The 288,358-nt window shown below is 46.2% G+C and overlaps 2 protein-coding genes across 2 annotated transcripts in view; both read right to left on the bottom strand.

Moving 5' to 3' along the window:
• The window catches only part of CCDC81 (coiled-coil domain containing 81), a 296,640-nt gene extending 252,510 nt beyond the window's left edge, over window positions 1-44,130 (bottom strand). The window contains exon 1 of the mRNA XM_086933975.1: window positions 43,937-44,130. Within this exon, the coding sequence (XP_086790101.1) occupies window positions 43,937-44,000 (64 nt within the window). The 5' untranslated portion in view covers window positions 44,001-44,130. The remainder of the gene's footprint in view (window positions 1-43,936) is intronic.
• Window positions 44,131-103,833: 59,703 nt separating this feature from the next.
• HIKESHI (heat shock protein nuclear import factor hikeshi) lies at window positions 103,834-231,022 on the bottom strand. Its single transcript, XM_086933974.1, has 5 exons — window positions 230,829-231,022; window positions 198,493-198,730; window positions 160,545-160,696; window positions 118,881-118,999; window positions 103,834-106,334 (listed from the first exon to the last, which is right to left on the bottom strand). Exons 1-5 carry the CDS (start codon window positions 230,964-230,966, stop codon window positions 106,280-106,282), a joined length of 702 nt encoding a protein of 233 aa, XP_086790100.1. The 5' UTR covers window positions 230,967-231,022; the 3' UTR covers window positions 103,834-106,279.
• Between the last annotated feature and the right edge of the window lie 57,336 nt (window positions 231,023-288,358).

The following is a 288,358-nucleotide window of genomic DNA, read 5'->3' as shown; positions in this document are numbered from 1 at the left end:
ATGGCGGGTTTACTTAAAGACTCACAGAGTAGATTTGTGGTGGCCCTCTGCAGGCGAGGTGACCTGCGATTTCTCCTGGTGGGCGTATACGGGCCGAACTACAATTTCCCCCAATTTTATGCATCATTGGCAGCACAGTTAAGTGGAAAGGTATTCCGCAAGTGTGGGGAGGCGATTTTAATTGCATATTGGATCCAACTATTGATAGGTCTCAGGGCCCACCGAGACGACCAGCGGCCGCTGCAGTAGCCATATGGGAAATAATGCATGCAGATGGTCTTATAGATATCTGGAAGCATAGATCCCCCACAGTGAGAGGGTATAGACATTATTCCTCCGTTAACGACACCCAAACCCAAAACGATTTTTGGCTGTTATCTGGGTGGTTAAATTCCAGGGTCGCAACATGTACACACCTTCCACAAACATATTCTGACCACTCCCCTGTCCAGCTAGCTCTGCGATACAGGGCGCCACGAATTCCGCCATTCACATGGCGCTTTCCACCTTATTCACTATTAGACACTGTATTCAAAGCAGAATTAGTCACTGCGATAGAAAACTTTTTCAGCGATAACATAGGATCGGTGCAATCACTCGCCACTGTGTGGGAAACGTTTAAGGTCTTAACCAGAGGGATGGTGATCTCCACACATGCAGGTATACGCTGTTCGATTAGAAACAGATTAGAGACCCTAGAACAGGAAATTGGATGCTTGGAAAATAACCTCAGCGGGGCGGGATCGTCCCCAGCCACGGCATACCTTAAAAAGAAACTGGTAGAATTTCTAGACACCGCCAAAGACAAAATTAAGCATATGGGAAAATATGTAACAGCACGCTGTCATGGGGAGCGGGAAAGGCCAGGCGCCACTCTGCCGGGATTATTCCGGCCCAAGAGGGAACTAGACAACATGGTAGGCATGGTAGACAAGAGCGGAACCCCCTGAATACCACAGAGGAAATGACTGCACACTTCTGTACTTATAATCAACAACTGTACTTCTCGCAAATTCAGATAAATAATGAAGCTCTAGAGGACTATCTTTCATATATCAAGATGCCATGGCTGGTGACAGAGCATAGGGAATACCTGATGGCTCCTTTAGCATCCGATGAGATACGGGAGGCACTGAGTGGTATGGCAGCCGGAACGGCCCCGGGGCGGATGGCCTCACTGTAGCCTTCTACAAAGACTTTCAAGATCTGCTAATTCCTCATCTCAAAACACTGTATGAGGAGATGGCCGAAACTGGAACTATGCCACCCTCCATTCTTTTTTGTCAAATCTGTTTATTAGCATTTTATGATATTCAATATACATTGTGGAGGATAATCAATTCAACATGACATTCCATTTACACCTGTCTAACAATCAAGCATCTCAGAGCAATACAAAATGAAATCATGTTTTCACGTTGACAGCACCACCTTGGTGGAGTCCATGTGCATAGGTCTGACAAATACGTAAGAGGCCCAGTCCGGAGCCTTCTGCAAGTGTTCATGACAATCTCTAGTTCAGTCCCCCACATTAGCACACTTATGGGGTGGATCTCTCTGCTATGCACATGCACCTTAGAAATGACAGTTATCTAACCTTTGATCAAAAAGAAAACTTAAACAATACTCAAACAGTAATGGCAAAGTACTCGCGTTCATGTATACTAATTCTCTTCCCTCCCCCCGGTCCCAAATCCCCCCCCCCTGTATATTCGGCAGCCCCCCTCTACTGTGTCTACTGCAATGAACAAACGTGCAGCGCAGATCTACGCATCCAAGGCTGTGATATTGCATAATGTATTATCCGGACGTGGATATATCGCGCGGCATGCCCAAACCCCCCCCGTCCATCCACCTAATCCTCTGCAGTCGCAGAGTCGCTAGTCCCTCTCGTCAGTCGTAAGGTGTTGAGCATCTGTTCCCAGAGTTCCGCAATCGGCTCTTTCCGAAGCCCTGTTGTTTCCTCCCTCCGTATTGCTATCCATTCTGCCCGAGCCCACGCCTGAATGGAAAGGACCCACGCCTGCACACCAGGAGATTTGCGCGCCTTCCACTTTAGTGAGGAGGCGCTTAGCTACCACTAAACCTAAATCTAAAAAACAGGAAGATGCCCTATCCTTGGGCGATTTCCTGAATTGGTGTAAGACATACTCGGGCCAGTTAAAGGGGATAGTTCGTCCTGTGCATAGCCCAAGCATTTTACCAATTGCGTTCCAGTAACCACCCAGTTTAGGAAAACTCCACAATATGTGGACAAGGCCCATGTCTAGCTCCTCGCATCTAGGGCAGGCCGCGTCCGAGCGGTGGAAGTGCCTGTTGATTAGCTTCGGAGTGAGGTAGGCTCTATGGACAATGAAGAGCTGTATCTGGCGGAAGCGCAAGTTACGAGGAATGCGCACCGGGCTTTTAAGAACTCTTTCCCATTCCTTATCCGTCAGTGCTCGTTCCATATCACGTTCCCACTTGCCACTAAGTGGAGCCAAGACCATCCCTGTGTGGGTCCTTAGTGACGAAGCAAACCAGCGGACCAGGTGTGCAGGTATTGCATGGTCAGGTGTTGGTCAGGCTCTGCCGCCATGTCACCCCATTTGGCTGCCATGTTCGCTACGAGTGATCGATGCAGCAGGAATCCCCCAGGAGGTAGCCCATCATCAGTTACCAGAGTCTCATAGGCCTAGGCCACTAGCGCTCCATCTCTAAAGAGGTCTCCCAGAGTTCAAATGTTCGCAACGCTCCAGTGATCCAGCATGGGGTGCATGCTAGCCCTCCCACTCCCCGGAGAGCCCTCCAAGGGTTTAGCAGGCGCATAAGGTATCACCCTTTGGGTAAGGAACAGGGTTCTGCGAAAACATTTGTACGCCACCGCCAACAATGGCGGGGTGGGTTTCTCATGCGCCGACAGCGGGTGGAAAAGCCTGGGAGCCGGCCCAAGGGGTACGGCGGCTCACTCGTAGCAGTGTCCTCCCTTCCTTTATCAGCCAGCCAACGTGTAATCCATTGTAGCTGTGCAGCCAGGTAGTAGTGTTCAAAGCAGGGGACAGCCAGTCCTCCCCTGTCTGGAGGCAGAAATAGTTTTGTCTGTGCTGGGCGGTGAGGGGACGCGCCCCAAATGAAATCCCATAGGAGCACGTTAAGTTTGGAGAAGAAGGGGGCCCGGATAAACAGTGGCAGGTTGGCAAAGTAGTAGAGGAGCCTGGGAAGCATGACCATTTTGGCTAGGGCAACTGATCGTCAGCGGGAGCGTGGACCAAAAGTTCAACTGAGATCCAAGCGCTGTCACCGCCCGGCCCAGGTTACCGTCAAACAGGTCAGCTGGTTGACGGTAGATCTGGATCCCCAGATATTTAAAGGTGTGAGCCTTCCATTGCACTCTCGCGTCTCCCAGACAGTACTCCGGATTTTCCACTGCGCCGCTGAACGCGTATAGGCAGGACTTGGTCGCGGTTAACTTAAGCCCAGAAATTTCTGCGAACTGGTGTAGTAAGCGGGCCAGCTGCTCTGGTATGCATGTCACATCCCGAACAAAGACCATCAGGTCGTCTGCATAAAGGGAAACCTGATGTGTTGCGTCCCCCAGGAGGATACCCGCGTCCAGGGTCTGTCGCAGCGCTGCCGCTAGAGGCTCTATCGCCAGCGCAAACAGCAGGGGCGACAGGGGGCAGCTCTGCCTAGTGCCCCTGCCTACCGCCACCGTTTCGGAGATGTAAGGACCCAGCGGCACGCGGACCACAGGGTTCTTATCGAGGAGGTCGACCATTTGGAGAAAGTCCACGTCAAATTCAAATCTCATCAGCACCTCCGCCAGGTACCCCCACTCCAGGCAATCAAAAGCCTTTTCCAAGACAAGTATTAGGAATCCCGCTCTGCGCAATTTCTCCGCTGCCTCCCTCGCTATACAAAAGAACCGCCGAAGGTTCAAGGATGTGGACCGCGCTGGCAAAAATCCGTTTTGATCCGTGTGTACTAGATGCGGGACTTCGCTAGTATCTTGTAATCTACATTAAGCATTGCCAGTGGCCTGTAGGAGCCCAGGTTTGTCGGATCTCTATCTGGTTTAGGTAAGAAGACCAGGAAGGCCTCCGGCATGGATAGGGGTAGCATGCCCCCATCGATTGCTTCATTGTACAGGTGAAGAAGCAGGGGCGCCAGGGTATCCCTGTAGGCTTTATAATATTTTGCGGGCAGACCATCAGGCCCCGGCGTCTTCCCAGTCGTCAGGGACTGGATCGCATCCCCCACTTCTTCCAGCGTGAGAGGTGCGTTGAGGACACTCTGGTGTTCCTCCGAGACCTCTGGTAAAGTGACCGAGTCTAGAAAGTTTTCTAGCGCATGACGGGGACCAACGCCGCGAGCCTTATATAAGCGCGTGTAATAGCTAACCAGGGCACCGTGCATCTTGCGCTGCGTGTATACCATCGCTCCCTCTGCTGTGCGAAGAGCGCCTATTGAAGCACCCCTTCCCTCTCTTTGTACCAACCAGGCCATAAGTCTGCCAGCCCCATCCGCCTTGGCGTGTATGCGGGCTGTGTGCGCCGTATAGTTATGGCATCTCAGTTGCTTCATAAGTGCTGCATGTTTAGAAAGCAGGTCCCCTAGCACACAGCAATTTTCACTAACAATTGGTCAGTGATCGGCTCAGAGCCGCACGCGCATATGCACCAGGCAACCACCCCTGCCCCATCAGATACAACAATATTTACAACAAGGGGTGGTGAGGGACAGAGTCTCTGAATTAAACAGAATACTCTCACCCAGTCAAGAGATCAGGGCTAGATCCAACACCGTTTTTTAGCTCACTGCACCATCCCAGTTTCAGAACCTGGCTGTATGCAAATTAGTCTGTTCCTGTCCCAGTGCATGATGGGAACAGGGCAAACCAAACTACAAAAGCCAATTCTTACACTGGGAAGGAAACAAGCTAGTTTGAGCAGTGAGATAAATAACGGTGATGGATCAAGCCCTGATCTTTGGACTGGGTAAGAGTGGTCTGCTCAATTCAGACACTCTGTTCATCACCACCCCCTTTTGTGAATCCATCAGATACAACAGTAGGGACATCACTTATACAGAGAGGAAACAATGATCTGTGCACTCAGGAGTAAGGTCCCTGTCTGGCCTACTGGGACCAGCAGTCTGTCACATGAGTTGGTCGGCCGTTTGGGGCGTCACCACCGGCATATTCATGTCGTCCGAGATCGCCGTAGATGGGGATGAGGAACCACTGGTAACCAGCAGCATTCACCACTCCCAGGGTCGCCACCGCATCCAGGGTGTCTTGCCTTTCCATTCTCAGTTTCTCCGGGCTTGGTGCAGCAGGGCCCGGGCCACGGCGCCCCCCCTCCTCTGACGCTTCTGCGAGCATTGCTCCTGCTATCCGCCGCCTTCTGAGTTCGTGGGTCCCGCTCCCACCGATTGTCCAGTCTCCTCCAGCCAGTCCCAGACGTCCGAAGGGGTGTCAAAGAATTGGGTGCCATCCCTCGAGATCACACGAAGCCGGGAGGGGAATAGCAAAGAGTAAGACAGCTCGAGCTCCCGGAGTTTCTTCTTCACCGCCATATACATGTTCCTCCGCCTCTGCACCGCTGCCGTGTAGTCTGGAAAGAGCATCACACAGCTGTTCCGCACTGCAAGATCTTCCAGCTTCCTAGTCTCACGCAGCACCACATCACGGTCTCGTTAGTTGAGGAGCTTGAAGAGGAACGGGCGGGGCCGGGCCCCTGGCCTAGGCGCCTGCGTTGGTACTTTGTGTGCTCTTTCGACAGCGAAGTGTAGGGACAACACTCCCGGGGGTAGGATTTCCTGCAGCCATTTCTCGATGTAGCGGTCCGGGTCTTTCTCTTCTTCTCCCTCCGGCAGGCCCACCACCCGTACGTTATTGCGCCGAGAGCGCCCTTCCGCGTCCTCAATACGGTTTTCCAGTGTATGTAACCTGTCCATGACGTCCTGGAGTGCCGCGGTATGCGCCTGTACCACCGGCTGCAACTCTTGAAGTGACTGTCGTTGCGTGGCAACCAACTCCGACAGCTTGCGGTGGTCAGCGTGGCTGAGGGTAAAGTCTGATGTGACCTTATCAATTCGGGCCTCCAGCGATGTTTTGGTTTGCTCCAGTGTGTTTCTGATGCGCTCCACCGCCGCCAACACAGTATACATTTTGGCAGCCAGAACTGCAGTCGGTCCCATGCTCCCGCTTTGTTGTGCGCGGGGCGAGCCAGGATCTCCAGCCGCGTGCTGCCGTTGCTGGGACTTGTCCCGAAGTCTGCCCATTGCCAGTTGTTGCGCGGTAGGCATCCACCCTAGTCCCTAATGGTGGTACCGCTTGTGGCGAGTCACTGCGTGGGGGCCGGGGAGTAGGCCTCCTCACCCACTTCAGCAGAGCTCCGATCTCAGTGCTATGCCCTGATCCTCGCTAGGCGCAGAGCGTAGGTTGCTGATGTCTCTTGTCAGCTCGCCAGTTGATGCGCTCTCAGTAGCTCCGCTTCACCTCCTTGTCATGCGGAGGGGGGCTCCCTTGGCATTTATTCCTACGGCCACCTCATTAGTGCCTCCGTGATCTTGAATTGTGCGCTGTCCACGCCAATGTCTATGTGGTGCGTGATCTTGTAGACACAGACGCGGGGGCCAGGCCGGCCTTTAGCCCCTAGTGCTTAATATGGGCTATGTTTCACGGTGTGCAGGTTAGCAGTAAAGGCGTAAGCGGTATCTTGTACCCTAAGATGGCGCCCAGTTCTCCACAGGCCCGAGGACAGTACCCCAATCGCCTCGTCCGTGAATGTAGGGTCCCCCGTGCACGCCACAGCCCCAGGTTCCTGATAGCAGCGTGTCCTCTGGAATCTCCATGCCAGCAGCGGCACGAACGTATAGGCCCTGAACGTCGACCCCTCCACTGCCGGGGCCCAGCGCTAGTGGCCACCACCTGTGCACAGATGCTGCGGGAGCAGGCTCTTCTGCAGTCCAGGCCACCGGGATCCAGCAGCGTTACACTCTTCTGCTACCTGAGAGCACCCGGCTCCTCTTCAGCTACTCCAGTCTCACCCAGGGGGCTCCGTGTCTCCCGCACCGCCTCAGGGCCTTACCAGTCTGCCCCGGATCCGGGTCCCGCTTCTTACCGGTCTGTTGAAGTGTCCCGCAGGCCTCTGTCCCCTGTAGCAGCCCTCCATGTCTCGTAAGCCTCAGAAGGGGCGCAGTCACAGGGTTCCAGGCAGGGTTTCAGACAGCTCCCGCACTATCCTCGAGCCTTCCTCCGATCAGCGTCCTCTCAGTGCCTCCCCAGTCTGTCCGGGGTCCGCTTCTCTCCAGGTTTCCGTGAGCCCCTCAGACCTCCGCCTCCGGCAGCAGCGCAAGTAGTCAGCCTCCCGGGGTCCCGCAAGCCCCAGATAGTGAAGGTCAACAGGACAGGGCTCCAGGTCTCCGCTCCCCCAGGCCGACCGCCGGTGATTCCACAGCTCCGGTCCCGGTCACCTCCACAATAGCTTCACGCCAGGCCCCGGTCCGGGCCCAGCAGTCCTCCAGCGGCCAGGGTCAGCTAGTCGCACCAGTGCCGTACTGCCGCCAGAGTGAGCGAGCGTCTGGGGCAGAGGGATCACCCTGCACCTCGGCAGCAGCTCCGGAATTCCCAACGGTCGCCAGGCCCCAGAAGGAATTTCGCGCCTGAATGTAGGTAGGCCGCGACTCGGTCACAATCTCCTCTGCCGTAGCTCCGTTTGTAGCACCGCGGGTCCGCTCAGGCTCCACACCGTTCCCAACGTCTTTCCCCGCAGGTCTCGGGCGAAAGAGCGCTCTTAACAGGCTGGCATGTAGGATAACAAGGGGTCTCAGGCGACGGAGCTCTAGTAAGGCACGTTCGCCACGTTGGCTACTTGGCCATGCACCCTATGCCACCCTCCATGCGTGAAGCGGTCATTTTCACTCTCTTAAAACCGGATAAATCACCCACCAGTTGTGCCTCATACAGGCCTTTAACCCTACTTAATGTAGACGCCAAGGTTTATGCCAAAATCCTAGCCAATAGATTGGCTCTCTTATGGCCTGGTATAACCTGACCAGAGCAGGAAGGTTTTGTGCCTAGCCGCAATCTGTCACACAATCTGAACACTATTTTTGGTACAGTTCAGAGATCGAACCCAGAGGTCAAGGCGGCAGCAGTCTTTCTTGAAGCCGAGAATGCTTTTGATTCTGTTGAATGGGGATTTATGTTCGCGGTATTACGTAGGTTAGAGGTTTGGGATATCTTCCTTCATTTAGTATTAGTATTATAAACGTCTCCCACTGCCAGAGTGAGGCTCGGGATGAAGTTCCCCTGTCCTTCAACATCACCGGGGTACACGCCAGGGCTGCCCCCTATCCCCGCTATTGTATGCGTTGGTCGCAGAGCCATTAGTCTGTGCAATCCGAGAGTATCATGCACAGAGGACTAAGGTTTCCCAGGTATACACTAAACATTTCTGCCTACGCGGATGACACTCTGCTGTACATACACAACCCTGAAATTAACTTGTCTTCAATACTGCGAGGGGTGGTCCTGTTTGGTGGTCATTCAGGGCTGCGAATAAATTGAGATAAGTCCATCATATTTCCCCTTACTCTTAATACTACGGAACCGATTATGGAGTTCCCTCTGCGCTGGACCACCGAAGCGGTTCTGTACTTGGGCATTCAATTCCACACAGACTCTGCAATAGTGATGCGAGAAAATTATGGTAAGACCACATAGTGACTAATTGATAATGTAGACGGGTGGGTTAGGCTTCCACTCTAATTAATGGGGAGGATATCTATAATGAAAATGGCAGTTTTACCACGATTCCTCTTTTTTATTCCAAAACATAACTATTCTATTACCAAAACAGCTAATCAGACTCTGGCGTACACAGTTAATACGGTTTGCATGGGCGGGCAAGCAACCTAGCATACGGTGGGATTCACTGACCTCGCCCTACGAGTTGGGTGGGATGGGAGCCCCCGATTTAGATAAATACTATAAAGCTGCAAATAGCATATTTGCCAACTACTGGATACATGGCCCACAAGATATCCCCTTCCTGTATTTGGAAAGAGGTGCAGCAGAGCCTCGCACACTACCCCAAATGCTTACTCACCTGGCCTCCAGACGACTGCTAGTCTTCGATTCTTTGCATGTTACTGCAAATGCCTGGCAAACACTCTTACATATGCAGGCAGGCGCCTTCTTGTATTCTCTGGAAATGCAACTACAGTGGTGTTTGTGGCTCCCATTGGGTCAAGATGTGAAGGCATGACAGGCACTGCAATCCATAGGCATTTCTACGATGGGAGTCTTCTTTAAGGATGGCTTATTAGCAAACGGGGAGGTTTTACAACACCCGAAGAGGCAGCCATTGGGCAAAGCACTGTTCCACTTTTTCGGGGCTAGACACACTTGGTGTGCACTTATTGGGGAAGACTTGTTGGAACCACAAGCGATGGGGGCACTTACCGCTCTCATAAGTTGATCACCAAAATCTATGCGAGCATACAGGACACTCGTAAATCTGTAGTTCTGAAGGTTAGATTAGATTGGCAATGAGATTTTGGTGCTCCCCTAATTGATAGAGTGGCAGTACTGCTGTTCCCGCACCCGGTTGGTTTTTCTCAACAGGAGACACAGACTGATTCACTTCAAGTTTGAGCACAGGGCCTACCGCACCCCGGAGCGACAGTTTCAGTGTGAAATAGCGGAAAATTCCTGCTGCCACAGATGTAGTGCGAAGACGCTGGATTCAAACATGGACAAAACGAAAAAGGAATCCGCGGGTCCAGGCTAGAACAAGCTAAAAGAGCACAACAAAGTGTTAGTCTACAGATCTGTCCACACTATAGGAGGAGTCCTTTTAAAGAGGACGGAATCCCATCACCCACCGAGGTGGCATGCTTCATCATCTGGGACCTCCTCTTGGTTGCAAAACCTAGTGCGACCAAGGGCTACAACCCCTGCCTAGGAGGGAGGAATTCAGGGATGTTTTCAAATGTCCCAAGGATATACTAAATCCACTATGTATGAAGCAGAACAAATGTTTTTGTAGGGTGATGTTTGCAGTGCGTGCAGTGATAGAGTGATTTAAAATTGGCTACCAGGAAGAAAAAAACCTTTATTGTGATCTACCCTGGTGTCAAATTTTAAAACAGTGCGTATGCAGTATAAAACAAATAGCTGCATTAGTCCGAAAAACAAGGTCTACATGTTTCAGCATTTGAGATCAAATTATGATCACAGCCTTCCTCAGGACCTAGAACTTTTATCGCTACTGCAAAGAAAGTGAACATATAAGAATTAACAAGGTATGTACATTTCCAAATAAAAGTGGTTGGATACGATACAACCTACTTTTTCCTGCGTCTTGGTATTAGACCTTATGAAACATACCTATTAAGTGAAGCTGATAGCACAATTTGAGACTCACAGGTCACTTCTTCGATTGTATCGCCACAGGAGGCAAGCACACCGGTAACTGAAGGACACTTGGCTGTAGGTTAAACCACATCACTTAGATCATAATGCACAAACTAGACCTTGCCAGGAATACCGGTTAGTGTCATGATATGATTGTATGTGAAGCTTTTTTTAACTGACCATGTTACTGTAAATACTGAACTCCCTAAATGCCCGATACATACTTTCGAGAATTAATGTCATTTTTATGCTGCTATGAAAATCGTACTGATATGCTCGCCCAAAATGTCATTGTGACTTAAGTAGTATGTATATTGTTCTATAATGAAACCAATAAAAGCAATAATAAAAAATAAAAAAATCCACCGTCATATACACCGTAGTCCTTCGAATGGGATTCACTGGCAATGTCCTTCACTGGTTCTCCTCCTGTCTTTCCAACTGACACCAGTTTGTTCACATGGGCAGCTCCAGGTCACAACAGATCCCCATCACCTATGGAGTCCCCTAGGGTTTCATACTGTCTCTTGTCATCATCTAATTTTACATTAAGACTCTTGGTGGCACGCAGATAACAGTGTCAAGATTCACCCATATGCTGATAACACACAAGCCTACTTAAAAAGTGCCCTCTTCTTTAGACATTCAACGCTACAAACACTGCTTGCACATGATCCAGACTTCGATGTCCCGCGCCTACGTGAAGCTCAACCTAAACAATTCCTGTTACTTGCCAAGAACAACAAACAAGATACAGTACAAACCTGATCAAAGACATGAACCTTGAGGGCTTGGATTCCCAACTTTAACTCAATTCCAAATCAGTTAGTTTCACCTTGGGCACCAACCTCTCCCTCAAGTAACACACTGCAAATAAGCAAAGAAGGCCTGGTAACAGCTCTGTGTTCTAAAGAATGTCAGACTGCTCCTTCTAGAAAGACTTCAGAACTGCTGTTCCAGCCCTATACTCTCCCATCTGAACTGTGCTAATTCCCACACCTTAGCCTCCCAGGTTCCACACTGGTATCACTAAGAAGTGTCCTACAACCCACAGCACGTCTGGTCTAGGACCTGAAGAAATATGAAAACATCGCCCCAATCTTCCTGGAACTCCATTCGCTTCCCTTGCCGGCCTGCACCATCTTCAAACCAGGTGCATCATTTACAAAGTCAACAAGAGCATCACCCCGCTTATATTGCCAACAAGCTCTGTATTTCCAGCGGCTCTCGGCATACCAGCAGCAAGGATGAATCAGACTTCAGATAAGAAGTGTAATAAACCTAAGAAAAAACGAGACAGCGGGCCTTTTCCATCTATGACCCAGGTTCTGGAACAACATCCCTCTATCCATCAGGACCACACCAATTCTGCTCCAATTTAGGCAAGAGCTGAAAACTCACCTCTTTAAAGAACACTAATCACAATGCATTAATCATCAATAATCAAGCTTCCTTTCCGATTACTTGTAGACTTCATGCTTGATCACGTACAGCGCTTCGCTGACTTTTGGCTAGCTCTGTGCTATAGAAATACCATATACACACATACATACATAGGTTCAGAAAGATGATATTGGAAAATTTCTGAGGGTGTGCTGCCTGTGGAGTAAATGAGCACTTTATTTCTCATTTTCTTGCCAAACTTTGACGCCCTACTTTCCAGTGATTGGAGGGCTAATTGAAAGAGGGTGCAGCTTTGTGGCTGAAGACACAGACTAGGAAGATAGACATCGGCCTGCCTTGATAATTAGTAGAAGGATGCAGTTAATTGTGTGGCCTGTGAGGGGAAAAAAAAGAGTATAGTGACGCATCTCTATGAAAAAAGGAGTGCCTGATAGGTATTTGACATTTAATTACATTGACAAAAGTTTGTGGGGATCAGATAAAGGACAGGCCAAACTTTGAAATCCCTGGTTGAAAGATGAACCTGTGAAATGGGGCAAGACGTACCCAGACAAGCTATGGAAACCTTGGATGAATGGCTGGATGGAAGAAGATTTGCCTAATATATGTGTGTGGGTTACTTTGAAAAACACTTCACATTGAGATACAAAATGGTGGTGTTGATCACTAAGCATGTGTAGCAAAGTACCAACTGCAAGTTTTGAACGAGTTTCTGGTGATGATAATGCATGTCCTGCTGGAGCTCTTTGAAATGGTAAGAGACTCAGAAGTTCTGTGCCCTGAAAGTTGGAATAAACCTACAGATCAGGTTGTGCAGTTTGGAGTTTTGGTGAAGTTTTGGGGTGAGGATACTAGATTGTAGGTTTCCTGGCAAACTGAATGACTCTTTGCTGACACATTTTTGACACCTTCATTTAGTTAGAGATTTAACTGTGTGGCACATGCAAGTCTATTGAATGCTGCGTGAATCAAGTTACAAGCATGTCCCTGAAATGTTAGAGCCAATTTTACTTCATGGTGACAGGATATGAGTGCTGTGTGTCTGGAGTTGTGAGCCAAAATGTTAATTGTGTTTTGTGCTGTGTTTTGGCAGTATCTTGGCACTGGCATAGCTGGGGGGGGGGGGGGCGATCCGCCCCTGGCGGCACTGTTTTCGGGGCGGCGCGCATCACTGATGGCTTATGGCGGTGGCCTTTATAATTTATTTGCGGACACTGACAGTGTCCCCAAATAAATTATGAAGGCCGCCGCCATTGGCCATCAGTGCTGCGCAGCCGGCGGCCGCAGCGTATGAGGGTCCCAGAGCAATCAGTGGTAGCACTTTCGCGCGCTTCCACCGATGGCTCTGGAAATCATTTTTGGCCAGCCCCCTTGCGCTGAAAGCGCTGCAGTGACGAGCGACACCCCCTCCCGCTCTCTAGTGTGGAGAATGCAGGGAGATTTGCAGCAGCTTGCTGAACTTGTTTTAAAGAACCCCAAAAAAAGTAGTTAAAAGTGTGTTTTAAAAAACATTTGGAACCAGTGCGTTTTTTTGTTCCTGCTGAACACCTATCCTTACTCGTCGATGGGTGGTCTGTGTGTGGTGTATGATTATCGAGGCCGGCTTGATGATGTCAGGGAGGTCACGGCGGCAGAGGGCGGAACGTGTATTCAAGCGATGAGGCACGGTTGACACTGAGTGAGTTTATTTACAATAAAATAATCGCTTTGTGGTGGTAATGAACATGTCCCAAATGATTTGGTCTGGCTTTATTGAAACACATTTGTGTTTGTTGGTGTTGCAGGGCCCTTTGTTACACCACTGGCTCGGCCAGATTTTAATAACATCGATGATTTCCATTTTGCCTTTTCTCAATTTGCTTAATGGCACGTATTGTATTGTAATTGCATTTATATAGAGCTTACTTCCCCAGAAAAGGCGGCAAAGCGCTTTTCGGTGAGTAGCACGCTACTCTGGAACTTAAACACGATTAGTTGATTTGGTGTAATGAAATATGAAACTAATTTGAGCGTGGACATGTTAGAATATTATTTTCACTGAAAAGGGATAGTGGGGGAAATGTGGAGTTGGACAAGAGGAAGTCATTGGGCCTCTTTTCATATTTAAAACCTATGTTTTGTTTGAACTAATATTTTTTGTTTTTCTACTGCAAACAGAGTGCCAATCGCAGGCAGTTTAGCCTGCTTCGAGGTCACTTAAAAATTGATTTAACGTCTTCCTCTCTTTAAGTGTCCTGATCCACAATGCCTGTCAGAGTAGTGTGTATGTGAGGGAGTTGGGAGGGCAGCTGCTGGAAAACGATTCCTTGAACTGTTGTAGATTTAGTTTTCTCTCGAGTTATCCAGATTCAAGCGTGAGGAGCTCACTCAGTGCCTTTTTATTTCCTTTGCATTCTGGAACTTGTAGTGTTGGTTTTATGATGGAATGAGCAGGACTGGAAACCCCTGAGTGCAATGAAAACATATGGACGGGATGAGCTACTCAAGCTTGGAAATGGAGAACCCGAGAGGTCTGTGGTTTATCAGAGGAGCCCGTGCCACCAGAAACATCTTGTTCCAGTCCTGAGCTTTCCTTTTAAAAATCGCTGCCATTTTGTACCGTAGCCCAGTAAGCTCAATTGAAGTGAATCACGACTGTGACTCCCAGCATTCAATAAGTTGTGACATAAAAAGCAGAGACCCAAACATGGTGTCCCAGTGAGAGGATGTAGCCTTAGGGCCAGACTCCAACAACTATGAGTGATACTTCCGCGTGAGCAAAATCAAGCAATGAAGATGAGGGAAACATATAAATATTATAAATGACACCCATTTGAACAACGAGAAACTATAAGAAGATCTTAAAACGGCTGGAAAGTTCCAGAAATGGATGGGCACACACATAGCTAGGGGGTCACAACCCAGGCTGGAAGGTACTGAATGTGGTGATGAGGAATAAGGTTAAAAATACATGATAATGGGATGGAATAATGTAGTATGTCTAACGTTATAATGTAAAGCATGCCAAGAATGTCAGAACACAAAAGCAGTGTGCAATTTCTTTAAGTCACTAGGCCTTGCGTGAAATGAACTTCTATATATCAATAACAAGCTCGAGGTTTCTGGTGAGACAAAGCCAAGCTACATGGTTGACTTTGTTGGGGGCTCTGGAGCAAATATGTCCTTTTTTATGCAGCCCTCTCCCCTACACCTCCCGCTATCGGCCAGGGGCGGCAATCTGAGGGATAGCCCCGGGCGCCAGAAGCTCTAGCTAAGCCACTGTATCTTGGCCTCATCCACCGCAAGGCACCACCTTTCTGCCAAGTGTTAATTTGGCAGAAAGACTTGCTACGAAATTTCAGATGTTGTGTTATTTCATGTCATTTTTCAGCCTCTAACTGCTATCCATGAGACAAGGAGTCTCTCATTTATGGCCTGCAATTCCATTCTTGAGAGACAGGAGCAGACTATTGTAAGTAGTAGCAATACATTGGTACCCTCGGTCTTCCATGGAAGCACATCCTAGCCCTCCTCTACACAGGGCTATCTGCCCGCATGCCACTCCTGACACCTAACTGAAAAGACAAAAGTAACATAGGTGTGCTTCCCATTGTTCACCCCCCTTCCTGTCGCTGTTTTTATAAGTGTGAGTGCCCCCATGAAAAGTGCTGTTAAATAGTACCTGTATACAATCAAAGGTTTACAACTGCACAATTGTTTCACCAGTGTCTGGCTTGTCCGACTAGTGTCATTCTCACACCAGCTTATTCTTCAGACCATTGTTAATAAACTATCTAGGTGGTGACATATTCTGCATTTTGCCATCTGCGTCTACTGACCTTACTGAGATTCACAGTTTCATAAAAGACTAGAGCTCGATTTGCAAATACTTTGCTATGAGGAGCTGTGGCTTACTATTCTGTTCTATTCAAGATGTCTTGTATAGCGCACAGCTACCCCGAATGGCCTCCCAGCGCTGAGACAAACACACCTGCAGGCCTTGGCCATTCCTGACAAAATTAAAATAGATGGGTCTTTAGAAGTTTCCTAAGAGATTTCTGGCTGTGCCCATCTAAGATTGGTAGGGAGGGTGTTCCACAATTTAGTGGTCAGAAAGGCAAAGGAACTACTTACTCTTGAAGTACTTCTGGTTTACTTATGAATTTATTTGTAGGCCCTTTTCTCAAAGGTAAATCAACGTACAGCGATCTTCCCTCTCCTGGATTTATGCTTACGCTTAAGGCAAAAACAGACATACTTTGGTCTACATAGCGTAGGTGTGCAGCTCTCCCTAAACTTTGTAGTATCATGAATTGAAAAGAATAGGGAAAACTTGAAGAAACAAAGACACAGCTCACAATTTTTTTTTACTAGAAGCAGCTACATAAAGCCCACACCAACGGCGCTCACATATTCCGCTCGCCCTGAGAGAAGTTGTTGAGACAGATATCACCTATACTTATGCTGTGTGTCATTGTGCACCTGCATGCATGCTTTTCAGTGCACGTGCGTTTGTTTCGGACATACAAAATGTTGTGAAGCGTTCGAATGTGTAAAGAATAATGTTAGACGTGAAGTGACTTTTTGATTCATTAACAATATACATATTTGAACAGGTCTATGTATATTCAACTGTTATGTTTAAATTTTACATTTTAAAATTTTTAAATTCTGATTTGTATAGGTGTCTACAATGCTTGTATGACTTTTGTACGTTTTGATTTTTAAAATATTTCTTAATTGATTTGTAACATGGTCTGCAATGTTTACAACTAAGATTACTTTTTTACATTTTGCATTAAATACATTCTTACGATTTTTTAATATTAGTGCAATGTGACGTGTGGGTATATGCAATGTCAAAATGCATGACTTCAAGTTTTATTTATATTAGATTTCCTGTATTGTTTACATTATTTGTACAATAGGTTGTATTTGGGTGCATGCAATGTCTTAAGCAACATGAACAATGTTTCCTTTTATTTAGTTATAGGTGTCGAACTTTGTGTGGGTAGTCTTACTCCATGCCTCCAGCGATTTGTATGTGATTCCCTTGTAGCAAATGTGAGTGGCCAATTGCTGTGTATGACATACTGCAAGGCTTGGTTGCAGGAGTAGTTTGGGTGTAGTACACCCCTGGATTAGATGTGGGTGTAACTTTAGTGAGTTGAAACCGACACTTTTGTAGTACTCCTGGAATTTGGTATCACAGAGTAAATCTTTGTGAATCAAGTGCATTGTGAATTGGGCCCACGGTAAGAGGACAGAAAAAGATGGAAATCTCCACCTACACCTTAGTGAATTGCATTTAGAAGTATGCGAAGTAGTACTACTGGAGTACTACTTTGCATACTCAACGCTGCATTTGTGAATGAGTCCCTTTGTAAAATGGGCCATCTGTGAATAGTATTTGTAAGTATGTATAGTAGGACTGCTGGTATACTACATTACGTTCTACAAAATGATCTGGTTAATAGGCCCCTCTCTGGCTAAAAAATATTAGATGAAATACTTGGTCAGCATCTTTAAATAAATAGCACAGGACTGTCAAATACGGAATTTCCAAAACAGCCGTAGGCTTACAAGCAATATTTTGCTTTCACTGGGCAGTTTCTCCCATGCAGCTAGGAATTCTATGTCAGGGCAGGAGGCAGTGGCGTCACTGGGGTTGGTGTCACCCGGTGCGGGTAACTCATGGTGTCACCCCCTCACGACTTACCGCATGGACCACCTCTGTCGGAAATGTACGGCGCTAGGTACTGTCTTACTCCCTCTAGCTCCCTCTCTCTGTCTAGCTCCCTCTAGCTCCCTCTGTCTCCCTCTCTCTCTGTCTTACTCCCTCTAGCTCCCTCTCTCTGTCTAGCTCCCTCTCTAGCTCCCTCTCTGTCTTACTCCCTCTAGCTCCCTCTCTCTCTGTCTTACTCCTTCTAGCTCCCTCTCCCTCTGTCTTACTCCCTCTAGCTCCCTCTCTCTGTCTTGCCCCCTCTAGCTCCCTCTCTCCCTCTCTTACTGCTTCTAGCTCCCTCTCTCTGTCTTACTCCCTCTAGCTCCTGCTCTCTCATTCTTACTCCCTCTAGCTCCTTCTCTCTCTTTTACTCCCTCTAGCTCCCTCTCTCTCTGTCTTGCTCCCTCTAGCTACCTCTCTCGGTCTTGCTCCGTCTAGCTCCCTCTCTCTCTCCGTCTTGCTCCCTCTCTCTGTTTTACTCCCTCTAGCTCCCTCCCTCTCTCTGTCTTGCTCCCTCTAGCTCCCTCTCTCTGTCTTACTCCCTCTAACTTCCTCTCTCTCTGTCTTACTCCCTCTAGCCCCCTCTCTCTTACTCCCTCTAGCTCCTTCTCTCTCTCTCTTACTCCCTCTAGCCCCCTCTCTCTCTGTTTTGCTCCCTCTAGCTCTCTCTCTCTCTCTGTCTTTCTCCCTCTAGCTCCCTCTCTCTCTCTTACTCCCTCTCTCTGTCTAGCTCCCTCTCTCTCTGTCTTGCTCCCTCTAGCTCCCTCTGTCTTCCTCTCTGTCTTACTCCCTCTAGCTCCCTCTCTCTCTGTCTTACTCCCTCTAGCTCCCTCTCTCTCTGGCTTACTCCCTCTAGCTCCCTCTCTGTCTAGCTCTCTCTAGCTCCCTCTATCTCTCTCTTACTCCCTCTAGCTCCCTCTCTGTCTAGCTCTCTCTAGCTCCCTCTATCTCTCTCTTACTCCCTCTAGCTCCCCCTCCCTCTGTCTTGCTCCCTCTAGCTCCCTCTCTCTCTCTATCTTAATCCCTCTAGCTCCCTCTCTCTGTCTAGCTCCCTCTCTCCCTGTCTTACTCCCTCTAGCTCCCTCTGTCTCCCTCTCTGTCTTACTCCCTCTGTCTCCCTCTCTCTCTGTCTTACTCCCTCTAGCTCCCTCTCTCTCTGTCTTACTCCCTCTAGCTCCCTCTCTCTCTGTCTTACTCCCTCTAGCTCCCCCTCTCTTACTCCCTCTAGCTCCCTCTCTGTCTTGCTCCCTCTAGATACCTCTCTCTGTCTTGCTCCGTCTAGCTCCCTCTCTCTCTGTCTTACTCCCTCTAGCTCCCTCTCTCTCCGTCTTAGTCCCTCTAGCTCCCTCTCTCTGTCTTGCTCCCTCTAGCTCCCTCTCTCTCTCTTACTCCCTCTAGCTCCCTCTCTCTCTGTCTTGCTCGCTCTAGCTCCCTCTAGCTCTCTCTCTGTCTTACTCCCTCTAGCTCCCTCTCACTCTGTCTTGCTCCCTCTAGCTCCCTCTCTCTCTCTTACTCCCTCAGTCTCCTTCTCCCTCTCTCTTGCTCCCTCTGTCTCCCTCTCTCTCTGTCTTACTCCCTCTAGCTCCCTCTCTCTTACTCCCTCTCGCTCCCTCTGTCTTGCTCCCTCTAGCTCCCTCTGTTTTACTCCCTCTAGCTCCCTCTGTCTCCCTCTCTCTCTGTCTTACTCCCTCTAGCCCCCTCTCTCTCTGTCTTACTCCCTCTAGCTCACTCTCCCTCTGTCTTACTCCCTCTAGCTCCCTCTCTCTGTCTTGCTCCCTCTAGCTCCCTCTCTCTGTTTTACTCCCTCTAGCTCCCTGTCTCCCTCTCTCTCTGTCTTACTCCCTCTAGCTCCCTCTCTCTCTGTCTCACTCCCTCTAGCTCCCTCTCGCTCTGTCTTACTCCCTCTAGCTCCCTCTCTCTTACTCCCTCTAGCTCCCTCTGTCTTGCTCCCTCTAGCTACCTCTCTCTGTCTTGCTCCGTCTAGCTCCCTCTCTCTCTGTCTTACTCCCTCTAGCTTCCTCTCTCTCCGTCTTAATCCCTCTAGCTCCCTCTCTCTGTCTTGCTCCCTCTAGCTCCCTCTCTCTCTCTTACTCCCTCTCTCTCTGTCTTGCTCGCTCTAGCTCCCTCTCTCTCTGTCTTGCTCGCTCTAGCTCCCTCTAGCTCTCGCTCTCTCTGTCTTGCTCCCTCTAGCTCCCTCTCTCTTACTCCCTCAGTCTCCTTCTCCCTCTCTTGCTCCCTCTATCTCCCTCTGTCTCCCTCTCTCTCTGTCTTACTCCCTCTAGCTCCCTTTCTCTCTGTCTTACTCCCTCTAGCTCCCTCTCTCTCTCTGTTGTACTCCCTCTAGCTCCCTCACTCTCTCTTACTCCCTCTAGCTCCCTCTCTCTCTGTCTTCCTCCCGCTAGCTCCCTCTCTCTCTATCTTACTCCCTCTAGCTCCCTCTCTGTCTAGCTCCCTCTCTGTCTTGCTTCCTCTAGCTCCCTCTGTCTCCCTTTCTCTCTGTCTTACTCCTTCTAGCTCCCTCTCTCTGTCTAGCTCCCTCTAGCCCCCTCTCTCTCTGTCTTACTCCCTCTAGCTCCCTCTCTCTGTCTAGCTCCCTCTAGCTCCCTCTCTCTGTCTTACTCCCTCTAGCTCCCTCTCCCTCTGTCTAGCTCCTTCTCTCTCTGTGTCTTACTCCCTCTAGCTCCCTCTTTCTGCCTCTCTCTCTGTCTTACTCCCTCTAGCTCCCTCTTTCTCTGTCTTGATCCCTCTCTCTTATTCCCTCTAGCTCCCTCTCTCTCTGTCTTGCTTCCTCCAGCTCCCTTTCTCTCTATCTTACTCCCTCTAGCTCCCTCTCTCTGTCCAGCTCCCTCTCTCTCTGTCTTACTGCCTCTAGCTCCCTCTGTCTCCCTCTCTCTGCCTTACTCCCTCTAGCTCCCTCTCTCTGTCTTTCTCACTCTAGCTCCCTCTCTCTCTGTCTTACTCCCTCTAGCTCCATCTCTCTCTCTGCCCTCGGCATACACGGACCAAGATGGGTGTGTCTGCAGAACTTGTCTGGAGGGACCAAGAAAGGGCTCTGGTGTTAAGGAAGGAGCTGTGGAGCTTAGAGAGAAAATGCCATCCTGCACATGGGGTTAAATACGCATCATAAAAGGCCCTGCCGAGTACCTAGTCACGTTGGCACTTTGAGGGTGTTCCACTACCCGCAGGGCTAAGTGCGAGACACTGCAAAGATGCGTACACGGGCCAAGTGGACCCTTTGAAAGGGCTCTAATGGTCTCAGGGGCAGTGGGGTCATTGCTTAGGCAGCTTGAGGTGCATACACTACAAAGGAGGCCCGTATCCTCACTGTCCATATACTTTCATCTGCTACGTGCATTAAGGCAGAGTGGAGGAAACGACACACTTCAAGGTTCTACTAGTAATAGCGCCGCTTAGACCTGGCCATTACTTACTTCTATCTCTCGTCTCGGAATCACGTCACTGAGCTGCAGGGGGGTCTCCAGACTCTCCCACTGCTGCAATATGGATGTTTACACTGCCTGATGCGCGGGCGGCCCATGCTGAGAGTCAGTCATGGACAGGTGTGGGGCGCTGCGGTAATAATTACATTTTTAAACGCACCCTAGGCCCCGAGGCAGCAGAAGCTTGACTCTCTGCCTCTCTCCAGTTCCCCGCCACTTCTAATGACTTCCTTCCTGTGTTCTGGAGGCAGCCGGAATTGAGGTTCTAACATCCGATAATACCCCCCTCGCCTCTGCTCTGTTGAGCTAAGGGCAGGAAGTCTTCAGTGATTGACAACCGTGCCGAGGACCCGGGGTGCGCCGGGTCCGTCGCAGCGGCAGATTGCAACATTGTAGCATCTCATAGAGTCTCTCATAGGAGAGACAGATTTAACTGTGACTATCTGACGGAGCCAGCTGCTGTAGTAAGTCTGCAGCGCCGGGGAGCAGCATGGTGTCACTCCATGTGAGGGTGTCACCCGGTGCGGTCCGCACCCCCCGCACCCCCCTAGTGACGCCACTGGCAGGAGGCTCCGATTATGCTAGTCTCAAGTGTCATAACCATGGAGTCTGTACTATAAATAGCCATGTAGACAATCCCACTTCCTCTTTCTTTGCTGCTCCGCAGCCAGTTAAGTGCTACTTCTCTTACCTTGCTATTGTTTATGGTATTGCTTGATATCTGCTTTGCTGGCGCATTGTTTATTGATTTGTATTTCGCACTCTGCTTGCGTTTTCACTGTGTTTGCCTTTCCCGGTTCCGCTTTTCCTCTGGTGGCGTGGCACGGTTGGGAGCGAGTGTCTCCTCCCGGGGGCCAGGCGCATTGTGCCTGTGCCCTTCTAGCTCTTGTGGAGTGGAGTTTTGGGGTTTCGACGGCTTGCGCGAGCTGTCCGGTTTCCTGGCAGGCAGCCGGTGTTCGCGCATGCGCGATAGCTAATTTCCGGCGCTCCGTGTATTTTTCTGTCACGGGAGCTCTTCTGAAGGACGTCCTTGCGGCGTTTACGCCCACAGCCTCAGGAATCAACCCCTTTGACGCCGGAGACTTGAAATAGGTCCCCGGCTGTAATAATCAGCATAGGCTTTGCCTAGAGTGACGCTTTTTGTGTGGCAGTAAGCCCTCCCTCCACTCTTTATTGAACTTTGTCAGTATATTTATACTGTTTTGGCTTGCTGTGAGGGTTTTTTCACTCCCCTGTGAAATTTGCCTTTGGCAATTATTATCCTTCCTCATATTGTGGGCATATTTCACGTTTATCGTGCATTATGAGTGATTACTATTATGATGAGGAAGGTGAGTTTGAGGAAGAGGCTCCTGAATCCCTGGAACAGGATCTAGTGGAAGCTCTTGACAGAGGAGTGCAACACTCCATGAATAAGGCGCTAGTCCGCGCAATCATGCCCTTGAAGCGACATTTGACCAAATATGCCCAACAACAGGGTTGGGTGCCTGTGGCTAAAAAGTCCTCTTCTTCTCCAAGTAATCCCCATGCTTCTGATTTCAAGAAGTTGGCGCAGTCTCTGTCTTCCGCCAAGCCTTCTACTATTGTTGAAGATGACGAAAGTGATGATCAACAATCTTCTTCGTCTTCTGACCCCGCCCTCCTCCGCCAAAGAAGAAAAAATGTAAGGAACATTTTGTGGATGCACCATCTCATCCTCCAGTTCTCACATTCGAACCTGCAGACATTGCCCATCCCCATTCCACTGCATGGCTACCGTCCCCTGCGGAGACGGAATACGTGCAACAGCACATCCGTCAGCCCTTTGAAAAGGAGGTGCGTGCCCGTCTCCGCTCCGAATGTCCAAGGCCCGATCTGGCGGATCACCTGGCGGACACTCCTGAGGTGGATCCCACTATGATCACTTATTTGCGCAAGTTTGCGAAGGATCCTAAAAAGGGTCTCGACAGGTCCTGGAGTTCGTGCCAGGACAAAGTTCTGGATCTCCTAGGACCCCTCACCAAGATTTTGGATCTCGGATTCCTTGCCAAGAGTACTTCTAGGATGGTTGATCCGGATGAACTGATAGAATGGGCTCAGCGCGCCATTTGTCAGTTGGGCAATGCCAATTGCGCGCTCTCCAGCGAGAGGCGCCGATCTATTCTTCTCAAGCTCGACCCTAAGCTGGCAGAGCTTTCAACTTCTGAGTCAGGTCCTGCAGCCCAGGGTTTGCTTTTTGGACAGCCCTTTTTAAAGGAATTGACCAATTTTGTCAACACCTTTAGTGGCGTGGATAAGGCCCACGCCTCTCTTCGCCGGACCTTTCGTCCGGTTTTCACCAGGGCCGGACGAAATAGGGGACGTTCGTCTGGCCGCGGTCAACAGCAGCCCTCCCAAAGAGGGTATCAGTCCCATAGAGGAGGCCAGCAAGATTCGGGCTACACCCAACGTTCAAATTTCTACACTTCCAGAAAAGGACGTGGCCACTATAAGAAAGGACGTTCCGGTGGCGCCTCTGGCAGATATCAGGATTCCGCCACTTCAGGTGAGACTTCTTCCTGCATGCAATGTTGTTCTGGGGGGCAGGATTCGCCTTTTTCTAGACAATTGGCGCTCAATCTTCAGCGATGCCTAGGTGCTGGAGACAGTTAAGGGGTACAAGATCGAGTTCTATCATCCCTTGCGTCAGTCCCATCCTCCCTTTCCCCTTCATTTCTCAAGACAAAATCAAGAGTTCATCACAGAGGAATTCAAGTCTCTGGAGTTGAAGGGGGCAATTGTGCAGGCCGTGCGCCACCCTCAGAGTTTTGCCAGTTCAGTCTTCCTGGTGGAGAAGAAGGGAGGGGGATCGAGGTTGGTTCTCAATCTGAAGGAGTTCAATGCGGGAGTGGTTTACCGTCACTTCAAGATGGAGGGCATCCATCTGTTGAGGGATCTGCGGGAACGGGATTGGATGGTTCGTCTGGACCTCAAAGATGCTTACCTCTCTGTTCCAATCTTCCGTCCCCATCGCCGCTTTCTGCAGTTTCAGCGGCTGGGGACTTGGTATCAATATCAGGTTCTACCCTTCGGCCTATCGTCAGCACCTTGGTGCTTCACGAAGCTGTTGCGTCCGGTTGTGGAGTCGCTCCGCAGTCGCGGGGTCCGCTTGATCATCTATTTGGACGACATCCTCCTTCTGGCGGATTGTCCTGTCAAGCTAATGTCCCATCTAGAGTGGACTATCGACTTTCTTCAATCCCTCGGTTTTCTGGTGAATGTTCCCAAGTCTGTGCTACATCCTACTCAGGTGATAGATTTCTTAGGGTTCAGGGTCAACTCCCTCACTTGTCAGCTTCTGTTGCCCCATCAGAAGATTTGTTACATCAAACGGGAATTGACTTACGTTATCTCGAGTCAGACTGTGTCATTGAGATCGTTAGTACGAGTTGTCGGTCTCTTTGCGTCTTCCCAGTCGTTGGGTCCATATACTTTCATCTGCTACGTGCATTAAGGCAGAGTGGAGGAAACGACACACTTCAAGGTTCTACTAGTAATAGCGCCGCTTAGACCTGGCCATTACTTACTTCTATCTCTCTATCGCTCGTCTCGGAATCACGTCACTGAGCTGCAGGGGGGTCTCCAGACTCTCCCACTGCTGCAATATGGATGTTTACACTGCCTGATGCGCGGGCGGCCCATGCTGAGAGTCAGTCATGGACAGGTGTGAGGCGCCGCGGTAATAATTACATTTTTAAACGCACCCTAGGCCCCGAGGCAGCAGAAGCTTGACTCTCTGCCTCTCTCCAGTTCCCCGCCACTTCTAATGACTTCCTTCCTGTGTTCTGGAGGCAGCCGGAATTGAGGTTCCAACATCCGATAATCCCCCCCTCGCCTCTGCTCTGTTGAGCTAAGGGCAGGAAGTCTTCAGTGATTGACAACCGCGCCGAGGACCCGGGGTGCGCCGGGTCCGTCGCAGCGGCAGATTGCAACATTGTAGCATCTCATAGAGTCTCTCATAGGAGAGACAGATTTAACTGTGACTATCTGACGGAGCCAGCTGCTGTAGTAAGTCTGCAGCGCCGGGGAGCAGCATGGTGTCACCCCATGTGAGGGTGTCACCCGGTGCGGTCCGCACCCCCCGCACCTCCCTAGTGACGCCACTGGCAGGAGGCTCCGATTATGCTAGTCTCAAGTGTCATAACCATGGAGTCTGTACTATAAATAGCCATGTAGACAATCCCACTTCCTCTTTCTTTGCTGCTCCGCAGCCAGTTAAGTGCTACTTCTCTTACCTTGCTATTGTTTATGGTATTGCTTGATATCTGCTTTGCTGGCGCATTGTTTATTGATTTGTATTTCGCACTCTGCTTGCGTTTTCACTGCGTTTGCCTTTCCCGGTTCCGCTTTTCCTCTGGCGGCGTGGCACGGTTGGGAGCGAGTGTCTCCTCCCGGGGGCCAGGCGCATTGTGCCTGTGCCCTTCTAGCTCTTATGAAGTGGAGTTTTGGGGTTTCGACGGCTTGCGCGAGCTGTCCGGTTTCCTGGCAGGCAGCCGGTGTTCGTGCATGCGCGATAGCTAATTTCCGGCGCTCCGTGTATTTTTCTGTCACGGGAGCTCTTCTGAAGGACGTCCTTGCGGCGTTTACGCCCACTGCCTCAGGAATCAACCCCTTTGACGCCGGAGACTTGAAATAGGTCCCCGGCTGTAATAATCAGCATAGGCTTTGCCTAGAGTGACGCTTTTTGTGTGGCAGTAAGCCCTCCCTCCACTCTTTATTGAACTTTGTCAGTATATTTATACTGTTTTGGCTTGCTGTGAGGGTTTTTTCACTCCCCTGTGAAATTTGCCTTTGGCAATTATTATCCTTCCTCATATTGTGGGCATATTTCACGTTTATCGTGCATTATGAGTGATTACTATTATGATGAGGAAGGTGAGTTTGAGGAAGAGGCTCCTGAATCCCTGGAACAGGATCTAGTGGAAGCTCTTGACAGAGGAGTGCAACACTCCATGAATAAGGCGCTAGTCCGCGCAATCACGCCCTTGAAGCGACATTTGACCAAATATGCCCAACAACAGGGTTGGGTGCCTGTGGCTAAAAAGTCCTCTTCTTCTCCAAGTAATCCCCATGCTTCTGATTTCAAGAAGTTGGCGCAGTCTCTGTCTTCCGCCAAGCCTTCTACTATTGTTGAAGATGACGAAAGTGATGATCAACAATCTTCTTCGTCTTCTGACCCCGCCCTCCTCCGCCAAAGAAGAAAAAATGTAAGGAACATTTTGTGGATGCACCATCTCATCCTCCAGTTCTCACATTCGAACCTGCAGACATTGTCCATCCCCATTCCACTGCATGGCTACCGTCCCCTGCGGAGACGGAATACGTGCAACAGCACATCCGTCAGCCCTTTGAAAAGGAGGTGCGTGCCCGTCTCCGCTCCGAATGTCCAAGGCCCGATCTGGCGGATCACCTGGCGGACACTCCTGAGGTGGATCCCACTATGATCACTTATTTGCGCAAGTTTGCGAAGGATCCTAAAAATGGTCTCGACAGGTCCTGGAGTTCGTGCCAGGACAAAGTTCTGGATCTCCTAGGACCCCTCACCAAGATTTTGGATCTCGGATTCCTTGCCAAGAGTACTTCTAGGATGGTTGATCCGGATGAACTGATAGAATGGGCTCAGCGCGCCATTTGTCAGTTGGGCAATGCCAATTGCGCGCTCTCCAGCGAGAGGAGCCGATCTATTCTTCTCAAACTCGACCCTAAGCTGGCAGAGCTTTCAACTTCTGAGTCAGGCCCTGCAGCCCAGGGTTTGCTTTTTGGACAGCCCTTTTTAAAGGAATTGACCAATTTTGTCAACACCTTTAGTGGCGTGGATAAGGCCCACGCCTCTCTTCGCCGGACCTTTCGTCCGGTTTTCACCAGGGCCGGACGAAATAGGGGACGTTCGTCTGGCCGCGGTCAACAGCAGCCCTCCCATAGAGGGTATCAGTCCCATAGAGGAGGCCAGCAAGATGCGGGCTACACCCAACGTTCAAATTTCTACCCTTCCAGAAAAGGACGTGGCAACTATAAGAAAGGACGTTCCGGTGGCGCCTCTGGCGGATATCAGGATTCCGCCACTTCAGGTGAGACTTCTTCCTGCATGCAATGTTGTTCTGGGGGGCAGGATTCGCCTTTTTCTAGACAATTGGCGCTCAATCTTCAGCGATGCCTAGGTGCTGGAGACAGTTAAGGGGTACAAGATCGAGTTCTATCATCCCTTGCGTCAGTCCCATCCTCCCTTTCCCCTTCATTTCTCAAGACAAAATCAAGAGTTCATCACAGAGGAATTCAAGTCTCTGGAGTTGAAGGGGGCAATTGTGCAGGCCGTGCGCCACCCTCAGAGTTTTGCCAGTTCAGTCTTCCTGGTGGAGAAGAAGGGGGGGGATCGAGGTTGGTTCTCAATCTGAAGGAGTTCAATGCGGGAGTGGTTTACCGTCACTTCAAGATGGAGGGCATCCATCTGTTGAGGGATCTGCGGGAACGGGATTGGATGGTTCGTCTGGACCTCAAAGATGCTTACCTCTCTGTTCCAATCTTCCGTCCCCATCGCCGCTTTCTGCAGTTTCAGCGGCTGGGGACTTGGTATCAATATCAGGTTCTACCCTTCGGCCTATCGTCAGCACCTTGGTGCTTCACGAAGCTGTTGCGTCCGGTTGTGGAGTCGCTCCGCAGTCGCGGGGTCCGCTTGATCATCTATTTGGACGACATCCTCCTTCTGGCGGATTGTCCTGTCAAGCTAATGTCCCATCTAGAGTGGACTATCGACTTTCTTCAATCCCTCGGTTTTCTGGTGAATGTTCCCAAGTCTGTGCTACATCCTACTCAGGTGATAGATTTCTTAGGGTTCAGGGTCAACTCCCTCACTTGTCAGCTTCTGTTGCCCCATCAGAAGATTTGTTACATCAAACGGGAATTGACTTACGTTATCTCGAGTCAGACTGTGTCATTGAGATCGTTAGTACGAGTTGTCGGTCTCTTTGCGTCTTCCCAGTCGTTGGGTCCATATACTTTCATCTGCTACGTGCATTAAGGCAGAGTGGAGGAAACGACACACTTCAAGGTTCTACTAGTAATAGCGCCGCTTAGACCTGGCCATTACTTACTTCTATCTCTCTATCGCTCGTCTCGGAATCACGTCAGTGAGCTGCAGGGGGGTCTCCAGACTCTCCCACTGCTGCAATATGGATGTTTACACTGCCTGATGCGCGGGCGGCCCATGCTGAGAGTCAGTCATGGACAGGTGTGGGGCGCCGCGGTAATAATTACATTTTTAAACGCACCCTAGGCCCCGAGGCAGCAGAAGCTTGACTCTCTGCCTCTCTCCAGTTCCCCGCCACTTCTAATGACTTCCTTCCTGTGTTCTGGAGGCAGCCGGAATTGAGGTTCCAACATCCGATAATCCCCCCCTCGCCTCTGCTCTGTTGAGCTAAGGGCAGGAAGTCTTCAGTGATTGACAACCGCGCCGAGGACCCGGGGTGCGCCGGGTCCGTCGCAGCGGCAGATTGCAACATTGTAGCATCTCATAGAGTCTCTCATAGGAGAGACAGATTTAACTGTGACTATCTGACGGAGCCAGCTGCTGTAGTAAGTCTGCAGCGCCGGGGAGCAGCATGGTGTCACCCCATGTGAGGGTGTCACCCGGTGCGGTCCGCACCCCCCGCACCTCCCTAGTGACGCCACTGGCAGGAGGCTCCGATTATGCTAGTCTCAAGTGTCATAACCATGGAGTCTGTACTATAAATAGCCATGTAGACAATCCCACTTCCTCTTTCTTTGCTGCTCCGCAGCCAGTTAAGTGCTACTTCTCTTACCTTGCTATTGTTTATGGTATTGCTTGATATCTGCTTTGCTGGCGCATTGTTTATTGATTTGTATTTCGCACTCTGCTTGCGTTTTCACTGCGTTTGCCTTTCCCGGTTCCGCTTTTCCTCTGGCGGCGTGGCACGGTTGGGAGCGAGTGTCTCCTCCCGGGGGCCAGGCGCATTGTGCCTGTGCCCTTCTAGCTCTTATGAAGTGGAGTTTTGGGGTTTCGACGGCTTGCGCGAGCTGTCCGGTTTCCTGGCAGGCAGCCGGTGTTCGCGCATGCGCGATAGCTAATTTCCGGCGCTCCGTGTATTTTTCTGTCACGGGAGCTCTTCTGAAGGACGTCCTTGCGGCGTTTACGCCCACAGCCTCAGGAATCAACCCCTTTGACGCCGGAGACTTGAAATAGGTCCCCGGCTGTAATAATCAGCATAGGCTTTGCCTAGAGTGACGCTTTTTGTGTGGCAGTAAGCCCTCCCTCCACTCTTTATTGAACTTTGTCAGTATATTTATACTGTTTTGGCTTGCTGTGAGGGTTTTTTCACTCCCCTGTGAAATTTGCCTTTGGCAATTATTATCCTTCCTCATATTGTGGGCATATTTCACGTTTATCGTGCATTATGAGTGATTACTATTATGATGAGGAAGGTGAGTTTGAGGAAGAGGCTCCTGAATCCCTGGAACAGGATCTAGTGGAAGCTCTTGACAGAGGAGTGCAACACTCCATGAATAAGGCGCTAGTCCGCGCAATCACGCCCTTGAAGCGACATTTGACCAAATATGCCCAACAACAGGGTTGGGTGCCTGTGGCTAAAAAGTCCTCTTCTTCTCCAAGTAATCCCCATGCTTCTGATTTCAAGAAGTTGGCGCAGTCTCTGTCTTCCGCCAAGCCTTCTACTATTGTTGAAGATGACGAAAGTGATGATCAACAATCTTCTTCGTCTTCTGACCCCGCCCTCCTCCGCCAAAGAAGAAAAAATGTAAGGAACATTTTGTGGATGCACCATCTCATCCTCCAGTTCTCACATTCGAACCTGCAGACATTGTCCATCCCCATTCCACTGCATGGCTACCGTCCCCTGCGGAGACGGAATACGTGCAACAGCACATCCGTCAGCCCTTTGAAAAGGAGGTGCGTGCCTGTCTCCGCTCCGAATGTCCAAGGCCCGATCTGGCGGATCACCTGGCGGACACTCCTGAGGTGGATCCCACTATGATCACTTATTTGCGCAAGTTTGCGAAGGATCCTAAAAATGGTCTCGACAGGTCCTGGAGTTCGTGCCAGGACAAAGTTCTGGATCTCCTAGGACCCCTCACCAAGATTTTGGATCTCGGATTCCTTGCCAAGAGTACTTCTAGGATGGTTGATCCGGATGAACTGATAGAATGGGCTCAGCGCGCCATTTGTCAGTTGGGCAATGCCAATTGCGCGCTCTCCAGCGAGAGGAGCCGATCTATTCTTCTCAAACTCGACCCTAAGCTGGCAGAGCTTTCAACTTCTGAGTCAGGCCCTGCAGCCCAGGGTTTGCTTTTTGGACAGCCCTTTTTAAAGGAATTGACCAATTTTGTCAACACCTTTAGTGGCGTGGATAAGGCCCACGCCTCTCTTCGCCGGACCTTTCGTCCGGTTTTCACCAGGGCCGGACGAAATAGGGGACGTTCGTCTGGCCGCGGTCAACAGCAGCCCTCCCATAGAGGGTATCAGTCCCATAGAGGAGGCCAGCAAGATGCGGGCTACACCCAACGTTCAAATTTCTACCCTTCCAGAAAAGGACGTGGCAACTATAAGAAAGGACGTTCCGGTGGCGCCTCTGGCGGATATCAGGATTCCGCCACTTCAGGTGAGACTTCTTCCTGCATGCAATGTTGTTCTGGGGGGCAGGATTCGCCTTTTTCTAGACAATTGGCGCTCAATCTTCAGCGATGCCTAGGTGCTGGAGACAGTTAAGGGGTACAAGATCGAGTTCCATCATCCCTTGCGTCAGTCCCATCCTCCCTTTCCCCTTCATTTCTCAAGACAAAATCAAGAGTTCATCACAGAGGAATTCAAGTCTCTGGAGTTGAAGGGGGCAATTGTGCAGGCCGTGCGCCACCCTCAGAGTTTTGCCAGTTCAGTCTTCCTGGTGGAGAAGAAGGGGGGGGATCGAGGTTGGTTCTCAATCTGAAGGAGTTCAATGCGGGAGTGGTTTACCGTCACTTCAAGATGGAGGGCATCCATCTGTTGAGGGATCTGCGGGAACGGGATTGGATGGTTCGTCTGGACCTCAAAGATGCTTACCTCTCTGTTCCAATCTTCCGTCCCCATCGCCGCTTTCTGCAGTTTCAGCGGCTGGGGACTTGGTATCAATATCAGGTTCTACCCTTCGGCCTATCGTCAGCACCTTGGTGCTTCACGAAGCTGTTGCGTCCGGTTGTGGAGTCGCTCCGCAGTCGCGGGGTCCGCTTGATCATCTATTTGGACGACATCCTCCTTCTGGCGGATTGTCCTGTCAAGCTAATGTCCCATCTAGAGTGGACTATCGACTTTCTTCAATCCCTCGGTTTTCTGGTGAATGTTCCCAAGTCTGTGCTACATCCTACTCAGGTGATAGATTTCTTAGGGTTCAGGGTCAACTCCCTCACTTGTCAGCTTCTGTTGCCCCATCAGAAAATTTGTTACATCAAACGGGAATTGACTTACGTTATCTCGAGTCAGACTGTGTCATTGAGATCGTTAGTACGAGTTGTCGGTCTCTTGGCGTCTTCCCAGTCGTTGGGTCCATATACTTTCATCTGCTACGTGCATTAAGGCAGAGTGGAGGAAACGACACACTTCAAGGTTCTACTAGTAATAGCGCTGCTTAGACCTGGCCATTACTTACTTCTATCTCTCTATCGCTCGTCTCGGAATCACGTCACTGAGCTGCAGGGGGGTCTCCAGACTCTCCCACTGCTGCAATATGGATGTTTACACTGCCTGATGCGCGGGCGGCCCATGCTGAGAGTCAGTCATGGACAGGTGTGGGGCGCCGCAGTAATAATTACATTTTTAAACGCACCCTAGGCCCCGAGGCAGCAGAAGCTTGACTCTCTGCCTCTCTCCAGTTCCCCGCCACTTCTAATGACTTCCTTCCTGTGTTCTGGAGGCAGCCGGAATTGAGGTTCCAACATCCGATAATCCCCCCCTCGCCTCTGCTCTGTTGAGCTAAGGGCAGGAAGTCTTCAGTGATTGACAACCGCGCCGAGGACCCGGGGTGCGCCGGGTCCGTCGCAGCGGCAGATTGCAACATTGTAGCATCTCATAGAGTCTCTCATAGGAGAGACAGATTTAACTGTGACTATCTGACGGAGCCAGCTGCTGTAGTAAGTCTGCAGCGCCGGGGAGCAGCATGGTGTCACCCCATGTGAGGGTGTCACCCGGTGCGGTCCGCACCCCCCGCACCTCCCTAGTGACGCCACTGGCAGGAGGCTCCGATTATGCTAGTCTCAAGTGTCATAACCATGGAGTCTGTACTATAAATAGCCATGTAGACAATCCCACTTCCTCTTTCTTTGCTGCTCCGCAGCCAGTTAAGTGCTACTTCTCTTACCTTGCTATTGTTTATGGTATTGCTTGATATCTGCTTTGCTGGCGCATTGTTTATTGATTTGTATTTCGCACTCTGCTTGCGTTTTCACTGCGTTTGCCTTTCCCGGTTCCGCTTTTCCTCTGGCGGCGTGGCACGGTTGGGAGCGAGTGTCTCCTCCCGGGGGCCAGGCGCATTGTGCCTGTGCCCTTCTAGCTCTTATGAAGTGGAGTTTTGGGGTTTCGACGGCTTGCGCGAGCTGTCCGGTTTCCTGGCAGGCAGCCGGTGTTCGCGCATGCGCGATAGCTAATTTCCGGCGCTCCGTGTATTTTTCTGTCACGGGAGCTCTTCTGAAGGACGTCCTTGCGGCGTTTACGCCCACAGCCTCAGGAATCAACCCCTTTGACGCCGGAGACTTGAAATAGGTCCGCGGCTGTAATAATCAGCATAGGCTTTGCCTAGAGTGACGCTTTTTGTGTGGCAGTAAGCCCTCCCTCCACTCTTTATTGAACTTTGTCAGTATATTTATACTGTTTTGGCTTGCTGTGAGGGTTTTTTCACTCCCCTGTGAAATTTGCCTTTGGCAATTATTATCCTTCCTCATATTGTGGGCATATTTCACGTTTATCGTGCATTATCAGTGATTACTATTATGATGAGGAAGGTGAGTTTGAGGAAGAGGCTCCTGAATCCCTGGAACAGGATCTAGTGGAAGCTCTTGACAGAGGAGTGCAACACTCCATGAATAAGGCGCTAGTCCGCGCAATCACGCCCTTGAAGCGACATTTGACCAAATATGCCCAACAACAGGGTTGGGTGCCTGTGGCTAAAAAGTCCTCTTCTTCTCCAAGTAATCCCCATGCTTCTGATTTCAAGAAGTTGGCGCAGTCTCTGTCTTCCGCCAAGCCTTCTACTATTGTTGAAGATGACGAAAGTGATGATCAACAATCTTCTTCGTCTTCTGACCCCGCCCTCCTCCGCCAAAGAAGAAAAAATGTAAGGAACATTTTGTGGATGCACCATCTCATCCTCCAGTTCTCACATTCGAACCTGCAGACATTGTCCATCCCCATTCCACTGCATGGCTACCGTCCCCTGCGGAGACGGAATACGTGCAACAGCACATCCGTCAGCCCTTTGAAAAGGAGGTGCGTGCCCGTCTCCGCTCCGAATGTCCAAGGCCCGATCTGGCGGATCACCTGGCGGACACTCCTGAGGTGGATCCCACTATGATCACTTATTTGCGCAAGTTTGCGAAGGATCCTAAAAAGGGTCTCGACAGGTCCTGGAGTTCGTGCCAGGACAAAGTTCTGGATCTCCTAGGACCCCTCACCAAGATTTTGGATCTCGGATTCCTTGCCAAGAGTACTTCTAGGATGGTTGATCCGGATGAACTGATAGAATGGGCTCAGCGCGCCATTTGTCAGTTGGGCAATGCCAATTGCGCGCTCTCCAGCGAGAGGAGCCGATCTATTCTTCTCAAGCTCGACCCTAAGCTGGCAGAGCTTTCAACTTCTGAGTCAGGCCCTGCAGCCCAGGGTTTGCTTTTTGGACAGCCCTTTTTAAAGGAATTGACCAATTTTGTCAACACCTTTAGTGGCGTGGATAAGGCCCACGCCTCTCTTCGCCGGACCTTTCGTCCGGTTTTCACCAGGGCCGGACGAAATAGGGGACGTTCGTCTGGCCGCGGTCAACAGCAGCCCTCCCATAGAGGGTATCAGTCCCATAGAGGAGGCCAGCAAGATGCGGGCTACACCCAACGTTCAAATTTCTCCCCTTCCAGAAAAGGACGTGGCAACTATAAGAAAGGACGTTCCGGTGGCGCCTCTGGCGGATATCAGGATTCCGCCACTTCAGGTGAGACTTCTTCCTGCATGCAATGTTGTTCTGGGGGGCAGGATTCGCCTTTTTCTAGACAATTGGCGCTCAATCTTCAGCGATGCCTAGGTGCTGGAGACAGTTAAGGGGTACAAGATCGAGTTCTATCATCCCTTGCGTCAGTCCCATCCTCCCTTTCCCCTTCATTTCTCAAGACAAAATCAAGAGTTCATCACAGAGGAATTCAAGTCTCTGGAGTTGAAGGGGGCAATTGTGCAGGCCGTGCGCCACCCTCAGAGTTTTGCCAGTTCAGTCTTCCTGGTGGAGAAGAAGGGAGGGGGATCGAGGTTGGTTCTCAATCTGAAGGAGTTCAATGCGGGAGTGGTTTACCGTCACTTCAAGATGGAGGGCATCCATCTGTTGAGGGATCTGCGGGAACGGGATTGGATGGTTCGTCTGGACCTCAAAGATGCTTACCTCTCTGTTCCAATCTTCCGTCCCCATCGCCGCTTTCTGCAGTTTCAGCGGCTGGGGACTTGGTATCAATTTTCACAACAATGGAGAGAGAGAGGGAAAATAATAATGCTAGGCACTATGTGAGGTGGGAACTCCTGGTCCCCCAGTTAATCTGAAAAAACAATAAAGGAGTAAACCCTCGTGGGTAAAGAGAAAGGTAACTCTCTTACAATGAGCACTAGTGCTCTGGTTAGCACATTTTGCCCCAACCTGTTACTGGATAAAGCATATCCTTATAGAAGACCCCTCACTCACCAACCTAGTTGGTGACATGCTTCATCATCGGGGTCCCACCCCATAGGCCGAGTGCCTACAGGGTGTGCTGCGACACCTGATTACAGTGGAGCTGGTTTCGTTTTTATGTGTACAAGACTATCAAAATTGTGTATTAAAAAGGGCCAACACTACTCACTTCAAGTATTTATTCTTGAGCGCTTGAACCCTTAGTAAAAATAAAGTGTGGCACCTTTGCCAAATTAGGAAGGCTTTGGTGTCAAAAAGTCGTGTTAAAATATATAAAAATAGCGAAAGTGTGCTATGTGAATGTGAATGTACAAAACTATTGTTTAAAAAGGTCTACATGTTTCAACCCAAACATGGATTCAAGGGTTTTCGTCAGGACCGTAGGTGATTTGAACTGGGTGGTCCGCCCACGCTAAGGAGCGTCCTGCCCTAGTTCAATTTAGAGATCTTAAATAGGGATCTCGTGCAAAAAGGTGCGTTTTTCACTTTTGAAAAAACGCTTGAAAGCGAAACTCTCGCTTCATAGGCACCAGCGTTACCAAGTGGACAGGATTCCGTTCTCTTGTCGCTTCTGTTCATCAGACCGATTAACCTACTTGGTTCTTGCTCGGCGTGCCCCGTGCGTCCCCCACACTCCACGGGGCACGCCGAGCAAGAACCAAGTAGGTTAATCGGTCTGATGAACAGAAGCGACAAGAGAACGGAATCCTGTCCACTTGGTAACGCTGGTGCCTATGAAGCGAGAGTTTCGCTTTCAAGCGTTTTTTCAAAAGTGAAAAACGCACCTTTTTGCACGAGATCCCTATTTAAGATCTCTAAATTGAACTAGGGCAGGACGCTCCTTAGCGTGGGCGGACCACCCAGTTCAAATCACCTACGGTCCTGACGAAAACCCTTGAATCCATGTTTGGGTTGAAACATGTAGACCTTTTTAAACAATAGTTTTGTACATTCACATTCACATAGCACACTTTCGCTATTTTTATATATTTTAACACGACTTTTTGACACCAAAGCCTTCCTAATTGGGCAAAGGTGCCACACTTTATTTTTACTAAGGGTTCAAGCGCTCAAGAATAAATACTTGAAGTGAGTAGTGTTGGCCCTTTTTAATACACAATTTTGATAGTCTTGTACACATAAAAACGAAACCAGCTCCACTGTAATCAGGTGTCGCAGCACACCCTGTAGGCACTCGGCCTATGGGGTGGGACCCCGATGATGAAGCATGTCACCAACTAGGTTGGTGAGTGAGGGGTCTTCTATAAGGATATGCTTTATCCAGTAACAGGTTGGGGCAAAATGTGCTAACCAGAGCACTAGTGCTCATTGTAAGAGAGTTACATTTCTCTCTACCCACGAGGGTTTACTCCTTTATTGTTTTTTCAGACTTGGTATCAATATCAGGTTCTACCCTTCGGCCTATCGTCAGCACCTTGGTGCTTCACGAAGCTGTTGCGTCCGGTTGTGGAGTCGCTCCGCAGTCGCGGGGTCCGCTTGATCATCTATTTGGACGACATCCTCCTTCTGGCGGATTGTCCTGTCAAGCTAATGTCCCATCTAGAGTGGACTATCGACTTTCTTCAATCCCTCGGTTTTCTGGTGAATGTTCCCAAGTCTGTGCTACATCCTACTCAGGTGATAGATTTCTTAGGGTTCAGGGTCAACTCCCTCACTTGTCAGCTTCTGTTGCCCCATCAGAAGATTTGTTACATCAAACGGGAATTGACTTACGTTATCTCGAGTCAGACTGTGTCATTGAGATCGTTAGTACGAGTTGTCGGTCTCTTGGCGTCTTCCCTGCAAGCGATCTTCCCGGCTCCGCTGCACTACCGTGCGTTGCAGCGTCTGAAGATTCAGCATCTTCAACGGGACCTACGATACTCCGATCAGATTCCTCTTTCGGAGGAGGCGAGGTCGGAAATGCAATGGTGGCTGGATCATATGGAAGCCTGGAACGGTCGGGCTCTTTTCGGATCCTCTCCGGAAATTGTGATCGAGTCAGATGCCAGTCGTTGGGGCTGGGGGGCCCGCTGCGGCCTGATTTCGACGGGGGGCCGGTGGTCTCCCCAGGAACTTTCTCTCCACATAAACTGTTTGGAATTGCTAGCGGGGTCGTTTGCGATCAAGTGACTGTCGCCTCTTCAGTCCCACTGCTGCATACTTCCCCGGATGGACAATGTATCAGCAGTTCGATACATCAACAAACTGGGAGGGACTCGGTCAAGGTTGTTGGCGGAGATTGCCAAGGAGTTTTGGCATTGTCTTCAGCACAAGATCACAGTTATTGCGGAGTACCTTCCTGGTTGTCGCAATCTTGTGGCGGATTGGAACTCCAGGTATATGAAGGGCTTCAGCGACTGGAGACTCCACCCTCGTGTGTTCCGTCTGCTCATTCGGGCTTGGGGCCCTTGTCTGATCGATCTCTTTGCAACCCGTCTCAACACCCAACTTCCCCAGTTCTTCAGTTGGAGACCGGATGCCACAGATGCCTTCCTTCAACCGTGGCCGACGTCCCTATGTTATGCGTTTCCCCCATTCATGATGATCCCCAGGGTTCTGGCTTATGCGACGCGCTTTCAGGCGGAATTGATTCTGGTTGCTCCTCTGTGGAGGGCTTAGCCGTGATTCCCTGTTCTCCTGGAAATGGCATGCGCAATGCCATTCCTTCTTCCTCAGAAGTGGAATCTCCTGTTAGATCCGCTTCAGAATCCGCATCCCCTGGTTCAGTCAGGCTCTCTCCTTCTCCTGGCGTGGCGGATTTCGGGGAACGTTGGGCGGTCTCAGGCCTTCCTGCGGACGCTACCAGATTTCTCAGCAACGCCTGGGCCCCAGGTACTCGCAAACGTTACAGAGGGTCATGGAAACGTTGGAGTGATTGGTGTGCTCAACGGCAAGTTGATCCAACATCAGCTGATGTCTCTTTGATGGTCAATTTATTGGCTTCTTTATCTTCTTCTGGTTTGGCGTACCGCACTGTAAACAATTTCCGTTCCGCTATTTCTGCGGGTCATCTTCGAGTGGATGGAAAACCTGTTGGAGAACATCCTCTAGTGGCTAAGGTTCTCAAAGGTATTCGTCTAGCTACTCCTCCACGTCTCAAATATGTTTCTCTGTGGGACGTTTCGATTGTCTTACGTTTCTTGGAAGCCTGGCCGGTCAATTCTTTGTTATCTCGCAAACAACTTTCGGCCAAACTTACTATGTTGTTGTGTTTGCTTTCCTGCAAACGGGTATCGGATGTCCGTGCTTTGGATTTAGCTGGACATCGCTTCACTCCTGAGGGTGTTACATTTCGCCTCTCCAGGCGCACTAAGATCAATACTGAGGTCATTTCTTACCCTTCTTTTCCTGCTCGTCCCAATCTTTGTGTGGTCCAATGCCTTAAAGATTATGAGGGGAGTACTTCTCTTCTTCGCTCTGATATGCAAGGTCAATTATTGATTGCGTTGCAGAAGCCTTTTCGCCAGTTACCGCGGCCACTTTGGCGCGATGGGTACGGTGGCTTATGGGGGAAGCTGGCATTGATGTTTCTGTGTTTGGTGCTCATTCTGCCCGTGGGGCCATGGCGTCTGAGGCCTTCTCTTTGGGAGTCACCTTGTGGGACATTATGAAGGCTGCTGACTGGTCATCTGATTCTGTTTTCAAAACCTTTTACTTTACGCCTATTACTAATGTTGCTTCTGTTGTGGTGGATAAGCTTTAAACAAGCATAATCGGAGCCTCCTGTCCTGACATAGAATTAAAAATTTGCAAACATTCGTGACAAGAATTTTCAATTCTATTAAGGACTAGGAGGCGAGGATTATCCCAACCGTTGTTTGTTCATTATACTTACTGATGAATGTTCAAGAATTACTCTGTGTTGGCCGCTGGTTGCTGGAGTCCTCTGGTTCGCTCCCATGGTCTGTCCTGCTTCGACCATACGGCCTCTCCACTTTGATTTGTTTGCTGCCCACTACTCTACCACGCGCGGTAGCGATGGCTAGGAAAGGACAGGGATGAGCCGGTTCTGGACCCGGAGGACTAATGGTTGGTGGATGGAGATGAGAAGTGCCCTCAACCATGATACTATGGACGATTCCTTCGAAGGTTTATGATACCCGAAGACTATGTCGATTTCGTTTTGATGTTGCATTAATGTGTGTGATGGCGGGGGGTAGGGGCCGAATGGTTCGATTGATGGCTTTCCTCTCCCCTGGTTATTTTTCCTTTTTGTCTCTTTGGTTTCCTTTTCCCTCTCTCTAACTTTTCCTATATTTCGGGTCTCCTATTTAGGGCGACAGGCACGCTGCTGGGGGGTAGGCCGTAGCCTTCTGCAGGGGTGCAGGGTGGGGTGGGTGGGTTGGGGTCTTTTTCTGACCGTTTTTTTTTTTTAGTTTCTACGGCTCTTTTGTGTCCCTTTCTTAGGAAGCTGTGGCTGTGCGGGTTTCCCACGGTGTGATTGCTTGTGGGGGGGGGGGGCGTGAGGTATTCTTACTTTATACGATATTGATTGTACATATATCCTGACTTGACCACCCCACCCCCAATAATGTGGTCCCCAGTCACTTTGCTCGCCCTTATCGCTGTGGGGGCGCATACAGCAGCACGGCGTTCCTTTTTCTCTTTCTTTTTTAGCGTTCCTCCTTTCCTTATCTTCTGGGTCAGTATAGAGAATGACTGTAACTCCTTTTGCCGTTCTGGTTACTCAGTTATGTATAAGTACAATAATTTGGTGGTCTGGGTGCACGTGGCGGGCTACGATGGGTACTGCTTGGAAATATGGCATCCATATTCTGATTGCTGTAGACTATTGCTGATAACCGTTTTTATTGCTGCCTTAATGTTTTGCTGCTTGATTCGTGGCCCGCTATGGGCACTCAGATGATTAAACTGCAACTGATCCTGCTATAACTTCTATTATAAAATTAACCTTCTTTGATCCAGCATCCGGCGGTCCCACTCAGCTCCTCTACGATTGAACTACTTGTTCGCAATATACTGGGTGACTGCTGTGAAACCTCTTTATTGAATTACGTGCTTTTCAGATTGTTTTGTGGCCGGCCTAATTGGTTGTAGGCCCGTATTTGTATGCTACTATCTGCACAATAAAGGTTTTAAAAAACTTTAAAAAAAAAAAGAATTACTCTGTGTTCTAATGTTGCCATTGACTAGTTTTTCTCTGCCCACCCTTCTTTACCATGTTCCTGTATATGATGGACGTGTATTACGGCTTTGTATCTCTTTTCAGGATCTGATCCCAAATGACGTCCCTATGGTGCGACGTGGATGTTCCTGCCTTCTTCTTTGAAGATTGTTTTCCTGTTTTCCCTTCGGCAGTTGCTGTGTTGAACTTTCCTTCGTTGCCCTGGACTGGGGTTTGCTTTTTGCATTGACGTTCTTGTACTGTTTTCTGCTCTCCTGGATTTCCTTCTCACCAAAGAAAGAGGAAGTGGGATTGTCTACATGGCTATTTATAGTACAGACTCTATGGTTATGACCCAAGTGTTTCTGGGTAATGTAGTTTATTACATGGCTGCTGGGCATTTCTAAATAAAGAAATGAGACTAGCATAATCCTCGCCTCCTAGTCCTTAATAGAATTGAAAATCCTTGTCACGAATGTTTGCAAATTTTTAATTACACATATATTTCCTTTTGACAAAACTAGAGGCACTGAAGAGTAAAACGGAAAGTTCAAGAAAGAAGGGCCAAATGAGAATAAAAACATCACTTGAGGAGGCCATTGAGATGCGCCCCACATCCAGAGGAAAGAGCCTCTTTGGTCCCCCACTGGGAATAAATGGGATGCTTTTAAAATGCCCACACCTTGTACGTAGTCTTGGGGAGAGACACAGACACCACTCAGAAATACATCCAAATGTAGACGAGCAAAATCTGTCAATTTTTCACCCTACCGCACAGGCTGCATAACAACATGTTGGTATTCAGTAAAGGCAAGGGATACGGCTGAATATGGCACATCTACATGCTGCCCCACCCAGCAGACCTGAGAGGTGTGCTCCAGCTGGGGTAGAGATTCTCTCTGGGAGAAGAACACTGATCGCCCCCACTGCTCCCTCCATAATAGGCAGTAGGCTCTCAGTGAATGATAACCATGTTTGTCCTAAACATGCAGCATCCACCCATCAGAAGCCTCATCAAGGAAGCTACTGCCTACTAGTAAGTATCTTACCTCAAGATAGAAGGTTATGGCATGAAATCAGAAGACCAGGCTAGGGGAAATAACCAACAGCAGGAGACCCCATTTGTTATCACAGATCGACGGGCAGGTAGGTTGGCCATGAGTACCCCTAGGTCACCCCAAAGCAAAACAAGTATGGCATGTTAAACTGACAAGACTGTATACCGTATTGGAATCATGGGCTAGATCTGCAAGGACATACAACACCCACATTTACAACAGCTTTCAGATGGATCTAAATGAGGACACCGTAAGCAGGGGAAAAGGTGGGTCACCATGAAACCTCCGAGCGTGGGGATATGCCTGGGAGTCCCATGTACCCTTTGAGACAGGCTTGAGAGAGCCCTCTCTTGAGGTGACACCATGGAGCAGCATCACTCTGTCCAAGAGGTATTGCTTTGTGTAATACCTCCATACCATGGTCTTACTGTCCCACTGATAGAATCACTGATCACTAAAGCAGACTTTTGTATAATTTGTTTATTTATTATGGAGTTTTGTAAGATGGGTAGCATTGTGGTTACTTCAGGACATCAAGGATAGCAAGAAAAGGTACAAAACGGATAGGGGGAAGTTAAAATCCAGTCAGAGAAGAGGATACCCCATTAAATATTCATCATCACAACTCCCTTAAATAAGGCAGCAGAACTAGAAGGTGCGTTGAGGAACGAAAGCAGATAGTGAGCAACGTGGACAATAAAGGCACTTTTATAATCATCGTCCCTAAACAACAGAATCATAATTTGCATGTATGGTTAACAAGGGACCCTTGTTTGGATAGTGTGGGCTGCAGTTGAGGAACAAGCATTGGCACAAGCAATAGGTCTGCTTCAATGTGCATAAACACAGGCATTCACAAATGCTGTTTACATCTCTTTCATGCACAAAGGGAATTTGGCACATTAAAGGCAGCCCTATTTGATATGCAAATGCTGGAAAAAAAGTTTCTATGTGTAATAAATATAGGATATAAAGATCTGACAGAGTGAAGAATATATGCACTTTTCAGACATAAAATAGTCCCTAAGCCATTCCAATGGATGTACCCCTTGGAAGATGGAATAATATATAAAACCGTCAACAACATTAGGTGAGAAAGTGATACTCTCCTCCTGGGTAAAGCCAGAGTGCACACTACGTCTGTTTTAAACTAGCATTGTCAATGGCAAATGGTGCTGCTTGGTGGTAAATTAAAGGAATACACTGGAGAGTTTTTTTTCAATCTTGTATTAGTAATAGTGTGTTTATTATTTTACAGCATAGACACTAAAACACTCTTTTACACACAGGTGAGATTGACTGGCATTGCCAATGCCTGTTTTAATCGTAGGGCATCAGACACCGTCCTCCATAATCTTAGTGAGCTTTGTAGTGTCATTTTATATTTTTGTTAATTCCTATAAGTAGATGACCTACTACAAATGGAACAAATGAGGAACTGTGAATTCAATAACCAGAAAGGCGCACTTTTCTGAAATGTTAATGTTAGATGCAATTAGAGTAGGCATTGAGTATAACTAGTTTAACCTTACCAGTAAATACAGCTCCTGAATTCGGCAGGGGTGTAGCTTGGTCAGTATGATTGGGGGTGTGTGGGGGGTTGAGCTTCAGATTTCTTAACAATCAAGTTGGGACATCTTGTTAAAACACATTATAAGAGAAGCCGGACAGGAGGGTGCTTGAGAGGCGGTGGAAAGAGAGAGGAGTGCCGATTATTAGGTGTACTTAAAACACAATATTTTTCAAACTAATTAACATTTGTTAAGACCTTTCATACATAGACTAGAGAGTTTGTGTGCCTTTGTTAGTGTAGGAATGTAAAAATCCAAGGTGAAATCCACAGACACTTCACATTGCCCGACTGAAGGCCCTTGTATCCAAATATTTGCTACAGAATACATTTTTAGGGGGGTGTAGCACCCCAAACACCCCCTGGAGCTACGCTCCTAGTATTCGGTGCAGCAGCGCTGACACACAGGAGATATCCAAAGAGAAAGACCAATCTACCGAGGGTGAAAACAAAAAGCTCCTGTGAGCTGGACAAACACAGAAAAAGAAAGCCACCAATAAACGCAAGGTAACTGAAATTGACATAAAAGTCACCCTGTTCTCAAGATGAGATGGCTTTTATGTCAATTTCAGTTACTTTGCGTTTATTGGTGGCTTTCTTTCTCTGTGTTTGTCCGGTAGCGTATAATCATACATGCCAATATTTTAAAGAGGAAAGGGGGAAATTAAAAAAAATTATAATGGGGAGAATTCATTTCCCCCATTGAGTTCTATTGAAGGACATGCTATTTCAGTCAGGAAACAGACTAAATAAAAAAATTGCTACAAAAATCGGGAGTCTCCTGTCTGGTTCGGGTATATTGTCATGCGTAAGTATTGCATGCAATGGTGCCTGTAAGGAGACCTAAAAATGAGAAACAATACGCCCAGAAGACAGCTGTACTGTCAAACCAGACCAAAAATTTAACAAAAACAACACGTCTAGCTTCCAATCTTCCAAGTTATTCGCTCAGTGCTGCAAATTTGAATGAGAACTTTAAGCTAAACCAGAAAGTCCTTCTAGTTTAAAACTCTATACCATTCTGTGATAGGTTACTAAAATGACTCCATATCCTGTGACAAGTTATGTCTGCGAACGGCGGTGATTAGGAAAGAAACGTGAAAGATGCATTCATGTGCACAGGGAAGATGAGCAGCAAAGAGGGCCCTTTGGTATAATTAATTGGCGATGCCAGGGTACAGGCAGCATTACACCTTTCAGAGAAAGTTGAAGCTTCACTGGAGGAGAGGCTGTGATTGCTGGGACGTGTAACTTTATAACAGATAGTTGAAAGCAATATCCCTTCTTCCCCTAACTCACCCTCTTCGGGCAGACGGGGCAGAATGGGGAAGCTTCCTCTGACGCACTCGGGCTCTGGAGGCATTGCTGCAGGGGCAGGATCTCGCGCTCTGCCCGGGTTCCGCTGTCTCGCGCCGTTGCCCTCACCATTTAGGCTGGCGCGCGGGCTTACGGTCAGAGTGAGAGAGGCGGCGGGAGCGCGCCGTCTCTAGGACGCGACTGCAACTTTCTTTGTTGCTCCTAGTAACCGGTCAGGAGTGGCGTCACGAGCGCGCGCCTGCCGGATGGAACGCGCAGGTGGGGGTGGAGCGCGTTCGCTCGAATGCTCGGTTGGATGAATCGGACTCCGTAGCTAGCAGGTATGGGCCACAGGAAGGCCACTATAATCACCGGAAATGGGATACGTGTGTTCTATAAAAAAAAATAACCGCTAACAAGCAAAATTCAAGCAAGCCTGCTAAAAGTGCAGATTAACTTAAAAAGTGCTGGAAATGGCAAAACGTCTGGGAACCAATAAAATGGAGATCAAGTGACAGCGGAATGGAGGCTGAGTCCTGAAAAACGAAGTATGATTTTCAATTTAGATGTTTTTTTAAATTCTACAACAAAGTAATTAGCAACAAGGACACATTTGACCTAAATGGTCACAAAGAAGCAGCACTTTAAAAATATCTTATGAGATAAGGCACCTGCAGCAGAGCCCTTTGTGTGCCCAGCAATTTTCAGGAGATAATAATAATGGTAAGGTGGTTAATGCCCTTCTTAGAGAGATTGGTGTTTTCTAGTGTCCAGTCACAGTTATAACTCATTACATACAGGGTTAATGTGCTTTTTGCAAAGCACATTGTGTAACATGCAGATCACATATTTGGTTTTTGACACAGGCCTAGAAAAATCATAACGTTACCAGAGCTGCACGTCTGGTGTCTTGAATAGTCTACTCGACCATTACCAAAGCCGACTTTCCAGCGAGAATCACCGCAATAGCCAGCTGCAGCCGCCACGCCTCGCCGGACCCGCTCCGCGGGTCCCGCATCGCGGCTTTGAGCAGCTGCCAGCACTAATTAAAGGGGCCTCATACCAACCATCAGGACCGGCAGGGCTGCGAGCGTAGAGCGGGGGACTCCACGGACCAGGAGTCCCCGCGCGCCCAATCCCAGCTGGGCTGCTCTCCCTGCCGGCACCGCCCCCCGCCTTCACAACCATCAAAAGGCCGCATTAACAAGGCAACAGCGGACTGCCATTACCAAAGCCGACTTTCCAGCGAGAATCACCGCAATAGCCAGCTGCAGCCGCCACGCCTCGCCGGACCCGCTCCGCGGGTCCCGCATCGCGGCTTTGAGCAGCTGCCAGCACTAATTAAAGGGGCCTCATACCAACCATCAGGACCGGCAGGGCTGCGAGCGTAGAGCGGGGGACTCCACGGACCAGGAGTCCCCGCGCGCCCAATCCCAGCTGGGCTGCTCTCCCTGCCGGCACCGCCCCCCCGCCTTCACAACCATCAAAAGGCCGCATTAACAAGGCAACAGCGGACTGCCATTACCAAAGCCGACTTTCCAGCGAGAATCACCGCAATAGCCAGCTGCAGCCGCCACGCCTCGCCGGACCCGCTCCGCGGGTCCCGCATCGCGGCTTTGAGCAGCTGCCAGCACTAATTAAAGGGGCCTCATACCAACCATCAGGACCGGCAGGGCTGCGAGCGTAGAGCGGGGGACTCCACGGACCAGGAGTCCCCGCGCGCCCAATCCCAGCTGGGCTGCTCTCCCTGCCGGCACCGCCCCCCGCCTTCACAACCATCAAAAGGCCGCATTAACAAGGCAACAGCGGACTGCCATTACCAAAGCCGACTTTCCAGCGAGAATCACCGCAATAGCCAGCTGCAGCCGCCACGCCTCGCCGGACCCGCTCCGCGGGTCCCGCATCGCGGCTTTGAGCAGCTGCCAGCACTAATTAAAGGGGCCTCATACCAACCATCAGGACCGGCAGGGCTGCGAGCGTAGAGCGGGGGACTCCATGGACCAGGAGTCCCCGCGCGCCCAATCCCAGCTGGGCTGCTCTCCCTGCCGGCACCGCCCCCCGCCTTCACAACCATCAAAAGGCCGCATTAACAAGGCAACAGCGGACTGCCATTACCAAAGCCGACTTTCCAGCGAGAATCACCGCAATAGCCAGCTGCAGCCGCCACGCCTCGCCGGACCCGCTCCGCGGGTCCCGCATCGCGGCTTTGAGCAGCTGCCAGCACTAATTAAAGGGGCCTCATACCAACCATCAGGACCGGCAGGGCTGCGAGCGTAGAGCGGGGGACTCCACGGACCAGGAGTCCCCGCGCGCCCAATCCCAGCTGGGCTGCTCTCCCTGCCGGCACCGCCCCCCGCCTTCACAACCATCAAAAGGCCGCATTAACAAGGCAACAGCGGACTGCCATTACCAAAGCCGACTTTCCAGCGAGAATCACCGCAATAGCCAGCTGCAGCCGCCACGCCTCGCCGGACCCGCTCCGCGGGTCCCGCATCGCGGCTTTGAGCAGCTGCCAGCACTAATTAAAGGGGCCTCATACCAACCATCAGGACCGGCAGGGCTGCGAGCGTAGAGCGGGGGACTCCACGGACCAGGAGTCCCCGCGCGCCCAATCCCAGCTGGGCTGCTCTCCCTGCCGGCACCGCCCCCCGCCTTCACAACCATAAAAAGGCCGCATTAACAAGGCAACAGCGGACTGCCATTACCAAAGCCGACTTTCCAGCGATAATCACCGCAATAGCCAGCTGCAGCCGCCACGCCTCGCCGGACCCGCTCCGCGGGTCCCGCATCGCGGCTTTGAGCAGCTGCCAGCACTAATTAAAGGGGCCTCATACCAACCATCAGGACCGGCAGGGCTGCGAGCGTAGAGCGGGGGACTCCACGGACCAGGAGTCCCCGCGCGCCCAATCCCAGCTGGGCTGCTCTCCCTGCCGGCACTGCCCCCTTCGGTGAAGCCAATCCAGCATAGCTACAAAAAGAAGCACTACCTCCGCAGCGCGGGAGTGCGCGGGGAGCGCCGGGAGAAGACCGGGACAAGAGCGGGGCCGTCTGTGGCCGTCCGGGGCCAAACGAGGCCGGGCCGGGCCCTTTCTCTAAGTCCCACCCGGGAACCTAATTGTCCCAGTAAGCTATCCTAGCGAAATCCTGCCTACTTGCCTTCGCATCGCTTTACTACCGACAGCGATGTCTTCCTCTGAGGCATTGCAGGCACCGGTCGCACAAGGGTCCTTCTCGTTAGGCCCTTTGGACAAATTCTTTGCCAAAATTAAGACTGACGTAGACCGGGAAATTACCTTGGCTGAAAAAAGGGCGAGTCGGCGTCTTTCTATTGACAGGCTGAAATTAAAACCCACAACACTCGTGGATGCAACTACAACAGTCAGCTCAACTGTAATGGAGTTTACTCCCTCAGTAGATCTTGTAAACATTTCATCTCCCATAGATGACATTCCACTCATCTTTCAGACGGAATCGACCGCACAGAATGAAATCATCACCATTGATGAGCCCGCCAATTCTCAGGTACTTGACATTCAGTCAATTGACTTATGTACCCCTGCTGTAGATCCAGCCCCTCTCTATGACCCAGACATTCCATCTCCCGTGTTTACACCAAGTATATCTGATCACCACACTAAGTGTATGAATCTGGTCCAGCACCCATTGACATCACCTATGGACATTCCTAAAAGCTCTAAAACCCCCTCTAGTAAACTCCCCCTTGGCTCCCCGCCTAGGAAGCGGAGAAAGAAGTTGACAATTAAAAAGAGAGTTGTCCCCCCTAATCAGCCTTCACCTTCCATATTTACTGTTCCTAATAAGGTTGGGGCTGTACTCCCCGAGAAAGAGGCTATTCCCAGTTCCATCTCGGTACCCAGCTACGCGGGTCTATTGGATGACATCGACTGCCTCATTAAGGCACTGATCCTTCCTCTTACTGAAAGGATCAAAAGATTAGGGGAGAATGTGGAAAAACTCCTACAGGGGCATTCAGAGCCATCTTCTCTTAACTCAACTGGCCCTGGAGTCTTTACACAGTCTTCTAAAGAACCTAATGAATCTAAAACATCTAAAACACCTAAGACAGTGTCTGGTACACCCAAGGCAATTGCACCTCCAACACCAGGGCCACGAAAACCGGCCCAAAACTCGAAATTACAGGCTAAAAATAGTAATAGAAGCATTAGTAAAACAACTGTACCAGAAAAACCTCTGACTGCGGATAAACCTAATTCTCCTAGAAGGTCCCACACTAAGCGTCCAAACAATAGCACTAGTTCAAAACCCACACTTACCATGCCACACCAGTCAATTAGTGGAACACAGAACACCGTAGACTTGCCTCCTGAATGCCTAAATTATGTTATAGCGCTAACGGGAGTGTTGCCCCCGCCAGAAGGCAAGCGTGAACATCAGGCCAACCTAAAAAATAAGGTCATCTATTGGCTGAGGAGAAATAGACCACTCCCGCCACACCTTAATGGCGATATCGTCTCGGCCAGACGATGTCATTGGGTAGGTACTAGACCCAAGGATATTGATGGCGACGTGATCCTAGTAAATTTCAAGGATCACAGATTGGTAACCTACATTAGTGATTGGTATCCTGGAATGGGGGAGGGGGGAATTTCAACTCACAACCTAAGCTATTTCTATCCTGAGGCCATACTGAGGAAACCGCCACCTCAGTTTAGGCCCCACCATCCGTATAGCTATGGCTGTCCTAAAACCCCCGGAGGTTTTAACACCCCTACATTTCATAACCTCCACAAGGGTGATAACACTCCTTTTCCCTACCATCCGAATCCTCCTGTCCAATTGTCATATAGACCTTTTGGCCGTGATAGCTTGGCCTATGCAAAGACACGAATAGATCAGAATCTACTCCAAAATACCAATGACTTCTGGCAACAACCCAGTCAGGCACCATTACAACCAAGGAAAACTAACCATTCAAACTTCTACTGGGGCAACCCACGTCATCACAATCCCAAAGAATTTTGGAACATACCCATGTCAAATTTTTACCAACCGTTATCAGGATTGGATGACAATGAATGACTTCATCAATCAATTATTGGAGAGAAATTCTCGGACGGCCTTTGTTCTAGCCACCACATCCCCACCCACTCCGCGCCATCCAGCCCTCTAAAGAGCATTAGTGGCAGAACAGAAGTGGGTACGGACACATCAAACAAACTATGGTCACCTGATCACCCACAGTCACAACAGGGTGTGGGTAACAGTGTAACTCCCAATTCTTTGAACTCTTCACACACTCCTATCACCAGAAGACAACAACTTGACCTACCTTGTGTGAATCGGGGCTGTCCTTCTGTAGACACTTGTGAGGTTACTGCCACTAGCTCACTTATCTCATGGAACGTGGCGGGCCTAGCTAGCAAGGCCCTCAATAAAGCCTGGCTGAACCTTATCCATAGGTATGATATCCTGTGTTTCCAAGAGACTTGGTGCTGTAAGGAAGTGCACTTATTGGGGTACCAAACTTTCTATTCTCCTGCCATACCATCAGCCCAGGGTCACAATAAGGGGGGACTCTGTGTCTATGTATCAACAGCAACAAAGGTTAAGATCCATAAATTTATCTCTAATACCCACTTTCAAATTTTACTTCTCAGGTGGGGCACATTAGAGAATATAGTATTGCTGAACTTTTATAATAATATGACTGACACTGAACTGGAGACCACCATGTCAAATATATCTCGCCTGTTGTCACACATTGTGGATAACCTTGAGGGGGCTACAATAATGTGGGTTGGGGATTTCAATTGTACCATCTGTCCACAGTCCGAATCCCCCTTGTGTGGTATTTCGGACCCTGGCGAGGAATATCCAACTCATTTCGTGCATACAAAGAGAGGGATGTTGTTAAACACTTTTGTCCTTAAATTTAATCTCTGTTTTGCCAACTTGCACTGTCCCTCACCTGTGCAGTTTGAGCCAACGTTCTTTGGTAGAGATTGCAATTCAACCATTGACTTTATATTAATTTCCACTGCCAATTCTGGAATTTTAACTTCGTGTGTGGTTGGTAAGGATGTATTTAGCGACCATTACCCCCTTTCTGTCAGTGTTAAAACAAAGGAACGTAATTTTAAGAACCCAACCCCTTGTAGGTACCCCTATGGTGTTGATCTAGCCAAAATTAACGGCTACACTGTGAAATGGGAGAGGATTGTTCCCGCTGCCTTTTTGAAAAAACTACTTTTAGACTCCGTAAACGATGTTAACCTCTGCTTAGAGGAACAAGCGGACTCTTCTTCTGTTATGACTGCCTTTGGTAACATCCAACAGCGAATAAAAAACTTGCTGACCAGGGCAGCGAACACTAACTATGTACAAAGAGAAGGGTGGTTTGATGGGAATTGCACAAAAGCATTAAAATCTCTTAAAAAAGCTTTAGCCCTAAAACCTAGAGACCCCGATACAATTCGCAGTGCTAGGAAAACATATAAAAGTACATTAAAAGAAAGAACCCTGGCCTTAAAAAAGCAAGTGTGGGATTCACTAAAAGAAGCCTCTGCCCAGAAAAACCCCACCAAGTTCTGGAGGTTTGTTAAATCCTCGTACCAGCCAACTAACAATGGTAATAAAATTGATCTGGCAATAACAGGTGACATATGGTTGACACACTTTAAAAAGCTGTATACGGACATACAGCCAGCTGCAACTACCACTTTAATAGGACATGTTCCAACTGTCCCACAAATTATAGACAGTAGGAGAAAGACCGATCCCCACGTTTCTGCATTCCCTATTGATATCACATTCACGGTGGGGGAGATGTGTGATGCAATTAGGGATAGTGCATCAGGCAAAGCTCCTGGGCCAGATTGTACCCCTGTGGATGTGTACAAGGCTGAACCAGATTTTTGGGCCCCCTTGCTCACAAATGTGTTGAACAAGGGCAACCAACAGGGGTTCATAGATAGCTGGTCGGACGCAATAGTGGTCCCAATCTTTAAAAAGGGCAGGCGTGATGATCCAACCTGCTATAGGCCAATATCTTTATTAGATGGCCTTATGAAACTAGCAGGGAGGATTATCTTAAAGAGACTCCAAGAATGGGAGGAGGAACACAATGTAGTTTCGCACCTCCAATATGGTTTCAGGAAGGGTATAGGGACTGCTGAGCAGTGTCTAAACTTGGCCCTTCTTTGTGCCAAATACACGCAGGCTAGAGGTGGATCACTTTTTATTACTTTTGTCGATTTGAGTTCGGCTTTTGACTGTGTGGACCACCTTTTGTTATGGTCAATATTGGCCGAAATGGGCATCGATGCATGCATAATCACCTTTATTAGAGAATTATACCATAACTGCGGGGCAAGAGTGAGATTTGGTAAGCAAGGCGAATGCACCGACAAATTCGCCTTGTCAAGAGGAGTCAGGCAAGGGTGTATCTTAGCCCCTAGGCTATTTACTTATTATATCAACTCAGTGGGCCACTACCTTTCTCTCTTTCAAAATGACTACCCTACTGTGAAAGGCCTACCGGTTCCGATCCTCCTGTACGCAGACGATGCGGCCATAATGTCCCGAACACAAGTGGGACTGCAGAGGGCAGTGTCTAAATTTGCAGGTTTTATGCAGGATAGAGGGTTAAAAGTAAATATCCAGAAGACTTTTACCATGCCATGTAGTAACAAGCTCACTAAGATCCCTTGCAAAGTACTCCTGAACAATCAGAATATAGCCACCGTAGACAAGTTCTGTTACCTTGGCATAATGTTTGAAAGGAAATGTCGCTGGAAACAGGCGATCGAAGCCAGAAAGCTGGCCTTCATCCATACTATAGGTGCCCTACGCGCCTTTTCTAACAGAGTGGGTGGTAAACCAGCTAAAGAACTGGTTCAAATATACCAGGCGAAGTGTGTGTCCACGGCCACCTACGGGGCGGGTCTTTGGGGCATCGAGAAGGACCAATCCTTGCAGAGTTGTGAGAATCAGTTCATCAACTACCTTCTGGGTGTCCCAAAGACTACATCCACATTCATGACACATATAGAGGCGGGAGTTAAACATCTGGGGGACATAATTAAGATAGCCCCAATTCTCTTATGGCACAAGGTATGGACTACCAGAGAGGCCAGCTTTAACAGGGATCTTCTGGAGGACTGTCTGGCCCTAGATGGGGTCGCAAACTTCCGGTGGTTGTCATACGTAAGATCTGTACTCAATGACCTAGGCCTTCTGGATTACTATGTAAACCCCAGGAGCATGGAGGGTGTAACTAGAGCAGTTCTTAAGAAAACACTGACCACCCATCTGGAAATCTTGAGATGGAACACCGAAAAAAGTAAGCAAACCATCCTAAATTTCCAAGAAATCACCCCTATTGAAGGCATGCAAAAGTATTTAAAAGTGGACCCCAGCCCTTATTATAGAATGCTTTTGACTCGTTTACGTCTCGGTACTTTCTTTCGTATTGTTTCTGTGCCGGAGATGAATAACTGGTCTACATCGACTTTGATATGTCCGTGTGATAGCATCGCACTCCAATCTAACCTGCATTTAATGCTCTTTTGTCCCTTTTATTCCGTCCCCAGAAAGTTTTATTTGAAACCTCTGTTAAAACGATGGGGAGTAAGAAATTGTAAGCCTGCATTCGTACGATTGTTAAAACTGGAAGACGAGCATGTGATTTTTGTGGTATCTCGGTTTTTAAGATCGGTCATGTTGCTGCGGAAAACCATGCTGTGAAACATTTCTGCCTGGGTCTTTTCATGTATTTTGTGCTGGTTATTACTATTTGTAATTCTAACTGTATGATATTGGATGTTTTTTAAGATTTGCTCATGACCGTAGCTCTTCTTAAATGCTAAATTTAACATGCAAGCTTTTATTAAGTGTGATGTTTTTATATGCATTTGTTGTGCTTTTATGATTTTATGCAAATCAAATAAAGCTTATTTCTACTACTCGACCTAACTGTAATGTACTTGACCCATAAACTAGTTTTAAATTGTGTTATTCTTGCCAAATACTTTGTTACAGTCTCCTTTTTCTTCATTATCACAAGAGAGAGTGAGTTCAGCATTTCTTCAGTACAAGAAAACTCTTTTGTTTGATTTATTAGATTCAACTTTTGCTCCAGGTTTGACAAGAATCTAGCCCATATATAGAGTACACATGACACCTGACTTGCCTTAGTTCTCCAATAGCATTATTATAAGGGTGGGGACAATAGCATTGGTATCAGGACGTGTTAGAAATGAGATTTTTGGTTTGCACCAAAGCCAGGCAGAACCCACCACTCTAGTCACACTCCTAAAATAACCCCAGCTCACCCCCTCGGTAGCTTGGCACGAGCACTCAGGCTTATCTTAGAGGCATTGTGTAAAGCATTTGCACATAACCAACAGAAAAACAGTGTTAGCACTACAAAAGAACACCACACCAGTTTAGAAAAATATCCAATATTTGTATCTACTTAAACAAGACCAAATACAATAAAAATCCACAGTACAGTACTTTAAAAATAGTTGCGTTGCAAAATGTCTTTAAATTTCAAAGTTACGTTGAAAACACCGTTCGTACGAGTCGGTAGCTCGGTCCGAGCCTACCAGGATGCTGAAAACAACAGAGTCTCGCAATTCCAACTGACCGTGACGGTACGGGCCAGCAACAGCGAGACATGTTCGTTCACAGTACTTTTCTTAGTGCGACTCACACTGCGGTGCGAGTCGGTCTTGGCATCTGTTGCGGTTGCGATGAGAAGTGGAAGCGGTGCACGGAGAGGTGCCTCTCAATGCGGTGTGAGCAGCGGCTCGGTGACAATCGTCCAAACGGCGTCGTTGGGGCCAAGGCTTACGGTGTGAGGGCGAGACAGTGCTTGATGCGGTACTGGCAGGTCGCGATGCAGGTGACAGCGCCGGTCGCGGCGTCGGTAGCGGTGCAAAGTGGAAGCGGTGCACGGTGCGGTGCCTCTCTGCGGTGTGAGCAGCGGCTCGGTGACGATCGTCCAGACGGCGTAGGTGAGACCAAGACGTGCCATGCAGGGTGAGACTGTGCTCGATGCGGTGCTGGCAAGTTGCGATGCAGGCGACAGAGCCGGTTGGTGGGAATTGGTTCTGGCCGAGACGGACAGCTGTGCGTGACAAGTCGGTCACAGGTGTCGAGCCAGCAGCGACTGTGTCGGTGAGCCCAGGCCAGCGAAGTGAAGTGAGGCGATGCAAGTTTCGGTGCCTCTCGATGCGGAGCAGGCAGCGTCTCGGTGACTCAGTTGAATAACGGAGTCGGTCGCGGTTCCCTCTTCTCTGTGGCAACTGAAACAACGGTTCCAGGAGCGGTACCCAGAGGTTGGTAAAGTTTTTGCAGTCCCTGAGACTTCTGAACAGGAGGCCAGCTCGGTTTCAGGTCCTTGGAGATACTCAGCACAAGTAGAGAAAGTTCAGTCCAGTCCTTTCCCTGCCCAAGGCAGAAGCAGCAGCTGCAAGCCAACCCAACAAAGCAACAACACAGCAAAGGGGCAGTACTCCTCCTGGCAGCTCTTCCAGCTCTTCTTGGCAGGTTCCTTGATTCCAGCGAGATCTAAAGTCTTGGGGTCTGGCCCCCAATATTTATATCAGCAATGGGGCAGTACTCCTCCTGGCAGCTCTTCCAGCTCTTCTTCTTGGCAGGTTCCTTGATTCCAGTAAAATCTAAAGTCTTGGGGTCTGGGCCCCAATATTTATATCAGCAATTCCTTTGTCCTCCGAAGGCAGAGGGGCCTGGACCTAGTTCAAACCAGTTTGGGGTGCATTCTGCCAAGGTGCACCGACTTCCTTTGTCAGTGTGGGCCAGGGTCCTCAGATGCACCACAGGAGGTGGAGCCAGCATTGTGGAAGGCAAGCCCAGCCCTATTCAGACCCAGGTGCTACTCCTCCCACCCATCTATGTGTAGATGTGCCTATTCAACCCTGCTCTCCCCAGCCCCTGTCACTCACAAACCAGACAGCTAATACACAAGCTAGCAGAGGCAGGCTGGATGGTTAGGTCAGAAAATACCTACTTTCTACGAGTGGTATTTTCAAACACAGAATGTTAAAACCAACTTCACTAAAGGATGTATTTTATCATTCCGAGTTCAGGCATACTAAACTTCTGGCCTATGGAGAACAGGTAGCCTTGCAATAGTGAAAAACGAAGTAGGCAGTAATTCACTATCAGGACATGCCACACACACCAGAGCATGGCCTACCTTTTACATACAATGCACCCTGCCCATGGGGGTTTCTTGGGCGTACCTTAAGGGCGACTCACATGTAGAAAAGGGAAGGTTTAGGGACTTGCATGTGTGTACTTGCCAAGTTGACATGGCAACCCCAGGCTGCACACGGGCTCCGCCATGGCAGGCCAGAGTTACACTTTACGGGCTGTTTGCGAGGGTGGCACAATCCAGTGCTGCAGCCCACCAACAGCATTTGATTTATAGGCCCGGCACTCGCAGTGCACTTTACTAGGGACTAACGCATAAATCATATAGGCCAGTCATGGAAATACCAATCCACAACACATTTTATCCAGGAGCACTTGCACTTCACCACTGGATAGCAGTGAGGAAAGTGAGCAGAATCATGACACCAGCAAAAACAGAGTCAAAACCGGGAGGTCAGAAAGCAAAAGGTCAGGGGAAACATGCCAAAAGATGCCAAGTCTAACAGGACAGGACTGGAATGTTTCTCAGTTCATGTTTAAAAACTCATTTTTAATAAATATCTCACTAAAGTATTACGTGGTGGTGCACTGTCATTTACAGACAGCACATTTTCCATTGAAATGGCCACAAACTTTCCCCATTCAGTTTTGCTGATAAAGCTATGCACACTACATTAAAATAGTGTGTGGAAGGGAGGAGCTACGCGCGGATCCAAGATGGACGCGTGACCACAGGGCTCCCGAGACCCTTTCCACCTCTCGCATCTATCCTGCCACATATCCTGATTTGGACGACGGGTTCTACTAGCTGATGCCCTGCAGACATAATATATTTTTTCAGAAATTGATTTGGCCACTGGGAACAGGATTCTCTGCACCTTGGAACTTTGTGGCCTACACCGACGAACCTCCGCTGCCTCGAGTCTCTGAAGTACCCAGGTGGCAATTGAACAACAACGGCCACTGAGATCCATCTGTCGCCCCTGAGGTACTTTCGGTTTCGCTTTTGGTCATCATCTACTGGGACTCGCTGTCTGCTGCAACTGTTGGCCTCGCCCGCCTGCTGGCCCTAAATTTCTTCTTCTCTTGCCCTCATACCTGCCTTTGCTGGTTGGTGTTGTGGGAGCCATTCTCACCAGATCTCGAACGGCCCGACTGGGCTCGCTACCCAGTATGGCGAGCAGGTTGGATAGTGAGAAGAGAGCCACCAGGGGTGCATTCCGAGGGGGAGTAGCCCAATCCAATACAATTGATCGCTTCGCCCGCCCGAAGGGATCCCCTGGTGGAGTGGGTAAAGTTTCGGATGAGACTGGAGATGGCTCTCCTGTGATGGAAGACCTGACACTGCGGGATGTCATGGGCGCCATTGCCGGTGTGAAGACCTCGATGGGCCAGCAGTAAGAGACCCTGGCTTAAAAAATAGACACGGTTGCGATTAAAGTCAACCTCATCAGAACGGACCTCGCAAAGACCAACGAGCGGGTCAAGTCGCTGGACATTAAGACTGCAAGCCTCACGACGGATGTATCTGATCTACAGGCGGAGGTTCGTACTCTCGATCATCAAATGACTTGTTTGCCCGTCGGCTGGACGACTTCGAAAGCCGGGCCAGGCGCAACAACGTCCGTATTATTGGCGTTCCGGAAAGTTCCTCGGAGCTCTCCATGGATCTTTTGGTGGAGGATCTTGTGCTGAATCATCTTGCGCCTAAGGGACTCAGCAACTTTTTCACTGTGGAGCGTGCCCACAGAGTCCCAGGTGGTAAGCCTAAACTGGGCGCTGCACCAAGGCCTATTATTGCCAGGATTTTCAATTTTCGAGATAGAGACGCTATCCTGCAAGCATCACGTACCAATGGACCTACTAAATTTGATAACGCATCGGTCAGCTTTTATCCTGACTTTACGCAGGCGGTGCAAAAACAGCGTATTAGCTTCACCGGTGTGAAAAGGCGCCTCAGAGACATGGGACTAAAGTACGCCGTGCTGTTCCCGGCTCGCTTGCGGATCGAATACGAGGAGCGTGTGCTCTTCTTTGATCGCCCGGAGGTTGCCTGTGACTGGCTCAACACTTTGCCGGCACATCGTGATAGACAGGACCGATCGACGGTAGCTAAAGGTGGCCTTGAGGAACGGGTGGAGTGAGTCCCCACCGGCGTGCCACATATACAGACTTACAGCGGGGGTTTGACTACTACTTTGTGCATGACCTGTCGATTGCTAGGGGTGGGAGGGCTCGGGATTCTTCCTCCTCTAAGGGGTCTTTCTCTCTCTTTTCGTAGATTAGTTCAATGGGGCGACAGGCACACTGCAAGTTGGGGTGGCTTTCGGGTCTAACGCAGGGGTGCAGGGTGGGGGGGGGGTGTTCTATGGGTTTTTCTGGGGGGGGGGCTTTTCGTTTCTTTGTTTATCCCGAGGTTCTGTTTCGCTGAACACTTTGATCACTGTGTCTGTTTCTCTAAGGGGGGAGCGCAGCTCATGTTCTTGGAATGGGGGGTAGGGGGCTGCGGGTGCTGAGCTGGAATGTTAACGGTCTGGGTGATAGGATCAAGCGGGGGATTGTTTTACAGTATCTGAAACGTCTTTCACCTGATATAGTATTACTGCAGGAGACACATCTGATAGGAAATGCTTACCAGGCACTGAATAGAAGGGGATACCGTCTGGTGGCACATTCAGGATTCACTACTGGGTCGAGGGGGTCGGGTGTCTTGGTTAGGAGTTCCCTCCCCTTGGAGATAGATAGCACTGTGTTAGATGAAAGAGGCCGGTACGCGGCCATTACGGGTCGCTGGGAGGGGAAGACGATCTCTATTCTTTCTGTGTATGTCTCCCTGGGTTTACAGTCCGTCACATTTTCTGATCTGGGTAGAGTGGTGCTGAATTTCCCTCTGGGTATGTTGGTGGTTGGTGGGGATTTTAACTCGGTTGTTTGTGGTAGCGAAGATCGTCATAACCCCCCCCCCCCCCGGACTCTTTTGAGGTCGCAGTTATGGATGAGTAACTTCCTGAATGCGTTGGGTTTAGTGGATTGCTGGAGGCACCTACACCCTGGGCAGGCACAATATACTTTCTATTCGGGAGCACACAGGAGTCTCTCTAGGCTCGATTATATCCTGGTGCCAGCGGTGCAGATGGTCTCTGTAAGGGAAATTCGTCATCTTGCTCGGGGGATTTCGGATCACTCTCCTCTCTGGCTTACGATTGATGTGCCCTTTCCCTGATCGCTAGCGCGAGGAAAAGCAAGAATGAGGAAGTGGTGAGACTGGAGACTGCAATCACGTCTCTGGAAGAAGAGTTGGAATCTGGGGTCACACCCAAGGGTTTGCATGTTTTGGCCCTTAAACAGGCCGATTACAAGGCGCTGGTGACGGATGCGGCGAGGATGATGAGTCGTGAGCAGCAGGGACGTTTGTACGATGTTGGTGACAAGGCCGGGAAGTTGATTGCGTGGCTGGATAAGAGAGAAAGGTTGAATCGTGTGGTGCCTGTTGTGGTAAGTGAGGACGGCGAGCGGGTCGTGGACCCGGATGGGATAGTTGCGGTGTTTGCTCAGCACTTTCAGAAGGTCTACGCGCCGGTCTCGGACAGGCCAGAGGAGGATTCACATTTGCTACTTAGGGATATCGCGCTGCCTAGCCTTTCGGAGTCTGATAGAGAGCTTATGGAGGTGGATTTTTCTACTGATGAAATAGCGCTTGCTATCCGCTCCCTTCGTTCAGGGAAGGCCTCTGGCCCGAATGGTCTCCCAATAGAGCTGTACAAATTGTGTCCAGACAAAATGGCGCCACACCTTCGCCAAATTTTTTTAGACACGCGAGATCTTGGGCTTCTTCCCCGGGATCAGAGATTGGCTTCCATTGTAGCTATTCATAAAGATGGGAAGCCTCGTGATCAATGCTCTTCATACAGGCCGATCTCACTCCTGAACGTCGAGCCCAAAAGTTTGGCGAAACTCTTGGCGAATCGTTTGATCACGGTTATCGGTGATTTGATACACCCTGATCAGTCCGGGTTCATTCCTCACCGGAATACGGCTCTCAATTTACGCCGCCTTCATGGTGTGCTTGCAAGGGCGGGGTCACTTCGCGAGTCAGCCATTTTGGTTTCGTTGGACGCCTCGATGGCCTTCGACACGATTGAATGGCCGTATTTGTGGGCGGCCCTCGCTAAATTCGGTTTTGGTCCTCATTTTATTGGCTGGGTCAGACTCCTTTATGAACAATCAATGGCCCAAGTGGTTGTAAACGGTAGGGCTTCGGAGCCTTTCGTCCTGGGCAGAGGCACGCGACAGGGCTGTCCATTATCACCGCCCCTGGTCGCGTGGCTTAGGTGGGAACCGTCGCTTAAGGGCATTAGATGGTCCTCTGACTTTGAGGACCGTATATCGCTGTACGCTGATGATATTCTGTTATACCTCACTTCCCCTCGTAAATCCCTAGGAGTGTTGTTTGACGTACTACGCTCCTTGGGAAGGAACTCGGGTTTGGCCATCAATTGGTCTAAGTCCTGCATTTACCCGCTCACTGCGGAGATGCCAATGTTGCCCCGTGTCTGTCCGATACCAGTATCGTGTGACGGCTTTAAATACTTAGGGATTTATATCTCCTTGGATTCAGCCATACGATATGAGAGGAATCTGCTCCCGCCACTCCACCGGCTTTGGTCCGACGTTGCAGCATGGTGCGGATTGCCGCTGTCCCCGGTTGGGAGAGCGGCCTTGTTTAAAATTATGTCCCTCCCTCGCTTTCTGTATGCCCTTCAAAACACGCTTGACCTGGTGCCTGCTAGTTACTTCCGGGAGATCGAGGGCCTTCAGAGGAAGCTGGTATGGGGCGGGCGACCTCGCATTGCGTTGGCTAAATTGACCTTGCCCTGGTATGACGGTGGTATAGCGTTGCCTGACATAAAACGGTACTATTGGGCATCGCAACTGAGTGCTATCAACCATGCAGTGTATGGTCCGGTCCCTAACCCGGCATTTGAGATGGACATATGGCAGATGCCGGGAGGAGACTACAACACGGCGCTGTACTGTAGGTCGGCGGGGAAAAATCTTACCGGTCCTACTAGGGTTGCAGTACGAGTGTGGGGCACGGCGACTGCTGCCACGGGATGGACAGATCGGCTGACCAGAGCCACTCCGCTTTATGCGCCTGAGAGACTGGGCTGTCTTTGGAAGACGAAGGGGTTTGACAAATGGGTTCTTATTGGGATTAGTAGTGTAGGAGACCTCTTGGTCAAGGATAGGATCAAATCCTTCTTGGAACTTCAACAAGAATATAAACTGGGCGATAGAGAGCACTTCCGTTATCTGCAGGTTCGTCATGCACTTGGATCCGTCTTCCCGACCGGTACTGTTATCCCAGAATCCTCTCCCTTGGAGGACAGGGGGCTTGACGGGTATGTCCCGGACAGTACCATCTCCCTCATTTATAAAAAGCTAATCAATGACCGCTCGGATCTTCTTGTGCAGCTTCGTGGGGCCTGGACTGGTGATGGGTTGGAGCTGGACGACGAAGATTGGCAGGCCGCGATATCCTCCCCAAAGGAAGTCGCGATTCCGGCCCGTCTCCGGCTGGTGCAATTGAAGATCCTACACCGTGTGTATGTCACGGGTCCACGCCTGATGCGCATGGGTTATTCTCTGGATGGGTTGTGTAAGGGCGGCTGTGGTATGCTTGCTACGTTTCTTCATATCTTGTGGGAATGTCCTGATGTGGTGGCATATTGGAAACGAGTGCATGAGGTTATGGAAGAGGTCACAGGTGTTTCGTTATTGCCAGAGGCCAGGAGGTGTCTGTTGAATGTGTGGGAGCCGAAGGACTATAGCGTAGCACAGACTCAATGGGCCACCCTTGGCAACATGATTGCGAAAAGAGACATAGCCCAGCTGTGGGGGTCTCAACGGGCACCCCTGGTTTCAACTTGGGAGGAAAACATGGATTGGTGCATGTTCCGGGAGAAAACTGTGTACATCGCCCGTGGACGACCTAAGAAATGGGGAGGATATGGGGTCAATGGAACTCATACCGTGGAGAAATTTGCCCCCCCCCCTTTGTAGAAACCACTGATATCCCTCTGTCCCCGTGACCGAGCATTCCATGCGTCTATATCCTGTTGTACTTTACCGGTTTGTCCGCTCCTGACCCTTTCATTCCCTCCTTATGTTTTCATATCCTTTTCACATCTGCCATTAACTGGGTCGCTCCCCCTGCTATCTGAGACAGTCACATACCCTTTATACGTCACCTCGGAATTAGGTTGTTATGTTTGTCTTTAAAAAATAAAAAATGTGAAACCTTTCATTACTCCTCCTCTCATCGCAAGGATATCGTCTGGGCATATTTTATCGCTGCAGAACCCCCGGGTTGTCGGCTGATGAGCTGTGTACTATTTTTGGATTTCGATATTCGCTGTTACTGACCGGCCCCTGTGGTTGTAGGTCTGTATTTGTATTGCTTTGTCGAAATAAAGGTTTTTTTTAAAAAAAAAAATAGTGTGTGGAAATTGGGTTTCAGCAAAAATATTTATCATTTGCACATCAGCAAATTAAGTGTTCTAATTTGTTCTCATACAATTAAACATTTTCTATACATCACACAGGATTACAAAAAAATGCGCTTCCTAACTTCCGAAACATACATTTTGAAATATTTGTGCAGTTCATTTAAAAACTGTTTAATTTTGTTAGAAAAAATCTGACATCCAACCACATTCCATTTCATACTAGTTGTGCATCACAATTGTCAGATCGCTCACTTTACACAACCCTCTAACTATGCAGTTAGAGAAAGAAAATTAAACACCAACAACCATGATAACATAAGCAGCAATTTGTAAGAAGACTTGAGCTGACATTTGACCTTTGTCTTTAATACAGAGTAAATGTGACAAGATAAAATGTAAAGCCATCTTTTTTGCCCATTCACTTTCTGAGTGAACAGAACACCTGTTCCTGCCAGAATGATTCAGTAGGCTCTAAAAATAGCTCTCAATGATACAATCCGACCGATTTCTCCTCCAGGCTTGTGACAGAGAAATCCTTGTGTTACTTGCAGGTCATAAGTTGTAATCCTTCAAGATAGCACTAGCACTATTGGGCCGAAAAAGTCCTCTCCTCTGCATGGTAATGGACACACACCCCTGCAGGGAGTGCCCAACTATACTGCCGTCTGGATCCCTGATGCTGATTTTTGTTGTTATAGGCAAACATAGATCATGCATGTGCGCCATGACACAGGTTTGTGTCACAGAGTGTTGTCTTGTTAGACTGGGAGGAGTGCCCAAAGCGCTACCCTCATATGGGTGGAAGGCTTCTGCCTTCACAAGGAGTTTGCAAACACAATAAGATGGCCGAAGCGCTGAAACTTTTCAGACACTCGCCCCCAGTCACTATTAGATCTGGGTTGAATCAATCATTGTTTGTTTGCTCACTTCCCCACCCCAGTTCAGCCCAGCCCTACACAAATCAGTCGACCCTGTTCCTCATGTGAACAGTCCAGCCCAAACCTCCAAGCCAGGTCTTCCCTGGACTGGAAACAAGCATCCTGGGACCGATTTTGGGGTAACACCATTCATCAGCCAGATTAGCTTGAATCCAATAGCAAAGTGAGCAAGGGACCCCCGCCTGGGCTTACCCTGCCAACTTTGGAGGAACAAGCAAAGTCAATAAGATGATGGATGGACCACTGAAACTTTTCAGTCACTCACTCCCAGTCACTATTAGATCTGGGTTGAATCCATCATCGTTGTTTTTCTCACTTCGCAACCCCAGTTCCGACCCAGCCACAAGCAAATCAGCCTTGACACTGTTTCTCATGGAAACTGTCCAGCCCTAACTGCCAAGCCAGGTCTTCCCTGGACCCGAAACAAGCATCATGGGACGGGTTTCAGGGTAACACCCCTCATCAGCAAGGCCAGCTTGAAACCAGTGGCAAAGTGAGCAAGGGACCCACTTCTGGGCATACCCTGCCAACTTAGGACAAACAAGCAAATACAATAAGATGATGGATGGAGCACTGAACCTTTTCAGACACTCACCCCCAGTCACCTTAGATCTGTGTTGAATCCATCATTCTTTTGCTCACTTCGCCACCCCAGTTCCGACCCAGCCATATGCAAATCAGTCATGGCCCTGTTCCCTCATGTGTAGAAAAAGGGTAGGGCCGATGCCGACCAAGAACCTTTTTAAGTATTGCCCGGCGCTAACCGCCTCTCATACCACTCGAATCTATCAAACAAAGAGGCAGGCGCTGGAGACTGGAAGGCAGGAAGCAGGAGTTTATTCCGACGGAGCAGAACACATCAAATCAGACAACAGGGTATCTTCTCGAGGTGCTCTAACCGCATCTCTGAGGCCTGGCCTCTTATACACAGGTTTACGGCTTTATTACATGAAAATACCAAATATATTGTGTAACGCTTGCACACTGAGATTTACTCTTGCCCTTTTTTTCCACACACCCATTGCCACAACAATTGCACTCATAGTTTACTCTTGCGGTATAATTTCACACTCTTTAAGATGGCGGCCAAAGATCCCATTGGATCTGAGTCCGTTTTCACTGAGCACTAGTTTACCCTTGCGGCATAATTTTACATTCTCCAAGATGGCGGCCAAAGATCCCACTGGATCTGAGTCTGTTTTCACTGATTACTAACTTCACAGCGTCTTAAGTTTTCCAAACACGCTAACCATGTGAACAGCGTTCTCCCCGACCGGCGGCATTGAACGTTCGGAATTCCTGGCTCCACGAGTAAGTTCCTGAGATTAACCTTATTACTTTTGGTGAGCGGGTACACGCTTTGAGTAATTCACGACATGATTTTCACTGAACTTTGTTGTAATAAGGGACACATGCAGTGCTTCAGCACAACATACGCTGTAACCGGAGAACATTTTTACCTTTTTGGCGTTTGCATTATTTTCGTTCCCCTTTGCTTTTGGGCACTACTTGACCGACTTTAACCACCTTATTCGGATTCACATGGTGCTTTGCTTACTTACCCGTTTATCATTTCTAGCATGACTCCGGATATAGGTTTACAATGGGCATCTTACGATAAAATGTACATTGATGACGTTAACCTTAATTTGTATTCATGTGCTCTGATATATCCTTATATATGATCGTAATTTTTTGATTTTTAGAATCCTGTTCCTGATGAAGGCTATTCAGTTGCCGAAATCCATTGGACAATGAAACTTTGGATATAAGGCTGGAAGCCATTGATTGTTTTTTCCGAATTGATTTGAAGATAAGATAATGAAACAAAGATAAAGAATAAAGAAACTTGGAATATGAAAACTTTGGATTTGTTTTGAAAGATTTGCTTTTCTAAACAGAAACTAACTCTACAACCCAATTATTGGGACCTAGCTGTGACTAGGGGACGTCACCCAATTTAGGGTCACGCTTTTTTTCCTTTATTACATGAAACACATCATTGTCAACACTTTGATGTACGGAAAGACATCCTCGGAATCCCCGCTTCAAACTCGTTCCCACACACATTTACAGTAGAAGTCCCCACCCCGGTCTCAACAGGTGATGATTGTCGCGCAGCTGGGCATTCCGCCGATTCCCGGAATGCATGCGGCTTATCGGATCTCATGGGGTGGGGGGCTTTGATCAGTCGTGGATCCTTTGATGGGGGAAGCTTCCTACTGTATGGGGGCAATAAACTGCATCCGCAGGGCCAGGTGGCGGCCTGGGAACGAGCAGGACAATCGGGCACAGAGGAAAGGGGGTTTATCAAAAGATACGGGATCATGAAAGGAATGGAGGGAGGTGTTTGGCTGGGAACGGGATGTGGTTCCGAGGCAGGGTTGCGCTGAAGGGAGGTTTATGGCCCAAGCATGTGAGAGCGGGGGCTGTCAGCGTGCAGGGGATGCTTGCGAGGTTAAGAGAGAGAGAGAGAGAGAGACGCGCTGGCTATCGGCAGTGGGCAGAGAGGCCATGGCATTCAAAATGGCTGCCACTTACGCGCACAAATGAGCCTAAAAAGGGACAAGATGGCGCCGATAATGTTGATGTCACAAACTAGATTTTAACAGTCCTCCCTTTTCAACATATCTAGCCAGCTTGTTAATCGATGTCTATCCTCATCATGTTCCTAACCTCGACATCGTACAATGCTTTCATGCGTTCTTTTTCGAAGTCCAGAGTCTTAGGGCAGATACAGTTTGCACATAGTGAACACAGAGGCGGCAAGCATTGAATGCCCAGGCAGAATCCACATATTACGACAATCGGTATCAGTATGATCATAAATAACCTCCACCCCCAGTTCTTCACAGTACTCCAGAACCAACCACCAAGCGACCATTCTTCTTGTTCCTGGTGAACTTCTGAGGAAAGTCTGTGGAGGTGTTCAATGGCTTTGTACACTGAGGGTGAATTGTACGGTATATAGGTGCAACAGCTGGACCCAATGATACGGCATGCTCCTCCACGATCCGCTAGAACCACATCTAGAACAAGGCGGTTCTGGAGAGACACCAGGCGGACCGCTTGAAGCTCGGCTGTATTGTTCGCAAGGATGCCAGCTGTAATGTTCATTGTCGTTTCAACTGCCTGGGTCAAATGTCGGATGGCACGGCTGTTCGCCATCGGACCCCAGAGTGGAACAAGTCCCTTCATTGCGTCGAGGAACTGTGCTCCGGTGGAGTCGGCTTGCTCAATGTCTTTCGCTCGTTTTTGTCGGTGATGATTCGCTGGAGCCACATAGGTCGGAGGAAGGATGAAGGCAATGTAACAGGTGCCCCCCCAGCCTTTGGGGAGCCAGGTGTAAGCCTTTGTACCACAAAGTACATATTCGGAGAAGTGACAAAAGAGGGTGGATCAGTTGAGTCCAGAGTTCTGGTGATGCGGCAAGCGCTGTGGCCTACCAGCTGTGTCCCAAGCCCTTCGATACACATAAGGCCTGGGACATTGACGACGGATAGGGCCACAGTCAGGGTGGCAGCTGTTCGTTTCCGGAGGTAGGAGAAGGTGGGTCTGGTCCGGTTGTTGAACACCTGCATTTCAATCCGTTCTTTGACGGGGATGTCCATGTGGATAGAGTCGTTGGATGTCAGGGGGCAAAAGTGTGCAGCAGTTCTCCTTGTTTTGTTCTGCCAGACCCCATGAAAGAAATGTGTCATAGTTCTGCTGGAAGTGGCATTATCCCTGTAGCTTTCTTGCAAGAGGATCAGCCAAGCAAGGCAGGAGCCGTGAACTGAGAAGGGTGAAGGGATGAAGGGTATAGAATGTCCAGTGGCGTGGGGTAGCAACCCACAGATCCAGCAGTTGGTGGTGAGATTGTGCTGGTGCAGCAGTTGCACGAAGGAGTTGTTCCAAAACTCCTTACGCCTTTCTCGGAGTTGGGGTGAAAGAGAAATCAGGTAATGTTCTTTCATTGTGGTAGGCTGTGCAGTGGTCAGGAATGTCTTATGAGCTGGTGCGCTCTCTTCCACAATGTTATGTTATGTTATGTTAATTTATTTCTTCTATAGCGCTCGCTACTCCAAGGAGCATCCCGGCGCTTTGGCGAAGAATATCAGCAGGTAAAACAACAACACAACAGCTAAAATGCAAACAGAAAAAGGAAAAAATAACTATTTAGTAAAAAGCCACGTTTTTAGGTCTTTCCTAAAAGCAAGAAGACTGGGAGCCTGTCTCAGGGATAGAGGTAGTTTGTTCCAAGCCTTCGGGGCTAGGTAACGGAACGACGACCTCCCATTCTTGCACGCCTAATGGCAGGGACTGTCATCATGGACAAGCAGGATGACCTCAGAGTCCTGCTGGGTAAATACCGGGAAAGACGTTTCCCAATGTACTTGGGGCCTGTGCCATGTAGAGCTTTGAAAGCCAATGTCAGACTTTTGAAAAGAATTCTCTTTGAGATAGGTAACCAGTGTAAGGTGTTCAGTAAAACAGTGGCACCTGCTCTTCTCGGGAGTCCATAGATGGCTCGGGCTGCCGAGTTATGTACTACTTGCAAATAGGTCAAAAGATATTTCGGTAGACCCAAGAAAAGAGCGTTTGCGTAGTCCAGTCGAGATCCAATCAAGGCCTGAACAATTATTTTCCTATGATGGAGTGACACTAAAGGAAGAAATTTCCTCAGCATCCGCAGAATGCCGAAGCATTTTCCTGAAAGGCACGAGATATGAGGCCCAAAAGACAGTTCACTGTCCACTATCACTCCCAAGTTCTTGGCCTTGAAAGACACATTATCAGGGGGAAACATATCTTGTGGCCACTAAGATTTCCAATTAGGTTCGGGAGCGCATCCAAAAAAGAGCAGTTCCGACTTATCGGAATTGCACTTTAAGCCATGACACCTAAACCACTCAAAGACCGCACCAAGACAGTCCCTAATCTGTATGCCATCGAACGACCCGCCCCTATCACATGTGAATAGGAGCTGGGTGTCATCGGCGTAGGATATGATCTGGGCGCCAAAAGACTCCGCGACTACCGCCAGAGGGGCCATAAAGATGTTAAAAAGCATGGGGCTGAGAATGGAGCCCTGAGAGACCCCCACCTCTAGCGGAGCCATATCAGCGGAGAAAGGGTGGTCATGAGGAGGAGGCAAAAGAGAAGAGCGATAAAAAGTGCAATAGTCTTTGAACTGTGGATTTTGTCAGTCTTTGGGTTTCTGTAGCGAATCTTCGGATGTCCGGTTGCTTCCATCATCTTCGTGCCGGGGGCTTCCATCATCTTCATGTCGGGCGCTTCCATCATCTTCAAGTAGCTCGGTAGCGGGCAGAACCACAAACTTCGTCTGGCTTCTCTCCTGGCAGCCTTGGTAGTGTTAGGCCACCGTTCTAAGAATTATGACTTAGTCAGTGGTCTGCTTAGCCGAAGCTCCCTCCTTTCGTTGCAGGTTATACCCTTCTCTGGATGGCACAGTGGGATCGGGAAATTCTGTCAGTTCAAGTGTCTCTTTATCAGGGTAACAGTTCAGGGATGGTCGTTCTTTGTTCAGGAGTTCTTCTTGGGTGTTCACGTCTTCGGTCGTCGTCAGGGTTGAGGAGATCTTCTTACAGTGGTGTTCATGCAGCCAGTTGCGTTTCCCCTCCACTCGAAGAGCTGTTCGGGTGGTGATCAAGACTTGCCAGGGGCCCGTCCACCGAGGTTCCAGACTCTTTGCACGCTGGAAATTGCGTATCAGGACGAAGTCACCGGGTTGGATGTCGTGCCCGGGGCCCCTGGAAGCATCAGGAATGGCATGCAGCACCTGTTGATGGATAACAGACAGTGTCTTAGTCAGGTTATACAAGTAATCAGACATTAGGACGTCCGGAACGTCGTGAATGGAAGTCGGTTTCGGTGCAGACCAGACGCTCATGGGCCGGCCAAAAACGACCTCGTAAGGTGTCAAATGGTGTTTGGTGGGGGTGGAACGCATTGATAGCAATGCCAGTGGGAGAGCATCTGGCCATTTCAGTCCTGTGGTAGCCACTATCTTAGCTAGTTTGAGCTTCAGTGTGGCATTATGTCGCTCAACTAGTCCAGCAGATTGGGGGTGGAAGACTCCGTGGAACATTTGTTTTACACCCAACCCCTTCAAGATGAGTTGGATAACTTCGGCTACGAAGTGGGGGCCACCATTGTCGCTCCACAAAATTCGACAAAGGCCGTAACGAGGGAAGAATTCTTTCAGTAGTACTTTTGCAGTGGCAATGGCAGTGTTGTCGCGGGTTGGATAGGCTTCCACCCATTTGCTAAATGTGCACACGACAACAAGTACATACTTCAGACCTTGGCATCTTTCTAGCTGGATGTAGTCCATCTGCAGGACTTCAAATGGATGATTGGGAACCCCAAACCCTCCCCGGGGTACTACAGTTCCTTTCCCAGGGTTGTGTTGCAGGCATATCAGACATTGTTGAACCAGACGTTTAGCGGAGTCTGCCATTTTGTCATTGTGCCAAACTTTGGAGACAAGCTCGGTCATAGGGGCAGATCCTATGTGTGCAGGAGAGTGTGCCATGGTCAGTATGGGGATCAGGTATGAATCGGGTAGCAACCATTTGTTCGTGTCTTTTGTCCGCCAGCAGCCTTCATCGTCCTTTAATCCCACCCGTGCCCATTCAGTCAATTCGTGTTGTGAGCCGGCCATCTGGATGTCCCTAATAGTTTCCCTAGCGTCCGTCCATTTTTCTGCTTGTGACCTGGTCACGTACATGCGTGTCGTTGTCCAATTCTCAGCTGTGGTCCGGGCAGTGATGTCGGCCAGTGCATTCTCCTGCCCAATGATGTCTGTCACCTGTTTGTGTGCCTGGCATTTGATTACTGCAAGTTGTTTGGGAAGAAGGACTGCTTCAGTCAGGGCTGAGACTAGATCTCCGTGTAAGATGGGGGTGCCGTGTGAGGTCAGGAATCCCCTCTCCTTCCATAGGAGCCCAAAATGATGAACCACCCCGAAGGCGTACTGGCTGTCGGTGTAAATGTTTGCTGTGGTTCCCGCTGCCAGGATACATGCTTGTGTGAGGGCAATCAGTTCTGCTGCCTGTGCAGATCGTTGTGTGATGCGGGCTGTCTCTACTACGGTTCGGGCTGTGGTAACTGCATAAGCAGCTGAGGTGGTGCCATCGGGGAGTTTGATGCAAGAGCCGTCCACCCACAGTTCTCCGTCAGGGTCTGGGAAGGCTGTGTCTCTGAGGTCGACCCTACTCCTAGTCTGTTCGTCCGTGAGGTTCACACAGTCATGTACAGGGGACACATTGGGATCGTTCTCTGGTAGGGGTAACAAAGTCGCCGGATTCAGAGTGGTGCATCTTTTCAAGGTGATGTGGGGTGCAAGCAGAGTCAGTTCGTACCCAGTCAGTCGTGCACTAGTCAGGTGTTTCGTCTTAGTCTGGTTCAGGAGGGTGTCAACCGCATGGGGCACTAACACTGTGAGGGAGTTCGAGAGCACGATCCCCTCACTTTGTCGGATAGAGATAGCAGCGGCAGCTACAGCTCGAAGGCAGGCAGGCAAAGCCCTGGCTACGGGGTCAAGAGTGGCAGAGAAGTAAGCGCATGGGCGATGCTTTGGGCCAATGGACAGGGTCTAGACAGACAAAGCGCATCCCTCCCTTTCGTGAGTGTAGAGGGAGAAGGGCTTCGTGTAATCAGGGGTTCCTAGGACAGGGGCCGAGCAGAGGGCATCTCTTAGTTCTATGAAGGAGGATTGGCATTCAGGGGTCCAAGGGAGTGGGAAGGGGACATCTTTAGCCAGCAGAGAAAGCAGTGGTTTCACAATGAGGCTGAAATTTGGCAACCACTGTCGGCAGAAGTAAGTGAGGCCTAGCAAGGAGCGGACTTGTTTCTGGGTCTTAGGGACAGGGGTCTCTAGAATGGTCTGGATTCGGTCGGGAGTAAGTTTCCTTCCGTCTTTGGACAAGAGGTGGCCTAGGTAAGTGACCTGGGGTTGGCAGAATTGCAACTTCTTTTTGGAGACCTTGTGGCCATTTTCCGCAAGGAGGTGCAGGAGTTGGATGGTGGCTGTGACTGCAAGTGGAGTGGTGTCGGCTGCCAAAAGGATATCATCAACGTATTGTATCAACACCACTCCATCTGGTAACTGGACTGCGTCCAGTTGTCTCTTGAGGGCTTGACTGTAGATGCTGGGACTTTCAGTGTAGCTTTGGGGTGCTCGACAGAATCTATACGAGCAGGCTTTTAGGGTGAAGCCAAAGAGGTATCGGCTATCTGGGGTGATGGGGATAGAGAAGAAGGCGTTCTTTAGATCAATGACAGTGAAGGTGGTGGCAGTGGAAGGAATCAGAGTCAGAATAGTGGTGATGTCAGAGACTACGGGGTACTGATGTACAACTACTTTGTTGACCTCTCGTAGGTCGATGATGAAGCGGTAAGCTTTCTCATCTCCCTCTCCTTGCTTCTTTATGGTGGGTAGGATAGGGCTATTGCAAAATTGCTAACTACTTCCTCTACCACTCCTGCATCTATCAGGGACTGAATAATCTTTACCAATGCCTTCTCGCCCTCGGGCGATATCCGATACTGTGGAAGTTTTGGGAGTATTGCGTCCTGTCGAACAGTTATGTGCACTGGGTCGATCATCATGCGTCCTACGTCCGAGTCAGTTTTGGCCCACAGATATGGAGGCAGAGTGTCAAGTAGGGACGAGTCAGCGTCAGAGATGGAAAACATGCGTCGGGAAGGACAAAGTCTGAGCAGAGCCGGGTTATCGTACAGGAAGACCCGAACTCCATCTTGCGAACACCTAATAGTAGCTCGGAAATGTTTCAACAAGTCAAGTCCCATAATGGCATCAGGGGTATTGGATGAAAGCAAAAACGTCGTGTCAGTGATGTTATTTTCTAGGTCAAAGGAGATCGGTGTGGACAAGGGGTTAGTGGAGGGCGTTCCATCGAAACCTATCAATGTTACAAGTGAGCCAGACAAGGGTGCCCTTGGAATCAGTCGTTTAGATAACGCACTACGTGTTGCGCCAGTGTCTACCAGGAATGGAGACTTCGTACCCAGGACCTTAGCGGTGACATAAGGACCTTGCTGGTCAACATAGAGCTCGACTGGATCCCTCCCTTGCCCTTGGCAGTCCTATGCGAAGTCGTGGGCGTCGTCGCAGTCAGACTGTTGGTACTGATTCTGTCGGGGACGGGCAAATGTGTTCGGTCTGCCTGATCTGTCGTTATTTGTGTCATTCGTGGACCCTCGTCCCTGTCCTCTATTTCTTGGTCCACCCGTTACGTCTCTGGGGTCCCTATTCTTATTCATCTCTAACAGGACCGGACACTGGGATTTCCTTTTTTTTTTTTTTTTTTAATACCAGGCGTAAAAACTGGATACATTTACAGTAATACAATAATGTTAAAAAAATATAAAACAAATCAGATAATACAGCAGTACTAATAAATCGCAGATTTTTGAGATTCAAAGAATGGTTCCAGAAAACAAAAAGGATAACATCAGGAAATAAAGTTATAGTGCAATGCAAATAAACCCAAACATCATTTGTAGGTATTTTCAACAATCAACCAATACCACTGGGGATAATACAATTTTTCCATTCAGTTATTGGTCCCCAAAGTGTATCTCCTCGTAGTTTAGATTGTATCCCTCTTGTTTCAAATATTGCAATTTCATATCTATAAACTGCCAAAAAGCGTGCTAGCCACATCTGGAAGCTTGGAGGATCTGCGTCTTTCCATCTTGCGGATAAAAGTATCCTAAATACAGCCATGCTAATAAAAACTAATCTTTCTTCAGATTTCTTCAACTTTAAGGTATGGTCGTGGCTAAATAAAAATAAAGTTTCTGATTCTGGTATTTTGTGCCTGAAAATTTCTTCCCAAAAGGAGTTTATCATACTTTTAACTAAGGTCAGATCAGTACAAGTGTAAAACATGTGGGTGAGAGTTGCTGGCCCTTGTGTGCATCTAGGACATGGGTCATTCTCTCGTTTACCCCATGCAAATAATTTAGCAGGGGTAAAATATAGGTCAAAAACAGTTTTATATAGTTGTGCTTTAAGATTGCTCGCCATCAGTAGCTTTTGACTCATGTTTAATACTTGGTTGAGATCTACATTCGGATTATTCAATTTTAATGCCCACTTTCTTTCTGTTTTGTCAAGATCATCATTATTCGTACTTAAAAGAATATTATATAAGGTTCCAATTCTAGTGTTTGATCTAAATATTGCATCCATAATTTCAAGTTTATTTAAACAAATTAGAGATTCCTTCGCTTTTAGTGTAGCAAATATCTGTGCAAACTTCAAAAAATCTCCATTAGGTACTTTATATTTGGCTTTTAAAGCTAGGAAGGTTGTATCATAGTCATTTATTAGAAGGTCGCCTATTGTCCTAATTCCTAGCTTGGCCCATTGTTTTAAAAAGCCAACTAGGTTCTGTCCCTGAATAGCATTAGAATATAAAAGTGGTGTATATCGATTAATTTTCTCAGTTTGGGTATATTTAGCAATTTTATTCCAAATTTTCCAGGCATTTATCATAATTTCTCCTTTATAGTCTTTATAATTTCTTGTCTCGGTCTTTCGGAGTAGTAAACCTTTTGCCTCCCGACCAACCAAAAGTTCATATATTGAGGGCATTTCAGCAGAGTCCTCTAAATTCTCTTCACTATATCCTTTAATCATAGGCGTGAGCTGTTTTATCTGTGCCGCCCAATAATATAATGTCATATTAGGTATAGTAAGGCCACCTTTATCAACCGGAAGAGATAATAACTCAAGAGATCTCCTAATCTTCCCATTCTGCCACACAAACTTAGATATGAGTGAGTTGATCAGCATTAATGTTTCTTGTTTAATAGCTAATGGTATTGCTCGAAACAGGTAGAGGCATCTAGGTAGCGTATTCATTTTAAAATAGTTGACTCTCCCTATAATGGATAGATGAAGGCTATTAACCCTTTCAAAATCATTCTTAATTTTTTTCACTAATGGATCAAAGTTGATTTTTGGGATTAGCTTAGTATTTGCACAAAGTTCAATGCCCAGATATGTAGCTTTTTCAGTTCTGCGTGGGTCCATACAAACTGTATTAACTGTGCTTATAATAATCGTCTTTCCCTTATTGAGAGAATATCCGGAATAAGGCCCAAATTCAGAAGTAATTTCCTCTATTTCACGAATAGCCTCTGTCGGTTCAGATGTGATAATCGCTATGTCATCGGCGTAAGCCAGTATGTTTGTTTCGAAATGGTGGCTAACAACAGGTTTAATATTAGTGCTTTCCAGTAGTTTCAGAATGAGAGGATTAATGTATAATGCAAATAATAGAGGCGCGCATGGGCAGCCTTGTCTAGTACCTCTTGTTATATTGATATATCCAGAATAAAGTCCGGCCGCCAAAACTTTTGCCTTGGGGCGGTGATACATTGATTTAATTGAGTTAATGAATTTGGGGCCAAAATTGTTGCGCATCATAACTTCCCAGAGAAAATTCCAGGTAACACGATCAAAAGCTTTCTCAGCATCAAGTAGGATCATCGACATTCGCTCCCCCCTGGCAGTCATGGCATCGAATAAGGCAATTGCCCTGCGGATATGATCTATAGTTCCCTTCCCAGGAATGAAGCCATGCTGCCAAGGGGAAGCGAAGGACACTGGGATTTCCAATGGCTGAATCCCTTGCAAAATGCACACTGGTCCTCACCAATATCTTTACGTCCAACATAGGGTGCGGGTGTACGGTCTTTAGGGGGTGGGTTTCTAGGAGCATTCGACTGGTAATTTCCCTTGTACTGCTCTCGTCCTATAGTCACCCCCTTCAACCGTGCGATCATCACCCTCTCTTTTAAGTCCTTTTTCTTTTTCTCAGTCGCTCTATCGATTTCATTTTTCTGATGCTCATAATACTGGGCCATCTGGAGGATAGCCACGGGTTTCGAGGCTGCCCAACTACTTTCGCTAGCCTGCAGTTTCTGAGAGACTTCCTGCGACAGACCTTTGACATAGTTCTGGACAAACAGATGGTGTCCGGTTGCAGTGGTCATGTCCTGGCCGCTGTAATCGGAGAACACCGTTTCAAACCGGGAGAAGTATTCTGACACTTCTTCCTGGGGTTTCTGGCGACAGGCCGTTACTATCGACCGCTCATTCTTTGTTGATGCCCAGAGCTCCACGTCGGGAAGGGATAGAGGGGGTTTGTTATTCCTTGTTTCAGTTAAAATCGCAGGGAAAGTCAGAGAAATCGCCAGTTTCTCGCACTATTTTCAGCTGGTGGAAATTTGCTTGGCAGAAAAGAACAAGATTGTGTTTATAAATTGTTATAATTCCATGCAGGGGGGGGGCCCTAATTTTGTTTTAGATGGTTTATCGGCCTTTTTAACCAAATATATGTCAAAACAAACCACTTTTGTTCAGTTAATAATGATGGGTGATTTTAATGTTCATCTGTGTGAGTCTCATTGCCAGATCGTAGATGATACCGGTCCTGATTATACATCGCTGCCTCACTTTGAACATAGCCCTAAGGGTGTGGCAATGGAAAACCTGCTATCATCTAATGACTTATATGAACCAGGGTTCTCAGATCCAATAAACCGTGTGGTCACGTATAACGCGAGGGGTAGTGAATCGATTATCGATTACTTTTTTATGTCCCCGGGGCTCCTACGCTACGTATTGTTCTACAATGCAATTGTAAGTGGGTTCAGTGACCACAACCCTGTGCTGTTGGTTCTGGACGTTCTCTCTGGTTTGAGTAAAGGAGAACTAAGGGCTACCTCTACAAGGGACGTAAGGAGCAGAGATCAGGGAAGACGCCTTAAATGGTGTAAAGTCTGTCCAGAGGATTTTCATGGTCTTATTGTGCAAGATATGGCAGTCGAAATTGAGAAATGTAGGGATGGAGAGAGGAGGGGGGGGGAGGTTGTGAGTGCCTTTGAAGCCATTTGTGCCAGAGTAGAAAAAGAGCTCAGAGCTAAACCAGGGAGGGGTTCTGCTCCAGTGTTTAGGTGGTTTGACCACACTTGCTCGCAGGCACACTCGGCTTTGCTGAAAGCACTTAAACAATCTCCTAGAGATAGGTCTTTGGTGGCACAGTTGAGAAGAAAATATGCTTTGGCCGTTAAATTACGGAAAAAAGCCATCAAAGATGAAGCATGGGATTCTTTAATGGATCCTACAACCCTCAAACATAGCTCCAAATTTTGGGCCACAATAAATAATCCTTTGTTTTCCCATACTAACAATATGGATCTTGAAATTAATATCCCTGAAGCTGACTGGATTAACCATTTTTCCAATATATATGGCTCAAATGTAATAGTCGAGGCGTTGGCAATACCCCACTCCCCACCCTCTCCCACTAAATTAAATTTTAGCAAAGCAGAAGTAGAGCTGGCAATTCTAGGCTCTGCTGCAAATAAAGCCCCGGGCCCAGATGGGGTACCCCTGGACCTCTACAAACTTAATTCTGAGATGTGGGCTGAGATTTTAGTTAACGTTTTTAATTGTGTGTATGAGGGGGGTTTGCCAAAAACTTGGGCATGTTCTATTATAGTACCCATTTTTAAAAAGGGCCAAAGAAGCGACCCTAAGTGTTTTCGACCAATTTCGTTATTGGATTCTTCTATGAAGATTTTGGGCAAAGTCTTGCTAGCTAGAATTAACACCTGGTCCCTAGACAATGATATTCTAGTAGATGCCCAGTATGGGTTCCGTGCTGGTAGAGGGACTGAGGACCAATGCTTAAATCTTCATTTGTTAATTTCGAAATACACTACTGCCAAAAAAGGGTCAATTTTTGTTGCTTTCATGGACCTGTCCACGGCCTTTGATTTGGTTAATAGAGCCCGGCTGTGGACCATGCTGTTAAAATTGGGTCTTGATCCTCCCCTTGTATATTTTTTGGCAGAACTACATAAGGACTTAAAAGCCTCAATTAGAATGGACCAAGAAGGTAATCGTACCGCTTGGTTCAAATCAAGGAGGGGCGTGCGGCAGGGCTGCATCCTTGCGCCCATGCTGTTCACTTTGTATATAAATTCACTTGAGGAGACTCTTTTAACTGCTACCTTGGACACTCCGCGTGCAGGGGACACTCGTATTCCTGTTCTCCTGTACGCGGATGACGCAGCCTTGATAGCTCGGACCCCCATAGGTTTGCAAAAACTCTTAAATGCTTTTAATGATTTCATGTCATCACTTGACTTAGTGATAAATAACTCCAAATCTCACGTCATGGCTTTTGGGGCTGTCAAAAATAATTTAAAACAGTTCTATTGCAATGGTGACGTGATCACTAATGTTAAAATTTTTACGTACCTGGGTGTAATTTTTGACACCAAGGGGAGCTGGGCTCCTCAAATTGTAGTTAAAACTAAAGCGGTTAGGAGCTCGGCCAACGCTATTTTAAGTTTTTCCAGGAGACTGGGCGGGAAGCCAACTGGTGCTTTACTAAACTTGTACAGGGCAAAATCTGTAGCAATAGCCAGGTATGGCTCAGGTTTGTGGGGCTATGTTAACAGTGAACCAGTGCAAAGGGAAGAAAATAAGTTCCTCCGTTCCACTTTAGGGCTCCCCCAATCTACAGCCACGTTCTCAGTTCACCAGGAAGTTGGTACATATATGACATCCTTCAAATGGCTCCCATCTTGCTATGGATAAGGATCTGGACCAATAATAAGCTAGGTCTGAATCATAAAATATTGGTGGACTGTTTAAAACTGGACAATTTCAAAAATATTACTTGGCTATCATACATACAAAAGTGTTCTCTGGACCTGGGTCGTCCTGATATTTTCTTGGTCCCTCAGGGTCTAAAGAAATCTGATTTAGATTGGGTGAAGGTCAATTTTATTACATTGAAAAATGTGGAGAGGGAGGAACGCCAATTGCTTAAGCCCACGGTCAGAGCTCACTACTTGACCATTACCTGCCTTACTATACAACCGTACCTTACCATCGTCAACATCCCCTTTCATAGGTGGCTTCTGGTTAAACTTCGGTTTAATCAGATTTACACAGTCCTTTGTGATAGTCAAGGCTGGTATAAGGAGGAGGACGCCCCTGTCTGTAATTGCGATAACTTTTCAACGCAAGATAATATGCACTTTATGTTGTTTTGTAATTTTTTTACTCCGCCTAGAAAGAAATACCTGGTACCATTACTGAAGGAAAAACCCTTCTACCAGGCAAAACCTGCCCTCCTGTATCTCCAATTACTGGACTCTGCTTTGGCTATGTTTAGCGTGGCCAATTATCTTGTTGCTGCTGTTAGGATCAGGAGGAGAAGACTTAGAAATGTAACATAAGGGTTTTGTACAGAAGGTTGAAACGGAAATGTTGTTTATATCCCAAAAAAATTTACGGAGTATTTACTCTTGTAAACTGTATTTTTATACTGTAAATTAATTAATTACTATTGATGTTTTTTTTTAATCAGCTTTTATACTGTGAATTTGTAAATATTATTGATCATTGATTCCTGTAATTCCTCATGAATTTGTATTGCCCTTTTCTCTTTGTGATTGTAGAATGCTTTTATGATTTTTAACTAAATCGAATAAAGTAGTTTTGACTTGACTTGACTTGACTATCGACCAGTCCACTTTCTTTTCTGGGATCAGGGTTTTCAGTTTCTGCACAATTTTGTCTGGGAGTTCTAAAATGGATTTCAAAGGTTTCTGTCCAGGCTCTCGTTGTCTATCTATGCCATCGAGTTGTGACCAAGTATGTCCGAACAGCTCAAGGTGGTGGACTTTCCGGATTTGCTTCCACACATCAGCTGGCAGACATAACCCGAAAAACAAATCGATGTCAGCTAGGATCATAATCGTTGAACCTAAGGCTGTACCTAGTTCAGTATAAAAGGCAGTGGGGTTTTTCCGTAAATCGGGCAGAGATTTTAGGAACGTCATAATATCTTGCTGATCCCATGGTTGGTAGACCCAGTTATACACTACCCTCCCTTTTGCATCTTGATGGTTAACATCATTGTGTGTTCCCTGACCTCGTGGGGGAACCCAGTAAGGAGCAGCCTCCCTTATAGGCATCATGGCGCTAGCTTGCTCTATTCGAGGTTCGGTCGCTACAGGAGTCGTAGGTTTAGCTTCCAACCCTTGTTCAGTGAGGTGGCGGAAAACTTCAAGCGTACGCGCAAGGAGGTCCGTCACGTCACACTCGCCCTCATCCCCGATATCGACCTTTCTATATAGAGTCGTTAGGCTCTCAGGACCTTTGTCTCGGTATCGGTCCTCATAAGCTTTTAGGGCATGGTAACATAATCGTACAACAAAGTGCCGTCTGTGGCTCCCAGCATATGAGTTGAACATATCCATTATGTACTCCTCACTCTCCTTTCGTTCTACTAGTGTCTTTACTATTTTGTCAATCTCTGCTCGCTCATCCTTGCTCAACCTGTTCATTCTAGTGAAATCTGTCTTTCGGGCCTCAGGGTCGTCTAATACTGCTGCTTGCGCTGTATCGAGTACAAGGGGTTCGGCCGGCGCGGAGGCCATGAGGACCGAGGCCCTGGTACTATTCTCGTCTGTGCTTGGGGTTGGCAGGTGCTGTACTAAGGGCTGGGAAGGGGCATATGGAGGGGGCATGTAGATGATTGGAGGGCCTAATAAAAGATCATCGTTGGCTCGCTGTTTCGAGGGTAACTCAGGGTAGAGCGTAGAGGGTGTTCTGACAGGACACTGACTCGATGTTTCGGACTCTTGCTTCCGTTTGGCTTCCTCTCTCTCCTTTATCTCTTCCTCTAACTTTCTGGCAGCTAGGTGAGCTGCTTTTCGTAGCTCTTTCTCTAATCTGATTTTGTTTCTCTTTTTACGTTGTTCTGTTTCTTTGCGCCAGATGCCGAGACTATCAAGCATAGTGGGCGTTGTCTTATTGTTACGAAGGGCTCTTTCCAGCGCGTTTATTTTATCATCATCGAAGAATCCTATCAGTGGCCACTGACTTTCCTGATCCTTTCTTGTATATTTATGCCATAGTTTGCTAAAGGCTATGGCGATTAATCCATGCTTCATGAACATGTCCTTATTAGGGGTGACTTCCAGTGGAGCTGGATGGTTCATCTCTAATAAGCGATCCGGGCTGAACCAACTACCAATCAGTGGGGAGAAGATAGGCATGACAGATTACAACGGGGGACAAAGGTCCGCACTACCTATCCTTCACTACTTGCAAAGACTAGGCAGAATATTTCTATTCTACGTTATTTGCAAACAGAGAATATCTCAAAGAACCAACTTCGAACAGTCAATGTTCGGATAATCAATCATTCAGTGGGGAGTAAGAATAGGCACGACGGGTTGCAACGGGGGACAAAAGTCCGCGTTACCTACCCCTCACTATCTGCAAAGGAAGAGAGAATATTTCTATTCTTCCCCATTTGTAGACAGAGAGAATCTAAAAAGGACAAACCTCGAACAATCAATGTTCGGGCAATCAATCTATCAGTGGGGAGAGAAAGAATAGGCACGACGGGTCACAACGGGGGACAAAAGTCTGCGTTACCTACCCCTCACTATCTGCAAAGGAAGAGAGAATATTTCTATTCTTCCTTGTTTGTAGACAGAGAGAATCTCAAAAAGAACCAACAATCTAAGAGTAATACTAGTATTTTCCAAACAATCAAACAATCATTTCGCAATTTGTCGTGTTACACGACCTTACCCGGACCGCATGGACAGTTTCTCGTCTTCCGCATCCAGCGCCCGATCGTCCTCTATTCTCCGTAACTGTCGCGGCACTCCTGATGGTTCCCAGTCAGGACCGTAGATCACTCGAGAGAGGTCTGTTCAGAACCGGTTAAGTTCGGATGATCGGCTGTCAGACGAGGGTCTATCGGACAGGAGCTCTTCCGATCGTTGCAGTCGTTCACTCTGTCGTCAGGACCTCTCCCACTGGATCCACGTGTCACTGATGGGCCCCACGTTTGGAACGCCAATTGTAGAAAAAGGGTAGAGCCGATGCCGACCAAGAACCTTTTTAAGTATTGCCCTGCGCTAACCGCCTCTCATACCACTCGAATCTATCAAACAAAGAGGTAGGCGCTGGAGACTGGAAGGCAGGAAACAGGAGTTTATTCCGACGGAGCAGAACACATCAAATCAGACAACAGGGTATCTTCTCGAGGTGCTCTAACCGCATCTCTGAGGCCTGGCCTCTTATACACAGGTTTATGGCTTTATTACATGAAACACATCATTGTCAACACTTTGATGTACGGAAAGACATCCTCGGAATCCCCGCTTCAAACCCGTTCCCACACACATTTACAGTAGAAGTCCCCACCCCGGTCTCAACAGGTGATGATTGTCGCGCAGCTGGGCATTCCGCCGATTCCCGGAATGCATGCGGCTGATCGGATCTCATGGGGTGGGGGGCTTTAATCAGTCGTGGATCCTTTGATGGGGGAAGCTTCCTACTGTATGGGGGCAATAAACTGCATCCACAGGGCCAGGTGGCGGCCTGGGAGCGAGCAGGACAATCGGGCACAGAGGAAAGGGGGTTTATCAAAAGATACAGGATCATGAAAGGAATGGAGGGAGGTGTTTGGCTGGGAACGGGATGTGGTTCCGAGGCAGGGTTGCGCTGAAGGGAGGTTTATGGCCCAAGCATGTGAGAGCGGGGGCTGTCAGCGTGCGGGGGATGCTTGCGAGGTTAAGAGAGAGAGAGAGACGCGCTGGCTATCGGCAGTGGGCAGAGAGGCCATGGCATTCAAAATGGCTGCCACTTACGCGCACAAATGAGCCTAAAAAGGGACAAGATGGCGCTGATAATGTTGATGTCGCAAACTAGATTTTAACACATGGGAACAGTCCAGCCCGAACTGCCAAGCCAGGTCTTCCCTGCACCGGAAACAAGCGTCCTCTCCATGCTACTTGAGTCAAGTTAGCCTGGCTGATGAGGGGTGAAATCCCCAAACCAGTCCCAGGATGCTTGTTTCCGGTCCAGGGAAGACCTGGCCTGGCAGTTCAGACTGGACTGTTTCCATGGGGAACAGGATGAAGACTGATTTGCATATGGCTAGGTTTAAACTGGAATGGCATGGGGAGCAAAAACAATGGATTTGGCCTCAGATCTCTGTACTGAGGTGAACGTTTAACATTGTTCAACATTCTGTCTATCAATTGTTCTTTTTGCATTTACCAGGAGTTAAGCAGCACAAGCAGGGTGGTGGCAGCATACAGTGTAAAGATTGATATGCATTAATAGGTCCTTTTTAATCTGTGTCACAGGAGTGAGACCTACAGGCTAACTCACCTTTTTAAAAGTTACACTGCTGTATGCTTACTCACCCACATCAGCTAGATATAAACTGCTTCGCAGCCCAGGAGTAGTGACTGCACTGGTTGTATGTGTGCCTGGGAAGGGTACAGTACAGGGATAGAGCAGCACGGTGTGTAGTTTGGTGCATGCACAGTGAATACATGTATTGGGTTGATGCTAGAGGCAGTGATTCCAGAAGCACCACTGAAGGAATCTCATCAGCCACTTGAGAGTGCAGCACCAAAAGGATGCACAAGACCATCAAGCCCAATAGTGGGAGAACCTGTAGAACCAGGTTCAGATCCAAAATCAGAAGTGTCGGGCTCATATCCCCAGTGTTACACATCCTTGGAGGTGGAAGAAAAGCTCTCATGTGGGATGTGTCCATGATCACACTCATCCTGGGCTCCTCACCCTCCGCCTGGGACGACTCCTGGTGGCCCCCCGCCCTGGGCAACGCACCCAAACCGACAGACCACGCACGCAACCTGGGCTTCATCCTGGACTCCTCCCTCTCCATGACCAGACAAGTCAACGCCGTCTCCTCGTCCTGTTTCAACATCCTGCGCATGCTACGTAAGATCTTCCGGTGGATCCCCACCGAGACCAGGAAGACGGTCACCCAGGCCCTCGTCACCAGCCGTCTGGACTACGGCAACGCCCTCTACGCCGGAACCACCGCCAAGCTCCAGAAGAGACTCCAGCGTATCCAGAACGCCTTGGCGAGACTCATCCTCGACGTCCCCAGACGAAGCCACATCTCCAGACACCTGAGAGACCTGCACTGGCTCCCGATCAACAAAAGAATCACCTTCCGGCTCCTCACCCACGCACACAAAGCCCTACACAACCAAGGCCCGACTTACCTCAACAGCCGCCTCAACTTCTACGCTCCCAATCGCCATCTCCGCTCGACCAGTCACGTCCTCGCCGCCATCCCCCGCATCCGCAGAGTGACAACAGGAGGAAGGTCCTTCTCCCACCTGGCCGCCAAGACTTGGAACTCCCTCCCGACTGACCTACGCCTGACCCAAGACCACCTCTCCTTCAGGAAGAAGCTCAAGACCTGGCTGTTCGAGCTGTGCAGACCGCTCCCCCCCCCCCCCCGCAAGCGTCTTGAGACCCTCGGGTGAGTAGTGCGCGGTATAAATGCCTATGATTGATTGATTGATTGATTGATTGATGAAGGGTTTTCTCTCAGGAAGGGTAAGGTGGGACTTCTGCTAGTTGATGGAAAACCCAAGACGAAGAAGTGTTACAGTATACTCCACATGGTTGAGATCAAATGGGGGAGGAGGGGTGTAGCACCACTTTCATCAGCCAATGTCTACTTGTGGAAAAACATGGGACTCATGACATCTTGAGGAAGGTAGCTACTACAGTCAGATGAAGTATCGCGCAGCAGTCGTAAAACTAAAGGGTAGAACCACAAATCAGTAGTGCGAAGACTCCATTGTTAAGTGAGGTGGTATAAAGGGAGATGAAAATAGATGTCCTGGAGATTCAAGGACACCAGCTAATTCTACACACTCAGGGCCAGGTGGACCTCACTCGGTGACATCATTTTGAAATTCATGAGGTGCAAAAAAGTAAAGGGAAAAAGGTCCGGTACCTGCGCCTGCAAAGGCACTACTTCTAGAAGATCTGAAATGTATTCTCCATGCATCTGGAAGGCTAAACACAGACCATTTTTGACATTTCCTTCAATGCATAGATAAAGAGTACAATGGGGGACTTGGCATTCACAGTGCATAGACAGACAACCAGGGGCAAATTTAGCCCAAAAAGTAAGTTACTTACACTTATGGTGCAGTTGCTATATGCAAAAAAGGCTGAATCACTAAATGAGGTGATAAGATGCTTCAATAAAAATCTGGGATTTTGTGCACAGAGAGATCCGCCTGTGAACTGCCAGGCCCAAAAAGTGTTTTAGCACAGACAGCTTAGACTGTTTCCAGCAAAGTCATGGAATGGCAGAAGAGGATCCTGTGCCACCAACAACTATAGGATTTCCATAAGGATGCTGGGTTGCAGCTCCACAGCCTGCAAGGACTACTTAAGCATCTGTGCTGCTCTCCATACTAAAATGTGAATGAAGCATTGTACCCAGACAGATGTATCTGATAAAGACATTTAGCTGAAGATTCCTTACCTTTGAATTTCCCCGGGCGTCAGACTAGATCCAGATTTTTCAGGAGCTGTGCTCCTGTGCGCCAGTAGGTGGCGTCAATCGTGTCTGCTTGGCGTCGGCTGCATCGTCCATGCTGTAAGTGACGTCCCCATCACCTATATATGCCCCACCTTGGTGCGCTGACGTCAGTTCTTTTCTTTCATGCCAGCCAGTGCTGATCCAAGAGAAAAGCAACCCCTCTGTCAGCTTTTGACAGGAATTTTGCGATGGTATGTCATTATTTTTGTAGGTTTCCTCCTTGTGTGTGGAGGATGCCATCGAGGATGACAGGTTTTAACCCCTGTGGCACCTGTTACTGCTCCATGTCAGAGATGGATCAGCAACTCCTGTGTTTGTGGTGCTTGGAGTACGACCACGACTCCAAGTTGTGCTCCGACTACCTGGCCATGGCACCCAAGGCTTTGAGGGAGCGGTCCCTGGAGCTGCTAGTGCCCCGACATACGTCTCCACAGAAGTCACGGTCTCAGGAACATTCCTGGAGTCCGAAGACTTCTTCGTTCCACTCCAAATAGTCCGGGCACTCAGGTAAGAGGCACAAAAAACACAAAAACTCAAAGTGTGCTTTGACTTCCTCGTTCTTCAGGCAACCCAAAGAAGGAACATTAGCATTCAAGGCCTGGTTTCTTAGAACCTATGCAGACTCCACCCCTCCCCAGTTGTCCAACAGCTCAAATAATAGAACTTTAGGAGGTCATGCGCCTCATTTTTGAGTAGCCTGACCACTACTGCAATCCTTTGGACCTGTGGGGTCAGAGGGGGCTCCATCTTGTTCAGAGGCAGCGGCTCCGTCCATGGCTGCAATCGGCTCCCACAAATCTGTTCATTGATCCAGACCGGCTGTGCCAGCCCCATTGTAATTCCCAATGACAAAGCCGAAGCTGTGTCGACCAACGCCAATTCAGCCAGGACCCCCGCGTCATAGGTTGGAGCTAGAGCCCAATTCTAAATCTAGGCCTAGGGGTCGAATGAGAGGGATCACTGGACCCTTAAGAATACCAGTACTGACAGGAGGGGTCACTCGACTCTTTAGAACCCAGTACGAACAGGATATGGACTGGTGTGAGGAACTGGGCGATGCCAGCAGACTGGACATATCTTCAGATACCGGAATCCTTTCTCCCCCTAACGTGGCTACAGAGGAGGGGGCTACATATGCAATGGTGGTGCGGACGGTGGCTGAGGTGCTCAATCTTAGATTGCTCTTGGTGGCAGTCAAGACTAACATCTTCATGGATGTGTTGCAACAAGGAGTCTCCTCCTCGGAACCCCTCCTACGATTCAACAAAGCCCTCACGGACGTCCTTCTGCAGACCTAGTCCAACTCCAGCACCAGGGCTCCTGTGAATAAGACGATTGCCCGCTGCCACCCCGGTCCAGGGGACCCACATTTCCTCACCCAACACCCTACCCTGGAGTGCTTGGCGATTCAAGCTTCTATTTCCTATGGAGCGTTACTTGCCGCTCCCCCAGACAGGGAATCCCAAGAGGCTAAACAACTTGGGCAAGAAAATGTTTTTTCCGCCCGGCTTGCATTGTGGTCAGTGAACACTAATTGCTTATTGAGCCGCTATTCACATTCGCTGTGGGAAATGGTTGCACAAGTGCTGCCACAGGTCCTGGAGGAGGCCTGGGCCATGCTCTTCCAAGCAGTAACATACTGAGAGATGCAGTGAAGTTCACTATACACTGTGGCTTGGACACAACCGACTCGCTGGGCAGAGCGGTTTTATAGACGGTGGCCATCAGACCCCACACCTGGCATAGAACACCTGGCTTTTGGGGGATGTCCAGGCTTTCCTCATGGACTTGCCCTTCAAAGGCACCCGTCTCTTATGAGACAATGCAGACTCTGCTTTGGGACGCTTTAAGGACTCGTGGACTACTGCCTCTTGGCTAAACCACGCCCCCAATCTGCTTTCAACCAGCAAACCCTATCTCAGCCAACAACCCGCGCAAGCTTCCAGCCTCTGCGTGGATGAGGGCCTGGTTCCTACCGGCCTTGTGGGGCGAGTAGCCAGTGTTCTGGTCCACCCACCAACCCCCCAGCAGCTGCAGCCTCCAAACCTTCCTAATCTTGTCCTCTTTTAGATCATGGGCGTCCATTGAGGGCATGATTTGTCATCACCTCCACCACTGGCAGTCTCAAACATCAGACAGGTGGGTTCTGCACATAGTCCGAAGGCGCTATTCTCTCCCTTTTGACACTACCCTTTCCTCCATGCCTCCATCTTACGACCGGCTGACAGAGGATCATCTGTCACTGCTCCGGGAGGAAGTCATAGCTCTCTTGGCCAAGGGAGCCATAAAGAGGGGGCTGGTCCAGAAGTAGGCCATGGTTGCTATTCCTGCTTCTTTCTGGTTCCGAAAAAGGACAAGGGCCTTCATCCTAGCCCTCAACTACTTCCTCAGAGAGGAGACGTTCAAGATGCTCACATTGGCTCAGGTCTTGTCTGCCCCTGGACCAAGGAGACTCAATGGTAGCATTAGATGTTCAGTACATCCTCGTCCTGCCTGCCCATCGGCGTTACCTGTGGTTTAGAGTAGTCCACAATTCACTATACTCCCTTTTGAACTTTCCAACGCTCCTCGGGTGCTCCCCAAGGTGTTGGCAGTGGTTGCAACTCATCTGCGCAGATCAGGGATACCAGTCTGTCCTTATCTCGGCGACTGGCTGCTGAAAGCAGGCTTGCCCCAGGCTGTCGTCTCCCACCTCCAGAATATGGCATACCTCCTACATTCACTGGGGTTCACTATCAATATGCCAAAGTCACACCTGACTACCTGTTGAGCGATCCCTTTCAAGAGCTGTTCTGGGCACAGTGCAGTTTCGGGCTTATCCTCCAGAGCGGCAGTATATACGTGCTAAGATACCAATGTTTCAGCCACTATCCTGGATTTTGGTGTGACTGACCCTGGGCTGCTGGGCCTCATGGCCTCCTGCGTCCTGCTAGTGACACATGCCAGATGGCATATGCAGGCTCTGCAGTGGGACCTGAAGTCCAGTGGGCGCAGCATCAGGGGAATCTCTTTGACATGGTCCAGATCTCTGAAGGAACTGCAAAGGACCTGCAGTGGTAGCTAATGAAGCCTGATTGGGTCTTTGGCGGACTCCTGTTCCTTCACCAACCAGATCTCACAGTACTGACAGATGTGTCACTCCTGGGATGGGGCGACTATCTGGGAGAAATGGAGATCAGAGGACTCTGACGTCTGGTGAAATCAGGACTCTACATCAACCTGTTGGAGTTCCGAGCGATCCAATTGTCATTGAAAGCCTTTCTATCCTCAATCAAGGGAAGGCTGGTTCAAGTGTTAACAGAGACCAACGCCATGTGGTATTGCAAAAAACAGGGTGGGGTGGGGTCGTGGACCCTTTGTCAAGAGGCCCTGCAACTCTGGACATAGCTGGTACAGCAGGGCATTTTCCTGGCGGTTCAACACCTGGCAGGTTCTCTGAACACCAGGGTGGACCAACTCAGCTGTCGATGCCTATCGGATCCAAATGGTGTCTCCACCTGGTGGTGGCTCAAGGTGTCTTTCAAAAGTAGGGAGAGCCTTGGTTATATCTGTTTGCCTCTGCCGAGAACACGCAGTGTCAGCAGTTTTACGCACTGGAGTTTTCAAGGATACTCTCGCTTGGAGACACTTATTATCTTGAGTGGAGATCAGGCCTCCTGTACGCCTTTCTGCCCACACCACTCCTGCCTAGAGCTCTCAAGAAGACCAGGAGCATCATGACCTGCACTGAATTCTCTAGATTCCATAGGCTTCTTGGAAAACCTAGTTATTCACCCAAGCTTATAGCTAGATTCAATTCACCCAAGCTTATAGCTAGATTCTGCAGACAACTAAATACATGGGGCTCCATCAATACCTTAAGTCAGTGCCAAGAAACCAATTGGTGTATGTGCGCTTTGTAAGAAATTTTAACATAACATAACAGGAACAGGAATAACTGGGTCAAGTCATCCTTGTGGCTCCGGACTGGGCATGGAGAGTCTGGTATCCTGAGCTTTTGCACATGAGCATTGATCCTCCGGTCAGGCTGCTCCTTCAGGAGGATCTTCTGTCACAGCAGCAGGGGTGGGGGGGTGGGGTCTCCATCTGAGCCTGCTAACTCTTCGCCTTCCTGTGTGGAAATTGAGCAACGGCAATTAATAGCTTTCAACCTTCCTCCCGCAGTCTATTGATGTTTATTCTGTCAGCCAGGCATCCCTTCAAAAAGACAGTATATGCCTGCTGATGGAAGAAATGTGTATCATACTGTACAGAATAAATCTATTGACCCTCTCTCTGCCTCCCTTTCTCATAATTTACGTTTTATTTTGAGCCTTGCCCAGCAGGGCTTTGCTCTGGACACTTTGAAAGGGTATTTTCTGCCTTGTCTGCCTTCTTGCAGCTGCATTACCAACTCTCCATATTAAAATCTCCCATCGTAAATAGATTTCTCAAAGGTCTTGTACATATGTTCCCACTGTCCCCTTTCATTATGCCTCATTTGGAACTTAATTTGATTCTCACATTTCTAATGTGTGCTCCCTTCGAGCCTTTACACAATTGTCCCTTCAGACTACTCACCATCAAAACAGCCTTTCTTGTGGCCATTACATCAGCCAGGAAGGTAAGTGAGCTACAGGCTTTGCCATCCAAGCTTCCCTTTCTATCAGATTTTCCTGATAAACTGGTGCTTTGCACTAGGGCCTCTTTCTTGCCAAAAGTGGTAACACCATTTTATGTGGGCCAATCTGTCACCTTGCCCACTTTCTATGCTCGTACACATCTCTCTAAAGTAGAGGAGCGACTCCGCCGTCTGGACCCAAAAAGAATGTTGTTGTTTTACCTTGACCACACAAGAGAGTTTCGGGTGGACGACCAATTCTTCATGGGCTATGTTTGGGGCGAAATAAGGTTGGGCGGTGCAGAAGGGAACTATCTCTCGATGGGTCGTTCTCTGCATCAAGATCTGCTACACACTGGCCAAAGAATAGCCTCCTAATTGCTAAAGAGCTCATTCTACCAGAGCTAAGGCTGTAATCGCTGCCCTAGCCCGATGAGTTCAGGTCCTGGACATGGCAGGCAGCAACATGGGTGTCTCTGCACACATTTACCAAGCACTACTGCCTGGACAGTCAGGTCTGCATGGACGACCACGTCGCCCGTTTGGTCTTGCAGAACTTCTTCGTCTGAATTTGTCCGCAGACTCACCACCACAGAGGGTGGTATTGCTTGGGTATCTATTCAAAGATAAGGAATCTGCGGCTAGATGTCTCCATCAGATGAACAAGTTACTTACCTACGGTAACGCCTTATCTGGTACAGATAGTATCTAGCCGCAGATTTCTTACTGAGACGCCCATCCTCGTCACCCTGCGGACAGATTTCTAGGATTATAGATGATTCCTTTCAGGGCCCTAGTTTGGACACACCAGTGTCAGTGCACTTCATGGCTCCTTGCTTCTGGCATTGAAAGACGTGAAAAGTAACCAATGTCTGTTCGCTGAGGTGGCACCTATATCAATTAATTAATCAATCAGCTTGTGTAGAGTGCAGCACTGTCCCCCTGAGGGGATCTGGGCGCTGGGGTGCGTGGTCTCCGTCGAAAAGCCAGGTCTTGAGGAAATGGCAGGAAGAGGGAAGAAACGAGCAGAAAAAGGAATAGCAGAGGGCAGAAAAGTTAGTTGAAAAGGCAGAGCAGAGCCGAAAAACTAGCAGAAAAGGTCGAACAGAGGGCAGAAAAACTAGCAGAAAAGGCATAACAGAAGGTAGAAAAATGAGCTGAAAAGGCAAAATGGAGTGCAGAAAACTAGCATAAAAGGAAAAACAGGGCAAGAAATGAGCAGAGGTGGCACAAACCGAGAGCAGCAGCTAGACAGGCAGCATTGAAGGTAGCAGACTGTGGCAGGAAAAGTGTTGCAAGGGGTGCTGGCACGAGGCATGAGGACACAGACATCACTTCTGCCGCCACCACGCAGAGCTGACCGACACTACCTACTGGTGCGCAGGGGTACTACTCACGAAAAACCTCACGGATCAAGTCTGACACCTGGGGAAATTCAATGGAAAGGAATATGCGGCTAGATATTGTCTCTACGAGATAAGGCATTACCGAAGGTAAGTAACTTGTTCGACTAGCACAATATATTTTGCTAATGCTAGATCATCGTGAAACCAATGGCAGGTCTTAAAAGAGTGAAGAGTGATAAGTCATTACTGGTGTTAATAAGAGACCAGTAGAGAAATGTATCAGTTGCCTCAGCAGTTATAGCTCACAGACAAAAATCAGCTCTCAGTTTAATGGCTCCACAGACAACTCTGGGATACGCAACAGTTTTTCTAGTTGAGGTACTGCTATGTTAAAATAAGGCTAGAAATGAGAAGAGGACACGTGGGGATCAGTAGGGAGGTGTTCTGTGCATCCGTTTCTCACTCAATCAGGATGGTGCGCATCCTTCCCTAGGAAGAAGGCATCACCAAGGGAAGCGCTATCTCTTCTTGGGGTGATGCACAAACTCAGCAAGTCTGTAAGGGTAATGGGTGTTGCCCTATACGCAAGACATAGCAATAAGTGATGAGAGTGAGGTGGGGCTGTGTTGGATAGGGACACTTTTCAGGCTGACTTTCATTATAATTAATCTTGCAGGACAATCGTATTCCTGTATGCTGTAAATATCTTTGCCAGTCTTCAGCTACTGGTGTCTTCGAATAGGCAAAGGGCAAGCAGAACCGCAAAAGATATGGGAATCACATTGAGCTGTGATGAGGCACGGCTAGCTTATATTTTTTAAGCCAACTTGTTCCCACAGATCTTCCTGGTTTCACAAGTATGACATCAACATGTCAAATACCAACCAGGAAGTATAATTTTTTATGTTTTAGGGCATGAACACAGGCCTTGGAACGTCTGAAAGTGAATGAAAATATTTTGGATTTACACCAAGAAAATCACCACTGCTGGACTGACTGTTATGGGAGGCGGCTGAAATGATCAATTAGTCATGTGTTTGCTTGAAGTAGGTTTATTTAGATACTCAGTAACAACCTCAACCAAACAGTATCTTCCCTATGTGTCCAGTAGTGTCCCTTCTAATGACCTAAATACATTCTTATCACTAACCAAATGGCATTATGTTCTAAGAATGCAACTCATGTCCCACCTTTACAAAAACTAATTATGTATGTAAATATTTACACCAAACATATGTACCTAGAAATAATACAAAGATAAACATTAATATGAAGTAAATAACTTGTAAAAAAAAATGTAATTCCTTCTTATTTGTTATAGTCCTTCACACACTCCTCCTTATACCACTCACCACATCAGTCTTTCCCGACTCACCATTCTTCCTCACCATGAACAAATTCATGAACCGTAATTTCACTACCATGCTCAAATTCTATGAGCCTTGGTTTTGATTGCGTTTTTGAACAGTTTTCACAACTATCATTAGTTTCAAGAAATGTTATTATAAAAATGACCTTTTCTTCGGTTCCAGATTTTTACCAGATCAGTAACTCGCACATCAGTGGTCTTGCCAGCTATAGGTTAGTCAGACTTCTTTCTTTCCAGCATTTTTTCTTTCCTGCTTACACACTCCTTTCTATTCACAACTTCAACATTCACCCTTATTTTTCTCATTTGCCCAAGAGGGACACACCATGGTTGTGGCGTTTCTGGTCCTAAAGAGTTCAAAAGATGTTACGCCTCTTGTTGAATGCGGTGTTAACCCATTCATCCTTACTTTATTCTTTACTTCATGAGGCAATTCATACCACATACTAATGACCTCGGAATAGTTTCCTTAATCACTTCATTAAACCTTTCACCTTTTCGTTCACCTCAGGATGATATAACACAATCTACTTATGTCCAATTCCTCTCTATCAGAAAAACATCAGTTTCTCATGAGGCCAGTATTCTCACTTCACGCAAAATTGAGATTTCTTAAATTGCGATAGCATTTAAGGAATCTCAAATTGAAATTCCTTAAATGCAATGCATCAAACTTTAAAAATTTGCGAATTCGCAAATAAGGGGAGCACATTACCATGAAGTTGACCTTCATGGTAATTTGCGATAAGTTTGAAAAATGCACTAAAGTGCATTTTTTAAAGCTCAATTTTACACACACACATGCCCTTGGGGCATGTGAGTGTGAAAAATATACTCCTAAGCAGATTTCAGGGGTGCCACAGGGTGTCCTTTGGACACCCCTGCACCCTTGAAATTGCATTCTTAATTTGCGAATTTTTAATGATGAATTGCAAATTAAAAATGTCTTTCCATTCACTCCTATGGGGAATGAATGTCTTTCCATTCATTCCTTTCCATTCATTCCTATGGGGAAAAATGTCTTTCCATTCATTCCGATGGGGAAGTATTCCTTAATTGCGATTCTCAATTAGAGGATCGCAATTAAGGAATTTTAAGAAATCGCTATTTTTATAGCGATTTCTTGATGCATTGCAGTTTGCAATTCCTTAATTGCGATTCCTTATTTTTCGCAATTAAGGAATCGCAAAATGCAATATTGATGCATGTGCCTGTATGTTCTAGGAATCCTGCGGCAGTGCACTTGCTAGCCATTGCAGCAGCAAGGATTCCCTTTGCAGCTTTGGTTAGCGTTATTACTCCACTTTTTTCCTAGAGTTTGCTCAGGAAACCATATTGGAACAGCAGCTTTTTCTCACTTAAATCAGCAGAAATTGATATATTGCAATTATAGTGCCCTTATGTAAGTGTTAGAGACACTATAGTAGTTTGGTCTTATTTTTAATATAATTATTTGATTTTTATGTAACAATTAGCACAAAAGTTTATTTAATGCATTGAAATACTTTAAATTTTTTAAAGGATGCATTTGTTTATGATGGAATATATTGCTTTTAGTGAGGGGAGCCCTCTTTTCAGGATGGCTCCTGGGTTCAACAAATAGTACCTGCCAGCTGCTACTCCTAAAAACGATGCACCTCATGCACTGCAACAGAAGTACTTCCTTAGCGAACACCTAAAAGCCAAAAGCAAGAAGGCGGGAGAGAAGCACGCCTCCGTCAAAAGTTCAGCCAAAGCACTATGTAGCCATATCTAATAGGCTAAAAACTGGTCTAAAACGGGGGGCGTGGCTAGCCGGCCACGATGGCGGTCAGCTGTTGTTAGAGCTCCGGGTCCGCCTGGAGGCTTGATCCTGTCTGGACAGAGCTGCGGGAGTCCTGCCCGGTAAAAAAGGGACGGAAACACCGCTGGAGCCCTGGGGCGATCCTGTGCCCTTTCCGTGAGGTTGTCGAGACTGGAGTTATCGACCGGCGTGGATCAGGGCCTGACGTGGTGAAGCCGGGATCTAAAGTAGGGGCGACATCTACGGCGACTGGAGCGCGATCCGCTGGAGGCCGGGGGTTGCCCCCGAGGGTGTTCGCGCCGGCGCTCTCCTCGACCGAGGACTTCTTGGGACGACGTCTCCTCAGTGTGGGGCCTGATCTTAGGTGAGGAGTGGGGGCAAGAGCTGGTGCGGTGGACTGGCCGGCACCACCCGGCCCTGAGTCTGTGGAGCCCGACCTGTGCTGGCCTGCTCCCCTAGAGGCGGCTGCGGGCCGTGAATCTGATAATAGCGGCGAGGAGACTGATACCGCGGGGGCGCTGGGGCCCCAGGGACCCCCTCCGCCTAAGATATACGAGAGCAGTTGCGGTGGACCGCAGATTGTGCAAGATTACCAGTCCCTGGCGGTGTACTTGGAGAGATATTAACAACCCAAACCTTAAACCTCTACTTGACAGTACCAAACCGACTGTCAAATGATCCTGATATCGCCACTAAGCAATACCAGGACTGGTTAGGTCATGCTACTAACGAACTGGTTCCTCTCAAATCGATAACCAGAAACAGGAAGGCCCCCTCAGCTCCATGGTTTTCTGAGGAATTAGGGAAGCAGAAACAACTCTGCAGAAATAGGGAGAGGCACTGGAGAAAAAATTATGATGAAGAAAGTAAAAATCATTATAAAGAGATGTTAGCTCAGTATAAATCCATGATTACAGGTGCTAAAAAGAAGTATTTTAGTGAGCAAATAGGGAATGCAAAGAATACCAATAAGAAGCTCTACGACATCACCAAGCAGTTAGCAGGAAACGCCCCCGACCTTAATCCCCCCGCTTCACAATCCTTTTGTGATGCATTAGCACTATTCTTTTTCACAAAAGTGAATGACATCTATTCAGTCTTCTCCTCCAATGTTAGTCATAGTACAAACATTGCACATCTTTCTTCTCCTTGCAGTGTATTTACTCAGTTTACTGATATCACAGAGGCCCAAACCAGAGATATTGTAAGCACTATTAAATCTGGATCAGCTCTGGATCCATGTCCATTGAAAACCCTTTCCCCGATCATGGACTCTTTGATTCCGGCTATCACACAAATTTGCAACTCCATGTTCCGCACAGGAATCTATCCAAGCTTGTTAAAAAAAAAACTCCTGAAGCCCCTTTTAAAAAAACCAAGCCTAGACAAAGCGGAGTTGAAAAACTACAGGCCTATTGCCAATCTCCCATTTTTGGCAAAGGTTGTAGAAAAGGCAATGAATACCCAGTTAGCAGCTTTTATTGAGGAACATCGCCAACTTGACGAGACCCAATTTGGGTTCCGCAAGTTCCATGTAACAGAGACCGCCCTGATTAAGGCTGCTGATGACATTAGAGTCATCCAAGACCAAGGAGGCTCAGCACTACTGGTGCTACTCGATCTCTCCGCAGCCTTCGACATGGTCGACCATCAGATTTTGGTCGACCGTGTCGAAAAAACGGGTATTTAAGGGACAGCCAAGAACCTACTGGCCTCTTTTCTGAACGATAGATCTCAGGCGGTGATACTGGGACCGTTCCAATCGGCTAACCTGTCCCTGCCGTGTGGGGTACCACAAGGTTCATCCCTTAGTCCGACACTTTTTAACATCTATGTGTCGGACCTAGCTAAAACCATCAAAGCACACGGGATGAACCTTACCTCATACGCAGACGACACACAGCTGGTTCTGGCCATCAAAAATGATGGAGAAAAAGTGGCAGAGGGATTCAAAGCAGGCATGCTGGCAATTGGACAGTGGATGTCCGCAAACTGTCTAAAACTTAACTCCGAAAAAACGGAAGTGGTAACCTTTGGACAACTATCTCCAAGTTGGTCCCCCGTCTGGTGGCCAACCTCCTTTGGAACTTTGCCAAAACCAGCTTCTAAGGTCAGGAACCTGGGAGTTGTCTTCGATAACGACCTTAATTTTGTTGCCCATGCTAATCAGACTGCTGCCACAGCGTTCCATAAATTATGATTGGTGAAATAAATTCTTCCTTTTCTACCGAAGAGTGTAGGCAAAACTTTGGTAAGTTCCCTAGTCTTATCCTCATTAGATTATTGCAATGGCCTATTTGCCAATGCCCAGATCAGGGTCATTAAGAAAATGCAGACCGTACAGAATGCGGCGGCCAGACTTCTCTCTGGAATTTCCAGTTACAAACCCATAGCCGATACAATCAGAAGTTACCATTGCCTCCCTATTGGAAACCGCATTAAATTCAAGACACTATGCATAGTCTACAAATCACTGCACCAACAAGCACCTCAGTTTCTGAGAGATCAGTTAACACCGTATTGCCCCTCAAGACCACTCCGCTCCTCCACTCTTAACGCACTGGTGGTGCCACATACAAAGTCTGTCTCTTGGGGAGATCGCCGCTTTCTGGTTGCGGCCCCAAAACTATGGAACACACTCCCCCAGTCCATTAGGACCAGCCCCTCTCTCATGTCATTTCGAAAAAAACTGAAAATGTGGTCATTTAACCAGTAATGGCCAGAAGCTAGTAGTGGAGAAGTTTGCAGAAGTAACAGCGCCGAGACGCCCACGGGCAATTGTTCGCGCTTTATTAAATGTCATTAACAAATAAATACTTGACTGGAGCCACGGCGGCTCCGTTGGTTGTAAGGTGGAAGGCCAACATGGATTGGTGTATGTTCCGGGAAAAGACTGTGTATGTTGCCAGGGGTAAGCCTAAAAAGTGGCAGAAAATGTGGGGGGCTTGGAATGAATATAGGGGTGACATCTGCATACTTCCAGAATCTGCTCCACAGGAAGAACACTTGTCACCATAGCCTATGGTTCCAACTGTAGACTTTGTACTCTGTTATCCTGTGTTTCCCTCCCCCAGCATTCCTAGTGTCCCTACTATACTGATTATTACTGTGTTTTCTGTGTTTGACCGGCCCCCTCCTTACACCTCACTGTACTTTAACTTCATTGCCTTCTTCATTGCACCAGTTTCGGCGCTTCTTCTTTTCCTTTTTTCTTTCTCATGTTTTCTATATAAAACTTGAAAATAACCTTCGTTCGTTCTGAAGTATTGATTTTGCACTTTGACTTACTGTGGTCCGCTCTGCTGCCTCGCCTCCGGGATGTAAGGCTGAATAGCTGTGTGCATTGGTTTAAAATAAAGGTTTTGAAAATTTGTAAAAAAAAGTAAATAAATACTTGACTGGAAGTCCCGCCCGGAGAGTGGAGGCGGCGCTTGCATCAAGGATAGGCCGAGGGACAACGGACATTGCCTGAAGCCGACAGAGAGCTGGTGGAATTGGCCTTGTAAGACCCCCCTCACAATGGGGCGTATACTGGTGGACTGGCAGGAGTAGGCCTGAAAGTGTGGGCCGAGAACAGATAGTAGCAGTACTTCTGACGCAGATTTGTGTGGCTCTGGATTTCAGCCATTACTGCATTGTTTCCTGGAGCACCACCGGCCGGCTGGTGCTCGATCCTGAGAGGGTACGGCCCGGTGGTGGTCAATACTACGTGTGGGGGCAACAACCTGGTATCGCGGCTGGAAAGGCCTCAGGCTCAGAGACATTTACACGGCTGGCCTTTCACCAACTACCTTGCTCGCCGTGCTGTACATTGACCCTTCTATTCCGGCCGGCCAGATTTGGGGTGCCTCTGGAGTGCTGACCGCTGATTAATTTAAGAGAGAGCAGCACCTGTACCAGTGTTGTCACCGTGACACTACCACGTATTTAGGAGGGGTCGGATCCATCCACGGGACACCATGGTGCGAAAAGGTACAAAGGTAACGGAGGGTCTGGGGGACCCGGAGGGGTCCCGCAATGCGGTGGGGGCTGGAGACGGAGGAGCCCGGTCGGGAACCACAGAGACTGCCCTTGCCGGAGAACAATGAGTGGACAAACTGGACCTCATCCTGAAAGAGATAAGAGAATCTAGGTTGGCGATGGAGCAGCAGTTGGGGGCGCTTACCACAAACTTTTCTCTACTGAAGGCAGATCATCATAAACTGGCAGACAAGGTGAAGGATCAGGGACTTGCCATTGCTGACCTAACGCCGACGGTGGCGGATCACTCCACCTCCATTCAACAGCTGCAGCAGCAGGTCACCTCCCTAATGGACCGTGTGGAGGATGCGGAAGGGCGTAACCGCCGCAATAATATTCGAGTCATAGGTCTGCCGGAACGATGTGAGGGGGCACGTGCTGTGGACTTTATGGAATAATGGTTCCGTGACCAGATCACAACGGAGGGTCTGTCGACACATTTCTGCGTAGAACGTGCGCATAGGATCCCGACTGGTCGGCCCAGGCCAGGCCATCCGCCCCCCCCCCCCCCCTTTGATAGTGCGAATACTAATCTACCGGGACAGGGATGTCCTGCTGCAGCGGGCCTCATACAGTACGAGAATCAAAGTGTCCCTGTACCCAGACTAAACGAATATAGTGCAGAAACAGTGCGCCGGGAAACCCTAGGGTATCTGTGCGCTCTACAAACTCAAATATAATAATAATAATAATAATAATAAAACAGTGATCATCATACATGGAGGTAAAGAAAAAACTTCCGAACGCTAAGCTGAAATACGCACTTATCGTCCCTCCTCGTTTAAAGGTCATACACGGAAGGAAAACGCACTTCTTCGAGAGCCCCTCGGACGTGAAGGAATGGTTGGAGGTGATGGGTATCGATGGGAGTCAAGATGCCACCCAAGAGACAACTGCCAGTGGCTCGAGAGGAGACTCAGGCCGCGACGATAGAAGATCTCCGGAGACGGGTAGGAGGGCGAGCCGACAAGGCCCGTCGCGGGAGCAGCAGAAGAAGGACCAATTTGGAGCACTGGCAATGATCGGTACATTCCGAGAGTACACTGGGAAAATCGCAACGGACTCTGATGACAGTACCTTGCATTCTGATTCGGAGCACAGTGTGGTCCTGTTCCCCACAGTCACGCCCCGAGCTGCGGACGAGCTGATGGACAACTGAACTGGCGAACAGTTCATCTTGGAGCGGGCCTATAAAGATGTTCCTCATAGTATCCTTTATAATGTGCTGAATGCTAGTTGTTTCTATCACATTGTTATGCTTGTGTATGTACGTAGGGTTGGGCAAATGTATTTCATTACATCTCCATAATCTGGAACCCCCAGAGACCCCTCTACGCACAGGGACTAGATATAGCGGAGGTTCTCCTGCTGAGCACTGGTTTGGGGAGACTGCCCGCCCCTCCCGCAGTGACGACTTTAGTTAGCAATGGTAAATATATCCTCGAGTAATGCCTCCGAGCTGGACTACCGTCAAGCTGGCGGCAACCGAGGAGCTCAACAAAATGACTGTACAAGTGCTTGGCCGCCCCCCCATTGGCGTATGCACCAGACTTTGGACCCATTTGTTGCTTGTTCTTATGTTGGGCTCAGCACTGTTGCCTCGCTGTGCCTTGTTTGTTCTATTTTCACAAGGGGTTTCGGGGTGCGACTCTCTTGGTCGCTTGCTTTATGGGGTTACGTGATAAGACTACTGGCTCTACTAGACTTGACAGATGACGATCATGGCTGAGATAGCAGGGTCATATAGATTCATTACCTTGAATGTGCGTGGTCTAGGGGCAATACAGAAACAGTCCGGATCCACTCATTCCTCCTTAGACACCATGCACAGGTTGCATTCCTACAAGAATCACACCTCATGACATCAGAAGCACAGAAATTGAGAAAGAATTGGAGGGGCACTATTAATTCCACAACATACTCAGCTTTTTCTAGACTGGTGACTATTTGGGTCCGTCATGGGACACCGTTTGTGGAACTAGAGCGGAAGGGGGACGACCAAGGCTGATACATTTTTGTAAAGGGCACCTTAGATGGTACACTTATAGTGCTGGGCAGTATATATGCCCCGTACTTTGAACAGGACAGGTTCCTACATGCAGTGGGGCTGGCACTTTCGGACTGCGCTGGAATTCCCTGGGTACTTGGGGGAGACTGGAATGCTGTACTAGACCTGGGCCTGGATAGATAGATCACCCCCCACCCCCCCCCCCCATTCCCCCTTAGGCGACGGGAGCCACAAAATTGACTGATTTGTTCACGGCATGTGGTGACAGATGGGGGTTGGCGGATGCCTGGCGCAAGCTACACCCAGCACATAAAGAGTACTCCTTTTACTCCCCCAGTGCATAATTTACACTCCCGAATTGATCGCTTCATGTGCTCCCGTACTTTAATTACGAAGGTGGGGGATTCAGAGTACTTGGCAAAAACTTTCTCCGATCACAGACCCTTGACGATTACTCTTCTCTGGGGCAGAGTACCGACCCTGGTGCCTACCTGGAGGCTCAACCCACTCCTCCTGGAGGATGGCCCCTTCCGGACATCTCTGTCAGACACTCTAACAAATTATCTCGAGGAAAATTGCGATTCCGCCTCCTCTAATTTGGTGGTGTGGGACGCCATGAAAGTTGTGGTACGGGGAGCGGCGATAGGCCAGCTGGTAGGAGCCAGACAGGAGATACACAAAAAACTGAGGTGGAGGACCGTTTGGGGGTGCTTGAACGGGAGGCGAGAGTGTATCCAGGGAAAAAGAGGGAACTACAGGAAGGATACATTGATCACGCGGAGGTATTGGAAACACTACGGACTATTGATTATAGCGCATACCTGCGTCGGCAGCACGCGGAAGCGGATAGATCTGGCACTCTGTTGGCCCGTCTGGTACGGGACCGACCAGACCCGCCGGCTTTCACCCAAATATACAACACGTCGGCCACCCTCGTCCACACACAATCGAGATTAATCTGGCATTCATCCCATGACCATTTGAAAGCATTATATGCTTCCCCTGGCCTGGAAGACCCAGCACTGGTAACTGAGTTCCTGAGCGGCCTTCCCTTCCCTGTCCTAATGGCCGACACACAAAAGGAGATAGAGAGCCCCATCACAAGGCATGAGATACGTGCTGCTATCAAGCATCTCAACCGCAACAAGACGCCGGGTATGGACGGGCTCCCCGTGGAGTTTTACTCAACCTATGCGGAGACCCTAACGCCAGTCCTGGAAAAAATCTATAGGACGGCGTTGGAAGAAGGGCATTTACCAATATCGACAATGCAGGCCTAAAGCAGGCAGGGATACACTGGAGATGGCAAACTATAGACCTTTGTCTATGGTCTCCACAGAATATAAGATCCTGAGCAAGGCCATAGCCCTGCACATACAATCCCACCTTCCTGCCCTTGTACATCAGGATCAGTGTGGATTCCTCCCAGGGCGTAGTACATCTCTGAATACGCGAAGGCTACATGCGCTGATGACTACTTCACCGCAGGAACTGACTCAAGTGGGTTGCATAGCACTGGACTTGGAGCAAGCATTTGACTCCCTGTCGTGGACCTTAATGTTTGAAGCCCTGAAACGCTTTGGCTTCTCGGAACCTTTGCTGAGATGGATCCGTTTGTTACACAGACCCCATGGCTCGAGCGCGTACGGGACGATACGTTTTGGCGTGCTACCCAGTGTACAGGGGTACCAGACAAGGCTGCCCCCTGTCCCCAATTTTATTTGTCCTGGCCCTAGAACCCCTGGCTATTGCCCTTCGTACTCATAGGGATCGGATGGGCATCCCGATTAAGGAGGCACACCACTTGATATCAGTCTATGCGGACGATATTCTGTTATGTCTCTGTGATCTGGATGCGGATCACACTGTACTTTACGAAATTTTTTGTCGGTTCAAGGTGTCGTCAGGTCTGGCCATTAACCCCGAAAAATCGACTGGCTTTTATTTTCGGAAAGCGCTGCACCCCCCTTCGATACGTTTTGGAGCACATCGGATCCTGGTGGCACAGACCACCTTTAAATACCTAGGAATTCAGGTGTACAGGACACCGGAGGACCAAAAGATGGAAATATAAAACGGGCTATTACCGGACTCCGCAGTAGTGTTGGATTCTGGACCTCATTACCCCTGTCTGTCATGGGTCGCATTGAGATATCCAAGATGGTTATGCTCCCTCGCTTATTATATTATTTTGTAAATTTGCCTGTGCTTCTCCCTCAACATATTTTTAATACACTAAACACCATACTGGTTAGCCTCATCGGGAGAACCGGTCGGAGACGCATCAGTCTCCGTAAACTCCAGCTGGGGACCAGAGCGGGAGGCCTGGGAGTCCCGGATTTCCGCGGATACTACTACGCCAGCCAGCTTCAGTGGCTTTCCTACTGGGTCGCTGGCAGAAACTTGCACGAGATTGACCTCACACTGGACCGGCTGGACCTCCATAACTTGCTGTTGCCGAGGAGTCTGCTTCCTCAGGACTGTCACCCACTTTTGCATACGGCCTTGATATGCTGGAGAAAGGCTCTGTCATGTACCGCATCGGTGACACCGTATGCAGAGAATATTCCCTTGCTAGGTATCCCAACACCACAAGGTAGGTTCACACGGCTTACACTACGCCATTGGGCGGAGACGGGGATAGAGGAGATCGGGGCTTTCTTTGGAGACCAGGTCCTGCTGGATCACGATGCCTTTGTACAGACCACGGGGGCTCCTCCCAGATTATATTTATTACACGCTACAGTGACTCACTATATTCGGAACGACTGGACGCCCCAACGACTTAAACCTTTCCAACACGAATTGGTGCATCTGATGTATCACATGGGGACGGGAGGACACTTGTGCGCTGCTTATACATAGGGGTCCGGAACACGCAGCAATTTCACTCCCTACACTTAGGGACACCTGGGCACAGGACAGGGAAGCGGAACTAACTGATAAAGCTTGGCAGATTATACTTGAGTACCCTAAACGCGTATCACGTAACGTTAAATTTAAATTTATTCAGCATATTTAACTCCTAAGAGGATCCACCAAATGTTCCCAGACTCCCTCCACTGTTGCCCGCTCTGTGGGGAAGACGAGGCGGGCTTTATTCACATGCTGTGGTCTTTCCTGCGACTGCGGGGATATTGGGCGGAGATATGCCGAACACTACACAGGATTACACACATGCAGATACAGGAAGAGGCCCTATATTGTCTAGTGGGATTCTGCAAGCTTTCTAAAACAATGAAGGCTAAACTGAGATTTATAGACCTGGCTCTTCTTCTGGCAGTTAGGGTATTGACGATGAGATGGAAATCCCCCAGGGCCCCTAGTGCAGCGGTGTGGCAGAGGGATGTAGTGAAATGGGGTCAGGCGGAGGGTGCAGTCCTTAGAAGGGAGGAGGAGAGGGGGCAACGGAAGCGTCCCATAGCAATGGATTGGGAGGTTATGTTGTTGGAACTAGACGGGTTAGATCTATTGCTGTCCCAGGAAGATAGACCGCAAGGTACACACTGAGTGTAGAACTCCAGGAGTGGGCGATACTGGGGCACGAGTTGGTGCGCATGATAAACCACTAGTACCGCAGTATAATAGTCTGTAATAAGTGCCAGGAGGGAGACCTCGAGAGGCGATTACAGCGACCAGGAGAGGGGAGGGTACAGGGAGGGAATAGTTGGGGTGGGGGTTGGGGGGGTTGAAATGTTTTTCAGTTATTTGCGAAGACAATGGATAAACATTGCAGATTCCCCGTGTGGGGGAGTAACATGTAGTATATAAGGAAGGACTGAAATGTCTTTGTGTAGATACTGTTACCTGATGAAGCGCTGAAAAAACAGTCATTCCCATTGTCAACTGTTGGGGAGAAAAGAAAAAGACGCAACTGATGAATGTATGGGATATCTTGCAAATTCTTTGTTCCTTATGTGCAGTCAAGAATAAAGAATAAAAAAAAAAACTGGTCTAAAACCAAGTGACTAATTGGCTGGTTTAGAATCTGTGAGAGGGTGCTCTTGCAACGGTGATGGAGTACGCTTGCTGCGAAACTGAATGTCTGCCTACCTTATTTACACTTAGGTAGATCTGAAGTATGGCAGTGAGTAAATACCATCCTCAAAACTCTAAATCAGAATCCAAGTCTCCCTGGCTTTAAAACAAAAAAAAAAGCCCAAAAAATGCATTGAAACATTTCTTTCTGGAAAGGGATGCTTCCCTTTACAGAAAGTGTTTTAGGATCCTAAACTCAGGCTGGGAGATATTAGAACATAAGAAAATGACTGAAAATCCATGATGAAGAACCCCCAGACCAGGTTTGGGAGATAAATGGATTCTCAGACACCTATTGGTCACTTATTTTTGCCCGGCCAGTTCTGCTTCCTGGGGAGAAACTAAGTAGTACAGTGAAAGTTGCACCTTTATCAATTTCAAGTCCTGACAAAGCACGTGTCTCATAACTCGATCTAGTTCTTCCCTGGCCTGTAGTGCTGCCATACATACTCAATGAATAATTACCAGAATGGCATTTTTGAGGTTTTACTTGGGATCTAAATGGGAAAAGGTGTACATTCCCTAGTGAATGAGTGCATACTGAGACTTTTTGCTTGTGCCTTAATCGCATTGTGAATCCCTTGGTAATGTGTTAATGAACAGTTTACTATGAGGAATTGTTGGTAATGAACATGGAGACAATTCAATTTTGAGGAAAAACAGACTTTATTTTGCAAAGACAAAAAATATAAAATACAAAAAGACTTTGTGCAGAAATGGAAAAGCAACTAAAGGCTATAAATTCTATAGTTTCAAAAGTTATAGGCGGTTATTTGGGAATTCACGTATATTGTTTCAATTCCATGCCATTCACAAAATGCCAAAAACCAAAAATGCACACTTAAAATTCTAGTGTAATCTATCAAATTACATCTTCCTGAAAATACACAGATGGTTTAAAACGAGAGAGAGAGAGAACTTAAGTGTAAAAGTATACAGGAGTAGATCATTAGGTTTTCCCTAAGCGTATTTATTTATGTATTATTAATCATTGTGTACTCACTTTTACTACTTTATTCATATAGACTATATTAGTTAAACCTCTGTCCATAGAGAAAAGACAAATCTTTCATCGGAAAATAAACATCTTGGTTGCCTGCAGGACTTTCTCAATACTTGAAAAAAAATGCAGCAACATCTTGTCAAAGGTGAAATGATGTCATGACACACATACAGTGAGATAACAATTAAATCATGCATCATAAAGAAACCGATAATATAGGGGTTCATTTTAGGTTCTGAGCTCTGTGATTATGTTATACATGAGTAGCAGAGGATATTACATGCCTCAAAAGCATTGCCTTATATTTTTCAATGACAGATCAGCATGAACACCGTCCTTGGTCTCAACTCGTTGCCAAACAATGATTTTGCCTGAAGTGTCTCAAATGGACAATTTGTGCATGCTTTATACCATATTGTGCTATGTCTACTGGAGGTATGCATAAGGTCAAGGAGTGCATCATTAGCTTATTCATAACAATGATTACTGATAATCTTATCTGAATAAATATTTATTTCTGTTCATCACTGGGGATAGTGGGAAAAATTGCAGATTACCATCATATAAATCATGAGCACTTTCGATAATCCTTCAAATGCCAAGTAGAAGCCGAAAAGGATGTGAAAACTGTGAACTGTGCCCATTTATTCCCTCTTAATCACAGGTAAGTTCCGATTTTAAACTTGCCCTGCTATACATCTGAAGGAATTTATTGAAGATCTGCTTTAATTTGGAGAGTTGAGGATTTCTACAAGGTGCATTCAAATTAGTTTATTGATATATGTATAACAGCCTAAACATTTGATATATGTACAGACACACACACACACTTTTTTTAACATAAGAGGTTTTGCAGTCTATGCTAGTCCATATAGGACTCTGAATTCATGAACCTCTTTGATTTCAATATTTGCATGTCATTAGTGTCTCTGGTTTTTTGTAATATCAACAGAAATAAGATAATGAGAATCACTCAAGAGAAGATACTAAAAAACCCAGCTAATGGGGTCTAATTCGTCCACTGAATGCAAATGTTTTTCTTAGGTTTAAAAGAGAAATACTCTCAAAATGCTACCCGACTCTGTGAAGGTCGCTCAAAGAAACAGCAAAAAAAATTCTTAGATTATGTACGGTTAGATCTTCTGCCAATGATATCAATCTTTATATTTACAGGAGTGCCCGGTAGCAAGGGCCTTGATCACAGGCATGGCTTTGACATGTGTAAAGAGTACCACAGCGCACCAAGAGACGGAAACCTTTCTTTTCCTGTAAAATCATACTGCAGGAAATATTCTACTGACAAACAAAAAGGCCTAGAAAGATTCGGTTCCAATGCTATAGCCTTTAAAATGGCGTATGGGAGCCCACATAAATAGTTGTGTACAGATCGAATTTGAAGAGTCAAGTTTCAGGAGACCACATTAACATAGTATAGTTATGAAATCTTGACAGCAACAACGCTAAAACTAATTAAACAGAAGCTTTAACACCACCACTAATGTGGACCACCTTGCTGTACGGTTTCCACTGAATCCAAAAGAAAAAAACAATAAAGTTGTGAACAGAGTAACTAAGTGAAGGGACGTCTATCTCCATCTCTGAAGCAGGAAAAGCATACTCCTATGCTAAGGAAGTTATAATATATTTCAAAAGTGCCTGGAAAAAACACTAGTTGTAGTGCGTGTCGTATGGCTATCTCACTCACTTAAAGGACACTCTGTTTATGATGCAAACAGGATACGTTTATGGCTCGAAGTCCAGGAGTATTCAGAACTAAAGAGTTTGGACAATCGGTTCAAATGTGTACGTCCCTCATTTCAGAATGACATTTCTCAAATATCTGGAATTGAAACAATATAATTACAGAAAGGCATGGGGAAAACCTTAAAACAGGTTAAATGTGTTCTCCATTGTAAAAAAATGTCTTATTGGAAAAAACATATACTGTTGTTACATACGTGATATTAAATACTTTTTTATTACCTTATTGACTTCACTGAAATAATAATTCAAACTGGACTAATTTCTCAGTAATTTTACCACACAAGTGTCATTTTGAAAACCAAAGCATATAGCAGCTCTCCTGGAGTTCATGTTTTCCAAAAGTGCGGGTTCTGAGTCATTCTTCTTTGAAAGTTTTCATACCTAGAAAACAACAAATGTATTATTGGTATGCACTATATTCATGTATTACAGTCCTTGAATGTGTTGCATGGTAGTAGATGTAAATAACTGTTTTGCTCTGTTAAGCAAAATATATTTTCACGCACTGTCGCACGTTCAATGAGGTTCTTATTAATTAAAGAAGCAATCAAACGAACAATCATAATTAACAGTGAAACATGTTGCATTAGGAGGAGGACAATCTATGTGAACACGTGCAGCTTACAAGTATTTCACGGCAAAAATCAAATCCCGATGGAAGCCCAGGAAATCAGACTAGCAAAGTAAAGATAAAAACACAACAGCTATAAAACTGTAGGTAAAGGCATGTGCCCCCCCCCCCCCCGAATCTGAAATCAAAGTCAGAAGTGAGGAGCGTGTGGGAATGGCAATGCCACGGTTTCAACATAACGTATGGAAACCACTCTAACACAGGCAAGAAGATTCCTTTTTCTAGTGCAACATCGCTTTAGCAGTCGTGTGTTGTGAATGGAGTTAGCAAGATTTAAACTGTGAAATGAGGACTGGGTGCACGGAATTGAAGCCAGAAGGGTCAGATTCGTCCTAGCATCATGATATTTCTTGCAAATATAGCCAAGATGCCAGCAATTAGTAAGTGAAGCTTGCAAACACCACATGAGCCATTAGTGTGCTTGAGTTAATGCTGAAGTGTGGTATAATCAGTGACCATACTATACTGGTGTCTAAGTGACTCCACACCCGGCGCCCATCATAAAAGTAATAATAAGTAACAGAAAGAGCACAAATTGAAAAAAAAAATTCTGAAATGCAGCATTTAGAGAGAGAGACGCTGTTGACAAAAACTTGCGTTGAAAAATGCTGCTACCATTCCTTTCCCCAAACTTAACTCTCCATGCGAAGGGTATCTTGAATGCAGTTCTTCATGAGTAGCCACTTTCAGAATCTTCTGGAAGTGGGTTAGGTATGCTATTATAGAGGTCACTGGTAGGGCCAAAGCACCGCAATAGGTACGTCTCAAAGAGAGGAGGCCACTCTATCTAAAAATGCATTAAGTATCATTTAAAGTTAACAAAATTGAAGGTAGTTGCTATGTGGCAATCCATCAGGGGGTCTACAGAGGAATATAGCAGCAATTGCTGTAAAAATAATTTCATCCAAAATTATTTCTTTGATTTCTGGTCTTTTACAAAGATGCAAACATTATGGAATAGTTCAAAATAGTATGCAAGCATATCTTTGGGCATAATAACAAGCGGCCGGCAGGTGTAGGACATGGCCCGTTATTGTGAGGCGAATACACCTACCCCACAACACTGTTCATGGTTTACCTGTCACTAAAATGAATCTTGTGTCCTAGCGCAGCAATTAAGGCAAACACATCTTAACCTGTAACACAGAAATACAAGTTCCACAGTGAACACTTAGTTCATGTGCGTAAAGTAAATACTCTACAGTAGAAGTCCAGGAGAAAGGGGATGGCTGAAGGGTAATTCAGCGATGGAGAGTACGGAGGAAAAATCTGACGCAACTAATGTAAATGACTATGTAGTGCATAAAGGAGTAACAGCCTGGTTCAGTTGTAAAGCGCTCTGATGTCCTTGGGCCAGGCTCGAAGTGTAAAAAGTCTACATACAAAACAAAAATGACTAGATGTAACCTAGTGGTAGTTATATTTTCCACCCCACAAGGGTTAAAGTTTGAGATAGCACAGCCAGTTTTAATTTCCGTAGCCTGTGCTCTCTGGACAGGTGATCAGGAAAATGAACTATTTTGCAGACTAGATCGGGAGCACACGATGGCAAAGAATCTCAAAATACCCCAAAACCCTGCATGAGCAGATGTCTGGTGTTGCATACAGTGTTCGTTTGAGTATCTTCTGGGCTACTGGGGTGTACATAAACCACTTCGGAACAAATGGGCTTGCTATCACTGAACTTACACTGTCCGACTCCTCTGGATACCCCTTAAGTGATCTCTGGACATTTCAAACAGAGCTGGAATTATTACACCGGCAGCAAACATAGAAACATAGTCTTTTAGACCTTGACATTTCTTCCCAGATACAAAAAGTCAGCGGTTTTATGTTAGCGATTTTGAACAAAATGTAGGGCACAGAGAATCATTAGAGTTGCACTTTAATCATCATATTAGGTTGATATAGTTTTCTTCAATAAAGTTAAGTTTGTGTTAAGTTTAATGAATGATTGTAAATAGAATTGTTTATAAATACTATAAAAATATAAAATGAAAAGGCCAAAAACTCATCAACACCTTAAGGAGGCTACATACCATAAAGAGGGAATAAGAGGGAGAAATGGAAAAGGAAGGAATGGGTGGCATAACAATGGTGGTCTAAATACAAGTGGAAAATCTAAATTCTATTAACTAGTTCCTACCTTGCAATTAACGTACAATTTAAAATTGTTGATAATGTGCCACAAAGACTATACATGGCATTCTGATTTGAATAGGACTGAATATAGAAGGTGTGTTTGTGCTTGAATATATTGTAAATTGCAGAATTTTAAACAACTTCTATTTGAAGAATCAACAAGGCCAAGTAAGCACTCCGTTATTTGATCAGAGTGCCATCAACTGTCATCCTCACTTTTCTTGGGATTGTCCAAATTGTTGTACCAGCACTACCTGTTACTTATCTCAGGTGGGCATGAGGTATGTTTCTGAATAAGAGACATGGCATTTGCAATGTAATAAGTCTCGCATTTGCAAGAGTTTGAGCTATTTTTATTGTAAATGACATTGCCTTTTATTTATGTTTTGGTTTTTGAAACATAAATAAAAGCCATTGTCATTTACAATGCCAATAGGTCAAACTTGCGTAAATGCGAGACCTATTGCACTGCAAATGCTTGTTGTTACCAAAATGCCCTTTCTACAGCGCATACTGGCTCTTCTAACATTACTCACAAAAACAAACAAGTACAGTTAAAGCACGAGATGGCTTCATGTTACCAAAAGCACAATGCTCCAGCACTGGAATTATAATCAACATAGTGGCAGAACTTAAATTCCAATGGCAGGAGTCAGGAGGCCTCAGAAGGAACATATTAACCTGTAATAATGTGCTAGAATCTGTTGGAGGAATATGGTTAAAGACCAGTGTGCACCCTGATGAGAGGCATTTGAGTCTAGGACTGTATCTCCTATGAATGAGCAGTGCGGACCCTGGCTAACAGTGTTAAATCATTCAGTTTTGCCATCTGCACTAGTCCTGTTATCATCAGCGCTATTCTTATTGTGGTCATCGGCACTAGCCTCGTTGCCATTGGCACTAGTCTCGTCATCGGCACTAGCCTCGTTGCCATCACCACTAGTCACGTTATCATTAGCGCTATTTTCGTTGTGGTCATTAGTGTTGTCATCAGCACTGGTCTCATTTTTGTCATCAGCGCTATTCTCACTGTTCTCGTTAGCACTAGTCCCACTGTTATCATCAGAGCTATAGTCCTTGTTATTATCAGTGGTATTCTCATTGTTGTCATGAGCACTAGTCCCATTGTTATCATCAGAGCTATTTTCATTGTTATCACCACCACTACTCAGGGCTATTCTCATTGTTGTCATGGGCACTAGTCCCATGGTTATCAGTGCTATTCTCATTGCTGTCATGAGCAATAGTCCCATTGTTATCCGCCATCCCTTTGTACAGTTCTGTAAATTTCTGCACCTTGGACTTTGTTTGTACACCTCTGTATATCTTGTAAAGCGCTCTGATACCCTCACGGGTCAAGTTTGCGCTCTAAAAAAAACACTAAAATTAAAATAAATCAGTTCTATTCTCTTTGTTGGCATCAACACTAGTCCTATTGTTATCATCAGCGCTATTCTCATTGTTGTCATGGGCACTAGTCCCATTGGAATCATCAGTGCTATTCTCATTGTTGGCATCGGCACTAGTCCCATTGTTATCATCAGTGCTATTCTCATTGTTGGCAGCGGCTCTAGTTCCATTGTTATCATCTGTGCTATTCTCATTGTTGGCATCGGCACTAGTCCCATTGTTTTCATCAGCGCTATTCTCATTGTTGGAATTGGCACTAGTCCCATTGTGATCATCTGTGCTATTCTCATTGTTGGCATCGGCACTAGTCCCATTGTTTTCTTCAGCGCTATTCTCATTGTTGGAATTGGCACTAGTCCCATTGTGATCATCAGTGCTATTCTCATTGTTCGCATCAGCACTTGTCCCATTGTGATCATCAGTGCTATTCTCATTGTTCGCATCAGCACTTGTCCCATTGTTATCATCAGTGCTATTCTCATTGTTGTCAGGAGCACTAGTCCCATTGTCAGGAGCACTAGTCTCATTTGTATCGTCAGTGCTATTCTCATTGTTGGCATCTGCACTAATCCCATTGGTATCATCAGCGTTATTCTCATTGTTGTCATGGGCACTAGCCCCATGGTATAATCAGCGCTATTCTCATAGTTGTCATGGGCACTAGTCCCATGGTTATCAGTGCTATTCTCATTGTTGGCATCGGCACTAGTCCCATTGGTATCATTAGTGCTATTCTCATTGTTGGCATCAGCACTAGTCCCATTTGTATCATCAGTGCTATTCTCATTGTTGGCATCTGCACTAGTCCCATTGGTATCATCAGCGCTATTCGCATTGTGGTCATGGGCACTAGCCTCATGGTATCATCAACGCTATTCTCATTGTTGTCATGGGCACTAGTCCCATTGGTATCATCAGCGCTATTCTCATTGTTGGCATCAGCACTAGTCCCATTGTTATCATCAGCGCTATTCTCATTGTTGGCATCGGCACTAGTCCCATTGCTATCATCAGCGATATTCTCATTGTTGGCAACGGCACTAGTCCCATTGGTATCATCAGAGCTATTCTCATTGTTGTCATGGGCACTATTCCCATGGTTATCAGTGCTATTCTCATAGTTGGCATCGGCACTAGTCCCATTGTTATCATCAGCGCTATTCTCATTGTTGGCATCGTCACTAGTCCCATTGTTATCATCAGTGCTATTCTCATTGTTGGCATCAGCACTAGTCCCATGGTTATCAGTGCAATTCTCATTGCTGGCATCGGCACTAGTCCCATGGTTATCATCAGTGCTATTCTCATTTTTGTCATGGGCACTAGCCCCATTGTTGTCATGGGCACTAGCCCCATTGTTTTCATCAGTGCTACTCTCATTGTTGTCAGGAGCACTAGTCTCATTGTCAGGTGCACTAGCCCCATTGTTTTCATCAGCGCTATTCTCATTGTTGGCATCGGCACAAGTCCCATTGTTATGATCAGTGCTATTCTCATTGTTGTCAGGAGCACTAGTCCCATTGGTATCATCAGTGCTATTCTCATTGTTGTCAGGAGCACTAGTCCCATTGTTATCATCAGCGCAATTTTAATTTTCATCAGCACTATTCACTTAGAACAGGTCTTGAAAACACTGAAATGTAGTACCTGCTGTGGTTGCTGTTGTCTTCCTGCAGATTTTGAAAACCCTTGCTGTTGAGTTTACGTAAAGAGCAGATCTGCCTTCCGAAGAATCGGACACAGTCTGGGTATCCGATACAGGTGATTCTGGAAGGAAGCCAGGCGCTGACCAAAGCAACCTCCATGAGTGACAATGTATATGCTACAAATGTTATCTGCTGTGAAGCTTAACGACTCCACCGTCTGCCAACCACATAAAAGTAGGTGGACTTTGTTTCATAAACATCGCTATCCTATCTTGGTGTGATCTTCGACAACCAACTCACTTTCAAACAACACGCTGTGAAAGTCTCAGCCACCTGTACTACCATCATCAGGTGGCTGAGAAAGATCACCTGGATGCTGCCTGCGGACACCTTGAGGACCGTAGTCCAGGCTCTTGTCATCTCACGCCTGGACTACGGAAACATCTTGCTCCTAGGTGCCGCTAAAGAGGTAATCAAGAAGTACCAGGTGGTACAGAATATGGCTGTCCGCCTGATCTGTCACCTTCCGGCCAGATCCTCGGTTGCTCACCATATGCGGAATCTGCACTGGTTGCGGATTGAAAGCAGAGTCAACTTCAAAGCACTCTGCTATATGCATAAAATCATGTCTGGTAGAGCCCCTCGTTATCTTTCTGCTCTGGTGCAGCAATACATCCCTCCTCGCACGCTCAGGTCCTCGACGCAGAATAAATTTAAGATTCCACGCACCAACAAAGCCAAGATGGGAGGACGTTCGTTTTCCCTGTTGGCCCCATCCTTATGGAATTCTCTCCCTCAATCTCTGCGCACTGAATTGTGCTTTCTAAAATTCCGTAAGGGAATAAAAACTTGGCTCTTTAACAACTAATTTTATGATCTTATCTTCCTCCCTCCTCTCACCATTTAGTTTGCCCTAGCGCCGGGAAACCTTCGGGTAGCTGCGCGCTTAATAAATGTAATTATAAATAAATAAATAAATAAATCCTAGGAGGTGTGAAAGTGGCGCCGAACAAAACACGGCTTCTTTCATTTAGTTGCTTCCCTGAGAAAAGGATCAAAATACGAACAAGCCCGCGAGTGGTGCGCGCGCGCCACTGCGAGCCATGTGGTTTCAATTATCGTGCCCATGTCTGGGCACGATAATTGAAACCACATGACGGCCGGTGCACGTAATAAACACCAATAGGCCATGGGCGGAGCAATTCGCCCGCCTTTGGCCTATTGCATGCTCTCTTGGTAAAAAACACGCACGCAAAGCCCAATAGCTTGCCACAAAAGGAAAAGCACACGCTTGTGAGTTTGCCATTCCTAGGTCAGCTTCTGAAACACCATTTTTACCTACTAAATGTCTTGTGCTGCACGAGCAAGGGACTACAAAAAGGATAAACAGACTGGAGATTATGAAGATGCATAGACCAGAAACTAACATATTTGCTCTGTTCCTAGGAAGTACGAAAGGTATATAAATATTAATTAAGTACTTTCAGGAAACAGCATCCTTTTTTAACTTCAGTTTTCCAGTGAAGACACAGGAACCACCAACACCAGCATGGAAAAAGAGGTACTCTAAAGGAAATGTTGAGCAACAGCATGCAAGATTAGCATGCCGCACCGTGCACATGTAAATTAGACGGCACAGCCTACTGACCCTAAACACATACCTTTCACATACGGTTTCTCTCATTGTGCCCCTCTCCAATATTCCTAGTGATGTCATTTCAGGAACGTTGAGAGCTGCCACCCTCAATTTTCCAGGGATCCTTCAACTTATTGTGCAACTGCTGCTGGTTATTTGGTATTATCAGTTATGTGTTCCTTCTCTGCCAGAAGCAGAATGATGCTGAAAGAAGCTTGATAAAGAGATTATACTCTCCTGAGTACTCAAAGGAATTCAGATGAAGTACAGATCATTAATGGCACGTCCATTCGAACCCCAGGATGATAACAGCATGGAATGGAAAGCTGAGGGACTGGCACGGCCACCTGACGTAGAACCTGAGCAGCAGCCTTGAGCTGGGGCTGACCAAGCTGGAGGAGGCAGACTGTGGTCCTTGCAGGGAGAGCATGGGTTTGCTGATCTTAGTCTTGGAAACCACAGCATCAAAGCAAAAGAAAGTGCAGCAACTTTCGCTCCATAAGATGGAGCCCTTACCACAGGCAACATAACACAATCAACACCCAATCACAGAACAGGATTAGGGAGGTCGTGCTGCGGCAGAGGAAATATTCCTGTGAGCTAAACCACAACCTAAACTACACTTTCACCAAGAAATGGCTGAAGGAGGCTGGCCCAAAGCCAGTCTCCTGAATATATTTTTTTCAATATGAAAGCACTGGCAAATAGCAAAGCGATCTTTATCCTTAAAATAACAGTTTTCAACACTATGATTTTTATTTGGGATTAGGGTCACTACTTCTCAATAGTATCCAGAAACTGGGTGGATGATGTTGGGTCATATCTTAGTTGTATGAAAATAATAATTATTACATCAAGTATTACATGAATGTTTATCCAAATATGCTATTTATCTTCCCTCCGCAATTTACAATTCCTTCAATTTGTGCACTGTCAACACTCTTGAGAGGCAACCACTATGGCCAGGGCCACTGTATTAATGTAAGTCAGAAGCATTGCATTTTACTGCACTTCCCACACAATTCACCATCTGCTGCATAATTCGCAAATTCCAACAGCCATAAAATAAATGTTGGTTCTAACTCACAAAGATCAAACATTATTCAGAAAGCGCCTCAAGGTCTAGTGGAGATCCTTTGCAAAGGATTAGCTATTGGACTCCTGAGGCGGAAGCCGGGAGAATGCATAACCTTGCTTTTTAAAATTTTAAAACTGTGATAACGTGTTTCTATCACCTCCCCTCCTACCTGCACTTCTTGGCTTCACTTTAAACAGCGCTCCACGCTGCAACGACCCCTCACCTCCAGACGCCATTCTCGAGCGCGAGGCGCGCCACAGACACGCCCACTCTGTTGGCCACGCCCCCTCGACCTCTTGTATAAATAGCGAGCGCTGAAACGAGGCGCTTCATTAGCTATTGGACTCCTGAGGCGGAAGCCGGGAGAATGCATAACCTTGCTTTTTAAAATTTTAAAACTGTGATAACGTGTTTCTATCACCTCCCCTCCTACCTGCACTTCTTGGCTTCACTTTAAACAGCGCTCCACGCTGCAACGACCCCTCACCTCCAGACGCCATTCTCGAGCGCGAGGCGCGCCACAGACACGCCCACTCTGTTGGCCACGCCCCCTCGACCTCTTGTATAAATAGCGAGCGCTGAAACGAGGCGCTTCATTAGCTGTTGGACTCCTGAGGCGGAAGCCGGGAGAATGCATAACCTTGCTTTTTAAAATTTTAAAACTGTGATAACGTGTTTCTATCACCTCCCCTCCTACCTGCACTTCTTGGCTTCACTTTAAACAGCGCTCCACGCTGCAACGACCCCTCACCTCCAGACGCCATTCTCGAGCGCGAGGCGCGCCACAGACACGCCCACTCTGTTGGCCACGCCCCTTTCAACTCCCCGCCTCACGACCATAAATATGTGTCTTGGTAGGAAGCGCAGCGGACGAGCGCAGCGGGCGCGACGATTGCGCGCCGAAGGCGCGCATAAGGCAAGCTCGTCTGCGCTCGTCCGCGCCTCGGCAGCGCCCGGTGCGCCACCCGCGGCCCTGATCCCCCCCGTCCACCAGCAGCTCTCCGCACTTGACGCGTGAGGCTCTACTCCTCCTCAGAGACTTTGCTCATGAAGGTCAACTATCTTTCCAAGACACCGCCTATCCTCTGCACGATTTTGTGCGCAAAGGCTTATTTACAGGTGGCCTGCTGAATGTCAGGTCCCTGCCCAAACACGCTCACGAAATCGCCCAGCTCATAGATAATCACCATCTTGATGCTCTATTCCTGACGGAAACTTGGACCCACTCTGACTGCAATATAGAATTGGATTGGGCCTGCCCACAAGATTTCAAAATCCTGCATCTCCCTCGTCCAAAGGGGCGGGGCGGTGGAGTTGGTTTAATCTACAGAGCGTCCTGGTCAGTAAAAACTATTGCTATGGACCCAGTGGTCGGGACCGAAATACTTGGCCTCTCCATCGACTGTCATCTTGGTACTACCTATACGGCTGTGGTTTGTTATCGCCCGCCGGGAGCTTTTAATTCCACTCAGCAGCAGTCGCTCCTCACCACCCTCACTAATATGGCTACCTCTCATAACAACCTGATTGTCCTGGGCGATTTCAACCTTTGGCCCAATGGCAGCCTAGATCCTGCACTTAATAATCTCCTACTCTCTTGTGAAGGATTGGGACTCGTCCAGCTAGTGAACAAACCCACACATTCAGCAGGGCACCAGCTTGATTTAATCTTCTCCTCCCCCCAGCTAGCACATCTGAGCGATATTTTGCCGATGTGCTGGACCGACCATGCACTCATCAAATTTTACATAGCAGGCAGCAGGTCTTGCAGACCGGCACTCCATGGCCCTGTACCCCCGTACAGAGACTGGAAGGCTCTGGACAAACTCAGACTGAATGGCCCAGTATTTGAAGTGGAAGATAGTTTTTCCATTACCCAACCAGTTGAGGCTAATTATCTATCCCTCTGCACAAGGATTTCCAACACCTCGGAACGCCTCGTCCCTCTGAAAAAGGGCAAACCACAGAGACGAGCGCCGGCCCCATGGTTTGACGACTCTTTAAGAGCTCTCAAACTAGCATGCAGACAAGCAGAGAGAAAATGGAGACCGGGTTATTCTGACACTCACAAAACCCTCTGGAAAGAAAACCTCCGGGAGTACAAAACTGTCATCGCCCAAAATAAGGCCAAACATTACTGCTCCATCATCACCAACGCCACTAACAGCTCAAAAAGTATCTTTCAGATACTTAAAAACTTAACTAATCCGGACTGTGTCACCTCTACACAGCCTCCCACCCAAGCCCTCTGCGACAACCTTGCTGTGTTTTTCACTAGTAAAATTAACACCATTATTCATAACCTGCAAACACCTCCCTCTCCAGGAACTTCTACCACGCAGAGACCAGACACCAGCTCGCGAAACTTGTCGTCTCTAGGCTCTGTCCTCCTGGCTAGACTACGGGAATTTCCCCCAATCCCGACCTTCGAGTTTGAAAGACTGGCACTTGGTATCACCTCGGGTTCTCCACTCGACCCCCTACCTCCAAAAGTTTGGAAAAATTTTGGAAATGAACTCTTTGACACCATGCGCCTTATATGCAACCAGTCTTTGCATAGTGGCTTTGTCCCAACCCCGTGGAAACAGGCACTAATCACCCCTCTCTTGAAGAAACCCTCCCTGAGCCCAGACTGTCTTTCAAATTACCGACCCATCTCTCTGCTGCCTTTCCCAGCGAAGGTCGCCGAACGATGGGTCAGTTCGTGCCTGTCCGCCCACTTGGAACAAAATAACCTTCTTGACGATCACCAGTTCGGGTTCCGCCCGGCCCACGGCACCGAAACAGCAGTCTTAACAGCCATGGAGGATCTTCGCATGCGTGCAGACAGGGGCCAGCCAGTGGCGTTGATACTGCTGGACCTGTCTGCCGCATTCGATACGGTCAACCATGGTAGGCTGCTGCAGAGACTTGGTGAAGTGGGAGTGGAAGGCACTGCACTGCTCTGGTTTCACTCTTACCTTTGGGACAGAAGACAGGCTGTCTCCCTCCCCCCATTCCAATCCACCTTTGCACCAGTACCCCAGGGAGTCCCCCAGGGCTCCTCCATCAGCCCCATCCTTTTTAACGTGTACCTCATCCCGCTAATTAAACTGATCCAATCCTTTGGGATCAAAACTATAAATTACGCTGATGACACACAGCTTATTCTCTCTTGGGAAGGTGAAGATGCTATTTCTTTCTCCACCTTCCACGACTGCCTAAGAGAGACGGCTGGATGGCTACACAGAAACTCCCTCCAGTTCAACTCCGCTAAAACGGAGGTCCTGTTTTGCTCAGGCACTAAGATACCCCGCCAGTTTCCGAATGAATTTTGGCCCCCAGAGTTCAGAGACAAACCTCTGCCAGTTCCCTCGGTTCGCAACCTGGGAGCCATGCTTAACAACAAATTGAGCATGGAAACCCAGGTGACGAAAACTGTGGGGATCTGCACAGCCCTGCTTCGCTCACTGCGGAAAATCATGCCTCTTCTCCCGGCACAAGCCAGGGCGTCGATAGTCAGGTGTACGATACTCAGTCGCCTTGACTATTGTAACGCCCTGCTCCTGGAGTCTCCAGTCACGCTGATGGATCGACTACAGCGAATTCAATCTGCCGCCGCCAAGCTGGCTCTTGGCTGGGCGAGGAGGGCTTCGGCCACAGCAGCTCTGGCTGAGCTACACTGGCTTCCCTTAAAACAACGAGTGGCCTTCAAGTCCCTCTGCATTGTCTTTAAGGCTCTGCACGGACTTGGACCCAAACCTCTGCAAGCCCTGTTTCTGTGGTACACTCCTGCCAGAGACCTACGTTCATCCTCGGCCTGTCTGGTAAAGGTACCCAGATTCAATAAAACCAGAACAGGGGGCAGATCCTTCAGTGTTGCAGCGGCCAAGCTGTGGAACAGTCTGCCCACTGACATACGTCAGATTTCACAGCTTCTCCCATTCAGGAGACGTATCAAGACCTGGCTTTTCCCCCAATAAATGTCCGTCTGACCGTTCTCCCGGTTATCCGTTAACAGAGTACTCTCCAGCGCCAGGAAGCCTGCAAGGTATCAGTCGCGCTCTACAAATTCTCAAAATAATAAATAAATAGGTAAACTGGTCACTTTCCAGTAGCTGCAAGATGTATTCCGGTGTTAAACTGGTACTAATGAGTATACACATTACCTAGAAGGCATTTGTGTGTGTTAAAATGACAACTGCAAAATAATACGGCCATAGAATGTGCAGTAATAGGCCACAAAATTGGCTTTTCTTGATGCTTTATTTAGTCCACCTGCTGAAAATGTTGATTCTCCAAGGCTGCGGAATGTCAACGTCCCCAATTAAAGGACTACAATAGTAGCACCTTGGCCTAGCACTACACATTGAAAGGTACTCTGTGTAAGAAGTTGCATCCTTACCATTTTAAAACTACATTTGCAGGGATGAAAACTTCAGAAGGATTTGGTGTCATCTGTGCCTGGGATACAGCAAACGATGTAGCAAAATTGTAGAAGTTGTCCAGCATCTTTTGTGTGAACTGAAAAACAGAATTGGTAAGCCAGTCAGGGCCTTCTTAGCCACACAACAGTAATTACACTTTTTATCATCTATTTGGTTGTATATAAACTACACTTTAATAAAGCAAATAATTTTTTACAACACAATTGGCGGTTGCTGTAACTAAAATATTTTGTTGATTGAACTAAAAGTAGGTACTCGGTCCCCCAGTCTTTTGCATGTAGTCCACGCCATACAAAAAAACAGTTATATCCCAGGTGTTGCTAAAAACAAAGGGAGGCCTTTTGCTTTCATCATGAAACATCACTCACATAATTGCCTCACAATAGATAAAAAACAGCAACCATAAGTACTCGAATACAACCAGTTGTTATGTACAAGCTTTTCACACTGATCTAATACTTCAGCCTAAGGCAGTCTACCAGATGACAAAAGAGAAATATATACTGGTTTGACTCTTTGTTAGAAGAAGTGTTTGGTAACAGTTCGGTGGTATTTTATGTGTTATCCTCAGCTGTTCTAAAAATATACATCTTGGGGCACAACATAAGGAAGATGGGAGTAGGGCTTCTTTTATGGACAAGCAGCATTAGCTGAGGTGAGCTGTACACTCAAAGAATAGTGTTGAGAGAAGGAGTCGGAAAACAGTGATGCAAGCTGTGAACTAACACGGCATACATACCAGGGGCACAACTAGACCCAAACTTCGGGGGTGGGGCAGGGGGGGCTAAGGCTGCCAGCCAGGGCCGGCCCTTGCACTTGTTGCGCACGATGCAACAGTCTTTTTTGATGCTTCTCTCCCATTTCCTCCTTCTCCATGAATTCCCTCACTATCACTCGCCAACAATGCACCTCATCTCTCTACAACCCCTTTCTGACATTTAAATTTTTTTATAGGGCTACTCATAGTTAACTCACACTTAGTTCTGTGATCTGCTTGGTACACGTTATTCGTAGCAGGAAGAATTAACCCTCTGCGTTGTGTGGGTGACAGGAGTGCCCTTGTGAGTGCTGTGTGAGCGATGCAACAGTGTGAGAGTAAGGGGAGAGGAGTGACTGCAGGGGTAGTGAGATGACCATATGAATTTGGGTGCGGATGTAAGTGCAGTGGGACGAATAAATGCATGGTCAGTGATGGACTTGTTTGAGTGAGATTGCAGAGTGATCACTGAGGAGGGCAGGTGAGTGAAGCGTCTCATGGGTGCAGGGTGAGTAGTGTGCTCGTGTGAATGCAGAGTGAGGTACAGGGTGAACAGCGGAAGGGCATTGTGAGTGCAGAGTGAGCGGTGTGCTCTCGTGACCGACCGTAAGGTAAGTGGGAGAACGGTGTGAGTTCATGGCAAGTGGCATAAGTGCTGTGGGGTCATTGTGAGTGCAGGGTGATCAGTGTGAGTGCATTGTGGTCGCTGTGAGGGCAGGGCGAGTGTGAAAGTGAAGGGAGAGAATGAGGAGTGAGTTGTCTGAATGCAGGGTGCAATCCTAGACACAAACTAACCCCCCTCCCCACCCCAAGCCCTCTCTCTCCCCAGTGACTGGTCAGACTCAATTGCCAAGGTAGGTTTCCTTTCCCAGTCCGGCCCCGTTCAGGGATCAAGGGTCGAGGAAATAAATATTGTGCTCATCCTGCAACAAACTTCCAGTCTTGTGATTAGGGTTGCCAGCTCATCATATGGATGTCCCAGACATTACAAAAATAAGCAGTCACCTAAAGTCTATTTTCAGCACTTATCTGTGAATATTTGAAACAGCAAATATAAATAGAAAGCATTTTTAATTGTGTTCTAGGGCTGCCTGAATGATCCATAACTGATAATTAAAGGGAACAAAGACAGAAAAGTCACATTACAGATGAATACATATGATTTTATTTAAAACCCTATTTAGTGTCAAGAAGAGGCCTTTGCAGGCTCTTTAAGCAACAAATGGTTGGTATTTTTCTTTTAATAAACACCACTGGGTATGGGCTCCCAAGCAGCAAGGCCAAGCCACAGCCTTATATAATACAAAATAGAGAGACGCCAATGCTGCCGTTAACAATTCACCATAAATTTATCATCTCACAGTTAACTGAAACAAAAAGTGAGGGGATCTGAATATCTTGAATAAATCCTTAGTTTAATTTACTTCATTTGGATTTTTTGATCGTTTTTAAACACATTTTTCATTTAAAAAAAATATTGTATGTCATATGTTTTTTTTAAGTTCAAATCTTTTTTATTGAGCAGTAACAAAAATGATAACGGCATAAGGCATCAGTAGAATTACAATCGTATTGTAATAATGCCGCAATCAGACATGGATCAGTACATATAAAACAATACATACATACAGTAAAGGAAAATAAAGTATATTGAAAACAAGAAATTAAACATCAGTCCGGATCTGTAAAAGAGATGAGATGAATGAACAAACAAAATAATATACCATCATTGCATTCTATACATTAAAACATTCCCCTTCCAACACTCACACATACACTCACTTGTGAATCACAATCAAACACTCTCATGCATACACAACATTATACCATCAGTATTTACAATTATTCAAAGTCCACTGTTTCATGTATATTGCCATAGATTGTAATTCACGCCTATTTGTATATTTCACAAAAAGCTAATTTATTATTTGATGTTCTTATGGCAAGGCAAACACAAGGTCTACGCGTTTCGAACTCTTCTTAGTGTTGAGTTCTCGTCAGGACCACACACTGTGAAATGGAAAAAAGGGGGGAGACCTAGGTTAGGTGTGTATTCTAAACCATATTAGAATTTACTGTGTGGCTCAACAGCCACCTCTACGCTTCTTACCTCTAATTCTGTACAACAAATCAATTTGTAGAAGTCCTCAAGCCCACTGCGCGGGACAACCTAAACAACATTAAAACAAAGCTCAGCCGAGCAATACAAAATGCTCTATGTATGGTGCATGTATTCGGGATAGAGAATTCTTACTCACAAATGTAAGGAATAGGCAGAATGGGGGCCCAGGGGGTACGGAAACCAGAAAAAAACTAAGCCTTGTTAAATAGTTTACAAAAGGTATGTAAATATGCAAAATGGTCTTTAAAGATCTGTGAAAAAATCAGGCGCGCTGGAGATTAAGGCTCCAGACATTGCCCAGCCGAGCCCACAGAAGCTCGGGCTAAGACACATGACGGGGCGGGGGGACTGAAGCGCTTTCAGCCCTATGGGCGTTGCGTGCCGATACATACAATGCTATTAACTGCATTGTAGAAAACTTTGAAAAACAGGCGGCCGCTGGACCTTCGGTATTCTCGCGGAAGCCCGCAAGGATTCAGCGCAGACCTCTGTGTGCTTCTGCAGGAGTCAAGCTGGCCCTCCCTCTGTGGTGCTATGGGACTGAAAATATATATTTTAAAGCAAAATGTGGGTTGTGAATTTGTTTTTTGTTTGAACTGTTGAGTTGTAACTGACATTTTCACCTATGACGTCACTTTAACTGTTAGTTTTTTCAGGTGATAACTAAGGATTTGTTCAATGTAAAGTAAGACATTATTACCATACCTAGCACTACGTCACCTTAACCTTTGGTTGTTTCAGGGAATTTCTAGGATTTTATTATTTCTGAAGTAATATTTTAATACCATATAGTTTCAAGTTTTATTTTATTTGATTTGGTTCTCCACCGAGAGCTACAAATGTTCCATGCATAATATACAATATAAAACTGTATATAATTATGCCAACCTCCGGGTTAGCCAAAGGGCCAATCGCCCCTATGCACCATCCACCATAGATACTTCTGCCCCCTTTCTTTTGGCTGGAATAAAGACAGCTTTAGCTGTTTGCCAGCCAAATGTTTCCCCAAAAATATCACACAAAATGACATACATATAGGGGCTTAAACTAACACTCTTTTGCCACTGGTCTGTTCAATTGTCACTCAAATGATGCTCCCTCCCACCAGAGCACAAAGTATAGGTCAATGGACAAGCCCAATTCAGCCACTGGATGCTTTCATTCTGAGTGACTGCTTTTTAGGTCGAGCTATTTATAGCTCTGACATATTGTAGGGGAAACAAACTCTTGAACAAGCGGATTCCAAGCAGATTCCTCGCAATGCAGGTGATCTATTCAAGCGTGACGCTTCGCCAGCGCGCGCTTGGCCTCACTCACACCCCATATGCTCGTTCCCTCCCACTGGCTCACTCCCCTGCTCCCCCGCCCCCCCACCCCCATCCGACTTGTTTCGCTCTTATGGTTACCTCTTGTTTCGCTCTTATGGTTACCTCTTGCCAGTATCACATCACCTCATTATATATTTTACCTTTCTTCTCCTGCCCCTGTAACTTCTGCCCTTCGTTTCTCCATCTTTGCCTTTCCATGTTTTCCATATTTCCCTTCCTACCAACACTTTCCCCTCTAACTTGGGACTCTCATCTTCCTTTTGCCATTTGTTTCTCGCGGTGTCTCTCCTTTTTGCTTCTCTTACCTGTGTTTTTTGTTTGTTTCATTTTATTGCTAAATCACTCTTTTTTCCTTCTTGTTCTTTTTCCGCTTTGTCTCCCCTGTTCTCTTCTCTCTGTTCCACGCGGTCCCCCTCTCTCTTGCCTTCCTCTCCCTTCACCCTCACCCCAGTGCTATCTCCACGTCTCTCCCAGCTTGCCGCAGCCTCACTGCCAGTCTCACAAGAAGAACGAGGAGGCCCTGGTGATCCAGAGCTGGTGGCGCCGCGCACAGTTCCACCGGCGTGAATGGCGCCGCGTGTGGGTGCTCTCGCAGTACACCCGGTGCCCCTTACATTAACTCTACAACTGTTAGATGATTATTTCTCACTCTACAGCTTGTTTTTCCTTTTGACTCAAATTGCGAGTTATATAATTTCACTGCTGGGGCTGGATTAAGAGTCTTGCAAACAGGGTATTTATTTAATGCGATTTTCTATAGCGCGAACATTACCCGAAGGTGTCAGAGCGCTCCAGAGGTACTCCATTCCAATTGCGATGGCATACCCTCTGCCCGCCTTATTTAGAGTTGTTAAAATTATCTGTAAATGTGAAGGAATTGGAAATTGGAAGCTAAACATTAAGTTAGTATGCTTAGCTTGATTAGCTGGAGTAGGACATGTACAGGAAACAATATAGTGTAGAATGTATGGTCTCAAAACACTGATAGAAGAGTGGAAAATGCATTAGGAGCAAAAAAGACAAAGTTATATGCTAGAGTTTAGCATCTCTCCACCTTCTAGAAGTAAAAAAAAAATGGAGAAAAGTTCCAACTTTCCCATTAAAATAATACTGTTAATTTTTCTATATTTTGATTGTAAATAAAATATTCCCATATATATGCCTTTGTTTCATGCATACGTGTTTCTGTGTCTTATGTACTGCTTTGAGGTTCAAATTGTAGAAATCACTTATGCCGGGTTCCCCGGCTTCCAATAATGACTCGTGGCAGGAAGGGGGTCCCCAGAATCCACCAGTGATTCCATGGGGTCCACAGAAGTCAAAAGGTTAGGATGTGCCACACTACAGTAATACATGCACCTGCTCTGAAGATGGCTGAACTTGTGTTGTCGGTGTTTGCTGAGTGAGGCATCACCTTGTTAGACATTCATTCATGAGCTGTGTGGTCTGACCAGCGGTAGAAGTGGGCGGGGTCGGAAGGGCACGGCATGACCCTACTTTGAAAAATCATTACAGTCCGTTCCCCTACTTTTTTTTTTAAGCGTCCCAGGACGCTTAAAAGCATTCAGCCGTGTCCCCTGAGTGGTGCACATCGAGCAAGTGCCCACGGCCTCCTCCCCCTTCCCCTCGGTAACTGGGTGCAGGGGCTTTCAAAGTAACACTGAAAGGGTCATCAGTCTTAGGTTAGCGCGAAAACTGCTACCTCTGATGGCCCTGTTGCTGCAGTAATTTACAGCCAATTACTGCAGAGGCTACCTGCCTGCCCCCACTGTCACCAATACAATAGTCACATCAGGATGCTTTAGTGGCCCCGCCCTTGAACCCCTCTAACCTTTATTTTCGGTATCACGCAGACTGAGGGACGCAACCTGGAAAAGAAAACAAGCATTGGCATAGCCAATAGGTCTCGCCTTTGGGACCTGCTGCATAACTAAATACTTATAAGATCCCAAAGGCGAGACCTATTGGCTATGCCAATGCTTGTTACTTGTTTTTCTGCCCCTCTTAGAGGACCCTGAGCTCCTCCCCGTACAGAGAGATCTGCCCATTCTTTCCTTGGACACGCCACCTTCACCTCACGGGACCCCGCGGGCTGCCAACGGCGGCTGCCGGCCACCTCACCTGCTGTACAGGACTCAGCACCAACAAACCACCTGGGTACCTTTCTAGGCGCTGGCCCTGAGGAGAACAGCTCAGTATCTGCAACTGGGACTGTGAAAAACCAGGGAGCCTCTTGATAAAATCAGGAGCCACCAGGGCTTCACGGAAACCAGAAGATCTCTTTAGAACACAGTGATCTCGTTAAGATCAGGAGTCACCCTGGGCATATCCGTGAACATGAAACTTTTCATACCACACCAGCCCTGATAGCAATAAAAGGAGCCAACGAGGCCATGTCAGAACCAATCTATCCTTCACAAAATACCTGGGCGATGATAACATCAGGAGCCAACTAGGCCATGTCAGAACCAATCCATCCTTCACAAAATACCTGGGCGATGATAACATCAGGAGCCAACTTGGCCATGTCAGAACCAATCCATCCTTCATAACATACCTGGGCGATGATAACATCAGGAGCCAACAAAGCCATGTCAGAACCAATCCATTCTTCACAACCTACCTGGGCAATGATAACATCAGGAGCCAAGGAGGTCATGTCAGAACCAATCCATCTTTCACAACATACCTGCGTAATGATAACATCAGGAGCCAAGGAGGCCATGTCAGAACCAATACATACTTCACAACATACCTCGGTGATGATAATATCAGGAGCCAATGAGGCCATGTCAGAACCAATCCATCCTTCACAACATACCTGGGCAATCATAACATCAGGAGCCAAGGAGGTCATGTCAGAACCAATCAATCCTTCACAACATACCTGGGCAATGATAACATCAGGAGCCAACCAAGCCTTGTTTGAAACCAGGGAGCTGCTTAAGAACACACGCAGTCTAATGATAAAATGAGGGCCAGGAAAGAGCAGCACTCTGCAGTGTAGGGTCTCTAAGAATGTAAAGTAGGCGCCAATCAGGCTGTGCCTTGCAAATGGACTCCTAGTCAGGGAGTCCTGGGGTTGTACCTATGCAAAGCCGGAAGTCGTGAGCTCACGTGGGTAGGTCTGTGCTTAAATTCTGGCTCCATGACCTGTGGCCCACTGTGGCCCCCCTGGGGCCCCCTCACTACCCTGGCCATCCTCACTCAACAGAGCTGGCTGCATGATAAGGGCTGAATGATCTACTGAAAAACTTCAGGTCTGAGCCTTTTGAAGGCCGGGAGAGCTGGAAAGAGCCAGTCACACGGCAGGAGTGAGCGCCTGTGAAAGGTCAGGAGAGCTGGGCCATGTCAGTCACATGGCAGGAGTGAGCGCCTGACAGGTCAGGAGAGCTGGGCAGAGTCAGTCACAAGGCAGGAGTGAGCGCCTGACAGGACAGGAGAGCTGGGACGCGCCAGTCACAAGGCAGGAGTAAGCGCCTGACAGGTCAGGAGAGCTGGGACGCGACAGTCACAAGGCAGGAGTGAGCACCTGACAGGACAGGAGAGCTGGGCAGAGTCAGTCACAAGGCAGAAGTGAGCGCCTGACAGGTCAGGAGAGCCGGGACGCGCCAGTACAAAAACAGGAGTGAGCGCCTGACAGGACAGGAGAGCCGGGACGCGCCAGTTACAAGGCAGGAGTGAGCGCCTGACAGGACAGGAGATTTGGGCAGTCAGTCGGAAGGCAGGAGTGAGCACCTGACAGGACAGGAGAGCTGGGCAGAGTCAGTCACAAGGCAGGAGTAAGCGCGTGACAGGACAGGAGAGCTGGGCAGAATCAGTCACAAGGCAGGAGTGAGCGCCTGACAGGTCAGGAGAGCTGGGCAGAGTCAGTCACAAGGCAGGAGTGAGCGCCTGACAGGAGAGCTGGGCAGAGTCAGTCACAAGGCAGGTCAGGAGAGCCGGGACGCGCCAGTTACAAGGCAGGAGTGAGCGCCTGACAGGACAGGAGAGTTGGGCAGAGTCAGCCGCAAGGCAGGAGTGAGCACCTGACAGGACAGGAGAGCTGGGCAGAGTCAGTAACAAGGCAGGAGGGAGCGCCTGTAAACGGTCAGAAGGGCTAGGCCGAGTCAATTACAAGACACGTGTTCGCCCCCGAAAGGCGAGGACGGCTGGGCCCTGTCAGTCACATGCCAGAAGTAGGCGCCTGACAGGACTGGAGAGCTGGATCGTGTCAGTCACATGGCAGTAGTGTGAACCTATCAGGTCAGGAGGGCTGGACAGAGTCAATCACACGGCAGTACTGTGCACCTGACAGCACAGGAGAGCTGGGCCGTGAGTCAGTCACATGCCAGGAGTGAGTGCCTGTGAAAGGTCAAGAGAGCTGGGCGGTGTCAGTCACACGGCAGGCGTCTGCCCTGACCTTTCAGAAGGGTGGTGCAGAGATACGGGAGGAGGGGGGAAGCTCTAAGGGGGAGATGTGGGGCAGAGCTTTGGGGGGGGGGGCAAAGAGAAAGGAGGAGGGAGAAGACCTAGGGGGAGATGTGGGGCAGAGCTTTGGGGAAGGGTCAGAGAGACAGGAGGAGAGGGAAGCGCTAAGGGGAGATGTGGGGTAGAGCTTTGGGGGGCAAAGAGACGGGAGGAGGGGGAAGCTCTAAGAGGGAGATGTGGGGCAGAGAGACAGGAGGAGGGGGAAGCTTTAGTGGCTGGGAGGAGAGATGCAGACAGAGGTTCAGAGGCCTGAATGCATATGTACTATACTATGTTTGAGCAGCTAGCTGGCTGAGATGAATGAGGATGGAGTCCTTGTGGGTTTCCGCGAGTCAGATTAGAATCTCGTGAAGAGTCCCTTTCTTTTCTGAGCCCTGCTTAACACTTCGGTACAGGCGGAGCTCTATATTCATGTCCTCAACGTTTGAGACAAAAAATACTCATTGATTTCTGAACAACGAGAGTAAAAGCGTTATGGTAACATGTCGTTCCTGCTTATATTTTGCATGCTTTACACAATCCTGCATTCCCTATGAGTATTGCTTTTTCCAGAATGTTGTTACTTTTTTTCAGCAAAACACACAAGATGATGGACGGAATGTTACACAATGGCAAAACATTCACCCCCAGTCACAGATCTTGGTTTTTGGGTGCTCTCCATGCCACTGGAATCAAGCTATCCAGGCTGATGAGGGCTGAAAGCCCGAAACCGGTCCTTGGATGCTCGTTTCCAGTCCAGGGAGGAACTGGCTTGGCAGTTCGGGCTGGACTGTACCCATGGGGCACAGGGTCAAGACTGATTTGCATATGGCTGGGTTCAAACTGGAATGGCATGGTGAGCAAAAAAACGATAGATTTAGGCCCAGATCTCTGTACTGGGGTGAATGTATGGCATTGTTCTGCATTCTGTCCATCACCTGTTGTTTTTGCATTTGTCACCCCGAGTGGGACGGGTATGCTCAGACGTGAGTCCCGTGCTCTCCATGCCACTGGAATCAAGCTATCCAGGCTGATGAGGGTTGAAAGCCCGAAACCGGTCCTTGGATGCTTTTTTCCAGTCCAGGAATGGCCTGGCTTGGCAGTTCGGGCTGGACTGTACCCATGGGGCACGGGGTCAAGACCGATTTGCATATGGCTGGGTTCAAACTGGAATGGCATGGTGAGCAAAAAAACGATGGATTTAGGCCCAGATCTCTGTACTGGGGTGAATGTACGGCATTGTTCTGCATTCTGTCCATCACCTGTTGTTTTTGCAGTTACTTTTTTTCAGGCATTGCAAAATTTGAATTGAGTCACATCCAGGTGTTTATAATGGGGCAGAATTGGGTTGTAGCTATAGAGAGTGCGAGTTTAAACCATTTATTAACCTCCCTGGTGTTTGTTGAAAATATTGTAGTGTAGTTCCTATTTTCCCTATAGGCCCTGCACATTGGAATAACAAACAGCAGTGTAGACGTAGGACTGCGGTCTTCTAGGTCTTTACTGACTATGTTAGACTTAATTTAGGTTTGCGCCAGCTAGCTCAGAGGTCACTGGAAACTTTCTTGACTGAATAGGAAGTGATCAGCTTCCCTGGCTGACAAGAAGGGATTCAGCTTCCGACAACCGCATAAACATGACAACTTTGCTCCTCAGAAATAAGAGTCAATCTCTAGAGTCGTGTGAAACAATAGACAGCTATTTCACTCAGTCAGTTGTGCAGATTTAATTTCACCAAGATGCAGAGAATAGAGAGACGGGCGTTTTCAATAAAAGATAGTATTTATTGAGCAGTCTTCCTTCTCATGCAAGAGAAATGAATTACCACAATTGCAAGACTTGTTATTATGAAAAGTGCGTACAGTAAAAGGAGTATTACGAAATAATACTGTAAAAGCATTGATATGGTTTCTTAGCCATAAGATGGTTAAAATGAATAAAATATATACATTCATATATACATTGGCTAACGACCTCAACTGGTGCTTCTAACTATACCTACCCCGGTGTACCTGACCTAAGCCTAATACATGGGAGGGAGTAAGTAGCAGTTTAAGTTAAGTTGGTTTAGTCAAGAGTTTGTTTCAAGAATTCTCTCTAAGGGTTTAGTCAGCACCGTACCTCTGGAATAGAATGCAGGAGGTCTGGTATCTCCTCTCAGGACCCGATATCCCAGTCACCCGCAAGGGTAGGCTGGAAACGCTGGAGCTGGATTTTCTCGGCAGGAGAAAAGACAGCGTCTTTCTCAGCGAGTCAAGGAAGAGGGGCAGCGTCCGTGGGCTTCTCGCATCTGCTGGGCTCTCTGGAAGGGAACAGCTGTTCTGCTCCAGTATTCACCACCACCGTGTGCTTGCTTAAGGCAACGTTGGTATATTTATACCTGAAAGGTGCCGAGTTTGACGTAAGTTTTTGGACATAAGACGTCAATAAAGATGTCACTAAGAACTGTTCGTTCTTACAGTGCTCGCAGGAGTTCTATTACTAATCAAAACAAAGCAAGCGGGGCTTTCCCAGGGTGCAGGGGGTTTGAGATGTCGAAAGAACTCGGTGTGCTATCTAGGAATCTAAGGAAGTGGCTTCTGCTGTGTCATGGACTGTCATGAACTGCAGAGACGAGCTACTGAAATATGGCTCTGATTGTTATGCCATTACAGGGATATGTATTGATTATAGTCGTATAGGGGCATGAGGTCACAATATTGATCGGGGTCCTAGATAAAACACATCAATATGGGCATATTATATGATGCTCTCACAGAATTAGGTGACCTATCCAGAAGGCTGCATATACAAGGCCGATCGTTCAATACTGTTGCAGACTTTAGTGTTTGAATCAATGGCTGATTCACCTGGGCCCTTTGCTACAACTGCATTAAATGCTGCAGAACGGATGCAGTTGGCTGGTGCAGGACTGCAACAGAACAAAAGCTGTGTTAGAATCAATAGGGCACAGTTCTTTAGGAGCTTAGCAAATAACCTGCAAAAAAAGAATGACAATGAATAATGCATCAAATGTTTCTAGATGCACAACCACAAACATTGACAACATAGAATACAAAGAGTTGGTCCATAGAATAAAACTCCTACAACCAGTTTATTGGCCAGATCCAGTAGACATCTTATATGGTGAGGGAGAAATACAAAACCTTTGTAGCAGGTTTCATGTATTTGATACCAGGCAGTACATCATTGATTTCAGAGAGTACAAACAACATAGAAATTGCATCCCTGAAACCATTAGTGCACATTATAGACACCTTTTGTACCTCCACTGCTGAACGTGAATGGGGCTTTAGTGTAATGAATGATGTGCTCACACCACTGCGGAACAGAATATCAATTCAATCGTCTGTCTTCTATAATGTTCATAAAAATTGTGGGGCCTCCTGTCATAGAATTTAAACCCACATTTTATGTTCAGAAATGGTTAGCAAAAGGAAGTAGAAGTGCTGATGAAAGAATCTGCATGGCCCGGAGACAAATGGATTATGATTCCACTTATAAGTGTATTTGGGACATTCTGTGATTGGAAACATGTCCCACCTTGTAAATGCATTTTAATGTAAATAACATATATTAAACCTCAAATAAACATGTCTTTCCATTGTTTGAATAAAATAACATTATAAGCTGTAACTGGTCAGTGAAATGCCAAACGTACTAAAAATTGGGATGTTTTGCTCTTTCTAGCCATACCTCTGACTCCGCCCACTGATCTAATCCTCCGGTTATTCCCGCCCCCTGATTCTCCGCCCACAGTTCCCCTACTTTTTTTTCCCACTTCGACCACTGGGTCGGACACACTGCCCGTCAGTTGCCTTTACTATACTGGTGGAAGGGAGGGTGGGCACCTCTCCCTTGACACACAGATATGTCAAGGCAGAGGTGTGGCGCCGCGGCTAGGGCGACTGACTCCAGAATCTGGGGATCACAGTTCGATCCCCGGGGCCGGCGGCAGATTAGCCCAGCACCATGTGACTCTGGGCAATAGCTTGCTTAATCTTCCCGACGGGCATAGAGACCCTTACGGGTGACTGTACGCGTTACAAATGTGGATTATTATAATGTTGCCTGATCTTGTATGCTTTTGATTGGCAGGCGCTCTTGGTAAGCTCATCCATAGAGTGGGGAGTTGATGTTTGGTCCAGACCAGTTTCCCACGGTTTCATTTATTTTGATTCCATGGTAGGGGAGTGCACGTCGTGTTTTATTACTCCAGCGGAATGTAGGCACTTCTCTGTATGTGCTCAGATTTACTTGCTGCCCAGAGACTCTCAGGGAGGCCCTGCCGAACTGTGCGTCATTTGCACGCACACATTCCTCGGCGAGGAGTTCGGACTCGGTCGGTCAATATCCGCTACCTCTGCTTCCACCCTCTCCTCTGCTGTCCAGGACTGCCGAGGGCAGCTCGTGGTGCACATCCTGGATGTGGTCATTGTCAATGAGGCAGGCAACGTTTAAGACTGCTTCCGAATTGCATTGTGGGATTCCCGGTTTAGCAATTGTGAGTAGATTTCGCAATTTCAGAAATCTGGTGTCGTTTCCAAGGGGCAAAATTGTGTGTTGCCTAATAAACCGCCTCGTTCCCCCTAATACACCTTTACAAAAACGGATTTTGTTGCATGCTAGTACCGCAAGAGGGCGATGTAGGTCACTAAATCAATCTATGCGAGGAGTTACTGAGGCAGGGTTCTCATCTTTCCGCATTTTTCAAGCAGTGTCATTGAAGAAAAAAAAACATTCAGATATTGTTGCGGAGATGTGTTTCTATCACATGGAGGTTTTAGGCCAACAGTATTATTCAAGGCTAACAATGTAAAAACACTGGATAAATGTGATCGGGCATTTCTGTTTGTACTTGTTCCCAGTGTTGCGTCTCTCCTTCACCCCTCTAAAGAATACTACATCACAATGCATCAACTGTCCACAACACGGCTCCGGCTCATATCACTCGCTAGCTTTCACTATGTACTGCGCTCAGCTGTCTTCTGGATGGGTTTGTGCTATAGAAGTTCACTAGCTCAATTAATCATTTCCTTTCAAAACAATACAGTTAATGAAAACTAACTTAACATAACTAATCCTCACAGAAACAAAATAAATTATTAATCTACTAACTTCTTGTCTCTAACTTTGGGTTTCGGAGTAGCGTGCTACGCACCGCAAATCGCTTAGACGCTTGGTCAAGCGCAGTGGTCAAGCGCAGTAAGTGTTGTATAATACAATTTATAATTTTCATTATATTATATACAAATAGCATCAAAATAAAGTAAACATTCTATTCACCTTTTCTTTTAAATATACAAATGGTCTTGCAGCAGTCTGGGCTAGCGTTTTTCTGAGGTGAGAGCAGTGGTCGAAGTGGGCGGGATCTGAGACGCATGACATGCCTATATGTTTTTTGAATTTAAGAAAAACAGTTCCCCGACTTTTTGTGGGAAGACAACCGTCCCGGGACGGTTAATTCCAACAGTTGAAGTGCTCAAGTGAAGTGTAAAGCAGAGAGTCTCCTGTGCTGTGACAGCGAGGGAGGGGTGGACAGCTAAACAAACCTGGCCAGGGTGACTGCTTACACGAAAGAAATGTAAATGTGAACAACGAGTCACTCTGCAAATGTAAAGGGTTCTTGGAAGCCAAAATTGCCTTTAATTAACAGAATCACTTGAAACCTCATGATAACACTTTTTGAGTGGTATTTCGAGGGAGTTACCATCTGAGCTATGAAGGGTGTGCTTTTAAAAGACAGTTATAAACAAGCATTTGCAATGCAATAGGTCTCATTATTAAAGTTAGAGCTATTGGCATTGTAAATGGCAATGCCTTTTATTTATGTATTTGTTTTTAAACATTTACAATGCTAATAGCTTAGCCCCTTCGCTGCGGGGGTAATTCCCCCGCTGTGCTGGGGGAGAGGGGGGCGCGCACAGCGCTCCCATGCTCATGACGAGCTGAGATCGTCATGAGCTACAGTGCTCCTGTGCTCATGACGAGTTCAGCTCGTCACAGGTGCATTGGTTCCCGTGGAACGCTCAGCACAGCAGGGGAATTCTCCCCGCACCGGAGCGTTCCATGCCCATGACGAGCTGAGCTCGTCATGAGCACCGGAGCACTGTGCCTCATGACGAGCTCAGCTCGTCATGAGCATGGAAAAGGTTAAACTCTCGCAAAAATGAGACCTATTGCATTGCAAATGCTTGTTTAAAGGACGCCCCAGACACTACTTCCCCAACCTACCAACCTTCAGCTATAGGACAAAACTGCAAGCTTATCTTAACAAGTCCATACCTGAATACATCGTGCTTCGAAGAGCAGCACATGCGCTGCTCAGGAACGACCTTAAAAGTCTCTGTTTTAATAGCATTATACAATATGGTCGGGTATACAGGGAAGAGACGATTCTGCAGCTAGGATGGCTAGAATGTTCAGGCAGTGTTGGATAGTTGTCAGGGGCTATTCATTCGTTGCCTTTTAGAGGATAAAGAACATTCTTTTCTGCTCCTAAAAAATGTAATAGGTGTCAGTTATAAAGGGCTTTTATGTTAAGCGCTACACATGGAACATTGTTTAATGTAATGGATACCTAGTGTTAAGTGGTCCCTTTTTTCAGTGACTGTGTGCATGCGTGTGTATGTATGTGTGCGTGCGTGTTTATGTGTTTGGGTTTGTTTGTGTGTGTTTGTATGTATGTATGTGTGTGTGTGTGTGTGTGTTTGTGTGTGGGTGTGTTTGTATGTGTGTGTGTGTATTTATTTATGTATTTGTGTGTGTGTGTGTGTGTGTGTTTTTCTCAGCAGATTATAGGTTCACATCTCTGCTGGGAAGCCTCTGCCTTTCATCCTTTGGTGTCATTGTCCCTCTGACACGTCATTGGTTTTACACGAGGAGGGACTTGCTCTTGGCGTTTCCTTAAACCCTGCTATGATGCATGAATGAGACTAGGCAGCAACGAAGAGGATTCTTTAACGTTCTGTCCTGTGCAATGGGTGAACTAGAGGAGCTGGTCAGTGGACATTTCAGCATGCACAAAATGTTAACTAATATGCACTCTTACACCTGACCTTCTCTCGAAAACTGCGACATATGTGTTTTAGTGTAAGGTTTTTTGACGCCAGGGTAGAACATGAAAAACGGGGGCCCTGCAAGTCATTTTAGGACATGTGGTCACCATAACTATCCATTACCTCACTTTACAACATGCGTGATCCGGGGGGCCTTGACATAGGTACACGATGATGCGTAACACAAGTACACGGAAGGAAGTACATTTAGAAGAGGGTCCAGCTACTATAGAGATTTACCAGGTCAGACCAAGAGGTAACCTACTCACGTGTGTCAGGTAAAAAGGCCTATCGCTGCCAGGGGAGAACGATATAAAACACTGACGTATTAAATAAACACAGTTTTCCTCGCAGCTTGGGCCTTGCCAGAGGGTCTGCTCTTGGCGTTTCCTTAAACCCTGCTATGATGCATGAATGAGACTAGGCAGCAACGGAGAGGATTCTTTAACGTTCTGTCCTGTTCAATGGGTGATCTAGAGGAGCTGGTCAGTGGACATTTCAGCATGCACAAAATGTTTACTAATATGCACTCTTACACCTGACCTTCTCTCGAAAACTGCGACATATGTGTTTTAGTGTAAGGTTTTTTGACGCCAGGGTAGAACATGAAAAACGGGGGCCCTGCAAGTCATTTTAGGACATCTGGTCACCATAACTAGCCATTACCTCACTTTACAACATGCGTGATCTGGGGGGCCTTAACATAGGTACACGATGATGCGTAACAGAAGTACACGGAAGGAAGTATATTTAGAAGAGGGTCCAGCTACTATAGAGATTTACCAGGTCGAACCAAGAGGTAACCTACCCACGTGTATCAGGTAAAAAGGCCTATCCCTTGGAACTAGAATCAGCTGCCACTATCCAATGGCAGTGTCTTGGTCTCAGCATGGACACAAAAGCTGCCAATGCAAAAAGAAGTACCACTTTAGGAGGATTCAAATACGTCTATAACATCATAATCGTTTTGAGCACTGGTTAGAAGACTCGTATTGAAAAGGAGGAAATTTGCGAAGGCTCCTCAGAAAATGAAATAATAAAAACTCACCGCCGCAGCCCGGCTTGAACAGGAAGCCAGGCAGCCTGTGTTGGGACAGGGGCGGGGCCGCAAAAAGACAGGAAGCAGACGGGAGCCTACCCGGCGCTCCTGTGCTGAAGCGCTCCTGTGCCCGTCAGCCGGAAGATTTACGTGTCAGCTAGCGGGGCTCCCGTGCTGGTGGAGAGCCCCGCCTGCTGCTGAGGATGACCCGCTGTCTGCCGAGGGAGAGAGGGACTCACGAAAAGAACTCAGTGAGTGGGGTGTGAGGGGGGGGGATGTGTGCGCGCGCGCGTGTGTGTGTGTGTGCGAGTGTGTCTATTTCTGTGTGTGTGTGTTTGTGCCTGTGTGAGTGCGTGGGTCTGTGTGTGTGTGTATGTATGCATGCATGCATGCATGCGTGCGTGCGTGTGTGTGTGTAAAAAGAGCCGATGACTGGTGGGGGGATGGAAAGTGAAAGTAACCAGCGCGCGTGTGTTTCAGTCTGTGTGGTGGCTGGCTGTGTGCGCACGCGTGGACGGAGCCGACGTGCGCGTTCGCGCACCCAAATCCTGGAGAAAAGCTCGTAACACCCTTTTGTCCCTCATTCCCCCGAGACAGGCAACATTAAGTCTCCAGCCTGGACGCATCCTTCGGATGCTAATTCCAGGCGAGACCTAAAAAGAATTGCACTACATACAGTCTGAGTATTACTAAAATCTATTTTCTTTTTAAGCACTTTACCTTAAACCTTTTTGAGCATTTAGTAGCAGCCTATCTTATAATGTATGTGAAATAATGCAAGTTTAAAATAATGACTTACATATTCACAGTGCTTTCCGTCACAGACTGACCTAGTAGCACTATACATTTACAAGTCACTATTCTCCACTGCACCAACCAAGTTTCAATTCTGTGGCTCTCTGGTTACACACACAGACCTTTGCAATGCATTAACTAATAGAGGTTTTCATAATGTATGATGGTGCATTTCCCACATATTAACTTGACTTCCATTTAAAGCTGTGTGTTATTTTACTTGAAAGTGAAAGACCTAAAAAAAAGTTACAGAATATTTTTATCAACCCATTTGACCCACCCCATGCGTACCATCACAATTCCAAAACTTTTTTTAATGCACTTCGACTGCTGGCTGAGAGGGCGAAAAATATAAATATAGATAGTGAATACGAAGTATATAGCTTGGATAGAACAGCATGCATTAGGCCAAGGTGGAGTATACTCTGAGCAGACTGAGGCTAACGCCACTACAAGTACTCTCCAGACCTCCTCAAATAATTGTCGTTCAGCGGCCCTCTAGTGCCGCTGGTGCTCTTTATGTACCAGATCCACCATTAATGGCTTCAGGGTGGGGAGCTGCTCACATGTCTAGGATACACATGTTTCTGTGTCACTTTTGCTGCTATTTTACCGATGCTGTGGCAGCTGCTGTCCCCATCAGTGTAGCTCATTGGTCCACATATAGGGGCAATCACTGATATTTCATAGAGTAACGAGCGAACCCAATTGGCACGCACGACTTGTGGGGGACTTGTTGGATTTATCTGCTCCATATTCCAGTTTTGGGAGGACGCAGGGGGCAAGGTTTTCCCACATTTTAAAGTGGAAAGTGAAATCTCAATAGTGGAATACAGGGCACGTCTCCCTGAAGACATATTCATATTGCACATCGCCTAACTCTCCTTGAAGTTCTCTAACCTGACCACATTCTGTGGGGGCTCCAAGATATTGGTTTTGTTAATTATTTAAGTAATGCCATAGAGGTTGAGCCTCTCCTAAATGGGTCTGTTTGTCAAGCCAGAGGAGCCAGCAACATAAGGGAAGCAGGAGATGCTATTTTTTATGTAAATGTTACTGCTGGCTTGGCTGACTTGAGAAAAAGAAGGATGTTAGGGGAGGCAATTAAATAATTTGCAAAATGACATCATATTATTTCAGATGTTCTTCTCTTACGGCTAAAGTGCAAGTCTCATTTCTGGATGTTTCCCAGAGACTTGGGTGTCAAATGATGTTCCAAAGGGCAAAGAAGCAAGCACCTGCGGGAAAGAAGTAATAAACTGTATAAAAGTGCAGGACTCCATCTCAAAAATCACATCAGTGCTTAATTTGTACAATAATAGCCAGGCGCCTAAAGTTTTTCTGCTGCCAACTAATGTCGGGATGTTTTCTTGGTTCCACCTCATGCCTTTTTCTTCCCCCACTGTATACTTTCTTTCCCTTTAATTCACACTTGCTGGTTCTTTTTCATCCCCATTTTTCCTTTGACATTGTTTTTCAGCCTTTTCCTTTCCTCCTTTTTTCTCTCTTCTCTGGGTCAAAATCTAAAGAGGAAAATTAAGTCTCCAAAAAGACTGCCAGAGGGACCAACTTGCAACCACGGGTTCAAATTAAGCACTGTCAGAACCCAACATGGAAAGCAGGGGTTACTGGGCCCGAATGTGAGGGCTGAGGCCTTTTACTCCCGATGTCCCGGGGCCTGATCTGCTATTGGTCCTGAGCAACTATGCCAAGTACTACTCCTTCCGCACTTAACTCTCTATTGAAGTACAGGTAGAGCACTCCCAGGCTCTTTGTGGGGAGGCAGGTACAAGGTTAAAAAAAGGCACAAGACTAAACAACGACCACCATTAAGTTGATTGTGCATTCCTTTTTTTTTTTTTTCTGTAATTTTTTATTGTATATAAAAAAATATATATTTACATGGAGCATACATGAGTGAAAGAAGAAAGGAAGGAAAAAGGAAAAAGACGGCGCCGGGGGGGGGGGGGGGGGGGTATAGCAATATTGTCCTGCAATAGTTCGATCCTTGCAATGGTACGTGGGGTCGGATAGTTCGAATAGTCCAAAGAAGAAGAAGTCCGTTTTCCGAGTCTTGCTTGGCGTTGTTCCCCCTTTTGCACTGCCTGGTCGGTATAACGCCCCGGACGATAGAGAGGGATAGAGGTAGGAAAGGAGATAGGAGAGTGTTCTTCCTCGCAGGTTTCTTTTGTTAGAGTGTGGGTCCCTATAGTGTGTCCCTTGATGGATGTCTAGTGTCTAGTGTCTGCGCCTAGGGGGGTTTATGCGATGAAAGGTAGAGGTCTAGGGGCCCCCATATGTTTGATTGCCTGTGTGTTTTCGGTGAGTGTTTCGCTGTGATGTTATCTGCCCCTCTTAGGAATGTGACCCAGTTGAGCCACGCCTGTGGTGTAGCTTTTGTGGTGTCTTTCCAGTTGCTTAGGATTATTTTGACTGCAGCCGTCAACAGTAGGTCAATGAGGTCGCGGTCTTCTGTTGTTGTGATGGACGGGGATGCAAAGCCCAGGACTAGGCTTGGGAAATCTATGTGTATGGCTACTCCAGTGATTTCATTGATAAGCTTCCCAGTTCTTTCCCAGAAGTCCTTGATCTGAGGGCAGCTGAGCAGGAGATGCTCTAAGTCCCCCCTCCCACTGTCACAATTCCAGCATGTGTCGCTCTCTCGGATCCCTAGGGTGGAAAGGCGGGCTGGTGTCCAGTATGCCTTGTGCACTAACCAGTATTTGGTCTGATTTAGTGAAGCGGTTATCTTTTTTCTAGTGGTCGATCTCCATAATTCTACCTTTTCGGTCTCGCTTAGTTCCTTCCCTGCTGAGGTCCCCCAGAAGTTTGTGACCTTATCATTGAGTTTGGTGTTTTTGGGGCGTAGGGCTTTGTATAGGTGCGCTATTTGGTGTCCTAGTGTGTTGAGATTGGCTGGAAGTTGTAAGAGCGAGGGTGTCTGGCTGTGAAGGTCTGCCTTCCTAATTGCTACTTTTATTTTCAGGAAGTTGTATAGTTCTATGTTTTGCAGGTTGTGCGATTCCTTGAGTGTATCGAAAGTTGTGTTCTCGCCCTGTCTTTGAAGGTCTTGGACCGTGGATATACCATTTCCGTACCACTCAGGCATGTCTAGAACCTTATCTCTGTATTTTAAGACTGGGTTATGCCAGAGGGATTCAAATTGGCCTCCCCTGATGCTTGTTGTCAATAGTTTGTCGACGCTCAGGAGAGCTGTCTTTGTGTTCTTGAGGACGGGGTTGACCTTCACTGCTGGGTGTCGAGTGGCTGTCAGGAGGGTTATGGGGTTCATGCCTTTTAGTAGTCCGCGCTCAAATGATAGCCATGCTGGGGTGTATTCCTGTCTTGGGTCTAGCCAGTGTAGCCCCTGTCTAGCTATGCATGCCGTCTGGAATCGTTTGAAATTCGTTATGTTCAGGCCGCCCTGATCTTTTGATAGCCTTAGCTTGTGTAGGCCCCGTGTTTGTTTGCTGTGACAACATCTAAGCAGCGATCTGCACAACAGAGCAGCACAACAGAGCAACTTTCTAGCAAGCGGAGAGCAGCGGAGAAAAGAAAAGGAACACCACAATCACGGAAAAGCAGAAAGCAGAAACGGGGTGGTACAGAAAGCGTTTTGGCCGAGAGTACTCACCAGAGAAGCGCCACGGACTCCCCCACCTCCATAAAACAAGGCGGACACACAAGGCGGTGAAGCAAGGTAAGCCCGCCAGACCAACAACCCCCTGAGCGGAACAAAGCGACTCGAAGCGGAGTCAGGAAGATCGGCACCGGAAGTGACAGGAGGGAAGGCGCCATTACAGGAAGTCTTCTCCGGTCCCAGGCGGAAGTCCCGGATCGGAAGCGGATGCGCGTCAGCCCTCAAGCACCGGAAGAGAAACTGCAGAGGAGCCGATTGGTGAGTCGCGCGCTAGCCCTCCCACAGTGAGGAAAAGCGGAGAGGATCGCTAACGGCGTCTACGGCGCCTGACCAAGCGGCACACGCGGCGGAGGGGCAGCTGCTGACGGGGGCAAGCGGAGAAACGAAACGAAGGAGAGCAATAACGAAGAGGGGGTGAAAAACGCAAAAAAAGCAAATAAAAAACAGTGGGAACATTGGAAAGGCAGCGCGAGTACAGCGCGAGTACGGTACCAAGCGAGATGAGGTGTTCACAGTAACACCAGAATAAAAACATAAAGGGGCGGAGCCACAAAACAGGCAAAACAAGCACTGCTCAGCAACAGCCTGCCCTGCAACGGTCAGCAGGTCAAGTCAGGCCAGCAAGGCAGCAAGCAGAGCCAGGAGGGAGACCGAGTGACAACACGGGAACACGCCAAGGGCACGCCAAAGAGCCAAAGAGCAAACTAGCTAAGGGTAAGACCCCCTAAAAAGGGTACACGCTACAACGAGGCCACCACAAGGCCACCACAAGGCAGGAAGGCAGCCAGCCTAAGCTGTGAAGAGGTCAGAGGGGTCAGAGAGAGGCTGGAGTATCGCCACAACAAAGAGCAAAGTCAAGGTCAAGTTCCAAGAACCATAAAGGCAAACACAGCAAGTGCGCGAGAGAGGGGTGAGGTATCAGGCAGAACCAGATAACAAGCACAACTGCAAGTACCAGCCTACTCCCCAGAGCACCAGACGCTAGATAGTGGACCCGAGCATTGGACAGAAGCTGGTCAGAACGCGAACGAGACAAGGCACACGCTGGCAGGTCTTAAGGCAAAGACCAGAACGAGGCACATCCGAGAGCCTAGCAGATACAGACTGCAAGGCATCTCGGCACCAACGTCAAAAGCAACGGACCTACCCAAGACGTCCCTAGCGGAAGGGCGACTAGGAAACATCCTGTCAAGGAGGGGCATTGCAACAATGGCAGGCAACGAGGGGAAGGCAGCTGGAGAGCAAAAAAAGCCCAAGATTGACAACCAAGGATCGCCTCTGAAAAACAATAAGAGCGAGACGGCCACCCTAGAAACGATCCTGCGGAGAGTTAATGAAGGGATTGAAGTGGGGAAAGATACAAAACTCAAAGTGGAGAACATGCAGCTTGAGATGGCGGCTATAAGAGCGGACCTTCACAAAACAAATACAAGAATTGAGGTGACAGAAGGCAGAATAAGCGCTGTGGAGGACGAAACAAGGGGAAACACCAAAGCCATAGCGGATCTGCAGAAAGTCACGAAAGCCATGCAGAAACAGCTAGCGGAGAAGGATGACAGGGCAAGGAGAGGCAACGTAAGGATCCTAGGAGTGCCGGAAGGGACAGAAGACAAAGCGGGATCATGCGCGGCAATGCTAGAGGAGATGATCCCCAAACTCACCAGCATCACATTTGACAGAAGGTTCGAGGTGCAAAAGGCATACAGAATACCGGCAGGAAAACCACTAACGGGCAAGGGGCCGAGGGCAATAATATGCAACCCGCTTAGGTTAAGCCAAACAGACGCCATCTTTGCCTTTGCTAGGAAAAACCAGAACGTGAGCTGGGAAGGAAGCAGGATTATATTAACCCAAGACTACTCCAAACCAACGGTGGAGTCAAGAAAAGGATTCCTAGCCCTCAGAGAGACACTGCGCAGAAGAGGTGCCACCTTCAGCTTCGTCGGCCCTGCCAGATTCAAAGTAATAGATAAGTGGAAAACAATGATTTTTGAATGCCCAGAGGAACTAAGGAGATACCTACAAGGCCCACCCGTGGAAGAGATGGAGGATAACAGAAGCCCGGGAGCGGCGAAAAGAAGCGCCTCACCGGATGAAAGCGCACACTCTGAATAAGGGAACACTATATATACCTATATATACCACCAAAGTGCACAAAGAAAACATATCTACCTCTTTAACCCCATGAGACCTCATAAAACCACCGAAATTGCACAAAGGAAACATATCTACCTCATTAAGTAAAAGCAGAAGGTACTACGACTAGAAAGGAAAACCCGACTGCAGATCCAGAACTATGGACCAATGTCTCCCAGCAGCCAGCAGTCGGCAGCGTGAACAGCAAGCCCAAGGCCAACCAAGGTACACTCTGTACGAGCTGTGGCAGAGAACGGTGACTTGCTATGCCCTTGGTCTCATATTTCTCCTCAAGCTAAACCAAGGAAGAAAACTGACTCTACCTCAGGGAAAGACGCGGAGCGAAGGAACTTTGTCGTCGCACACCCAATCAGCAAGTAAGGGAGGGGGGGAGGCGGGTGGGACGGGTGAGGGAATGAAGAAACAAAGGGGGAGCGGGGAGCACATACATGGGCCTACTATCTATCATCTATCTTCTCTAAACTCTATCTTTCTCTATACACCCACATGGGGGAGCAGTACACGCAGGCTTAGGAGGTTTGTCCCACACACAGCCCCGAGACCAATAAGACGCAGAGGAAGGCCACAGCAAAAGCGCAAAAAAGAGCAGCCTAAATGACGAACATCAACCAGAGCAGCATAGCGTCTGACATTAAAATAGTGTCCCTAAACGTCAAGGGTCTGAATAGCCCGGTGAAAAGGAGGAAGGTGATCGAACACCTTAGGAAACTTAAGAGTGACATATATGTGCTCCAAGAAACGAGATTACAAGCAGAAGACATAAGCCGCATAGGGGCCAACTGGATAAGTGAGGTGCAGGGCTCACCAGCACAGAATAAGAAGAATGGGGTGGTAACAATCGTAAGCAAAAACTCCAATTTAGAAGTTGTAGACTCTCAAGCAGACGCGCAAGGGAGATTGCTTATAACGACACTCAGAAGAGCGGGGGAGACATTCCATGTTGCCAACATATATGGACCTAACACTGATGACAGACCATTCTGGGAGGGGGTGGGTGCACAACTGTATTCACTACCGCTTGGAGATCTGCTGATCGTTGCAGGAGACATGAACCAAGTCCTAGACCCAGCACTTGATAGGCACCCTTTCAGACCGAACCAGTCAACAAACAATCCGCACATCCTTAGGAATCTCTGCTCCAAACTAAGACTAAGAGACCCATGGCGCATGTGCAAGCCAGATGCCAGGGAATACACATTCTACTCCAACCCTCACAACTCATATAGCCGAATAGACTACATCCTAATGTCAGAAACACATACCCACCTCATAGACCACACGGAAATAGGACCCAGAACAGTATCAGACCACTCACACATAAGCCTAACACTGGCAGGCAAGCACAACGACAAGCCAACCCGTAGATGGAGATTCGATGACAGCCTGCTCCAACACGCCCCAGCGATAGCCAAGATAGAGGAGGCGATAAAAGAATACCTACTCATGAATGATAAACCAAACACAAACAGGGAAGTCCTATGGGGCGCCCTGAAGGCCACTATCCGGGGAACTGTCATGACAGTCAAGGGCAGGATGAACAAAGACAGGAATAAGAGAATTGCAGACCTAGAGAAGGAAATTAAAAAACTTGAGAACAGCCACATAGCCAGAATAGAAGATAAGAACACACTAACAAACCTGACTAAATTAAAGTACGAACTCAACAGAATACTAAGCGAGAGAGCAGGCACGTGGATCAATAAATACAAGTCTATTAACCTATGCACCGCAAACAAAGCGGGCAAAAACCTAGCATCCTACCTAAGGGGGAAGCAGAAACGCCACACGATAGGAGCCATTAAAGACAAACATGGTATAGCCCAGACCTCGAACAAAGACATCTTAGAAGTCTTCAGAGACTTCTATGAGGGACTGTACACCAAAGATGAGACACTACATGAGGACGGAGGAAAAGAGTTACTAGAGAACATAACCACACCCACACTGTCGAACCAAGAACGAGACATCCTGGAAATGACCATAACAGAGGATGAAATAGAGAAAGCCACGCGAAGCCTCAAAGACAACAAGGCACCGGGGCCAGATGGCTTCACAGCCGGCTTCTACAAGCGGTACCTAAACATACTCAAACCCACAATGAAGGAGGTATTCACTGCAGGCACCCAGAGCGGACACATGACACCCTCAATGGCTGAGGCGAACATAATAGTGATACCCAAGGAAGGGAAAGACACAACAGAGGCGAAGAACTTTAGACCGATCTCTCTCATAAATGTGGACTGCAAGATCTACGCAAAAATACTGGCCAACAGACTCAATGCATACCTTCCGAAACTCATACACAACTCACAAGTAGGCTACCTTAAAAACCGTATGTCACACGACAACACGAGACTTCTATGCCACATAATTAACCACTCCTCCCGAAGCGACAACGCAGCAGTCATGATAGCCCTAGACGCTGAGAAAGCCTTCGATAGAGTCTCATGGCCCTTCTTAGATCAGTGTATGCGGAAATTCGGGCTAGGTCCAAAGTATAGGAAGATGGTGATGGCCCTATACGAGGACCCCAAAGCAAGGGTGGTGGTCAACGGGGGAACGTCAAACATACTCAACTTGGGAAGGGGAACTAGACAAGGATGCCCTCTGTCACCAGCCCTATTCCTACTAGCCATAGAACCGCTCCTCACGATGATCAGAACTAATACGGATATTGTAGGGATACCAATAGGGGGAGAAACTTTCAAGCTAGCGGCATACGCGGATGACGTACTAATAATCACAGAAGACCCTGAGAGATCCATAAAAGCACTGACTGACACCATCGATAACTACGCCCGGGTCTCGGGGTACAAACTCAACAGAGACAAATCTGAGTGCAAACCTTTAAACATCCACACAACAAGAACAGTATTAGGAACGTCAGGACTAACATGGCAACCGAAACCCATTAAATATCTGGGTATCCTCTTTGAGAGAGACCTAAGAATGACCCTGGAACATAACGAACACGCAACAATACAGAAAATTAAGTTGATTGTGCATTCCAATACTTACTTTTTGTAAGAAAATAAGTATTTATTACACACACAAAGTCTACTACAGCACACTAAAGACACTACGGTCGGTCAGGACAAGTGTTCAAGCGCTGTCCTAGGCATTGCCACGGCCCCCAGCCGTTTCTCCACCCTACTTCCCTCTCCCTCCTCTATGCTAACACACCTGTCCATGGCAGTTTACTGGAGGTGTTTTACTGAAGGCAATTCAACAGGTATTGCCACAAGCAATGCGCAACAAAGTCTTACTTTGGACCTGGAAGCTCTGCTCACTATGGTGGTTGCGAATACGCCAAGTGTGTGCAAATATCAAAAGGCCTGCCAGCATTTGTCTAAACTTAACCAACCCAGCCTGAGGAAGTGTTCTGGAGCCAGAGAGAGTCTTCCCGCACTCTAGCAATGAGCAAGATGCACCACGTCTTCACGACGAGGTGGCCAGGATTAGGAATAGTTTCCAGGTGCAGCAGGTGGCTTCTACTTTATGGTTTGTGTAGGTAAGATGATGGGGCAGTGGTGGTGAAGCAAGGTGACCTTAGCTCGTATTCTCGAGTCCCTTTTTGTTAAGGCAACTTCTAATGTCCAGGCAAGAGCCCCTTCAGTCCTTGTGGCCCCCTCCTGGAATATAGTGGTCAAGGGCATGGGCAATAGGCCCAACAAGGTCTGTTCCACAGGGGATGGCTCCAGTGGTCCTAGTTGCCCCATTCTGGAATATGGGGTGGTCGAAGGCGGGTGCAACAGACCCAATAGTGGTAGTGGATCCCTCATGCTATTATACAGGGGTCACAGGCATGATCAACAGCCTTAAACTTAACAGCGGCCCAGATGGGGTTACCCACTTCCAGAGAAGGAGAGCTAGTGGCATCTCTCGCAACAACGGTCTTAACTGGACCAGATGGCTCACACTTTGCTTACTGGGTACACTCACCAAGATCTCCACTGGGCCTCCCTCCTTTCCAGGCTCTCTCCTCCTCACAAGGTACATTTTTCTAGGCAGGTAGCCAGAAGTGTGATGCTCCAGGCGGAGGGCAAGAGTTCTTGGTTTCCTGGGTGAAGGTCCCTCACCCAGTAGGGAGACTAGTACACTTTGGCACCCAGTTCTGTTTGCAGCAGTTTGAAGTCATGGCGATCTGGTCTACAATGAGGACATGTTTGTGGGACTCATGCTGCCACCTTTATAGTCCATATCCAGACACATATGTGATTTAGTGTCTGGTCCTTTGAACTTCATGCTGTGGATTTTGACTCCTTTGCAGTACCCCCCTCCTCTGTCCTGTCCGTTGTCAAAAGGACAGTCTGCCACGACAAAAGCAGCTTTAATTTGGACTGAACCACAAGACAGTCCATCCAGCGTAACTGGGGAATCACACCTACCAGCTTCCACTGAAATATGCCTCACAAAGGTCCAAAGCCTAAGACTTCCACACTGTAATGATTCCCTGTTCCTACGGTGGTGCCACCCTTATCAAACCCACCACATTGCTTTACAATGATAACAGGCACCACTGACCAGTATCAATTCCTGGAATGAAAAAGACCTTTGATGTGCACACAGGGTGCGGGGGAAGGAGCGAGAGAAAAGGAAAAAGAAAGGAGAGAAAGAGAAAGAGAAAGAGAAAGAGGAGGAGAAGGAGGAGCAAGGAGGAGGAGGAGAAGGAAAGCCCTCAGAAATGTCAGCAATCCACATCTCATGTCTGGGGGTTGCAGTTCTCACTGCCCCTAGCCTTTCCAGGCCCTGATGTACCAAAATAGAACCAACTAGTCTCCATGTTATGTACCCTGCACAGGCCCATATACATCCTATCAGGCACACCCAAGTATCTTGTGCTGCCCATGGCTGAGTTAAGTGCACAGCAGCGGGCCTTTGCATGAGTGGACTCGTATGCACCACTCAAGTGACACAGGTTAAGAAAAGAAAGGCTTGTTCACACTACTGATTCTTACTGTACACAAAACAGGTATGCTGCCACAACTGTGATCAAGTCACTTAGCTCCTGGTTGCCCTCAACCACTATGGGGGTAGCACTTGGTGTGCACCTTCCAGTCTAACAAGACTACTATACCATGAGATAGGCCTAGGTCATGCGGCAGATGCATGATCCAGGTTCACCTTACGACCAAAAATCAGTCTCAGGGATCCAGATATCTCCGCAGCTGGGGCACTCAAGGAAGGGATGCACATCCGTCAGCATGCAAGGGACTTTGTTTTATCCATACAAGCACCTAACCATACACTTAACATGGTTAATACAGCACCTACTTGGGTTGGGAGGGTTCAAGACTGTTTATTACTGTGCTAGAATTATTAAATGTTCTAATATATATATATATATGCAGGCAAGGTTACCCCCTGTCCCTGTTGGTATTCGTCCTGTATTATGGAGCCAATGGCAGAAAGAATCAGAGACAACCCATCGATCTCAGGGATTCGCCTGCGGGCAGAAACGCATACCATAAGCTTGTATGCTGATGATATGGTCCTATCCTCTACGAATCCTCAGTCTTTGCTCTTGGCCCTGTTAGATGAATTCAGTTGTTTCAGTGGGGTATCCGGGTTCAAGGTAAACCTGCCTAAGTCACATATCCTAAATCTCCCAACCACCCCTGATACGGTAGTCAGCTTGACTACTTAATTTCCATTTACCTGGGCCAGTGACCAAATATCATACCTAGGTATCTCGCTGGTACGTACTACCAAGAAAACACTAGCAGCCAACTATGGCCCACTCTTGGAGCAAACTATTTAAACTATAGCCACATGGACACAGACAGGCCTCTCCCGGGCAGGACGTATCGCTGCAGTAAAGACGACGATCATGCCACGCATAGTTTATGTCTTTCAGACTATCCCCCTCTCCCCACCCTCGGCCACCCTACGTAAGTTGCAACGAGCTATCAATCGCTTCACATGGGGCGGGAAGCATCCACGGCTCAGATTACTAAGCCAAAAGCAGAAGGGGGAATGGGGTACCGGTGGTGTTGAGATACTTTCAAGCATACCAACTACGCTTTATTTTGGAGTGGAATCGTACCCTCTCAGAGAAGCATTGGTCATTCATGGACCAATATATCACAGGGGTTAACATATGGCGAGAGATCTGGATTCCTCATAATCACAGGGCGTGTGGGCTCTATTCCTCAACGATAACGGCAACTACCTTAAACGTTTGGGATGCAACAGCGACCCGCCATGGTTTTACTACATTCTCCTCCCCGATGACCCCGTAGCAGACAACCCCGACTTCCCTCCTGGATTTAAGTCAGAACCATTTCAACAGTGGCATGAGAAGGGCTGCAAGAGGCTAGGCTCACTATTTGATCAGAATGGGATCATTCCCTTCGATCAGCTTCAGCAAGACTACGGAATCCTGGCATCTGATCTCTTCACATACAATCAGGCATGTCACTGAGTAACTTCCCCGGATATCAGACCAGGAGCCTCCTGTCAATTGACGCACTTCGAAAAGTGGCTCATCACTAAAAACAATGACATATGCATCATATCAGAACTTTACGCTGGACTCACAACATATGCCACTTGCACAAAATCCAAAAAGCAGCTGAGGTGGGAGGAGGAAATAGGCAGGACACTCAGAGACAAAGAATGGCAGGACATACATTATAGAATCCATCATACTGCACAGGATATCCCGGGCACGGGGCAGCATCTAAGGTAGCCTCTTATTGGTACTTAACACCGGCCAGACTGAACTATTGGAATAAAGACCATCTAGCCACTTGCTGGCGTGGGTGCGGGCAGACAAGCTCACTCTTACATTTACTATGGCATTGTCCCAAACCGTCCTGACTCGTTCAGAAGCGGTCGCTCCTCCACGCTCCCTGGCCACTTAAGTATCACTGCGCTTCATTGCTCTCATTGCTCACTGCTGAAATTGCATTTGTTGTGCTGGTTTAAAATCGTAAGCGCCGCTCTGTCCAGCTTTGTACTGCTGGCTTTGCATCTTAAATTGCTCTGTGCCTGAATTTAATCGTAGCGCTCTATTGCCCATTACCATCACTGCTTTGCTCGCACTGATCGGTAAATTACATATTGACTGATTGTGCCGGTGCCACTACTGCCCATAGCTTTACTCCACACCCCAATATCGTCCTGTTTTGGTTTTGTTTATTTGGCTGCCATTTTGCTGTTGTTGTTCTGCCTCCTGGCCCGTCTCTCCACCCCGCTCCCGCCTCCCAGCTGACCCTCCCTCGCCCCTCCCCCCTCCACTATCCACATATGACAGATGCCTTCGCGCGCAGCGTTCATGCGCAGCGGTCGCGCCCTAGGCGCGCCAAAGGTGCGCCAAAGGCAAGCCCGTCTACGCCCGTCCGCGCCTGGCCCGCGCCCAGCGCCAGACCCCCTGGCCCACGCAAACTCCACTCCTCCCGCATCACGTACTACGCCGCAACCCTATCAGCACTTAATCCCGGCAGACTCAAAAACTGCAACCTAGCCGCCCCAGGACAAACCCATGGACCCTTCACATGCCACTCCTGCAAGTTCGACTGCATCAGACCCCACACCAAATCCACGAACTCCAAACGGAGCCCCGACACCAACCACCTAAAGTGCATCCTAGCGCTACTGCACTCAGTCTGTCAGACCTCTGAACACGCTAGTAGCATTTAGAAACTTCAAGCGTGCAACTTTACTTTTATTTTAATCGTCGCTTTTAAAAAACTGTTGTTTTTCACACTGATTGCACTCAGCATACCTGGCATACTCTTGCACTCATTTACGCCGTATTTGACGGCCACAGCCGATCTCAGGGCTGATTGACCGAGCATTCAGGGACAACATCGGCGGCCATATTGAGTGAGGGGCTAGAGCGGTGTGAGCGCTCTAGTGGCCGGTACTTAAGGAGCCCAGGTACAACAAGCGCGAGATCCTAGCGCTACTGCACTCAGTCTGTCAGACCTCTGAACACGCTAGTAGCATTTAGAAACTTCAAGCGTGCAACTTTACTTTTATTTTAATCGTCGCTTTTAAAAAACTGTTGTTTTTCACACTGATTGCACTCAGCATACCTGGCATACTCTTGCACTCATTTTCGCCGTACTTAGACGGCCACAGCCGATCTCAGGGCTGTTTGACCGAGCATTCAGGGACAACATCGGCAGCCATATTGAGTGAGGGGCTAGAGCGGTGAGAGCGCTCTAGTGGCCGGTACTTAAGGAAACGTCCGCCCTCCGCGCTAGCGGTCGCATTTGCGGACGCGCCTCATCAGCGCCGGAGTCACGCCTGAGTCAGCCCGTCTGCGCCCGTCCGCGCCTCAGACGTGTATCAGGGCCATGGCAGCACCTTGTGTTCCAGTGACCGACACAACACAAGTATTTCCCACAACCAATACCATAGCCCCCACTTATATTAAGTACACATCTACCTTTATGAAGGCATTACAACCGCCAAGATTACCCTCCTGCAGGACGCTTACACTGGGATGGGAGTTAGACACTTGTCAAAATTGTCAACTACACATCAATCCAGTAGGAATAAAAGCCACCTTGCTAAATCCCTCCAAAAAACTTGCGTCACCAAAATTAAAAGCCTTTTTATTCCTTAGTCTTAACAGTCGCTCCCTACCGATGCACAAAACTGAAATATTCAATTTACTAATGGATGAAACACCGGAGCACTATTTCTAACAGAGACCTGGCTTAAGGAAAGCTCAGGGCCAGATATAGCCATGGCACTTCCAAACACATATGCCATTATAAGATGTGATCGCGATAAAAAACCTGGGGGTGGAATCGCCATTATCTTTAAAAAAACATACAGCTGCGAATTGATACCACTCAGTTGGGATGGCTGTGAAGCTGCAATTTTTAAACTCTCACTGGCCCCCAACTTTACTTTCTCAGGAGCCCTCATCTATCGAACCCCAGGGTCAGCGTCCAAATGGCTGATTAACCTTCTAGATCTCATGGGACCACTTGTTATGAAAACTGCGAATTTCACAATCCTGGGGGACATTAATTAACATCTTGAGGAGGAGGACTGTTCTCTGGCAAAAAACCTGATTGGTGACCTAGCATCTCTGAACCTGATTCTTAGAAACTCAGGACCAACACATCGTGCAGGCCACCTGTTAGATCCCATATTTTCTTCCCTTAACAACATCACTATATACCCTGCTCTGCCCCTGACCTGGACAGACCATTACTTGGTTAAATTTACATTTCAAGGTGATATAATTAATAAAGATAACATGCATACACCTTTCGAGTACATAAGGAAATGGAAGCAATTAGACACGGACAGTCTCAATGCTCTCCTAGAAGAACACAGTCCCTGTACCAAGTCTTCAGTTCAACAGCTTTCTTCTACAGTTCAGAAATGGCTCTTAGAAGCCATTGACCTTATCCTACCTAAAACAAAGTTAAAACAAAACTCACATCGTTGCCCTGCCCCCTGGTTTAATTAAACCTTAAAACAAGAAAAAAACAGATGTAAGAATCTAGAGAGACAATGGAGAAGGACCTACTCTCCTGAAGATAAGGATAAATATAAAACACAGCTAACAAAATATCAAAAGATGTGTAGCACAGCCAGAGCAGATTTCGTCAATACTAAAATCACGAATGCCTTGGACCAATCTAGAACACTTTTTAAATTGGTGAAGGAGTTGGCGAGCTCCAACACGTCACAACCCCCACCGGAACTTAATAAAACACAATGTGACCTTCTGGCCACCTTCTTTATTAACAAAGTTGACTTAATTCATCAAGACATCAACCAAGATCCCAATAACCACTTTCCAGTCACTTCAGCCATAACTAATAATGCACTTTCCAAACCTATCAATGACATATATATGTCAGATTGCTCCACTTCATCAAATGCATCGATCGCTATTCTCGCAGAATGGCCTCTCTTGAACCCTGACATGGTTCAGAATTTGCTGAAGACAATTAAATCAGGCTCACCTAAAGACCCGCTGCCATGCACTGTTTTAAGGTTGCTCAGTGGCAATGTTTTTGAAACCATCACTGATCTTCTGAACACATCGCTGACTGAAGCAACTGTACCCAGTGAATGGAAACATGCTATGATCCATCCTCTTTTAAAGAAAGCCGGAGCTGACCCTAATCTGCCATCCAATTTTCGACCTATTTCATTGCTGCCCACCTTTGCCAAAATATTAGAAAAGCACGTCCACCGTTGCCTCACTGATTTTATCACCACTCACGACCTATTACCTTCCCATCAGTCGGGATTCCGTTCAGGATTCTCCACCGAGACCACCCTGTTGGGCATCACCGAAAACATCCGCCGCTTGGTTGATCAGGGCGAAACAGTAGCACTTGTGCTGCTTGACCTCAGCGCGGCGTTCGACACCGTGTCGCACGTGGTCCTCGCCCAGACACTCCATTCCATAGGCATCAGGGGCGCGGCTCTCGAATGGATAAAATCATTACTGAAAGACCGCACATTTCAAATTTTTTCACAAACCGCCTGTTCTGATATCATGTCATTCAAACATGGAGTACCACAGGGCTCCATTCTTAGCCCGTTACTCTTTAATGTATACATGAGCCCCTTAGCAAAAATAGTGGAGGAAACAGGACTGCTTATGTTTTCGTATGCAGACGACTCCCAGCTGCTTTTCTCTCTTACATCAGCTGACCCGAACACTTCTTCCTCGCTACAGCTCGGACTCAGCAAAATCTCAGAATGGATGAACAAAATTTTTTTTAAATTGAACAGCGGTAAAACAGAGCTAATTTTGCTGGGAAAGAACAAAGGGCTATGGGGCCCTCAACATTGGCCATCTGAAATGGGTACCCCCCACCCCTGTTACACATGCTCGCAATTTGGGCGTCATCATTGATGACTCGCTCAATTTACACAAACAAGCGGTGAAAACTTCGGCTACCTGTTTCACCATACTTAAATGGCTAAAGAAGATCTGCTGGATGCTACCCGAAAATACCAAAAAGACTGTTGTCAATGCTCTAGTAACATCAAGGCTTGACTACGGAAAAGTTCTGTATCTGGGGGCAAATAAGATCACAGTCCGTAGATTACAGACAATTCAGAACGCAGCAGCAAGATTATTATGCAAAATTCCCTTTGCGAAGCCCACTACAAAATACATAAGAAAGCTCCACTGGTTAAAGGTCGAGAACCGAGTTAAATTTAAATCTCTATGCTTCATGCACCGAATTTTCACCAATAACGCCCCCAAATACCTGCAAAACCTAGTGCGTCCCTATCGTCCCACCAGATCTCTTCGGTCCTCTATGGCTAATCTTTTCGAAATTCCAAAGTTTAGATTGTCACGCATGGGTGGCAGGTCCTTTTCATTCCTTGGACCATCACTTTGGAATTCAATGCCGCTGACATTACGATCGGAGCTGAGCTATGTCAAGTTTAGGAAAGCCTTAAAGACCTGGCTATTCGACATCTAGCAGGCTATAGCCCACTATTATTGGATCTGTTGCGCCGCGAAACCCTTTGTTGGGTAGCTGTGCGCCCTATAAATGTAATAAATAATAAATAATAATATAATCCTACTCAACACCCGTTCGGTCCACAAACACTCCATTGAACTCTGGAACCTACTCGACACTACATCGCTGGACGTCGCCTTCCTTACAGAAACCTGGATGAACGCTTCATCAGCGCCCGACATCGCCATAGCCATCCCGGACGCCTACAAGATCATCCGAAAGGATCGCACCAACCAAATAGGAGGAGGCATCGCCATCGTCCATAAGAACACCATCCGCATCACAACCAGTTCCGACGATAACCTCGCTAACGCCGAACACCTTCACTTCCAAATCCACACCGACCCCAAGACCACACTCAGAGGCACCCTCATCTACAGACCACCAGATCCCCGCACACAATTCAGCGAAGACATCACCGACTTCATCAGCCCACACGCCCTCCCCTCCGAGGACTACATTCTACTGGGAGACCTCAACTTCCACCTGGAAAAGAAAAACGACAGCAACACCACCACCCTTCTGGACAACCTGGCCAACCTCGGACTCGAACAACTTGTTGATACCCCCACCCACGATGCCGGACACACGCTCGACCCAATCTTCACCTCCAGCAAGCACATCTCCCTCGATCACACCACAGATCTCCATTGGGCGGACCACAGCTGCGTTCACTTCAACTACAAAAAGACCACAACCCCCCACAACCTATTCCCCGAAGAAATTGGAACAAAATTACCACCGACCAGCCCTTCACATCGCTTCATCAGAACCCTCCTGCTAAATCATCGGACCCTAACCAAGCAGCCACCAACCTCACACAATGGATCACCAACACCGCTGACGAACTAGCACCCTTGAAAAACCATCAAACCAAGCAAGGTAGCAAAAAAGCCCCCTGGGTCAACAATGAGCTTAAGAAATCCAAGAAGCTCTGTCGCACCCTCGAGAAAGCCTGGAGAAAAAACCCAACCACCGACAACCTGGCCACCTTCAAGAACGCCACCCGCAAACACCACCAACTGATCCGATCCACCAAGAAATCAGCATTCAAGGATCGCCTTAATAACAACGCCCAAAACAGCAAGGAACTATTCAACATCGTCAAAGAATTTACCAACCCAACCTCCAGCACCAACGACATCACTCCCTCCCAAGACCTCTGTGACTCTCTATCCTCTTTCTTCCACAACAAAATCGCCGACATACATAACAGCTTTAAAAACCAGTCCGAAGACCAGCCCACTCCACCCACCACCGAACCAAAACCGCACTCTAACAACCTTTGCAACTGGAACCCAATCACCACCGAAGACACCATCCGCCTGATGAACTCCATCCATTCAGGATCGCCAACCGACCAATGTCCCCACCACATTTTCAACAAAGCAGACTCCATTATCGCACCCCATCTCCGCGACGTCATCAACTGCTCCTTCAACTCCGCTACCTTCCCGGAAAGCTGGAAACATGCCGAACTCAGCGCCCTTCTAAAGAAGCCCACAGCAGACCCCTCTGAACTTAAGAACTACCGCCCCATCTCGCTCCTCCCATTCCCAGCCAAAGTCATTGAGAAAGCCGTCAACATTCAGCTCGCCGCCTTCCTTGAATCCAACAAATCCCTCAACCCTTCACAGTCCGGCTTCCGAGCCAAACACAGCACCGAAACCGCCCTCATCGCAGCAACAGACTACATTCAAACTCTATTAGACAACGGAGAAACAGCAGCCCTCATCCTACTTGACCTCTCCGCTGCCTTCGACACAGTCTGTCATAGCACCCTAATACAACGCACAAATATGGCACAAATATGGTGACAATCACATAGAGATGCTGCAATATCAGCAGCAACGTCGGAATACAAGGAAAAGCATTAGACTGGATCATCTCGTTCCTCGCCGGAAGAACCCAGAGAGTCCGCCTCCCCCCTTTTAGATCAGAAGCCACCGAAGTCATCTGCGGAGTACCTCAAGGATCATCACTCAGTCCCACCCTCTTCAACGTATACATGAGTCCCCTCGCATCCATCGCGCGCCAACACGACCTCAACATTATCTCCTATGCAGACGACACCCAGCTGATCCTCTCCCTCACCAAAGACCCAAACACTGCCAAAACCAACCTACACGAAGGAATGAAAGAAGTAGCCGAGTGGATGAAGAACAGCCGTTTAAAACTAAACTCGGACAAACCGGAAGTACTCATCTTAGGTTCATCCCCCTCTGCCTGGGACGACTCATGGTGGCCTCCAGCCCTGGGAAACGCACCCATACCCATGGATCATGCACGTAACCTGGGCTTCATCCTGGACTCCTCCCTATCGATGACCAGACAAGTCAACGCCGTCTCATCATCATGCTTCAACATCCTACGCATGCTCAAAAAAATCTTCCGTTGGATCCCCACCGAAACAAGAAAGACGGTCACCCACGCACTGGTCACAAGCCGACTGGATTACGGAAACACCCTTTACGCCGGAACCACAGCCAAATTACAGAAAAAACTCCAACGTATCCAAAACGCCTCAGCCAGACTCATACTGGAGATCCCTCGTCAAGCTCACATTTCCACTCTCCTGAAAGACCTCCACTGGCTCCCCGTCAACAAGAGAATAACGTTCCGTCTCCTCACCCACGCGCATAAAGCCCTCTACGACCTAGGACCCGAATGCCTCAACACGCGACTGTCCTTCTACACCCCCACCTGCCAATTACGATAGTCCAACCAAGCCCTCGCCGCAATTCCGCGCATCCATAGATCCACCATGGGAGGAAAATCCTTCTCCTACTTAGCGGCCAAATCCTGGAATTCTCTCCCCACCCACATCCGCCTTACACAGAACCATCTCTCCTTCAGAAAGCAACTAAAAACTTGGATATTCGATAAGTAAAGCTTCCCACCATCCCTCAAGCGCCTTGAGACCCTCTGGGTGAGTAGTGCGCTATACAAATTTCTGAACTTGAACTTGAACTTGTTAGATACTTGGAATTGATTCTTCAGGACATAAATGAAGCCTTTAATACGGATACTCCGCACTTCCCAGCCTATACTCTGCTAGGTCACCCCAACCCCCGACCTTTCCTTAGCGCTCCCTTAGAGGAAGGGAGATAGCCTTAGCTCTTAATGCTGCAAGATTAGAACTACTTGGTCACTGGGGTTCCTCAGTGGTTCCAGACCACACTGCATGGTTGAGAATGCTGTGGACTGCGCTCACGATGGAGCGCATGTCTATGATGCTGGACAATAAAGCTGAAGCATAGACAGAACTTTGGCCACCATTTATCACACTGTTAAGCAAAGAATTCAGGGAGCGGACTTGCCCCAGCTTGCTGCGAATCCTACGCCTCCCTTCCACTACCCAGGATACAGGCACAAATGAGGTGTGTGTTTAGGAGCTTGCCTGTAGTTAAAATTGTAGGTTGTTACAGGATCACAGGATCATCTTTGGGTGCGGAAGAAACACCGGATGTGGAGAGGGGTAGGTTGAGGGTGCTTCTTTCCTTATTATTTGCCCCGCTCCCCGTTTAACATTCCGGGCTCTCTTTTTCTTTTGTCCCTTTTATGTTTCACAGTCCATGGCATAGATAAGGCAGTTTACTTCCCTTGTTATGAAATCTGATACACATGCCACTGATATTTTGAAACTCGATGCCGGCCTCCTGGTTGTAGGCGCACAGCTGTCCCTCTCTCTCATATGCATAAAAACTCCATGCCAGCCAGTGGTTGAAGGAATACGCGATGTTATGATATTGTGAAAATGAATAAAAGAATTGTTCCATAAAGTATATATGCACATGCAAAATCAAAATTTAAAACACAAACATTTAAATGCTCAGTAAATGTTAAATAATTTGAAATTGGAGCTTAAAAATTCAAGCTGCGATTCTAAGTTTGATATGTGGAGCAGACCAAGAGCAGCAAATCAAATGCAGGATGGACAATTGGTGGATTAAATTAAAGTACTGGTAAGTGCTGGGAAAAAGGGAGCATGCATTAGGAGAAAAAAAAGACAAAGGCATAAGCTAAAGTTAAGACTACAGCTGTGTCTTTGGACATAAAAGCAAATTCTGAAAACCTCTAACCTTTCCAATAAAGAACAAGTTACTTAACTTCTGTAATGCTCTTTCTGGTGGATACTCCAACTGCAGAGTCCTCATCTTGAGAATATCCCAAGGCGACAAACTGGATCAGGAGAATTTTCTCAGGAATTTCCACATGTGACGGTAGGTGGTGACATGCGGATCCGTGTCAGGTTCGTCCCACCCCAGATGTGACACGAGGTCCCTACATAGCCACCACCTTCGCTCATTGACATCATTTTTTTCTGATATTGGTCTACGGCATCCGATACAAAGTTTTCAATTATCAGATTGTGCTGGTGTCTAGAACTCTATGTTGGAATCTTAATGGTATGGACGAGATCAGTCCATTCCACAGAACGTGGAGGTGAGTGGGTCGGGGAAGATTCTGCAATTAGAGTATCCACCGGAAACAGAGTTACATAAGGCAAGTAAACTTTTTTGTAATACATCTTTCTAAACACAGATTCCTCACCTAGCGAAAGTAAATTAAAGGAGAACCTACCATAGTGGTGGGTCTTTGGAATGGCTCAAACTAAAAAGTCATGCAGGATCAAGCGGGGAAAACGCCCATCTTGACGGACCTGACTGTCAAGGCGGTAGTACTTCGTGAACATGTGAACTGATGGCAACGTAGCCTGACAAATATCCAGGACAGGCACTCTGCGTTGTAGCAGGCTTGGCCCTACTAGAGTGGGCCCTTAGGCCTTCTGGAAATTCCCCTTCTGGAAACTGCTTCCTAGCCAATCTGTGATTTGACTAACACCAGTTTGTCCAGAAAAAGGTGGTATAGGAAGGCTGGGCTTAAAGAGTCTCACCCATTGTGCAGATGCAATCACAACCAGGAAGACCATCTTAAGGGAGAGTAGGCGCAATGGACACCTGTCCTCAAATGTGAGGACCAAATTTGAGATCCATTGTGACATCACAAATGGCATAGGTGAAAAACGTTTTGGAAAACGTATATTAACCTATGATTTGCCTAATAACAGTTGGTGTGCAAACATAAGGAGGCCTAAACGGCCAACTGTGCACAGAGCAAGATCCTTCTGGGCTAAAAACAACACATTTAACAGTTTTGCCTGCAACGGGTCCACCTGACAAAGACATCACCAAGCCACAAACTTTTCCCAGAATCCAGCATAAATAATTTTCATTGAAGGGCATCTGGGCACCGAGAACATCAACTACCTCGGGAGGAAGGTCAAAGGGGATCAAGAGTCACCATTCAATGCATGGAGGTGCAGGTTGTGCATGCTCAGGTGCAAGATCCTCTCAAAGTGGGAGCCTAACAGAAGGATAGAAGCTCAAAGCCCATAAGCTCCGGGTACCACAATCTCCCAATTTGGAGTGACTAGAATGACTCGGGACTGGCTGTTCCTGGTCTTCAGAAGTCTGGGCACGAGAGGTAGTGGCGGAAAGGCACACATGAGTCATGTGCTCTACGATTGGCAGAATGAGCCTCAGAGAACAAGAGAGTCTTCTTGGGAACCCGAGTGAACATAAGTGGTGACATTGCTCGCTCTGTGGTGTCAGGGAAGAGATCGAGCCAAGGTCCTCCCCAATGTTGGAAAATGTCTTGTGTCACTTTCCGGTGTCTCGCCAGACCCTCCTCTTAGCGTGTTTCTAATACCAGGTTCCTCTGACCATCACCAATCCTAGAATTCAAGCCTCCCACCACTTCAAGCTCTCAAACATGAAAGTCCTTTCCTGGAATTATCTCCCCTGAACGTGCTTTTCAGTTCTGCCAAGTGCTATGCATCTAGGGTTAGAGGAATTAATTTTTGTCATTTTCACCCTTTCACCGCAAAGACCCAAGATTGGCACGAAATTAAGCTGACTTACAATGTCAATCTTCAAGTGTGCTTGCGGTAATGCAATCCCTTAGTTATTCATTTTATAACTGTATTGGACTGACAGTGAGCTATGGCTGCTGCTTGAGTGTTGTGTCCACAGTATCGATAGAGAATGGAGGTAGAGGTGTTAACCCAGCAGGTAAAATCCTGTGCATGTGCATGCAGTGTGTATGTGCGCCCAGAACCATTGTGGCAGTGTGCCTACCGAATTACTGCCTACGTCTGAGCCAAGGAGCTTCTCCTCTGAATGCCACTGATTAACCAAAAACATGATGTGACAGCACATCGCCCACTAACTCCACACAGGTCGTCAGAATGGAGACTAACATAGCAGAAATGAGTGGAGCTTAGCTGTACTGTCTCAGGGACACAACATCAACATGAAATGTTCCCAAGTTCATTCTAAAAGTAAGATAACCAGGGAATCAGGGGAGGGATCTTTAAGAGTTTTTAAGGAAACAAACAGGAGTGTATGTTGGCTTGTCAGACCTGATGACCTCAATGATCGAACAAAATGATATGGCCGGAGGAAAATGCACTATACTACTAGCAGACAAAGATGGGAGGTTGTGTACCTTTGTCGAGACCAGATGTTTTCATCTGCAGCATGCCAAGTTATGGTGCAGTTAACGAACTGCCATTTAAACTTTTAAGGGGAACACATAATTTGTTTTGAAGAGTATTCCAAAAACTTGGTCATAAGATTAATCTTTTAAAAAAGGTTTCTGAATAGATAGAACAAGCGAAATGAACCAAACGAGCAAGTGTTGAGCAGGATTCCATGTAAGATTTGAACTTGAGCTGCCTGCGAGTGGGCAGAAACTAAACTGGGGAGCTCTCAACCACCATTAAATTCTATGTTTCTATAATTACCTGGGTGAATGAATCAACTGTTGATACAGCTGCACTGGCAACAGGAGTCTGCTGTGCTAACTGCTCCAATAATTCAACAGAAATTCCAATTTGGGCAACAGATGGCGTTTGAGGAATGTTCATGGCTCCAAATGGATGCTGGCTTCCTTCTCCTAAAACAAATAAGAACATGCTATGTTAGTTCAGAGGGGAAAACTGTCTTCATACAAGTCACAAATGCTACACTATTTACTTGCCTCCCAAATGTCAGCCCTCCCTAGTCCTTTATATCCTATCTGCACACTTATAAATGCTGTTGAAATAGTGGTAGATCCATAAAATGTTCATTGTAAACTTTATCTGTTGAAAATAAGTCTTCTATAGTCGTTTCACAGTAGGCAGCAAGCCACAGTCCTCGGCAGACACTTTCTATTAACTTAATTTGTGACAATTTACCACATTTACTCTACAAGTAAGTCTAAAAACAAGCACTTCGGGCTATCATTAACCATTAAGCAGGCTTTTTGGACAAGGAAATCTAGCAGGTCAGTGCATTAGAACTGATGGGTGTTTTCAGACTTCCGGAGCAGGAAGCATTCTGAGAAACCAGTGGTTTAAGAGTTTAAGTGCTAGCACTATTAAGATGTACTATTCAGATTATGGGAATCAATCAGACAAGAGCACAACTCCAAACAAACCAAAAAACCACCATCAGAGGCACCCTCGCCTACAGACCTCCGGGACAACTCCCTGCTTTCTGGAAATGGTTCTGCAACACCATTTCCGACTTCATTGCCCCTATAGCCATTGCTCGAATCTGTACATCTTCCTAGGAGATCTCAATGCGGCCGCCCTCCTAGAAAGTATGGCCGGACTCAAACTGGTCAACTACCAGACATGCTCGACCCAATCTTCTCAGCCAGCAATGGAATAAAATACACCCACACAGAGTAGCTCCCCTGGACCGACCACCACTGCGTCCACTTAATCTCGAAACACCCCCAACACCCTCTCCCTACCGCCAGCGAGACACTGCGCAGCTTGTCAAAGGTATCGGAGCAACAATGGACCAATGCCCTCAATTACCGCCAACCCACCACCACTGAAGACACAGAACATGCAGCGGACTACTTCACAGACTGGATCATACCAAGAAACAAACACAAAAATGTGCTCTGGGGTCCCCATACACGGGTGGAACTATTCAGTGCTTAGGATTATCAGTGGAGATCCCTGGATGGAGAACAGATGATCTCTATCGTAGGGCAGGTTGAGCAGATGTCACTGGACCATCTTAAACACGGAGCGAGTCACGGCATGATCTGGTGTTGACTCATTTAAACGCAGTGTCAGTCGTGTCGAGGGAGTTACTGATGGTGGCATTGGAAATAGTTTTACCCTCCTGAACTGTTTCTTTCCCCCTTCTTTTTGAATTTCTACAGAAGATGCTTGACTAGCTCCTGCATCTAAGCCCTCAGAACCCTGTCATAGTGGGAAAGGAGGCCGATGGAGCTGGCCATCCCCCAGTGGGTAGAGGCACCTACTGTTACCCTTTTGCAAGCAGCGTACAGCTTCTTGCTCTCCTTATCGGGCAGGGGGTGCCACCCGTGGTCTGAGCAGAAGCCCACTGGAGGAGTCCGGTGGAGCATGACCCCTGATGTTGCCTGGGTAAATGGGAGAGGGTTTGCACTTTTTCTGTACTGTGGTGTTACCAACCTGACCTTGACAGGCTCCTTGAATGTGTTGGGCTGATCTGAACATGTCCATCAACATCGGGAGGAACTAGACGGTACTCTAGGACTTAGAGAGAGTTTCTATGAGGAAATTATCTGCCTTGTGGAGGACATGCATATCCACGCTGTGGAAAGTGTCTGCCCTTTGGATCACCCCATAATATGTTGTAGTATTGTTTGGGGAAGAGACAACAGGAGGAGTATTGGTCCAGGTCTGGATCCCCTGGGCAAATAAACTTGGTGGTCGCCAATAGGTCAGCCCTATAACGGTCAGCAGGGTCAAAGGGACTGCCTTCTCCATAGGCGGAGTGGGGGAACCCCTCTTGATGACTGTGGAGGCAATGAAGGTGGTAACCTGGGAGGTGGTGGCAGTGGAGCCTGTGGAAGAGATGGAAAAGGAGGAAGAATTGGAACATAGGGGAAAAGGATGGTGCACCTATCCTTGTGTCTTGGGCTTAGGAGCTCGACACGGCTCCAATGCGAGCTGTTTCAGAAAAGTCCGGTTTTTATTTCTGAAACAAAATATTCAAGGGTATTGTTGATGGGAGCTTCCAGGCGATCTTCCCTATCTGGGAATGGATGAACAGTTGCTTTTGCCTTGCATCCAGCTGCTCCTGCAGTCTCTGTACGTATGGTTGCTCCTAATCGTCTCAGTCAGCCTCCGTGCCAATGACAGTTTCAGCATCAGTGGCGACCTCAGATTAGACAGTGGGTTCGACATCAAAGTCGGCCTTGGTGCCCGCGCATAGGGTATCTTCTGCTTCAAATGTCTCCAAGCTTGTGGAGGATCTTGGGTCTCGGCGACTTAAGAGGGTCAATGCCCAGAGCTGGGACTAGCGTCCGTTGTAAAGCTGTTCGGAGCCGACTGTAACCCGAAAATGGTAGAGCCCCAAGTCTGTGTGGTGGTTGGAAGACTGGATGCCTGACCCACTCGATGGTGGTGCTATGCCTCTGTCTGAGCCCTTCTCTGAGGCTGGGCATGGGTGTCCACCATACGCCTGACCCTTAGGGAGGTCTTCATTCAAGGGAAGGAAATTGTTGGATGATGGGACTTCTTGTTCCTCTTCCTACTGGTCAGAGTCGGGGAAAACACTGCCTCTAGGAAGGCTGAGAGGTCGCTGAATCGGTGATACGCCCGAGGGTCCTCAAATTCTTCAATGTCGAGCTGGGTCTCTATTCTGAAGTGGTCATGGGTGTCGTTGGAGTCTTGCAGCCCCATCTTCTGGTCGGCCCACCTTTGTTATCACCGATAACAGGTGGTCTTGTTCAGGCACATGGTGAGGCAGGCCTGACAAATAGCATTGTCTTGGTCAGTGGTAGAGGCAGAGATAGGACACCTAATGGTGATCAGACCACTGATATTTGAGGTAGTTGTGTGGGACAGTATTATAATTCAGTCCGTTCCATCACCCGGAGAGCATTCTCTGTAGAGAAGCAGTCAAAGATGCAGGCACATGGCCCTGTGAGGGCCAGAGGCCCTCATGTCAGGAGTCAGGTGTTAAGTCAGTCTCCAGAGGATGTTGCTGAGGAGAACGCAGACAAATGGAATCGAATTTCACAGCGTCGGCCCAAGCTGAAGCATGAAGAATGCGATGAACTCGCAGTCCTGGTAATCCATGTTCAAACCAGATAGAAGCAAAAAAAAAAAATAACATGGAGTCGGTGCCTATGTATACTGCCAACTAAGGGAGAAGTCAGTGCATTGTGCGATTCAAAAGACTTTCTTCTAAGAAAAAATAACTTGCAAACCCCCAAGTCCAACACTAGAGGACATGATTATGTACCGCAACACATGGTATGGGCATGCATTTTCCCGTTAAGAATAAAAATAAATGATGTTTGGGGGTTTTGAAAGGAGCGAGTCAGCTATTCTACACCAACAAATCTGACCTGGGTTTCACAGAAACTGGAAACCTATACAATACTTTAACGCCGAGTCGGGGTAGTAAGTTCTATATAAATACAATTTACAATTACAATTCTACTTAAACATAGTGAATAAGAGCACTGAAAAGGTGACTATCGAAGTTCAGTCTTGCATACTGAATCAAAGCCCTTCTAGCTACAATTAACAGTATTAACCAATGCACAGTTTTAAAACAGCATCAATGGGACTTTAGTAAATGTAGCAATTATTTTATTGAGAATGATTGCTGCATTATAATATGAAAAACATAACTGCTTTTAATTATTTTTTTAATGAAATTAGAGACTGGACATTGAAACCTTTAACTGACATGTATGACTTGTCTGCAGGTATTTGCATTGCCTAGTATGAATTATGGCAACACTTTTATCACAGGTCTAATGAAAATCTCGACCGCCCCTTAAAAAAAAAAGCATTGGCATAGCCAATAGCTCTAGCCTTTGGGACTTTATAAGTGTTTAGCCATGCAGCACATTATCCTGAATATGTGTAAGGTTATATCAAGCCCAAATCGGAACGTGTGGATGCTCGCAGCATTGGGAGCAGTGCTGGGGAGCTTGCAGTGGTGTAGGGGCAGCCAAGGAAGCTTGCAGAAGTGAGGAAGGTGTTGAGGTTTGCAGAATTGGGAGCAGTGCCAGGTAGCTTGAAGTGGTGTAGGGGCAGTCGAGGGAAGCTAGCAGACACAGAAGTGGCAGCCTCCATCATGGGCAAAGAATTAAAGTTGCGTCTAAATCGGATAATAGAAGGGGCAGCATTGAAAGGCTCCCATTATATGTATAATCTACATAAAAAAGGAACTCTGAAGAAAAGCTGATTGTTCTCATTATGTCCTTCCCAAGGCCTATCAGGAAAAGTTGAGGGTTCCCTTTCATACGTGCAAGCAAAGTACAGATTATCCATACAACATAGAAGGGGGTGGCTAAATAAAAATGCAGGTTCATCCTCAACCAAAAGCACACATCACCTCCTAAACTTTCATCAACAAGTTGAAAACATCAGCTACATATTTTGAACTATGTGGCTGAGAGGGGGGTAAAAACTTGTGAAATAACTGTGTCCTATCTAAAACACAAACCAGCAGCCGTAATGGTTTGCCCCACATTGGATGTTCATGGCCTGCTATGGTCTCATCTGCACAAACTTTTGCACAATGCGGGAAAGTTTGGAGCTTCCATTTTGAGCCAGGCATGTGACTAGTCCATAAATGGCACTGATTCATTTCCATGCAGAACATCTATGCCGCTTTTTTAGCACATACGCATATCATTAATTTGACACAAGATTTGGGAGCTAAAATTTTGGAAACGTCTCATAACCTTAGCATACACATGCACTTGTGGGCAACTGGATACCTTTGAAATCCTTCAGTCACTATCATTATATAAGCCATACTGTTAATATACTATATTACACAAAACAATTTTCCAAAGCAGGGTCGTGCAAAGTAAACAAACAACAACACCAAGGGTTCGAATCAGTGGGATTACGGTACATTCCAAAGTATTCGCTGTATGCAGGGAAAAAAAAGAATACAAAAACCTGTTTGTCTTCATCTCCAATCGGCAAATCCACTAGCATGCACTTGCAAGCAGTTATTTAGTTAACTGCTCTGTGGTTGCTTAAAGTGCAATTTTATTTTTCTTTCAAAAACTTTTTATATGCTGACGCTTCAGGTCTGAGAGGCGCCTGCATGGACATATACAGTGCTTCGCCTCCCTCAAATCACAGCAGGCTGGAATATAAAAAACACAATTACCTCATCGAAGCACCACTCCATAGCCCTTATAGAACCTGGCATAATTCCAAAGTGCAAATCCTAGTGCGCGAGCCCAGTTCCTCCATTTGGAGTCCAGCAGCATCCATGAGGAAAGATAACCCACTATCTCGACCGCCCAGGTATGGCCCCAGCAGTAGGATGAGAGTACTCTCAAACAAGGGGAGCCGAGGCAGTAACTTCCATATCTGTATGCAGAATACAAAGCATGCGACCCACATTTGATCCTAAAATGTCAAGCAACAAGCAGTGGGAGGAGGAGACAGCCGCAGCCCGAGGTGAGGGAGTGAGGGGCAGTACCAGGAGAACAGAGAGAGCAGGGGGAGGAGAGCCAGACAGATAAAGTGAGGCATCCATGAAACAGGCACCACGCTGAGCCAGGGAAACGCTCACTGGAATAAAATAAAAAAAAAGTTCCTGTAAAGAAAGTAGAATAGAAAAAAAGCTGAAGCCTACAAGTCCTGGGGCAGTAAATGAAAAGAGATTGGGGGAGGGGGGGTGCGGTTCAAGCCCACAAAGACTATCCAACAGATAGTGCTGACAGCACAAATGCTGTCTAGGCTTGACCTAAAAACAGACAGCAGTCAAGCTGGTAAGGTGGAACCACTTTACCCACATCGCTATGATCATGTATTTCTCTAAACTAAAGATTCAAAGCATTATCAAAGCCATTTGCACAGCTCTGATTTTATTCCCATGCTTCCTTCAAAACAAGGCATATACTCCAAGTTCCACACCCACTCAGATAAGCACCCTTGGTACTTCCCATATATCCTTTGGAAAGAGATATGTTGCCCAGGTGAAAATCACTGGTGTGTAGATCTTAAAGTTTTAGCTATGAGAGCTGCCCACTTCCAACCTATAATGAATCATGGAATGGGTCTTATCTGTAGGAATGTCATCAATTACAATTATGTGCCACATGGCAAATATAATTACAAACCCATCTAAAATAATAACCCTGCAACTAAACATGTTATTGTTTAGCAATGTGTTCACCTCAGCTCTTTAACCATCACCCTAAAGACCACCAAAGGATCAGAGTCAATCAAAAACAACAAAGAAACAAATAAAAGAAAGGGAATGAGGTAGGAAATAAGGTACATGAAGTGGAAAAAGTTAGATACAAGATAATGGTCTGAGATGTGTTACCAGTATGTATATAACGATGCGAAAGACGAGCTGCAAGTTGAGACGACATGTCAGGACAGACCCAATCAATGGTATGGGTAAAAGAGGGAAAAACAGGAAGTCCAACGAAATACTGACACAAAGAAGAGAAGTATAAACAGGACAGAATCAAAATTAAGGTACATAATACATGATTCTGCAACAGACTAGAGATTCCACGAACATGTGAAAAGGTTTCAAAGAAGACAACAGCCCGTTGACAGTGTGCATGCGGCTGGGGTTGTCCTGAGGCGGAAAGCCGGGACTGTATGTGTGCGAGTGCGCATTGATTTGCATTATTTTAAAACTTGCACTTGTGATCGCATTTTGCACTATTCTTTGTTTTTAAATTGTACAACTGTGCTCAATTGTGCTTATTGCGGGAACCGTTCTGAATACTTCTAACTGCCCACCCTGTCCTTACCTGCTCGTGCCCACCGCAGCCGATCAGGTGCTGCCTGGGGTCCAGCTTTGGAACCGCCATCTTGGGTGAGGAGCAGGCGAGCGGTCCAGTGCTCGGCCACTCCCGCCCTCGTAGCCATAAAAACCCTGAAATCCACCACGTGCACCGATTGACAGTGTGCATGCGGCTGTGGTTGTCCTGAGGCGGAAAGCCGGGACTGTATGTGTGCGAGCGTGCATTGATTTGCATTATTTTAAAACTTGCACTTGTGATCGCATTTTGCACTACTCTTTGTTTTAAAATTGTACAACTGTGCTCAATTGTGCTTATTGCGGTCACCGTTCTGAATACTTCTAACTGCCCACCCTGTCCTTACCTGCTCGTCCCCACCGCAGCCGATCAGGTGCTGCCTGGGGTCCAGCTTTGGAACCGCCATCATGGGTGAGGAGCAGGCAAGCGGTACAGTGCTCAGCCCCTCCCGCCCTCGTAGCCATAAAATGGCTCCCCCGACTAGGAAGCGCAGCGGGCGCGCCGCAAGCCCGTCTGCGCCTGTCCACGACCAGTCGAGACCCGGAGCCAGTCAGACTGCTTGTCCAATTCCATACTCCCGCAATGACCTCATGAAATACAATAGAGGTCAGGGCTATTTGTCTAGGGAAACAGTTAACCGGGCAAGGAGACTAGGAATTGTAGCCGAGTGCACTCCTCCGTAGAATCTACCAACATGATGAGCTTTAACAGCCAGGCGATGCCTGGCTTACATTCTCATTCCCTGGCCATTCTCGACCTAAATACCCGCTCCCTGGTAAAACACCAGATGGATATTTTCCTTCTGTTAGACACGGACAAACCGGATATCCTTCTACTCACGAGACCTGGCTGACCCCTGATTCTGCTCCCGATATAATAGCAGCTCTACCACCGAACTACTATATTATTCATGCCGATCGAGGGTCAAGCAAAGCCGGCGGGGGGGTTACTGCAGTTATCCGCTCCAAACTGAAAGTCATCACCCTGACCTGCTTGAACCTACCAGACACCGAAAATCTGGTGCTCAAGCTCGAAACCCCTCACACAACTATTGCATGCGTCCTTTTGTACAGACCCCCAAACTCTTTGCCATCCTTCCTTCTTACGTTAAGCGAGCAAGTCGCCAATCTGGCGATGGATCATGCCAGGATTTGTCTGATAGGCGATTTCAATTATTGGTTCAGCGACCCCACGGAAGGTCTTCGCTCTAGGGAACTCACAGAGCTACTTACAAACTTGCATTTCTCACGAGTGCTCTCGCCTACCCACTGTAAGGGCCACATCTTAGACCAGGTATGGGCCAATATTTCGTTAGTCACAACTCCGACAACTATCCCCTGCCTTTGGTCGGACCATCTCCTTCTTAAATTCAACCTATCTACTTCCCCCCCCTAAGCCAACCACCACTGTAGCGGGTGGACGAGCTAGAGCAGAATTTCTACAGACACTGGCCAACACAATCCCACCCCCCATCCGGACATTAATCTATCTGAATCTAACCTTTCCGGCTGGCGACAAGCAGCAAGTGACATTCATGCCCCTTATAAAAAAGTCAAATTGGCTTGGCGCGCAGACGCCCAAAGATGGTTCTCACCTGACCTAAAAGCAAAGAAACTTGCCTGTGCCAACTGGAACGCCAATGGCGTGGCAGTTACGCCCTACTTAAAAACCAGGTTTACAGCGGCCAGGAAAGATTATATGAAATCCATTTCCTCCACCAAAGCCGCCTATTTCTCCTCCCGCATCCTTAGCTCGACAAATAGATCAAAAGGACATTTTTTCCATACTCGACGAGCTAACGAATTTAGATAGTGTCTGCCCCAGTGTAACCCCAACTCAGTCCCTCTGTGACTCACTTAATGTCTATTTTATCGAGAAAATTGCGGACATTAAAGTCAGTATCTCACAATCCCTGATCCCTTTTACCATCGGTACGACCACCACTAATAATTTTGGTACACTTAGCAGCTTCCCTCCCATCACCCCAGAGCAGTTTCAGGAGCTGCTAGTTAGAGTCAAATCTGGCGCCCCGTCGGATAGATGTCCACCTTACATTCTAAGAGTGCCTCTCCGCTCTTCCGGTTCCTGCCTGCACTCTCTTGAACGAGTCCTTGACCTCTGGACTAGTGCCCCTGGCTTTCAAGGAAGCAACGGTTATACCGCTCCTAAAGAAACGTGGGGCAGATCTTACTTGTAAGGCAAACTATCGTCCCATCTCCTTGCTTCCCTTCCTGGCAAAGGTAATGGAGCATCATGTAGCTAAATGCCTCTCCAACTTCATGGAGGAATCTAACTGCCTTGAACGGCACCAGGCGGGTTTCCGGCCCGCCCATTCAACGGAGGCTGTGGTAACTACAGTACTAGATACCCTTCGGGACTGCGCAGACAAACGCTCTCCCCAGGCCTTGGTGCTCCTGGACTTGACGGCCGCGTTTGACACGGTCGACCATACCATCCTGATCCACCGTGTCACCCAGGCCGGCGTCCGGGGCACAGCGGCGAGCTGGCTGAAGTCCTTTCTGGAGAACCGCTCTCAGGCAGTTCGGCTGGGTGACCTAGTCAGCACCAAACAGACTATCACCTGCGGAGTGCCACACGGCTCCTCCCCGTCACCTCACCTGTTTAATCTCTATATCCTTCCCCTAATTCAGGACCTTAGAAATAAACAAGTGACGGTGTTTAACTACGCAGATGATCTGCAACTGCTTTTTACAATCGACAATACTGAAACCTCTATTTCTAATTTTCAACTGACCATGAGGTACATCCAAGCTTGGATGGATAAAAACCACCTGAAATTAAACCCGCGAAAAACTGAGCTAGTCCTCACAGGAGACAGCATCAAATAGTGGGGCTCCCACTACTGGCCGCCTGACATGGGACAAGCCGCGACACCCTCCCCCTCGGCAAAGACGCTTGGAGTCACCTTGGATAGTGATCTCTCACTAAAAACACAAGTGGGCCAGGTGGTCTCCAAGTGTTTCTTCCAACTTAGGAAAATACGGAAAGTTCGGCGCCTCCTTACCCGGAGGCTATCACCCAGGTGGTGATCGCCACTGTGCTGTCCCACCTGGACTATGCGAACTCCATTTACCTAGGCCTACCCCTCTACCTGCTGAAACGCCTTCAGATGGTACAGAATTATGCCGCCAGACGGATTCTGAGCCAACCTAGATGGCAACCGGCTTCCCCATTGCTTATGAAACTTCACTGGCTTCCTGTGGCCCAGCACTGCACATTCAAAACAGGGTGTACGATCTTTAAATCCTTACACTGCAAAAACCCAAATTCATTGATCAACTTATCACGAAGCATGTCCCGTTCCGCAATCTGCGCTCAGTCCATCTAGGCCTCTCACAGACTCCTTCTTTCAAACGTAAGCGTTCTGGCGGCTGCAGGTTTGCAACATTGGCTCCTCGCCTGTGGAATGCGTTACCCTTGAGATCCGGACTTGCCCTGACCGTATCTCATTTAGGAAAGCCTTAAAGACTTGGCTCTACAAGCAAGCATACCATTAATCCTGCATGCATAAACCTCCAGCTACGTCTTCTGTCTTCAACAGCACCAGGAAACCAATCGGTGTCAGTGCGCTTAACAAATCATTATTAACATAACATTTAAACTAGTATACCATAATAACCTGACAGACAGACTTCACAAAAACAGGGCCTCTACCACACACCTGGGGGTTGGTAAAGAGAAGATTACGGAGACCTTTTTCCAGATATCAAAGTAAGGTTCTCTTATCTTAATCGGACAGTAAAGGCAGTGTCTAACATGCAATATTAGAAAAATTTAATCAGCAAGATTTGAAGGTGGAAATTTGACAATCTTCTGATTGCATGCACTAAAGGAGTAACAGTTATAAGGAGAAAAGAGATTATCTTTTCTTGTCAACTTCTTCTGTCAATAGAGAATATTAGTATGTGCCCATTTTAAAGGAAAAGATGGCTGAAGCGGGCTTTGCAATAGCAGTTTACCACCTTTCTTTGCTGGTCTCATGTTCAGAGAACAGTAATGCTTCTCAGGTTTTCTTAAGAATATCAGATCTTGAACTGCCATCCACTCTAGCTGTTAAGGAAAAGTAGAAAGCTAAGAATTGTCTGAAAACCAGTGCATGCATGACAATATTCAACAGAGGCACTACCTATACTACAGTATGAAAAACGGCTCATCACACAAAGAACAAATCAGAAATAACAAATTACTCACAGTAGTCATTGTTACTTACCATACTAACTTATTTTTTCACAACTTGCGTTTCTCCAAACGTACAGAGCAGGTTCCACAACCTAACCCAATGGGTGTACCCCTTCAGCAGCCCTAAACCACACTAAGCATCTCAAACTAAACACGTGCCACATTCAATCTCCTGGGACAGGAAGGGAGCATGAGCTGTGGCACCAACATGAAGGCATCTGCACATACTAGCTCTATCTGGTACTCACTTTCCAAATGCAACAAATCGACAAAGTAGTTGCACAAGAAGGGAATCTTAGGACAATGTACTTGTGTAATTAAAGGGTGAAAAATGTCCTTACACATGAATTCCAGTGCACCATTATTGAAACGCAAGCGACGTCCCTAAGCTGAATACATAGTGGACAGTAGCAGCTCAGACTGTCGGATAACATCAGCTAGAGGTGTGTTTTAACAAGACATGGCCAAGTTGGTCTGAATTTTGAATGAAGTCCTAGAGTATGGTGTCTGCAAAATTCAAGCAAGTAACCCACATCATTGTATTGCAGTTAAATTTGATGGAATAAGGCCTCAAAAGTAATGTATGTTGTCTAGACTATAACTTTGTAAGTATTAAGGCATTAGGCTGGTGGAGTACACTGAATGGTTTATCACTCTTAACCAGTTTAGTGCTTCTGTCCGCCGTTGGACGTCGCGCGAGCTACCTCCCTGGTGCTGAGCACGTCCAAAGGCCGACGCGGCCCCACCCGTTTCTTCGAACGTTCAGCACTGACGCTGAACGTTCGAAGCAGTTAAGGCGTTAAATATAGCTCTACACGAAGAAAGATGGACTACACAATCTAGAATAACTAGAATATATACAAATACAAGCTGTGAAGTAGTTTGTATCTTTGAAGAAATATAGGCAAAGTAAGACGAAATGTCATAACTGAGCAAGCTACTTATCTTCCGTCAACAGTTATTACAGTTTTATTGTAACCGTATGTGGGGATATCCACAATTTACTTCCTTATTTTCTTTCTCATATTTATGGTTTATATTCAGGTATTCTGTGGTGTCTGACCACCTGATACTACTTTTATGTTCGTCCTCAAAAGCAGTCTCTTCTGCCCATATGAAAAAAGCAAAGGAGGAACATTAAGTCTGTGCAGTCATGCACACTTGTTTACAAAAAGGAAGCTGTAACCCAGACAATGAAGACACCTATGTGTTTAGATGCTTGTGGATTGGGAAGAGCTGTTGGAGGAAGTTTGTCATTTGAACAAGTCCCACAACCACAAATCTCTGATTTGTAGTCTCGCATACACAGAGTTTGTGGTTGCCTTTTTTTTTACCCTCATGTCAACCTCCAGTACAGGGACTGGAGGCTTCGGATTATGCTTATTCTTTCTATGCTTTATTGATAGCAGTCATTTTAAAACTTGATAACCACACCACATTTCCCAAACATACTTGGAAAAAAGTGGTAAAAAAAGAAACAAACAAGGGACAACATATCCCTGAGTCCATGGACCAATCACAAAACTGGGTCCCTCTTATAGTCCCTCTTCAAGCCACTACCTGACAAAGCTCAATCATCCATCAAAAAGATTTTCTCCTCCCGGGTTTTCCGTGGGGCCGGTTGAGGCAAGGGCCGCTTGACCAGCCAGGCCCCCCAGATCTCCTGGGGGCAAGGTTCCAGGCAAGGGCAGTACCAAAACCAACCCAGGTACAATAACTTCTACCCTTCCTGCAGACGCAGATCCAGAGGTCGTGGCTTCAGAGGAGGGGACAACTCCTCTACCGGAGGTAAGTGTCTCTTCAGAGTCTCTGGAGCATGTGGGCGGCCGTCAGGCCAGATTTCTGAGTGTGTGGAGAACAGTCACGTCCGATGCTTGGGTGTTGCAAATGGTATGGGATTTTCAAGTACAGTTTTGCGGCGACCCCGAGCAGTCTGCCCCACCCAGGCCTCTCCAATTTTCCCACCAAGAGGCAGAAGTGATAGACGCAAAGTATCTGCACTTTTAGGGAAAGGGGCCATATGTCGCACTGTCTTGCATCCAAGGGTTTCCTAAGCAACATCTTTTTGGTGGACAAGACAAATGGGGGACAGCCCCCAGTATTGAATCTCCGAGAGTTCAACGAGTGGCTCGTTTACCACCACTTAAAAATGGAAGGAATACACCTCTTAAGGGATGTCCTGCGGCCAGCAGATTGGATGGTACGCTTAGATTTAAAGGATGCCTACTTGGCCATTCCTATTTTTCTGCCTCACAGGAAGTTCCTTCAGTTTCTCTGGCGGCAGCAGGTCTCCCAGGTTACTACTCTTCCTTTCGGCCTCTCCTCCACTCCTTGGTGCTTCAGGAAGGTCCTCAGACCGGTCGTGGAGTACCTGCGGGCAAGGGAAACACGTCTTATTGTCTAACTGGACGACTTGCTTCTGTTGGCCTAGGATCCTCTCTTGCTCCGAGATCAGTTTCAACAAGTGGTCAATCTCTTAGAAGGCCTTGGATTTGTGAAATTGGCTAAATAGCGAGATTCCGTGGGAAAATGCGATCTTTTAATACCCGTTTTTCGTATTCTAAGTTTTGGGTTTCTTAGCTGGTCATAGAACCTTGAACATTATTATCCTGTGTCTCGCTGTCTCTTTACCGGTTCAGGTTTTACTTTATTAATTCTGTTTTCATTTTAGTATTTTAATTCCCCCTTTTCGGCTATATTGGTTTCACTTATAATTCATCTTGATTTTTATCTTTTCAGATCATTCCTTTTTTATTGTTAGTATTTTTTTTATCACTTTGGAGTCATTTCTGTTTTAGTTTGAATACTGGGAATTTACTGTTTATACTTATTATTCGTCTCCCTTCTTCCCAGTTAAGATTCACTCTTAAATCCTTTATAAATTAAATCTTTATGAATTGCCGAAAAACGGGGTACGACTACAAACATTTCTTTGGTTGTTCGTACAGTGTCTCACGACGAGCCACTATGGCCGTCCAGTCCATCGTTTGTGTTCATTGCGGTCCTCCTCGGGTTATTCCCCTTTAGTCCATCATCTATATCCATTATTGTTTACACAGTGAGTCCGTCTTCTCCTTTACCGTGTGGAGTACATCCTGATTCCCCCCCGCAGTCCATTGTCTACTGCCTACAGAATCACAGGTGTGTCTACTTCCTACAGAATCACAGGTGTGCCTGCTTATTTGCCCGCCTACGCTGTATTTATACACCCGCTTTGGTAGGTGAGTTTGACCATTTTTTTGTCATTCGGACTGCACGGCGGACACGGACGCTATCCCGCCGTGCTTTCTAGGGCACCATCCTGCTTTTACTATTTGTGAATCTTCAAGGTAAGCGTTGCCCCCGTAATCCCCGTCGTCGTGTTATTTAACCTACTTGCGTGACTTTGCTTTCTAATTGATCATTCACTTTATTTTTCTTCAGTGGCCGATCGACTGACGGCTTGTTCATCAAGTATACCCGGACCTTTCCTTACTATTCTCACCTTTCAATTTGAATTCTGAAAGGTAAGCGCCGCCGTTAAGCTCAGCGTTTTTACAGTTTCTCTTATCTAAGGTTTCTTAAAATTCCAACTTATCATTAAATTTATACAGGCATCAGTCCTTCAGTTGCCGATCATCAGGCGTTTTACTTGAAAAAGAAATTTTTAATCACTTATAAGCCTGTTTCTACTTAAGGTAATTACAGCATCCATCTGCATGCACGTAGTACCGCGATACTGCATAGCTATATGAACCTATACTTTGCGGGTCTCCCTTTCTCTTTTGCTTAGCTGGCTCCGAGATTTTATTTGTTTTACACCTTCCACTTGTGCGGGCTCTCTATCTACATAGCGTCCTGTAGCCCATTGAAGATTTTCTGGAAGGTACGTAAAGGAGTTAGTCTGTTGGTTTTATCAATTCTAATTTGTCCACGTATACCAGTCTTTACGTTTGGCTTCATTCAGTTATGTGTTTGGCCTGATTTGTAGGTATTGCCATACCATTTTAAATCAAAGAACCATTTTGGTTCAATTCAAGTATAGTTTTTTTGTGTGTGAACAGGGAATATCATTATGCACATTGTCCCGTCATATGCTTCCTTCTCCATAAATTAGTTTCATCACTTAATTATTGCCTTTAACTAATGTCTCTAAATTGATCCTTGAACCTGATCCTCTGTCTCCACATGTCGATGTCATCCTATGTGAGATTTATCATTAATTTGCTTTAAAAAAATGTCTAGTGCTCATTGGGCCCAGAAACGATACTTCTCCTGATCATTTGATAATTTATATGCTCTAGGAATGTCTATGACGTGATGACCCAGATATCTGCTGAGCATCCAATAATTTGATCGTCTCCCTAACATATAGGGTTTATGAGATTCTCCTGATAACAGTGAGTAACATAGACTGTTTAGCACTTAGTTATTTCCGTATTAATATTAACGGTCGAGTGTAACACGATCTATCCAGATGACGACAGCCATGGTCTGTGTATGAATATGTATATATTGGAGATAACTGTTTGTATATACGTATAAGTTTATGTTTAGCAAATAGTCCTATTCTTCCATCATGATTATATAATTACAACTTGTTGGGTCAGTCTATATATTCTTTTGAAATTAGATAATGGATATTTGTTCTCTTTGAGTATGGCACAATGTTCTCTTATAACTACATCAAATGGTTGTGGCAACTTGATATTTCATTTTTTCTCTTGACAGTGATCACTTAGGTGTTTAAATTCTTGTCTTTTTGATTAAATGCTAGACTGTTTTTTTCATGAATTGCTTATGATGTAACGTAATATGTAATATATGGTTTTGATATTTTTTAATGTATATTTTAGATATCAACACTTCTGGGTGGCTCCTGAAGAAGGCGTCCTTACGCCGAAACGCGCGTCGAATTACACTCGCCACAGTGTGATTTTTATTAATTAAATGAGTTCTATTTTCAGATGTATTATTAGGAATGAAATGTATGTTTTTTATTACTATGTCCACTTTATATGTTTATGATAATGTTATGTATTTGTATGATTTTTAATTGTTTACATTAAAATCTTAACCATTTTAATTTTTCTCGTTCACCTTTAGTTTTTACTGTCAATTGATGTTACTTGTTTTGCCACTGTTATTGAATGCCTAGGGTGATTACTCACACACCTTGGATTTGTGATAAACACCCAAAAGATCACTGTTGTTTCCAGCTCAGAAAGTCACGTTCTTGGGGTTCGTGATAGACTCGTTTGAAGTGACCCTCAGTCTTCCGGCACAGAAGCTGGTCAAGATCCGGCACCAGTTACGGCGGATGCTGGCCAAACAGAGAATTCCCCTTCAACAGATTGCCCGCGTGGTAGGGCTACTGTTGGCTTCCATCCAAGCGATTTTCCCGGGCCTGCTGCACTATCGGGCCTTGCAGCGCCTCAAAGCTAAACATTTGTGGAAGGGGTTTGCTTACTCCCATCTGGATTCCCTGTCAAAAGAGGCACAGGAAGATATTAGTTGGTGGCTCTCTCACATGGAAGCCTGGAATGGGAGCGCGATTTTTGGTTCAGCCCCGGATCTGGTTATCAAGTCGGATGCCAGCTTGTCCGGTTGGGGGGACCAGATGTGGTGCTTTCTCCACAGGAGGGTCTTGGTCTCCACAGGAGCAAACACTGCACATCAACTATCTGGAGCTCCTGGCAGGCTCCTTCGCGGTGAGATGCTGGACCAAAGAACGATTTCTGTTGTGTGTCCTGTTAAAAATTGACAATATATCGGCAGTCGGTATATCAGTCACCTGGGGGGCACCTGCTGGAAGGTGCTGTCAGATCTAGCGACGACCCTCTGTCAGTTTTGCCAGGACCATCACATTTCGGTAACAGCGGATTCAGGAGAATCAAGTGGCGTATTGGCATTCTTGCCACGTCAGAGATTCCAGTCTATGGGAGCTACATCAAGATTATTTTTTCTGATACAGGACCTTTGGGGACCTTTTTCAGTGGATCTTTTCACCTCCAGATGGGCCATCAGATTCCTCGGTTCTTCAGCTGGAGGCCTGATCCGTTAGCGGTAGCCACGGATGCTTTCCTGCAGGATTGGACGCAGGAACAAGCCTATGCGTTCCTGCCCATCACAATGATCCTTCGGGTTTCGGCCCAGATCAGACAACAGAGAGCGAACGTGGTTCTCATCACGCCCATTTGGAGGTCACAAGTATGGTTTCCAGTTCTTCTGGAACTTTCTTGGAATTCTCCAATCCGACTCCCCCACTTTCCAGAACTTCTTCTTAGTCCGGATGAGGTTTCCCATCAGATGGTGCTCAACGGAGCCCTACGTCTCATGGCGTGGAGGATTACAGGAGTAGATGGACTATCTCTGGCCTTTTGGACTTCCCTGAAAGCCTCTTTTCCAAGGCCTGGGCGGAGAGTACCATCAAGGGATATCAATCTTCCTGGCGAAGATGGTGTCGTTGGTGTGTGCAAAAGGGTTGTGATCCCGTAGGCGAGGACTTAGTCCACATTCTGAATTTCCTTGCAAGCCTGGCCCAACAGGGGCGGTCAATGAATACCTTTCGTTCCGCCAATTCGGCGGGACATGTGCCAATACACTGCAATCCTGCGGGTGAACACCCTTTGGTTTGTCGTCTTTTGCGGGGACTCAGTCGGTCTCTTCCCCCTGAGCCACGCTACCTGGAACTGTGGGATGTTAATACAGTGCTCAATTTCATTTTGTAATGGCAGTTTAATGAGTAGCTGTTGAGAAAAGAACTATCTGTGAAATTGGCAATGCTTCTTTGTCTTGCAGGCGAGCCCTGAACATCACGGGCAGAGTGTTTCTCCCTCAGGAGTGTATTTTACTATCCGGCGTCGGACTAAGTGTCCCACTAGACTGATCGAATACCCAGCCTTTCCAGACTCCCCTAAACTGTGTGTGGTTCGCTGCTTGAAGGCTTATGAGAAGATGTCTCTGGAACTGAGGCCCCCGGGGGAGAAGCAGCTTTTGATTGCTCTCAGAAAACCACACTAAGCAGTTTCCTCTCCGATGATCGCAAGGTGGGTGTGATGGGTCATGCAAGAGCCTTAGACAATTCGGAGCCCATTCAGCAAGGGGAGCGATGGCCTCCAAAACTTTCACGTTGGGAGCGAGGTTAGAGGACATAATGAAAGCTGCGGACTGGTCCTCAGATTTGAGCTTTAAAAGGTTTTATTTCAAGCCTATTACTGCCATGGCTCATTTGGAGGTAAGTAAGCTTTAAACTAGCATAATCCGAAGCCTCCGGTCCGGACATAAAATAAAAAATTTCCTAGCTATCGTAACGGAAAGTTTCAATTCTAGGAACTCAGACGTCAAGGGTGGGATAATCCTTGCTTCCGTCTAGATCACACGCCCTTAGGAGTAAGTCATTTTCTTTTCTGATTTCCTTGATGGATCTCCTTTACAAGTGTTACAGTTAATGACTTTTGAATTGTGATCATTGATTCTCATCTCCTTCTGTGAAACATTGTTTTGAATGAATTGTCTTTCAGTACCCTTGTTAATTGGTATGAAGCTGAACTTTGTCTGTAGCCACTTTTGGTTTGCTAGCCAGGATATTGTCCTTTTGTTCCAGGAGGGGATTCAGGGAACAGGAAGACTAACATGACAAGAATAGCATGCCTTGCGCAACGAAAGAGGATGGGCAGTGGCTTGAAGAGGGACTGTAAGAGGGACCCAGTGTTCGGATTGGTCCATGAACTGAGTAATATGTTCTCCCTTCCTTGTTTCTTTTTTGAGCACTTTTTCCCCAAGGGCATTTGGGAAATGTGGTCCGGTTATCAAGTTTTAAAATGGCTGCTATCTATAAAGCATAGCAAGAAGAAGCATAATCCTTGCCTCAGAGTCCTTCGTAGAATTGAAACTTTTCGTTACGATAGCTAGGAAATTTTTCATTCAGGGACAGTAACACAAACAAAACAAACTCTGAGCTAATGTACCTCTGGAAGAGCAATAGCATCAGTCTTAGTGACTAATTCAAGAGACCAAAATATTTAATGACAAACGATAATTGGTATAGTGGTTGGAGGACATCCTCTGGATGGATCTGAATATGTGATGTTATGAAATGTGACAAACTCGTAAAGAATGTCGCCAATATATTTGATTTACTTGGCATGAACTTAATACAGGTACTTCTTGGTTCACCATGTCAGTGTTTTCTCGATCTTCTCTCATAAAAAAAGATAGTGCAGTCACCAATATATATGTTTTAACTAAGATGCACAGAAACAGATACTTCACGTATGCAGTGAATACAGACGGTGTGGACACTGCCGGAAACATGCCTTAAGTGCACTCGCTGTCAGGGTGTGAACGACTCAAGGAATCATTTTGGAGGGGGCAATAGACCCGGTATCAGGAGCAACAAATTTAAAGACTGAACCTGATTACATAGGATACGGGACACAGGGATAACGTAACTTGGACTGCCAAGACGGAAGTAGAACCGGTGGTGAGGATTGACTTGACATACGAAAAGAAGACAGCCCTGAAGAAGTCGTGGGGAACTCCCTATATGACAAAACGTGTTGACTGGGCAAAAAAGAAATGAAGATAAAGAAGATTGATTATTTTACTTTGTATTGAGCGCATACTGTGTATTTCTATCTAGCGGGTGCTCAGGGAATATGATATAATGTTACAGTGATCCTCTGGGATCGAATTTTAAGGAGGCAGTTAAAATTAAGTCAGTGTGGCTCTATGCTTAACATGGGGCAGGGTATTGAAAATTAACTCCTGGTCACCAAGAACACTCTCTCAGTAATGGTTTAATTTGGGGCAGTGCCAAAGGGGTGGGGGAGTGGATCTGCATTTCCTGAACCCTTTTTAGTATTCTGCCTTCTCTGGATACCAGGTGTGTATTCTGGCTAAATTAAGGTATATAAGAGTTTATAGGTTTTGGAGAGCAGTCGTTTAGCATTTCTTTTTGTAAAAAGCCATTTCTCAAACGTTCTGTTAATCAAGTAGAGAGAGAGAGGAACTAGAGTAGCTAGTACGTTTCCCCTGGGATATAGTGGTTAATCGAACTAACAGAGGACAAAACTCCCTGGACTTCCACCGGAGGGTCGAGACTTATTAGCACTTTGGCTGTGTCTCCAGGCCCAATGGAACACCTGTGATCCGGTTGCAAGGTCCTCTGTAGATAGGAGTACAAACTGAGAGAAATACCGCTTACATATATCAGCACCTTAGCGCATGCTTCACATACAGGGCACTGATAATCACATAGATCCCTGTAACACCCCCACACATAAGTCCTGAAGAAAGCAAGTTTAATAAAAAGGCCTGGCTGAAACTAGTCGACCACACTGGACGTGGGAGACCATAAGTCAACCCCTACATGTCCCAAGCCTTTGTTTTTAGCCTCTGCCTGAGGCCCACCAATAAAGTAACCGTTAGGGACTCCTAGCACAGAATATTTAAATCTCACGCAACACACCTGCACAGCACACTCACCTTCCAAAAAACCCGCTCCGCAGTAATCTGGCGTTGCAACACACCTGAGGCGCACTCGGTACCTCGGACGGGGCCCGATGATGAAGCATGCCACCAACTAGGTTGGTGGGTGAGGGCCTTCATACTAAACCAAATGGTTTCCCGTGCAGACACATAGCACAAAGACATAGCTAGTTCTCTTTGATTAACCATTTCTCAAAAGTGGTCAGTGGTCTTCATATTTCTGCTTTCACTGTTTTGTTGTTCGCTCAGTGGCTGCAAGTAATGCATTCTTCTCGGTCACTGGTAAAGCCTACTCTAACTTAAGCTGTTCAAATTTGAGGAGCCCTTCTTGATCACAGAGGCTGCCTATACTCTTATATCCCAGTAATTGCCATTTGATAAAGTCTTCTACTTCAAGGGCTGGGTGAAAATCTGGGTTACTCAAATTGGGGTGAGAGGTGAGTCAAATGATTTAAGAACTCTTCTTTTAGCCATCCTGTCTCAAACTGCCAATGCAGCTGTTGTAGATGGGGGGGGGGGGGGGGGGGGGGAGTACAGTTCACAGTATCCCAACACTCTGTGTTTACGATGGGACTTTCCAGAAAAGGATTTCTGCCACCAACCAGTCCACAAAGCAACAGCGCCTTTCTGACTGGTCTTGTCCCGTTCCACGAGGTATCTTAACTGGGCTGCTGGGAAATATTGTGCGACCAAACCCTTCATCCTATGGATGCTTCTATGATACTTGATGGTCTATACGAAGCTTCTGGTCTACCGCATTCTGAAGTTTCATTTAAAGCACAGAGGTAGTATGCAGGGGACAATTATTAAAAGATGAACAGTATTTCAGGAGGAATGTTCATTTCAATCATAGCTATCTTACCTAGCTATATTGTTGCCATGCACAGGAGTCTTTGCATACAGTGTGGAAAAGATTGTAGTAGCGAAGGTCTACAGTGGACGGCAAAGATATAACGATCTCTTCTCCTACTATCAGCGGTTGATGTTTGGCCCATTCGATTGGAATTTGGGGGATGAAGCGAGTTGTGTTCTTGCGGGACAAAGAGATTACTTATTTGTGATTTTTTGAGGGTCAGGAAAAGGCTGAGACGTCCACAGAATGTGTTATCTCCTCAACCAGGGCTGGGGGAGATTGGGTCAGGTTAAGGAGGACCACTAAAACATCATCCACAAATAGACTTAATTTGTGGGTCTGTATCGATCTTAACTCTTGTGACGTTTGCACTTGCTTTCTTCACCAATGGCTTCGTAGAGAGAGCAAATGGCAAGTGAAGGAATAGAAAGCCTGGTTTTGTTCATCTTTGCATATGGAGGGTGACCGATGGGGTTTTATTTCTGCTTGATCGATCTGTGGGATTGTGTACTGACAGAAAAAACATCTGTAAAATGCACTGCCAAATCGAAAAATGGAGGATTTCTATTAAATATGGCTAGTATATTTTAATCGAACCCTTTTTTGGTGTCAATGACTAATAGCAATACATTTTCTTGAGTACTTTGAACCTTTTTAATGAACAGTAGTCTTTTCGTATTATCAAATCATCTTTTGGAGATAAATCAAACTATATCATGATCTATTAGACTGGGCATGTGCGGCTAGGATTCCTGAGAATAATTTTACATCTATGTTGAGCGAAGAGATCGGCCTATAGAACACACAATGTCCGTTCTTTGCCGGTTTCTGGGATAACCGCAATTGTTGCTTCTAAAATGGTGTTAGCATTGAATAGTCTATGAAAGAATTGTATAATCAGTTTTACAACCAGTTCTAGAATGTTTTCTGAGTTATAAAGCCATCTGAACAGAGTGACTTGTAAGTTTGTAGTTTGGCTATGGAAGATAGGTCTAATCAGCCCTTAGTGGCCTTTCTAGGATCTCAACTTGTTATTATGTGTGTCTGATGACATATGCCTGCTCTAGATGTTCCTTGATTGTCCAAGTGGATTTACTTTCTGCTGTGTACAGGGCTTTCTAAAATGTTTTTTTTAAATGTATTTATTGCTGTTCAAAAAGTAAACACACAAAATGCATTATGGTATACTGAATGTACAGTTTGATTGTGGAACCGCTTACTTGTAGTACATACATGAATGCATTTATGATGGCTCCAATGAGCAGTATCAATTGAGTATCAATCTACAAATATTAACACTCAGTATGTGTTTATCATGTCCTGAAACGTACATCTCCTACAAAGATAATGTTCTAAAACGGAGAGAGAGAGAAAACAGAGGTAATTTCCAAAAGGCCACCCATCCCTCTCAATCCACTCCCCTCTTCCAGTCACACCATGGTACCTCTTCCAAACTCACTAGACATCATCCACAATGAACAGGATAAATAGAATTATGTAGCACTATACTGATGTAGCCTTTTAGCATGCAAATTATTTGTCTAGGCCCCTCCTTGTGTGTCAGGTCACTAACAAGACCCTTATTTTCTCTAATAGGACAAGAAATATTAACAAGAATCATGCCCTATATGGTCATTCTGCTAACCTCGACGAACAGCAGGAAAACCCTTCCCTTCTGGGTTAGGCATATTCCAATCTGGCTAACTATTGAGGGATGCAAAGGGTTCCTATATCGGACCATAAACATCCATCTGGTGGTTTTACATATCATTTTTTCATAGTCTGCAATTTTAGTCATTTAGGACAGCTAAACTGTACTGCCTGGTAGTATTGGTTTCCTCCGATATCTAAAGATACACAGTTTCACCTTTGCTAGCTTAGTGCCTACCTCTCTTTTCCTATGTTTGAGGTGACTACATTGCAGGAAATGTCATGGAGTAATGCCAAACAAATAGATGGAAGCAACGTAATGTTAGCTGGTACAGAAAGGACCCTCCATACCTCCTCTTAATAAATAGAAAGTCTGGTGCAACTGCACAGAATATGGACCATGTCATAACCATCATCTCCAAATATCCAGTGAGCGGCTTGTGACAGCGGGCCCACTCTACTTAAATGGTGACCAGTACCAGTTATGCAATAGTTTTTAGTATGAGAATTTCAATCTGGATTCCCGTAGCAGGGAGTCATGTGAAGATATCAACACAGACCGGAGCTCCAGGGAGTAATTATGTCCCACTGTGGTCTGCCAGTAACTTCCTGCTGAATCGAAGGTTGGTGACGAGTATATAGGGTCTATAAGAAGCCCGTGTATGCCTGGTATGGCCCCTCTAAATGTCCCCCATTTTTCAAGATGATAACGTAACAAGGAGACAAATAGGCGGGGGATTTCTGCCCAGTCTACCATCTAAGGCAGTGGGACAATTGTATGTATTTCTATTACTGTTAGTGGTCAAGACAATGCTCTCTGCTTTAGCCTGCAAAGGGTTTGAGCGTATCCGCCAAACAGTCGTTGGTCAATTGTATGTAGGCCCCTTGCCCCCACAGCTGCCAGGTCACTACTGAACCACCCCTTATCAATCCTGCATTATTCTATATATGTGTTGACAAATTACGCCAGGGGTTCATAGTTAGCAAGGTAGGCACCTTTTTCATATGAGAATATGTTCTTTACTATGACGTTATGTACTGCAGTATGTGTGGGTTTAAATGTATACATAGTCTCAAGTCAGGTAATTCCATATAGATCTCGTTTCTTTGAAATCCAAAGCAGGGATATCACAGACATTGGGTAACCAAGATAGTAGTTGAAACAGGTGGTTTGCCCAAAAGTACCATTTCATATGTGGTAACTGAAATCCTCCTCCAGCCTCAGTACTCACAAAAAGTTTTGTCATCTTAATTCAAGGCCTGTCCTGTCCCCATACCAAGGTCTTGATTTCTTAATCTATCCGTTGTAGCAGACATTGTGTTACCGAAATGGATAGCATGCCTATGACATAATTGTATCGAGGTGGTGTTACCATTTTCACTACTTGTACCTTACCCCCATCAATGATAGCTAGAGGTAGGATCATTTTGTAGAGCTAAGTCTTAGCTATTACAGGCATTATATGGTCTTCCAACGTAAAAAGGAGGCAGGTACCCCTATAGATGCTACAGGGATGGGGTATGTATGTAAACCAAAATAGACATAAAACCCTGTTGTGAAGTATCTAAAAAAAGGAGAAACCTCCTTATTAAACACGACAATTACACTTGTGTTTGGATGTGGGATAGTATCTACTTTCTCAACCTTATCTTTCATTACACAATACGTTTTACCACTATATAAAGTATCACAGTACAGTACAATAGAAATTTTCCTAATACAGTTGTAAGTATGTTCAAAAATTCAGACTGTTTTTTAAAAACTCTCTTTGTATGGTTGAAATATCTGCATAATTAGATTGTAACCCATAGGGAGGTTTACCAATAAGGACATGAATATATACTTTGGTTTTAAAGAATAAAATGCATTTTTTAACATACTTACAACTGTATTAAGAAAAATTCTCTTGCACTGTACTGTGATACTTTAAATAGTGGTAAAACGTATTGTGTAATGAAAGATAAGGATGAGAAAGTAGATACTATCCCACATCCAAACAATTATATGGTCTTCCACCTTGTGTCCCAAGTCTTTATGTAGAAGTATATCCAGGTAGTGTGCAAGCCCTCTTAATATCTGACATTGACATCATTTCGCTTTTCTCCCGATCGATCTTGTATCCTGAAAAATCAGAGGTCTTCAATAGATTCATCAAGGCAGGAATAGAGGTCTACAATTTTAGGAGTGTCATCAGTATACTGTCTGCATTAAGAAACACATTTATTGGTCAAGCTTTCGACGGGACACCCTGAATTTGCAGGGAAGATCGGATAGCAACGGTTCTGGTGCCAGCAAGAAAAGGCGTGGACAGCCATGGCATGTACCTCGCTGTCTCTGCATCATTCATAAGATGTCCCCCACAATTAATTTGTGCTGCTCGCTCACTGTATAGCCATTTGACCCTACCGACTAGGTTCTGCCAGGTATAAATGTGGTACCTTTAGCCACCCACTTCAGAACACTCCTGGACCTGTGCAAGACCAGAAGAGGACCAAACCTGCTGTCTGAGACCTGAAAAGAACCTAGAAGACCTGCTCTCTCTCTCGTGTAACCAGGACAAAGAAGTTGACTCCAGGGCTCATAAGGCTTACCTCCTGTTAAAGTTACAGGGACACAACGAGCTACAAGAAGCCTTATCCCGCAACTGCCCAGCTGGCCAATGGAAACTGGACCTGGACTGACTGGACTGCTGGTGGACTCTGCTTGCCACCCTGCAAGTCTTTAAGTGCCTCCACTAAGGTCCTAGAGGCCTTCTGAATAATACTATTGTGGTGGAATGGGACTTTAAGGACTGAAGTCAGAAGGGAAAATCTTTGTCCAGTACGAACCTGGTTATTGTATCTCGACCACTGACTATCATTGGCACTATTTCTATTTAAAACTTTAAAAATTCATATCCCCATTGTCTTTACTAGATTGTTCTCATTCTGGTGAAATTTTAGTTTATTATATTTTACCCTATTTTCATAGTTTGTTTTGAGATTTTAAAAAAATAAATTCAACTTTGTTGCTGTTTTAGTACTGCATACTTTACATATTGTCTCTAAGTTAAGCCAGTCTGCTCTGTGCCATAGATACCAGGGAGGTGAGCTCAGGTTTAATTAGGCAGAGTAGTGATTCAGCCAGACAAGGACTGTGGTCATTGATTGAAGTCCTGACCTCAAAGGGACTGGGTTATTGCTTGTGCATATAGTTATTCCTTTGCATGTGTAGAGTTAAAATTAAAATACTTATTTTTCTTATAAAAACAGGTATTTGACTGGACACTGATTTATTATTCGTACAATTTGCACTTTGAGTAATGAGTTGTGTTCATTTACCTGTCGCTACCCTCTGCCCCCGCCATTATACCCCAAGGGGGCCTTTGAATGCTCATACACAGCTACTACTGAGAATCAAGTGCAAAAGAGTCCCCATCAGCTCCCCTGCTGCCAGTCACCTGCTTTTGCTCCAATGGCAAGTCAGCCTCACTAGCCAGCCTTGCTGCTCCTGCCGCAAACCAGCCTCACCTCCCAGCCTTGCTGCCCAGGTATGATGTCCAAACGTAGCCCCCGTTCCTGCGCCCCTAGGCCACCAGGACCAGTGCCACTTGCCACTCCTCCCTGCCCACCGTTTCCTGTGCAATTTTTCTGGCTTCCTGCCTCCCTAACGCCCCTTCCACGACCTTCCCAATGAAGGGCACAGCGCAGTCCCCCGGCAGGCAGCACACCAAAGGCAAGCCAGTCTGCACCAGGAACCCTGGCACTCCGAACTCCCACAGGTGCTCCACCACAGAACTCCGTGCCCTGGACTCAACAACAACTGCTGTCTTGCATCACCGCGGGCCGTTCACCTATATCGGCCAACCTCGCAGAAGCCGGGGGCATGCACCCCCCACCCTACACCAATCCCCCGGAACCACTTGGATGCCTACTGATCAACACCAGATTGCTGTGCAAACATGCCACTGATGTCTGGGACACCATCTCCACCCTAGCCCCGGCATGACCTTTATCACAGAGAAATGGCTCACCCCTGCATTGGCCCCAAACATAGCCTTTGCAACACCCAAGGGCTACAAGATAAAACACTGGGACCGCACCAACAGACACGGACGTGGCATCGCCGTAGGGCACAAGGAATCGATCATTTGCACCACCACCGAAGACAAAACCACGACGATCATGAAGCACCTGAACTTCCAACTCCACACCGACAACAAAACCATCATCAAATGAAACTAACCGGCCTCAGCGCCTCCATCACAGAATTCATAATTTCGCTCGCCATTCAATCAGACCACTATGTCTTCCTGGGAGACCTCAACTTCCACCTGGATGACCCCACAGACACCAACTCCACCGACCTCCTGGAACGAAAGGACAACATAGACCTCACGCAGCTGATCTCAGACCCCACGCAGAGAGTAGGACACATGCTAGACCCTATCTTCACGTCTATCAACAAGTCAGATACAGTGACACCACGGAACTCACCTGGTCCGACCATTCTACACTTCACCATTGCTGGACCACCGTCCACCACACCAACCCCTACAGTGCCCCCTTCCACAGCTGGACCAAACTCACAGCACCAATGGACTGACGCTCTCAGCATCACCCAGCCTGACATCTCCACCAACTTGAATCAGGCAGTAGAGAACTTCAAAGCTTAGATCACCAGCGCCGCCGACCGAGTCTCCCCTACTTAACCAGTCAAAACGCACAGATACACCAAACGAGTCAGGTGGTACACCACGCAGATGCAAACAACTAGAATGGAGATGGCGCGTCAGCAGAAACTACACTGAGGGAGCCATTTTCAAGTCTACCCTCAACAACTACCACCACCAACTTAAAGTTGCGAAAAAAGAAGCCCTGACAAACCGCATTGAATCCAGCGCCAACCGGACCAAGGAACTCTTCACCATCGTTAGAGAGTTCACCTGCCCATCAGCCACAGAATATTCTACCCCCTTCTCACAGGAATTCTGAAAACGCTCTAGCAGACCACTTCCACATCAAGATAGCCATGATATATAGAAGCTTCGATCCCTAACCTACTGACCTTCTTAGCCTTCCCCCCTCCCATGACGGCAGCCATCGGCCATCTGCTCAACATACGGGCACAACTCATCACACCAAAAACTACAGCCTTATTGAAACCTATCTACTCTGGAGCACCCTCTGACCCATGCTCCCATCAATTTTTCAACCTTGGAAACAACAAGATCAGTCACTAGCTCACCACCATCCATCGCCACAGCCACCTTTCCCAATGCCTGGAAACACTCAAAGGTCAGACCCCTCCTCAAAAAATCCTTCACAGACCCCAGCGATCTCCAGAACTACTGTGCATCTCAATGCTCCCATTCCCTGCTAAGGTCCTGGAGAAGGCCATCAACCTCCAACTCACCGAACACTTAGAGAGAAACAACCTGCTTGACCTCTCCCACTCAGGTTTTAGAGCGAACCACAGCATCGAGACAGCCTGGATTGCCGCAACAGACGACATCCGCACCCTACTTGACAGATGAGAATCGGCCACCCTGATCCTTCTAGACCTCTCCGCAGCCTTCGACACCCTCTCCCACCATGCACTCAAACAACTACACCAGATCAGAATCAAAGACAACTCTCGGATGGCATCATTCCTCACTGGGCACACCCAGAGATTCCGCCCCCTCACTTCACCTCACATCGCAAGAGCTTTATCTGTGGTGTCCCTCAAGGTTCATCCCTCAGTCCAACCCTCTTCAACATCCACATGCCACTGCTAGCAGACATCGTGAGAATCCACGATATCAACATAATCTTCTACGCAGACAACACCCTACTTGTCTTCTCGCTCTCAAAAGACCCCACCACGACAAAGTCCAACTTTCACAACTGCATGAAGATCGTCTCAACCTGGATGAAGGACAACTGCTTGAAGCTCAAAACCGAAGTGCTGATTTTGGGCTGCCACACTTACCTCTGGAACAACTCCTGGTGTCCATCGGAACTCAGGCTCACCCCCATTCTGAAACACCACACCCGCACCCCGGCATGACCCTGGACAGCGAACTCTCCAAGGTCAGCGCAGTCTCCACAGCCTGACTCCACACTGTCCGCAGAATCTTAAAATGGCTCCCCATCAGCAAAACAGTGATGCAAGACCTCATCACCAGCCATCTGGACAATGGTAACGCACTATGCGGGCACCACTGGCGAATTCATGAGAAGACTATAGACGATCCAGAAAGCAGCAGCCAGACATACTCAACCTGCCCAAAAGTACCAAAATCACCCAACAGCCGAGAGACCTCCACTGGCTCCTCATCCAGGAAAGATTCCAATTCAGACTACTGACCCACACCTACAATCACTGACAGGATTCACGAAGAAACTCAAGACCTGGCTCTGCGACTGAAACCCGCAGCGCAGTGCCTAGATATCCTCACAGGTGGTAATCTGTGGTATACAAGTAGCGCATGATTGACTGAAAAGGGGCACTTGGCCCGGTTACTCAGGAACCACAGTAGGTCGGGCACCAGAACATCAGAAGTAGAAGTCAAAGACAATGGTTTAGGTCCAGTAGTCCCTACGACCCTATGACAGGGGTTCTAACACCCTCTCAACGAATAATCCAGTTTCTTACAAATATTTATTCCTTTTACTAAGTCTTGAGTCTGAATGATGTGATCTTTCAGTTTCCATCGCTCCACAAAATTCCAGAACCTGTGACACTGTAGGTTGAGGGATATGGAGGCATAATCCAAAAGAGAAATGTCTTCATTGTTCTCCTATTACTCTGCCCTGAATTTGTGGGAGTGCCCCCAAAAAAAATAGTCCAGCTGACCAGAACTGCAGTGTGAGGTAGAGAAATGTGAAGTTTCATCACACCCGAGCTCTGCTGCACCATCAACTGCTCCATCGAGTCTGCAGCCTTCCCAGAAGACTGGAATAATATATAGATCAACACCCTGCTGAAGAAACCTTATGCCAACGCAACGGACCTCAAGAACTACAGACCCATCTCTCTGCTCCCCTTCCCAGCCTAAGTCATCGAAAAATCCATTGACACCCATCTCTCAGGGTTCATCGAAACGAACAACATCCTGGACCTATCCCGATCTGGCTTCAGAAGCAACCACAGCATTGAGACCGCTCTCCTCGCCACTACATACATCTGCACCGTCCTTGACTGAGGCAAGACTGATGCCCTCATCCTCCTGGACCTCTCAGCAGCCTTCGACACAGTCTCCCAACCACACCCTCTGCGCAAGACTCCACGATGCAGGCATCCAGGACAAAACCCTAGAATGGATCTGCTCGTTCCTCACCAGCCGAACGCAGATTCAGACTTTCAACTCAGAACCCACAGAGATCAGCAGTAAAGTGCCTCATGGATCTGTCCCCGAGCTCCATCTTCTTCAACATATACATGGCCCACTTACAGCCATCGTCAGAAGCCATGGCAGCAACATAGTCTCCTACGCTGACGTCACCCAGCTGATTCTTTCCGTCACAGACGAACCCGTAGCTGCCAAGAGCAACTTCCACAACAGGATGAAGGCAGTTGCCACCTGGATGAAGGATAGCTGCCTCAAGCTTAACTCAGTCAAGACTGAAGTCCTCATTCTGGCCTCCCCCCTTTGGCCTAGGACAACTATTGGTTGCAAGCACTCTTTGGAATCCCCCCCCTCACCCACGGACCACGCACAAAACCTCAATATCATCCTGGAATCCTCGCTCTCAATGAACTGCCAAATCAACACCGTTTCATCCTCCTGCTTCTCCACAGGCTCCACCTCTTTCATAAGATCTTCAAGTGGATTCCCACTGAGTTCAGGGAAATGGTCACCCACGCGCTCGTCAGCGGCAGACTACTACGGCAATGCACTCTACACCAGCACCACCCAAAAAACTGCTGTCTACCAGACTCATCGTCAACATCCCAAACCACAAAATTACCGGCCACATGAGAGACCTTTACTGGCTACTTATCAACAAAAGAATCACCTTCAAGCTTCTCAAGCACACCCAAAACGCCCTCCAAAACACCAGATCTACATAACTCAACCAATATACTCTCCTTCTACACTCCCACCAGACATCTTTGCTCAACTGGCCTTGTCCACTGTCCCATGGATTCGCAAGATCCCAGCTGGAGGAAGATCCTTCTCCGACCTTGCTGCAAAGACTTGGAACTCCCTGCCTCTGCACCTCGGGCAATCACCGTCGCTGCAGCAAATTCAGAATGGACCTCAAGACCTGGCTCTTCAACCCCCCCCCCCCCCCCCGCCCCCCCCCCACACTCAGCACCTTGAGACCCTCACGAGTGAGTAGTCACGCTTTATAACATTACTGATTGATTGTAGTCTTGTTGAGTTCGCCTAACATCCTCTAATCCTACCTCTTTTAGCCAAAGGTTCCCACCTTTTGTGATTGCAGCCAACTGGTTAATTCTCTGGCCAAATCCAAGTTATTGTCCACACCAAAATGAAGTTCCCCGCGTTAGTATCTCTTTGTCAGATTACTGTAAAATATTGGATATTACTTGTTTCCGAACGGTTCTTGCTCTTTGTTGTAGGCATATAAACTTACAAGGGTGAATGTTATTGCTTCTTGAATCAAACAAAAAGTTCATACAGTTTCTCGCACCTCGACTCTCGCTTACCCTGTGAGGATGTTGGATAGCTACTCTTACCTTTTTCCCAAGGCTTGAAAATATACTGCCTTGGAACCGATCTCAATTCATGCCAATCTTCCAAAAGTAAATGTCTATCAGACGAGGCAGATGTCAAAACCTGAATTATGTAACGTAGATGGAACCGGTAGCTGCTTTGGCATAGTACTAAGGCACAAGATGTTTAAGCAGATGACTTAAGGGGAAGGTGTTAATTTGTGGGTTGTGGCTTTACAACTGCAATCAATTGTGATCAGCATTCACTTTGACGGGGGGCTCTTGTTGGGATGTTAGCACTTACCACTGTCTCCCTAATTTCATGTGATGTGTCAATATTTGGACATTAATTTATCAATGGGATCTGCCTCCACATCCAGCCCGAGCACAACCCATTCTGTTGGGCTGTCAAATCCCCATGTGCTTTTGTGGGATTTGATCTTGTTTTCAGTCATTTTTGGGCAGGCTCCTCTCATGTGCGTCTTCATGTTTCATACCCCTAGTCAAGGACATATTTCCTCTTTCATTTCTTTTTAAACTCTTTTTATTGCCATTTAAATTCAGATTGCATGCATAACACTGCTATTCAAGGACAACCCCATAAATCTCTGACATTATCACACAGATTTCCTCTCTTGAGCGACGGGGTTTCTGCTCTGTTGAAAGTGGACTTCTTCCATGATTATCTCCTGGGGATTAAGCTGGTGCTCCTCTGTTATGAGCTGTATGATTACCAATATCAGGGATGCCCTGAATGCACCTTGCTTATGTCACTGAGCGCAGGTTCTAAAGTTGATCATTCCACTGAATGATCATTCAAAAAGGGTGACTCCACCTATATCAAATGTCTCTCTCAGAGGCAGTCTATTATAGACTAAAGCTCTTTCGGCTTTTGAACTGTGGTCATGAAGAGGTGAGAATAGAGTAAAATCTTGTGGCCTTCAAAGACATCCAAGCATTTGCCTCTAGATCTTCCATGATAGCCTCCTTAATTTTGAAGATGTGGACGCAGGTGGGGTCTGGGGCCTGCTTCCTAGGTTGATCGACCCACCTGCTCAGTGTGTTCGGTCTATTTTGATTTTGGCAGTTTCTCCTTCAGGAAGTACTTCAGAAGAGTTGTATTCCAGAACACTAGAGGGGTTGAGAGGAGACTGGCGGTCCCAGCATATGTCCTCCCTTCTAAATACATAAACTGCAAACAGAATGTGCAGTGTATGAAGAGTTGTATTACCTAGTCTTCGATGTTTGAATCTTCGCTTTCAATGGTAGCCCTCAAATTCTTATGTTTTATCTACGAGGCTAATTTTCCAAGTCTTCTGTGGGCACCTGCAAGTCACTGTACTGCTCTTTCGTTTCTAGTTCTTAATGGAGCATTTCCAGCTTCTCCTTCTCCCAAGCGCTGGTTGAGCCTTCCAATGGGGATAGGTATTTTAATGTCCTTTAGGTTGTGTATCACTTTGTATAAATAAATGGTCTAGTTAAGAGAACTTCCTCTGCATTTGTATCTGGAAGTGGTCCTGTCGTAAGTGGGGAGTGTAAGACTGTCTGGTTTGGGTGTTGCAGATCTTAGCAGGTCTGTGAGGTTTACCTCATTCTTGTGTTTTGCAGGGGCCACTCTTTTTGCTTCTGATTCCTTGGTATTGCACTGTTCGCATTTTGTTACACTCACGATGCCAGGTATTGCAGGTCAAGTTGATGAACTTTCAAAGAGAAGGTTTTTTTTTTCTTTTAATAGTCTCTCCATATCTTGGATCCTTGATGATTTTGATCTTAGATAAGATGGTATATGTAACCTTGCAATGCTTATATGAGCCCAGCAAGCTTGTCTTTATGGTGCTAGACTTGGTGTGCAGTTGCTTCAGTGTGCAGCTCTTTATTCTTTCTCCCCTCCTCAGGGGTGTGTTGGTTTGAGGCTCCATTGGTGTAGATCTATAGAGCTTTCCCTTCATTGTAACATGGCCACAGTCCTGACTCCTAGTAAAGTGGCTATGTTTGTTCACCACCATAGGCGTCCCAGAATAACTTTCTCCTTCACCCTGATATACTTTACTCTGTGCCTCGTGCCCTTTGGGCTGAAATGTGGTGGGTGCCCTAATGCCATTCTTGAACGTTTGTAATAGGCCTTTCTAATGTACTCTCTTCTCTCACTCAGTCTGTGTAAGAATTGGTCTCAGTGTCTTTGAGAGGGGCTAGCTTTCTGGGTTCTATAACTGGTGCTGGTTGGTGGGAGGCCATATGTGTTAAGTTGAGGAGGCCTTGGTATCTTTCCATGGAGCTGCCCCTCACTGCTGTTCCGTCCCGCCTGTTACTCCACTTTGCTACCTTCTTCCATATCTCATGTCTTACCACCTTGTTTCGTCTGTTTACTCTGAATTCTCACGCCTTGGCCCAGACTCAATTTTTTTCACTCTGGTCTGCATCTGCCTAGTGACAACCACCCCTATATAGTCGTTCACTTCCAGTAAGTCTTGTGCTTCTCACAGGGGCCTCAACTACAAATCAGGCACTACTTAGTCTTTCCCAGCCCTGTCTACTATCTCACCAGGACCTGCTGAACATGCCCTTCGCATGTCTCCATTTTTATGATTTTTGGCTGCCATTGTTGGTATATCATGGCCAGTACTCACCTCTAAATTTCATCCTGATCGGGGTAATCCTTTGCCACCCCGAGTGGCAACACTCCACCAAAGCTACTTTGCTCGTCCTGGTTTCTGATTATCAAGTGGCTCTGATAGCTCAGGACTACTGCTTCTTTGGGCCAGCCTTGGGAGGTGATACAGGCACACTCTACTCGGTCACCATCAAGTCAACACCCCCTCACTTGATCTTCAAAAGAAGCCAGCTCCATTTGTACTCCTTTCGCCCACGTGAGAAAACAGAAGGACCCAATAACCCAAATATCTTACTTGATAATACAAAACAAATACTGACAAATCACAACGTCATTGCAGCCCTGAGCCTGCACCACTTTCGCTATACAGAAATGCCCCCAGTCTATCCAGAAATTACATAGCTGTTCCTTTGTGGACAAAAACATTACTTGCGCCGGTAAACCACCTTATGTGCCACAGTGTAGAAAAGTGCTGCACTGATACCCAGTAAGTTCATATTTTTTAAATGATCAGCAGCGCCCTCTTCCCGTCTGAGTGTAGGCCAGGAAACCGAAGGATACAGAGGTTTCAACAAGACTTCTCTTTATATCAGATCACTTCGGGAATTGTGTGTTTTCTTAAGCCTGCACAACATAGCACTACAATCGCTGGCCATCTGCAACCAGATGCAATGTGGCACCTTCTCAGGGAAACCTTTAAACTATGAAGCAGCGGAGAGCACTTGCTTACCAATCTGAGTTTAATAAAAACCCTCTTCTTCAGATACAGGACAAATGCAGAGATCATGGAAGAAACCCATAAGACACTCACTCGCATACATATCTTTAGGTTGTCTAAAATGCATCCATTATGGTCGGCTTCAGCATACGCTCCACAGAACATTATTTGAACTCTCCCAAAAATATTTCAGGAGCAGGTCTTATCTGACTTAACTCATTCCAGTTCCTCCAGATGCACATTTGCTTTCCCAAGGAACCGCTCAAATTCGTCACTGTTTCTACAAAGCCATCCAATTTGGACTGTACAGCAAGGAGCACTGTTGATATGGCCAGAGTTATAGTAGGATTGCTGTGAAGCCCAGTGACAAACTGGAGCAGAGTTCGCTCACCACTCAAGAGTTCACCTTCTCCTCAATCTGCAGACCACTGTGTGCAGAATCGTAATGCACCTTGCATGGCAGAGGACCCGGTGATTGAAATAATTTCTGTGCAGGTTCTTTCTTCTGCCTGCTACTTCTATCAGGCCTCGACGCAGGAGAGGTCGCCTCATTCTCCAGTGAAGCACAACACTGCAATATAAGGCAAAGAAATATACCTCTCAAATGACAACCACGACTACAAGTTCAGGTTCACCCATTCAGTTATCTGAAGGCTGCTGCAGCGTGATCAGTGTTGAACTATAGATTATTAAGGACCAGTGGTTTTTGAAGGCTGTTTCTTCCTGTGCGTTGCAATTTCACTAATTCCAGAAAGACGTGGTAGACTTTAGTATGTGGAAGTAGTTAAAAGCTGTGTCTTCTACCCTTCTTACCCAGTGGGTTTCACTTCCACAGCTCCCTGTGAGGATCATCAACTATCAGATCAACTGGTGTTCCAACAGCCACTCAAACCCAAGGATGTCTCACACCAGAAGAAAAGCTCTGCACCTAATCTCAACCTGCTAATATAATCTTTCCTTCCAAGCTCCGCTTTGCCCACCTCTTAACGATTGAGCTCTCTCCTAAACCCAAGCTGCTTCATCCTACCACGCTATTTATGGTAACCTCCCACTTCCTGCTGAATGTTAAGCTCTTTTCAAGTTCCACATGTCTTATCATAAGCCATCTGCCACCTTGCACTGCCCTACATCCTTCTCCTATGTCCAAGTCTCACATAACATTTTGCTCCATTCTACACGGTCCCCTTCCCATCTACTATTCCGCACTACTCCACCTACTTCTCCAAGCATCCATCCCGTTCTAACTGCTGTCTTCTCCTTACCCAGCACATTTCCTCCAACCCTGTTTAATCAGATGCATGCTCCTTAACTATTAGCCTACCTCTACCAACTCTAATATACTCTTCCCAGACTCATCTTCTCCTACGTTGCCAAACTCTGCTGCCCTCATCTAACAAACTCCATCTCTCCAAACCATGATCAAGTCTTGTACACTCCTTGTACTCTGCAACTCCTTCCTTCCTTGCCTCTAACCAGCTACTATTTACTTCTCAGGTTTCCTTATCGTCTAACTTACTACTCCCCTGCCTACTCTATCCTTCTCATCCTGCTTGTCTAATGCCCCGGTCCCTCTTATTGTCTCCATCTCTGCTAACTTTGTCTAAGTCCTGCACACTTACTCCAAGCCTTCTCCAATGTCTGGTACCGTGCCACCAACTGGCTCCATACTCCAACATACGCTTCCTCTCCCCGCAAGCCACTCTTTCCCTTTCCTACGTCCACCATCTACTTCTCCCTCTTCCCATCTATACTGCCCAGACTTCTGCAACCATCTATACCCATATAAAACCATCCGCTCCTACCTTCCCATCAACTCCCACACTGTCCACTCCCTACCCCACCCCTCGTTCTTCTACAACTTAACTCTCCCATGCAACTATTCTGTCCGACTCTACTCCTACCTTGCAGAACACTCTTCCTCCTAAACCCAGCATACTTCTCAGGCATCTCATCCACTGCCACCATTTGGAAATTACAGACTATATCAAAATCCAGATTCCTCCCACATTAAATACACCTCGCTCCTCCTTGAACAAACCTACAAATGAATGTGATGATCTTATTCTGCATCACCCCTTTCCCTACACCCCACCATCTATTAAACCTCCTCCTTTTGCTCTCGTTAAGGGTACACGTTTACTTCCACACCTTCTAATACTTCTAGTTTTTCTTCCATCAGTAATCAAGATCAATCACCTCTACGCAATTGGTTCCTTATCACGAAGCACCTCCACCTTGCAAAGCTGCACCCTTTGAAGTACACAAGTAAATAAGAACTGTTTAAGATCATAAGAGACACGCCGATCTAGAAACAATGCTCACTTCAATAAGAAGCCTTTTGAGAGTACTCAGATGAGGTAATGTGATCACACCATTCAGGACTAGAAACTAATCTTGCTATGGTGTGGACAGCATGCCTTAGAGGACCTATGTGTTTTTCGGGAAAAACTTTAAGTTCCGTTTGATAAAACCAATTACTTTTTTAAAGTCCAATTCTGGTATGACGAGTTTAGCACCTAGAAATAGAGCAGTGCTGAGTGGTCATATGGGGGGTAAGTTCAAACTTGTATCTAGAATGAGGCCCATCAAGTTTGAGAATTAAAAGATTTTTGTATTAAAAGTTCCAAATAAAGTTTAAAAGAACGAAAATAAAGGAAAACACTACATATTTCACACACAAAATATTTCAGCAGAACTGAAACAAATAAGTCTCGGTTATTCAAAGTCTTTATGGAAGAGGGAAAATAACAAAACGTCTTTAATGTGTCCATCTTCTGCTTACCAGATTTTAGACCAGAGATCTTAAAAATGGCACTTGGTTTCTCATTGGTGATGAATCCTAGGAGCTGCCACACAGGTATCCCACTCTGGTCAGGGTATGATATATAGACTGATCCCCCCATTCCATCAGGGAAAGGTATTGTTCCCAGCATGAAAACCACAACATGGTTGATGTTCTCATAATCCGGCAAATTAAAAACAAACTTGTCCTCGGCGACTTGCTGTACAGCAGTTTGCACCTGGAGAAGAGGCAAGAAACATTTTTTATTTAGAGCATCTATTCTTTAGAATACATTTAAAAAAAGAAAAAACTGTAGGTTCTAAAAACTCACAGTTGAGACACTTAGGGCCACGTGTAGATGGCCAAATACCGGTCGGTAAGGGTGAATTTCGCTGTTACCGACCGGTATTTAGGCATTGGAGATGTAGGGAGGATTTGGTATTAAGGAATAGGTAAATACCAATTCCTTAATACAGATTCCTTATGGCCTTGCATTTAGGGAATCGGTAATACAGATTCCTTAAATGCAATGTAGGTAGCACTTAAAAAAGTGCACCTCAGACTCAAGGAATCGCTATTTACCACCAACTCCTAGTTGGTGGTAAATAGCAATTTCGTTTCAAAAAGCACTTTTTTGCTTTTAGAAGTGTGCCATGTGGCACACATCCATGCTCTTAGGGAATGTATGTGCGCCACATGTGCACACAGGTGTGCCAGAGGGTGTCCTTTGAACACCATAGCACCATCGAACCGGTAATACTGATTCGGTAATACCAAATTTCTTCGCATTCATTCCTATGGGCCTCCAAGCCTATAGGAATGAATGGATGGGTAGGTGATTCCTCATTACCGATTCGGTAATAAGGAATATTAACGATTCGGTATTTTTTTTCCAAATTATTCCATACATATGAAATACCGATTCCTAAATACCGAATCGGTAAAATTCGGTATTTAGAAATCGGTATTTCCAAGTTCCCTACATATGGCGCTTAGTCTCCACAGTTCTGAGGCGAAGATGGTCCAATTACAAAACATTTTCTCTCAGGGAACAAACAAAGACAAACTTTGCCTATTAAACAAATGGGTAGAGGGCATCAACAGTCACCAGGTATTTGGCTGAATGTTTGGCAATGTTACATTATGCAGCTCCGATTAAATGCATTTATACTATTTAAACCCAAGTAATAAAAGCTGCTGAGGCAAATGCCAACTCAGATACAAGACAGCAATTTAGTGCTAAAAATTGCTGTAAAGGGGGGTCAGGCATGGACAGGACACGTTGCCGTGGTAAAGAGGGTTTTATTTTAACATACAGTTTCTTTTTCCTAAACGTAAGTCTCTCTTTGGCAAACCCTGCAGGATCCGTGATGACAACAAGGATGTATAGGTCCTTTCGTGGTCGGGATGTCAGGCCGGCGTCTCTTCCAAAGGAACTCTCGCAGGGGTTGTGCCGAAAACAAAATAAAGAAAAGGACCAATTACTGCCACGTCCTGATATACTTTTGTTCCCAGGTACCAAGGGGTGAGGGATCACCGTTAAGTGTTTCACATTCTCTTACGGAAAGCTCTGGTGAGGGTTGTGAGGGTCGGGATTTACAGGGCGGGGTAGTGTAGGGATACTAGGGAGGGGTCAGGTCTTTTGAGGTGGTTGAAGTTCCCCGTCTGCCCACCCAGTTTGAGATACGGTCCCGTACCTGTCGGAGCCACACTCCTCCCTCGGGAGCGTGGCACGGCGCTGCGCGGAATCGTTGGCCTCCTGGCACGTCTTCTTCAGACAGGGCTTCACCTTGCTCGTCTGCTTCTCGTCCTCGCGTTGGGGTTTCCACGTCCCGGGCTTCACCCTGCTCGTCTGCTTCTCGTCCTCGTGTTGGTGTTTCCACGTCCTGGCGGCGATCTTCCACGACCTCCTCTCCCCGGTCCTCGCCTCCGGTGGTGACGTCACCCGCCGACCTCCACGATTCCGGTCCTTTAACCAATGAAAGGAAGGCTACGTCATCAGGGGCAGTCCCGGCGTCCTGCTCCGTATTCCAGTTAAAGGAGCCGTGTTGCATTTCCGTTGACGATGTTCCCCATGTGAAAGGTTCGTCCTGTGGAGAAGGAGCAACGATTTCTTCAGTGTTTACAGACCACCAGTTACTCTCATTACAGCCGTCCTGACTATCGGTCCTCGACCCGGTCACCTGGTTACACACCTCCCCCCCTGGATTCTCCCGATCGGGGAGAAGAGGTGACCTAGACAAAAAGTCCGCATTAGCGTTGTCCCGTCCCTTGCGGTGTTTAATGACAAAGGAAAAGGGCTGTAGGAACAAGGACCATCTTAGAACCCTGGGATTAAGGGACATGTTCCTTTGCATCCATTGTAATGGCGCATGGTCCGTGTAGAGAACAAAGGGACGTCCCTCTAGGTAATATCTTAGTTTATCCACAGCCCATCTAATGGCTAAGCACTCCCGTTCAATCGTAGGGTATTTCCGTTCCCTGGGATGCAACTTGCGACTCAGGAACAGTACAGGGTGTTCGTTACCATCCTCCCCCTCCTGTGACAACACAGCCCCAATTCCTACCTCCGAGGCATCAGTGGCTAGCGAAAAGGTTTTGCTGTAGTCCGGTGGAATCAACACCGGGTTCGTAGTGATAGCTCTTTTTAGTGCCTCGAAAGCTACCCTGGCCTCCCTAGAGGGTTGACGCAACTGAGAGGGTTTGGCTGCCTGGCTGAGGAGATCCGTCAAGGGGCTGGCAGTGGCCGCAAAATTCTCTATAAAGCGTCTGTAGTATCCAATTAGACCTAGGAATCCCCTTAATTCTCTTTTGCTGGAAGGGAAAGGGGTCTGCATGATAGCCTTAACCTTCTCTTCCTGAGGGGCGATGACTCCCTCTCCTAGCAGGAAACCTAAATACTTGACCCTGGGAAACGCGGCTCGCGATTTTTTTGCGTTAACATGCAAACCTGCTTTATTCAGGGCCTGAAGTACTTCCTGCACATGTCTCAAATGTTCCTCCCAGGTCTTACTGAATATCACTATGTCGTCTAGGTAGACGGAGCAAAACTGTTTCAGGTTTGATAGGACATGATTCATTAACCTTTGAAAGGTGGCTGGTGCCCCATGTAAGCCAAAGGGCAACACATTGAACTCGTAGAGTCCCTCCTCTGTGGCAAATGCCGTTTTTTTTCTGTCCTCCTCTCTCAGGGGCACCTGCCAATAACCTTTTGTAAGGTCGAGGGTTGTTATATATCTTGCCTCTCCAATCCGTTCAACTAACTCGTCCACTCGTGGTATGGGGTAGGCGTCGAAGGCCGATATGGCATTCAAAGCCCTGAAATCCATACAGAAACGAGTGGAGCCGTCTGGTTTTGGGATCATCACAATGGGAGATGACCAGTTGCTGTGAGATGGTCTGATGACTCCCAACTTGAGCATTTCTTCCACCTCCCTTTTGACATCCCCTCTCCTAGCAGCCGGAATCCTGTATGGCCGTTGCTTGATAATCTTCCCTTCCTCTGTCAGGATTTTGTGCTCTGTCAGATGAGTCAGCCCCGGGAGGTCTGAGAATATGGAAGAAAAGGGACTGAGAGTCTGTAACAGGCTTTCCTTTTCCTGTTCTGTTAACTCCGGGTTGACTGGTAACTGGTCTAAGGTACTTTGGGACTTACAGACTGGTAAACCAAAATGAGCTGCTCTTGGAGGGGGTCCTATCCACTTTTTCAGAAGGTTTATGTGGAAGGTTTGGCTTCTGGAGGGGGACAACTGGACTCTATAGGTAGTTCGGCCTATGGTATCTATCACAGGGTAGGGGCCTAGCCACTCGCTTTTAAACTTCTGTGTAGAAGAAGGAAGCAACACCAAGACCAAATCGCCCTTTTCTAGAGTACGCCATTTTTTTCCCTTATCGTAGTAGAATTTCTGTTTCCGTTGTTGAGTTTCTGCATGGGAATACGCTAAGTCTCTGAGCTTTCCCAACTTGGATTGGAGTTGTTGAGTGTATTCCAAGAGGGATCTTTGTTCTTCTATGCCTTCCTGTTCCCATGCTTCCTTGGTTATTTCTAGAAGGGACCTAGGTTGCCTTCCATATAATAATTCAAAGGAGGAACATCCCAAGCTACTTTGGACTTGAGCCCGTAACACATATAGTGCTAGGGGAAGAAGCCTGTCCCATTCTTTACACTCTACAGATAACATCTTTTTCAAGGTTGTTTTCAATGACCGATTATACCTCTCAACGAGGCCATCCGTCTGAGGATGATATGCCGAGGTTTTTATTTGATGCATATCTAACAGTTTGCACACTTCCTTCATCAATTTTGATACAAAAGGAGTACCTTGATCCGTAAGGATCTCTTTAGGGAATCCTACTCTTGCGAATAACTCTACCATTCTGTCTGCTATGTTCTTGGTAGTGGGCGTTTTCAATGCAAAAGCCTCAGGGAACCTCGTGTGATAGTCTACTATGACTAATGCATAAGTGTTTCCGCTGGAAGACCGGGGTAAGGGGCCTATAAGGTCCATCCCCACCCTTTCAAATGGTTTACCTATGAGAGGCATCGGTTGCATAGGGACAGCTTGGGGCCGCGTCAGGTTTTTCTTTTGACATATGGCACATTTCTTACAGTATATCTCCGCCTCTTTATACAGGCCGGGCCAAAAGAAATGGCGCACAATATTTTGGGTGGTTTTTTCGGCCCCGGAATGACCGGCTGTAAGATGTGCATGGGCATAATACAGGATCTGTTCCCTGAAGTCACACGGTACCACTAACTGAAGGCCTTCCCCTGCCTTTCCTTCTCGATACAGCAAGTCATTCTGTATTACAAATCTGGGGAATGTAGCATGGGTGAGAGTTTGTGCCACATGAGCAGCCTCCCACGCATTCATCAGTGTTGCGTCGTTGGCTTGTGCAAACCTGAAATTCCTATCCAATACCCATGGCTCCTTTACTAGGTAGGCACTGGCTGTTTTATTCTGAGATGACAGTTTGTCTTTGAAAAGTGACATAAAGTCGGGGTTATCAATACCCAAAATGATATCTTCCGGCAAAGATGATATGACCCCAACCCTAATTTGTACTGGGGCTCTATCCTGAGGTTCTATGACCAATTGTGCTACCGGATACGGTCGCACATCGCCATGGACGCACCTTATGTGTACTTGTTCGTTAGGAATGATCTGTGTAGGTCTAACCAGTTTCTCCTGCACTACAGATTGTCTACACCCTGAGTCTAACAACCCTCGTATCGTCTTATCGTTGATCCGGATACGTACATAAAAGGATGGACCCATTTCTGCTGAGTACATAACGGCTCGGGGAATATAGCCAACCTCCATTGGTTCTTCGGCTGGTTTCCTTTTGGGACACATCCGGGCGATGTGTCCCCACTCCCCGCAGTCAAAGCACTGGGGTCCTTTCAACGGTACATTATCCACTCTCCACGGTTTTTGCCTGACGGGAGGGGGTAGCTCTGGTTTCTTTTTGTCAGTTTTCATGGTGACTGGAGGTTTACTGGGTTTTTCAGAGTCCCAAGGAAAAGTTCTGGGTTGTGCTCGAGAATAATTAGTGGCCATTTCAATGGCCTGGGCTACTGTTAAACCAGAATGCTGGCGAAGCCACCTTTGCGTTCCGTACGGCAAGGCCTCCATAAATTGTTCTAGTACTATGCTGTCCATAACATCTTCTTTGCTTCTTTGGCCAGGTTTAAGCCATTTCTCCGCTGCCATTTTCAGTCTTAGATACAGCGTTTTGGGGTTTTCCCCAGCTATCCCTCTTTCCTTTCTGAACCGTACGCGGTAGGCCTCGGGGTCTAGACCTAGATGGTCCAGGATGACTCCTTTGATGGTGGCGTAGGGGGTATTACCGTCATGATTAGCGACTTGGTAAGCGGCTTGAGCCTCACCACATAACAACGGGGCTAGGAAAAAGGGCCATTTCTCTGGGGGCCATCCGCATGCTAGAGCGGCTCTCTCAAAATTCGAGAGGAAGGCATCCGGATCTTCCCCTGGCACGTATTTTTGTAGTGCTACCCCGGATGGATGGGGACTTCCGAGTCTACGGTCTGAACCGGTGACTGGGGTTTGGGCCAGTTTCTGCAGTCCCTCTATCTGGGCGCTTAGGGCATTCTTAAACAGTTCACGATCAGCATCCGCTACCGTTATCTGATTTTTTACCGCCCATTCCAGCTTGTCCTGTCCTTCAATAAGGTGCTGTATGACTTGCTCCATCAGTGATTGCTGGTGGGGGTCAGGAGATCCCACTTCTGACACCACTTGTAAAGGGGGGTCAGGCATGGACAGGACACGTTGCCGTGGTAAAGAGGGTTTTATTTTAACATACAGTTTCTTTTTCCTAAACGTAAGTCTCTCTTTGGCAAACCCTGCAGGATCCGTGATGACAACAAGGATGTATAGGTCCTTTCGTGGTCGGGATGTCAGGCCGGCGTCTCTTCCAAAGGAACTCTCGCAGGGGTTGTGCCGAAAACAAAATAAAGAAAAGGACCAATTACTGCCACGTCCTGATATACTTTTGTTCCCAGGTACCAAGGGGTGAGGGATCACCGTTAAGTGTTTCACATTCTCTTACGGAAAGCTCTGGTGAGGGTTGTGAGGGTCGGGATTTACAGGGCGGGGTAGTGTAGGGATACTAGGGAGGGGTCAGGTCTTTTGAGGTGGTTGAAGTTCCCCGTCTGCCCACCCAGTTTGAGATACGGTCCCGTACCTGTCGGAGCCACACTCCTCCCTCGGGAGCGTGGCACGGCGCTGCGCGGAATCGTTGGCCTCCTGGCACGTCTTCTTCAGACAGGGCTTCACCTTGCTCGTCTGCTTCTCGTCCTCGCGTTGGGGTTTCCACGTCCCGGGCTTCACCCTGCTCGTCTGCTTCTCGTCCTCGTGTTGGTGTTTCCACGTCCTGGCGGCGATCTTCCACGACCTCCTCTCCCCGGTCCTCGCCTCCGGTGGTGACGTCACCCGCCGACCTCCACGATTCCGGTCCTTTAACCAATGAAAGGAAGGCTACGTCATCAGGGGCAGTCCCGGCGTCCTGCTCCGTATTCCAGTTAAAGGAGCCGTGTTGCATTTCCGTTGACGATGTTCCCCATGTGAAAGGTTCGTCCTGTGGAGAAGGAGCAACGATTTCTTCAGTGTTTACAGACCACCAGTTACTCTCATTACAGCCGTCCTGACTATCGGTCCTCGACCCGGTCACCTGGTTACAATTGCATACTACAACTATCTTGATTTTGTGCTGATCATCTCAAGTGGTTTATGTCAATACGCACTATACCTATGTTGACTTCTAGAGGTTGTTTAGTGGCAGAGATGGCAGCAAGGATCTTGTCTGGTTTATCTGATACCATTGGATTTGCAAGCTCTTGGGTGCCATCATGACATGATTGTTGCTTTAGGTTTCTCTATCTTGCACTTTGGTGTCTACTGGTCACCCAAACACAGGGTTGGATAGGCAAAGCGGGCAATCGGGCCTGAGTGACAGCAGCGGGCCGGTTTCTTTAGGGCCTCTGACTACTGCCCACAGTGCCCTAAGTGACACCCCCCCTCCCCCAGCCCCACTGCCACGCCTACCTGCCAGGCAATTGTCATATGGGCCAAGGAGGAGCGGGTAGGCTCAAGATGCATAGTGCTATGTTGAGAGGAGGGGCGGGCAGGAATGCTTGCCCTTGCAGCGGCATCGTTAGGTGGCCAGTATTGAGGCCTTGACACATTCACATTGGCCCATGTGTGCCGGCCCGCCCTAGAAACAGTGCACTTCCTCTGCCTCTCCTCACCAACTGGAGATTCACGTTCAGCCCATGGTGTGTAGGGGCAAGAGGGTTGTGTGCAGAGGTCTCGCTGAGAGGCCTGGTGTTGCTTTGCTCCCGCTGTGCCATTCTCACCTCTGCACCCGTGGGGCCAGCCTGACCAGAACCCAAGGAATGTCTTTCATCTGACCCACTCCTCCGCCAGGGCTTCACACTTAGGTCATGGGGAGCACAAAAGATTGAGAGGCCCTGCTGGAAGGTCAGGTGTTGTGGCCATTTTCACCTCAGATTGTCCAGCCTAAATATTAATATTTAATTTACTAGCACAAGCCAGTTTTTCAGAGAGTGGCATGCCCTTGCTGGAGAGATCTGTGTTGTTTCTAGTCACAGTTTTGATTCATCATAAATTAGCACATGTGGTTAGTGTGCCTGCTGCAACAAAGAGCGAAGCGTAGCTTGCAGATCACCGATATATTTTACGGACGTAGCTCAGTGAGTTACTTATTGTGTCATGATGTCCTTTTATTACTTGCAGTGCGTAAATTATGGTAAGGGTCACTGCAATTATGCGACAGGAAAGGACCTAATTATGAGTCAAGAAAATGTAAATTATGGTGCATAGCGTGGTACATTTTGTCATAGTATTGCTTCGTTTTTTTTCTCATTTCTAAACATTGTGAACCTGTCTGGGCAAATGTTTCACCTTATTAGTACCAGCTTTACAACAAATGACTGCAATAAAACAACTGCGAGATGAGCAGTCAGCCTTTGCAAAGAGCCTTCCAATGTGCAAGAACAAGTCTTGCCATGTTTTTAGTAACCTTTAAGCCAATCGAGTTAGAAACAATTTTTTGGGAGTAAAATCTTCAAAATATGCAGTGAATGATGAATTAAATGGCAAACACGGAAAATCCATAATTATGAGGAAAATGTAGCTAGCAGCCACTGAATCGCATAAATCCAGTGGCTCTAGATATAATCCTTCCACTGCAGCACAGTGAGCTATAAACCAGCATCAAGAAGTTGCATGCACAGTACAAAGCATGAATTTAGAAACTTTTTTTTATTTTTTAAATCAGTCTTTCTTAATTATGAGATTGCTAAAAAAAAAAGAGTTATTTGGGTAGTAATAAAGTTTCATTAGTACAGGCAACCCCAACCACTGTGCGATGTTTAACTTTGCTGTGTTTCTCCAGACCAAGTACTCTTAACATAGGATGGCAACCAATATAGAAGATATCTGACTTTTACACCTTGTAACGCTCATTGTTTTATGTAATTTCTAATATACTGATTTACACACTTTAATGATTCATTCTGTGTCCAATATATGTGTGTGATGCAAATCTCTCGGACTCTCTACACTGGGGCAAATAGCTCTACAAAAGAAATTATTTTAAAAAAATACATATATATATATATACACACATATACATATATACACACACACATATATATACATATATACATATATGCGCATTTCGGACTGCTGATCACTTGCCCCCAACGTAGTTACCCGCATTGTGTGCCAGGTTGCACCGCGGTCGTCTCTCCCCGGCTCGAGTCATATACTCGGCACTCCAGCGTCTACCGGCAGGAAGAACGTCTCATTCCAGAGAAGGGGCACTCAACTCTCGCTCAGCAGCAGGCGTATTTGAACTCCAAGGGGGCGCAAAACAATGGAAGAGGAAGATGAGAGGAGAGCGGCTGCTCAACTCTTGTTCAAAAGGAAGAAGGCTGGTACAAGCGTGTCAACCACAACTAAAGCTGACCCTCCACAGACAATTAAAGAGAAAATTGCTAAGCTTGAAAAATTAAAGAGGGGGGAGATATCGAAATGGTGGGAGGCAATCTCACTGCAGAATTACGTCGACCAAGAGATGGTCCCCAGGGGATTAAGAATCTTCACAACCCCCACCTATGAAGCCCCCAACCCTGAGATGCTTGCAGAATGGTCGGAGAACTCGGCAAGCAGTTCCAGACGTATGTTAGAAATATTGATCAAATACGCCTGGATAGACAGGGATGTGTTATTAAAACAAATAACTGAACTGATGGAAGATATCAAGAAACACGCAGATGACAATACCATAGCCAAACTGGTTGATGAAATGAAAGATCGCCTCAAGAAATATGAGGAGGACATCAAGGCCCGCAAAGAGAGGAAGCTAGACCGCGACTACAAAGACTACGATACAGGCCGCATCCTCACTTTCAGCCGAAAATATGACCATCTTTATGAGACGGATGAGTCTGCCGCACAACTCACAGCACAAGGAGGAGAAGAAAATTCTCTAGCATTAAGTGAACCAGAATCAGATGTCTCCAACATCTCTATTGAAGAAACCAACAAGGCAAAGAAACCAACACGCAAAACGAATTTTTTAGAGGAGTACCGCCACCTGCGCCGGAGCGGGCGGACGAGCCAGGAGACTCCGGCAACACCGATGAGCCCAACCAGGGGAAGAGGTCGCCCACGAGGACGAGGAGGCGCAGGAACCGGGGGAAGAGGCTCTTCCAGAGGTGGAAGAAGAGGCAACACAAAGGGCAACGTGGGACACATGAAAACCCGCTCTGGAAGAGGACTATGATGGAAGCCTCAATGGTAAATAAAACTATCATTAATCTTTCCAAGAGAGCCATAACTGACAATGAAAAAACTGTGCTAGGTCTTGGCTTATCTTTTTGCCCCTCCAACTCTTTCAATTTCTGTGAAACAAGAATAGATCTATTCAGATACATTCGCAAGTTAAAATTAAAAAAATGGCACAAATTGAGACAGCGTCCTCAAAACAATGGCAATACAAATGACAGAAGGGACATGGATACCTTCCTCATAAGTGATATTGATGCCATTGTCAACATAGCTGAATTAGATCATAGCCATGCGTCTAATATCAATGAGTCCAACGCAGAAGAACTATCTAGACCTGAGATAACTAACACACAGCTCCTATGTGAAGCAGGTTTTACGATCGACAGCTGCTCAACCTCTGCATTCAAACCTAAATCGACTTTTATTCCTATCATGGCACATGACGCCATTGACACATTTCATGAGTGTGTCAGCAAGCAGCTTAGCTCTCACAAATCCAAGAACAAAAAACAGTTCTGGAGACAAGACAATTTATCTAAAGACCAAAGAAAAGCTCTCAGCTCTCTGACAGATGACCAGTCCATCGTTATACGCCCCGCGGACAAAGGGGGCAACATTGTGATCTTAGACAGAGAACAATACACGAGGGAAGCCCACAGACAACTATCTGATGTTAATTATTATGCTTCCAGCAACTACGTAGCATATAATATCAGTATAACTTCAATGTGGGAAATGTTGGAACGCTGGAGGGACAAGGGTATAATTGAATGGGAAGAGTACAGATTTCTGAGAAACAACAACCCTACCCTGCATGTACTGTATCTCCTTCCCAAAGTTCATAAATGTAGAGAGAACCCTCCCGGGAGACCCATTGTCTCTTCCAGGGGCAGTGTGACAGAACACGTGTCGAAATACATCGACCATTATCTACAAGAGTGGGTGTGCAGTCTCAACAGCCATGTCAAAGACACCAAAGATTTTTTGACTAAACTTAAAACTCTTACATGGAATGAAGACTTTTTGCTCATTACCATGGATGTCCAGGCCCTCTACACCATTATTAACCATCAACAAGGTACAGAGGCCTGTGATCATTTCCTCAAGAACCGTCCCCTGCGCTTCAAGGAGCACAACAAAATGCTCCTTGAAATGCTGACATTTTGTCTTGCAAACAATTTTTTCCTGTTTGATGGTAAGATCTACAGGCAGGAGACAGGGACGGCGATGGGTTCCAGCTTTGCGCCGAGCTTCGCGAATCTCTTTATGGGCCAATGGGAACAAGAGATATTTGCGGACCCATCGTATAGTGAAGAAATCAGCCATGTCATTACCTGGTGGAGATACATTGACGATCTCTTCCTGGTATGGCATGGCACTGAGGAACAAGCCTCCGGCTTTATTGACCGTCTCAATCTCAACGATAAAAACATCAGATTGACGAGCAATATAAGCAAAGAGAAGGCAGAATATCTGGATGTCAGAATTGACATTGTCAGCAATCAGATTCAAACATCACTTTTCAGAAAGGAAACTGCAGGCAACAGCATTCTCCATGCCCTGAGCAGTCACCCGGAACCTCTGAAATGGAGTATTCCCTACGGGGAGCTGCTGAGGGCAAGGAGAAATTGCAACACTGATGCCAGTTACCAACAAGTGGCTAAGGACATGCTAGATAGATTCAAGCAGCGTGACTACCCGGCCTGGGTACTCAAAAAAGCCAAACAAAAAGCTGACAGCATAAAACATTGTGATACTCTTAACACCACCGTTAAGGATGACAGTACATCCACGGACAGTGTCACACGCCTTATTCTTACCTACAATAAGGAATCTAAGCAGATCCAAAAAATATTCAATAAAAACTGGCACATTCTGCAAAGTGATAGCGTTATTGGTAATCTGATTCCAGATAGGCCCAGCATCACTTACAGAAAGAGTCAAAATCTTAAAGACATCTGTGTCCGCAGTGACATTACTAACTACTCCAAAAATCAGGGCATTGACCTCAAGGGATTTTTCCCATGTGGCCACTGTAAAGCCTGTAAAAACAGTACCTTGGTCAAAGGAGTGGAATACAATGGCATAAAAAAAGAGATTACCCAATTCTTGACGTGTACCACCATGTTTGTCATCTATGTAATTGTCTGTCCATGCGATCTCTGGTATATTGGCAGCACCACCGCCCATGCCAAGAAACGCATTCTAGAGCACTATCGTGCTATCATCCACAAGGATGCGAAATACCCAGTGGCTCGACATTTCAGTGAATTTCATTTCGCTGACCCCACTCGTCTGAGATTTTTCATTCTAGAACAAATAGAGAGAAATCCGAGGGGGGGGAATCGTGTCCTAAAAATGAGACAGAGGGAATCTAGACATATAATCAACTTCCAAACCAAGACCCCGGGAGGGCTCAACCATGATGAAGAGCTTGCAGTTCATCTTAAAGATGATTATTTATAACCTGTGTGTGTATACCCTGTTTACTTTTATCCCCTCTTCCTAGCGCCTACCATCAGTTTTTTGACAATTTGCATACGCTGTTTTTCATGTTAGATTGTAACATCTGTCTTTTTAATTCACAGGAACATCACTGAGAATGAGACCCTCGTTGCACCTGCACCGGCTATCTTCCCAACACGTTCCTGTTATAAGATAAGAGCACGCCGTCACTGGCTTCACTTTCTAATATAGACTTTGATCAGGTCGCCTGACTATCTTATGGCAATCATTTCCTACTGTTCCACACTGTAGGCACGATATGACTCCTGGTATTTCACCTAGTGACTGTCCTTGCCATTACTATTGGACCATGTTTTTTAATATCATGCATGTTGATTTCTACATGAATTCGCCTGGCCATCACATGTGAGCGCTCACTCTTTCCGCTCGTGTCTTATCATAATGTATAGACTTTGAGATGCTTGTCATATGATTTGTTTGAATTTTTTGAACTTAATGCGCAATCACTGTGACTGTTAAGATGTATTAACTACACAGTGTAACCATTCCAACATGTGGACCCCTGGTATTTCACCTAGTGACTGTCTTCAATATCATACATGTTGATGTCTCCATGATTTTATCTGGTCACCACACGTGAGCGCTAACTCTAACCGCTCGTGCTGACATTCAGATGCCTGTCATGTGTCATAATTCTGACCCTTGAAGTATGTTTACTCTATGCGCATTTACTGTGATTGTTAAGACGTATTAACAACATAGTTAACCATTCCAACATGGCCGAATCAAATGTTTGGTCTGTGACCTGCGACCTGTGTCCTTTGTCTATGTTGTTACTGTCTCAGTATTTACACTGCACAACGCGTTGCACAAACTTACGTGAACAAGGCTTCTCGTAAGCCGAAACATGTTGTAAGGGGTCATTAAACACCCTTGGAACCTGCTGATGTCTGGCGATTATTGAGTGCCTGAGAGCGTGGTACAATCTGTTACGAGGTGACTGACATATATATATATATATATATATACACACATACATACACATACATACATATACACATACATACATACACACACATGCCGCTTACTACAGGAGCAGAACAAATCAAGAACGGATGTGGATTATTGTTATCTCCAAATTGTAGTTTCTCTTAAGCATTTGTGAAGTGATAAACTGCGCACCTTTAGATCCCTCCATTGCACTTGCATCTATGTGTTAGGCTCCCAACCAAAATGAGATGCCAATAAAAGGAGAGGTGATGGCCTTTAAGTGAGGTATTTCTGATTGGCCATGCCAGACATGGAAATAAGAAACCTCTCTAACCCACTGCAGACTGCTCCTCTGAACGGAAAGCGGACATCCTGCGAGCACTGCTATATGTGTTCCAACATTGGCAGATTTTTACCAGAACAAATTCAGAAAAATTCAGTGGGGCCAGCCCGGATCCCAGGGCCAGCTCAATAACAGCTGCCGGATCCGTGATCCGGCAGTGTCCCCCTCTTATCCTGAACTGTACCAAACTCAGTGGTACTCATTTATCAACTTCAGTACTATGAAAGGCTGAGTGTACTGCTCAGAGATTAAATTGTGACCGCAAGATCAAACACTGATCCCTGCAGTGGATGCATTAGCCCATGCATCACCAGACTATGCTACTCTTCAAGAGACTCTGCTCATGCTGCGATGATGTTATTATGAGAAAGACTTCTCTGGGCATTAAAGTGTAGTTGGTAGCCGACGCAGGTCAAACCAGGAAAGAGCAGAAGCCTTTCTGCACTCACTGCCTGTCACTTTGAGATGGACGTACCTGACCCACCCATTGCCTCAGTGACCTGCTGAAGGCTGAGTCCACAGCTGCATACTACCCAGTTCCTTGACACCTCACCTGCAGGCTGCTTTTCACACAATGCCAGCTCAAACGTTGTTGCTGATCTGACTCTCCAAAGCTTTTCCTTCTTGGAACCCTTACATAGCACTACCTGCCCAGCCCCTGAGTTGCCATCTTCACCAGCTAAGCAGGACCGGAAACAAGGAAGAACGCTATCAACTTTTTCACAAATATGGCCAATGCTGAACTGCCTTGTACTGTCTGCTAGTTGCACCTGTCTCTAAACCAGCACTGTCAGCTACTGCTGTTGTTTTTCCAGGATGGTGACAAGACAATTTTCTCTAGCAAGACCCCTCTTCCTGCAATCGAAGACTAGAAAAAGGGATATATATTTGAACTCTTATGATGCTTAAGAATATGGATCGAATGATGATGAAGACTAGAAAAAAGGTAAGGCGGTTTGAATGTTAAATATTTTAAGGCTGATTTTAAACTCTTACTTACAAAAATGGAGCATGTATTATGGAGATTACTCCAGATAATTTGTCCAACTTCTAATTTTAAATCACATTTGCCTCTGAGCGCCTATGGCAGTCATTAGACATATTTACTGGCTCAGGATACAGAGAGGGTAGGCATATCAACCAAGAAATGTTATGTTAAAGATTGTACTCCATGAATGTGGGCCACTTTTTTTAGGTTGCCCGGGCTGAATTTTGGTCCCAATCTGACCAAAGTAAAAGAGAACAAGTGGATAACATCTAAGGAGGCGGAGTTTCTTGTGAACACCAACCCCAGGACTCCGGCCTTCTATATTTTACCGAAAATACACAAGCCGACCCGCCCCCCCCCCCGGGTCGCCCGATTGTGTGTGGAATACAATCGGTTTTGGAGCCATTATCTCAGTTTGCGGACTATTTCCTACATGAATCAGTGATTACTCAAAACTCCTTCGTTAAGGACACGATGGATATTCTTAACATACTGAACGAAATTACATTTGATCCATCAACTGAAATGTTAGTTACCATCGACATTGAGTCACTATACTCATGTATCCCCCAGGATACCGCGCTTGTGGCGGCTGCGCGGGCATTAGCAAAACAAGAGTGGTTCTATGATGTCCCCCAAAGTTTTATCCTACAGTGTATAGAACTGGCACTAACCAGGAATTTTTTCAGTTACAAGGAGAACATGTTTCTCCAAGTAACGGGCACTTCAATGGGCGCAACCATGGCACCGAGCTTGGCCTGCATCTATGTAGGCCAGTTCGAGGAACACGTCATCGATTCTAACACCAACCCCTTCAAGGGCAATCTACGCTTTTGGAAGAGGTATATCGATGACGTGTTCTGCGTCTGGACTGGAGACGAAACTGCTCTCCTTGAATTTCTAAACGGGCTAAACAATCAGGATCAAAGCCTCCGTTTTACCTGGTCATACAACAGAAATAAGGCTGTGTATCTCGATCTAGACATTGAAGCCACAGAAAATGGCCTTAAAACAAGTGTGCATCAGAAGCCCACCGACAGAAACTCTTTGCTCTCATATGAGTCATACCATCCCAGGGCCTTGAGAGATAATCTGCCGGTGGGTCAGTTCCTCCGCTACCGGAGGAACTGTTCTTCCACTGCAGGATATAATGAACAATCGAAAATCCTGAGTGAGAAATTGGAAGCCAGGAAATACCCTGTCAAGGTGATTAAACAAGCCAGAAAGAGGGCCCTCAACACTCCGAGAAGTGCCTTGTTAGAGACCAACACAAAAAAGAAAGATGAATGTATTCCTGTTGTAATGACATTTGACCCTCTTCCTACAAAAATACGACAGTCTATCAGAAAACATTGGTCGCTATAATCAAATAATGAATTTAAGATGCCTCCACCACGTTTTGGTTTCAAGAGAGCTTGCAATTTGAAAGACAAGTTGGTACATACGAGGGTCAAGCCATCTACTGATCCTAAAAGCAATACAATTCCTAATGGCCACTATCCCTGTGGAAATTGTTCCGTTTGCCCACTAACTGCCAAAATATCGACCATAACATTACAGTCAGGAAGAATATGGTCGTTGAGACAATTTAGCAACTGTAACACCACAAATGTGGTATACAGACTCCAATGTCAATGTGGGTTGGAATATATCGGGCTAACAACACGCAAAAAAAAACTGAGGATACAGGAGCATCTGAGCACTATCAGGGAAGGAAAGCTCACAACAAAGTTAATACAACATTGCCACAGGAACAATCACACCTTCACGTGGGTGGTACTGGAAAAAGTGACTGGAGATGCGCAAACAGACGAAAGACTACTAATAATATAAGAAGCCAGATGGATCTATAAGGAGAGAAGCGAACAAAGAGGATTGAATGAGCTCCTGGAATGGAACAAATTACACTGAATTTGTCCTTTTTCATCGGTGGGGGTGTCTCACGACAATGCTTTATGATAACTTAACCCTCCTAGAAATGTAGGCATTGAAGCAACCTGATAAAAGAACTTGAATACCCCTTAGATATGAATTAATAAGAGTGATGGGGACATCATAAACTACATCTCGGCTCTAGATATTCTGGCCTCTAATATACAGTGAGTGTAAACACACACCAGTACAACTAGCACAACAGAGGGGACTGATCGATTTCACATTCGTCTGATTATAGCGAGTAGTGTAGGCGAATGATCATGAGCCTGGGAGAGAATATACTGTAAAGCACATTTAATTTCTTGTATAGTTATTCTGAACTCACACCAGTACACCTTGCACAACAAAGGGTACAGATTGGTCCTAAATTCGTCTGAATATAGAGAGCAGTGCTGGCGTATGATCAGAATTAAATATGCAGTAGGATATACTCGATGCACAGAATTCCATTTGTAGCGGTACCACTATTTGCAAACTGAATATATCCCGATATTAACACACATATAGAAAGAGAATACTCCGAGACCCGCTAGTTACGAGATCTCGCGAGAAGATTACAGTACACCACAGCCTCTACTTTGCTCTATGTGGTTTAACCCCATCTAAGATGGCTGCCAAATAGCGCGAGAGTAGCCCAGCCCACCGCGGAGGATCATTCAATCTCGGAAGTACGTAAATACAAAGGAACCGATGGGGACTGTGATCGAGGGACGAGATAAGGCCGACAACAACCCTAATATCGGTAAAGTAGAGTAAGAGGGGCTAACGAAACGGGTCTTAGAGGAGTAGATAGTTAGACCAAGAAACAGGGTAAGTGAGTAGTGCTCACAGAATTGTGATGTTGTTTTTCAGTTAAAGATAACGGAAGGAGGTGATACATGACTCACAGAAGGAGTCGACATTTACTTGTTTTTACGGCCTCTCGGCTGGTATGAGAGATATCTGCCGCTAGAGGGTAAATATGGCATTATTTACTTGGCTTGTGCAGTGGTACACTAGAATACACGCTTGGCAATGAAGTAAAACTCGATTTTATCTCTTTTTTTTCTGTGACAGTGTTTGAAACCCTGGTGTTCAATGCAGTGGCGTAAAAAGTATATGCCCTGAAGAAATTGCCTGACAAGTACCATGGCAATGAAACATGTTGGCAAGTAGAATATGGTTCTATAGGTAGTGGCCATATTCACTTTTTTAATACACGCAACCAGCACAAAAGAACAAGAATAAAGTTATCTGTTCGTGCTGTATGCGTGGGTTTATGTTGTATGTTATATGTTGTGTGACATCACTTTATATGTTACTTGTACTGTCTCCACTGCACTTATCACTGATAACACAGTCGTTTTCACTTGGACACCTTTCTTTTAAGCTAGATGGCACCAATGATGATAACAGGGCCGTCCTGGTGAGTACCTACCAGGGGTCCCATTGGTGGTGCGCCCGTGAGGTGCTATCTTGCTCTTGCACATTTTTTTCCAATCACATGTTGGTGTGGGTTTCTTCTCTGTCTAGATAAGGGGACGGGCTTTTTAAAGGTGGGCTACTGACTGGCGTATAGCCTACCCTACATTCATAAGGATTGGGAGGCTGTTTGTAATGGATTACGACATGTGATACCCCAGCTCAATTGAAATTGATTGCCCTAGACCTAGGTCATTATTGTAGTTGTGACTTCTTGAGTGGAGGGCGACCTAGGTCTTTAATTCCCTCTTAGCTCCGTGTTGATGTGCCCAATCTGACCCTGCCTGTGCCAGGGCACAAAACAGAGCCATTAGGGACCCATTTTGAGGCCCCCTTTAAAAAACAGCTAGTGATTAGCACCGGTGAGACCCGGCTCACTTAAAGCCCTGGCTGTTATGAGGATACCCAGGAGAACAACATGTACCCTATGGACATCCAAACTGGATAACTAATCTTACACTTCCTCCTGGCAGTTTGATTAGCCTTAGCGCAGGTGAGGAACAACCAATAGACCCTACAATTAATCAATTTTGGGGAAATGTATGGTCCATTTATGAGATAGGAAATATATTGGCAGACATTCACAAGAGTATATATAAGCCTGACCGAGAAAGGCTTCCATTTGTTACTCGTATGAAAAGATCTCATGCGTTGGGAGGAGAACCTGCAGTAATGTCTGACATGATGCGCCATTCTCGAATATCCAATATTCCTCCCAACCGAGATAATATTGATATTGTTACTCCTTTGGGAATAAAGGCAGGAAGGAGGTGCGAACATGCAAAATAACCATAAGAAGAATGGTACCAACCAGATATGATCAATAGGTGATGCTATTATCAGATACATGTTGAACTTATATCTGCATATGCCACCCACTTAACTCAAACTGCAAAACAGTAGTCAAACGCCAAATAAATGAAACTTAACTTTCCAATCAACGGGTTTTGAACAATAAATGCTTAACATGTCTTCCTTTTGTCAGAAGCTGTTAAAAGCATCTCAGTTACAAAGCAGGCATGGTGGCGGACTTAACTGACTGCGATACCCCACTGTTGAAGTTACCAGCGAAGTCAGATGACAAACCATGAAAATTGTAGTCTCAGGTATGGAGTATATTATGCATTGGCAACACGTTCTAGGATACCTTAAATTGTTAATAATGTGATTTCATCCACAAACTGATTTGGCAGCTGTGTAACCGCCATTTACCCTTTAATGCATCAGGTTGTGATGACCATTGCTATACCTATCGAGTAACCTGCTTGATGATTTCATTTTATTAACTGAATTGTGTCCGCTACCCGTCGTTGCCTAATGTATATTCTACAAGTATGCTGTGCATTAACTGAAAGAATGTCTGGCCCCATAGAGGCATTTGCATTGATGTCTATACACCTGTTTAATAACACCCATAAAGCGTATGTTTAAAAAAATAGCAGCTCGTTTGCCGGGATAAAAGTGTTAATTCACAGCACTTATCAGAGACACTGTCCAGAGGCCCATGCCTGCTGCAAGAACCGCACACCGCACAGTCACTGCTTGTCATGGTGTCTCTATGTTGGTGTTGTCGGTTCTTGTTCTAGTATCTGCGAGTTTGTTCAATTGATGGTTTATGTGTTATGTTTGTATTGGTGCCATCAGTGCTAACCAGGGTGTGTCTTTATATCTGGGCAGTCAGCGATTGTATCAGTGTCTCATTTTATAGTTGCAACTAATAATTGTATTTGTGTTTCTCTGTTTTTATCATATCAGTGATTGCCCTGGTATTTCTCAGTTTTTGATATACGGTCCTTGTGATGACAACGCTGTCTTGGCACAGTGGTGAAGCTGGTTGCGCCATCTCCCTGTGCTTGTGTAGTATATGCCTACGCTGGGACTGCTGTGCGATGATGCAATCAGATGTTACACTCTTATGTTGCATGCTTGTGAACAGGTGAGTGCCACACTGCCGCTTCAGCATGTCTAGCGGACTACTGTGTCTGCCTCCCTGTGTTGATGTAGTCACAGTGTGCTCTCGCGTATTTCGCGGTTGGTCGAATGCCAGTATTTATCACACTGCCCCTCTGTGTTATGCTTTGTTGTGTTAGTCTGCCAGCCTTAACCCTCAAGTGTCGGTTTTGGAGCAGGAAGTGCTTGTATTCGTATCTCTCGGATTGGTAAAGTCAGTACTTGTCCCGTTCTAGCACGAGCTCACCCGCCTTTCCTTCCCTGCGCTAGTCAATGAGCAGTCTATGTTCAAACCCTTTGGACTACTAAAACTCAACTGGCACAACTTAGCAGAGTAAACTTCGGAGTTCAACCCACCTCTCTCGGAGTATTCTTTTAAGCCTACTTCTGAAGTACATACTCAGCTAACTCATGACGAGAACTGAGGTTCCGTGACGGTTCCGTGACGACTTGAACCCGTGTTTTCAAGTTTGTCGGAAATACATAATATTGGTATCAGTGAACCGCAAATGATCCATTTAGTATATCCTAGTGTTTTCGCTACGCTACGAGCAAGAGCACTCCTTCCATTGACATATTTCTGATATACCCATGGCATCCATCTTAGATCATGGCCGCCATTTTGTGTTTCCTTGCCCTCACATATGCAATAGCCTCTGATCACTTCATTCACTCCACTTTGATTAAGGACACGTAGCCTTAGCCGGAGATTCACCTCTTACATGACACGTGCACCTTAAACCAGATCACGCTGTAGCTGCATGACTCGACAAAGGCTGCCTCCTCTGCCCGAGGCCAGTCCTGCCAAACTGGTCTTCGTGTCCATTGTACCTGATCATGATTAGGCGGCCGAAGCCGGTAGCCTTGCCCATTTACAACCCACAAACATCCCTTATCCCACTTTTCTATCTTCCACACCTGGCTCTGTTTCTTTCTTTCTGAATCTTTATTAGGGGGAGGTAACGAACTTTACGATGAGGCGGTCCGGGTCCTGAATGCAATATTGACAGGGAATTGTGACAAACTAGTGGGAACCCCTCTTTTCGCAATGTTTGGCCTCAGATATTATCGACGGTTCCTGTGTAACGTCAAATATTTATTGTTTTAGACACAAAGGTTTTGGGAATGTATTACATGTAAAGAATTTGCCCCTAGCATAAAAAACCGTATATAAGGAGCAGCCCTCTTTGTACAAATCGAACAGGCTCCTAGTCTCTGCCCGTGTGTAGATTCTGTGACTTCTGTGTCCCTGCAGTAATAAACCTTTGGTCTTTGACGCCACCATCGAGAAGCCCGTGTTTCTGTTCATTTGTGCACCAAGGCAGGTGGAACTCCGGGGTCTTCGGGTGTTGTACCCTGACACCTCTGGACGGAACCAAAAAGTCCAGAACTCCAATTGGCGCCCAACGTGGGGCGACGTCATTCGGTACCGGTCCAAAAGCCTGAAGAGTTCGAGAAGCTTCGTGTGAAGATTCCTGAGGGAGGCGCCCCACTTCATCGATCCCGGCATATCGCAAAAGTGGCCCGAAGTTCTCTTCCACGAGGGTTTCCCGTTCAGGACGGCTGCAGTGGGCCGTTGCCTTGACCGTCGCCCTGTCTTGGACCCGAAGTGGTGCAGTCCTTAGTACGGCGAAACGTGACGGGTTTCTCCTTGGTGACGTCTTCAGTGACTCAGTTAAGTATTTAGTGATAGCTAGCTGGTTACTTTGTGAGGATTGTTAAAAATCCTTGATCGGTTCTTGGTTTGGTTTGGTTTTGTCAGATTATCACTGGTTGTTCTAGTTACGATAATCTATTTGGTTTAGTTTTGGGTATCGATACATCAGTTCGTTTTGGTAGGCCTAAGTTCTTGGTTCGAGTGCACATATTTGTTCCGTGTTTTGTTTGTTTTGTGTTCCGGACTGAAAATGGTAAGTCGGAGAATGTTGTCTTGTTTTGGTTGCAACCGTGACTCACGATTGGAGGACTCTTGTCTGGTTCCTCCGATTGGGACTCCCCTATATGATTTATATTGTAAGTATGGCGTGGGTCCTATAACTTATAATGAGATATGGGTCCGCTATTGTAAGAAGGATGGTGTCCTTAGTTGGCCACTGCATGGTAGTTTTGAACAAGAGATTCTCGACAATTTAGAAGAGAAATTGTTCAAAAAGAAAGCCCGGCCGGCAATGTTTGATTCCTTCCGTTATTGGCGGAAAGAATCCAAACAGAGAGAAATGAGAAGGTTGAAGAAAGAGCAGAAAGAACAAGAAGAGTTAACTCTAGAACAAGCGACTAAACAGTTGCAGGCTAACGAGTGTGAGAAGGTCATAGATGTAGCCATTAGAGAGCATAACTTAGCGATTGACAAGTGCTATCCTGCCTTGCCATCGAAAATGGCTAAGATACTGGAGGACTCCGAAAACGATCCTCTGCTATCTTATCTGTTACGGTCACCTCCACCGTATGCACAAGGTGCTACGACTCCACTCGTCCCGAATGTTCAATTGCCGGTTGCTGGACAACCTGGTGCTCCTGCTCCTATCCCTCAGAATCAAGTTCCTGTACTTCCAGTGGTGAATGTAAATGTTCCTACAGCTCCTCCTCTTCCTACACTGCCAACCCCTATACCTACCCCTGTACCTACTGCTCCAGAAACTATTTTCCTCGATACTCCTACTGCTTCCTCATCTATTCCTACCTCCACTGCATTCTCTATGTCTGCGAGTGTACTAACTCCACTTTCTGTTCGTCGAAGAATCACTGATTCGGTTACTAATATGCTGTCTCCTATATATAAAACTTTGATTAAGACTCCTACTCCTGACTCTGTTCAGAGACGGAGTCAGCTTCCAAGTACTGAGGAACGGGGAGTTTTAGATTCCACGGCTCTCAGATGGATTTCGAAGGGTAGAAGATATAGTACAAGAGATGTGCTAGACACATTTATGCAGTGGGGAGAACCAGCGCAACGATACGTCTTTGATGAGATGTGCTCGTTGTTACGTGAAGAGATAGAAGAAGACGATGTCGAATCAGATTTGGAAGATTTAATTAGGGTTCAAAAGGAGTTTGCTGCTGGAATGATAGTGGGTGAGAATATAAAGCAAGCGATGGAACTCATTTTAAGTTTTCGGAATGATCCATCTCTTCGTTCACCGAGAGATTTAGAGAAAGGTAAAATGAAGCTAAGTCGCCAATATCCTATGAGGGAGGTTCCTCCAATTTGGCGCGAAGCTGTGCAAGCTGACGCACCGAATGGTGTTGCAGCTGCTCCAGCACAGTTCCAACGAGTGTGGATACACATTCCATGGAAGCGAGCAGAAGTGTTAGCAGTGAAACAGGCCTTGCCAGATCCGCGTAAGAATCCAGCCGGATATTACAAGGAATTAACACAGACAGTTGAGGCTTGTATAATGAACTTAGCAGACATTGATATGTTGTTTGGTAATGTAGTTCCGCAACCAGTGTGGGCTAAAATTCGTAGAGAAGATCATCAGGCTGCTTTAGGTGGTGATTGGGCAGCTATCACTGCAGCAGATAATCAACAAATAGGTGGTGCGAAACCTGAACCTTTGATCGCTAATCTGCCAGGTAGAATAATTGATCTAATGAAGACTCTGATGCCAGCATTGCGTGTTAATTGGGACAAGTTGTCAGCATGTAGGCAAAAGAAAGACGAAAGTGTCTCGGACTTCTTCACGAGGTTCGAAGAGACTTTTGTGGATCATAGTGGTCAGGACATGAGTACAGAAGGAGGGCAAAGACTGTTTGTAGATAAATTTGTGCATAATTTGTTACCTGAATTATGCAATAAATTAAAAGACTCAGAAAGTGCGTGGGCTGTATCTACGACAGCGCAAATACTTGCGACTGCACAGTACTACGAAAATAGAGATAAAGAGGAAAAGGAAAAATCAGAAAAGAAAACGAAAGATTTAAAAACTAAAGTTCTTTTGCAGCAGGCGTATCCGCCTCGCGCGAATCAGACTAATACGCAGCAAAACTCATACCAAAGGACAGATTATAGTACATCAAGACCTCAATATCAATGGAATCAGTGCGCGTACTGCAAGAAAGAGGGTCACTATAAAAATGAATGTCCGATCTTAGCGCAAAATAATGCAGCAGCAGCTCAGAGAGGTCGTGGTGGTTTTGTGCAGAATTCTAGAGGACGAGGACGAGGTGCTATGCCTCCACAAACGAATGATCGTCCCTCCAATCACTTTGATCAGAGAAATGGACAATCTGTTCAGCAAAATAGATCTCAGCAATATCTTGTTGAAGATTATTGTGAAGTAGAAGAGGGTTTTCAACAAAATGGGTACTAGGACAGCCATGGACAGAGAGAGGGAGTAGTATCAGTTCCAGTGGATCAGAGTGGGCCTTATGTCGCAGTAGCAACATCAGGTGTAGTCGAACCGTTTCTGTTGGATACTGGTGCCGCAAAAAGTTCTATCATGCATGCGAAACTCCCTGGCGCACCTTTGTCTGGCTCAACAAATGTTTCCGTAGGTTTTTCAGGCGCCCCTGTGTACAACCCGATATCTGGTCCTTTGTCTATTTCTGTTGGACCGTGCCAATTGAAAGCACCCCTGATTTTGACGACAGGTTGTAATGAAAATCTGCTTGGTTTAGATTTGTTAAAACGACTATATGCGACATTGTACTGTTCTCCGGAAGGAGTACAGCTTACATTGGGTAAAAATATCACCTCTCCGATGTACTTGTCAATGGACGCACTCCCGCCGGAGCTACGTTCACTCCCTGATTCTCTTTGGGCGACTGGTCCTAATGATGTAGGTCTCCTAGAAATTCCACCGTATGTAGTAACTTTGAAAGCAAATGTGAAATTTCCAAGAATTCCCCAGTATAAAATATCGAGTGAAGGTGAGCGTGCACTTTTATTGATTGTGCAAGACTTGATTAAGAAGGGTGTAGTTGAAGAAACTAGAGGAAATGTCTGTAACAGTCCTGTATTACCGATTCTGAAGCGAACTGACCCTACAAAACCTCCAGTTTATAGGTTTGTCATAGACCTTAGAGAAGTTAATAAGATTGTAATTCCGCAGTTTCCTGTAGTACCAGACATTACTGCCTTGTTAACATTGATTCCTGCTACAGCTACATGGTTCTCAGTTATTGACCTAAAGAATGCTTTCTTTAGCATTCCGATAGCCGAAGAAAGTAGGGATATTTTCGGCTTCTGTTTAGGAGGTCGAAGTTTCAGATTTAAACGCGCTCCACAAGGCTATTGTGAAAGTCCATCCATTTATAGTCAAGCTTTAAAAAGTCAGCTAGATTCCTTTGTCCTTCCTCCAGGTTCTGCCCTAGTACAGTATGTAGACGATCTTTTAGTGGCTGCCGATGACAAGGAAACTTGCAAAGCAGCTACAATTTCCCTATTGCATCATTTGTCTAATTTGAATCATAAGGTGTCTCCTTCCAAGATGCAATACTGCTGCCAAGAAGTGACCTACCTAGGTCATCTCTTGTCAAAGGAGGGAAGGAAGTTGACCCCAGAAAGAATAAAAGCCATTACGCAGATGAGTGTTCCACGCACACAGAGAGAGGTACGTGCCTTCCTAGGTATTACCTCTTACTGTAGGCAATGGATCCCAAATTTTTCTCTTTTAGCGAAACCATTGGTAGCTTTGACTGGGAAAAATGTTCCGAGTCCGGTGCCATGGTCTGATGAATGTCAAGAGAGTTTTACTGAATTACGAAAAGCATTGTGTTCAGCTCCTGTATTAGGTACACCTGATTACAGCAAGCCATTCACGCTCTACGTTCACGAAAGAGAAGGTTGCGCGTTGAGTGTTCTGACACAGAAATTTGGTGATAAACAACGCCCTTGTGCGTATTTTTCATCAACATTAGATCCGGTAGCCAGAGCGTTACCTAGTTGTTTGAGGGCTACAGCGGCAGCTGCAGCTTCCATTCGACAATCTGCTGGTTTGGTGATGAACAATATGCTAGTGGTCATGGTTCCTCATGCAGTGGATACACTCATGAACCGAACGAAGACACAACACCTTACTAGTGCGAGATTATCTGGTTACGAGCTGACATTATTAGCGAGTCATATTCAGATCAAAAGATGCAATGTATTGAATCCAGCAACATTGTTGCCGACTGATCAAGAGTCGAGTGATTCTGAGCCACATGACTGTTATTTCAAAACGGAGGAAGAGACAAAAGGACGTATCGATTTGAAAGATACTCCCCTGTCCGACCCAGATGGTACGCTATATGTGGACGGGTCATGTTTTAAATTGGAGAATGGTGATGTGACTGCTGCCTACGCGGTAACGACTTTGAAGACGATTGTGGAGACTGCAAGAGTGAGTCAGAATTCTGCCCAAGCTGCAGAATTAATAGCTCTAACGAGAGCGTGTGTTTTAGCTAAGGGAAAGAGAGTGAATGTGTTTACAGATAGTCAGTACGCATTTGGCGTGGCCCATAGTTTTGGCCGGTTGTGGAGAGAAAGAGGTTTCATTACGTCCCATGGGACTAAGATCCAACATGGTCAGCTAGTTAACGACTTGTTGGAATCTCTAACCTTGCCGACTGAAGTTGCGATTGTGAAGTGCAGTGCTCATAAAGCAATCACGGATGATGTTGGTCGTGGGAATGCCTTTGCTGATGAAACTGCTAAACAGACAGCTAGAGACACGATGAGTAGAATGTACGTTGCTACGTCTGCAAGATGGATTGCTGAGTCTGGAATGTGTGAGGACACTATGGAAAGTGTGAAAGAGATTCAGAAAGAAGCGACTGAGGAAGAGAAACGTGTATGGAGAGAAAGTGCGGGCAAGTTGGACTCGAATGGATGTTGGATTGATTTGACAGAACAGCAGCGTTGGATGTTGCCTGATGCATATGTGCTTGCAGTAGTGACGATGGCGCATGGAGTAGCGCATATAAGTTCTAAAGGGATATGTAAGATGTTGGCTCCGGTCTGGAAGAATGAGGGAATCAGTAAGTGTGCAGAGAGAGTGGTGAAAAATTGTATGGTGTGCTTGATGCATAATCCTGGCAAGGGAATTCCAACTCCAGCTGGTCATTTCGCTCCTCCTTCCTGCCCCTTTGAAGTGATTCAGTTAGACTTCATTCACATGGAACGCTGCAACAATTTAAAATACGTCCTGGTGGTAGTTTGTGCTTTTTCCAGGTGGATAGAAGCATACCCACTAAAGGACAACACTGCTCTATCAACTGCCAAAATTCTTCTCAAGGAATTTTTCCCTAGGTATGGAATGCCACGGATTGTATGGTCAGATAACGGAAGTGAGTTTATAGGGAAAGTTATGCAGAGTGTGTGTGCCGGCCTAGGATTGAAACAAAAATTCCATAGTGCAAACCATCCCCAGTCTGCTGGTTTAGTCGAGGGTTATAATGGCACTCTGAAGCTTAAGATAGCCAAAATACAAGCATCCACAGGTTTAGCCTGCCAGACGCACTTCCTTTGGCCTTGTTATCAACGAGAGCAACAGTGCATTCTAGAATAGGGCTTTCTCCATACGAGATTGTGTTTGGCCGCCCGGCAAATATCTGGGGTGTGCCAAGGCCTAAACAATTTTGCTCCATTGAATATCCTATGTTGATAGACTACCTTTACGACTTGACTGCTAAATTAAGTCTTATTCATCAACAGGTCTTCGATGCTTTGCCAAAACCTCCGGAGAGTCCAGGGCATCAGCTGAAACCCGGCGACCACGTGGTGGTCAGAAACTTCGCGAGGACAAAGAATCTTCAGCCTCGCTACATCGGCCCCTTCCAGGTCCTGCTGGCAACGAGGACAGCCGTACGTGTCGCTGGCCGAAAACACTGGATTCACGCTTCTCACGTAAAGCGTGCTCCGTTGCCGCTGCCTTACGACGACTGGGTGAAGAAGGGAATTGGTGCCTCCGAATCTGAAATCACTCCGAAATTTATCCCTTTCAGCGATGCCGATTTGATTACTGACACTTTGAAACTTGACTCTCCTCCTGAAAAGACTCCTTTGAACACTGAACATTTGTCTCCAGCATCAGAAGAAACTTTGCTATCTGCGAACTTAAACTCTGCAACAGCTGCTAGTGATACACTATTTTCCGATCAGACAGTACCAGCGAAGCAGAAATACAACCTTAGAAGCCATAAAAAGGACAAATAAAGCAGGCAACTGCATATTGTGATTTTGATATATTGAACCTTTTGCCTTCAGCCAGGAAGTTTGCTATTGTTTATTGTTTTTAAAATTGCCTTGCCGTCTGGGTAGCCGTAGGGTCGTGGCTGTGTGCCTAGTTTGAATTTGCAGGGGTCTGACACAAGGTCGATCTTTCTGTTGGTTCTGGGAACTCCCAGGGCTGATAGAGGCATTTTCATCTACGTACACATCATCAGTGGTCGCGAGCGGATTGTAGAAGATGGAGCTTCCTGCGCTGCAACGAAAGAATGTGATTTACGTTCGCAGAAACAGACTTAATAGAATTCTTCACAGCAAATGTTTCTTGATGCAATGTGCCGTTACATTTTTGATTGTTTTAGCAACATTGGTGGGTGGAATCGTCTTTAGCATAAATTTGATTTTTGTGCCAGTTTCTACAGTACCTCCCCTTGATCCTGCTATTTCTACTGTTTCTTCTATACACTCTTTTCACTCGTTTCCGGAACATGAGCAAGCCAGACGCTCAGAATTCACCAACAACACTTTTGTACAGCTCTTGCACCAACACCAACTGGTAGTTAACACTACAGACTGCTGGGTGTGTGGCTTGATACCTCACACTATGAATAAAGGTATTCCCTATTTGGATTTGCCTTACAGCTATAATGGATCATTTCAGGCCTTCCAAACCATCTTTGCTTATGCCCTTGAAACTTATCCTCCACGTCCGCCACGTTCCACTAAATATAACTCTGCTAACAAAGCTTTAGTCCAGGGAATTATTGACATGGTCAAGGACGTCAATAATACTCCATCATACCCTAGAGACGAATTGCGAGTATATTTAAGTTGGAATACTTCAGAGTATCGCCTTAGTTTAGGAGAAAGCAAGCGTAAAAGCTCAACTCCAATCTGGGTCGTACCTCACCGAGGTCAGGTCTGTTTGCAAGGTAATGGGAGAAATCCGAGAGCTCAGCTAGGGAGGAGTGAGTGCGTAGAGACTTATGTGTTTCCGGCTAACTCTTCCCCTGCCTTTCTTACTGCTAGGGGTACCTATTTCATTTGTCGAGACAGAGCTTATACATGGTTGCCTGCCGACTTCTCAGGATCATGTTATATTGCTCGATTATTGCCTCCGACATACACTGCTTCACCTGATTACCACAGAACAAGAGTAGCGAGAGGTGTCTTCAGCAAGGAAGATACCGCTGGTCAGGAAGCCGGAGACTTCTTCAAAGGCTTCCTTCCGTTCTGGGGACCTATGGCCAATAGTAGAAACATACGTCAGCTAACACGGGTAGTTGAATCTACTATTACTGAAACTGCTGGTGCCCTTAGCAATCTGACAGCTGAGCTTCAGGCGGATAGGCTCATGACGTTGCAGAACCGTATGGTTCTAGACGTTATACTTGCAGATCGAGGTGGGGTATGCAGAATGATCCAATCGAGCTGCTGTGTCTTTATTCCTAATAATGCTCCAACAGTCTATGAGGCGATCTCTAAGTTGCACAAGATTTCAGACTCCATACATGTAGACAAAGGAAACTGGTCCTTCATGGAGTGGTTTTGGACTCTGATCTCAGCGTGGGGATGGAAGGTTCTAATGGTCATTGGTGTCATCCTAGTATTCCTATTCTCATGTTGTCTGATTATCCAGTGTGGTCCTGCTCTGTGTAGTCTTTGTGCTGCGACTTGTCTCAGAAAACCACCCGCGTTTGGAGAAAAGACACGAGAAAGGATGATGATACAACAACATGTCACTGACCTGATGAGCATAGAACTAGATTCTGACATAGACTGAGTAATTGCCTATGTAAGGGCAAAAGGAGGGTCTGAGGTTCCGTGACGGTTCCGTGACGACTTGAACCCGTGTTTTCAAGTTTGTCGGAAATACATAATATTGGTATCAGTGAACCGCAAATGATCCATTTAGTATATCCTAGTGTTTTCGCTACGCTACGAGCAAGAGCACTCCTTCCATTGACATATTTCTGATATACCCATGGCATCCATCTTAGATCATGGCCGCCATTTTGTGTTTCCTTGCCCTCACATATGCAATAGCCTCTGATCACTTCATTCACTCCACTTTGATTAAGGACACGTAGCCTTAGCCGGAGATTCACCTCTTACATGACACGTGCACCTTAAACCAGATCACGCTGTAGCTGCATGACTCGACAAAGGCTGCCTCCTCTGCCCGAGGCCAGTCCTGCCAAACTGGTCTTCGTGTCCATTGTACCTGATCATGATTAGGCGGCCGAAGCCGGTAGCCTTGCCCATTTACAACCCACAAACATCCCTTATCCCACTTTTCTATCTTCCACACCTGGCTCTGTTTCTTTCTTTCTGAATCTTTATTAGGGGGAGGTAACGAACTTTACGATGAGGCGGTCCGGGTCCTGAATGCAATATTGACAGGGAATTGTGACAAACTAGTGGGAAGCCCTCTTTTCGCAATGTTTGGCCTCAGATATTATCGACGGTTCCTGTGTAACGTCAAATATTTATTGTTTTAGACACAAAGGTTTTGGGAATGTATTACATGTAAAGAATTTGCCCCTAGCATAAAAAACCGTATATAAGGAGCAGCCCTCTTTGTACAAATCGAACAGGCTCCTAGTCTCTGCCCGTGTGTAGATTCTGTGACTTCTGTGTCCCTGCAGTAATAAACCTTTGGTCTTTGACGCCACCATCGAGAAGCCCGTGTTTCTGTTCATTTGTGCACCAAGGCAGGTGGAACTCCGGGGTCTTCGGGTGTTGTACCCTGACACCTCTGGACGGAACCAAAAAGTCCAGAACTCCAGAACCCCCACCCATAGCTTTTTTGCGTCGGATCTCCAGAGTTGTACAAGTATTGGCATTGGAGTGTCCCATTTCTTCACCAATAAACAACCTCCATCGCTGTTTTATATAACCATCACTACAACGCTGCGGTACTGCACTGTCTGGTACTATGGCCAGTATATGAAGTTAAATGGTTCCGCCCATAAATATGTACAGAAGTGCACTGGGGGAGCCGGTGCATGCTTGGTGTCTCTCCGTGTTGGACTGTCTGCAAATGCCCCTAGTGTGTCATGTTGTGGTGCAGTGTCAGAGCTCGCCCTGATGTCTCTTTGTGCTAGTGCAATCATTGTTCCCGCAGTGTTCTATTTGTGTTACATAAGACGCTAGTTTTACAGATGTAGTTCTGGGTTCGTAGAGCAATCTTTGTCATTGTGTCTCTTTGTGTCAATTAACTGGACATGTGCAGATAAGCTTTTGCACAGGTGTTTTGTGCCAGTTCACTCGTTTGTAGATAACATGTCGCCAGTGTTTGCCCTACCGGGCGTTTCGGGCCCGTTAGTGCTTGTCCTTATTCTGTGTCGAGTCAGTCAATGGCTGATTATCTGTGAAAAGTCCCACATGATTTTTCCCATGGGTGCCGATTAGTTACCTAGTGATAGTTTTCACTCCACTGGATTAAGCACGCTGTGACTTGTACGTGAACGTGTTAAATAGGAAAGGGAAACTACAGCTCCCAGCAAGCCCACAGCCGTTTGCGGAAAAACAACTGTCAAAAAGTCGCCCTCCTAAAATAAGTGTGATGTTGACCCAGTTTGTGTTTCTCATCGTGCCTGTGCTGCTGTGCAGGTCGGTACTAGGTGTCGGTGAGTTGGTCGTGCAGTCAGCGCTTGTCACTCTTGGTTATATTAACCCCGTCCTCCAACCCTGCTTCCCCCGGTCTCTCACCAGTCTTCCGGCTACCAGACAGCCGAACATGCCTGCAGCTGTTCTTGCAAGATTGTGCTCGGCTGTCAACCCAGAGATCCACCGGAGGTACCACAGAAGTTTCCAGAACGGGCAGTAATCTAAGGCCGCCCCCACCATCTGCAGGAAACCGTGGCATTACTACCGGAAATGCTCCCGTTGGTTGGCAATTAAGAAACATGGTTGGCACATAAGGGTCGTTCATTGGTCGCCGATGTTCAAGGCTAACGGTGATTGGACGGCAGTAGTTTATTTTCTCATCGAGGGCGGAAGCAGACCTTTGTGTACATATCAAAGGGGCGGGGTTAGGTCCTCGTAGTGGGCGGAGCAAAAGCTTCTGTGTAGTGGTGCTTTTGTCTACTCTCTCTTGCCCGAGTCCAAACCCTCGTTTGCAACAAACAGTTGTTTCTCTTTGCAGTGTTGCTGTTCGCCAGTTTTGTTTTTACACGAGACACAAGTGTCTTACGGAGTAGAAAGACATCGATGGTTCGCGTAACCACATTTTTTTTGTTCCGCGGAACATTGCTGCTTTTAAAATTATGCACGTTGTATTTGGCCAGAGCACATCTAGTGCAACTCGACTCCTGTTTTGTGCACAGCGCTGCCAACGGATTTAGATTGCTTATGTTTGTGACATTTTCATGGTTTCAGACATTGCACTTATGAGCAGAGCTATAAGTGGGATGGAAAACGGAGGGGGGGGGGTGTATTTCAAATATAATTAAGGGCTTGACAAACCACTTATGCTATATATCTGTGCTTAGGGTAGTGGGCTTGCTTGGCTGGCCTTGTATTTTGCTGCTACTGTCATTACATCAAGATATATAATAAAAGTTACATTAAAATAGTTACATTACACCTACAACAAGCCTGTTGGTGTTAGTTGCATTAGATGAAAAACCAACAACTATGTCTTGCTTGTATATAATATTCAAAATGCTTCTGTGCTGAAATTATGAGATTGTGAAAGAACTATTACGAGTCTCTTTGAAGTTACATAAAAGGCAGTGAAGTGTGGTACTGCTGCAGATTTTTTTTCCACCCTGAGGGCTAAATGCAGAGCCCACAAGGGACCTTTCTCAGCACCTGCTTTTTAGAATGACTGGTGTCGAGCCCCAGCAGGGTCTGGCACACTTAAGTGCTGCTCATGAGGGACTTTCAACAACCAAATGTGTGACATTTGGAGTGACACTTTTTCGCGAGCAAACTCAAACAATGAAGTCCATGGAAATAGATAAGTAATATCAGAAATGGCACCAATTTAAGCAAAAAGAAACTAAGATTTTGAAACTGCTGCAGAGCACCTTGAATGGAAGGGCACTTAAATTTTGTTGATGCCTGGTACTTGGAGGGACTGATTGTGGCACATTTGTTCTCGAACTGACAGGACCTTCCGCCCCAAAAATAACTAATTTTCTTCAAATGATAAGTAAAACCCGAAATTTCATGTCATGTCTGGTTCTTTTCACATTTACAGTGTTAGTTTATACATGACAATAGAGTAACAGCAGAGGGCCGTTTTTTAGGGCCTCTGACTACTGCCCAGAGTGTCCTACTGTCCCCCCCACCGCCACGCCTACCTGCCCAGGCCATTGTCATATGGGACAAGCAGGAGAGGTAGGCTCGGGACGCATAGTGCTATGTTTAGACGAAGGGCGGACAGGAATGCTTGGGCTTGCAGCTGCATCGTTAGGTGGCCTGTATTGAGGTTTTGACTCCTTCACCTTGGCCCATGTGTGCCTGCCCGACCTGGTGTAGTATTGCATTAATATTAGAATGTTTACTACTTGAGAACTCTTTGGAATTCTCTAGGTCCATTCTATGTAGAATCTTAGTTGAACCTTCCCTGTACAGTGTTCCATGTATTTCTTGTATCTCTTTGAATAATGTTTGTTTTCTTATATCTTGGAGATCAGGCAGTTGTCAGTTACACTGCTGATCTTCAAGAAGGTGGATGCTCTAATAAATACTTCTTCACCACTACTTGGATTTGTATTTCCTTAAGAACCACTACTACATATTGGCGACGTTTGGGATAATTTTTAACTGTTTGGAGCATCTACTGATCAACAAAAAGGGAGATTTTTCATAATTTTTTCCATTTTTTTCAAAGTTATGGTTAATTTGATGTAAGTTTTGGATTCAAGATTTCCCTGCAGTGCACTCATATTATGGATTTTATGATGGATTATCTATAAGGTAAACTTATTTTTAAGTAAAATTCAATTTTTAAAAGAATTTTCGGAGAAGACCACAAATACTCTCATCTGCACAAGAAGATTTTCTTTCTTAATTTAAATCGTGCAAGAATTACGATTCTCGTATTTAATTGCATGGTCTATTTATGAACTTTGGAAATATTTTCGTTATTGCTTGAAGCCTACCCTAAAAGTCTTTGACTTATCCTGGAAATTTAAAGGAGATTACGGCGAGCAAGAACGGAAGTGCAGCACTTATTCTTTGCGCATTGTTTGTTTTACAAGACAACAGTTTGTGTTTGGGCTTTTTGGAAGGTCCCTGAATCAGCGGGCGTCTCATCGCAGCTACGTTACAATTTCTGTTGTTTACAGTTCATTGCGCATTTTAAAAGGAAAAAGAACGTACCCTAAAGACTGCATCTTCTGATTCAGAATCGTCTTCGTCACTCCTCTGTTGTGGATCTTTCAAGCTTCACGCTACGTTCCTGGCGCGTCACGGTGATGCGCACACCTACCATTTGACATTTTCCTCTACGTTGTGCTGTCATCAACGCGGTGGCGTCATTACGTCTTGGCGGCCATTTTGTATAGTTGATAGTTGCTTAGCAACCACTCAATTTTCACCAGTGCTGGCTAGTCGCTTCGCATTTATGTTGTTTAAACATCGATTCAAAAGGAATTGTAGAGGAAACATTTTGAGAGTATCAACAGGGTAACTGTATTTTGTTTATTTACAAATATAGTTTTAAGAATTTTGGGAGGCAAAACGTTATTTTAACATTGGGTGTACAATTTATTTATCACAATGAGTACTGTTTGTGGTATACCACCTCCTCCTTTTTTATTCTGGTCCTAATCAGCCCTGTATGAAATGGGAAAAATGGTATAGATTATTTGATCATTATTTATTAGCCATTGATGGTGCAAGTTTTTCTGCTTCTAGAAAAATTAGCAATTTTATTAAACACTTTAGGTGGTCATGCAGAAGATGTATTTATACATTTACCAGTATCTTCTGCTCCTGCTGGAATTGGAAGTGGAGACTATGATTGTTTTGCTGAAGCTATTGATAGGTTAAAAAAAAAGGTTTACTGAGCAACCTCATATAGTGATGGAAAGATATAAATTTTACACTAGACATCAATTACTTAATGAACCTGTCAATACATATGTTGAATGTCTTAGAGTTTTAGCTGCTGACTGCGATTTGGGGGACTAAGTTGATAAATATATTAGAGATCAATTGATTATTCGTTGTTCTAATAAAAAAATACAAGAACAATTACTTAGACAACGTTATCCATCTTTAGATGAAACAATAAGAATTGCAAAAAGTGTAGAACGATCCATTTTATCTTTCAACACTATTAATGTTGATAAAATTGCCTCTGGTGTTGCTGCTGTGAATGTAAAAGATACGAAATACCAAGTTCTTAATAAATATAAAAACAGTGTCAAGGGTTCAATGAGCCAAGGTAATGTTAAACCACAAAACAAATTATTTTGTAATCGTTGTGGTTCAAGATCACATTCTTTTCAATTTAAACAATGTCCAGCTAGAGGAAAAGAATGTTTCAAGTGTAAAAAGATAGGTCATTTTGGAACATATTGTCTATCTACTAAGAGAATTGCTGTTCATTCTGAGTTGGAAGCTGAGGAACAAATACCTACAGAAATTTGTTGTGAAAACGAGATTCTTGCTGTCACTGAAGTTCAAAGATTAGGACAAGTTATTACCAATGATGGTGATGTTGACTCTGAACCTTACATTCCTCCAGTGTGTACTATTTCAGTAGAAGGAAGAGATATTGAAGTTATGGCAGATTCTGGGTCTCCTTATACTATCATTTCTGATTCTTTCTTCTATAAGTCTTGGGACAACAAGTCTTTACTTCCAAATGATATTCGTGTTTTTGGATTGGGTGGTAAAGAAATTCAAATGTTGGGCTATTTTATTCCTGATATTATTTTTAGGCATAAAACCATTTGTGGCAAAGTTTATGTTGCTGTGGATGGTTTACAAGTGCTCGGATGGAAACACCAAAGGAAATGTGATATTACTTTATGTCCCAATGCTAAAGTACAAGTATGTTTCTTTGAAGATTTGCATGTAAACAGCATTGAGAATGGAGATAGTAGCGGTCGTGTTTCAGATATTATCAGTAAACATAGCAATATTTTTAAAAAAGAACTTGGTAAGGTTAAAGGATTTTCACACAAAATTATGCTTAAAAAAATGCAGTTCCTTCAAAATACAAACTAAGAAATATACCTTTATCTGTTAGAAGTGAACTATCTGAAATGATTAAAAAGTTATGTGAAGAAGGTGTAATTGAACCTGTCAATGCCTCTGAATGGGATTCTCCCATAGTTTTAGTTAAAAAAAAAAAATGGCGAGCTTAGAATGTGCACCGATTTGAGGTCAGTAAATAAACAAATTGTCACGGAGTGTCATCTGTTACCTAAAATACAGGATTTATTGACAAAATTAGATGGGGCAAAACATTTTAGCAGTATAGATTTAAAATCTGCGTACCATCAGGTAGAACTTACAGAAGATTCACGAGATATCACAACATTTATTACTCCAGATGGTACATTTAGATATATTAGGATGCCATTTGGACTTTCATCTGCAGCCTCAGTTTTTCAAAAATTGATGTATTCACTTTTTAAAGACATTGATAATGTTATGGCTTTTCAGGATGATATTTTAGTATTTTCAGATTCAGAAGAACAGCACAGAGATATTCTTGACAGGGTGTTATCTATTTTAGATGAAAGAGGTATGACTATTCGGTTGGATAAATGCACATTTTTTTGCATCTGAGGTTGAATATCTGGGACATATGATTAATTCACAAGGCATTTTTCCAAAAAATGATCTTCTTGCTTCTATTAAACACATGTGTGAACCTAAAGATAAAGATCAACTTAAATCATTTTTAGGTCTGTGTGAATATTACTCGAGGTTTGTTCAGAATTTTTCAGATATTGTTCTACCTTTAAGATTGCTTCTAAAAAAAGGATGTAAATTTGAGTGGACTGATGAACATTTTAGATATTTCTCTGCCATCAAATCTGCAATAATTGATTTCAAACCTCTTTCTCCTTTTTCTTCTAATGCTTCAAGTGTGATTACTGTGGATGCGAGCGCCACTGGACCACGATCCACCACCACCAGCAACAGGTTGCACGCAGAAGCTGGCACAAGATCACAGCCGACCAGCTCGCGACCTCCCTGAGCATGAACCCTCCCACCAGCACAACAAACCCAAGCCAGGCGGCCACCAACCTCGCGAAGTGGATCAGGAACTGCGCAGACGACCTCGCCCCACTGAAGACCCCGCCTAGCAGACCTGGTAGCAAGAAAGCCCCATGGTTCACCGACGAACTCGAGAGCTCCAAGAAGAACTGCAGAGCCCTCGAGAGAACCTGGCGCAGAGACCCAACACCGGACAACATGACTGCCCTCAAGCTCGCCACCCGAAAACACCACCAACTCATCCACGCCACCAAGAAAACCGCATTCAAGGAACGACTGGACAACAACGCACACAACAGCAAGGAACTCTTCAACATCGTTAAAGAGCTCTCCAACCCCAACGCCGGAAACAACGACATCACCCCCTCGCAAGACCTCTGCAACTCCCTCGCCTCCTACTTCCACAACAAGATCGCGGACATACACAACAGTTTCAGCACTCAACCGACGCACGCCATGACCAAACCACCACCCCCCACCACCACCCTCCGCGCCTGGACCCCGATCAGCACCAAAGACACCGTCCGCACGATGAACTCCATCCACTCCGGATCTCCTACCGCCCCCTGCCCTCACCACGTCTTCAACAAGGCCAACGCTGTCATTGCACCCCACCTGCGGGACATCATCAACACCTCCTTCGACACCGCTACCTTCCCAGAGAGCTGAAAGCACGCCGAACTCAGCGCCCTACTAAAGAAGCCATCAGCCGACCCCACCGACCTCAAGAACTACCGCCCCATCTCGCTGCTCCCGTTCCCTGCAAAAGTCATCGAGAAGACCGTCAACAAGCAGCTGGCCGCCTTCCTCGAGACGAACGGATCCCTCGACCCCTTGCAGTCTGGCTTCCGGGCCAACCACAGCACCGAGACCGCCCTGATCGCAGCCACCGACGACATCCGAGCTCTGCTTGACAATGGAGAAACAGCGGCCCTCATCCGCCTAGACCTCTCCGCGGCCTTACACTACACTGTCTGCCACCGTACACTAGTGCAGCGACTCAGCAACTTCGGAATCCAGGAGAAGGCACTGGAGTGGATCATCTCCTTCCTCGCCGGAAGGACACAGAGAGTCCGCCTCCCCCCGTTCAGATCTGAAGCCACCGAAGTCGTCTGCGGCGTTCCTCAGGGCTCCTCGCTCAGTCCAACCCTCTTCAACGCCTACATGAGCCCCCTCGCAGACATCGCACGCCAGCACAACCTCAACATCATCTCCTACGCCGACGACACCCAGCTGATCCTCTCCCTCACCAACGGCCCCGCCACCGCCAGATCCAACCTTCACGAAGGGATGAAAGAGGTAGCCGAATGGATGAAGATCAGCCGCCTGAAACTGAACTCGGACAAGACGGAAGTCCTCATCCTGGGATCCTCACCCTCCGCCTGTGACGACTCCTGGTGGCCCCCCGCCCTAGGCAGCGCACCCAAACCAACAGACCACGCACGCAACCTAGGCTTCATCCTAGACTCCTCCCTCTCCATGACCAGACAAGTCAACGCCGTCTCCTCGTCGTGCTTCAACATCCTGCGCATGCTACGAAAGATCTTCCGGTGGATCCCCACCGAGACCAGGAAGACGGTCACCCAGGCCCTCGTCACCAGCCGTCTGGACTACGGCAACTCCCTCTACGCCGGAACCACCGCCAAACTACACAACCAAGGCCCAGGATACCTCAACAGCCGCCTCAACTCCTACGCTCCCAAACGCCAGCTTCGATCGACCGGCCACGCCCTCGCCGCCGCCCCCCGCATCCGAAGAGCCACCACAGGGGGACGGTCCTTCTCCTACCTCGCCGCCAAGACATGGAACTCCCTCCCGACCCACCTCCGCCTGACCCAGGACCACCTCGCCTTCAGGAAGCAACTCAAGACCTGGCTGTTCGAGCAGTAGCGGACCCCCCTCCCCTAGCGCCTTGAGACCCTCTGGGTGAGTAGTGCGCTATATAAATGCTCTGATTGATTGATTGATTGATTGACTTGGTGCTGTATTGAGTCAAGTAAAAAATGATAAAGAAGTAACTATTGCTTTTGCGTCAAGACCACTTTCTGCTGCTGAGGTAAAATACGATTGAAAGAGAGGCGTTAGGTTGTTCATGGGCTGTTGAACATTTTAAAACGTATTTATGGGGAAAATCTTTTAAAATAAAGACAGATCATAAACCTTTAATTTCGTTATTATCTAACAATGGTGTTGGAAAAGCATCTGCAAGGTTGGTGCGTATTTTGGCAAAATTGTATGAATACAATTTTGATATTGTTTATATTCCTGGTTCACAAAATACCAGAGCTGATTGTTTTTCAAGATTGTTGCCAAGTATCAATTTTGTTAATCAAACTGAGAGTTTTGATGAGTGTGTTGTAGCATCTGTGGAGGATGTTGTCCTTTCTATGTCTGATTTGGTTACAAAAGATGAGTGGTCTAAAGCTATGGAATTGGATGAACAGCTGAAATTAGTCAGCAAATACATTGTGGATGGTTGGCCAATTGAGAAAAATCTTTCTAAGGAACTTGCAGTGTTTTGAAAAGTTAGAGATGATTTGAGTTGTAATGAAAATTTGATTTTGAAAGGTGATTGTTTTGTACCTCCGATGTCTGTTAGACAAAAGATAATTTCTATTGCCCAGCTTGGTCATTTAGGGCAGTCTAGCACCATCAAGAAAATTAGAGATATCTTTTGGTGGCCTTATATGGATGATCAAATTGCTCATTTTATTAAAAAGTGTTCCTTGTGTGCCAATTCAGATAGGGTTTTGAAACTTTTACATTCAAATTTTGTGAAAGTTGAGGTACCTGATACTCCATGGAATAAAATAGTGATTGATATTCTAGGTCCATATGAAGGAATTCAGACACAGAAAGTATATATTTTTGTTGTCATTGATTATTTCTCGAAATGGGTAGAATATAGATGGTCCACACAAATTGACACTATTTCTGTCATAAAATTCATTAAGGAGATATTTAAAAGAGAGGGTTTGCCTTCAATTTTAGTGTCTGATAACGGAACGCAGTTTACCTCACATTTGTTTGAAGTTTTTATTAAAAAAAACAACATTAAACATTGCAAGACTGCTTTATATTCTCCTAATATGAATGGTCTTGTTGAAAGATTTAATAGAGTTTCAGTTGAGGGTATACAGCTAGCTATTAAATCTCATATTGATGTTAAGAATCATGTGGCAAATTTGTTTTGGTCTTATCTTTGTACTCCACATTGTTCTACAAAATTTTCGCCTTTTCTTTTGTTTAAAGGCAGGAGTCCACAACAAGAGATTTCTCCTTATTGGATTGAAAAGGACAAATCAAAAAATGACATGAGTAATATTTATAAAAAGGTTAAACACTATGTTGCTGTTTCAAATAATATAACTAATTCTACAATTAAATCTAAATTGTGTGTAGGTGACAAAGTTAAAATTAAATTACCTATTTTTGTTACAAAAGGTCAGTCTAAATTTTCAGACATTTTTGAGATTTGTAAAATTGGAAAAAACTTCTGTTCTTTTGGATAATGGATCCTGGTGGAATATTTCAAAAATAGCAAAAGTTGATCCTTCTATTTTTAAACATTGCATGCATCCTGATTTTTCAAGTGATTCAATTGTTGAAGAAGAAAGTTCAAATTGTGAGATAACTGATCATTTACTTAATGATATTGATCAGGGAAATAATGTTCACCGTTTATCTAAAAGGCAAAGATTTATTCCAAGAAAGTTTGATGATTTTGTATTGTATAAATAAGTTGTTTTTCTGTATCTTTTTCTCTTTCATTTTATAAAGGGAGGGGATGTGTAGTATTGCATTAATATTAGAATGTTTACTACTTGAGAACTCTTTGGAACTCTCTATGTCCATTCTATGTAGAATCTTAGTTGAACCTTCTCTGTACAGTGTTCCATGTATTTCTTGTATCTCTTTGAATAATGTTTGTTTTCTTATATCTTGGAGATCAGTCAGTTGTCAGTTACACTGCTGATCTTCAAGAAGGTGGATGCTCTAATAAATACTTCTTCACCACTACTTGGATTTGTATTTCCTTAAGAACCACTACTACACCTGAGCCAAGACCTCAATTTGTAGACAGATTCTCGATCAAGGGCTGATTATCCTGTCAAAACATGAACAAAACAATTTCAGGATTTTTAATAAAAAACATCAGCAAACAAGAACAAAAGGCATCTTGTCTGGTGCCATGTCGAGGTAAGATGCTGGTAACTGAGTCTGTTGTACACCAAATGTGGTAGCAAGTTTCCCAATGTTCCCGCATTTCATATGGATAAGAAAGATTATAAGCAGGGTGAGCGGTTGCAAATAAGGTGCCAGGAGGGTACCAGGAAATGATATTGCAGGGAATGGGAAAATATATTTTTGGGTTCTGTGACTTTTATTAGAATATCTGGTTCTAACCTCAACTGTTGGGCAAGTCCTTATAGTGCAGCACAGAGTTTGCCCACCCTTTACACACCACAAATGTCACTGACACTTGAGAAACAAAGGGTATGGATGTGCACATAGTACATGATTCATGTCTGGTTTACCAAATGATTGGAAGTGTTGCCCTTGACATATATTAAGGAGTGGCTTCACTGTACGTCTAGAGAACTTATATACCTAAATGTTTCACTTTAATTAAGTGTCATTAATAAAGAATCATCTTCATTTAGTAGAAAATGTATTCACCATAGAGTTGAAATGTGACTTTCTAAAGGCGTGCTACTTCATGTAAATAACAATTGACGAATTTAAACTGACTAAGCACTTCCTTACATATGAAGAATGTAGTTCCACTATAAACGATCACTGACTCATGTAATGTATACATTAATGTAGCCTTATAGCCCGCCGTAGGCTGTTATACCGCTATTAAAGACCCACTCCCGCGTTAAAGCCCTGAGCCAAAGGCGAGGGACTTTAACAAGGGAACAGGACTTTAATAGCAGGTATAGCCCTGCTACGAAGGGCTATAAGGCTATTAGAACATTCTTCCACTAGAGGGCAGAAAGTTCTAACAAATTAAGCAAAGGCTTCAGGGAGCGCGAGGGGATTGAAATCCCCTCAGGCTCCCTGAAGCCTTTGTTCACAGCAACAAAGAAGCATTGGAATGTTGGAGCTCCGGGCATATACCAGCCATTATAAGCCCGGAGCACTCCATTGTTTTCAATGGAGCTCACAACATTCCAATGTTCTAATATTTCATATATTTGATTTAAATGTAGTTCTCATTCATAGTTATTTTCAAATGTTATGATGAATGATTGAATATTAGAACATTGGAATGTTGGTAGCTCCATTGAAAACAATGGAGTGCTCCGGGCTTATAATGGCTGGTATAAGCCCGGAGCTCCAACATTCCAATGTTTCTTTGTTCACAGCTCTGGTTGTGAACAAAGGCTTCAGGGAGCCTAATGGGGATTTCAATCCCCTCGCACTGCCTGAAGGCTTTGTTTTATTTGTTAGAACATTCAGCCCTCTAGTGGCAGAATGTTCTAATAGCCCTTCATAGCAGGGCTATACCAGCTTTTAAAGTCCCTCTGCTTTGTTAAAGTCCCTCGCCTTCGGCTCGGGTCTTTAACGCTGCAGCAGGCCTTAAATAGCCGGTATAGCCTGCTACGGCGGGCTATAAGGCTATATTACAGGTAGAATGAAACCTAATTCATTAGATATGTATATTCATTTGTGTTTTAACATGCACTCGCATATAAATGTACACCATTGAAGTTAATATTAAACTTAACCTGTATTTCACCATGCTGCAAAAAGCGGATTTAATTTTTCTTGCAAGTATTCACATGCATTATTAGTTTAAAACAGACAACTCCCGGTTTCTTACCAGATTGTCTGCGGTCCTGTGACTGCCTTGAGGCTTCACCTATCACAGATATACCTGTGCTGGGGTATTTATTTACATGCACAGCCCAAAAGTACATCATAAAGGTGTAGGTGATGCCTCACAGCTCATGACATCAGGGGCCACTAAACCATCACCAGGGATGACGGCCTGTCAACAAATATAAAAAAACAGGGCCTTTTTTAGGCTAGTCCTCCTCACTGCTTTCAATGTCTAGGTAGGGACAGCATTAGAGAAGGTAAAAAAAAAATATTTTTATGTTATTTATGTTTTCTAGTGTGTCTGCCTTTAGGCAACTTTCAGCCTTTACAAACAAGAGATAGGGGGAACAGGAGCCTGAGAAAAGGAGCTTGACAAAAGGTACCCGTTCCTGTGGTACCGAATTCAGCTGTGATTTTGTTTCAGATTACATGTGAAGCTGAATGGTTCTTTGTCACTGGTTTGTGCCAAACCTTATTCTCTGTATCAGTGCACGAGGATAGCCCATTCCTTTTCGCTCTCTGTTTTGGCAGCCATGTTTTGGCATGGTGCCAAGTCTCACAAGGGTATACGGACAGTCAATCTATCTGTAATCAGATACTCAAAAAGAATCTAGAGTCCTTAATGATGCCCTATCACTAAGTCCTAGTACAATATATTGATGTTATGTTACATACATTTCTATAGCCCAACATTTAGCCGGGGATGTCCTAGCGCAAGTTACTCCCCTATGAGCAATAATTATTATGGGGATACCACGCATTAAAAAGGCAGGTTTTTAGTCATTTCCAGAATGCCAAGGGGTCAGTGGCTTTCCTAAGATGGCATGGAAGGTCATTCCAGGCCTTTGCTGCGCAAGTGATGAAGCTTCTCCCTTCCCATGTAGCTTTTTTGATGGGGGTACTGTCACCAGCTTAGCTCCTATTGAGTGCAGGGTTCTTTTAGGGGTATACCATTGACACCGCCATTTCAGGTATTCTGGTCCTAGTCCTTGTAGTGCCTTGAAAACGGTGCATAAAAATTAAAAGTGCACCGTTTTTTTGACTGATAGCCAATGACGTCTTTTGCTTTCCTTGGAAACCGAGAGAAATTTTGGTGTGCCCGTAAGAAGTCTTGCTGCAGAATTTTGCAGAACTTGCAGTTTGTTTCAATATCGTTCTTGAATATTTAAGTAGAGGCCATTGCAGTAATCCAACCTTGATAAGAGATGTGACAACCGTAAGTTGTCTGTCTTCCGGCAGGAACAGCATTATTTTTTAAATCATTCTAAGAGAATGAAAGGTGCCTGAGGCAACAGCATTTATCTGATGTAGTTATGTTAAATTAGTATTATAAGTGCACAGCTACCCAAAAAGGGTTTCCTAGTGCCAGCCTGAAGAATGGAAAAAAGTAGCAGTTTTATTGGTTGAACAGCCATGTCTTTAGACCTTTGCGAAAATTTGCAAAGCTTGTTTCATTGTGAAGGGATGCAGGAAGAGTGTTCCACAGAGTAGGGCCAAGAAAAGCAAAGGAGCGGCCGCCCTTCCATGAGAGTTTAACCCTGGGAACCAAACATTTTCCCTGGGTCGTGGAGCACAGTAGGTGTGTAGGTTGGTAAGGCTGGGATAAGGCTTGCAAGTATTGGGGAGCAGTGCCGGACTTGATCTTAAACAAAAAGCTCAAGGCTTTGAACTTGACACAGCTTTCCACCTTAAGCCAGTGGATGTCACGTAAATAGCTGGAAATAGAAGTGGTTTTGGGAATCTGACACAGTAGTTTGGCTGCAGCGTTCTGTACCACCTGCAGCCTTCATAGTACATCCTTGTTAGCCCCTAAATAGAGGATGTTACCGTAGTCCTGTCTTGAGGTCACAAGCGCCTGGACTACGGTTCTTTGGGTGGAGCAGGGGAGCAGCCAAACAATCTTTTTTAACCACTTAAGCACAGCAAAGCAGGTAGCCGTAACTTTTACTGCTTGCTGTCTCATAGACATCTGATCGTCAATAATGAAGCCCAGATTACAGACTTGTTGGGTGGTTTGGGGTGGGGCTCCCATTTCGGTTTATGCCTGACCTAAGACATAGCACCATCAGTCACCACCTTGCTTTGCTATTCCTGAGGTGTGTTGTTTGATATTTAGCATATCTAGTCAGTGCCCCACTTCAGTTAAATTCGGGTGGAGTACTCCGCCCTCTCAGATAAACCCAGACTTTCAGTATGGCCTGGGAATTTCTTCGCCTGAGAAGAAATTGCACATTAATAGAAGACTTCCACAAACATGCATAAGTAACCAAAACAAAATTCAGAGAGAGAGGTTATCCTAAAAAACGTATCAATCACTCATTAAAAAGGGCAAGATACTACGACAGAGATAGTCTATTAGAAAGCAAAAAAAGAGAGACATCTATGGAGAAAATAGTAATGGTTAGCCAGTTTTCAAATGTGGCAAACAAAGTAAAGAATATCATAAACCGTAACTGGAAAATCCTGAATGATGGTGCAGAAAATTGCCTCCCCAAACCCACGTTTGCATACAGGAAAAATAAAAATCTACGTAATAGCCTGTGCACACAGACAGAGAAGATAAAATGGAAGCGCAACTAACTACCTTAGGAGATAGGGCAAGAGGCAACTACAAATGTGGAAACTGTAGCGTATGTAACCTGTGCCTAGTAACAAAAGAGGTAAACCTTAATGCTTCGCTCCATGTCATTAGCACATTGAATAACTGTAGAAGCAAAAACGTTGTGTACCTCATCCTGTGTCCATGCGGACAAGGATATGTAGGAGAAACAGGGAGGAAAATCAGACTAAGAATAGGGGAACACAGGTCAGCAATAAACACGAACAAAGAGAATGCACCACTAGTTAACCACTGGAAAGAAAAAAACCATAGTGTCAACGACCTGAGATGGATAGTTCTAGAAAAGATCACTGAACAGAAAAGAATAGGAAACAGCACAAAAAGAAGGAACCAACAAGAACAATGGTTCATGATAAAGATTGATACCATTAAAAATGGATTGCACACCAGAGAAGACTGGGAAACGATAATATGAACGAGAGAGCGAACTATAGAGAACAGACCCCTACAGAGAGATAGGAGGGACAGAGCGAGAACGTAGATATAGTACTACCCCTGGGAGTAACCGAGAGTAGTAAAGATATAATGATATAATCATTTGATTTAAACATAAAGAGCTCAAGAAACAAAAAAGTGGGAATGACCCTACCACCTAAAGCTAATTGAGTGGATAGCATTTATTTTATAAAAAACTCTAAATGAAATCTCATTAGTAAATAAATTCCATATGTAGAGGTGGGAGGCATGGAACCAGAAAATATATTCCACGAATTAGAGAAGAGATCATACCCTAGTAATTCTCAAACTACATGGGAAAGTCTGGAATAGAGTTAAAAGGGCCAAAATCAACTAGAACCTAATGTCCGCATATAACTGAGGAACAGTAAGAATATATTCGAACTAGATACCCCAATATGGCGACTAGACATGCGCAGTGGGGCTATGTTCAAAGTTGAGGCTCTCCATTAGATTAATTTTCGATTAATATTCAAATATAAAAGCTAACTACTGGGGATACTTTACATTACCAACGAGGACGTATACTGAAACTGTACCCATAGTTATATGTAAATCATAAAGTAGACCTATATAAACATGGCCGCCGTAAACATTGCTAAGAAAATATATACACAAATAAGAATACCAAGATGGCAACTAGACTTGCGTAGTGGGGGCATGTCTAAAGTAAAGGATTTTCCCACAGATCTACCAAGGACCATCACAAATTAAATCATTTTATCCAACGACATACAAGTAAAATACCAACGGCATACTTTCCAATGAGGTAGCATATATTAAATTTTGACCTCGAGACAGGTACGAACCATAGATTAGACCTATACGAATATGGCCACCACCAATACACGGGAATAGAAGGCATCCGCTAATCACGCGAGAATACGCCAATTACACCATTAACTTGCGAGCAGAGAATAAGGGGAATAGAGGCAGAAGGCAACATAAATAGAGCACCGCCAAACACAAAAAGATGAGCGACTGAATCGCAGAAGGACAGAACGAGGAACGAGCCGACCAACATCCAGAGGTAAGGGACGCCATGTGATGGTTCCGCGTATTTCTGTAGGCAGACCGGGACAGAAATGGACAAGGTGGGGTGAATAGACTCAAAAAGAAACCCGGGTTTATAAATACGGAGCCACAAGGGTAACCAGTAACAGATATGATATGCAGGTCCCCTTAGATAAGACTATAACAAGAGTCACAAAGAGAACGGAGAGGGTTTCAACAATATGCGCGTTAGAATAGGGTGCTCGTGAAGGCCAGGCCATACTAAAAGTCTGGGTTTATCTGTGAGGGCGGAGTACTCCACCTGAATTTAACTGAAGTGGGGCACTGACTAGATATGCTAAATATCAAACAACACACCTCAGTAATAGCAAAGCAAGTTGGTGACTGATGGTGCTATGTCTTCCCCTATCTACAGGTCAGGCATAAAAAGCGACCAAAAACATAAATAAGCCAGAGGCACACCCGATGACAGTTGCGACTAGAGATCGCCAGGCACCCGACACCATTTCCGGGGAAGCATACTTTCAAAAAATTGGTAAGCCTTAATAAATAGGATATAGAGGACGGGAAGGTCTAAGAAAACAAGTGACCAGAATAATATCTTAAATGTTGTGTTTCCCCCCTCAGCTGCGATTTAGACAGATGCGAAGGTGGCGTGTATCAGAATTTCCAGCTAAGTTATAGCATTCTGATTAGTGGAATACTAAAACGAGAGGCAATACATCTGTAAGCTCCACACATAACAAGGTAAAGAGCTAAAAAGACCCGAACAAAGGAGCTAAAGGGATAACCAAATACAAAATGGATATAATATAATGTCCCCTTTTCACACTAGGAACTTTGAAGTATCCATGCTTGCACCAATATTATATCCTACAAACACTAAGCAATGACCAAAGGAATCACCTAAGGTCAGTATATGGAGGCGGTAAAGGAATGGAATGGGAGATTGAGAGACTGTGAATTCATGTTTTTGTCTGAGCAGGGCATTTTCAATAAAAACTCCCAATATGTTCCACAATAAAATGTATGTATAACTCTGTAATAAATTAATACATGTACTCACATCAGAGTGAGGTCCCTGCAAATTCTGAGCCTCTACTCCCCGTGACTCTAGTTTCTCCTAATATACGGCTGTCATCAAAAGATTGATTCATTGACTGTTACGAAAGTTTAGAGCGGAGAGGGAAGCGGAAGTTTTAAGGGACCAAAATGTTAAGGAAAGTTTTGGGAATTTTTTTTTAGAATATGATACTTAAAAAGGGACCATATAGAACTGATTTTTGTTTCTATCTTTCCCTCTGTTCATATGTATAGACAAAATAATAACTACTTGAATGAAGTGACCCTAAACAGAATATTGTCCTGAAGAAGGTGGCTCCATATCCATTGGACGTTTACCACCGAAACGCGTTGACGCCTGTTTTCTTAAAAGGAATCCAAAAAGGCCAAGGCACTATATGAGATACAAGAAATTTTCTGTACAATAGGTCCCTCTACAATACATTTGGCTATTGGATCAGATTGAGTTTTAAGTGTACCATGAATACTGTGTTTCTAGTGGGGTAGTATTTCAATGCAATGTCTATGTGATTGATTATATTGTAGGATGTATCACAGTGTTTTTAAATGTTAGTATAGCTACTCATTTGGCTTCGCTAAGTGGGATATACATATTGTGGAATTGTTTATTTTTTTTTAAATACATGAACTATTGACAATGTCTTCGGATGTTTCCAAATTTTAAATATATACAAATGTTTCGTTTTATTCAATGCATTTTTAAATTTGAATAAATTGTTGTAAGCACTTAATTTTAGTGTGTGAATATATTGAGGAACCAATCAAGTCCCGCACGGGCAATGAGTGTGTGGTGTGAGAAGTAATTAGCTGTTGAGAGGCATAGTATAAACATTTCCAGGGATCTTTTTTAGGCTTTTGTGTTCCCTGGAACAAGTAGGGTAATCTCTCCTTGATTTGATCAGGCTGTTCGCTATTTAGCAAGTCAAAGATGTCCATTTTGTGCTTTGGAAGGGAGCGACAATTAATATTCCAAAAGGTGAAGCCATATTGGAAGACTTGCTGCATTGTGAGGAGCAGTTGTCCTGTGGGGGAGAGGCGGTAGCCGTAAATGAGCTACTCAACTCTCTTAGAAGTAATTTGCAAAATTTGAAACTGCAACAAGAGCACTTGGTAACCTCATCCAATGGATCGAGTTGATCGCACTCAGACTGGGGCATACTGCGATAATTCAGCAGCTGTGCAAAAGAATAGCTTATTGGGACAATATGTTTTGATGATTTTTGGCCAAGGGTTATGGCCCCTGGTCCTGTCCGGGTGCAGACGGGCTTGCCTTTGGGTCACTGCCAGCACGCCCGCTGCTCGCGCCCGATGCTCGTTCTGCAAGGCATCCGGTTTTATCAAGGGAGGTAGGGGCCACTAGAAAGCCAACCTCCCTCTCGACCGTAAGTAGCTTAAATCCCTCCACAACAAACGGGAGAAACCCGCAGTGGACCGGGGACAAGGCAATAAGTGTAATTGGCAATGTTAAAAACAAACTAAAAGCAGAGTAGGCGAGAACACAATTTAAAACAAAGCTAGGCAAAGTTTGAGCACAAAAGTGTAAAAGAGGCAAATTCAAACCGGACTCACGCTGTCAGCCATCAAGGGCAGCGAGTGTTTAGCTTATTCGTGTGCGTCCGCTGCGCGTTCCGCAAGGCTTCCGGTTTTATCGAGGGAGGATGGGGCTGCTAGAACGCCAACCTCCCTCATGACCGGATGTAGCCTAAATCCCTCCACAACGGGAGAAACCCAAGGTGGACCGGGGACAAGGCAATTCAAACCGGGCTCAGGCTGTCAGCTACCAAATGCAGCGCGTGTTTAGCTTACTCCAAAGTTTTTTCCAGCCACCAGTCAGGAGTCCAAAAGTTGGCATTGGTTCCAAACATGATGATCTCAGTTTTGCCTGAGTTAAGCTTTAGGCAAATCTGTGTCATCCAAATCTTAATTGCTTCCATGCAGTTGTGGAACCTCTTACTCTTTCCTGACTCCGGCTCTGGCAGCAGAGATACAACACTTTGTGTGTTATCCACATATGAGGTAAGACAAAAGCATTAGTATCTAATCAAGGGAGCCTCTAATGCCAGGTAAACATTAAAAAGAGTAGGACTAAGGGATGACCTCTGCGGCACTCCACAAGGAAGGGAAAAAGGTTTGGAGTCGAATTTGTCCAAAGACACAATGTGTATTCTATCAGTTAGAAAGGTTTTTGTTAACTTTCATGCTTTGCCCTGCACCCCACATGCTGACAGACGATCATCAATAGGTCATGATGGACCACATCAAAGGCGGCAGAGAAATCAAACATAATTAGTGCTGCCTTGCCTCCCTGGTTTAGGGATTCCCTAATTTCTTCTGTAGATTTCATAAGCGCTGACTCTGTACTATGTTCTTCTCTGAATCCATTTTGAGTAGGATCTAGACTAGAGTCTGATTTTCATGAAAAAAGGCCCTAAGCTGGGAGTTCATTGCTTTCTCTACCAATTTTGCCGGCAGTGGAAGGCAAGAAATTGGCCAAAAATTGTTGGGATCCTTAGGATCTAAATTGTGTTTTTTCAGCAGTAGGAGTATTGAGGCTAGCTTCCAGGTTATGGGGAAGTGCCCTGATTCAAACATAGCATTAAACAAGGAGGTAAGTCATGTGGCAATAGGTTCCAGGGCAAATTTAACCATAGAGACTAGGCAGGATTCATAGGGAGAGCCGTATCTGGCCGATGTAAGAAGCATTTTTGTATCATTTGTTGATAGTGGAGCGAATTTATCCAAAGTGGAAGTGAGTCCATTTATTGGCTTGGTCCCCTCAATTGAAGCTTCCATCCCTCCCGACGGGGAGATATCAAAGGCTGAGAAGATCATTTCCACCTTTTTCAGAAAAGATGTGGCAATGTCCTCACATACTTCTTGACTTGACTGAAACTTAGGTGGGCATAGGAAACCAGGCTCGATACGGTTCTAAAAAGTTCCTTTGCTGAGCTTTTGGCTAGTTTTATTCAGTTTCCAAAAAATGCTTTTTTTGCGTTGAATAAAAATTGTTTGTAGACCGTGAGACTTTGTTTTTAACTTTCCTTCTCAGCATCCTTGTATTCTTTCCTCCAATTCCGTTCTAGGTGCTTGCAAATGAGTTTTTGTTTTCTAAATTCCTCTGCTTACCAAGGAGCAGTTGGTTGTGTACCAGGGAGAAGTTTGTTGGGATCGTTTGGGATACAGGATTTTCACTGGGCCACATTTTTTGTGGGCTGCCTCCACCCAGTTTGTATACCTGGTGGTAGCCTCCTCCACTTCTATGGGCAGCGGGTGGGCAGTGGTAATGGCCAGGTCTTCTAATTCTGTGCCCTTGATTCTGTTCCAAGCCCTGATGACCTATTAGTGTTGTCAAATACGCAGGAGGCTTGCAAACAAGATACAATCGCTCTCTTGAACCACTTAGCTGAGAATGGACATAAAGTATCCCTGACCAAATTACAGTTCTGTAAGAAAGAAGTCCTGTATCTGGAACATCACATTGAGAAAGGAGCAAAGTGTCATAAGAGAGGATCTCTGCGATTCTGAAAATGAATCCACCAACACAGAGAGAGATCAGAATGGTTTTGGGAATGGTGGGCTACTCCTGACAGTGGATCTCCACCTTTTTCCTGATGGCCAATCCTTTACAGAGGCTGACACACAAAGATGTGTCTGATACGGTACCATGGGATGGCAGTTGCATGTGTGCCTTCTCAGAGTTGAGAGAATGTCTTTGCCATGCCCAGAAACTGGGAATGCCTGATTATAATAAATGTTTTGCTTAGTTTTGCAGTGAGCGAGAGGGCTACACTCTTTCAGTGCTAACCCAGATGCACTGCAGTGTTTGCAGACCAGTGGCCTATTTTTCTGACACACTTGACTCTGCAGCTGCATCTTTGCCTGGCTGCTTTAAAGCTGTTGCCTCAACAAGTGTTAACATTGAGCGGTGAGAAAGCATTGTTATGGCCCCCCCCTTAACTGTTTTTGTCCCCCACTCCGTTGAAGCGCTGTTAACTCACACTCAAACACAGTACCTCACCAATGAATGAATGAATGTCCTAAAAGCCAGCAAAACTTACTGGGTGCAACGACGCCATACCAGCCTGCCAAATCCTTGAAAGATCGCCATTTCCGCCGACCTCGCTGCAGCTCCACCGTTGAGTACCTCCTCCCCCCGCCGCAGCCCCACAACAACAGCGCTGCCGCAGTGTGGGGGAGAGGGAAAAACTACATTTCCCAGCGGCCTCCGCGACCGGAAGTCGCGTCGAGGCGGAGCGCGCCAGGAGGCGCTTAAAAGCAGCCTTCACCTGCGGAGGAGTGGGTGAATGTCCTAAAAGCCAGCAAAACTTACTGGGTGTAACGACGCCATACCAGCTTGCCAAATCCTTGAAAGATCGCCATTTCCGCCGACCTCGCTGCAGCTCCACCGTTGAGTACCTCCTCCCCCCGCCGCAGCCCCACAACAACAGCGCTGCCGCAGTGTGGGGGAGAGGGAAAAACTACATTTCCCAGCGGCCTCCGCGACCGGAAGTCGCGTCGAGGCGGAGCGCGCCAGGAGGCGCTTAAAAGCAGCCTTCATCTCCCGCGTTGCGGGAGCGCGCGGGCAGCGCCGGGCTAAGCCCGGGCAAAGGGCGGGCCCTCTGTGGCCCTCAGGGGACCGAGGAGGACGGGACGGGCTATCCCCCTTTCTCCTGTGTCAAGGCATCCTGATACGCCTTGTTCTCTACCTGCAGTGTATTAAAGGGGAGTTCCCCATTACTGTCATACCTCGGATAATAACGTGAAAATGTCCAAAACTAGAAAGACCCCCGTGGCCACGAGATCTGTAACAAGAACAACAAGTGCTCCCAAAACCCCTCTTCCCACAATAACTGCTATTGACTTAATGTTACAGAAAACAATCAGTGTGGTGGCTGATGCTATTCAGGACACTGAAAGACGACTTTCTCTAACGCCAGACCTGTGTTTCCCGGACCTTTCTTTACACACTACTGAAAACGTTAATTCAAAAGACAATACAATGAATTCTCAAGAATCAATCTTAATGTTGTCCTTCACAGGGCTCCCAAGTCCCCAAACAAGAGACAACACTCCAACTGTCCTGTCCATTCCCTCCCCAGGTAGCAGCAGGGACAACAGTCTTATGGTGCCTGGCGAAAACGGTACAAATATATGTTTGTCGTCTACAGACCACTTAGATCCCGGGTCTTTAACCTCGACAGGCTTAACATCTATAGTATCTACAGGAATAGAACCCCCCCCCGGCTAGGAGACTAGGGTCAAAAAATACAAACAGGTCCCGTGGATCACGAAGCAAAAAAACATCTTTAGCTAAAAAAATGTCTCGCTTAAAGGCCAAAAAACACCATCCAGTTAAAGATATTTGGTCCACTTTCAGACTGGCTAACCCTACACCTAAAGCAGTAAATTTTTGCCCTCCCACAATCAGCCAGGAGCTAGGGTCGCCCCTGAGCAAGCAGCAGATAGGTCCTATAGATATGACTATAGCCCACTCAGATCAGCCAGACAACATACTGACTAGCAATGAGCTGCTCCTGGGTCAACTAGAAGTCCTAATCAAGACCCTCTTGAAGCCCATTAGTGAGAGAGTCATTAACATCGAGAAGGCTTTAGGGAAATTCGAAAGGGCCCAAAATGACGCATCCTCCACCCTACTCAAAATACTGAACGCACCAAAAACCACCTCTACCTTTGTACCAGCCCGTAGTTCACTTGCCTCAACTAGCAACAAAGCCGTAAGGACAAAGCAAACTACTCATAACACTGCAAATAACCATACTCTGTCAGCTTGTCAGGATAAAATTCCTCACTCTAAGCCGAGAAAAAATCTAGACACGGTGGCTAACCCTTCTCCCATAGTGGCCACTACCTTGTCTAATGCCCAAATTCCACCTGACAATGAAACCGATGAAAGCGAATGGGCTGCTGAAAGTTCCCCAGCCAAACTAGTACCAACCCACCTAGAACTATTGAGCCAAACTAAAACTACACATTTGAGTATACCTATAATGCAAACAGGGGACAAATTGCCAACACCAGTGGCAGTTAAAAGACTACCCCACATAAACCTTCCCCCTGAATCCAGTCCTTATACCAGTGTTATGATTGGGGTACCTAAATTACCGGATGAGAAAACAGAATCTCATGTGGAACTAAAAAATAAGGTCAGCCACTGGCTTACAAATCACAGACCGATTCCACAACACATAATTGGCCATATCTCACATGTGAAAAGAGTAGACTGGGTGGGCACCAGATTTAAATCAACTGAGGGCGATTGCATTGTGGTAACCTTCGGTGATAGTCGTGCAGCTAGTTTTGTGAACAGCTGGAAAAGTGGCGTGACCAATAGCCTGATCCGCACAATGGATCTGAGCTATTTTTATCCCTCCAATAAATCCAGCCACAATGTAAAACAATCACAGCTAACCTATGGACAGGGGGGGCTGCCTGAGCAAACGGCGTATCACCAAGCTAGGGAAACCTTATGGCTGTATGACCCGCCCACCCCGTTGGATCATACAAACCACAGGAATGAACCCCCATGGTTTAACAGGCAAAATAGATACCGTACAAGTCATCAGGAGAGAAGGGAGTTCCCACCTCGCCCACAGTTTCAGCACTACTCACATCCACAACAGCTAAACATGCACTACGGGGTCCCCGTCTCTAACAGATATGACACGCTTTATGCTCCAGAATATCTGGACGAGATTGATTGACATACTGTACCCCAAATCCCCCCCCCCCCACATACTCCGAGTCTTCATGCATGGAAGCAGTTTCCAACAATCTACTGAGTACTATACTAGAGTGCACAAATAATCCTATTCAAGGGTTAGGTGTAACCCCCGAGGCAGCTTTTTTAGCAAACCAGTCAGAGAGCACGTTGCCCCTATATGAGCTTAGTCCCCCACATCCTCTCATTCAAGTCTATCGCGGTACCGTTGGCGCTGTAAATTCTCTACCCAGCATTGAAACACAAGCGGACACAATAACTGATCAAGGGAATCAAGTGACACCTCCACCTACAACCAACGCCCAGGAAGTAGGCCCAAATGACACATCACCATGTACTATAAAACTTTTATCCTGGAACGTTGCTGGCCTGACCTCCAAGGTAAAGGATCCAACATGGGTATCATACATAAAAGACTATACCATTTTGTGTTTCCAAGAAACATGGCTGGAAGACGTAAACGTACATATCGAGGGCTTCCAAAGTTTCTTCCTACCGGCAACTCCATCGATTAGTGGAAGATCAAAGGGGGGCCTGGTAGTTTACGTTAGCCTTGCACTCATTTGTCAGGTTTCAAACAGGGAATCCAACAATAGACATATCCAAACCCTGGTACTCAGGAGGGGCAAAAGGGCATTGACCCTTATTAACTTCTATAACACCGTATCATCAAATAGGGAGTGCAATATTCTCCATCTACATAACATCCTTAAAGCTAAAGCATCAAGTCTGCCCCGCAGCACCATTATTACTGGAGATTTTAATACGCATCCATGCGGTAACCCTGTAGAAACACCAATTGGACTTTTAGGTTGCAATAATAGATCTGGTTTCCACTTTGATCACTCGCCACGTGGTACCCATCTTAACAACTTAACTGATGACAGGAACCTGACAGTTGCAATGTCTATATCAGAGGATTCTCACATTTTTGACGTCCCCACGTATAAAGGTCCTGGAAATGGCACTTATATAGATCACATTCTTCTTTCAAGAGACCTCGTTGATCTAGTAACTGACTTTGAAATTCAAACAAGTTTGTTTAGTGACCATAATCCCATCTCCATCAAAATTAGAGGAGGTATCTTCGAACTCCGAAAGCCCAGGAAAGACTGTGGCTGCTTAAAGCCAATAAACGGAAATCGACGTTTGAAGTGGTCAAAAGTCAACAGTGTTACTCTGTATAATTCAATTAATAACAGTTGTGGTAAAGAACTCGCACTTTGTGCCTCCCCTACCACCTTGCCTGAAGTGACCTTAACCGCCTTTTCAGTTGTGGTAGATAGAGTTGGTGAACTGTTAACCATACCAGTGAAGGGACATCATGAATCCCACCTAAAATGGTTCGATCAAGCTTGCTCAAAGGCTGGACGTAACTTAAAAAAAGCACTAAAGGCTAACCCCAGAGATCCTGCCCTTGTAAAAGAACTGAGAAACATCTACAAGACATCTCTAGCAGCCCGAAAAAAAGAAGTGAAGGCAAGCATCTGGGAATCTCTGAGTGATCCAGCAATTTTGGGTAATAGCTCCAAGTTCTGGAACATTATAAACCAGCCCTTGTTCGACGACCCCAGTAACTCTGTGATTGGGTCAAACATACCCGAGGATGAGTGGTTAACTCATTTTAGAATAATTTTTCAAAGTGACGATGCACAAGCGGACACTGATTTTAATACCTCTGATGAAGAATTGTTGTGTTTTACAGTGGGGGAGGTAGTAAAGGGGATTCAGGGCTTGACCAGCAACAAAGCACCGGGCCCTGATGGTCTTCCCCCTGACCTCTTTACATCAGACATTCAACTATGGGCACCAGTCCTCACCGCAGTAATAAATGCCGGGATCTCTAAAGGTTGCCCGAAATCATGGGGGTCTTCGACCATAGTGCCTGTATTCAAGAAAGGGGATCGTAGAAGCGTAACATGTTACAGGCCAATATCACTGATAAACTCAATTGCTAAGGTGGTGGGGGGTATTATTCTAAATAGGCTAGTACTTTGGGCCAAGGAAAAAAACATTTTGTCACCCATCCAATACGGGTTCAGACCAGGTCATTCCACGATAGCTCAATGTCTGAACCTGTATCTAATAAATGGCAAATATACCATGGCCAGAAAAGGGTCCATCCATATGGCCTTTATGGATTTATCATCCGCTTTCGACTGCGTTGACAGAGGTAGGCTTTGGGAGGTCATGCAAAAAATGGGTGTGGAGCAAAACCTCATTAAATTTTTAGCAAATCTACATTCGGACACCAGAGCAAATGTTCGCTTTACACAGGATATGAAAGTAACTAGGGACTTCAGGATAAACCGGGGGGTCAGACAAGGGTGCATCCTAGCCCCGTTTCTTTTTAATCTTTATATTAATGATCTGGAGGAACATCTACTAAAAACCGGTGCAGATTACCCATACATAGGGAGGAAGGGCGTGCCCGTCTTGCTATATGCGGACGACGCCGTCCTAATCTCTAGAACGGCGATCGGCCTTCAAACCCTGCTTGATTCTTTTTTTGTATTTATGAATTCCCGTGGTCTGATCATTAATAACTCGAAATCTTTCATCATGATGACCGGCTCAGGTCCAAAAAAAAGATATCCCCACTCTGTAAACAACGAAAAAATACCGACAACTAGGACCTTTTCGTCTCTTGGTGTCCTTTTTGACCACAAACTAACTTGGGCACCTGCAATACAAAAGAAAAAGGGTGAGGTAGTGCGCGTAAACGCAGGTATAATGGACTTTGCAAAGAAAATGGGTAATAGCCCAGTGGCCGCTGTTCTGAAGTTATACCAAGCTAAAAGCATTGCAGTTGCATGCTATGGGAGCGAAATATGGGGATCTGAACCCTTAGATGCCCTTGAGGTCACTGAAAACAACTTTTTAAAGCAAGTTCTAAGGCTCCCCAGGGGTTCGGCAAACTTTTCTGTACACACAGAATTAGGTATGCCCTATCTAAGCGATAGGATTGCGGTAAACCCCTTGCTATGCTGGCTAAACAGTTGGCTAAATCCAGATATACCCCTCACTAGAAACATCCTGCAAGAGGCATTAGAGTGGGAAGGGAAGTATAAGATCCCGTGGTTAAAATATATTAGAAGATGTCTCTCTGAATTAGGCCGGCCTGACCTCTTTCTAGCCCCCGAGAAAATAACTAAATCTGATGTTATTTACGTGAAGAACACCTTCATGACAACTAGGTACTTAGCAAGGGAGGAGAGAGAGTATGAGAAAAATAGTGTGAGATTGCATGCTCTCACCAAAACGACCCTCCATATAGAACCCTACCTAGTCTGGCCTTTGTCGGGTTATGAACGCTTTTTGCTCACAAGGTTTCGATTTGATATGTTCCACCTTTTGCTAGCTGTACCGAGCGGGGCACACAGGGGTCAAGTGTTGCCAGCTTGTGGCTGCGACAATAAGTCTCCACAAGATCTGGCACACTTTTTATTTTTCTGCTCATACTACACAGTCCCTCGTAAATTGTTTTTAAAACCTTTATTACAACGGCTCCATTTTGCACAATACAGACCAGCACTTTATTACCTTCAAATGCTAAATAGTGACAGCACCCTGTTTTTATGTAGTTTTTTAAAACTTGCACTTAAACACAGGAAAAGCATGGAAGGCTAATTAACTTTGTTCCCGATATGAATCTTCTTTTTAACATCGTATTTTTACTGTTTTTAAATTACAAACTTGTAACTTTTGCTTGTGCTCGTGTTTATGTGGTAACATATTTTATTTCTCGCATAAACTGTACTTTGTGATAAATGTTTTTGATATGTACTTTTATGATTGTTATATGCAAACAATCGAATAAAGATATTTTACTTACTTACTTACCTCACCAACAGTCAGATTACCAGGTATGAGCAGATCATTCTTGGTGCTGAGAAACTTACATTGCGAAGGAATACTGTCCTAAATTGCTACTCCTTCCTGGAATTGAAGTTGAAGCTGCCTCATATGCAAATGGACTATGTGCATTTTATAATGTAAAGGTGCGAAGGCATTTCATACACATGCTCTCTGTGTTTAAAGTGAAAGTCCCACCAATATTATCGTTTGCCATTGAATCTATTAATGTGGCACAATGTGACTTCCTTAAGAAGATAGAGAGGCAGATCCTGCAAAAAGTATGCAATTGAAATGCATCGGTTTCGACACTGGCAATGAGGCTGGAATGTGTCTTGATAGGTTCCTATGTACAAGGTCTAGCCAGTATGATCCGGTGGGGCACTCAGTTAAAGAATACGGATTCTATAAGGGGTTTTTTGAATGACGAAATTTGGTTTGGATCTGGGCAAATAGGCCTCTCATGATTTTACTCTGGTGTTGAATTACTTTGATGTACAGGAATAGTCTGTGATCTCTCTCTCGTCTTTAGAACTAAAAAATTACATAAAAAGCACTAATAAAGCTGATATCCCTATCTTGTTATCCGAGCGTGGCAAGGCTGTATTTGCTTCCTTTAAATGATTTAACAGCAAATTGGTCTTCTTACGAGAAAACAGGCAAAGTTTGTAATATGTGAGAATTGGGGATTCAGAATCTTAATCACTTCTTTTTGTTTGTCCAGCCGTGTTATCCCAGCTGTTACGGCCAATGTTTCTACAGATTAATGTCAAAACTGTAGTGGCAGCACAAGAGTTTATTTTTAACACAAAGAATGAAATAATTTGTACAAAAATATTTAAAGTTTTGAAGGATCTTTTGATTCTATTTTAATATGCTATTTGGAATGCTGCTAGTGGCAGGAAATTATTTACCTGCCTATTTCAGAGCAGCCTGTTCATAATGACGTCTGCTATGCTGGGGTCCTCTTTGGAACCCAAAAGGTCTTAAAATTGAGTACAAGTCTATTATCTTGGGCCCCCAAAATTGTTGTTTGATACAATTTCAACTGCTTCTCAACTTGGTTTGGGTGTAGACGTTTGCGAAGAGTCTCTATTGATCATACATTCTTGAGGCAATTTGCAAATATTCTCTTGCTATGTTGGAGAATTGATATCTGAAGTAGCTATGGAGCCTTTGCATACAGTTGTAGTTCTCTTTCATGTTTTTATGAATTGTTTTTTAGTCACATTAGATATGTGCAGTTTGTTGATGGCTCCTGCCTATGAGATTATGACGGAAACCTGAGAGCTGCCTATGCAGCCTTCACTGTCTCAGGGTGGTTGAAGCTTCCTGGCTTCAAGGAGTATTTACAGCACAAGTGGCAGGATTGATTTCTCTTACTAGGGCATGCTGTGTTTCAGAACAGCCGAGAGTGACGATTTTCACTGATAGCTAGTACGGATTTGGGTTGGTGAATGACTGGGCAGTTGTGGTCCCAGCGCAGATTCATGACCTCTTCTGGGTAACCTATCCAAAATGGGAAAAGCGTGAAGAACTTGCTTCAGGCTGTGCAACTGCCTGCCCAAATCACAGTGATGAAATGTGCCGCTTATAGGGAAGGCAATGACTATGTGACTGTGGGTAACATATATGCTGATGAGTTAGTAAGGTACTGTGCCCTGAAAGTATGCACCTTTATTAGGGAATACGTCAATAAAAATTCAGATGTGGCATATTCCAGTCTGTTGTTGTCTACAGTTAATACTTGGGAGGAAGTCAAGAGGTTACAGGAAGAAATGTCCAAACCAGACCAGCAAAGTTGGGTGTAGAGCAAGTTGTGCTAATGGAGCTGAAGATATTTGGGTTTTTGGAGATGGAAGAACTGATTTGCCAGATAGCCTCTTGCCTCCAATGGCGAGACATTATCATGGACCCGCACATGTAGGGAGAGACTCAATGATGTGCCTCTTTAGGCAAACGTAGTTTAATCCCAGATTGAGATTGATGGCTGAAAGTTTGTGTCACAAGTATGTTGTGTGCCAACAGCAGAATGTAGCGGTACAAAAGGGGGGTGGTGATGGACGGAGCATCTGAACCAATCAAACACTCACACCCAGTCAAAAGATCTGGGTTTAATCCATCACCGTTCTTTAGCCCACTCTGCCACCCCAGTTCAGACATGGCTATATGCAAATCATTCTGACCCTGTGCCTCATGGGAACAGTCCAGCCCGAACTGCCAAGCCATGTCTTCCCTGGACCGGAAACAATCTTCCGAGGACCGTTTTCTGGCATTCCAGCTGTCTTCAGCCCGGCTTGCTTGAATCCAGTGGCAAAGTGAGCAAGGGACTCACGTCTGAGCATACCCTGCCACACTTATGGCGGCCAAAAGCAGTACAAAAGGGGGGTGGTGATGGACTGAGCATCTGAATCAATCAAACACTCACACCCAGTCAAAAGATCTGGGTTTAATCCATCACCGTTCTTTAGCCCACTCTGCCACCCCAGTTCAGACATGGCTATATGCAAATCAGTCTGACCCTGTGCCTCATGGGAAGAGTCCAGCCCGAACTGCCAAGCCATGTCTTCCCTGGACCGGAAACAAGCTTTCGAGGACCGGTTTCTGGCATTCCAGCCGTCTTCAGCCCGGCTTGCTTGAATCCAGTGGCAAAGTGAGCAAGGGACTCACGTCTGAGCATACCCTGCCACACTTATGGTGGCCAAAAGCGGTACAATAGGGGGGTGGTGATGGACGGAGCATTTGAATCAATCAAACACTCACACCCAGTCAAAAGATCTGGGTTTAATCCATTACCGTTCTTTAGCCCACTCTGCCACCCCAGTTCAGGCATGGCTATATGCAAATCAGTCTGACCCTGTGCCTCATGGGAACAGTCCAGCCCGAACTGCCAAGCCATGTCTTCCCTGGACCGGAAACAAGCTTCTGAGGACCGGTTTCTGGCATTCCAGCCATCTTCAGCCCGGCTTGCTTGAATCCAGTGGCAAAGTGAGCAAGGGACTCACGTCTGAGCATACCCTGCCACACTTATGGCGGCCAAAAGCGGTACAAAAGGGGGTGGTGATGGACGGAGCATCTGAATCAATCAAACACTCACACCCAGTCAAAAGATCTGGGTTTAATTCATCACCGTTCTTCAGCCCACTCTGCCACACCAGTTCAGACATGGCTATATGCAAATCAGTCTGACCCTGTGCCTCATGGGAACAGTCCAGCCCGAACTGCCAAGCCATGTCTTCCCTGGACCGGAAACAAGCTCCCGAGGACCAGTTTCTGGCATTCCAGCCCTCTTCAGCCCGACTTGCTTGAATCCAGTGGCAAATTGAGCAGAATGTAGGCAGAAGACCTGCAGTAACAATGAGTCATGTAGGGCTATCAGGAGGTCCCTTCAACAGGATGCAACTGGACTTCATTGAGATGCCAATGTGCAATGAGTTGAGATATGTTCTAGTGATTGTTTGCATTTTTTCACTGTGGGTTGAAACTTACCCTGCCAGTCGAAATGACAATCTCACAGTAGCAAAGATGTTGTTGAGGGAGTTGATACCGCATTTCGGTTTCCTGACTTTTTTGGAGGTAGACGAGGAACTAATTTTAACAATGAAGTGCTGAAAATGTTGTGGGCAGCAATACAAGGTGAACAGAGACTCCACTGCAATTATCACCCAGAGGCATCTGGAATTGTGGAGGAAGTAAACAGCACTTTGAAATCCAGGTTGGCTACAGTGTGTGCTTCAACATCTCTGAAATGGCCTGATGCTTTGTCTCTAGATAGGAGGACAGGATTGAGCCCCATGAGTTTATCATGGCAAGGACCATGAGACTGACAGCTCTGCCTGCAAAGGAGCTTGTGAACATTACAGATGATATGATTCTTGATTTTTGCAAAAGACTGGCTGATGTGGTTTGTTCTGTGTCTCACTACGTTGGAGAGGCTACAGCCCCATCTCAACAGGAGCAGTGCCATGGCCTCAGTCCTGGTGACTAGGTAATCGTGAAGAAGCATGTGTGCAAGTCATGCTTAGAGCCTAGGCTAGGTGGTGTGGCCCCTACCAGGTGATTCTGGTCACGATGACAGCTGTAAAGTGCGGAAGTCTTCCTAACTGGGGGCACACAGCTCATACTTGCAGTGTACCATGTCCCCTTGATGATATACCAGCTCCTGCTCCGGATGTGCCGGTGGTTACAGTGAGAGCAGGTTAGTCATGCTGTTGGGGACAAGCAAGCTGCTGGGACAGCACTTGTTTGGCCTAAGGTGGGGTCTGAGAGAGTCAACAGTCGGTACAGGAAGGTCTCATCCACTGGTGTTGACTGTAACAGATTCAGACCCTGGCAAAGGGCCTAGTGCAGTTGTAACATGAGATGTACCTGGCAAGGGAACAACATCTGAGAACAAAAAGAGTGCTAGTGTTAGTGAAATTGTAGGAGACATTTTTGGTGCTTTGATTTCATCTCTAGGAGTGATACTCAACTCACACAAGATTAGAAAGCTTTCTACTGTAGTTGATTAACTATCCAGCTTGAGGATTCTTATTTATAGACACAGAAATGGTTGCAATTAGATCCCTTGTTTTGCAGAATTTACTTGCTTTAGACCTCTTTCTTGCAGAAGAGGGCGGAGTCTGCCGGATGTTAAAAGTTCAACAATTTTGCAGTTACATTTCAGACAATAGTAAAGACCTGAAGAAGTACATTATCAACATTACTGACCTGAAGAAATATTTGAAAGGGTTTACAGCAACAGGTGCTTGAGAAGCAATGGGGAATGGATTTTCTGCTATAGTCAGATGTTTGGAAACCTAAGGAGTGGAATTATTAGAAGCATCCTTAAACCCTTAGCGATAATTGATCTTTGTGCATTATTTCTGATTGTGACTAAAAAGGTGTACAGACTTGTACAAGCAAAGAAGGGAGTGAAGAGAAAAGAGCAGATATGGAACTAGAGGATAACCAGAGTAGATATTACGATGACATGAATTTCTTTGAAGATTCCAGAAGAAAGATGATGAAAATAATCAAACTGTGATTTGTCCATCTGATAAGAGATTGAAGTGATGGCTTGATACGCCATCAGAGGGGGGGGGGCTGGTGCAGCGCAAAGTTTGCCCACCCATTACATGTCATAAATTGCCTGACACCTGAGAAACAAACGGTATGAAAGTGCATTTAGCACATGACTCATGTATTGTTTAACAAAATAATGTAAGTATCGCACTTGATATATATTAAATAATGCTTTCGCTGTAGGCCTAGAGAACTTAATTATCTAAATGGTTTACTTTAATTAAGTACAATTAACAAAGAATCATCTTCATTTAGTAGAAAATATATTCACCATAGAGTTTAAATATGACTTTCTAAAGGTGTGCTACTTCACGTGACTAACAATTGATGAATTTAAACTGTGACTAAACACTTCCCTACATGTATAAAATATAGTTCCACTAGAAACGATAACTGAATAATTTAGTGTATACATTAATAATCCAAGTTTGATTTAAATGTAGTTCTCATTCATAGTTACTGCCAAATTGTAGGACGACTTATTGAACAGTACATGTAGAAAAGGACCTGAGAAAAGGACCTTGACAAAAGGTACACAGAGAAACAGAGCGCTAACTGAATTAACCATTATCCAAATGTTGCAACCTACGTGTGTTCAGTAAGAAGATGTCGTTCCCATGTCCAGTGTGGGACAAACTGCTAAAGTTGTAGTCTGCAACGTGATGATTCGTGGATTTTCATAGACCCCTGATAGTGTGTTTGAGGAGGTGTCACCAAATGGACTTTGCGCGTTATAATATACCGATGTACTTGGACTGTTATGCAGATCTCTTTCCTGATGTGACCCAGACCCCATCTTGACTCTGCAAAGATTTGCTTGCAGATGCTTTTCTGATCCTCCTCACCAACCCGTTGCAGATTGCTGCAGACATCTTCTTTTGACTCCCTCCTTCAATGAGACATTTCTAGCTTAATGGACTTTGAGAGGTTTCATGCTCCTGATTCCCTGATTTTTGCTTAATTGTGGCTTAGGCTGACACTTACACTTGGCCCATAGAAGACTCTTGACTGAGCTTCCGAGCTGCTAACGCTTTCCTATTTTGATGACTTGACCTGACTTACTTAATGGAGTTTCCCGGATTGCTGGAACCATTGTTCCCCAAACTCTCCTTTGGACTTTGAATTCTAGATTACTAATGTACAGGAGAGAGAAACTTGGATTATTCTCTGATTACCACATTTTAATGTTGTTGTTCTGCATTGGAATCAAAGAGCTAGTCTGTTTAATATTAATTAGTCTTAATTTCTTTCGGCGTCTGGGAATACCTGTTGTCATTTTGTATCTTTACAGCATGCTGCTGAGAGCTATTTATTTGAATTTGAATATTAATTTGTATGAAACCTTTTGAACTTGACTATCTATTCTTGGTCCTCATTGTGTGGCAAACATTGTCACACTGTTAATTGAAATTTTACTGACTTCGATGCTAACTCCCATCACCTCTCAGACAGATAAAAAGGTCTATCGGAAGACCAATTGTAAGCGAGTGGGCCCAGAAAATGCTGGATCACTTATCTCTTACCAAAAGATCACAGGTCATTTGCATTGCCTGGCATTGGGATTTGCCCATGTGTGACTGAGTAAGGTATTTGATGTTAATGTCAAAAACGTTTTTTTTACCTTTTCTATTGTTGATACTTATTCAGGATAAATTTCACTTTTTTCATTACCTGAAGACACTTGCCATTTAGCAAATATGAAGTCACTTTCTTTTTTAATGGATGTTAGGTTGCTCCTTGGTCCCCCTGTGGTGTTTATACCTGTTCCGCTGGCTCTCCTGAGTGTTTGATCGTTAAATTAAAGTTGTTTCAGATATGCCTGTGAGGATCATATTTGGACTCCAGAGACACATGTCTACCTGCTTAGAATTCAGCTTTATTGGCTACCAATCCCTAGATGGGTCCTGTATAATGACCTCTGCTTTACTCATCACACGTCCTATCAGAATAGTCCAAGTTATCTTCAAGACAAAATTTCAGCACTGCCTTACAACTTGACTATTCCATTATGCCCTCGTTGCTATACTAAATGTTACCTGCTATAAAATAGAATATGCTGGGTGGTGCTCCTTTGCCGTGCACACAGCACCGAGAGAAATGCCCCTTTCCATTGTATATTCTGCATTTTCAATAGGGCTTTTCTATTAGCAGTTATTTTATCTTATTCTTCAACCTTCTGCCGCCAAGACACCCAAGGGTAAGATATGCCCTCAATAAAACATTTAACATAACTGTTCAGATATTTGTATCTTTGACATAGAACCAAGTGAAATATGTTGTGTTGGTCTGTTTCAATTGGCACTGTCAACGTTTTTCCTAGTTAAAAGGGTTCATACACAAGACCGGGGTCGTCCTTCAGGATGGCAAAGTTAGAACCAGAATTCAAAATCAAGCCGTCATGTTACAAAGTTCAAAGTCAAAACCACATTCATATTTGGAATCATTAGAGAAGTTAAAAATGGAAAGTAATGTTCAAAACAACATAAATAGTAATGTCCAAAATGGGAGGATTAACATAAGGTTAACCAATAAACAAAATATCAATCAGAAACAAAGTACAGTTCAGCAAATGGTCTAACATAGAATCTGCTAAGAGAAGTGAGGAAAACTGTAAAAGCCTGATTTAGATCTTGATTGACCAGTTACTTTGTCATACATGTGATGGATATCCCGCCAGTCGAAATATGAATCCCATTATATTCAATGGGATTTATATTTTAGCGAACAGGTTCGTTGTCACCGTTGTGATGGAATAACCCATCCGCCAACATCTAAATTTGGCCTTTAGTATTGAGTCAATAGACAGGCTGATGTGGAGTCTTCTCTACAAACTTGAGAATACAGCCTCAAATGGGCACAATGTATATTTTTTGAGCAGAGAAACCACAGTATCAACATGGTGTGATGTGAAATGCTACATAAAAAAACAAATAAACAATCACAAAATTATGATACATTTAACTCCTTCCGTGCTCCCGTCAGCCGACGGGAGCACTCCCTCCCCAGTGCTGCGAACAGCCAACGGCCGTCGCATCCCCGCCCACTCAATAGAACGCCCGCACGGCGGCGGAATTGCGGCCGCGGTTAAGACGTTAATTACAAATGCCTTACTGCATTGATAATTAAGGAAACCTTTACTCTAGAAACAAGGGAATGAGACTGCATTACTGAACACAATGAAAAAAATAAGACATTGAGATAAATAAATGAACCTCAGTTGTCCAACAGGAAATAGCCTTGGAAATGTTACGTAATGTGAAACAGTGGGAATATCCCTCCTTACTTCATGGTATACAAGAAAATACATTTCAAGATAGGAAATAAACAGCACCATAAAATGAATCAATTTTACTCATTTCATGGAAATAGGAATTAAGGCCAGTTCCAAAACGTGTGAATATAAAACTCATTCATGTTAAATGTTAAAGTGCAAGTCAGTGCTAGTAGACTGAGGCCTAGTCATGTCAACATTAAAGGCTGGTTATGTCAATTGCAATCTATTTCTGTTAACTAAAGAAGCATTATTTTCTAATTCATAAATGATAGTTTTAACAGCAATGTTGGTTTTCCCAATGTTCATTTTATTTTATATGACTGCTGAGATTACCATAATCAAGGGGCTAAGGATAGGGCCGAGAATATATATGTATGAAAATGCCCCCTATGCAGATCAAAGCTTCTCTGACAGGGTTGTCTGATTTATAACACTCTAAACCTGGATGAACTTAACTCATCACAGAGAATAGTAAGAGACCCTTGTCAATTCGCCTTTAAAGAGATTAAACAGCATAATGCCCTCGGGCTGTAGAGATCTAATTGTGTCTTACTTCCAAACTGGGAGGTTCATGGCACATGCTTATGCAGCACTTTAAGGTTATGGCAATTTCTTGTATTGAACTATGATGAGACTCCCTTGCAATCATGGATATTCAGGCTCTATTACTTTCCGGTCTTTATACTTCAATCCTCAGGTGGTGTGGGTCCAACATACACAAGTCAGAGCACTTCATTTTTCAGGCCTAGTTTCCTTAAAATCTTGGAGCAGAATTACATGCATTTGTGTCAGGTGAGATGATTTTGGTGAATGTCCTTTCTGGCCTCTATGGAGTGATTTTGAGCCTTTTTGCCTCACCGCCAGTGTTATTTTCATTAGATGGTTAGTTTCATTCGGTCCAGGACTAATTTAACCACAATATCTCGAGTTGTTGATGGAACCCTAGTATTGGTGGATTTACTTTTTGTACTCCCTATTTTCATTTCCCTCTTTATCTTCCAGACACTTCTCCAGTCTGCATTTGTCTATTGGAACCATTCACGAGGTAATATGGTAAAAGCTTCTATAGATACTGCATATTTCTACTGCAGCAGTTTGACCCAATCTGTTCCTTCCTAGGTCCAGGCATACTTTTCGTTATGGTGTATAATTTGGCATAATCTCAGGAATGTTGCGGTGAAAAAAATTATATGTAACACCCAGGATAACACCATTATACTGCATCATAAAAACGAGATGTCTGCGTGGGGAAAGCATAGCACAACTCGAATGATACACAGTGCCGATGCAATTGAGCAAAATTTATTTTACTGTCAGTATTGTAAATAAAGATTCACATTTGCAAATTATGCCTTTCCCAGGAAATAATCGCCTTTAATGGTTTATATGTTGTCTGTGTAGAAATATTAGAGGTGTTTATCACCCTCACTCTATCGCCCTCACTCTATCTATTGCCCTCACTCTGTCTATCTATTGCGTTCACTCTGTCTTACTATTGCCCTCACTCTATCTATCTATTGCCCTCCCTCTATCTATCTATCACCCTCCCTCTATCTATCTATCGCCCTCACTCTATCCATCTATCGCATCACCACAGCATTACTCAGCATCACCACAGCATCACTCAGCACCACCACAGCATCACTCAGGGGCACCAGAACATTGCTATGCGCTACAACAGCATCACTGAACGCCACAGCATCACTCGTCAACGCCACAGCATCACTCGTCGCCACCACAACATCACTCAGCGCCACCAAGCATCAATCTGTGAAACCATTCAACAACAACTGGTTCAAATATGTTCTCTCAATGTTTCAAGCTTTATTACAAATGTCACAAAAAGATGTTAATATTTCACTTCTGTTCTTGTATTTTCGTCACAATAAAATACACTGAACATAATCTTTACAAACGTTTAAGCTATTGACATTATAAATTACAATAGCTTTTACTTAAGTATTAATTATTTTAAAAAAATAGCCATTGTTATTTGTAATATCAGTACATCTAAGTCACGTAAATACACAACATATTGCATTACAAATGCTATAGGTGTCACATTTGCGAAAGTTAAAACTATTGGCATTGTAAATGACAAAGCTATTAATTTCGCTATTTTCAAAAACAACACAAACAAAAAATGTGTCATTTACAATACCAATAGCTCAAACTTTCCTAATGCGAGACCTATTGCATTGCAAATGCTTGTTTGTTTGTTGCGGATGGCTTGAAGTTTAAGTTAGGGAGGGCGCAGATAGGCCCAAGTGAGATAAAGGGATAATGGGAATTTTTCGATGGTGGAGGTAAGAACAGTGCCTCTTTTTCCGTGTTTTTAGGTCGAAGCCTGGCGTTCACTGCGCAGCAGTGTCGCGCAGGCGAGATTTTTTGATTTCAGTATAGTGGCTTTAACCCGCCTCTCTCTTCCATTGGCTAGCTCCATAAATGGAGGCTAGCCATTGGAAGAGGGATGTGGCAATCATTGTGGGAGCAGATTCGTGGGCGTTTGTGTTTTTTGGTTAAGCCCCACCCCTTTTTTGCCATCATGTAGAGGTGGGCCATTGTGGGCGTTACCTTTTTTTTTTTTTGCCAGGGCTGTTTTTTCGTCAGCCTGTGCTAGCTTCGCTGCTCGCTCGCAGTCTCCTCCCTGTGCTCCCACTCTTTAAATGGCCGCCGTGCTGAGAACTCGTTTTACTTTTTACGCTGTCCCTTTAAAACAGCGAGGTGACTGAGTAAATTATAAGCACACCACTTGCATATGAACGGACGCACATGTGCTCGGGCAGTGTGCCGCGTCGTGCGTGCTCCAGAGGTTGCCATGTGTGCACAGAGCTCATTGTGTGCTGCCAGCCATGTGCTCTGTTGTTCCTGCGCTCGGCTCTCACAGGAGGGGGCAATTCTGCTGCAGCCGCCGACCGAACACATGAGGCGAGAAAACACGCAGATGCCAGAAACCTTTCCTCCCCTCCTCCAGCTCACTGGCACAAAGGCTTGCGTTTCCCCCCTTGTTTTTTTCTTTATTCGGGGATGGATGTTTTACTCTCTGGAGCCTCTGAGCGTGGAAAGTCTTGGGCGGCCGCCAGCTCGCTGCGCATAACTGGATTCCCCAGGTAATGTAAACATTGCTTGTATACGTTTTTCTTATTTTTTATTACTACAGAGGGGCTCGTGGGACCACTGTGAAGAGATGTTTCGATTACTTATAACGGGGTGATGCAAAAGCGGTTAGAAGGCTCCTCCTTTGACCCCTGACACCTACTTCTCGCCGTGCAGAGAGATGGGTTTACTCTTGTTTCCAAAACGCCATATCCTCAGGGCAGGAGTCCACTTCGAGCCATTGTACACAGATACAATGGCACTCGAGGCTCGCCTCTAGTCGGATCATCTTCCTGCCTCCTGTGACCTCTGAGACCCGGAAGAATGTCACACAAGCCCTAACTCCAGGTAGACTCACACCACCCGCTGTTCCGAGTGTCTCTGCGGGTGAACATACTCGGTCCATAAACTCTGGCCCAAGGAACACCAGGGCCAGACAGCACTGCATATGTACACTGCTGCTGGAGGAGGGGGGTCGGGGGGGAGCATCTGACCCAGGCAGTAGAACGAGGGGACCAGACAGTGCTCCCCAGGCAGACAGCAGCCTCCCCTCCTGATGCTTTAAAGCAGCCAATGTGTACTCTGTTTATAGAAGGACCAATAAAACAAAAATACATTATCCGATGATCGGCATCAGAGAGCGTGGGAAGAAGTGGGGGATGTGAGGCTTGAAAGAAGTTTGGGCATGAGGCTTGAAAGAAGTTGGGGGCGTCAGGCTTTGAAAGAAGCTCGTGGCGTAAGGCTTGAAAAGAAGTTGGGGACGTGAGGCTTGAAAAGAAGTTGGGGGCGTGAGGCTGAAAGAAGTTGGGGGCCTGAGGCTTGAAAGAAGTTGGGGGCCTGAGGCTTGAAAGAAGTTGAGGGCGTGAGGCTGAAAGAAGTTGAGGGCGTGAGGCTGAAAGAAGTTGGGGGCGTGAGGCTTGAAAAAAAGTTGGGGGCGTGTGGTGAATGTTAAACCTTAAGCAGAGACACAAAAATAATCTTCTTTCCTTCTCCCTCTCACTCCCATCTCTCTCACTCCTTCCTGTTCCTCTTCTCCCCTCCTTCCTATTTTTCCATCTCCCTTTTTCCTCCTCCCTCTTCCTTCTTCCTTTCCTCCTCGCTCTTCTTCCCTTCTCATCTCTTCCTCTTTCTCTCCTCCCTTTTCTTCCCTTCTCCCCCGCCTCCCTCTCCCTCTTCTCACCTCTCTCCTCCCCATCCTCTTTTCCCCTCTATCTCTCTCACTTTTTTTCTCTCTCCCTCTTCATCCCTCTCCCCCTTTTCACAAAATAAGCCTAGAACATATTTGAGGCAGCAGACCAGTGGTAAACAAGCATTTACAATGCAACAGTCTCGCCTTTTCAAAAGTTAGAGCTATTGGCATTGTAAATGACAACATTTTTATTTATGTGTTGGTTTTGAAAACAGATAAATAAATGGCATTGTCATTTACAATGCCATTGGCTCTAACTTTTGCAAAGGCGAGACCGTTGCATTGTAAATGCTTGTTTCAGAATTTTATCCAGATTTGTCTTCATACTGTGCTATGTGTTACTTTTTGGGGCCTACTCCACTGTCAGCTCTGAATGTATTTTTCACATTCTCACTGCTTCTGGACTCAAGATGTTATTATTAATTTAAGGGCTAGTGGACGGCCTATTAGACATCGCAACATTTAGGGTATTTTTAGGGCTTGCGCCTGGGTTTCAGTGCGCGGCACTTCTCCCGCAGCGGGAGCCCTTTTGTATGGGGTTTTGAAAGCTGCTCACAGGCTTGTGCGTGTGAGCAGCTGTCCGCGGCTGACATTGGCTTTCGCATGCTTTTTTAAAAAAAAGCCAGCATGCAATTGGGCAAAGGCGGGCGCCTGTCCCGCCTTTGCTCCTCCCATTCCCGATGGTGGCCAGCACGCGCAGCAGAGCGCGTTCTCCTCGCTGCCGGGCTCCCTCCCCCCGCTCCTCTGTGGTGCACCTGCACCACGGGTTTCGATTCCCACGTCAGCTCCTCTGTGGTGCGCGTGCACCACTGGTTTCACCTATTGCAGTATGTGGATCCTACAGTAGCGCTCACAATCTAAACGGGTTATAGGACCTCAAATAAGCGTATATAAAACCGTCTTTCAGAGCAGCAATAAATGTCTTTGTGTGTACTTTAACTCGGTACACTTTCTACTTCAAGTCGGAACGTCTCATACAGTACACCAGACACGGTTTCTTAGTAAAGCCATACCAAGAAACCCTTTCTCCCATCCACCAGAAGTTTCCCAGGCAGGCCATTTGTGCTTTAACCCATCGCTTGCGCAGAATTCTGTACTTCCTGCCAGGCATGTCCCACTAACACAGCACTGAATATGGCCAGGAAGTGATTTCAATCACTCCCAATTGTCTCATCAGAGGCCAATGGCGCGAGGCTAAGCTGTTCCACAGGGCAAAGCCTTGGCGATTGGGTTGTGGCGGGGGGCATGGGACTGGACAGGCGAAATGCTGCTGTCAGGATAGTACTTTAGGATACTTTACTGCTTTTAACTTGGGTGTGGCTGAGTTAAACGTACTAAATGTAACTGCTTGCCGTTCGAGTTTGACTGGCCGCACATTGCACCGATAATTGAAAAATGCGGAGTCATCAAAAACCGAAGCGACTGAGGAGATTTGGAACTGCCTTCTTTGAATGCGTTAAAGTGCTAAAGCGATTCTTAATGTACAGACTTACAAATTGGGCAGTGACGGAATGTCTTGCGACCTTTGTGCTGTCTTGTGACCCGACTTCCCTGAAAAGGCTCCAATTTAATAACAAACTCACTAAATATAATCTGGGCCCGGCAATTACTTAAAGAAAGAAAAATACACCTTTAAAAGTGTTTGGTTTTCTATTTGTAGCAGATTTGTTCATGATAGATTGGCGAAGTGGTTTACCGAGAATGATATATTACTATTTTATGTTATCAAATTACACGGGAGAGCACAAGGCATGTCTGCAGTTCTTATAAGATTACATGACATTAATAACAACAATACCATAGATTAGAACAGACACTTCTCGCTCCATTAGGAGAGGTGCATACGAACATGCAGAAACAGAGAACGACCCCCTGCTTCACTTAACTTTCCACGTGCCACATTTAGGATGCATTCCGGCCAGGGCATCCGCCATTGTGTACTCTTTGGAAAAAGTTCTTGAAACAGTACATATCGGAAGAAAACACTTTTATGTTTGAGCTGTGTAAATTATTTTTAAATGATTATTAAAGTAAACAGAGGAAGTATTGTGATGTCAAAAAAAGATTACTGAGGATTTTACAGATTAATATTCAACTAAACTCCTGGCCTATTCAGAATGTTAACAAGCATTTGCAATGCAATAGGTCTCACAGTTACACAAGTTAAAGCTCTTGGCATTGTAAATGTAACTATCAAGTGTTGCAAATGGTTGGTGCAACAATAAAAGAGAGTGATTTTTTCCGTTCATCCACCTCATGACAGAAAAATGGACCGGTTGTCAAGCGACAGATTACATGTACATCCCTAATGAGGATGTATTTCAAGGCATTAAGGGACAGAAACAGTTTCAATGTTCTCCATGAAGAAAATACATATAGCTGCCAATATTTTGGAAGAATTTCATATCAAGCCCTACGGATGGTTTCAGTCCATTGACAATGGCAGTAATATTGTCAAATACATGGCTATTGTTGGCTACTTCAGAGTACTATGTTTAGCACATTGCATTAACCTAATTTTGCAGTCTACAACATACAGGTCACCAGTTGAAGGATTTGAACTCATTTCAGCCATTCTTTGAAACTCTTGAAAAGTTCAAGATCATTCTTGCTAACTGAGAATGTGCAAATGCCCTCATACAGGTGATGTCAAACCATTGGAACTCCACTTCTACATGCTACAACATCTGTTTGAACAGTACAGCTCTATCAATGATTATTTACAAGAGAGGAGAGGCATGCATCTGCCAAAGCCCTGATGATGGAGAATGACAAATGGAGACTAGTGGACAGCCTGATCCATGTGCTAGTATTTTTTGATATTTTGAAACATGAAATCAGCAAGGTGGACAGTACTATGAGCCAAGTAATTCTGTTTGGCTCATGTGCTGCAAAAAGATTTACCAAAGATGGTATACACAAATACCAATGAAGAAGCAGCTGCTTTGATCAATAGCTTAATTCTTTGTGTGAGCACAAATCAAAAGCCACAAAAAGAGAATATGTCCTCCAAAGAGTACATCTGTGCCACATACCACATCCATGGAACAAAAAAACACTACCCACTTCAATTCCTTCAACAGTGAATGTCTCAATTTATTGGAAGTGGATATTCAGAAAAGCAGGTGAGCTAGAAAATGAACAATTGTAAATCTGAGGCAATTGCAGAACTGAAATCCTGACTTCAATCTTCGGAGAGCGTAATTCTGGCCCAGAATCCAGAAGCATGTCTCAACTACAGCAGCGTAACCCACTGGTGGAAACACTATAACCTGTTAGTACTAAATCTACAACACCAATAGCTTTACTTATAATATCTGCAATGGGTTGGTTTATTGATAAAGAAGGAATCTTGACCAAAGATAGGACTCAATCACTTAATCTACACATTGAGAGGGTAAACCCTTAACCTTTAGACCACCAGATATTCTTTACTATGTTGGCTCAAAACATAACTATGATATTTGGCTCAAAAATGCAACTTAATGTAGAGCCTTAGGTGGGTTTTCACTGCTAGCTATATAATTTACAGAATAACAGGCAGAGAGAGAAAAGTTAGGTAGTTTTCCAAGTTTGGGGCATGATATATTTATTAATTATATTTCACCATTAATTCAAAATGAAATTCTCATTTAAATGTAATCATTGAATATTGGATCTCTTTGTAATGGACCAGCCACATGACCATGAAGACACTATGACTTAAAGACTTAATTTTCTTGTTCAAAGTCTTAGACTTTAACTAATAGGCCACAAGTGACTCTGGTGGATCAAAACATAACCGCAAGAAACTGGGTTATTAGCTGAGGGGGAATGAGTCCCCACCTCAAGTAATTATCACAGTTCATGTCAGGGTGAACTACTATAGTCACTAAAGAAACCTGAGCTCAACCCCTGATAGTTATGGCACATAGCATACAGGCAGTGTGAAAAGAATGTATGCAGTATTAAAACAGCAATAAACTCTGAATGAAAAACAATAAAAAAAATCCCCAAACAAATTAGAATAGAGTAAAATGTAATAAACAAAATGACAGCAAAATGACAAACATCCAATAAAGGGGACCGGCGATATGGATTTTTAATGCTTTGAGTAAAAACAGTGCCAAGAAGCACAAAGGGCCAATGATAGTCAAGGGTCGTGGTAGAATGAGATGCAAATTGATGCTGTCCGTGATGGAGCATGGGTTTAATACACAAACCAGGTTTGCCCTGGTTGATGATTTTGCCTTCTAAATTTAGTCTTTTAAGTCCAAATCCACCACCGGAGTACACTTCTAAAGCCCCTCCAGGCCCACATGAGAGGAGTTTAGATACTCACTTGGTGTCAGAGTCTTTTAGTCCTTTCCAGGTTTATTTGCCGCTGATCAGCTGGGCAGTTGCAGGAAAGGCCTCTTTGTAGCTTGTTGTATCACTGTAGCTTGAATAGGAGATCAGCTTCATGCCCCATGGAATTCACTCCTATACCCTGAGTAGGATAGAGCGAGAGCAGGTCCAGTCCTCTAGTTCTCTTCTGAGGTTGCAGAGGGCAGGGGTAGTCCTATTCCAATCATGTTCAAGTCAAGGAGTGTTCTGAAGTGGGTGCCTGGCTGCGCATTAAGTTCCCGGGCCTAACCCTACCCACTTTGGGCATTTCCAAGATGGCAGAAGTCTTTCGCCCCGCTAAACTTGGGCTTTGAGGACCGGGCAGTGTGTAGAGAGTGCACTGTGGTACTATCCTAGTGTCCTCCCACATCCAACATGAAACTCCAGTTATGGGTAGTCCCTCCTCCCCGCACAAACTCATAAACAGAAGTCTGGTAAAACAGAAAGTCGGGCTTTCAGCAACCAGTAAGTGGATACAGAAGAATTGTTTTAGCACCTGATTTCCTTCTTGCAAACTGTGCTCCTAGTGTTATATGTAAAATCTCAGCAGACAATGTTGGATGCTGTTTTTGCAATACACAACATAATGTAAATACCTGTGAATTAACTGTTTGCAGTTAGGAAAATAGCTAAAAAAGCTAAAATTAAGCATTTTTTTGTAATTCTGAAGTTTCTTTGAAACCAATATTTTAATAGGATCACAAGAAATCAGGACACTTACTTGGTGATGCACAAATGATAACTATTCACAATGCCCCTATTTACACACATTATCATTTGTGTGCTATATAGTTTTAGCAGTAAAATTGCATATGTCCAAATTTGGTGGCCATTCAATTTAGAAAGTATTGTCTGTAAAATATAATGCACTACCACACAATGCTTTAGTTACATTCAAAAATCGTCCACCTCATGTCCATTAAAGGTTGGACGCAAAAGTTTGTTTTTCTAAAAAGTGCGTCATGGTTCTAAAAGGTTACAGCATACAGCCTAGAAGCTTTAGGCAAGCTAAAAGTAACTTTTCTAAAGTAGCTTTCCTCTTAAACAAAATACAATATTGACATTACATTGGATTTTCTTTAACTATTAAAAAAGAATCCTTGAAATATTTTTCTAGCTTCTACCAATCTGAAATTAGCATTCTAAGGGACGACAATGTAATTCAGCAATTCCCTATGGAAGCAGCCAACCTTGCTACAGGGAAAATTGTTTTTATGCTTTTTCAATGTAAGGACATGTAAAAATATTAAACTTCTACATGCCATATGTTTAAGTACCATGCATCCTACCCTATGGGCAATAGGACCTACCTTGAAGCTGGCCTAATATTATATAAGGGGACATTTTTAGGCCTGTCAAAAGGGTTTACTTGGACAGGTCAATTTGCCAGTTTAAAACTACACAGCCAGGCTACAGTTGTAGGCCTGGAGACAAGCTCTACTCTGTCATTGTAGTGATTGGCACAAGGGGTGCTGCAGCCCACTAGTGACATTCAACTTACAGGCCATGGGTATATTTTATACCATATATTAAGGGGTTATAAGTAAGCTAAATACATCAATGAGGTGTATACCAATTTTACCATGATGAACAGAGGAGTGAAAGCATGTTGCCATTGGTTAGCAGGGGTAAAATGCTCAGAGCTATACAGCCAACAAAATCAGGGTTCGGGAAAAAAATAAAAAATAACAAGGGTGCCTCTGCAGAAAGGGCAAATTATTATGACATTTGACTCAAAATGCAAGTCAATGTGGAGCCATAGGTTAGTGTACACTGCTGTTTCATTTAGAGAATAGCAGGAAGGGCAAGAGAGATGTTTAAATTTAGTGGTATAATATACATGGACAATTAACTCCCCATTCTTAGATACATTCTCTTAATGCTCAATGTTAAGATTTACTTTTTCTTGCTAATGCAAAGAGGGTATTTTTTTTCATTTTAACTATTAAACCATTTTTTACTGTTTGATGTATGTTGTAGCCTGTCTTCTTTACAGTTTGGCAGTGGATCTTCTGCATGGCTGTTGTTCATTGCAGTTCCACAGTTCAGGTAAGAACATTCTCTATCTAACTTTTAAGAACATTGGTGAGAGGGAAGTATATTGGTACTATGTTAGTTTGTTAAGGTCAGTTTAGTTTAATGTTTTTAGTTAGAGTAGAGCCTTGTCTTGATTTCATATTCTGCATGCAGCAGACCTGATTGTGCAGTGTTCAGTATGTATCTGTAGTTTAAATATGTATGTAGTGTTCTGTATGTTTCATGGTTTTGTCTGGGCTATGTTTGCTTTGAGGGTAGGTTTGCATGCTTTCTTTTTTAAGGATTGTTTCCCATTATAGACACATTATTTGTGGATGGTGGTTGTGTTTTCTTAATTTTAAGGAAAGCAAGTTTGGAATTTTCATCAGCTGTTTATTCTAAATTTTCTTAACTAATGTGAGTTCTGTGGAGGGTTTATTGCATTTCTTAATAGGTTTTTTTTTTCAAGATGTTATGGATTTGATATGGTTTCATCGGATGAATTTATGTGTTAATGTTTTGTTTTATTCTTTGCTTGTTATTTTTTGTATATTTTTTTAACACACTTTATTGATGACCGCTTTACAACATAAGCTGTAAAAGAAGAATTCACTAGATAGTCCTTTTTCTTTTTTTCTCTTACAACAATTACAATGTATGCGCCACATAGGGATTCTGTCCTCCGTCATCCATGTGATATTAAAGGGAAAAACAAGGGTCCTGTTCTGTAATGGTTATGCTATCAAGCGAGCAGTGGACACGTTCTATCATTAGCGTCATGACAAAGTGTGCATATTTACATTCAACTGGTGAGAAGGTATGTAAACCCCCTTCTCCCCCACCCTAACCTCTCCTGGTCAGTCTTGCTTCAACTTACACAGTAATCGAAGGAGGTGTAAAACCTTCGAGCGCATTGGGACAAAAATAACTGGCGCGGTTGTTCGGCCGCGCAGGAGAGCACCATCTGAAGTGAGCGGCTACGGCTGGAAACTAGGTCCATCCGTGTAGCACAGCAAGCCCGACTTACCAAAGACATTGCCTCAACGAACTTGGAAAATTAATTGAAATGCTTTTACACAAACCTGACAACTGAAGCCCACTGTGGCTAATTAACTGTTTCTCTTCTAGGACCACATGTCACTGCATACAGTTCGGCGCATGAACCGCGGCCCACTGGGGGCAAATAATTGAATATGCAGAAATAAAGGAGAGTGTTCAGGGGCCAGGAATGAGAAGCCAGCCCCTGACGAGAGGCGGACGGCCTCGAAACGCGTAGGGCTTACCAAAGACACTCGCTGAGTCGGAGGTGAGCTGATGAGTGACTCCTGAAAGCTTCGAGCGCATTGGGACAAAAATAACTGGCGCGGTTGTTCGGCCGCGCAGTAGAGCACCATCTGAAGTGAGAGGCTACGGCTGGAAACTAGGTCCATCCGTGTAGCACAGCAAGCCCGACTTACCAAAGACATTGCTTCAAAGAACTTGGAAAATTAATTGAAATACTTTTACACAAGCCTGACAACTGAAGCCCACTGTGGCTAATTAACTGTTTCTCTTCTAGGACCACATGTCCCTGCATACAGTTCGGCGCATGAACCGCGGCCCACTGGGGGCAATTAATTGAATATGCTGAAATAAAGGAGAGTGTTCAGGCGCCAGGAATGAGAAGCCAGCCCCTGACGAGAGGACGGCCTCGAAACGCGTAGGGCTTACCAACGACACTCCAAGAAGCTTAGGCGGAGGTGAGCTGTTGAGTGACTCCTGAAAGCTTCGAGCGCATTGGGACAAAAATAACTGGCGCGGTTGTTCGGCCGCGCAGGAGAGCACCATCTGAAGTGAGAGGCTACGGCTGGAAACTAGGTCCATCCGTGTAGCACAGCAAGCCCGACTTACCAAAAACATTGCCTCAACGAACTTAGAAAATTCATTGAAATGCTTTTACACAAACCTGACAACTGAAGCCCACTGTGGCTAATTAACTGTTTCTCTTCTAGAACCATTTGTCCCTGCATACAGTTCGGCGCATGAAGGGCGGTCCACTGGGGGCAATTAATTGAATATTCAGAAATAAGGGAGAGTGTTCAGGTGCCAGGAATGAGAAGCCAGCCCCTGACGAGAGTGTCTCTAGTTGGAGCTTCCAAAGGCTTATTCGTCTACGGCCCGCACCCCAGATGAGACTCACCAATATGGTACTCAGCGTATTAAAAATGGACTGTGGAAGAACCACGGGTAGGTTCACAAAGTAGTATAATAGGCGAGGCAGCATCACCATCTTTGAGATAGCAATCCGCCCCATCACCGATAGAGGTAGGGAGGACCAGAACCCCACACTATCCCGGAGCCCCGTTATTGCCCACAGAATATTGCCCTCAATTTGATACTCCTGTGTCCTGTAGACTTGAATGCCTAGATATTTAAAAGTGATGAGTTACCGGCAAGGTGTACGTGCCGAACTGCAAGTGGGTTAGGTGTGGTGTTTCGTGGAAGAAATAGCTTGTCGATTTCCCCAGGATTATGGACAGGCCTGACAGGCGTTCAAAGGTGGCAAATATATTAGGGAGAGGGGCATTGTCAGCTGTCAGGTCCCTTAGGTATAGGAGTTTGTCATCTGCATAGATGGATATTAGATGATGTACCCCATCGATAGGGATGCCAAGCCGATCTGCCGATTCCCGAAGGGCAAGAGCCAAGGGCCCCAATGCAAGAACGAACAACAGGGGAGACAAAGGGCACCCCTGCCTCGTACCTCTGTAAATATTATATTGGTCCGAGATGTGGCGACCAGTGCAAGCCCTGGCCGTAGGGGAAGTATATAATAAGCGAACCCATTTAAGGTATGTGTCCGGGAACCCAAACCGTCTCAATGTTGGGAACATGAAGCCCCAAGAAAGGGAATCGAATGCCTGTCTGAGGTCCAGTGCTATACATCCTGCGTGTTGGCAAATTCGTGTGGTGGCCTTCATTACATAATGTAGCCGTCTGGTGTTCAGAGAAGTGCTGCGATGTGGTAGGAAAGCGCATTGGTTCCTGTGAACGAGCGTATTAATTATGGTTGTATGCGATTGGCAAGGGCCTTGCTGAGGATTTTTCATTTCTAAACAGTCTCGTCCTGGTTTGGGTATGGACATGACCAGTGCTTGAATGGTGGAATGTAGTAGGCGGCCAGTTTCAAAAGCTATCTTGTAAACGGCCTCTAATGCTAGTACTAAAGACTCTGAGTAGGTATGCTAAAATTCTACAAGGAGCCCATCCATCCCAGGCGTCTTGTTGCGGTTTAGGCCCTTAATTGCGGCGCGGATTTCCTGTTGGGTTATAGGGCCATCTATATCCTTCTGCACATCATCAGATAGTATCGGGAAGTGGAGATCTTGCAAGAACTCAGTGATAGATGAGCTTTCTACAGGAGTGGGGGGTGCATAGAGTGCTTCAAGGTGATCATGAAAGACCGCATTTATTTCTTCCTGTGTGTGAACTATGTGTCCTGCCAGGGTACGGATGCTTGATATGATTGGCGGGCTGGTCTGTCTCTGACTATGCAGGCAAGTAGTGCACTGGATCTATCCGCTTCGGTGTGTTTTCATTGGAGAAATGCTCTGTTGTCTATTGACCGCAGTGTCTCTAGTGTTTTCGCATGTTCTATGTGTGCAATGCCTTCCGTTTGTAAGGGTCTGTCACCGCCTCGATCTCCAGTACATGTAGCCTGTGCTCAATGTCCAGTAACCTTTGGTGTGTCTCTTGTCTAGCCCCCACTAACTGTCCGATCGTCACCCCCCTTACTACCACTTTCAGTGCCTCCTACTAAATCAGATTAGAGCAAGCTGTGTTCCAGTTTTCCGGCCAGGTAATTTGTAATAGTGATAGACAGGGTCGTGCATAAGGGGGCGTCTTCAAGCAGGTGTTGGTGTAATCGCCAAGTGGGTTCTGGGATAGGCACTGTGCCCCAGCGGAGTGCGAGCTCTAGGGGCCTATGATCAGAGAAGGTCTTTGCTAGATATGTGGAGTTGTGGGCCTTCTCAATGATGGATCTCGAGCAGAGGAACCTGTCAATTCTGGTATGGAGGCCTTGTACTGGAGAATAAAAGGAATATTCCTTATGGGTTGGGTAAAGGCATTGCCACGCGTCAGAGAGTGTCCACCCGCTTGTCCATGTCATGAATTGGTCCGCTAGTTTGGCAGCTTTTGTAACACTTAGGGGTGGATGTGACCTGTCCAGTCCAGTGTCCAGCACCGCATTCCAATCTCCTCCCAACACCCAGGGGATCCCGTCCCAGTCTGCCAGGACTGCACCCAGATTACCCAAGAAATGGTCCTGGTCGAAGTTAGGAGTATAAACGCTGCTGAGGACCACCAGGGAGCCATCGAGGGTGCCCTTCACCAGTATGTATCGGCCCTGGTCATCTATCCGGCACTCCAGTTCAACAAATGGGACCCCATGGCGTATCCAAATGGTCGCCCCCCTAGCGAAAGCTAAGTAATTTGTGGAGTAAATGGGTCCTCTCCATTTTTTCCGCATCTCTTGTGTTTCAGATTCGGTTAGGTGGGATTGCTGGAGGAATGCCATCTGTGTCTTACGTCTAAGAGAAATGCGTGAATGCAGGACACACCTGGACGCTGTGGAGGTTGCTGTTGGACCCTGTGCTCTTGGGTCTGTCTCTCTTCTTGGGCTCTCCCGTGTTGCCGCTGCCTATCGCCGCACCCGCTCCGCGGGTGCCGCTTCGCGGCTTGGAGGAGGAGGGAGAAGCGAGGTGAAAGTGCTGGGAGGCGCCTGGAAGGACCAGCGGGTCGGCGCTGAGCAGGGACTCGGAAGATCAGGAGTCCCTGCTTCCCCAGCTGCACAGGCGGACGCGCCCACCTTCAGACACGCCCCCGCCTGCAACGCCCTTACATATTAATCAGCTCGACGCTTGGCGGGACGCCGAGCGGGACGCCGAGCGAAGCCCGAGCAAAGGGCGGGCAGTCTGTGGCAGTCAGGGGCTGACAAGGCTGGGCTGGGCCACGTCCCTTTTTCTTCCATCAGCAGTGAGTGCATACGCCCGGAGTGAGTTCTGTCCTGCCCCCTTCAATCATGTCCACCCGCTCTGGAAAGCTTCTTAGGAGTGAAGGCGAAAGGGGGAACAATGCTGCGAGCCCTGTAATAGGAACTATGGACCGTTTTATCACCAGGGTGGCGGCGGTGATTGAAAAGGAAATTGCTATGTCTGAACGGCGCCTATCTGAGGTCTATCTACCCTCAAGGCGTTCATCCTTGGGGGTTGCCGCTCAGTCGCTCACACCGGCCAGTGTCCGGGTCCACTCTGTCACCCCACCGACTGTCTCTGGTGTTCCCACAGTTCCCACAGATCCCCCCCTTTTGGTTGGTATAGAGCAAACTATAGACAGGCTGGAAAATCTGGCCGCACTTCTCCCTATAGTTACTGTGGAAGATGGAGGCCCTAGTAAATTGTCTTCTCCATTAACACCTAATCTCCTAAATGAAGTTATCAGTGAACCTCTGCCTCTAAAGCCGTCTCCCCCCCCCATTGGTTATTCCAGAAGGGGAGTCAGACAGGGTTTCCCCTAACACCCAAACTCTCGAAACTAGACAGGAGAATAGACCCTTAAGTAAAAAGCCAAAAAAACGCAAAAAGGGTAGGCTAGTGAGACAGGCCGCCCTCTATCAAAGAGCAAGGAAGCCCTCTGGGCCTGGCATGGAAAATAAAAGGGGTAGCTCTATAGTGAATGAAGTTGACATAGTAGGGGATGTGCCGACCTCGCCTAAGGGGCTACACTCAGAAGTTGACAATGCCATTGCCTCCAAGTTAACTAACCCAGTAACTGCGGAAAATATCTTTGAGAAGGTATATAGTCTCCTAAAACCACTACTAGCACAGGTCAAGGGCCTAGGGGAGAGGATAGACAAATTAGAGCAATCAACCCTTGACGGGTTTCACTCACTCAAAACTACATTTAAGCAAATAACTAGAGTGAGTGAAAACAAGGAAACGGTACAAAGGGGAAAGAACCACCATCCCAGACAGACCCTAAACCCAAAAAATGCCTGAACAAAGTTGTTTCTCCTAATAGTTCACTAACCACAGCCCCAAAATCTCCTCCCCGTCCCAAAGCAGGGCCAAAACAAAAGGGGCTACCAACTCACTTAGAGCCTGACAAAAATAAGCCTAAGTCTCTTCCACAAAAGCAGTCGCAGATAGCAAGTGGCAAAATGGAAGACTCCCAAAATTTAGGTAAATTTAACAAACCCAACGGGCTACCGATAGGGAAAGGCCCTAGAGCTGTATCCCAACCCACTGCCCCACCTACCCCTTCACCGGTCCTTAGTAAGCCAGCTCGAAGGATTCCTCCAGTAAACCTTCCACCAGACTGCCAGCCTTTTGTTGCTGTCATGGTTAACGTGCCTCCCTTAAAGGAAGGCCAGTTGGAAAACCACCAGTCATTAAAGAATAAGTGTATCCACTGGCTGAAGGCAAATAAGCCAATCCCGCTGGGTGTGGATGGTATTATTCTAAGTGTCCGTAGAGTCGGGTGGGTGGGGCAGGGGAAAAAAACTCAGGAGGGGGATTGTATAATCATAAACTTTCAAGACCCTAGAGTAGTGCCCTCGATCTGTACTCCTATTAAAAACATGGGGGCTCCGGGGGTTAAAGTGGTAGATCTTTCTTACTTTTACCCCAGGCAAATCGTCAGCCCAACTAGAGGAAGTTCAGGTTCCCCTGTCTTCAGTCAAAACTGGGCCGGGGCTACGGGGGGTACAAGGGAGAACCAACTGTGGGCTCTTGGGCCTTGCTGACTGGAAGCCGTGAGTATAGTAGAGCCACTAGGAATACCACCCACCGAAACAAATCTTGTAAGTGGGTTAGTGGCCTCTATAGATACTCCCCAAGATCCTTGCTCCCCTCAGTTACTTTCGAGGAGGACCATAGATAGGGACCTTCTTGCGCCCAGCGACGCTCCAGCTGTGACGGACCTAGCCTTTAAGGTTTTCAGCTGGAACGTCGCAGGGATTGCAAGAAAATTGGCTCTACCGGATTTCACTGCTTGGGTTGATGAGCACTCCCTGTGCCTTTTCCAAGAGACATGGAGCTTGGTGCCGGCTCATAGGGTGGGATTCTCTTCCTATTCCTCCCCTGCGAAAGCCTCGGAAACAGGGAGGGGGCGTCCCTCGGGTGGCCTTCTCATTTGGGTTTCAGCCTCTCTTGACTGCAGAGTGGTGGAGTTCCCTACAGGTTGCCCGGACATACAAAACATCACCCTAATAGATCAAAGGGGAAGAAAAGGCCTGCTGATATTGTTCCAGGAGTTTTGTGCTGCCAAAGGCTTAATAATAAATGTGGACAAAACAAAATACTTAGTCCTAAACCCACCTAGGAAATTGGGCCGCCCACCTACACTTAACTCTGTTCCCCTAGAGAAAGTGTCCGAATTCGATTATCTTGGTATTCGGATTACGGATAGGATGTCCTGGGCAAACCACATTGAAAAAATGGTCCTCAATCATAGAAGAGTAGGAGCAGCTCTCATGAGGGAGTTCCGGGCCTCACCTAGGAGATCACTTACCCCAGTAATTGACATCTACAAGGCCAAAGTAGTGACATCAGCCTTGTATGGGGCAGAACTGTGGGGCCACTGCCGTTTGGACTCCCTCGCTACAGCAGAGAGTAAGTTGCTAAAATCCTTTATTTCTATTCCACTGAGCACACCCTCTGTACCAGTGCTGTTGGATACGGGCTGTAAAAACATTAAAGACCAAGCCCAGCTCCGCCCGCTCCTTCTATGGACACGAATCTGGAGGGGTGAGGAGCTAAAATCCTATGCTGACGGCCTGGGGGAAATAATGAGTATGGGGGGTTGGACCAAGATAAGATGGCTAAGGGAAACAAAAAATCTTTTGGAAAAGATTGGACTAGGGGACTGTTGGTCATCACGCTCAGCCCCTCCAAAAGAAGCTGTCAAGGCGCTTTTCTGGAAATGGACTGCGGAGCGCCTAATTATAAACTCGAACCACTGCAAGTCCACTGTTGCTTTTTTACAAACTAAGGATACTGTGGCTTTTGAACCCTACCTGGACTTGATTACCCTCCCCTTTGACCGAGCCCTTTATTTTAAATTTAGAGTTGGATCCCTCCCGCTGGGTGCTGTGGTATCAAAATGGTCATCAGCGGCCCGCACTTCCCCCAATTGTGCATGTTGCCCGAGCAGGGTTGAGTCCATCGCGCATGTCCTATTTGAGTGCCCGGATTATGCAAGGCCTAGGTCTTTTTGGTTAAAACCTCTTTGCCGGAATATGGGCACACGATGCCACCTAGAAGCCTTGCGTATTCTAACTACGGACACTTCCCCCTCTATTGTGTGTGGAACAGCTACATTTTTAAAACAGTTTTGGCTTATTCGTTGTAAGAGATTGTCAGTTGCAGTTTAATTCTCTTTTTAGTTAAATTATTTATGGGCACTACATGTCCTTTTATCCTTTTTAACGAATTTATACACTGACTTCTTATAGCCATGTTTTTTTATTGTGTGCATTGTTATGACTGTATTGTAAATGTGCTTATAAGATATCTCTGTATATCGAATAAAAGCTTATGACTGACTGAAATGCGTGAATGCAGTGCCTTTTCTGGACTGCTCCTAAGCCCCGTACGTTCCATGTGATTAGGTTGTACGACCCTGTTGTGTTAGTGTTCCCTATCATGTTCTAATGTATGGTGTGGAGCTCCCATCTTCGTGGAGCCAGTAGAGCAGACCTGACCAGGAGCCCCTCTTCCCCATAACCTTAACAAAACTTGGCACAGCGCCCAAACTACACTGGGCCCAACAGTGGTGTACAAGCAGTACAGAACAAATAACGGTGCATACGCTAGCAGGGAGGTAGCCAACCTTACACATACTGTAGCAGGAGGGTCTGTGACCCGGTGGCTCAATTTTTATAAGTGTAGCAGTAACCTTTTTGGTGCTCATATGATTCTAACTAAGTATTAGACCCAACCCCTGGGGGGGGGGGGGTATGTGCGCAGGTGTGGTTGGGACAACGTGATTAACATAATCAATCATAACAAAGAGCGCAGCAGGGCCACCCCTCATATAACGCATGTCCCAGGCGCATCAGGTTGCAACATTTATATCAATGGGACATACAGCCAGGGCCCTACATACTGCCAAACTATGTATAGGAGTTTATCATAATACACAGTTCTTCACAAATGAAAGGATACAATAGTCTCTCAGGCTCAGAGTTCATGCCAGTTGCAAGGGCAAATAACGCACCTGCAGTCTCAGGTGCCATTGACTCGTCCTCCGTGTTCAGTTGTCGATCATGTCATCGGCTGACCTAGGTGTGATCGTAGGGAAGAGGATTGCACTGTGCTCGGAATCCAAATGAATAGTACTGTCCTCCGAGTCAGTGGAGATCTTATTTGAGTCTTCACGGAAGGCACCGGCAACCGCAATCGCCCCCTTCTGGTCCCGTTGTTGTTGTTCTCGTGATGGGCCAGCACCTGCCTTGCCTTAGTTGGAGTTCTGGGTCCCGCGAGGAGTCCGTTTCAGGAGTTTGTCTGAGTCCTGTGTAGAGATGTCTGGGTGGCTAGAACCGATGCACATTACTTCCATCCACTCATCAACGTCTGCTGGACTTTCAAAGCAATGAGTCTTCTTGTCATGGATAACCTTCAGCCGGGTGGGATACAAGAGTGCGTATTTGAGTTGTGCTTTCTGTAGCTGTTGAATTTGAATTTAAAAGTATTTATTGAGCGCACGATTACCAGGCGGTTTCTTGGCGCTAGGGGATGCAACCCTGGGGAGCAGAAAAGTAGGTGCTAGGGCGAAAAGGCCTGTGAAAAAAGAAAAGTTTTAAGCACCCTTCGGCACTCAGGGTATGTCACTGTTGACCTGATGGTAAGAGGAAGGGAGTACCAAAAGGTCGGAGCGAGGACAGAGAACTTCGTGCCCCCCGATTTGGTCTTCCTAAACCGGGGTACTAAAAGGAGAGTTTGGGAGGAGGAGCGCAGTTCTCTGCTGGGGGTGTAAGCTATGATTTTAGAGTTGATAAAAGCTGGAGCCGTCCCAGCACGGGCCTGGAAGGTCTTGCATCCCATCTTAAAAAGGGCGCGTTCTCTGATGGGAAGCCAATGAAGGGCTCTAAATAGTGGGGTGACATGATGTGACTTGGGAAGACCATGAATAAGGCGGGCGGCTTGATTCTGGACTAGTTGGAGACGCCGAAGGCTATAGGCAGGAACACCATTGTACAGAATATTGCCATAGTCCAGGCGTGAGAGGACCACGGCCATGAGAATAAGTTTCAGAGCTGCAAAGGAAAAGAATCGTGAAATCTTTCGAATAGTGCGTAGGGTAAAGAAACAGGAGGAAACAACCGTGCTAATCTGGGAGTGTATAGTGAGGTGTTGGTTAAGTATTATCCCTAGTGTTTTAACTTAGGGGGACGGTGATGGGGAAGGGCCTAGGGAGGGGGGCCAAAAGAAGTGAGTCCAGGGGTGGGAGCTGTCACCAGTGAGAACCAGCTCGGTTTTATCAGGGTTGAGTTTGAGGTGGTTACAGTTCATCCAATCCCTGATAAAGACCATAACTGATTGGAAGTTGTGAATGGAGTGTGAGGAGTCGGAAAGATTGAAAATGAGCTGGAGGTCATCGGCGTAGTTGAATACCGTGACCTCCATCTTCTGTAAAGCAAAAATGAGGGGAAATATATATAAATTGAACAAGAGAGGGGAGACGAAGCCTTGGGGGACGCCACACTGCACCTTGCGTGAGGGAGCAGAGAAATCCGCCAGATGGACGGCCTGTGTGCGATCCCTCAGAAAGGAGGTGATTCAGGCCAAAGCGAGCCCCCTGATGCCCGCCGCCTCGACACGGGTGAGAAGAATGGTATAGTCCATCGTGTCGAAGGCGGCGGACAAGTCAAGGAGGACGAGGGCCTGGGGATGGTTGACATCCATCCCCTCTCTGAGCGTGTCCATAACCAAGATGACAACTTTTTCAGTAGAGTGTAGCGGGCGGAAGCCTACCTGGCAGAGCGATAGGCGGCCACTGTCCTCAATAAAAGAGCTGAGGACTTTGGTAACATGGCGTTCTAGGACTTTACCCAAAAATGGGAGGAGGGAGATGGGACGGTAGTTGGTAAGGGAGGATGGGTCGGTGCCGGGCTTCTTAAGGATGGGGATGATGATGGCCGATTTATGAGGAGCAGGGACAACACCCTGCTTGAGGGAGTCATTAAGGAAGATGAGGGGAGGTAGGGGACACGCCGAGAAAATCTCTCTCAAAATGTGAGGCGGACAGATGTCAGAGGGGGATCCTGACTTCACTCGAGAGAGCAGAGAGAGGAAAGTTTCCCTCGTCAAGGGGACTATCTGATCTAATTGAGAGACGTTGGCCGGTGGATGGGGGTCAGAAAAAACAAAGAAGGGCGGGGATATGTTAGCCTTAATAACCGCAATTT

The sequence above is a fragment of the Lissotriton vulgaris genome, chromosome 8 (assembly GCF_964263255.1).
Source record: "Lissotriton vulgaris chromosome 8, aLisVul1.2, whole genome shotgun sequence".
In the NCBI taxonomy this organism is placed as follows: domain Eukaryota; kingdom Metazoa; phylum Chordata; class Amphibia; order Caudata; family Salamandridae; genus Lissotriton; species Lissotriton vulgaris.
The sequence above is the reverse complement of the archived record's forward strand: the minus strand, read 5'-3'. Positions and strand labels throughout refer to the sequence as shown.

Bases quoted from the DNA above. Each gene is read 5' to 3' on its own strand.
- HIKESHI (XM_086933974.1), bottom strand. From the start codon at position 230,966: ATGGTGGGGGCGGCCTTAGATTACTGCCCGTTCTGGAAACTTCTGTGG. The intron at 198,731-230,828 runs GTGAGAGACCGG...CCTCTTCTCCAG, and splicing joins GTCTGGTAGCCGGAAGACTG to GTGCAAACTGCTGTACAGCA. The intron at 106,335-118,880 runs GTAAGGATGCAA...GTTGTTTTCTAG, and splicing joins GCAAATGTAGTTTTAAAATG to GTATGAAAACTTTCAAAGAA.